Source organism: Pipistrellus hanaki (assembly GCF_964339955.1).
Source record: "Pipistrellus hanaki genome assembly, chromosome: 15".
NCBI lineage: Eukaryota > Metazoa > Chordata > Mammalia > Chiroptera > Vespertilionidae > Pipistrellus > Pipistrellus hanaki.
Genome location: NC_140517.1, coordinates 38,979,473 through 39,262,825, shown reverse-complemented (window position 1 = coordinate 39,262,825; position 283,353 = coordinate 38,979,473). Strand labels below are relative to the sequence as shown.

The 283,353-nt window shown below is 44.1% G+C and overlaps 4 protein-coding genes, 2 long non-coding RNA genes and 6 pseudogenes across 15 annotated transcripts in view; 6 read left to right on the top strand and 6 right to left on the bottom strand.

Annotated features, from left to right (window-relative positions):
• Positions 1–34,331: 34,331 nt before the first annotated feature.
• On the top strand, positions 34,332–35,721 carry LOC311633793 (ER membrane protein complex subunit 2-like; annotated as a pseudogene). Its single transcript has 3 exons — positions 34,332–34,404; positions 34,922–35,533; positions 35,625–35,721. The product of its transcript is annotated as an ER membrane protein complex subunit 2-like (transcript).
• A 43,473-nt stretch (positions 35,722–79,194) lies between these two features.
• On the bottom strand, positions 79,195–106,054 carry LOC311633072 (cell adhesion molecule CEACAM21-like). Of its 3 annotated transcripts, XM_084905299.1 has the most exons (7): positions 105,884–106,054; positions 104,681–105,040; positions 97,856–98,134; positions 84,217–84,343; positions 82,993–83,045; positions 82,266–82,297; positions 80,168–80,980 (listed from the first exon to the last, which is right to left on the bottom strand). In XM_084905299.1, the coding sequence occupies exons 1-7, from the start codon at positions 105,945–105,947 to the stop codon at positions 80,861–80,863; spliced, it is 1,035 nt and encodes a 344-aa protein (XP_084761425.1). In that variant the 5' UTR covers positions 105,948–106,054; the 3' UTR covers positions 80,168–80,860. The 3 variants fall into 3 exon arrangements, with proteins under 3 accessions (XP_084761427.1, XP_084761425.1, XP_084761426.1); XM_084905301.1 differs by lacking the exons at positions 80,168–80,980; positions 82,993–83,045 and adding an exon at positions 79,195–80,139; XM_084905300.1 differs by lacking the exon at positions 82,993–83,045.
• LOC311633076 (G protein pathway suppressor 2-like) lies at positions 93,264–94,182 on the top strand (annotated as a pseudogene). The gene has a single exon. The product of its transcript is annotated as a G protein pathway suppressor 2-like (transcript).
• On the top strand, positions 102,055–216,942 carry LOC311633083. The gene is made up of 2 exons (XR_014796897.1): positions 102,055–102,162; positions 216,543–216,942. It is a non-coding gene; the product is annotated as an uncharacterized lncRNA (long non-coding RNA).
• Positions 124,958–126,446, top strand: LOC311633792 (dnaJ homolog subfamily C member 14-like; annotated as a pseudogene). Its single transcript has 2 exons — positions 124,958–125,002; positions 125,162–126,446. The product of its transcript is annotated as a dnaJ homolog subfamily C member 14-like (transcript).
• On the bottom strand, positions 133,750–139,209 carry LOC311633084. The gene is made up of 5 exons (XR_014796898.1): positions 139,129–139,209; positions 137,844–137,920; positions 136,067–136,205; positions 135,104–135,229; positions 133,750–133,963 (listed from the first exon to the last, which is right to left on the bottom strand). It is a non-coding gene; the product is annotated as an uncharacterized lncRNA (long non-coding RNA).
• On the bottom strand, positions 149,008–213,938 carry LOC311633075 (cell adhesion molecule CEACAM21-like). Its single transcript, XM_084905304.1, has 5 exons — positions 213,803–213,938; positions 212,640–212,999; positions 206,522–206,800; positions 150,594–150,720; positions 149,008–149,409 (listed from the first exon to the last, which is right to left on the bottom strand). The coding sequence occupies exons 1-5, from the start codon at positions 213,864–213,866 to the stop codon at positions 149,349–149,351; spliced, it is 891 nt and encodes a 296-aa protein (XP_084761430.1). The 5' UTR covers positions 213,867–213,938; the 3' UTR covers positions 149,008–149,348.
• On the top strand, positions 155,086–156,084 carry LOC311633074 (G protein pathway suppressor 2-like; annotated as a pseudogene). Its single transcript has one exon. The product of its transcript is annotated as a G protein pathway suppressor 2-like (transcript).
• Positions 216,943–241,048: 24,106 nt separating the features above from the next.
• On the top strand, positions 241,049–249,845 carry LOC311633791 (cell adhesion molecule CEACAM21-like; the record flags this gene model as incomplete). Its single annotated transcript, XM_084906831.1, has 4 exons — positions 241,049–241,112; positions 242,018–242,377; positions 246,561–246,839; positions 249,564–249,845. The coding sequence occupies 4 exons, from the start codon at positions 241,049–241,051 to the stop codon at positions 249,824–249,826; spliced, it is 966 nt and encodes a 321-aa protein (XP_084762957.1). The 3' UTR covers positions 249,827–249,845.
• Positions 249,846–263,390: 13,545 nt separating this feature from the next.
• Positions 263,391–264,786, bottom strand: LOC311633790 (dnaJ homolog subfamily C member 14-like; annotated as a pseudogene). The gene has a single exon. The product of its transcript is annotated as a dnaJ homolog subfamily C member 14-like (transcript).
• A 318-nt stretch (positions 264,787–265,104) lies between these two features.
• Positions 265,105–266,093, bottom strand: LOC311633789 (dnaJ homolog subfamily C member 14-like; annotated as a pseudogene). Its single transcript has 2 exons — positions 266,028–266,093; positions 265,105–265,690 (listed from the first exon to the last, which is right to left on the bottom strand). The product of its transcript is annotated as a dnaJ homolog subfamily C member 14-like (transcript).
• A 2,690-nt stretch (positions 266,094–268,783) lies between these two features.
• The window catches only part of LOC311633077 (cell adhesion molecule CEACAM21-like), a 15,661-nt gene continuing 1,091 nt past the window's right edge, over positions 268,784–283,353 (bottom strand). The window contains exons 2-4 of one of the 2 annotated variants that reach the window (XM_084905305.1): positions 282,849–283,208; positions 277,377–277,659; positions 268,784–269,343 (exon numbers count right to left, since the gene is read on the bottom strand). In XM_084905305.1, coding sequence (XP_084761431.1) covers positions 269,334–269,343; positions 277,377–277,659; positions 282,849–283,208 — 653 coding nt within the window. In that variant the 3' untranslated portion in view covers positions 268,784–269,333. Of the gene's footprint in view, positions 269,344–271,116; positions 277,660–282,848; positions 283,209–283,353 lie in introns of those variants that run through there. The other variant, XM_084905306.1, reaches the window with a different exon arrangement.

The following is a 283,353-nucleotide window of genomic DNA, read 5'->3' as shown; positions in this document are numbered from 1 at the left end:
CTCCCATTTCCCCCCATTGATTCCTGGGCCTGTGAATCCTGACTATGGGAAAACATCATCATCAAAACGTTCAGAGAATATATGGCTTCCTGAAATACCTTCCCACAGCCTGCAAGGTGTTGTCACCCATCTGGTGCCACTGAGTTTCCAAAAATCCATTCCATGTTTCTATCAAGCCAGCTGATTTCAGGATGGTAAAATTCCACTGAGTTCCATGGGCATGTACCCACTGCTGCATTTCATCTGACATGAGGTGAGTCTGCTGATCAGAAACAATGCTATATGGAGTACCACGATGTAAGATAGGCTTTCTCTGAGTCAATGGATGGTAGGTTTTGCAGAAGCATGTGTTCAGGGAAGGCAAATCTGTATCCAGAGTGAGTGTCTATTCCAATGAAATGAAACACTCCCTTTCCATGATGGAAGTAGTCTGTGTAATCAACCTGCCACCGGGTAGCTTCTGATCACCCTGGGGAGTGGTGCCATGTCAGGGGCCCAGGGTTGGTCTCTGAGCTAACAGATGGACCACTTAGCCAGGTTGGCCTTGGTGAGTGGAAGTCTGTGCTGCTGAGCCCATGCATAACCTCCATTCCTGCTACCATGGCCACTCTGTTCATGCATCCAGCAAGTGATGACAGGAGTGGCTGCAGAAAGGGTCCGACTCGCATCTAAAGAACAGGTCATCCTATCCACTTGATTATGAAAATCCTCTTCTCCTGAGGCAAATAGTGAGCATTCAGAGAAGTCTATCACCTCCAGACCTCTTTGTCACCAGTTTTCCAATCATGTTCAAGTCTTTGACATTCAGCTAAATCATCAGCTAATTACACATCTGGCCTTTTCTCCTCCCAAGCAAAGTGAACAGTTAGTTTCACTGCCTGAAGCTCTGCCCTCTGAGAGGATTTTCTTTCAACACTGTACTTCAGGGATGTCCCAGAAAGAGGCAGTATCTGTCCACTGTCCAATGTGCCTGCATATCACACAGAATGATCTATAAACCAGCCCCAAGTTTCCTCCATCAACAGATTGTAGGGAACTCCCCACAGCTGTCACTGGGAGAGAGTACAGTGTAGCAGGAGTGGGGGCCATGGATATTCAAACTACTTGTTCATGTAACTTACTTGTGACTTTAGGCTTGCTCAGGCCATACCATATCGTGTATATACCATTTCCCCTTGATGATGCAGTTCCACTGTCCATGCTTAGTTTTCTGACTTGGTGGTCAGATAACACCCCTTTCATGATGGAACTAGGGTCAGTTCAGGGCCTGTGTCCAGTAACCCCTAAAATATCTGATTATTTCTTTTTCCCTAGTGCACAGACAAGTCAGGTTGCATGTGTTTTTGATGGCCCATGGTCAAGAATTCAGTTTATACTAAGGTCCGTTAACAAGATAAAAGCTGTTTTTCAAAAAAAAAGTGATTATTAAAAAAAAAATCTTTATTGTTGAGAGTATTACAGATGTCCCTTCCCTCTCTCCCCCTATAGTCTGCCTCTACCCAGGAACCACCCCAGGCCTTCACCACCCTATTGTCAGTGTCCCTTTGTAATGCATATAAGCATATAAGATCTTTGGTTAATCTCTTCCCATCCCCACTTCTCCCTTTCCTCTGATTCTTTTTTTTTTTTTTTTCTTTTTTTTTTTTTTTTTTTTTTAATAAGTTTTTATTTTTCATATTATTACAAATGTTCCTTCCCCCCCACCCCACCATTGCTCTCCTCCACCAGGTTCCCACCCCACCCTCTGCCCTTTCCCCTCTCCCCATTGTCCTCATCCATAGGTGCACAGTTTATGTTCAGTCTCTTCCCACGCCCCCCTCTCCCCTTTTCCCCAAGAATCGTCGGTTCACTCCCCTTCCATACCTCTGATTCTATTATATTCAACAGTTAATATTGTTCATCAGATTTTTTTAATTTCCTTGGTTTTTAGATTCACTTGTTGATAATTACGTATTTGTTGTTCATAATTTTTATCTTTGTTTACTTTCTCTTCTGAAAGAACCCCCTTCAGCAATTCATATAATTCTGGTTTGGTGGTGATGAACTCCTTTAGCTTTTTTTTATTAGTGAAGCTCTTTATCTGGCCTTTGATTCTGAGTGATAGCTTCGCTGGGTAGCTTACTTTTGGCTGTAGGTTCTTGCTATTCATCACCTTGAATATTTCTTGCCATTCCCTTCTGGCCTGCATGGTTTCTGTTGAAAAGTCAGCTGACAATCGTATAGGTGCTCCTTTATAAGTTACTACCTTCTTTGCTCTTGCTTCTTTTAATATTCTCTCTTTATCTTTTGCTCTTGGAATTTTAATAATGATGTGTCTCGGTGTGGTCCTCTTTGGATTCCTTTTGTTTGGAGTTCTGTGCGCTTCCTGGACTTGTAAGTCAAATTCTTTCACCAGGTGGGGGAAGTTTTCTGTCACTATTTCTTTCAGTATGTTTTCGATATCTTGCTCTCTCTCATCTTCTGGAACCCCCATAATTCTGATGTTGGTTCGCTTTAAGTTGTCCCAGAGGTTTCTTACATTATCTTCAATTTTCTGGATTCTCTTGCCTTCTAGCTTCTGTGGAGGAGTGTCTTCTGGCTCTTTATGTTCCAAATCTTTGACTTGATTCTTGCGATCTTCCCTTCTGTTTTTAGGACTCTGTAGAATATTTTTTATTTCAGACAATGTATTCTTCATTTCTTGTTGATCCCTTATCATTTCTTGTTGACTCCTTATTAATTCTAGTTGATCTCTTTTCATATCCTCATAGGCCTTATCCATCTTTTCTAGGAAATTCTTGAAAAACCTTATAAGCGTAGATTTGAACTCTATATCCAGACGCTTTTTGTCCTCCATTTCTTTCGTTTGTGATCTATTTTGTTGTCGCATTTCGCAGTTACAGATGGGACGGGGTTTCAGGGTGGAGCCTGCAGCTTTGGCTTCCGTCAGCCCCGCCCTATGCGGGTCCTTCAGTGCTCGCTGCCGGCGCCTCTGAGAGAAAGGTGCCCTCGATTTTCGCCTGCTGCCAAACAGTCTATGCTCTCCCACAATGAGCCCGGTATTGGGGTTCAGTTCAGTTGGAAGTGGAGTTGGAGGTGGCGTTCACAGCAGTCTGGAGCCCCAGTCTCCTTCCCGTCAGGGCAATCCCGCGGCACAGCCGACCGTCCCTTCTCTGGGGGCAGTGTGTGCGCCTCCGGGACCTCCTTTCTCCGCTACCCCGGGGTTCCACCTTACAGCCCAGCTCCCTATGGCTGAGCCTGAGTCCCCGGGGTCTGGCCCAGAACTGGGGTTCAGAGCAGTCGGGGGCCCAGAACAGTCGGAGTTTTCTCTCCTTCCCGCTTGGGAACGCCCGCCAGGCACTCGGCCTCCCTCCTCTCCGGCTCCGTCCTCTCCGCGTGCGCCGCGTGTCTCCGTACCTTAGGCTTTTACAGCTCCTCCGTGCTTCCTTCTAGTTTTCTCCTTGCTTCTTGTTGTAGGATTTCCAGTCAGTCGACTTTCCTGTAGTTCTGGGTAATGTCCATTTTATATTTTAGTTGTATTTTATTAAAATTGTTGTGTGCGGCTGCGGCTAGTTGCCTACCCGAGCAGCCATCTTGGATTCTCCCCCTTTCCTCTGATTCTTATTCACCAGTTTATTTTGTTCATTAGATTTCCTGCTCATGTATTTTGATTTTTAGATTCAATTGTTGATAGATATGTGTTTATTGCATTTTATTTTATTTAAAAAAATATATATTTTATTGATTTTTTTACAGAGAAGAAGGGAGAGGGATAGAGAGCTAGGAACATCTTGAGAGAGAATCATCAACCAGCTACCTCCTGCACACCCTCTACTGGGGATCTGCCCACATGCCCTTGACCAGAATTGAACCAGGGACCTTTCAGTCCGAAGACCAACACTTTATCCACTGAGCCAAACCGGTTTTGGCACCATTTTATTATTTTTTATTCTCCTTCTCCTTCCTCTTCTTAAATAATACCCTTTAAGAAAATTGGACAAATACATGCAAACAATGACTAAACCACCAACTTACACCATACACAAGAATAAACTCAAAATAAATAAAAGACTCCATAAGTTGGGAAACAATAAAAATCCCAGAAGAAACCATAGACAGCAAAATCTCAAACTTCTCTTGTAGCAATATGTTTAGGGATACACCTCCTAGGGCAAAGAAAACTAAGGAGAAAATAAACAAATGGAACTACATAAAAATAAAAACCTTCTGCATAGTAAAAGAAACCATCAACAAAACATAAAAGGAGCCCACTCTATGGGAAACCATATTTGAAAATGACACATCTGATAAAGGGTTAATATGCAAAATATATGAGGAACTCATACAACTTAACAAAAGACAAACACTTAAATTAAAAATTGGGCGAAGGACCTATGTAGACATTTTTTCAAAGTAGACATACAGATGGCCAAGAGACATATGAAAAAATGCTCAAAATCACTGATCATCAGAGAGATGCAAATTAAAATGACAATGAGGTATCGCCTCACACCTTTCAGAATGGCTAGTATCAACAAGTTAACAAATGACAAGTATGCACCCCTATGTTCCTAGCAGCACAATTTACAATAGTTAAAATCTGGAAACAACCCAAGTGCCCATAAGTAGATAAATGGATAAAAAAGCTGTGGTACATTTAGACCATGAAATACTATGCAGCAGTAATAAAGAAGAATCTCTTACCTTTGAGATAGCATGGAGGGACCTGGAGAGTATCATGATAAGTGAAATAAGTCTGTCAGAGAAAGACAAATATCACATGATCTCACTCATGTGGAATCTAATTAACAAAATAAACTGATGAACATAGAGGATCCAGATCCATGGAAGCATGGAACAGAATGTGAAATTTCAGAGGGAAATGGGGAAGGGTGGGTGGATGGCAGGTAATCAACCAGAGACCATATATGTATATATGTATAAGCCATGGACGTGGACAATTAGGTGTTGAAAGCCTGAGGTAGGACATGGGGGTGGGGTGGAGGAGGTTAATGGGGGAAATTAGGGGACATATGTAATGTTTTCAACAATAAAGATTAAAAAAACAAAGAATACCTTCAACATTTCATGTAATAGTGATTTGGTGGTGATGAACTCCTTTAGCTTTTTCTTGTCTGTGAAGCTCTTTACCTGATTTTCACTTCTAAATGATAGCTTAGCTGGGTAGAGTAATCTTGGTTGTAGGTCCTTACTATTCATCACTTTGAATTTTTCTCGCCACTCCCTTCTTGCTTCCAAAGTTTCTGTTGAGAAGTCATCTGGCAGTCCTATGGGTGCTCCTTGTAGGTAACTAACTGCTTTTCTCCTGCTGGTTTTAAGATTCTTTCACTGACTTTAACCCTTGGCATTTTAATTATGATGTGCCTTGGTGTAGGCCTCTTTGGGTTCCTCTTGTTTGGAACTCTGTGTTTCCTGGACTTGTAAGTCTATTTCTTTAACCAGATAGGGAAAGTTTTCTGTCATTATTTCTTCAAATAGGTTTTCAATATTTTGCTCTCTCTCTTCTCCTTCTGTCACCCCAAGACATGAATGTTGATATGTTTGAAGTGATCCCATAAAGACTCCTTACTCTATCTTTTTTTTAAATTTGATTTTTCAGTTTTATTGGAGTTTAATTGATAAATAAAACAGTAAGGTATTTAAATTGTACAGTGTTATTTACTTTACCATGTGCACATAGTAAATTGTGAAAGGATAACCTCTTTCTAGTTAACTAAAACAACCATTTTTAGTCTATTTTCTTTGCTTGTGAGAACATTTAATTTCTACCTTTACGAAATTTTTATTACACAGTAGTGTTATCAACTATAGTCACCATGTTTTATATAACCTTACACTATCTTCATATTTTTGTATTATTTTTGCTTTTCTGATTGGGTGCTTTTTGCTTCCTCATATTTCACATCATTGATTTGATTGTTGGAATCCTCTGCTATTGAATCCCTGTAAGTTATTCTTTATTTCAGTTAGTGTGTACTTAATTTCTGACATTTATTTTCAATGTCTTTGAAAACCTCACTAAGATCCTTGAAAGTCTCACCAAGTCCCTTTAAGGACTCTTGAAGATCCTTGAGTAACCTTATAACCATTGTTTTGAAGTCTGTATCCAGTAGTTTGTTCTCTTTCTTTCATTTGTGACATGATTCTTTGTCTCCACATTTTGGCTGTTTGTTTCTATGTATTGGGTAGAGCCGCTATGTTTCCTTGAGCTTGTAGAGTAGCCTTGTATAGGAGGTATCCCATAGGGCCCAGTGGATTACCCTCCACAGTCACCTGGGCTGGGCACTCTAAGTGTTCCCATTTGTGGGCTGTGCACCCAGTCTTATACCTGAGACTTGATTGCTGTTGGTATCACTGGCAGGAATTGACCTCCTGAGTAATTGGTTGTGAGGATTGGATGCTACTATAGTAGGAGAGCTGCTGTGCAGGAGACACTCCTATGGAACAGGACTTGCTTCAGTAGGACTCTGGTGCTCACTGAGTCTGCCCCTTGAGTGTGTCACTTGTGAATGCATAGAGTTGTAATTTGGTATGGTCTAAAGCTGTATCCTGGGTGCACTGGCTTTTGAGTTTCCAGGGAGGTTCAAAATTAGTACTATCTGGGGCCACCTGGCAGAGACTATAGAGAGGTATGCTCCTTCCTCTTATTTGTATGAGGTTTGGAAGTGCCCAGGTGAGGCCCATCTGTGAAGCAAGGCATGCCAGTGCTTGTTATGGGTCTTGGGAACCTTTTATTGTTAGATTTGGGGCACGTTGGGCCCAGCTGCTGCTTGTTTGAGAGATTTTTGCAAAATCTGAAGCCTGAGCCAGGACAGGCCATTCATATGGAAAAGCTTCTGCAAACAGCATGCTGCAAATTGGATGGGGCTGGGTCTCAGGGAATCACCAGAGTGAAGCAAACAGTGTGTTCCATGTTGATGGGGACTCAGATAGAGTTGCCAGCCAGCCCTGGGACAGGATAAGTCTTGGCATAGGAACAATGACCCCTGTGAGCACTTCTGTCAGGTAGAAAGCCACCCCTGGGTTCTTGCCCTGATGCCAGACAATCCAGTTCCTCACCATATGTGTCTGGGTTTCCCAACACCTGCTGGTGCTGGAGCTAAGAGAAAGTGAGTATGAGTAAGTTTGTGCCCGGCCCTTTAAGAGGAATACCTGGGTTTCCAGCAGCCTCCCTGTCCCTCAGCCACAATCTCTGCTGTTTTTTACAGCCTGAAGTTATGGGGACTTCTCTTCCCAGCTCTGGGACCCTGGGTAGGAGGTCTGATGTTCGGCTGGGACCCCTTGCTCATTGTAGCAGCCTCCACAGGACAATCTCCCTCTGGATTAAAGAAATGGCCCACATTGGTGCTGGACCAGCCTGTTCCCATGCCTCTGCCCTTCCTACCAGTTTCAATGTGCTTTCCTCTTTACTTCTTGAGTTGTAGGGCTTCCATTCAGCCAGCTTTCAGGCAATCCTGAGTGATTATTGTTCTGTATTTTAGTTGTCATTCAACATGGTTGTAGGAGGTGGCAAGTACTGGCATTTACCTACACCAGCATCTTGGTTCCCCCCAGATTATGAGTATTGCTAACTGAGTTTTGTTTTGTTTTTTCCATTTTAATTTGGCTGGAACTTTTACCCATCCTTCCACTCTCATCCTGCGTGAGTCTTTTTTTCTGAGACGGTTCTCTTGTAGACAACATATAATTGGGTCATGTTTTTGTATTCATTAAGCTACCCTATATCTTTTGCTTAGAGCATTTAATCTACTTATATTTAAGGTTATTATTAATAGGTACTTATTTATTGCCATTTTAAATCTGTATGCCTATTTTTCTCTATATATTTATTCTCATTACAGTAGCACCTTTAGTATTTCTTGCAGTGCTGGTTTGGTGGTGATCAATTCTTCAGATTTTTTTGTACATGTCTGGGAAACTATTTAGCCATCTATTTTGAATGATATCTTTGCTGGATATAATATTCTAGGTTTCAGATACTTCCTTTTCATTACCTTGAGTACTTTATGCCATTCTCTTCTGGCCTGTATAGTTTCTGATGTGAAATCAGGTGACAGCCTTATGAGAGCTCCTTTGTAGGTAACAAATTGCTTTTCTCTTGCTGCCTTTAAGATTCTATCTTGGTCTTTAATTTCTGGCATTTTAATTATGATATGTCTAGGCATGGGCCTGTTTGCCTTCTTCTTGCTTGGGACTCTCTGTGCCTCCTGAACTTGTGGGACTTTTTCCTTCATCAGTTTAGGGAGGTTTTCTGCCATTATTTCTTTAAACACGTTCTCTGTCCCTTGCTCCCTTTTTCCCCCTTCTGGCACATATGTTATGTGAATACTAGTGGCCCAGTGCACAAAATTTGTGCAAGGGGGGGGGGCAGGGTTGTCCCTTAGCCTGGCCTGCACCCTCACCATCTGGGACACCTCGGACATCCCTCTCACAATCCGGGACCGCTGGGTCCTAACCACTTACCTGTCTGACTGATTGCCCCTTACCACTCTGCCTGTTGGCCTGATCATCCCAACTCCCCTCTGCCTGCCTGCTTGCCCCCAATCACCAATCTGCTCACCCAAACTTGCCCTCTGCTGGCCTGATTGCACCCAACTACCCCCCTGCCAGCCTTCTTGCCCCCAACTTCCTGCCTCAGCTGACCTTCTCACCTCCAATTGCCCCCTCTTGCCGGCCTGATTGCTCCCTATTGCGCCCCCTGTCAGCCTGCTCACGCCCAACTGCTACCCTGCTGGCCTTCTTGCCCCAGCTGCCTCTCCTGCTGGCCTGATAGCCCCAAACTGTCCCCCCATGCTGGCCTGTTTGCCCAACTGCCCCACCTGCTGGCCTGATTATCCCCAACTTCCCCCCCCTGCCAGCCTGATAACCCCCAACTGACCCCTGCCAGCCTGCTTGCCCCCAACTGCCCCACCTGCTGACCTGGTCACCCCTAACTGTTCCCCCCCCCCCCCGCCGGCCTGATTGCCCCCAACTGTCCCCCCTGCCAGCCTGCTCACCTCCAACTGCTACCCTGCTGGCCTTCTTGCCTCAGCTGCCCCCCCCCGCTGGCCTTCTCACCTCAGCTGCCCCCCTGCTGGCCCAAAAGCCCCTAAATGCCCCCCCCCCATGCGGCCTGTTTGCCCCCAAATGCCCCACCTGCTGGCCTGATCACACCCAACTGCCCCCCTCTGCTGGCCTGATAACCCCCAACTGCCCCCCCCTACCAGCCTGCTTGCCCCCAACTGCCCCCTTGGTAGCCCCCAACCACCCCACCACCACCTGCTTGCCCCCAACTGCCCTTCCCTCCTGGCCTGATTGCCACTAACCGCTTCTGCCTCAGCCTGGCCACCATGGCTTTGTCCGGAAGGATGTCAGGTGGATCTCCCAGTGTAATTAGCATATTACCCTTTTATTAGTATAGATTGTTATTTTCATATTGTCCCATAGCTCCCTTAAGCAATCCTCCCGTTTTTTATTTTATTTATTTTATTTTTATTTTTTCTCATCTATGTTTCTTTATTTTTTTAATTTTTATTTATAATAAATCTTTATTGTTCAGATTATTACAGGTGTTCCTCTTCCCCCATAGCTCCCCTCCACCTGATCCCCAACTCCACCCCATGCCCTTACCCCTGCCCCTGTCTTCATCTATAGGTGTAAGATTCTTGTCCAATCTCTTCCCTCACCCCCTGAGAATTGTTAGTCCAATCCTTTTCTATGTTCCTGATTCCATTATATTCACTAGTCCATTTTGTTCTTCAGATTTTTTATTCACTTGATTTTTAGGTTCGCTTGTTGGTCGGTATGTATTTTATGTCTTTTTGTTGTTCATAATTTTTACCTTTACTTTTTTCTTCTTCCTCCTCTCCGTAAAGAATACCCTTCAGCATTTCATGTAATTCTGGTTTGGTGTTGATGAACTCCTTTAACTTTTTCTTGTCTGTGAAGCTCTTTATCTGACCTTCAATTCTGAATGTTAGCTTTTCTGGGTAGAGTAATCTTGGTTGTAGGTTCTTGTTGTTCATTATTTTGAATATTTCTTTCCACTACCTTCTGGCCTGCATAGTTTCTGTTGAGAAATCAGCTGACAGTCATATGGGTACTCCCTTGTAGGTAAGTAGCTGTTTTTCTCTTGCTGCTTGTAAGATTCTCTCTTTGTCTTTTGCCCTTGGCATTTTAATTATGATATTTCTTGGTGTGTCCCTCCTTGGATTCCTCTTGTTTGGGGCTCTGTATGCTTCCTGAACTTGTAAATCTATTCCTTTTACCAGGTAGGAAAAGTTTTCCGTCATTATTTCTTCCATTAAGCCTTCAATATCCTGCTCGCTCTCCTCTAGCACCCCCAAAATCCAGATGTTGGTACTCTTTAAGCCGTCCCGGAGGCTCCTTACACTGTCCTCACACTTTTGGATTCTTCTTTCTTTCTGCCTCTCTGGTTGGGTGATTTTTTTCTTCCTTATATTCCAGATCTTTGTTTTGTTTCTTGGGGTACATTGATCTATAGTTGAGTTTCTATATATTCTTTATTTCAGACTGTGTATGCTTAATTTCTGACTGGTCCTTTTCCATTTTTTTTGTATTCTCTTTAAGGTCCTTGAAGGTCTCACCAATCTTCTTGGAGGTCTCATCAAGTTTCTCAAAGGTTTTTAGAAGATTCTTGAGTAATCTTATAAATGTGATTCTGAACTGTGTGTCATTCATTAGTTTATTCTCCTCCATCTCTCCCATTTGTGTCATGCTTCTGTGTTTCCTCATTTTGGCCATCTCCTTGTGTTGATAGAGTGGCTTTATGTCAGGGGTCTTCAAACTATGGCCCGTGGGTCACATGCGGCCCACAGAGGAGTCTGATCCAGCCCGCCAGGTTTTTTGGGCAGTGAGCACAGCCGAGGTGTTACAGTAGGAATTAGTAGTTCATATAGTCCGGCCCTCCAGCTCTCTGAGGGACCGTGATCTGGCCCCCACTTTAAAAAGTTTGAGGACCCCTGCTTTATGTGGTTGTTGACCTATAGGGGTCAGTAGCTCAGCTTCCCCAATCACCTGAGGTGATCGCTTTTGCTATATCCCTTTGTGGGCTTAGTGCACAGTCTTGGTGTAATTAAGCCTTGATTGCTGTTGGTATACTGGAGTAATTGACCTCCAGGCCAATTGTTTGTGAGGATCCGCTGTGTCTATAAAGGAAGAACTGCTGCGCTGGAGACACACCTAGTTTCAGTGAGGCTTTGGTGCTCACTGAGAAGATCTCCCTAATGTGTCACTTATTGGTGTAAGGGATTGAAACTGAGCACAAGAACTCTGGTTTATGGGTCTCAATGAGGTGCAGTTCAGCTACTGTCTGAGGCAAGTACTGTCCCAGAAGCTACAGCTTAAACTACAGTCCTGTCCTCCTTGGATATGTTTGCCCCAGGTTGCAATTTTGCTAAACTGCAACAGAGAGGGTCATTCATATGCAAAGTCTGCTGCTTGAAGCTTGGATGTGTCCTGAGGGGCAGAGTCTCAAGGCATTACTATGCTGGGGCATGGCTAACAGCAATGGCGGCCTGGCCGCCTCTCGGATGGCATTCCTGCATCTCCCTGCATCTCCCCGCATCTCCCTGCATCTCCCCATGTCTCGAGCCACAGCACAGTAAACAATCTCAGCTCTGCAAGCAAGCCAGCCCCACTTTCTGACCCGATGGCAGACAGTCTAGCCTCTCCCCAGAAACTGGATTTCAGAGAGATCAGGTGCGTGTCTCTCTTCGGGTTGAAGAAAGCACTGTCCTCTGCATTCCGGGATCCTCCGCCAACCCCTATCGCATCTTCATCCCTCCTACCTAAGTTTTTCAGCGCTTGTGCCCTGGATTCTCCTCTTTCTCTTTCAGTCTAGATGAAGGGCTTCCTCTCAGCCAGCTTTCGTTTGGTTTTTGGGAGATAGACGTTTGTTTTATAGTTTTTCCTTGGACTTGTTGTGCCCGGAGGCTGTTTAGGTTTGTTTACCCAGCGCCACCATCTTCCTTCCTCCCCGTTTTTATTTTATCTTATTTTTTGGTTCTTAGATTGATTGATTTTTTTTTCCACCCTGATTTCTAATACATTGATCCAATCCTTGGCTTCCCCTAATCTGCTGTGTATTCCTTCCAATGTGTTCTTTATTAGGGTTATGTCATTCTTTAGTTCCTACTGTTCTTTTTTCATAGTTACTATATCTTTTCTCATGCTATTGAGCATCTTTACCATCATTATTCAGAACTATATCAGATAAATTTCTTATCTCTATTCCATTTATTTCTTCTTCTGGAGAATTCTCTTGTTCTTTAATTTGGGGATTTATTTATTTATTTATTTATTTTTTGTCTCTCCATTTTGGCTGCCTGTTTGGATTTGTGTCTATGTATTAGGTAGATCTGCTATGATGCCCAATCTCTAGTACAGGACAATGTAAGACATTATTTCTGATTGGCCCTGAGTACACAGTTCAGGGGCTATCAGCAGTCTACAGCTTGTGGCTCCCTCTGCTGGAGCTGGATGCCTTTGGAAAGGACCAAGATGTGTACCAGGCTCTGCTTTTCCTAGCCCTGGGCCCACCTGGAGATCAGGCAAAGACTCAAAGCCTCCAGAGATTCGCCTGGGTTTGCAATCTTGATTAGCCTTAGTCGATAGACCACAATGTAGGACAAGAATTCTTCCAACAAGGTATGGCGACTGCCTTTTTCTAAGTCCAAAACCACCTGGTTAGCAAAATCCGTAGGAGAAAGATGTCCTCCACAGCACCAGGAGATGACTCAACACAGGAAATGGGTCACTGTCCTCTGAGCTCAACCCCAGAGCTCCCAACCCTGGACTCTTCTCACAGAGCTCTAGTCCACTCTGCCCTTCCTCTGCCGGAGCCCAAGGTGAATGGTTGTGTTAACATGGAAAACCATTGAAACCTGTAAAGAATTTTTGTAAGTTTATTTGAGCCAAGCTGTCGACATATGTGGGGGAAGCAGAACCTCAACGAACTGAGATAATGCTCCAGAGAATGGCAGGTTACATTTGTATCTATACATTGAAATCAAAGGGATATAGGTGTGTTACTTGAAATTCATTGGTGATAGATTTAGGAGGTGGGATAAAGCAAAATGGGAGGTAGGGGAGAACCCCTGGGATTGAATAAAAAGTAAAATGATGGACACATACTTAGATGGGTGCAGGCACAATAAATATGATAATGAAGAAATTTGTTGTATCTGTCCTGGCGCCCAGCACATTTGGTTGTTCCCCAGGGGCACCAGAAAAAGGGGAAGTTACCCAGACACTTCAAGGATATGTTATCATAGATGCAAAAAAACCAGACTCAATTAAGGTAGAGGTTGACCTTGTCAGTGAAGATACCAGCCTAGAACATAACTGCCCACCGTAACTGTTTTTAGTTAGTTTAATTTCAGACCATCCTTTGTGGTTAATTTAGGTCTCTGAGTTTGTAAGACTGCCATGCAAGCCTCCCCTGAGCTTGTCAGGTCAGCATGTGGCCCCTTTCATTCACAACTGCATATGAAATTTTGTGTGTTGGTCCTTTAAGAGGGTGCCTGCATTTCCAGCCATCTCTCGCTGGCAGACAACAACCCTGCTGCTTTTCATGGTCAGATATTATGTGGGCACCTTTCTCAGTTTTAGTGCTCTGGGCTGGGGAGTCCAGCTTGGGGATTAGGCCCCAGAGTTCTCAGTGGGAACTCCCCACAGCTGTGATATTCCTCTGGATCTTCAGCTGCTATCTGTGGGAATCCAGCCACCTCTCTCGTGTCTCTGCACTTCCTACCAGTCTCTATGCAGTTTCCACTTTGTCCTTGGTTATCAGGGTTCTCTCCAGCAATTCTTCAGTTGATTTTTCAGGGTGTTTTTTTAAAAATATATTTTATTAAATTTTTTTTTTTTTTTTTTTTTTTTTTACAGAGCGGAAGGGAGAGGGATATAGAGTTAGAAACATCTATAAGAGAGAATCATGGATTAGCTGCCTCCTGCACACACACCACCGGGGATGTACACGCATCCAAGGTACATGCCCTTGACCAGAATCGAACCTGGAACCTTTCAGTCCACAGGCCAGCACTCTATCCACTGAGCCAAACAGGTTAAGGTGTTTGTTGTTGTTTTTTGTATTTTAATTGTATTTCCAGTTTTATCCTTTGAGAGTGGCAGTGTAGCTTGCACTTTTTCCACCGCCATTTTTAATATCCTCCATGCCTCTAAGCCAGGACACAGCTCTTTAAGGCTGAAGGAGAACACACTGAGGGCGCTGTGGATGAGGTTCCTAGGTGCCTCAACTGACCCAGATTATTTATTTTTCCCCAATGCACACTTACCCTGGTAAAAAAAAAACATAGGTCTCTTTGGGAAGACTAGGAGAAAGAATAATTATAAATGTTTGGTAGTGTGGTGTGGTCTTTCCTCAAGGGGACTGCAGTCTTCCTTTGACTCAATACAGATACTGGTTCAAGTCTGGAAATTGACTGAGGGGCCACACACTCTGTTTCTATAATTCATGTTAGACTCTGTTCACTTGATCTAGAGCTCTTCTGCTTATACAGATCAAGTAAGAATTTGGGAGACTTCCTATCTATTTCATTTCTAGGAACACTATGACCAACTAGCCAGTGCCACTGGTCTCTGTGAGTCAGACTATTCTGACGACTGCTTTGTCAGTTATGGTGACCACAGCCTATCTTGCTTTTCGTGATTAAGTGCTGCCTGTTAGCCTCATTGCATTTAGGTTTCCCTATTCAGTGGCAGCAGTTCTGAGTGTAGTTTCTGAAGTTACAGAGAATTGCCAGCTCTTCAAGAATACTTAGACTCTCTTACAAACTCTTACCTCATAGTCATGGGAAAGGTGTATTCTCTGAATTCTCCCAGGGTGGATAAGCACATCTTAAATCAGGGGTAGGGAACCTTTTTTTCTGCCAAGAGTCATTTGGATGTTTATAACATCATTCATAGGCCATACAAAATTATCAACTTAAAAATTAGCCTGCTGTATTTGGTCAAACATTTAATTAACTCACCCCTAATGCCCTAGTAGGGCCAGACCAAATGATTTCATGGGTCTTATATAATCCAAGGCCTGGATGTTCCCCACTCTTGGGGAACATTCCAATCTACCCAAGCCTTTGCATTTCTTCCTCTCTTTCTGAATTAACAGTCTATTCTCTGATGCACAGACTTCCTGGTTCTGTCAGGATAAAGAGATACAGGTGTAAGATTTAGCAGTGTGCTGAGTGGGGGAGGACTTGGAGATATTTTTTTCTCTGAGAAGGCATTTAGGTGTCCCAGCCCATGGAACCCCAGAGTCCCAGATGCTCCTGGAGTGGCTGAGGAGAGCGAGCCAGGTGAAGAGATGCCAATGGATATGAACTCTCTGGTTAGCTTGCAGTGTTTCCCAACCTTCTCTCATGATGAGAATCACCTGGTGGAGTTGTTAAAACACAGATTCCTGAATCCCAACTAAGAAGTGCTAAACTAGAATTTTTGGGAACATATAGGTAAAATTGTATACTCAACTAGTGCTCTAAGACAGATTTTATATACAGAGCACTAAGTTAGGTATGCAATTTTACCTATATGTTCTCAAAAATTCTAGTTTAGCACTTCTTAGTTGGGATTCAGGAATCTGTGTTTTAACAACTCCACCAGGTGATTCTCATCATGAGAGAAGGTTGGGAAACACTGGCTTAGAGGATCCACTCTGGGGGTGTGAGAGGTGTTTGTGCTGAAGCTTTGGACTTGAAAGAAACTTGGGCCCAGGTGACAGCAGTCTCAGTGCAAGTAGGTGGGGGATGGAGGATATGGTTGTCCTTGGAGCCAGTAGTCTCAGATGCTTCCTGGGCTAGGGTTAGGGAGAGTATTGGGTGGCTGGGATGCCTTAGTCAAGGCCTATTGGAAAGTCATCCTCTTTAGACATTCATGGAACCAGGAATAAAGGACTCAGGCAAGAGGAGAAATTAGATAGAGGGGAGGCTGATCTGAAGAAGAGCTCCACAGGTTTCTGGGAACAGAGGGTACCCAAGGGTTTCTTGTTAACATTCTCCCAGTCTGGACCTGAATTATGATGTCAATGATGGCCAGGGAGAAAGATGCCGAGGCTCCGTGGGCATGTTCATCTGTAAGGTAAAGCAAGGAGAAGGAAATGTGAATTTGTACTTTTAGGAGACTCACATCTACCCCATTCAAACAGAACAGGTATCTCCTCAGCTCACTGTCTCTGGGAGGTGCACACTGGGGCAGATGACACTTCTCCTGAGGCAGGATCATTTTTCTAGCAAAGGAATGTCTATTATTTTGTCTAAGGATGGTGGTCACTCTCCTAAAACCATATTTGATGCCACTATCAGGGTACTTGAAGACATTTGTGTGTCAAGTGAGTCTAGCAGTTTTTTCTCAGTGTGTGTGTGTGTGCGCGGGGGGGGGGAGGGGGAGGCATAAGGTGGGGGATGTGGTGTGTGAAAGACACCATTGTGTGTCCATTGTTGCCTCTGGTGGACATGAGGGGACCTGTACCTTCTGGTAATCTTGATCCAGGCAACTGACCAGGATTCAGATAAGTGCTATGAACATTAACCCCTGGCAGAGATAGGCTCTGACTTTGGCCTGCAGTGACAGTTAGTGCAGGACTCAGCCATCCTGGTCTATCCCACAGCACAGAGCTCTGATAGAACCAGATGGACCACATTTCCCTGGCCCCACACTTCAAAGTGGCTAAAATGGTGAATTTTAGATAATGTGAATTTATTTATTTTTTTTAAAGCAAAAAATTTAGGAGAGAAGCATACACATTATCTGTGTAAAATTTGCACCAATACACCCCAGGAGTATTTGTAAATGTGCATTTCTTTACACACTCAGCACATCTATAGTAATTAGGTGGTAGCAGAAGCAGTGTCCACCCATTTACTCAACTTTCCTTTCTTTATTCATTCTCTGAACACCTACATCCATTTTCCTGTGCCAGACCCTTATGTAGAAAACATGGCTCATTGAAAAGTACAACGAGCCCTCCTGCCTGTCTTTCAAAACTCAGGGATCCATAGGACACATGACATGAGATGGGTAACTATTGGACATGCCACAGCACGAAGGAGGAGAGTTGGAGGTGGGAGTTCAGAGGGGCCCCATTGTGTCCATCCATGGAGGTTGCAATGATCTTGTGGCAAGATGGCTAGGGAGACTGTCTGCAAAGAAGGGAATGAGCAGGTTTATGGGGAAAGGCAGAGGGCATCCCAGGTGGGACCATGTGGGCAGATACAAGGTGGCAAGGGCAAATTTAAAAAAAAAAAAATTATTGATTTTAGAGAGGAAGTAAGAGGGAGAGAGAAATAGAACATCAATGATAAGAGAGAATCATTGATTGGATGCCTCCTGCGTGCCCTACACTGGGGATCGAGCTCAAAACCTACCGTAGGTGTGTGCCATGACCGGGAATCAAACTGTGACCTCCAGATTCATAGGACGATATTCAACCACTGAGCTATGCTAGCTTGGCAGAGGCAAGTCTTGATGTACCAAGATCATGAGGCTAGGGATGACAAGGAGCAGGTAAGAGGAAGGCCATGGGGAAGATGAGATGCAATAGATGGTGGCTTTTCTGAAGAGCTGCTGTGTTTGTGGGTGTTTTTCCTAGAGCCTGAGATGAAGAGGGCAGGAGGGCTCAGGATGCTGGGAGAGGAGCTGAGAAGATACACTTGCTATGTGTCCACCTTTCTTGTTCATATTTATGTGGACAGCTGGCCCCATTTTCTGTTTTCTTTTGTTTGCAATCTGTTTCCTTGTCTCGGGATTTTCACAGCTTCCCTGAGTTGGAAAGGTGGCTTTTGTGCTAAGGTGTCCAATATAGTTCAGTGAGTCAGCCTCCCAGTTACTTGTGGTGGACAGTCTTGGTGTAGCCCTTTGTGGGCTGTGTGTGCAGTCTTGTTGTTAAGCCTTGCTTGTTGCTGGTATCACTGGGAAGCGTTGATCTCCAAGCCAATTAGCTATGAGGATCAGAAGTGTCTCAGCTAGGGGGGTTTCTGTATTCCGCTTGAATGGGGCAGAGTCTCAGGGTGGCACAGACAAGCTTTGTTGAATTCCGCACAATTGGTTGCAGGCGCGCGCACCTCTTTGGTATAGGTGCAGACAAGCTTTAGATTCCTGTCTGTCACTCCCTAGGAGAGTCCCATTTGATACGAACAAGAAAGCTAGCCACTGGAAGGGCTTCTGTGCTCCGCATGGATGGGGCGGAGTCTTGGGTGGTACAGACAAGCTTTGGTAAGCCCCTCCCTACAAGGGTCTGGTTTCTGAGTCCCACAGAAACCAGTGGCCGCTGACTTCACACACCTCGGAGAGATCTCTGCCCACAGCCTGACAGTCTGGCCTCTCCCTGTCTGGGGCCGTCTATCAGCACAATAGGGTGGTTCTGTTTTCCTCCGGAACAAGAAAGCCAGCCATGCATTAGTTGTCCGCCCTCTCCACGTGCAGGGAGTAAGCCAGTAGCAAACTCAGCCCGCCCTCTCCGTGCTCCAAAAGCAAGTCGGCAACGAAGTCGGGCGGCCGCCTTTTCTCGCGCACAGTTCTCCGCACCTTCACAGTTCCTGAGGTTCAGCGTGCCTTCTTTCTCCTTCCCAGTTGATAGAGCCTCCTCTCAGCCAGCCGTCCAGTGCTTCAGAGTGATGTTTCCCCTGTTTTTCAGTTTTAAATTCAAATTTGTTGTGGTAGGCTGCATTCGGTGTCTACTCTATCCCGCCATCTTGGTTTCCATTTTCTGTTTTCTTGGGTCCCTACCTGAATTTGCAAAGGTAGAGATGCTGGGAGCTGTCCATGGTTCCCTGTTTCCAGGGGCAGTGTGAGGACAGCCCAGTGCTTTCCAGGCTGGACAGGGGTTCTTGTGATTCTCACCCTTTTCTGTTAATATTGCCCTCACTGCAACTGCTTTTCCCCAGAAACAGGGCTGGGAGATGGGATAATTTAGACATAATATTTTCCCTGTGTGCCCCAGGAAAGAATGGACTTAGAGTTTCAGGTGAATTTCTGCTAAGAATAAATTCCATGAGCAGAAAAAGAGCAAATGAAGCAAGGATATTCTTTATTCAGATCCTTGCCTGGTGATCACAAGTGGGTCACAGACCTGTTCACTTTCCCTGGAAGCCTCCTACTCCCTAAAGAGAATGCCACAACACCTATAATGTTAAAGATTTATAAGCTTTTTCAATTCGGTATGGCACTGTCACCCCTCCCCATATCCTACCAGCCACCCATCCCTGCTATTCATAGAGCATTTGGAAGTGTGTGAGCATGTTTATTGTGGGGGTATTTTGGCTCCATTATGACTCCTTAGGCCTTCCAGAACTTAGTATGGAGGAAGAGAGAAAAAATATGGCAAAAGTTCAGGACTATCTTACCTAACAAGGATTTTTTTTTTTTTTCATCCAAGATGCCAATGTATGTTCCGCAGAAGAAACAAATTATTTTTCTTTATACCTGTCAGGGATGGGTTATAATTAAATTTAAATAATTTTCATTATTTCTTCAAATAGATTTTAAGTATCTTGCTCTCTCTCTTCTTCTGACACTCCCATAATTCTGGTGTTGGCATGCTTGAACTTGGCGTAAGAAGCCTCTGGGACAACTTCGAGCATACCAACATCAGAATTATGGGGGTGCCAGAAGAAGAGAGAGAGAAAGACACTGAAAACCTACTTGAAGAAATAATGACCGAAAACTTTCCCCACCTGGTGAAAGAAATAGACTTACAAGTCCAGGAAGTGCACAGAACCCCAAACAAAAGGAATCCAAAGAGGACCACACCAAGACACATCATAATTAAAATGCCAAGGGCAAAAGACAAAGAGAGAATATTAAAAGCAGCAGGAGAAAAACAGTTAATTACCTACAAGGGAGCACCCATATGATTATCAGCTGATTTCTCAACAGCTATTCAGGCCAGACAGAAGTGGCAAGAAATATTCAAAGTGATGAATAGCAAGAACCTACAACCAAGATTACTCTACCCAGCAAAGTTATCATTCAGAATGAAATGGCAGATAAAGAGCTTCACAGATCATAAAAAGCTAAAGGAGTTCACCACCAAATCAATATTATATGAAATGCTAAAAGGTGTTCTTTAAAAAGAGGAAAAAGAAGAAAAAGTAAAGATAAAAATTATAAACAACAAATACATATCAACAAGTGAATCTAAAAGTCAAGTGAATTAAAAATCTGAGGAACAGAATAAACTGGTGAATATAATAGAATCAGGGGCATAAAATGGGAGGGGATTGATAATTCTCAGAGGGAAAGGGGTGTCTGAGTCAGGGGTATGGTAAGAGACTGGTCAAAAATCATACACCTTTGGTTGAAGACAGCAGGGGTGGGGGGGTTGTAAGGGCAGAGGGTGGGGTAGGGACTGGGTGGATGGGAGCTATGTGGGGGGAAAGGAGAAACAATTATAATAATCTGAACAATAAAGATTATTAAATTAAAATAAAATAAAAATAAATAAAAGGAGAAAGGGTCACTTCTATCCAGTCATGACAGTTATAGAGAGCCAGCTGCACCAGGATGGTCGGAAGACATAGTGACTGAAAGGCAATCCCTTTCTATGTGGTGAACATGAAGACAATCCACTGGAATGCTCTTTTAAGGACAAAGAAACAACCTCGCTTTACCACTAACTGTGTTGCATATACATCTAGCTCATCATTAATGTCCTTTTGGCAGTTGTGCTCTTAAGGAAATGGTGAAAGCCACCTTCGTGTTTTATCTGAAAATGTTGATTTTATAGACACTCCTATGATATTAAGCTTTCAAAGGTTCAGCTAGATCCTCTCCTGCGAACACTAATGCAAGTTCTCCCTGCCCATTTCTGTTACTCTCCCTGTACACTGAAAGCCATATGTTCTCTAAGGGCGAGAAAGCAGCCGACCACCATAAAAAGAAGCGTGTCCAAATGATGATACTCAAGGGGGAGGTCTGCTCAGGGTGGACAAGGGAGGCTCATTTAGGACCTAGGGAGACAGATGGTGTTGGGCTTCCCCATCAACTCCAAATCAGGACATAGGAGGTAAGAGGGTGAGGACCTTCCTGACTCAGAGCCCCTTCATGTAGAGTGGACCATGAAGGAGCCCAGGTGAGGGAGGGTGGATGGATGTGAGGAGAGAGCCGTATCCCTGGAGGTGGGAGCTGTGAGATGAGGGCCAGCAGGAGGCACACAGCCTGCTTAGTGGCTGCAGCTGAGTCAGTGCACCAGAGCGTTTCCTCTGTAGAATCCAGCCCTTTCCCTGTGAACATTCCATTCCCTCCCCTTCAGTGCTCCCAGCTGGGGCCTCAGTCCTTCCCCAACTCGGTTCTATATCAACTCTTTGTCCCCCCCCCCCCCCCCCACACACACACACACACTCGTGAAGCCCTGTCTTCCAAACTGCCCAGTCCCCCCTAGGGCTGCAGAATGGTCATTGCTGCCCCTGACCCCACCAGTCTGGAAGCCCAGTCCTGCCTCCCTGGTCAGCTGTAGGACCAGGCTCTCAGGCTCCATGTCCTAATTACCATCACCTGCCAGCAGGTGGCAGAAGCTGAACAAAGGAGAGATGCAGGGAGAATTGTTATCAACCTGTGTGTTTGCAAGTATACTTGTGGGGCAGGAACCCAAGAAATGACGGAACTTCCTGCTAATTTAGATGTCAGGAGCTAATGTCTTGGGAATTTGATAGAAAATGCATGGAGCCGAAACCGGTTTGGCTCCGTGGTAGAGCGTCGGTCTTCGGTCTTCGGACTGAAAGGTCCCAGGTTCGATTCTGGTCAAGGGCATGTACATTGGTTGTGGGCACATCCCCAGTAGGGGGTGTGCAAGAGGCAGCTGGTCAAGGTTACTCTGTCATCGACGTTCTTAACTCTCTCTCCCTCTCCCTTCCTCTCTGTAAAAAATTAATAATATATATATATATATATATATATATATATATATATATATATTAAAATGCATGGACATTTTCTTATTTTTTGAGGACAAGCTTTTAAGTTTTTGTTTGTCATCATCAACTTCATTCTACCCACTTGGGAGGCTGACTGCAAATTCAGCATCCTGGATCAGGATTGATGTTGGGATGAGGCAAGGACAACCAGGTCCAGGACCCTCTGTATTCATTGGGCTGCATTGGGAATAGTGCTCCTTTCTGGTCAGCAGTCCCCAGCCCCCTGGTACACTCCCCACATCCTGCAGGCACCGCCCCTTCCCCAACCCCATCTCAGCCCACAGAGCAGATTCTGAGCTGACTGCCCAGGAACATCTTTGGTGCCAATCACTCTTTTTGCTCTGCTCCTGTTGCCTGCTTGGTGCTGTCCATGACCATGAAGGTTCCCTGAGGGGTGTGTGTGTGTGTGTGTGTGTGTGTGTGTATGATGGGTTTCTGCACACAAGTGAAGTATCAAGGTAATGGAATTTGAGAGTTTTTGAACAAATATTTATTTTAAATGCAAGGATTCATGATGAGGTCTTCTACATCTAACAAAGGTTCATGCTATAGATGGAATCACTCTTCCCAACCTTCCTTCCCCAAGTTAGAATGACACCCACCTCTTTGCCTAGGCCTTGTAGCTTTTACCACCAGAGGGCAGCACATCTTCACTGCCGCCCCATTTATTTTAGGCTTGGCCATGAGACCATGGAGTCCAGGAATCTCCCAATCTAAAAGCACCTCGTGTAATTCTCAAAAGCACTGAGAGTTTGAGAAACATTTCCCTAAGTAGTGTAATTTAATAGAGAGCTGGAAAATAAACCCATGACTTTATAATCAATTAATATTCTACAAACAGACAAGAACATACAATGATGCAATGAAAAAAAAAATGAAGCTAGACCATCTTCTTTCAGCACACACAAGAATAAACTCAAAATTGATTAAATACTTAAATGTTAGACTCAAAAACATAAAAAATCCTAGGAAAAAACATACACAGTAAAATCTTGGACATATATATATTTTTTTTCTGATGCATTGCCTTGGGCAAGGGAAACAAAAGGAAAAAAAATAAAGAAACAGGACAACATCAAACTAAAATGTATTTGCACAGCAAACGAAACCATCAACAACAAAAAAGATAATCTACTGAATAGGAGACATGTTTGACGATAAGTCTGAAAAGGGCTTAATACCCAAAATTTATAAGGAACTCATAAAACTCAACACCAAAAATCCCAAACAATCCAATCAAGACATGGGCAAAGGACCTGAATGGATATTTCTCCAAAGAGAACACACAGGTGGCCAATGGACATGTGAAAGGATGCGAAATGTCACTAATCATTGGACAAATGCAAATTAAATCAACAATGAGATACCACCTCACACCTGTCAGAAAGGCTATAATCAATAAACAACAAACAGTGTTGGAGAGACTGTGGAGAAAAAGGAACCCTTGAACACTGTTAGTGGGAATGCGGATTGGTGTAGCCACCCTCAAAAAACAGTATGGAGGGTCCTCAAAAATAAGAAATGAGCCGTGGCCTCTGTGACATGGTTGGTTGGAGCATCATCCTCTACACCCAAATGTGCTGTATTAGATTCCAGGTTAGGGCACATACCGAGGTTGTAGGCTCAATACCCAGTTTGGGTGCATGGGAAGGGAACAGATAGATGTTTCTCTCTCACATTGATGTTTTTTTCTCTCTCTTTCAAAAGCAAGAAAATTAAAAAAAATATTCACAAAAACATTAAAAAGGAAACTGCCTATGATCCAGCAATTCCACTTTTGAGTATATATTCACAGAAATCCAAAACACTAATGAGAAAGAACATATGCACCTTTATGTTCACTGCAGCGTTATTTTCTTGTTTTAAAAATATTTTTTATTGATTTTTATAGAGAGGAAGAGAGAAGAATAGAAAGTTAGGAACATCAATGAGAGAGAATTCTCGATCAACTGCCTCTTGCACACTCCCTAGTAGGGATGTGCCCGCAACCAAGATACATGCCCTTTATCAGAATCGAAACTGGGACCTTTCAGTCCGCAGGCTAACACTCTATCCATTGAGCCAAACTGGTTTCGGCACAGCGTTATTTTCAATTAGCCAACGTATGGAAGCAACCCAAGTGCCCATCAGTAGATGAGTGATAAAAAACAGTGATATATTTACACCATGGAATACTACTCGGTCATTAAAAGTGAAATTTTATCACCCACCTGTGTAACTCAGTGGTTGAATGTTGATCCATGAATCAGGAGGTCAGGGTTGGATTCCTGGTTAGGGCATATGCCTAAGTTATGGGCTCAATCTCTGGTGGTGGGTGAAACATCTCATCATTAATCTTTCTCTCTCTCCCTCTCCCCTCCTTTCTCTGAAACCAATAAAAATATATTAATTTTTTTTCAAAGTGAAATTTTATCTTTTACAGTAGCATAAATGGACCTGGAGAATATTATGCTAAATGAAATAAAATAGTCAGAAAAAGATAAATACCATATGATTTCATTTATATGTGGAATCTAATGAACAAAATGAACAAAAATTCATAGATACTGAGAATAGACTGATAGCTCTTAGAAGGGAAGGGGGTGGGAGGCCAGGTGAAAAAGGTGAAGGGATTCAGAAAAAAGACCTCACAGACAACAGTATGATGATTACCAGAGGGAAAGGGAGTGAGGGTGTATGAAGAGGGTAAAGGGAGCTAATTGGTGACTTGATTTTGGGTGCAGAACACACAATATAAGATGATTTATTATAGAATTGTATACTTGAAACCTACATAATTTTGTCAATCAATGTCACCCCAATAAATATAATAACTTTAAAACAAAAAAGAGTATGCCTTATTCCCAGAACTGGTAAACAGGGTGTATGTGTATGTGGTGGGGGTGGGGGGGGGGCAGGGGAGACAGAAGGTATGAATCCTGGGTTGGATTATTATTGTCCCCAGACCATCTGCAGAGGGTCCTTCTCCATCCTAGTCGCCTTGCAGGTGCACTTCTTGCAGCAGATTGGGAGAAAACATGGCTGAACTGACCCAGACCTCTCCTCCTGCAGCCCATCAGCCCAAGCAAGCCTACAGCTCACCTGGGGACAAATCAGGGAGGGGTGGACACACTTCTCTCTAGTGGGAGGATCTGCAAGGTCTCAAAGGAAGTTATGCTGCTGTGTGAATCTACTGTGGGGAGGGCAGGGATAGGTAAGAGGAGTGATCCAATTCTTTAGGGCCATGGACTCACTGTCATTCTCACCAGTGAAAATGAAAATGAAACTGCCTATGACCCAGCCATTCCACTTTTGGGTATTTATTCACAGAAATGCAAAACACTAATAAGAAAGAACATATGCTCCTCTATGTTGACTGCAGCATTATTTTCAATAGCCAGGATACGGAAGCAACCAAAGTGCCCATCAGTAGATGAGTGATAAAAAGCAGTGGTCTATTTACCACTCACAGGGAGATGACACCAGGGTCCTCAGTGCCCAACCTACACTGTTCATCCCTCTCTCTAATGATTTGAGTCCCAGGTTTGGTTCCTGTGTCATGTTCTCCCCTGCAGAACCTGATGTCTGATGCAGGAGCTTCACCCTGAAGAGCAAATCTGAAGAGTATTTGAGTGCTGGGTTTGTGGCCATAAAACATTTGCATTCACTGGTCTCAGGTGATGGAAAGTCCACAGAAGCTGAATCAGGAGCGTGAGCGCCCTCTAGTGGAATGTCCCTGCTAGAGGCGGAGAGAAAGGGGCGGGATTGTTGAGAGGTTAGGGAGGACCTTAAAGAAAAAGCACATGCAGGTTCAGAAACTCTGGAATTGAAGATGAAAGAGGAGGGTACTGGAGGTGGACAGGGTCAGGAGAGGTGAGAACAGCAGAGAGAGTGGACTCCTGCTCAGACCCTTGAGGGCAGGGCAGGAGCAGAGCTCTCCATCTCCTCAACAGTGATATTTGGGGCCCATAGTTCTTGATGGGGCTGTCCTGTGAACTGTAAGATGATTAGCAACACTCCAAGACCTCTACCCCCTCAGAGTCCAGTAGAACTCTCCACGCCCCAGTATGAAGAGCCTTTCCTCTGACATCACCCTATGTCCTGGGGAGACCAGAGAGGAGGTGGTACAGTCTTCCATGGTTGAGAACCACTGACCTACACTGATTTCTAATAATAAGTAACCAAATGACACCCTGTGCCTCTTAGGGTGTGAAGAAGAGAAGAAACAAACATCTTTACTATCTAAGAAAAATTAATTGTAATTAGCCAAAAATTGATTTATCAGGTGGAGGCATAAATAGAGGTGATTACAGCTCAGCAGCTGGAGGCCTGGGAGTATTCAAAGGGTGCAACCACACATGAGACTGACACCACTGGGTTGTACTGCAAAGTCAAGTGAGGAAAATTCTGTAGACACTGGGAAGAGGAAATACATCACTAGAAATCTATATGCCATGCCATTTGATAGTCTACTCTGTGTTCTTACAAAAGCATCTTAGCAATAAAAGCAATCATTTCTATCATTAAGAAGAAAGATCACACTGTGATCTTATGAGGATTTAAGTCCTGGAACCAGGCTAGTACTGAAGTCTCCACAGGAAGTGTAAGGAGAAAAAGAGTTTTTGTTCCCCTGGTTGCTGAGCATGACACTGTCACTTTGCCAGTGACCCTCCTCCCTCCACCCCCTGCTTCTGCTCTTCACCATGAGCACTGCCCACTGCCTGCCCAGCTCTCCACCTCCCTGGACATATTTGGCCCTCCTCACACCTCCCACACCTCCATAACCCTCATGGACCACAGGACAAAGCAAAAGGGCAACTCTGTGACTTTATTTGGTTATGTGAAAGGCTCTGGGTGTTTGTCTGGTCCAGTTAAATAGCCAGTCCCTAAAGGAGAGCAGGAGGCCTGAAAATCTGCTAAAAGTTTCGATATTCACATGCACAGCCCATGAGGAGGAAGGTGGTATTGAGAAGCCCTGCAAAGAAGAGAGGGAGGAGTCAGGGACACTTTCAAGACTCAAATGCCTTTCCCCTCCTTCCAGACACCCCTCACAAACCAAGACAACCGCTCTCCCACCAAAGACTTGGGGTCTGGGCACCTTACTTCTGCAAATTCATGTGCCTGGTGCCTGTAACCCCAATCCCCCTCTCCAGATGGGAGGGTACCCATCTGGCATAGAATAAGCATTTTGTTGTTGTTGTCATTAATCCTCAGACCAGAATATTTTCCCATTGATTTTTAGATTCAGTGGAAGGGAGAAGGAGAGAGAGAGAGAGAGAGAGAGAGAGAGAGAGAGAGAGAGAGAGAGAGAGAGAGAGGTATTTATGTGATAGAGACACATAGATTGGTTGCCTTCCCGACCAGGGCTGGGAATAGAGCATGCAACCCAGGTATGCACCTAGACCGGAATCAAACCCTAGACCCTTCAGTCCTCAGACCAATGCTCTATCCACTCAGACATACTGGCTGGAGCTAGTGTAGGTACTTGATAAAGCTTCTCTCCTCTCACCTTGGGGTCAACATAGCATGTTGAGTTGAAGAAACACAACCCCCCAGAAGTTTAACAAACCTCTACTCTTCCCACAGCCACCTAACATGGAAGCGCTGCATGTAAAATCTTTGCTGGCTTAACTCTTCCTGAGACTTTGCTGTCTCAGGCCTTGGGTATCTGCAGAACAAAGGCGGAGGTGTTGGTCCTGCAGAGTATTGGGAGTCCAGGGAGGGGAGCAAGTTTTCAGAAGAGACTGAGGACTCCAAATTGGATGAGGTGGGGGGTGGGAGGGTACAGGCTCACCCTAGGAGGACAGAATCATGGAGCTGGAGGATGGGGTTGGGGAGGAATAGGAAGCCATTCCAGACCTGTGTGTGGTCTTAAGAGGCAGGATTGCTTTTGGGAAGAAAGAATAAGATTCTTGAAGACTCAGATGAGTGTCTTTAATCCTGGGATCATTGACTTGGGAAGTCCATGGTAGGTTGTGCACTTGCTTATGTTACGCCCAGACTTCATGATCACCAAGGACCACCAGGGAGCCGAGTCCGATGCAATAAACAAAAGAGCCTGTTCCATGCTAGCATGGGCCCTTCCCACTCACTCTGACAGCATGGCAGAAGAGAGCGCGAATTTCGCCCAGTCCAGGGGTTTTACTCTGGTCGGTGGTGATGTCACTGCCTCGGCTAACCCTGATTGGTTGGGTGAGGGCTAGGGATAACTCCACCCTGCGGGGCGGAGTTGGGAGCTCATCCTCGCCCCGCCCTGCCCTCTCATTCCCCCCTTGTCTAATGTGCCTAGTCAAATCATTGACTCAGCCTACAGCATAAACAACAAATACAGTTACCAAGACCTTTAGTACCACAGTTCCCATAAGTATTGTCCTCACTGAAGTCCAGTTCCCCTCCTGCAGGCATCAGTTCTCCTCCTGGCCTGTAGTTGCCAGGATCCAGGCCATGCAGGAGCTGGGAGTCATGTAGTCAGGTCTGGGTGCCATTTACTTCAACAGCAGTGGGCGTGCTCAGGATAACAGTGCAGCGTCCCTTTGAGTCCTTGGGCAGTGAATTTCTTTACCCACATTGAGTTCCGGGGCTACAGGGTCTGCGGTGGGCACTGGCAGTGCATCTGGAACAAGCAAACTGCAGAGCCTGTAAGGACTTGAGCAAGGGAATGGTTACCATACATGATCCCCTCCCAAAAAGGGGAAACTTGACCCAGTAAGGGATACACCTGGCCCTTCAGAGGGCGAAGGACAGGGGGCTGGTCCAATTTTCACCTATTCTAGGACACATTTAGTAAAACTAAACCCCTTCTCCAGAGTCTCACTTACCTGTCCTAAGGCTAGAGCTATACTCTGAGATACCTTAGCTACCAAGGTGGGGCTGTTATCTGATACTGGCAGCCCGAATCTAGGTATAATCTCCTGGAGTAATCTCTTGACTACTATAGAGGCAGTTTCTTTCTTAGTGGGGTATACTTCAACCTAATCTGAAGTGTCTACAAAAACTAGACCTTAATGCTGGTGGTTTAATCTCTGAAATCCACCTACCAATGCTCTCCTGGGGAAGTTCCCTGGGACCCAAATTCCCAGGGGGACCCCCTTACCTTGCTTAGCATTTACCTGTGCACAGACAATACTTCTAGCAACTCTGCTTCACAGAAGTTCACAAGTCTTGGTGACACTCAAGTGGGTAATTTGGTGTCACTGGGCAACTCTGACCTAGAGCCTCTGGGACCAACAGTCTTGTCATCTGGAGGATCCACCAATCATCTGGTCTGTCGGGCTTGCTTCTGTTCAGCCGATTCCTTCCGGCTGCAGTTGGTAACCCTCTTTTCTCTGTGGATGGCACAGTGTCTCCATTAAAGGGCCTGGATTAAGGCCAAAAGTTCTGGAACTGTGCCCAAATGGTGTGGTCCAGGATAACTACCACTGCCCCTGCATATCAGGTCCCATCCTGAACATAACTGCTCCCATCTGTGAACAGTACCTTGTTGTCTGTTACCTCCGTGCAGTCATGAATGGGTTCCTCCATTATCATCTGGAAGCAGGCTGGCAGGGTTGATGGCCACAGTCTTATGAAACCGGACATAGGGCTGGTCCAGGAGAAAAGCTTAGCTCCTGGCCCAGAGTCTGCTTATCTGCCTCCTTCACCAGCAATGCTGTGGTGGCCACTGCCTGGAAGCACGCTGGCCACCCTGCTGCCACAGGGTCCAGTCTCTTAGACAGATAGGCAACAGTTCTCTTCCAGGAACCTAGAGTCTGAGTGAGAACCCCTTTGGCAATGCCTCTTACCTCACTCACGTAGAGGTGGAAGGGCTTGGTGACATCCAGCAAGGCTAGGGCAGCTGCTGAGATGAGAGTCTTCTTTAGCTCCTCAAAGGCCCGTTGTTCCACTTTGGACCACTTCAACAGCTGCATTCCCCCAGTACGTGTTCCTTCTGAGGACCACAGTCCTTCTTGATGTCCAAGGAACACAGGCAGTTTGTCCAGTGGCTTCCTGGGCTGATGTACGGGTCCTATTGGCTCTCTCAAGACTGAATAGGGTGCCCCAAGGCCCATCAGGAAACTAACAGGCTTGTGTCTCCTAGCTAACCTGTAAGGACATTCTCTTTATAACTTTTATAAAAATCTTATCTTCCAAAATTACATAACCATACCTCAAATTTTAAAGAAAAGGCAAGGGAGGAGGGAGCAGGTCCAGCACCTGTTCCCAGGCCTCCAGCTGCTTGAAATTTAAAATGCCACATTTTTCCTACAGATACAGATTTATCTGCATTTCTAAGCCCCCTCTACTCCCCCCGGCAGAACATCGGTGAAAATTGTCCAAGCAGTCGCGGGGGGGGTAAATCATACAAATAATTGTTTTCACACAATTCTAAATAAATTATAAACCTTTGTGATGAAGTCTACTTAAACCTATAAAGTAGATACACATGACTGAAACCAAAAATGATTCCCAAAGTTTGAACAACAGAATGTACAAATACAAGATGCAGGTACGAGCCCAAATTCAACAACAATGGCATATAAGAAAAGCAAAACAAAACAAATCAAATATAAAAGTTTCATATGTTACATAAAACATTACTTTAGAAAAACTGACTTAAAAAATACTGCATCACTGACTTAAAATAATTTTTTTAAGTGTAAGCATTACATACTTTTTCATCTGACAAATGAGAATAAATCAATCCTTGAGATCTTTGATAATTACTGCTTATTCTTAACACATATAATACAGTTTACCCTGCCATATTCTAGGCATCTAGTTACTGCAATTAACTTTTCCTAATTCAATTTATACTTTGAACGTTTAAAGCCGGCAAGTGAAATATATTTGGCATTTTTTAGATTAATAACATTACATTTCTAACACATCCTGCTTACTTAGGGTAAAGTTTCAGCAACAGATCTGGTCACACATTTTTTTCAGATCTCAAAATTTTTTTCTGAAGTTCAAACAAAGCACGGAATAATCTCTTTGCAGGAGAGCTAATAGTCTTGCGCTCTCCGGCCTCCCCTAGACCTCTCCGCAGCAGAGGCAGTTTATTAAGATTCAAGACAATGTCAGAAAAAAGAATGAATTTTGTTCATAGGTCAATCACAATTCATACTTAAGTAGCTATGTGACTCTGTTTAGCTGATACCAATGACAAGGAAGACTAAACATTGTAAGCAAGGTCATCTGGGCACCTTCACCACGGAATCACCTGCCACTCCCTGCAGATCACTGGAGTAGCATTCAAATGCAAATGAACACATTCTTTAGCTGAAGACTCCTGGCCTTTCACCACCATTCACGGCCATTCACCACCATTCACGTAAACTTGTTACCATTACCATCTAGTTTCTGCCTCATGGCAGGGAATTTCAAAAGCTGCTTACAATTGTTACACCCAGACTTCGTGATCCCCAAGGACCTCCAGGGAGCCGAGTCCGATGCAATAAACAAAAGAGCCTGTACCATGCTAGCATGGGCTCCTCCCACTCATGCCGGCAGCATGGCGGAAGAGAGAGCGAATTTCCCTCAGTCCAGGGGTTTTACTCCGGTCATTAGTGATGTCACTGCCTCAGCTAACCATGATTGGTTGGGTGAGGGCTAGGGATAACTCCGCCCTGCGGGGCGGAGTTGGGAGCTCATCCTCGCCTCGCCCTGCCCTCTCAACAATGTCTTGGGAAACCAGTTTTAATTTATCTCCCAGCTATTTCCACCATTTTTAAAGCTCATTCTGTACACAGAAAAGCGTTTTAAGCACAGCCCAAACTATGCGCACTCGTTTTGAACTGGCCTTTTCTCTTTACTGAGCACAGAGATTCGCCCTTGAGCTCTTCTCCCTTACCTGATGCTGCCACAGACCTGAGGCCTCCAAGCCAGCCCAGGTCCCCGGAGCGAGGCTGCTGCCGCTGCAGCCACCCTGCTCAGGTAGCCCCCGAAGAGAAAGTGGGGGTCGCCCCAGTGGCTTCCCGGCTCCGCCTCCCCTTCTTCAGGCAGCCAGCAAATTAACCCAAGTGCCTGCACCCCGAGCGAGGCCACCACTGCCCAGCTGCTGTGCTCCAACACGCAGAACTGAGCCCCACGGAAGCCCCTCCTCCGACCCAACGCCGCCAGGGGGCCCCGCACCGCCATGCCGGCCACACTTCGCCGGCTCCAACCTGGGGTGCCATGTCGCCCGCAGATACCAAACTCAGACCTGGGAAAGGTTTCCGCTGGTGAGGCAACAGCTCACGCCGCACACCTCGTCCTGGGAGAGCATTCATTCCTCTCCTCACGAGGGTCCCTGTAGGGCCCTCCCGGGAGGTCAGAACGTCTTCTGATCCTCCTGCCTGTGGTCCTATGGCACGTCTGCCAGACGTCTTCGGGCACCAATTCCACAAGGGGTTTTACGTCCCTCCAGAGTGCGCACACAAAAATACAGACACACACACACCTACCGCGGCCAGTCAGACTCTCCGGATCGGGTCCCTCATGGTCCTGGCTGGGGATCCCGGACGAATTCCCCCATATGTTACGCCCAGACTTCGTGATCCCCAAGGACCACCAGGGAGCCGAGTCCGATGCAATAAACAAAAGAGCCTGTTCCATGCTAGCAAGGGCCATTCCCACTCACCTGGCAGCATGGCAGAAGAGAGCGCGAATTTCGCCCAGTCCAGGGGTTTTACTCTGGTCGGTGGTGATGTCACTGCCTCGGCTAACCCTGATTGGTTGGGTGAGGGCTAGGGATAACTCCACCCTGCGGGGCGGAGTTGGGAGTTCATCCTCACCCCGCCCTGCCCTCTCACTTAGATGGGGGGAAAAGACAACAACACACTTAAAGAAAAAAGAAAACAGGACACAGATTGGGGGTGGGAGTGGCAGTCGTGGTGTGTGTGTGTGTGAATGGAACCCTAAATAGAGATATCCAGAAATACAGGGGCACTTGTGACTAGAGGCTCAGGAGCCTGGGGTTTAGGACTTGGTGGCCTAAGGGGAGAGGGGGATGGGATCCTGGGAGAGGTGTTAGAGGGAGACTAGCAGCCACTGGGGGACTGGCAGTCCAGAGAGCAAGTAGACTGGGGGGAAGGGAGGTGAGGAATGTTCAGGCAGGCTAAAGACTAGAGAAAAGGTGGGAGGAGATTCTAAGGAGGAAGGAAGTCTGGGTCCTCTATGTCAGATCTGTGGAGGGTTACAAAATTCCAGAAACTCCAGCCTGCGGAGAGGATGGGAAAGGTGGGCATGCGAGTGTTGGGGGTAACACAGAGGTTAGAGTCTAGAGATCCATCTCGGTTTCCAGATTGAGGGCCAAGGTTTTCAGGGTTCTGACTAGGGTGAGATTGGTGCTTCTCCTTCCCCAAGGCCGGTCTGGGTCCCCCAATTTCCACTTCACCAGGAAGTGCCATAGAAATGCAAAATGTTGCCTCGATTCCAAGATAGCAACTGGGAATAAATGCACAGGAAGGAGGCACTGAATGAAGGCTGAGGAGGCACTGAATGAAGCCTGGCAGTGGGTGTTGGGTGTGGGATGGAAGGGGATAGAGAAGCAAGGTGTCCTTGGAGCTTGCAGAGCCCACGGGAGTGACTTGGATTGGGGACCAGGACCTTAGATGGCTGCGGTAAACTTGAGGCAGGGTCCTCTTCTGGGGTCAGAGCTAATTGCTCACATACAGTTCATCTGACATAAAGGACCTCCACAGTGTAATGTGCTCTTCACTTGTCCTCTGAGCATGCCCGTTACTGCCTTGCTTTTCCCAAAGGGCTGGTTGGATGCTGAACCAACTAGGACTGAACAGTTGTATATTCAAAGGAACATGCACAGAGCAGTCCACTTTTTAAGACTTTTCCCCACTGGGAGCATGTAGCTCATGTCTCCTCCAGCCTCCTGAGGAGGTGCTGACAATACCTGAAGAAGGGGAGGATCCAGGCTTCCTGGCACCAGTGACCAAAAAGATGCCACCTGGAAGCCTTTAGAAGGTTTCTCTGCACCATATGCATGCCTTCACTGTACCCTCCAGGCTCTCATTTCTATTCTGGTCCCTTTCCATGTCCCTCCCTCAGTCAGGGATTGTCTCTTCAAACCACCCAAAGTGTGGACTCAGCCTCCCTGGAGGTGCTCCTATGAGGCAGTTGGTCATCAAGGCCACTCAGGAGTCTTAAGTCCACCACTGTAGCCTCTGGCCCTGCCCTCCCTCACCCTTACCACTTCTCTAATCCTGGATACAGTACCTCCTCAGGAAGCTGGCAGCTCAAGTGCCTGGGCTGGCAGCTGTTCTCCCACAAAGAGATGCCCTCCCCACTCCCTCTGCATCCAGTGTGCTTTGTCCATCCAGCCCAGCTGCCCCCCTCCCCCCCCAGAGTCCAGGGCAGGGACCTCAGCACAGAAACAGGCCATAGACTGTACTGGGTTTAAAGAAATTTATTTAATTTTTATGCTCTTATTTCTTTCTCCATTTGCCATATTGGATGGTATGTAATCAGATTGTTGTGGAAGTAATTTTTGAATTACTGATATTTCAGTTAAATAGTATGGAGGAAGGCAAGTATGATTAATTGATTATACATACTTAATTTCCTTAAACCATATTTCAACACATTGGTTCATGAAGCTCCTTCATCTAAGATAAATATGTGATTTTTTTTTTACAGTGTTAACAATAAAGTGTTTTTTCCTTAGCAGCTGCAATCACTCTCATTAGAAACATGAAAATATCTTCAATCATATAAATACTCATCCATTTTATGTATGTCATTGACTCTTCCTTTATATATATTACCAATTCCCCTGGCAAAAATTAGCATCATCTTATCCATGAGAGATGTTGACAGGTTATGCAATGGAAACTGGGTTAGGTTTTGTTAGTATTTATTAATTTCTGTCAGCCTATTATGCTGAGGGTTTTTAAAAATAAACCAATTCTAATTATTTCCTGCAGAGGTGTACATACAGATATATATACAGATAGGCACAACTAGTGACCTGATCATTCATTTAAAAAAGAAATTAATTTTCTGGGAAGATGGTGAATATATCAAAGCTTTATGATGTTGACTAGAAAGAAATGGAAGAGGAAATGGAAAAAAGAAAACTCATGAAATAGAAATTGTGGAAGCTGGACAGGAATTAATTTATGGATATTCTACTAAGCTTGGATGTTATATTTGGATCTATATGAACAGGTGATGATTGCAGCCCTAGACTATGGGCAGGAAGACTTGGATTTGCTTTGCTAAGGAGTTCGGAAGACAGTTCTCTGGCAGTCACAGAATCAAGAACTAACTGGCATGAGATTTGAAGCTATGGAAAGATATGATGATGCTGTACATCTGTATGATTGAATCTTACATGAAGGTCCACCTAAAACTGCACCTGGAAAGCATAAGCTTGCCACTCTGAAAAGCTCAGGGGCAAGTGTGGAGGTCACTCAGGAAGTGATTGAGTATCTAGAACAATTTGTTGGAGACCAAGAAACCTGGCCTGGACATGAGGGCTTCGTATCAATGAACAGGACCATGCTAAAGCAGAGGAGCTAATGCTGACTAATCCACACAACCACGTACACTGTCAGCAGTACTCTGAGGTGACTTGAATACCTTGAACTTTCAAGAAAGTGTTTTGCACAGGCATTGACACTGAGCAGCAGGAATATGAGAACTTTGGACTTGACATCTGAGCAAGTTATATTTCTTCTCACCCAAAAGCAAGTGCAAATGCAGAAAAGAACAATATGCTAGTTGGGCAGCTAGTCAAACAAACAGACTTTATCAGTTTGCAGGTCAAAAGAAGAAGGAAACCACATGCTCTCTAAAGGCAATTGAAGACATGTTGAAAATACAGTTGATTACCCACCCTTAAGGTTTCCAAACCTCTTTCATGTTATCTTTCACAATTGCACAATTGAACTTACTGGTCTGTGACTTATTTACTGAATGCCCTGTGCTATCTACACTAATAAAAGAGAAATATGCAAATTGACCATATCTTTATGATGACCAAAAGCCAATCAGGAGTGAGTGTATGCAAATTAACCCAGCAAAGAGGGTGGGTTAATTTACATATGCAGGTTCTGAGTGTCCTGCACCACCCCAGCAGCTCTGGGCCTCTGGGCAGCATGGGAAGGTGGCTCCGGGCCTGAGCTAAGGTAGAAAGGCGGTACTGGCCAGAGTGAAGGCAGTGCTGGCAGCCAGGGGAAAGAAGGCCTATTCTTTTTTTTTTTTTTTTTTTTTTTTTAATATATATTTTTATTGACTTTTTACAGAGAGGAAGACAGAGGGGTAGAGAGTTAGATGAGAGAGAAACATCCATCAGGTGACTCCTGCACAGCTCCTACTGGGGATGTGCCCGCAAACAAGGTACATGCCCTTGACTGGAATCGAACCTGGGACCTTTCAGTCTGCAAGCCGATGCTCTATCCACTGAGCCAAATCGGTTTTGGCAGGAAGGCCCATTCTTGCACAAATCTTCATGCATTGGGCCTCTAGTTTACATAATAATTATCTGTCTAGGCAGTTGTAAAGGATGTGTTTATATGAACTTAAAAATGCCTTTTATTGCTAAGCAGAAAGATGGGGGGAGTTCATGCAAGAAAGATTTAAGATGAGTCTTATAGATTGTATATCATTCTCTTCAGATCACATAAATATAACTGCTTTTGAACTATAATCCGGTATAGAAATAACCTCATTAAACAAACCATAATAATTTATTTTAAAACATAAATAAATAAATAAATAAATAAATAAATAAATAAATAAAGTATTTTATACATAAGGCAGGTATAACAAGGCAAAAAATATTCATTCATAACAATTGGAATAAGTTGAACTTATTCATTCAGATGGCTAAGCCTTTTATTAATTTTTAGAGATGACTTTCAAGATTTATATTTGCCCTAGATAAGCACTTTTTAAGGAGATGGAGGAGATCGTGCTCCTTAGGTAAGGGAAGCTATTAGTCAATCTTTTAAAGAAGCCCTTTTCCTCCCCGCCCCCCCCCTTTTTTTTTAGCCTCAGGCAATGTGGCCTGTGTATACATCCCTGGTAGCTTTAAGGTTTTTGAGAAGGCAGGGACAGAAGTTACTCACAGAGTAACATTCAGGGTGAATGGGTCACTGCTGGCGGCACTCACGGGGTTCCCGGTTTCACACTCATAGGATCCTGTGTCATTCCTTGTGACAGGGAGTAAAGTGAGAGTCCTGTTGTCCTTGGACAGCTGCAGCCTGGCACTATCCTGGAGACTCTGACTGCTGATCAACCACAGGTAGGCGGTGTCCTGAGCCTGAGGTTCACACGTTAACACGATAGAGTGCTTGTGCTCCTCATATCAGAATTGTGCCTTGTGGTGCTGGGTTTGCGTAACTCTGCTGTGCAGATAATAGAGAGCACATTGTCCTTTGAGTCCTCCAAAGGTTTCTTCAGTTGGAGTTGGCACCTCTCACCTCTCAGCCAACTTGAGTTCTTGGAGAAAAAGCACAGACTCTCAGGTGTCAAGTGTCAGGTTTGATCACAGAGAGACACAGGACTGGGAGTCACAGACCACTCAGCACTCGTCCTGGCTACTCACTGACAGCTGATGGCCTGGCCAACTTGGGGTCTCACCTGGAAGATGGGTGTGCTGAGTCCACAGAACCACATAGTTGTGTCGAGATGTCTTTCTACTGAAGCCTCACATTCCAGGGTTAACCTAGTGATGAGTAATGATGGGCCACCCAATAGTCCTTAAACCCTGAGAGGACTGGGCAGTGCGGCCTGGAACTGGGTGTCTGAGCAGAAACAGTACATGGGAAACCAGAAGCAAATCTGATGGTCAGTTCAGTACCCATGCTGCAGGGCCACGAGGAGTGGCCATCTGCCCAGGAGTTCACTGGTAACTGACATGAGACAGTGACCCCAGAAAGGGCAGAGCAGAGTCCAGGAATGATTTAGAAAAGGGTGAGGGATGGTGGGAGCTGGCTGGTGGTGGCAGCGGAGCCATACTCTCTGCCCTTGGTCTGTAATGTCCTTTCTGCCACTGCAGAGGGCAGGGATCCTTCCTCAACACTCAGACAATAGCACGTACAGAAGAGGGGCTTGTGGAGGCGGGGAACATGAACTTGCTAAAAATATGGCCCTCATGACCCATTTGTGTTTGGCAGTTATGAGATAGATTTTTAGTTAAATGGTGAAAGAGTATGATAAATTATTCATGCCCCAAAGAACACTGAAGGTCATAGACTAAATTCTACATTCCGTCAGATCACATTGTGATCAAGGAAAGATGCCACAGTGAGTTTGAGATCAGGGACTCCCTGGGATAGAGAGAAGGTGAGTCATGCTAAGAGAACAGAAGTGATGGGTGTAGGGTTGTATAAAGGGTGGTACAAAGGACATGTGCTATGTTACTAAAGTTAGTTAAATTCATTCAAATTGGGCAGCATCTAAGAAAAAGCAGAGTGGCTGGTGGATCTCACAGTCTGAGAAGACCCAACCCTGTGGTCAAGGTGTCAATATGAGGACACATGTGTGTGAATTAGGCAGGGAAGCAGTCAGATGGTACAGGGTCACTAGCCCAACTTTGGAAAGTTCTCAGAACCTTACTTTAGCACCTCTGAACCTTTTGTTCTCAGGGTCATGGTTGGAAGGGGCCCATGGATCTGGATCCATCAGACTGCCATTTCTCTCTGTGGAGAATGTTCCAGGACAGGAATCCAGGAAGGGAACTGTGATCCTAGGAAGTTTGTCTTTCCTGTGTGTTTCCTGCACTAAATGATCAAACCCAACCTGGGACATGAGGCAGAGGGGGATGGAGGAATGTCCAGGGCCATCAGTCCTGTGTGTGAAGTAGAGTTCACCCACATGACACCCTCTGTCCAGTTACTTGTTCATGCTGAAAATATTTCTTTATGGTTGGTAGGATGTAGTATCCTGTGTCCTTCAGGGTGACCTTTTGGAACAGTAGGGATCCATTGGGATATATTTTCTCTTGACTGTTGCATGCAAATCTGTGGGTACTGTATTGAGTGGGTATTGCATATGATGCAATTTGATGGTTTCTGTCCACACTTTCCTCTTGGTACCAGCTTTAGCCCACAAGATTCCTAGGCAGATGGACAAGGAGAAGCCCATCCTCCCCTTCTGCAGCCTTGGTCAACTCTGGAGTGAGTTGGGGGGTTCTGGGTAGGTTTAGAGTGAGACTAGGGCTGAACTGGTGTGGCCCAGATATTTAGTATCAACCTATGAACCAGGAGGTTATAATTTGACTCCTGGTCAGGGCATATGCCTGGGTTGCAGGGTCAATCCCTGGTGGGAGGCGAGCAGCAGGCAGCTAATCAATGATTCTCTCTCATGGATGTTTCTATCTCTCCCTCCCTCTCCCTTCTTCTCTGAAATCAATGAAAATATATATATTTTAAAATGAGTGAGAGCCCTAGCCAGTTTGGCTCAGTAGATAGAGCATCAGCCTGCAGACTGAAGGGTGCCAGGTTTGAGGTTAAGAGCATATGCTCAGGTTCCAGGATTGGTCCCTAGTGGGGGACGGGGGTGTGTGTGCAGAAGGCAGCCAATCAGTGATTCTCTCTCCCCATTGATGTTTCAATCTCTCTCTCCCTCCCCCTCTGAAATCAATAATAATAATTTAAAAAAAAAAGAGTGAGACTAAAAGGGATAAGAGAAATTTATCAATGTTTGTATCCTGAGCAGGTCTCTTCATCTCTCCGCTTTGGGGTGTGTGTGACCATCTCCCAGAGTCAAGGTCATCAGCATGGCTACCACACTTCAGCATCTCTGAACTTTTGATTTCTTCTATTTTGAACACTCCCAGTTGGCTCACCCACTCACTGTCCTCAGACTCCTGCTGATACTCAGGGGCTTCCTTGCGAGACACCTTCCCTGACTTCTAAAGACCCTGTCTCTCCACTTTCGGACCTGTCCCTGTTCTGTTTTCCTCATGGCATTTGTGGGTACCTGAGATCACATCTATATCTTTGTCCCTCACCACTTTCAGATCATGGGATGTCCTGCTGCTGAGCCACCTCCCGCATCCTACTCTGATCCCCTGTCCTCTTTCCTCAGATCCAACAGAAACCCTCTGTCCCTCTCAGAGCACTGTCAGCCAATCTTTGTCTCCTCTCTTTCCTGTCCACATCCAGGGATTGTCCCCCTCCTTACTGGCCAGCAGGAGCCCCTGCCAGAGAATGCACTCATGGTGTCTGCTCTCTGTTCTGTCCCTCCCACCGTGAGAAGCTTTCACTCTGGAAACGCTCATAGGCATTGCTCTCCTGAAACAGGTGAGCTGCTGTCCTTTTCCAGGTGTGGTGAGTCTCCTCGTGGTTAGGAGTGCTACCCCTGTCACATGGGCTAGGGGCGTGGTCTATGCCCGGAACTCTTCCTTTCCTTCCCCTCATTCCTCCTTCCCCTGCTTCCCGTTCACCATCCAGCTAGATTTCAGGCCCTAGGAACTGCTGAGGCCTCTGCCTTTTTCCGCAGTGATTCTCTACCCCGCCACACCTGATCTAAGACTGCAGGACTTGTTTGGACGAGGACTAGCCAGGGACATCGGGGACAGGGCATTCATTCCCTAGTGCTCATTTAGGGTGCACAGTAGCGCCCCCTGGTACCTCTCTAATCCCTTCAGGTTTATGTTTCAGAGCAAAAGCCCAGGGCAACTTGCTTTGAAACAGTAACTTTTGTCACAGGGAGGTCACCCCACTGTGCATGGGATCACCTGTGGAACGTGGCAAAGAAGGTGATGCCCAGATAACACCTTTGAAATGCTGCTTCAGCAGCTGCCCAGCAAACGTGGACACCCGCCAAGCTGAGGCCCTGTGATGTTGGGCTGTACCAATCTGCATCTCTACTAACAGTGCAGAGGATTCCCCTTTCTCCACATCCTCGACAACACTGGTTGTTTGTTGATTTATTGATGATAGCCATTCTGACAGGTGTGAAGTGATAGCTTATGGTGGTTTTAATTTGCATTTCTATAATGCAAATGATAGATTTGTGATGTCGAGCATCTTTTCCTGTCTATTGGCCATTCGTATGCTCTTTTAGAAGTGTCTATTTATATCCTCTGCCCATTTTTTAAATTGGATTGCTTTTTTGTTTGTTTGTTTGTTTTTTGGTGTTCAGTTGTATTTGTTTATAAATTTTGGACATTAACAACTTATCAGATGTATCATTGACAAATATTTTATCCAATACAGTAAGGTGTCTTTATCTTTTGTTGATGGTTTCCTTTGCTGTGCAAACTTTTTAGTTTAATGTAGTCTCATTTGCTTATTTTTTCTTGCTCAAGGAGATATGTCAGGAAAAATATTGCTGAGAAAAATGTCAGATTTTACTACCAATGTTTTTTTTTCTAGGAGTTTTGTAACTTTTTTAAAGATATATATTTTATTGATTTTTTACAGAGGGGAAGAGAGAGGGATAGAGAGTTAGAAACATCAATCAGCTGCCTCCTGCATACCTCCTACTGGAGATGTACCTGTAACCAAGGTACATGCCCTTGACTGGAATTGAACCCAGGACCTTTCAGTCTACAGGCCTATGCTCTATCCACTGAGCAAAACAGATTAGGGCAAGTTTTGTAGTTTTGAGACTTATATTTTAAGTTTTTAACCCATTTTGAGTGTATTCTTGTGTATGGTGTGAGAAGGTGGTCTACTTTCATTTTTTGCATGTATACAATTTTCCCAACACCAGTTATTAAATAGATTGTCTTTACTTCAGTCTAGTTTTTGCCTCCTTTGTCATATAACAATTGACCATATATTTATTTGGGTTCTCTATTCTATTCCATTGATCTATGTGTGTGTTTTGATTCCAGTACCATGTTGTTTTAATTACTATATTCTTGTTGTATAGTTTGATATCAGATGGCATGATACCTTGAACTTAGTCCTATTTTCAAATTGCTATTGCTATTTGGGGTCTTTTATGGTTTCATATAAATATTTGGATTATTCTAGTTTTGTGATAAATGACATTGGTCCTTTGATAGAAATTGTGTTGAATCTATAGATTGCTTTGGGTAGTATGGACAGTTTAATGATGTTAGTTATTCCTATCGGTGAGCATGGTATATTTTTCCATTTATTTGTATCTTCTTCAATTTCTTTCTTTAGTGTCTTATAATTTTCCAAGTCTTTTACTTCCTTGGTTAAATTGTTTTTGTTGTTGTTGTTATTGTTAATCCTCACTCAAGGATATTTTTCTATTGAGTTTTAGAAAGAGTGGAAGAGAAGGGGGAAGACAGAAAGAAATATTGACGTGAGAGAGAAACACATAGATTGGTTGCCTCTTGCATGAGCTCTGACCAAGGCCTGGGCTGGGGAGAAGCCTGCAACCAAGATATGTGACCTTGGTTGGAATTGAATCTGGAAACTTGGTCTGCAGGCCAACACTCAATCCACTGAGCAAAACCAACTAGAGTCCTAGGTATTTTTTAATGCAGTTATAAATGAGATTGTTTTCCTAGTTTCCCTTTCTGATAGCTTTTATTGGCATATAAAAATGTAACTGATTTCTAAATATTTATTTTTTTTATCCTGCTACTTTACTGAATTAATTTATCCGTTCTAATAGTATCTTTGGTGGAATCTTTAGGTTTCTCTCTATAGAGAATCAAGTCATATGCAAATAATGACAGTTTTACTTCTTCCTTTCCAATATGGATACCTATAGTTCTTCTTGTTTGATTGCTGTGGCTAGAACTTTCAAAAGTATATTAAATAAGAGTGGTGAAATTAGGCATCTCTATTTTGTTCCTGATCTTAGGGAAATGCTTTATTTTTGCACTATTGAGAATGATGTTAGCTGTGGGTTTGTCATATATGGCCTTTATTTTGTTGAGGTATGTTTCCTGTATTCCCACTTTGCTGAAAGTTTTTATAAGTGGGTGCTGGATTTTTTTTCTCGAATCTTTTACTGCATCTATTTATATAGTCATATGATTTTTATCCTTTATTTTATTTACATGGTATATCATGTTTATTGATTTGTGGATAATGTAGCAACCTTTTATCCCAGGAATAAATTCTATTTGATTGTGGTGTATGAACTTTTTAATGTATTGCTGAATTCAATTTATTAAATTTATTGAGGATTCTTGCATAAGGGATATTGGCCTATAATTTTCTTCCTTTGTAGTGTTTTTTGTTTGTTTGTTTTTTTTAGATTAGGATAATGCTGGCCTCATAATTGGAGTTTATGAGTCTTTCTTGTCTTGAATTTCTTGGGAACAGTTTGAGAATAGGTGTTCACTTTTCTTTGAGTGTTTGTTAAAATTCACCTGCACAGTCATCCAGTTCAGGACTTTTGTTTGTTGGGAGTTTTTGAATAGTACTTAGATTTCATTAGTTTATTTGGTCTGTTCAGATTACCTCTTTCTTCTTGATTCAGTCTTAGAATATTGCATGTTTCTAGGAATTTATCCATTTCTTTGAGATTGTTTTAATGTGTTGACATATACTTGTAAGTAATATTTTCTTATAATACTACCTAATGAAAGAGTAATATGCAAATTAATCATTACCCCGCTACACTCGCCAGCCACGCCCACCAGCCACGCCCACCAGCCAATCAGAGTGAGTATGCAAATAAACCCAACCAAGCTGGCTACAGCCACAGAGAGCAGGAGGGAGGCTTGGGTTTCCCAGGCAACAGAGGAAGCCAAGCTTTCCACCTGCTCTTGCCAGCCTAAGACTCCACTCAAGGCTACAAAGTTTCAATTATAGAAGGTAAACAAATCCAAACAGAAATGGCTGTTGGCCACAGAATGAGCAGAAGGCTTGGCTCTGCTCTAGGCTACAAAGTTTCAATTGTAGAAGGTAAATAAATTCCAGATACCAGGGCCTCTGCTTGGGTCACCATGGGGCGTGGCTGGCCTGCAAACCACCACAGGCCCCTCGCTCAGGCTGCCCCACGCCACAAGGGAGCTCCCACACTGATCCGGGACACCCTTTAGGGCAAACCAGCTGGCGGCCATCCGTGCACCAGGCCTCTATCCTATCTAATAAAAGAGTAATATGCAGATTGACCATCATTCCAACACACAAGATGGCTGCCCCCATGTGGTCAAAGATCCTGCCCCTATATGGACACAAGATGGCTACTACAAGATGGCCAGCAGAAAAGGGCAGTTGGGAGGCACCAGGCCTGCAAGTGAGGGTAGTTGAGAGGGACCAGGCCTGCAAGGAAGGGCAGTTGGAGGCAATCAACCCTGCAGGGAAGGGCAGTTAGGGATGACCAGGCCGGCAGAGGAAGGAAGTTGGTGGCAAATTGACTGGCAGGGGAACAGTTAGAGGGTGATCAGGCTGGCAGGCAGAAGCAGTTAGGGGTAATCAGAAGGCAGGCAGGCAAGCAGTTGAGAGCCAGCAGTCCTGGATTGTGAGAGGGATGTCCGACTGCCCTTTTAGACCAGATCCCAGTGGGGTCCCAGATTGGAGAGGGTGCAGGCTGGGCTGAGGGACACCCCCTCCTCCACCCTGGCCCCGTGTACAAATTTTGTGCACTTGGCCTCTAGTTATTTATAATTCTGTGGTGTCAGTTGTTACTTCTTCTCTTTCATGTCTGATTTTAGTTATTTGAATCCTCTCACTTTTTTTTATTTTTTTATTTTATTATTATTATTATTTTATGTCTCTCACTTTCTATTCTTGATGAGTCTGGTTTGCTTTATCAATCTTATTTATTTTTCCAGCTAACCAGCTCTTGACTTTATTGATCTTTTGTATTCTTTAGACTCTATTTCTTTTCTTTCCTCTCTGACCTTGTTTCCTTCATTCTACGCACTTTAGGCTTTCTTTGTTATTCCTTTTCTAGTTCCTATAGGTGTAAGGTAAGACTTTATTTGAGACTTTTCTTGGTTCTTGAGGTAGGCACATATTGCTATGAATTTTAATCTTTGGACTGCTTTCTATAGATTTTGGGTTGTTGTGTTTTTATTTTCATTGTCTCAAAGTATCTTTTGATTTCTTTCTTGATCTCATTGTTAACCCATTCATTGTTTAGTAACATGTGATTTAGCCTCCATATGCTTGTGTTTTTCAGTTTTCTTCTTGTAATTGATTTTTGTTTTATACCATTGTGGTTGGAGAACATGTTGGGTATTATTTCAATCTTAAATTTATTAAGGATTGTTCTGTGGCCTAATATGTGGTTTATCCTGGAAAATGTACTATGTGTACTTGAAAAGAATGTATATTCTGCTGCTTTGGGGTGAAATGCTCTGAAAACATCAATCAAAAACATCTGCTCTAGTGTGTCAGGTAAGGATGCTGTTTCCTTATTGATTCTGTGCCAGAAACCTGGCATTTAACAGTGCCAACAGAGACAGCATATTGCAGTGAAAATAACATGCACTTGGTAGTCAGTCAGATGTTTACTTAAATCCTGTCCTCAATGCTTTAACCTTTGTGGAATTAGATAAGCTACAAACTTTCCTGATCTCTTTTATTTAATACCTTTCTTGGGCTCTGTCACTGAGAGTGGCTCTGTGCAGAAGAGGACCCCACATGACACTTGACACTAAACAGATGCTAAGCTAAGATTGGTTTCCCTTTTATTCCCCTAAGCTGAATCTTTTTAAGAGTGGAATTAGATTGCTATCCATTAGTTTCTCTTAACTCCTCAGCACTACTGCCATCAATGTCCTTGCTCCCAATGACTACAACATTAAACTCACATGTCCTCTATTGTGTGTGCAGAGCACTCCCAGAATCCCCCAGGGCATTTAAGGGTGTTACTGGCCAGCCCCAGCCAGCACCCACGGCTCCATTCCAGTGCAATTCTGCTTTGCCCACTTGTCTTCCACTCCAAGGACCACACCTATTGCCAATTCTAGCCTTAAGTTCTACTGCTCCCATAACCAGCAATGTCCTCATTTCTCTTGGAGGGCTCAAATTCTAAATGTCCACCAGGATAGAGCTCATAAACAGTTACCATAAGGTCAGGTTTCAAACCCAAATAACATTCAGTCTCTGCCCTTTGAGAACTTAGGATCTAGTCGAGAAAAACAGACATACTATAGATTAATAACGTGGAGAACTGTGTGTTTCATGGACTCTGGCTAGAACACAGCTAGCTTTGAGTCCCTGCTCTCTCCTTCACTTGCTGTGGGCCATTAGTCAAATTAACCTCTCATCCTAAAAATGGAAATAGTAATAGCATCTAATTCACAGGGTGGTTGTAAAAACTGAATAAGTAAATGTGTGTAAAGGGCTTAGCACAGTGTCTGGAACACATGAAAAAATATGAGTATTGCTCTTGCAGGTTTATCTCGGTGGTTAGTGGTTACAACATTGGCCTGTGAACCAAAGGGCATATATATACCTAGTTTGCAGGTTCCCTAGCCCAGGTAGGGGCACATGTGGGAGGTAACTAATCTATGTTTCTCTCTCTCTCTCTCATCTACTCCCTTTTCCCCCTCCCAGTCTCTTTCTAAAAATAAATGAGAAAAAACTTATCCTCCGGTGAGGATTTAACAAAAAATGTCTATCCTCAAAAACTGGTAGTTAAAGCCTTTGTGCAGCAATGTGTAGCAGCCAGAATGTCAGTACACCTGGGTGCACTTTTATTCATACTCTCACCAACATAGAGCATGGCTGACTCTCTCTGGCACCTTAGTAACTCTGAGAGATCAACAGGAAGTGACTGACAAGTGGGGAGTCCAAGTAGGAGATGCACCATGATTGTCTCAAACTGTAGGTTAGACAATGGTGTACTCTTCACTGCTCTGTGAACAAGACCAGAGCTCATTCATGAGATAAAAATGGGAATATGGGGTCTGTGTCTGGACTTGTCATAAGACAACAAGGGGCCATCTGGAGTCTTATCTAAATGATATGTGGAAGAGACATTCCTCTCAGTCAGTCATTTCCACCAAGGTGGAAGGGTGGGTGAGCTCCCAACCATTGCTGATTGCCAAGAGCACAGGACACAGGTGAAGTTCAGCATCACAAAGCCTGCATTTGTTTCTCAGAGCACTTAGCCAACTCTGCAATGAAATATTTGTGTGGTTATTGACTGTTTTCTGCCTCCCTCACTAAACTGCAAGTGCCTTGAGCAGGGGGTAGGAGGGAATATGATTTGGCTGAATATCCTATGCTAGACCTCTAGAGCTGATGCATGTAATAAACTATCATTGAGTTGGTATGGAATGCATGAACATGCCTCATCATGATTCAGGTCAACAGTCATCATTGTTTTACTACCTAGAACAGCTCTGTCTAATCAAAACATGAGGCAAGCCACATATTCAATTTTAAGTTTTCTAGTAGCTGTATTATCAGTTGAAATGTGTCCCTCATTCCCCAAATTCCTGTATTAAAGTCCTAACCCCAGTACCTCAGAATGTGATCTTATTTGGAAATTATAGTCATTGTGGATGCAATTAGTTAAGATGACATAACTAAGATTGGCTCTAACCCAATATGACTGGTATCCTTATAAAACGAGGAAATTTAGCCTGGCTGGTGAGGCTCAGTGGTTGAGTGTCAACCTATAAACCAGGAGGGCCTGGTTCAATTTCAGGTCAGTACAAATGCCACAGTTGTGGGCTTGATCCCCAGTGGGAGGCATGCAGGAGGCTGCTGATTAATGATTCTCTTTTATCATTGATGTTTCTATCTCTCTCTCTCCCTTCCTCTCTGAAATAAATAACAATTTTTTAAGAGAAAATTTGGACCCAGAGGCAGAGACCCAAGGAGAAGGCCATGTGAAGGTTGGAATTATGCTGCCACAAGCCAAGGAACACCACAGAAGCTTAGAGAGAAATATGAATAGATGTTTCCATACAGGCCTCAGATGGAACCAATCCTGACAAAACCGTGATCTGGAACTTCAGGCTTTCAAGACTGTAATATAATTAATTTTTGTTGTTCTAAGCCATTTAGTTTGTAAAACTTTATAATAGAAAAGAAACCTAGCCAATTAATACACTACATTTAAAAGTCAAATTAGCCCTAGCTGGTTAGGGCTCGTGGGTAGACCGAGGGTATCAGGTTGGATTCCAGTCAAGGGCACATGCTCAGGTTGCAGGATCCATCCCCAGTAGGGGGCATGCAGGGGACAGCAAATCAATGATGTTTCTATCTCTCCTGGAGGACCCACCAGTAGGGGGCATGCAGGGGACAGCAAATCAATGATGTTTCTATTTCTCCTGGAGGACCCACATTTCTCGTGGTTCAGGGTTCAGGGTTTGAGATCTAGAAGAGGGGCCTTGTGCAAATGAAAGACATGAAGCAAGAAATAATAATTTGGAAATTGGGAGGGCCAGGCGGGAGCCCATCCCTAGAGGAAGGATTCTGCTGGGCTCAGGCCTTGCTATCCTTTTATTCAATTTGGGATACACCTATAGCCCTGAGGCAGGCAATTTCCAGTAACAAACAGACTATCTTATCAGTAAGACTATCTTATCAGTAATGATTTACGTGACTGTCTGGTGGGGAAGTTGTTTCAGCTACCATTGTCTCCACTAACAGTGGGTGCATAGCTCTGACCTTTGCCAGGGCTCAAGGATTACCAGCATTCCAGGCTCCTAGTGCTCACCTCTCTGCCAGTGAAGACAATTCACGGTTTCCCAAACTCTCCCTCTCCCCTTTTCTTTGAAATCAATAAAAATATATTTAAAGTAAGTAAATAAATAAAGAAGAAGAAGATTAATTTCATGGTATTTTATTTAATTCAGAATATTATAATTCAACATATAATCAATATAAAATTATTAATGGGATATTTTGCACTTTTTTCATTCTAAGCCTTTGAGATCCAGTAGGCATTTACACTCATAGGACATGTCCATTTGGACTAGTCCTGTTTCAATAGCTCAGTAGCTACATGTGGGGAGTGACTCCTACCCTGGGCAGTGCTGACCTGAGTGTTACAGAGCTGAAGATTCCCATCTAGTCATACCTCTTGGGAGGGGTTTCTCTCCATCATACGAAGGTGTTCTTCTGGGCCCAGTTGGGATATAAAGTCTACTTTGAAGAGTTGATCCAGAGAATGAGGCAGCCATAAGGGCCTGTAAAAATGCAGGAGATAAATTACCCCAAATTTAGTATTAGCCACACATGATCTTTGAAGTTTCTCAAAGTCAGGTAAGACAAGGCTTCAGAAGCAACCCACGAAACTACCCATTTACAACTTTAAAAAGAAAAATCTTTGCCCAGGTTGGAAAAAGAACATCTATTTCTCTATTTATTAGGGGTTCCTACACCCTGGTTCCTGAATTTTAGACCCAAAGTTATGAGCTTTGGACTTTGTGACCTTTATGGGCACTTCAAGCCTCCCATAGCCCTGACACCTGAGGAGATAGAGACCCCACCACAAGGAGCTATGTGAGGATATGGAATCTGTCTTTAGCTGTTCAGAGCAGGTGCCTGTAGGCCTCTGTATAGGCCTCTATGAGAAGGTCCATCTAGGGTAATGTCCTTGAAGACTACTGATCCCTAAAATTTCAGTCACATGTCTCACCCATCCATCATCAACACCATGTCACAGGATGAAGTGCACACAGCACTGGGAATAGAGGAGGGACCGGAAACAAAGTGATGTAAAGTTTGAAGAATCCTAGGTCAAAACTTACAACATCTTCCTCTCCTTTGCTCTACATTGCCCATTCCCACCACTGATTATTTTTTCTTTTAAACCATCACCTCCCCTACTGTCAGGAGATGCAGTGAGATTGTTGGAGACTTGCTTTGACCACATCCTGCCCAAGCTGAGTTTGTAACCAGACTTCCAATTCCATGAGCTGACACAGTTGCCTTTGCAGCTAAACTTGTGCTATTTTAAACAAATGTAGGTGCTAACTGGACCCAGAAATTTAGGACAGAACCCTAAAATGTTCAAAGGCCTGAGTTTGGGGTTAGTAGCTGCACCTCTACCACAGGCTAGAGAACAGAATGCCTTGTTGCACAGCAGCAAATGCTCAGTGGCTGCTTCCTGTATTTGGGACTCAAGTGGCACTGATTCAATGACCATTCGGATGTGGTTGCAGTGAATTCTGTGGATGTTTGATGTGGTGTGAATATCTGTGAGGGAGTGTCCAGAAGTGTATTTGCTCCCTCTTAGGATGTGCACATTTGCAACTGAGTGCTATTGAACTGCCCCAAACACCCTCTATCAGTTTGGTCTTAACAGTGCTTAACACTGCCTGCATCTGACTCCCCACCAAGCCTGGATACTACCACCTTTCTCAATATTTTCCAAATTCTTGGACCTCACAAACCCTATCATTCATTTAATTGATTTCTGTGTAACCCCAGATTCCCTTCTATGGAATTTCCTCTATCACTCCTTGACCATATTGTATTTAGTTGTTTATATGTGTTAAAAAATTATTCTCGCACTTGTGAAAGACCATAAGGCACACTCTATCTAGAGTGACTACTGCACTGGGTTTTGCAACAAATAAGTGAGATTGGGCTCAATCCCAATCTCAACAAAGAAAAGTGGGGATTTACAGCCAAGGAGCAGGATGGGCCATCAGTGGATGGAGTAATTCTTGCTAAATGGACCTAACAGGATTCTTATCAGAGGCCGGCCAGCATAACTAGGTATTACCTGGAATGCTGAGATGGTCAGATATGGTGGCTGATCAGATATCAAGGGTGGAGTATTCTGGCTAAACTTCCTTAGCAGGATTCTTGCTAAATCTGGACTCCGCAGGAACGGAGACATACCCAAGGTCAGTCTCAGTTGAGCAGAGGGCTCAGAGGAGCCTAAAGTCAAGTAAAAATGGTTTATGTGTTTCCCTCCACCCTGAACCATTCACTTCCAAACCATGGTGTTGAGAGATAGAGAGAAAGGGATGAATAGATATATTGATATAAATTTAAAGAGCATGTATCTGGGGAACATAGGAGAAATTTTATAATTTATCAGAGACAACCATGAAATCTATGCCAACATTTTAAAAAATGTATATTTTTTATTGCCCTAGCTGGTTTGGCTCAGTGGATAGAGTGTCGGCCCATAGACTGAAGGGTTCTGGGTTCAATTCCCAATAAGGGCATGTACCTCAGTTGCAGGTCCTCCTTGGTCCTGTTTGGGAAGCATGTGTGGAGGCTCCCCACATTGATGTTTCTCTCTCTCTCTCTCTCTCTCTCTCTCTCTCTCTCTCTCTCTCTCTTTCTCTCTCCTCTCTCTCTTTCCCTCTCCCTCTCTCTCCCTTCCATTCTCTCTAAAAAACAATGGAAAAATCCTCAGATGAGGATTAATAACAACAACAACTAAATATATATATTTATATTGATAAGAGAGAATCATTGGTTGGCCTCCTCCTACACACCCCCTTACAGGGATTGAACCTTCAACCCAGGCATGTGCCCTGACCGGGAATTGACCTGTGACCTCTTGGTTCATAGGTCAGTGCTCAACCACTGAGCCACATTGACTGGGCTATGCCAATATTTTTTGTTTGTTTGTTTGTTTGTTTACAAAAAGGAAGGGAGTGAGGTAGAGAGTCAGAAACATTAATGAGAGAGAAGCATCGATCAGCTGCCTCCTGCACACCTCCCACGGGGATGTGCTCACAACCAAAGTACGTGCCCTTGACCAGAATTGAACCTGAGACCTTTCAGTCCACAGGCCGATGCTCTATCCACTGAGTCAAACCAGTTAGGGTATGCCAATATTTTTTAAAACTTAGATTAGATTGACTGTTATCTAGAGAAATGTCAATCACTAAAACTGAGTCAAGAAAAAATCTTCAACTTAAAGTTCATCCTCAACAAACTCTCTTAGAGAATTCAAAGGTTTAAAAAAAACATTTCCATACTCATTTTTTGAGGCTAGTATAGCTGATACAAAATTATAAACCAATACCTATAAAATCAAATTAAATATTAGTGAATCAAATTCAGAATTAATAGCAAACAAAAAGTTATGACCTGGGAAGCCTGTAATAATGTCAACATTAAAAATTTTTCATAGCCAAAACCAGTTTGGCTCAATGGATAGAGCGTCGGCTTGGGGACTGAAAGGTCCTGGGTTTGATTCTGGTCAAAGGGCATGTACCTTGGTTGTGGGCATATCCCCAGTGGGTGGTGTGCAAGAGGCAGCTGATTGATGACTCTCTCTCATCGATGTTTCTAACTCTCTATCTCTCACCCTCTCTGTACAAAATCAATAAAATATATATATATTTTTTAAATTTTTCAAAAAAATGTTATCATGACCATTTCATAAAAAAGTTATCATTTCTCATTCATATGAGAAATGCAAGTGTGTTTTAATATCATAATGTAATTCTTCATATCAACAGACTAAAGTATAACATTTTGATCTCAATAGATTTTTTAAAATTATTTTATCATATTCAACTGTAATTCATGAACAAAAATCCTCTCACTCTCCTAGTAACTGTTAGGGAAAACATACTCCTCATAGAGCTGAGACTAGATGAGTTCATAGAAGTAACGCCTCAGAGCAGAGCTGGTACCCACTGAACTCTAAACAAATGTGAACCTATCCTGATACCACTTCAGTCTCACATCCCATCTCTGTCTTCTCCCTCATGCTGTGGTTGTTTTCCTCATTTTTGTCTTTGAGCAATTACTTTCTGGTTATTCAGCAATTACACTGAATTTTTCTGTGTACATTTCTAATTTCTTGGAATTCTTCCTTGATCTGACTGTGCCCTTTTATGAGAGTTCATCAAGGAATCTTCCTGAATTCCTAAAGAGCCATAAGGGTGTTTAAATGTTTTTTTCTGTACTTTAAAATGAGGTTTCCCCCAGTCATGAGTCCACTTGATGATCATCCATTTGTTCTACATCTTTCCATACTTGCCATCCTTATGTGTGTGTCTTAGTTTTATTATGAATTGTTCTCAAATGTGCCATGCTTCTTGGTTGTAAAGTCTTTATTTATTAAGGACTCAGTTGGTTATCAAGAGCATATGGTAAAGATCTGTTCTGTACTTGTAGTCTATACTGGAGCTTTTGAAATATATGTTTTTATTGATTTCAGAGAGGAAGGTAGAGGGAGAGAGGGAGAGAGATAGAAACATCAATGAAAGAAAATCATTGATCAGCCTTCTCCTGCCCATTTCACAGTGGAGATCAAGCCCGGAACATGGGCATGTATGTGTCCTGACCTGGAATCAAACCATGACTTCTTGGTTCATAGGTAGACACTCAACCACTAAACCTACTTGGCAAACTATTTTTTTCTTCTAAAAAAGGAGGACTGATGCTTGGCTGGGAGGCTCAGTTGGTTAGAGTGCTGAACATCAAAAGGTTGCAGGTTGGATTCTCAGATAGGGAACATACCTAGAATGTGGGTTCAATTCCTGGTCCTGCAGGAGGCAATCTATCGATGTTTCTCTATCACATCTCTCTCTCTCTCTCTCTCTCTCTCTCTCTCTCTCTCTCTCTCTCTCTCTCTCTCTCTCTCTCTCTCTCTCCCAAATCAGTAAACATATTCTCAGCTGAGGATTAAGAAAAAAAGAATGAACCAAAAAACTCAAAACATTTTTTTGTTTTTGTATTTCATATTGAATATATTCAAAAGAATCATTGATAACATCTGCACAGGGCATGGAGAACAATTTTTTAAAAACCCACTAGGTGTCTTCACTTTGTGTAAGGACAAAGAAAACCAGATCCCCATGGGTCCTGCGTGCTCCAACCCAACCCACCTCCAGCCCACCCCTCCCAGCAGCAGAACTCAAAATAGTTTCCTTCCTTTATTATTTTTAACCACATGCTGTTCCCTGAAAAACAATATAATTCATTTAGAGTCTTTTGGAACGTCATAAAAGTGTAATTACACTGAATTTTCTGCTACTTTCTCTGTTCAATCAAAATTATGTTCCCAAGATCCACTCATGTAGATGTGAATGGCTGCTGTGTCTTTTGCATTTTCATCGCTATGTAGTCTCCCATTGTATTAATTGACCACATTTTATTTCTCTAGAATTAGTCATTTGTGTGCACTTAGGATGTCTGTTTTTGTGTTGCACAAACACTCCCACTATGAACACCTCAGGGAAGGCCTGTGTGGTGGTGTTGCAAACTCAGAGGCCTAAACTAACCACGAAGGGTAGTCTGAAATTAAAACTTTTAAAACTAAAAAGCAGTTTATGGTGGGTAGTTGTGTCCTAGATCAGTATCTTCCCTAACAAAGGACAATCTTTACCTTAACTGAACCTGTCTATTGTCTTTTTCCATCTATGATAGCATATCATTGTAATAAAAAGTAAATCTCCTTTTTCCAGACCTCTCAAAGCACAGGAACCATTCTATGGAGACAACAAATCCCCTAATTGTTATTGAGTTAATAACTATCTTGCCCACCTAAGTAAAAGGTGTATGTTTCTATAATTTTACTTTTTATTGAATCCTAGAGGTTTCCTTGCTTTCCTTTCTCCAACCCCTTAATCTAGCACCAATGGATTTCATGTATCCCCCTTATATATCCTTTTTTGATTATATATATAAAACTAGGTGTGAAATTGCCATTCTCTGGAGCATTATCTTAATTCATTGAGAATCTGCTTCTAGGCATTTGTTGACAGTTTGGCTCAAATAAACACAAAAAATTCTTCACAGGTTTGAATGATTCTTACATTAACATTACGTGGCATAGTGCAGCAGGAATCCAAAGAAGCTCACCCAGGACCAACCTGCAGACCCGGACCTGGTGCTAGGATCTAGCAAAGGACCTGCTGAACCTCTGACTCTGTCCATTGGGTAAACTTGGGTGAGTTGTCTTTTGGATCAAGGACCTTCCCTTGCTTGTGGTAGAGGGTCTAACTTTATTTGAGCTGTATTTTTAAATCCTTGAAGTTAAACTAAGTTAAAGGCAAGACAGGAGGAAAAATGGGTTGCTGGTTTTTAACCCTGGCTTTTCTATTGGAAATGCTTTCTGAGAGTCCAAGCAAAAACCTTTGCTGTATAAATGAGAGCTTAACTCTTTTAGCTCCTAAGGTAAAGGGGCACATCTCCCTCGGCCCGAATCCTAAATCTCGAGTGTTCTTAGGTGACTAAGAATCTTTGTGGAAGTGTCAGAGGTCACTCCTTATGATCTGCAGGAGCCCCATAGGCAAACCCAAACTCAACTGTAATTAAACTAACAGGCTCTTCTGGCGGAGCACCCATAAGGCTTGGTCAGCCAGCGCCCAGAGCCCTGCGGTTGTTTTGGACAGCCGAGAGAGAAACCAAGGGGCTTGGAATGCGGATGGAATGTGGATGTGCAATCAGATGTGTTTTTAGGACAGTTTCAGTTCCTTACATGGTCTGACTCCTGGTGTCCAGCAAGTCTTTTTTTCCTGGTCTTTTTTTGTTGTTGTTGTTCTCCTGGGGCGGGAAGCTTACAAATGGCCATGAAGGATTATATTGCCCTACAGTTCTAACATTTCCCTCCTCTTTCTATTTGTTAATAGTTATTCTTAACTGAGTCTCTATCTTCTGCCAGTCATCCTAAGAAACAAGGAGCCCTGGTGCTGTTGGCAAGGATATATGAATAAACAGTTACCCCACATATCAGAAACCTATCAGCCAGCAGTTTAGTATAAGAGAGGGTGAAATTATCAGAACAATTCATCTTGTAGTTATTAGATACTGAAAGACAATAACACCCAGTAAAAGTCAGACATTCAGGCCATAGGGAGCTACAGCAACAACCTTTAGAGAAAACATCCTTCCATCCTTTTTCCAGGCAGTGGGTCCCAACGCATCAAGTTCCTCATATATAACTTTCTTCCCAAAATGAATAGAATGAGTTGTATATTAGCAATAGGTGTCCCAACTCGTATGAGGCAAGATAGGTCTGCTCTACCTAGGTTCCTCCTTGAGGTATTCTTGGGTTAAATCACCCCTGCTTCTCCTTCTGGTGCCCATCCTACTCTGGTGTGATAGATCCAGGGCTTTACCACTGCCAGCTTCAGAGCAGCTGGAGTGATGAGAAGTCCGTCCCAGGGTCCCATCCATGTTGATCATCCATGTTTTTTGTAGAACTCTGTCTCCTGCTAAGAAGGAATGTAGGGGGGGAAAATCCTTAGCACATGCCAAATCATTAATTACAATCAGTGTTTGATTAAGATGCTGACTGGAGTTTGTATGTGATACCCAAGGCTGATGCACCCAGTTGAGTGACTTGTGAGGTGAAAACTAGTCCTGAGGCAGCCATAGCGCCACTTGTTTGGTTTCTGGGCCTGGAGCTGAAATATAACTGAGGCCTAGATGCTATCTTTAGGGAGGAAAAGGCCAGAGATTCTAAACTGCCTGACCATTGATGTGCTAGGGGAGGAAAGGTTACTCTGGGGATGAGGTTCTTGTTTTCCCAGTTTTGTCCTTTTCTAGGCATCTGGAATTTTCTGCCCTGGTGAGCTTCTTTACCTAGCCCATTGTCCTTACTCTGGAGAGTCTAACTTCTGGGAGTCTTCTAACAATAAGTGTATTCTATTTGTAAAATTATATTTTATTAAAATGTATGTTCTAGAAATTTCAGTCTCCTCTAGAAAGGAACTTACAAAGTTCAAACAGGAAACTCTCAAGGGTAGTAGGTGTCCAATCAGTGACACACCGGACAAGCGAAGAATGACGATTCCCTGCGGGGGCATTTGGGAGGGACATTCAGATATCTGTGGTCCACAGATTGGGAGTTTATGAATTATTTCCAGTGCTCAATATACACTTCCAATAAGCCATGTACAATGTTTTAGAAGTCCAATGCGCTATCCATTGCGCAACAGAGCCACCTGTTTTAAAATCTTACATATTATTTGTTCTTTGTATGTTGAAATTGTGTATTATATCTAAATACATTTAGACTTTATATTATTCTCTATGCCTTTTTACAGTAATTATTATTTACCAAGAAATTGTTGTCTCATAATGTTATAGCTTATAGAAAAGCAAAGTGTTTTTTTTTTTTTTATCACTTGGTTTATAATCAAATTTATAACTGTAACCGACAACCTAGGGGTCCAGACTGCCTGTCACCACTTGAGCCAATTAAGAGTGTTTATTCTAATACTGCTGGCAGTATGGGAGAGCAGTTGGTCACCCACAAAAATCTGACTGACTCCCCTTGCCATTTGGCTGGTTATATACACAAGATAGCTACATGCAACTTTGAACTGCAACTGTAACAGGGAAAGGGGAGGATAGAATCTGCAGTCTGGTCTTCAGAAGCTCAAAGTTTGATAACAAGGTGGCTAATCTATGATGTTACAAACAGCTCACCCTAACAAGGTGGCTAATCTATGATGTTACAAACAGCTCACCCCGTTCCTGGGATCGGAGAATGGTTAGCAATCCTGAGAAAAACCTCCGGAGGGGGTCAGGGTCCAGGTGCAGCAACCAAATCAAAGCGTGTGCTGTCCTCTGTCTGTTCTCAAAATTTATTTCTTTTCTGAGTAATGGACCCATTTGGACTTGGAGATGTCCAGTTTCCCAGGGTCCGTAAGAAAACTTCTTATGTGTAGTTAGTAAGGCAAATGATTCTTAGACAACTGTGGCTCTATTCTCATTACATGTCCTTCCTCACTCATAACCATGCCACTTTAACTTTCGTCATTTATAGGCAGCCATTGTTGTACTCTGGTGCTGTTGCAGGTATGTTACATCTTTAGAAAAAACCCATGGAAAGGACTCTGACTTACTCTAAATTGCAGGCTTCTAAGCAGGTTGTATCTTTGATCTGGAAGATTTATAGACCTCCAAGGAATAACTGAATTCACGAAAATACAGGCAAATAATCAGGATAAGCAAAATTGGTTATGGGACTAAATGAACTGAGGATGATGATTGTTCTTATTACTCTGTTTAATATATTGCTAATTTTTAAATCCGTTTGTTTTCCAAATAGAAGGAAAACTGAAAAGCAGACATTTTGCATCATTATAGGAACTGATAGTACTCCCAGGAGATTAAGACTTCAAAGACCACAACTTACAACCAGGAGATTTTTGTCCACTGGAAAAGACATCAATTCAAGACTCTCTCCAACAGTGTTAAAATGGATCTTACCTTACCAGGAATCTAATCACAAATGGACATCTGCCCTGTCTCTGACACTTGCCTTCATCTCAAGGATGAAAAGCTGCCGACCATGGAGGTAGGAAGCTATCCTAACAACGTCAACAAGGCCTGTATGCTCACAGATTGATACTGCTCAAACCTTATTCTTACATCGCCTAATTGTTATTGATTGAATGTATATAAAATTATTTTTATATTGTTACTAGAGGCCCAGTGCACATATTTGTGCAAGGGTGGGGTCCGGCTGGCCCAGCCTCAATCAGGGCAGATTGGAGCTGGGCCTGTCTGGAGGAGGGGATGGTGGGAGGTTGGTGGGGTTGACCAGCCAGCCCACCCCTATTGGGGTGGGGGTAGAGATCAGGGGTGGGGCTGGCTGGGTGGAGGAGCTGGCTGCCCCACCCACTGATCCAGCGGATTTGCTGGCCACCGTGGGCATCATAGGAACCTGTCATTCGGAAGTTATGGCATTCCAGTTGCTGGCTTTTTATATAGATAGATTATCCTACTTATGGTTTCCTAGTGGAAATAATAGCTGTCTCCTTAGACACCCCCCTCCCATTAGATATGAAAAATTTAACTTGGGTACCTGCTAATCTTTCCCACCTCCTAGACAATGATATTCTGATTATCAGTTATGTTAATGAAATTGTAGAGAATTTTAATTCACCTGGCCAAACTTATCATAGAATACAAGTGACAGTGGATACAGAAGAAAATATATAATTAAATTAATAAAAAATTGTGATAATACATGTAAAGGGTTTTCGGTTGGCTGGGATGTTTGTTTCCCTCAGAACTTTCCTATATAGTATTAGACATTTTCCAAATTGGTATTCCTGATTTAATATTGTTGCTTTTGTTTCTGGTATGTAAATGCTATACTAGATGCAGAAAAACAAAATGTAAGACAAGCAGCAAAAAGACTCAGATGATGGTGGTTCAAAAATTAGAAATGATCCAGAATTTTTTTAACAAGTCATTTTTTTTAATATGACTGCCTCTCATTCACCTGCTTTTTTATTTTGAATAATAATAATAATCTGATCTTCAATGCCACCTAAGGTTATGGTCTTGTACATCCCCAGTAGTCCATCCTATTCAGCAAGACAAACAGTGACACTGAGACTTCCTAGGAATGAGCCATCCTCGCACCATGGGACCCCATTATCCAAACTAAAGGTTGGTCATCAATACATCCTTTAGATTGATTTATGACCAAAAGGGGATGTGTGGAGTAAAATCACCAAAAGGGGGATGTGTGCCTAAACAGGGCTACTTGCTAATGTGATTAGCTCAGGGAAGGCCTGTGTGGCAGACTTGCAAACTCAGCAACCTCAGAATGCCCTGTGTTTAAAAACCACTGAAGCAGAGCAATGTCTCTCGTCCCAGAGTGGATCTGACTAAGGGCTCAGGAGCACTGGAGGTCTCTTGCCATCTGGACCTAATCAGGCTCACTCGGTAAATGCATGCCGTAAGCCCAGATAAAGGCAGCAAATGCTTCTATGTCATACAAACACACTTGATTCCTCCTCCTGTCATACAAAAATGCTTGATTTGACTTAGGTCTTAAGTGAGATTACAGGGATTGCTGAGGATATGGCTGGGACTCAAGATGGAAAAATTCCTGGTAGCATTGCAAATAAGAGTCCAGGCTCCAGGCCTTAATTCCAGAAACCCCAGTCCAGGCAGCAAGTGGGATCCCTGGTACTCAACACAGAGGAGTACCTCACTTACATCCCTTCTTGGTTGCCAGAATATGTAAACTGGACAATCAGTGGGTCCAGGCTGCCTGTCACTACTGGAGTCAGTTTAGCAGAGACAGGGCTGAGTCATATACGAGTGTTTATTTTAATAATGCTGACAGTATGGGAGAGTAGCAGGTCATACACAAAAACCTGCTCTGCTCCCTACTGTAAGCCAGATGTTTCTACTGGGCAGAAGGACAAAGATTATATGGGGAAGTAGGCAAAAGGATATGTCAAATGGCAGTTTACCGATAATGAGGGCTGGAAATTTGCAAAGGCCTGTGGGTATGCAAAGGGTTGGCGGGGTGTGTGTGTGTGGGGTGGGGGTGGGGGGGGGGCGGTGTCTTCAAAGGGATGGCAATAGGCAAAGGGCTGAGGGCTAAAAGTGTTAATCTTTCCATGATATTAGGCAGCTTTCCAAGGAGGACAGTGGATTACATTTTCAGGTGAGCTCCCAGGTCCCACGTGCAACTCCCAGCCAGATTAGAATGTGCCTTCTTTAATCAGAACAAAGCAATCATGGTTAACAGAACATGGTTAACATTTCTTACAATTATAGCTGGTCCCCAATATTGTATTTCCAGCTCTATCAAACTCTCATTTAAAAAGATCTTAAGGTTTGAACTTTGAGAAAGTTGTCAAATATGCTTAACCAAAAGATTATAGCATAAACTTTTTTTTAAATCTAGGTAAAACAAACACATATTTTATAGTAATAACAATAATTAAATTTAAACCAGTTTTACTATTAAATATTTTGTTCAGACCACAGGATCCTGCTTGACCCATATAAGTATTTAATCTCTTTAGGCCAATAAAATATCAGACCCCAGAATAATGCCATGTAGGCAGAAAACATACCACATATAATACAGACAAGCACATATCGCAAAGACTATACACATAATTCAAATTACTAATTTTGCAGAGAAAATGCAAGATTTTTTTTTTTTTTTCATTTGCCCTTGATAATTCTTAACAAGACTGGAAAAGAGGAGGGAAGTTCCTAATCACCAAGCATGAAGATCTGTTGAGACTCTCAATAAAAGCTTCAAGGTCTGTGAATGAGTGGTGGAAACAAAGTCTTGGTTCCAATTTACTAGTAAGTGTTGGGTGTGGTTGGAGAGGCAACAGGTGTTAGACCAGTGGGGTCAGACCAGATCTGGGTTCAGCAACCTCAGTTCTTGAGTATAGCTAGGAAAGAATTCAGAGTCAACACTCAAACTATAAGAGAACATTTATTTGTAAAATCACAGAGGTGGAAAAAGTAATTCATAGAAGAAACAGGCTCAGGAAACAAGTTATAGTGGCAAAGGAAGGGCCCTTGGAACTGAGCAGTGAGGAAGATAAAGGTGATGTGCCTGGGGGGAGTGGGAGAAGAATGAGGAAGGCAGAGGGATGGGTGTGTTCTCAGAAGGGAGAGCTTGATGGGTTCTCCATCCGAAAGGTTTTAAGGGTGATTTTCAGGGTGGTCCCAGGGGAAGATCTCAATAGAATATTCAGCAGTTTTCCAGAATATTCAGCAGTTTTTCAGACCCTTTCACTGTCTACGTCTCCACTGATTGTTGGCCCTGCATCAGGGCAGCGGGTCATTATTCAGTGCAGCTGGTCCTGAGGGCAGCCACAGCTTTGCACGTCCGTTGGGTTGTGCTACTTCTCTGGGCTTGGGGCTGGAATACAACTGAGGCTTCTAGGGAAGAGAGATCAGGAGATGAAAACTATATGACCAGCAACATACTAGGGGAAGAAAAGTCACCCTGGGGAGGAGGTCCCACCCTACAATTGTCCTTTGCTAGGCACCCAGGGCTTTCTGCCCTGGTGACCTTCTTGTACCTGGTCCTTGTTTTTCTCATGTCTAACTGCCTACCACACAAGGAATTAAAGCAACAGGCTGGTGTTTTTTTCTTTATAAACTTAAAACTGTTACAAACTTGTGTAACCTTCACAGTCTTTTACAAACTTTTCTACGATTTTCACAAAAACTTATCCATTCTGAAGTAACTATCCTTAGAACAACCCACTTTAAAAAAAATATATATATATTTTATTGATTTTTTTTTTTTTGCCCCCCTCCATTCCTCCCATACATACCCTCCCTCCCCAGAGTTTTAAGTCCATTGGTTGTACTTATATGCATGTACACAAGTCCTTCGGTTGATCTATTATCTCCCCCAGATCTTCCTCCCCTCCCCACTATAATTTGACAGTCTGCCCGTTGCTTTACTGTCTCTATATCTGTCTCTTGAGAACAACTCACTTTCTTCCTTTTCTTTCAAAAACGAATCTCCATACCTCATGAGGCCTTCTATTACCAAAACCATATAATTTCTCTCCAACTTAATTAGAATTTCTAATTTTTAGAAACCTCAATTCCCAATGATAACCAAAAAGTAAGAAACCAGTATTCCCTAGATGGATTTTTATGAACAAATTTTATAACCTTTATTAACATAGGTTTTTCTATTGGCAAACACACTTTCAAGACACACACATCTATGACAAAGCACTAGACATTTATTAACAGCTCCAAAATTAGTCCACAGACTCTTTGCAAAAGCCAAAGCAAGCAAACTCAAAACTTGTTTAGCAATCAATGTCTTAGTATTTCATGTTATTTCAAAATATCTAAATATTTAATAACTTGATTAAATTTACTAGTTTAGAAAGAAATAGCTGAAATAAGTTTAAATGATTTCCTTAGATGGCTGTCTTTTTTCTTTTTTTTTTTTTAATGGAATTTTTCTCATTTAAAAAACTATATTTTATCAATTTTTTACAGAGAGGAAGAGAGAGGCATAGAAAGTTAGAAACATCAATGAGAGAGAAACATTGATCAGCTGCCTCTTGCACACCCCTTACTGGGGATGTGCCCGCAACCAAGGTACATGTCCTTGACCGGAACCAAACCTGGGACCTTTCAGTCTGCAGGCTGACGCTCTATCCACTGAGCCAAACTGGTTTTGGCTTTCTTTTCCTTTTTTTTTTTTTTTTTTTTAAATTTTATTTATTTATTTTTAATAAGAATGCCTTTCCAAAAATTTGCATTTTATTTTATTATTTTAAGAAAATTATTTATTGTTAAAAGTATTATATATGTCCCCCATTTTTTCCTATTGACCTCTTCTAGCCCCTGCCCCAGGCCTTCACTACTCTGTTGTTTGTGTCCAGGGGTTATGCATATATGCATACAAGTTCTTTGGTTGATCTCTTCCGACCCAACTAGCCTCTCTCACCTTCCCTCTGTGATTCAACAGTTTGTTCCATTCTTCTATGTCTCTGTATCTATTTTGTTCATCAGTTTATTTTGTTCATTAGGTTCCACATGTGAGTGAGATCATGTCATACTTGTCTTTTTCTGACTGGCATATTTCACTTAGCTTAATACTCTCCAGGTCCATCTATGTTGTTGCAAATGGCAAGAGTTCTTTCTTTTTTATACCTGCGTAGTATTCCATTGTATAAATGTACCACAGGTTTTTAATCCACTCATCTGCTGATGGGCACTTAGGCTATTTCCAGATCTTAGTATTATAGATTTCACTGCTATGAATATAGCCATGAATATATTCTTTCTGATTAGTGTTTCAAGATTCTTAGAATACATTCCTAGGAGTAGGATTACGGGGTCAAATGGGAGTTCCAGTTTTAATTTTTTGAGAAAATTCCATACTGTTTTCCATAATGGCTGTACCAGTCTGCATTCCCACCAGCGCTGTACTAGGTTTCCCTTTTCTCCTCAGCCTTACCAATACTTGTCCTTTGTTGATGGTAATAATTCTAACAAGTGTGATACCTCATTGTCATTTTAATTTGCATCTCTCTGCTGATTGGTGACTTTGAGCATTTTTTCATGTCTCTTGGCCTTCTGTATGTCCACTTTGGAGGAGTGTCTGTTTAGGCCCTTTGCCCATTTTTTAAATTGGAATTTTGGTCTTCCTTTTGTTAAGTTGTATTAGTTCCCTATATACTTTGAAAATTAACCCCTTATTGGGCATATCATTGCCAAATATATTCTCCTATGCAGTGGGATCTCTTTTCATTTTGTTGAGATGTCTTTTGCTGTTCAGAAGCATTTTATTTTGATGGAGTCCCATTTGTTTATTTTCTCTTTAGTTTCCTTTGCCCTAGGAGATGTATCTGTAGACATATTGCTAAGAAAAATGTCTGATATTTTGCTGCCTATGGTTTCTTCTAGGATTTTTATGGCTTACATTTAAGTCTTTTATACATTTTGAGTTTATTCTTGTGTTGGTGTAAATTGGTGGTCTAGTTTCATTGTTTTGCATGTATCTTTCCTATTTTTCCAACACCATTTATTAAAGAGACTATCTCTAATGCAATTGAGTGTAATGACTTGGGTTGATTTCTGGGTCTCTATTCTGCTTCATTGATCAATATGCCTGTTCTTGTGCCAGTACCAGGCCGTTTTGAGTATAGTGACTTTGTAGTATACTAATTTGATATCTGGTATTGTGATCTTTCAACTTTATTCTTTTTTCTGAAGATTGCTGAGGCTATTTGTTTTTTGTTTGTTTGTTTGTTTTGTTTTGTTTTTTTTGTTGTATATAAAATTTTGGAGTGTTTGTTCTATATCTGTGAAATATGCTTTTGGTATTTTAATAGAGATTGCATTGAATCTATAGATTGTTTTGGGACATTTTAATGATGTTGATTCTACAAATCCATGAACATGGTGCATTCATCCACTTGTTTATATCTTTTTCTATCTCTTTTTTCAACATCCTATAGTGTTCCAAGTGTCTCATTTAGTTCCTTGGTTAAGTTTATTCCTAAGAGTCTTAATTTTTTGTTGCAATGGTAAATGGGATTTTTAAAAATTTTCTTTTTTAATTTTTTAATTTTTTTTTATTGATTAAGGTATCACATATTTGTCCTCAACTCCCCATCCCAATCCCCCCTCCCTAACTCATGCCCCACCCCCCAATTGTCCCTGACCACTGGTTAGGCTCATATGTGTGCACCATAAGTCCTTTGGTTGATCTCTCCCTTTTATCCCCACCCTCCCTTTGAGGTCCAACAGTCTGACTCATTGCTCCTTATCTCTGAGTCTGTTCTTATTCATCAGTCTATGTTGTTCACCATTTCCCCTAAATGAGTGATATCATGTCCTACAGGAAATATAAGAATGAAAAATGAGACAAGCAATAATTGTTATGCTGAAAGGCATATGAATCAGTCTGTAGTGGGCTTCTTACTGGGCCACCAGTTCTTTTGAGACCCAATTTCAATGTCAAACAGTTCCTTATGTATACATGTCAGCAATGATATTTCAATTCTGGATGGTGGGCAAATGGTGGTAATGCAGGTCCAACCCTCTCTGGTTTGATCCTAAGCAACCTGCAGTGATACACAGCTGCTGATTGCTATTATGGTAAGGTGTCAGCGACTTCCATCTCTGGACTGCTTCTCCTCTGTCTTCATGGTTGGAGTAGTCCTGTCAATTCCTCTCTGTTGCCAGAATCCACATGGTCTTGGAGTTGTTTTCTGAAATTATACAAATAAATTCTAGACCAAAAGTTAATAAAGGAATATTTTCTATAAATTTAACTTAGGATCCTTTTTCATTTTTTGCCCAAATGATGCCGAGTTCATTTATTAAATCTAGTAGTTTTTTATGGAATCTTTAGGGTTTTCTATCTACAGTATCATGTCATATGCGAATAATTAGAATTTTACTTCCTCCTTTCCAATTTGGATGCCTTCTTTTTTTTTCTTTTTGTCTGATCACTATGGCTAGGGCTTCCAGTACTATGCTGAACACGAGTGGTGAAAGTGGGCATCTCTATCTTGTTCCTGTTCTTAGGGGAAATGTTTTTAGTTTTTGCCCATTGAGTTTGATGTTGGCTATAGGTTTGTCACATATGACTTTTATTATGTTTAGGTCTGATCCCACTTTGTTGAGAGCTTTAATCAAAAAAGGCTATTGACCCCTATGTTCATAGCAACACAATTTACAATAGCTAAGATCTAGAAACAGCCCAAGTGACAATCAGTAGATGAGTGAATAAAAAGCTGTGGTGTATTTATACCACTGAATACTATGCAGCCATAACAAAAGGAAGGCTCTTGAACACTGTTTATGCCTGGTTTTCTCTAAAGCTGAGATGGCAGCCAATTACCTCCTCTGTGAAGAGTGTAGTGTTGCTATTAATCACATGGCATCTTATGAGATGCATATAAGTGATGCTCATTTATCTGTGGCCTGTTATTCCATGGAAGGCCTAGGAGAACCTCATTTTGTTGCATTCTTTGAAAACCACGCTGAGGTGAAGAGGGAACATGAAAAGCAAATCCTAAGATATCTAAGAGGATATGAGTAAAATCTGCCTTCCAGTGATTAAGAGCCCTGAGATAAATAACTGGAACCAGCATTCAAGCTCTAAAGTCTTCCTTGGACCTGGAGAACAAATTAAGCAAGTTCCTGCTGGACAGAAGACCATAGTTTCTGCCAAGAATGAATCTGATGTCATATGCTTCCTGGAAACATATCTGGATGAACAGAAGAGTAGCACGAACTACCTGCAACTCCAGCTAGTATATCATAAGGAATTAGAAAAACAGGCCCAGGAGGAGGAAGCCCCATTTAAAAAACCTGCAGAAGTTTTAGATAAATAGACCCAACCCCTGAAGTCAACAAAGCAAGTCTTCCCATTGTAGTAGGTCCCAAAATCAGCTGCTTAAGAATCTTCTCCATTTGACAGAAGACTCCTTTCCTTCATTGGTATGTGTGCATTATAAATAAAAAAGAAGAAGAAAAAGAATCCCTTATTCTTTAAGACAGCATGGAGGGACCTGGAGAGCATTATGCTAAGCAAAATAAGCCAGTCAGAGAAAGACAAGTATCACATGATCTCACTCATATATGAAATCTAATAAACAAAATAAACTGATGAACAAAGTAGATCCAGCAACAAAGAAGCATAGAACAGACTGTGGAATCTCCAAGGGAAGGTGGGGAAGAGTGGATGGGTGGGAAGTAATTGTCCAAAGAGCTTGTATGCCTGTATAAACATAGCATATATGCATAACCCATGGATCCACATAATAGGGGAGTGAAGGCCTGGGATGGGGGTTCGGGGGCTGGAAGGGGTCAATAGTGGGAGAAAGGGGACATCTGTGATACTGTAACTGGACAATCAATGGGTCCGTGCTGCCTATCACTACTTGAACCAATTAAGCAGTGACAGGGTTGAATCATATGTGAATGTTTATTCCAATACTGCCAGTAGTATGGGAAAGCATTAGGTCATCCACAAAAATCTGATCTGCAGCCCCCATAATCCAGCTGCTTATATTGGGTAGGATAGGAATTCATGGGGAAGCAGGGATTACAGGCATGGTGAAGTAGGAGGCTGGGGTGGAACTCCATTGTTTGTACAGCAAGGTTGTTAATCTTTCCATGGTAATAGGCAGTTCTTGAGTAAAAATGGTTCCATAGTTGATTCCTAGGTCCTGGGAATGTTCAACTCCCAGCCAGGTAAGAATGTCCTCTTTTTTTTTTTTTTTTTAAATAAATCTTTATTGTTCATATTATTACAAATGTTCCTCTCCGCCCCCCCCCCACCTCCCGCCCATTGCTCTCCTCCACCAGGTTCCCACCCCACCCTCTGCCCTTTCCCCACCCCTCATTGTCCTCATCCATAGGTGCACAGTTTATGTTCAGTCTCTTCCCACATCCCCCTCTCCCCTTTTCCCCAAGAATCGTCAGTTCGCTCCCCTTCCATACCTCTGATTCTATTATATTCAACAGTTAATGTTGTTCATCAGTTTTTTGTTTTGTTTTTTTAATTTCCTTGGTTTTTAGATTCACTTGTTGATAATTACGTATTTGTTGTTCATAATTTTTATCTTTATTTACTTTCTCTTCTGAAAGAACCCCCTTCAGCAATTCATATAATTCTGGTTTGGTGGTGATGAACTCCTTTAGCTTTTTTTTATTTTTTATTAGTGAAGCTCTTTATCTAGCCTTCCATTCTGAGTGATAGCTTTGCTGGGTAGATTATTTTTGGCTGTAGGTTCTTACTATTCATCACTTTGAATATTTCTTGCCATTCCCATCTGGCCTGCATGGTTTCTGTTGAGAAATCAGCTGACAATCGTATAGGTGCTCCTTTATAGGTAACTACCTGCTTTGCTCTTGCTGCTTTTAATATTCTCTCTTTGTCTTTTGCTCTTGGAATTTTAATTATGATCTGTCTTGGTGTGGTCTTATTTGGATTCCTTTTGTTTGGGGTTCTGTGCGCTTCTTGGACTTGTAAGTCTAATTCTTTCACCAGGTGAGGGAAGTTTCCTGTCACTATTTCTTTCAGAATGTTTTTGATATCTTGCTCTCTCTCATCTTCTGGGACCCCCATTAATTTTGATGTTGGTTCACTTGAAGTTGTCCCAGAGGTTTCTTACATTATCTTCAATTTTCTGGATTCTCTTGCCTTCTTGCATCTGCGGAGGAGTGTTTCTGGCTCTTTATGTTCCAAATCTTTGACTTGATTCTTGCAATCTTCCATTCTGTTTTTAGGATTCTGTATAATATTTTTTATTTCAGACAATGTATTCTTTATTTTTTATTGATCCCTTATTATTTCTTGTTGATCCCTTATTATTTCTTGTTGATTCTTTATTAATTCTAGTTGATCCCTTTTCATATCCTCATAGGTCTTATCGACCTTTTCTAGGAAATTCTTGAAAAGCCTTATAAGCGTAAATTTGAACACTATATCCAGTCGCTTTTTGTCCTCCATTTCTTTCGTTTGTGATCTATTTTATTGTCTCGGCATTTTCGCAGCTTCCCTGATGGGGCGGAGTTTCAGGGTGGAGCCTACAGCCTTGGCTTCTGTCAGCACTGCCCTATGCCTATGAGGCTCCCAAGTCTCAGTATTCCTCAGGGTCCTTCAATACTTGCTGCAAGCACCTCTGAGAGAAAGGTGCCCTCAATTTTCGCCTGCTGCCAAACAGTCTAGGCTCTCCCCCAACGAGCCGGAACTGGGGTTCAGTTCAGTTGGAAGTGGGGTAGGAGGTGGCATTCAGAGCAGTCTGGAGCCCCTGTCTCCTTCCCGCCAGGGCAATCCACGGCACAGCCAATCGTCCCTTCTCTGCACGCAATGTGCGTGCTTCAGGGACCTCTTTTTGCCGTTCCCCTGGGGTTCCACCTTACAGCCCAGCTCCCTCTGTTTGAGCCTGGGTACCCACGGTCTGGCCTAGAACTGGGGTTCAGAGCAGTCGGAACTGGGGCTCAGCACAGTCCAGAGCCCCTGTATCCTTCCCGCCAGGGCAATCTAGCAGCAGAGTCAACAGTCCGTCCTCTGTGTGCAATGTGCGCACCTCCAGGGGCTCTGCCTTTCGCCGTTCCCCTGGGATTCTGCCTCACAGCCTAAGCTCTCTCTGTTTGAGCTGGGTCCCCAGGGTGTGGCCTAAAACTGGGGTTCCGTGCTGTTGAGTCTGAGGTTCAGCACAGTTGGAGCTTTTATCTCCTTTCTGCTAGGGAACGCCAGCCAGGCACTCAGCCGCCCCTCCTCTCCGGCTCCGTCCTCTCCACGTGCGCCACGTGTCTCCGTACCTTAGGCTTTTACAACTCCTCAGCTCTTCCTTCTGGTTTTTTCCTTGCTTCTCATTGTAGAATTTCCAGTCAGTTGACTTTCCTGTAGTTCTGGGTAATGTCCATTTTATATTTTAGTTGTATTTTATTGAAATTGTTGTGTGCAGCTGTGGCTAGGTGTTTACCTGTGCAGCCATCTTTGATTCTCTCAGAATGTCCTTTCTTTAACCAACACAGGCAATTATGGTTAACAAAGCATGGTTAATATTTCCCATAACCATAGCTAGTCCCCTAGATTCTATTTTTGCCTCTAACAATACTTTCAACAATAAAGATTTAATTTTTTAAAAAGGGTATTGGATTCTGTCAGATGCTTTTTCTGCACCAAAGATCTGACCTTGTGATTTTTTGTCTTGCAATCATGTTTTTGTGATGTATCACAGTGATTCATTTGCAAATATTGTGCCAGCCTTGCATCCCTGGAATAAATCCCATTTGGTTATGGTGTATAATCATTTTAATGTATTGCTGGATCCAATTTGCTAATATTTTGTTGAGGATTTTAGCATCTTTGTTCATTAGGGATATTGGCCTGTAATTCTCTTTCTTTGTAGAATCTTTATCTGATTTTGGAACAAAAAATTGCATTTTAAAAAGATGACCCAGGTGAGAGTTCTCGATGAAGTCCACATATTTGCATTCAAAGGTCCTAGGATTTTGGTTTCATAAAGCCAATGATCTAGTGTTAGGGTGAACTACCCTTCCTCTCTCCTGCTTGGACATGTTTCTGAAATATATATTGTTATAAGCCTTTCCCCATAGCTTGGAGCAGATAGCTGGTACCTGCAGAAGCAGGGTAAGATGAATCCCCCTTGCTTGACTGACCTCTGTACTCTCCTCCCTTGACTCCTTGACCAACTCATGCCCTGCCATCCACTTGACTACTCTGCACCCACACCTTGACTCTATACTGCATTTTTCTACCCCATAAACAAGAACCTAACCACCCCTTGGTGCTGACACCAACACACTGGTCTCAGCTCTCTGTGAGAGAATGAAATAAAATTCCTTAAATTCTCACAACATCTCTTGGCCTGACTCCTTTTGGCAGGAACACATTTTGGTGCTGAAACCTGAATAGCGGAGGGAGCCCCTGGGGACCCTCACTCCTGGTTGCAAGCTACTCCAGACCACATTGGCCACTTGAATTTCTGGTAAGAGATTCTCTGATTTGCTGGCTTTTGCCTCACCAAAGTCCTCACACATGGGGCTGGAGGGTCCACTCTTCGGGGACCAGGTCCCTGGCTACCCTGTGTTAGTGTAATGCCTAACCTAGTGGTCAGTCTTATTCTTCTGTCCATTGCTCAGTTCAGTCTAAGGTTGGGATGTCTTCCCTTCGGACTTCTCACCTCCAGGATAGACTTCTTACTCACCTTTCCCCTCTCCACCACACCAACCCATTATGAGGAACCAGCACCCCTTCGGGTTGCCGAGTATGGAATCTTAACCATCTTAACCTCATAGCTGATGTCAGACCCAAATGACTCATTTTCTGCTGCAACTTGGCTTGGGCCCAATATGATAATGAGCTCGTCTGGACAGAGATAGCAATGATCAGAGATTCTTCACGTTCAGGCCTCCTTCCTTCTCCATAGTTGCTATTCTCTCTTCAGGATTGCACTGCTTATCACATTCTTCTTTGTTTTCAACCTCCCTGAGGAACCAACCTCCCTTTGACCCAACTGACAATTCAGCCCCAATACCAACTGGTGGGGGGGGGGGGGGGGGGGGGGAGGGCAGGAAATTCTGGCCTGTTAACAAACCTCTAAATTGCAGCACTGTTTGTTCTCCAATTAAGTTTGTTTTGTTCATACTTGTAATTCCTTTACCAAGCAAGGGATTTGGGGAAAACTTATAGAGAGTGTATTGCCACCATTTCAAATGAATTAAAGGAACCTTGCCTCACAGTCATGGCAAACGGCCTGCCACCCAAACGCTTCCACAGAGCAGTTGCCCTTTGTACTCTTTCTTTGTTACAAGACTTCAGGCACTTGTTTGCAAAACTGCAAAAATCTACTTATCAGTCCTGCCACTATCAGGATCAGAGCTCATTATCAACCAAACCCTAAAATATTCTCTAAGGAAAATAATAAGTAAAAGCCTATTAGAGGAATTGTTCAGGTCTGTTGGGCCCAGCACTTTGGGGATACATTTTACCCAATAGACAGCCTCAGGCATTAGGAAAAAGTTCCACTAACCTTAGGACCCCAGACTCACACTGAGCAATTGGTAGAAATTACTGACAGTGGTTTTTTTTGTGTGTTTTTTTTTTTTTTTTTTTTTTTTGTGTGTGTGTGTGTGTGTGTGTGTGTGTGTGTGTGTTTTAACAACTAAGACTGGGCAGGGAAAGAGCAAGAAAGCCATCGCATAGAAACAAACAGCTCAGTTTTTAGCCATATGATACCACCGTATAAGGGCCGGCCCCCTCTGCCACAAATTCAGCCACTGGTAGAGTGACTGTTCTGGGGACTGGATGGTCCCCAGAACCAGAACCTGTTAGGATCACTGAAGGAGGACTGCAAGAGGCCAATAATGGTGAGGAATTTATATGATCATCCACAGACCAGATGGGCTGAGCCCCTAAGTGACTCCAGCACTCAGAGACATGGAGTCAGAGATTTTAAAGGACGATAGGCAGGCCTTTTCTGGGTGGAGAATTCTCTGGGTGATCTGGATCCTAGGAAAGTTTGGAGGGGAGAGATAATGGTCTTAGCAAGTGGAATGTGGTCTAAGCAAGAGGGAATGTCAGTTGTGAAGTGGTCTAAACTGTCACTTCCCAGGGGAGGGGTACCAATTTAATTATTTGACCAGACCTAACAAACCTACCCACACAAAGGCCAACGTTCCAGGAGGCCCCCACTAAGAGCATCACCACTGAAGGGATGGAGCCAAGGATGGCCCGCAAAGTGACAGATAAGACAATTACATTTTTTTGTAGACCTAGGGGCTGCTTTCTCTCTCTCCAAAGCCTTTTTCTTTCCAAACCTGTTTGATCACTGGGGAATGGGCATCCTCAATGCTGCACTTTGACTCTACCCCTCAACTGCCATCTAAGAATCTCAATTTTAGCCCTGCCTTTCAGAAGCTACAGGGAGGAATACAGCCCCTCCCCTCCAGGGAAAGAATGCTTTTGACTCCAAGTGGCTGGAGGCTGCAGTCTTGAGAAAGAGGCTGCAGGGCCTGCTCTCCCCCTGTCCTCCCCCCACCCCACCTTTTCTCCAGTTTCCTAAAAAAAGTTGTCAAGGTCACACTACTTCCTGTTACAACATTTATCAGGGAAATGGCTTGGATAATAATTGGCTTTAAAACCTCATAGAATTGCTGGGTTAAATAATAAAAGTTAATGAACATCTAAATGTTTTAAGATAACATAAAATGCTAAAACATCAATTGCTAGATAAGTCTTAAGTTTGCCTGCGTTTTAGCTTTTTATTACAGGAGATCTATAAAGTGCATTTGGATCTGTTGATGTAATGTTGTGTGCTTTATTGCAGGTGCATTTTCTTGAAAGTAAGAGTATGTTTAAAGTGTGTTCATAAACATCAATAGAAGGAATACTGATTATTTACTTTTGGTTATCATTGGAAGTTGAGGTTTCTAAGAATTAAAAATTCAAATTAAATGGAAAAAGACATTGTATAGTTATAAGAATAGAAGGGATAAAGTATAATAAAAACACATTTTTGTAGGACAAGGATCAAAATTGAGTTATCCTAACGATGGTTATTTCTAAATAGATTTTTTTTTTTTTAAAAGGAGGTTTATACAAATTGTAGAAAGGTTTATTAAAGGTTGTGAAAGTTTGTAAAAGTTTAAGCTCTTAAAAACACCAGTCAGGCTCCAGTTCCCTTTCTCCACCTGATTTCTCCCTAGTGAACCCAGAGTTGCTTTCATTACTTGCTCTTGCTCTTTGTGGGTGTGGGTGAAATCTGTCTGTCCAGCGGGGAGTAAGTCCTTTCTCAAAAGGCCGGATGCTGAGACAAAAGGTAAACATGCCCTCTGGATATGGAGTCACCAGCCCCCATGACCATTCCTGGGCAACACCAGGGCGACAGGATGGTCCGGTGAGTCAGAAGGGACTTCTCTCCTAGTATTTCTAACAACCACATTCTTTTCCTGTTGCATCTTAGGTCACCAGGGTTTCTAGCTTTTCAGTGAGCTAAAGCAGCCCCGCCCAGGCTCTCTCCTGTTGCTTAAACCCTTAGATTGGAGCCTAGACTTTCTTTGTTTCCACCACTCATTTATAGTCCTTAACACTTTCATTGAAAGTCTGAATAGGTCTTTCTGCTTGGTATTTGGGAAATTCTCTCCCTTTTTCTAGGCTTTTTAAAAGTAATCAGAAGCAAATGAAAAATCTTGTGTCTTCTTTACAAAATTAGTAATTTGAATAATATACATGGTCTTTATGTATTTGTCTATATATTATCTATAATTTCTGCCTCTGAATGGCACCTCTAGGGTATAATATCTTGTCAGCCTACATAAAAATTAAATAAGATCCTATGGTCTAGACAAATATTTAATATTAAAATCAGTTTAAGTATAATTAACATCTTTTAAAGTTATTACCATAGACTATACATTTCTTTTACCTAAATTTACAAAAGATTTATAATATCTTTTGGTTAAGTATATTTGGCAACCTTCACAAGGTTTAAATTTCAAAAGATGCTTGAAACAGTATATGGGAAGCTTTGCCAAATATAAATTAATAATAATGTCTATGATTAAATATATACATTTGTTAATATTAGAATAAATGTTCTGGAGATTTCAGTCTGCTCTAGGAAGGAACTTACAAATATTCAGAGCTGAGTTCAAACAGGAGATTCTCAGAAGTAATAGGTATCCTGTCTGTAACACTGGACAAGCCTAGAGTGATAGTTCCCTATGGGAGGCATCTGGCAGTAGTACTCCAGACATTTGAGATCCACACATTGGGGTATTTCTGAATTATTTCCAGTATTTCATGCATACTTCCAATAAATTAATGTGCCATGTTTAAAAATCTTACATATTGTTTATTCTTTAAATATTAAAATTCAACATAAAATCTAAGAATATAAACTTTATGTCATTTCATAATGATTATTATTTACCAGGAGATTGTTATCTTGGAATGTTATATCTTTCAGTAAAACAAGGTTCCTTGTCAATTGTTTTATATTCAAGTCTATAGCCATGCCATTTAAAATTTGTCATTTATTCTAGATATAAGGAAGCTTATTTGTTTCCCTAGAACAATTTGGCAAATTATATCTTCATAAGCTTTATGAAAGTATTCATATTTTTCTCCCTACTTTATCTCTCCAGAATTTGATAATTCTCAATGAGTGAGTATTATTGTTCTCAGGGCAATGTGTTTGTTTGCCTATCCTAAGGGATCTATTCTCTTTATAAAATCAGGTTCCCATTACAGTTTTATTACCCAAGACTTTGCCTGGAATGCCATATCTGAGAGAGACATATTGGGACACTGGAAGTCACTGAAAGCAGTAAGGAATAAAAGATTAACTTAAAGCCAATAAAATCGCCTGGGAGAAATGATCTGATTCCTTGCTTGTTCACTTGGTTCACAGCAATCTTTCCAGGGAAGGAACGAAGGTTATTTTCCCAAGAGATGGCACAAAGAACCTCAAGACATTTTTGGGACCTCAGGAACTTGAGGTATCCACCCAGACCCTTACAAGCAAAGCCAGATGGCAACTGTGTGGCTTCTGTGCCCTGAAGGGTTGACTGAAACTCTGTCTGAATATTCTTTGTTAAGTAAAATGACAGCACAGTGAATCTGAAAAAGTCTAATCAATTGTGATTCTTATTGTGTTTATACAAATAATCAGGTCAAATTAAAACATATAGTCTCTTTGATAAAAATGAGGATGCTATTAGGAAGAGAAATTCTGTTCCAATAAAAACATAATGCCCAATTATAGATATTAACTCCAATACAATTAATTCCTTCAAAGTTTTGTTCTAAGGCTGTGTCTATATATGCTAAACAGACCTCAGCACCTAATAACATCACCAGAGCTATTTTACCTACAGACAATCTATCAAATTGTCATGGTTTTCTTTTCAGCAAGTGGTTTGCATTTAGAAATCTCAACTGGTTTATAATTTGCTATATTGGTTAACCTTTGTGTTATTCTTTCTATTTTCATAGGGCATATGACTATGACCTTATTAAATAACTCATTACTGGTTTACCTTGAATTAAACCTATTTATTTTAAAAAATATATATTTTATTGATTTTTTAAGAGAGGAAAGGAAAAGGATAGAGAGTTAGAAACATCAGTGAGAGAGAAACATCTATCAGCTGCCTCTTGCACATCTCCTATTGGGGATGTGCCCACAACCAAGGTACATGCCCTTGACCAGAATCGAACCTAGGACCTTTCAGTCTGCAGGCTGATGCTCTATCCACTGAGCCAAACTGGTTAGGGCTAAACCTATTTCTTATAAGTCCCCACAGGAAACTCAACCTGAGTCCTACTATTGTGAGCCCACTGAGGACCTCAAGCTCTTGATAGACAAAAACTTCTAACAGATAAATAATGTACTAACTAAACATTGATATAATTGTCCTTCATTCCTTACAGCACGTTCCTGCCACAGTGCTAGCCTTCAGAACTGTCCACTACAAACCTCTTTCCCTGGGTGACTCTCATTCAGACTCTGAGACTCTCAGACCCCTTAACAGCATGGAATTTACTATAGAAGATGGACCTTCTCCCATGTCCCCCAGTTCCGAGTCCATAATTATGATCAATATGATTAAAACAACTATGGAGGAATATTGGGTTGAATTACCCTTCCTCTCTCCTACTTGGAAAAGTTTTCTGAAATATATATTGTTATAAGCCTTTTCCCATGGCTTGGAGTAGATGGCTGGTGCCTGCAGAAGCAAGATAAGATGAATCCCCCTTGCTTGACTAACCTCAGCACTCTCCACTCTTGACTCCCTTGACCAAGTCGTGCCCTCCCCTCTGCCTCACCAACTCATGCACCCACACCCTGACCCTATATTGCATACTTCTACCCTATGTAAGAGAACCTAACCACCCTGCAGGGCTGACGACAGGATCTCAGCTCACCGTGAGATGATGTAATAAAATTTCTTAAACTCCCTCCAGGGGCTGTGTTATGTTTTATGGCCTCTGTGAAATGTAAGCATTTAGGTAACAGGTCTTGCAAGAGCTGTTTGTGGAGAAAGGGGCAATGACTTAATTAAAGGTTATCAATTAAGTAATGACTTAATTAAAGGTTATCAATTAAGTAATCTGTACACTGGACTTTCTGGCACAGATCCAGACTGCTAGCCCCCCAAATATCAGGGTTACATTGGAAATAGCCTTTTAGCCTTCTCAATAGCTAATCCCCAATATGTATTTCTGTCCCTAACACATCTGGAAACCAATTAAGTCAGCATTACTAAGGCATTTCCTATAAACCATTCCTAGGAATAAGAATGTGGTCAATAAGCAAGACATAATTGTGGAGGTATTTATCCTGCAAAGAAAGTAGCAAAGTTGAGACTTATATTGAGCTTATGTGAAATTAATTGCAGAAAGCAAGAGCCAATCAGCTTAGAGAAGAGTTGAATGTGATGAGAATTCAGTGGAGATTTAATAGAATGAGGAACATGAACTAAAGAGAGACAGTAACAATCTTTTGTTCATTTGTTTGCATAATATGTCTGTAGCAGAAATGGCTGTTATGCAGGGAAGGGCCCTTTTGTCTATTTGTCTAGTTGCTGACTATAACAACCTATAGATCTATAATCTTTACTTTTTAGTTATAATTTCTATAATTAATGTGTTACAGAGTGGAAGCTTTAGATAATTCTTTAGAGATTTTATAGTTTGTTTCTCTTTTTACCTCCACTAAATTGAATCAGGTCAATTTCATTTTTAAAAAAATATACATTTTATTGATTTTTTTACAGAGAGGAAGAGAGAGGGATAGAGCGCTAGAAACATCGATGAGAAAGGATCATCGATCAGCTGCCTCCTGCATACGCCACACCGGAGGATGTGCCTGCAACCAAGGCACTTGCCCTTGACCGGAAGTGAACCTGGGACCCCTCAGTCCGCAGGCCAATGTTCCATCTACTGAGCAGGTCAATTTCATTTTAATAAGACATCTTGAGGGTGGGCCATTAATAAAAAATTTGAAACCCAGTTGTGACAATATTCAGTCCAACCCAGGGATCCTCTAACCTGCTTTCTTGTTGTTGTTGTTAGAGGAAAAGACAGAATTCCTTTGATTCTTTCTCGGCTAACTAGAAGCCCATCTTTAATATTAGGAGCAAAGTATTTTGCTAGGGTAAACAGAATAGAGTTTGTTCTTTGGTATCTATGTGCCTTTACAGCTAGCTGTTGTAATAGGTATGTTGTGCGATGTTTCTAGCGCTCTATCCCTCTCTCTTCCTTTCTCATCGATGTTTCTAGCGCTCTATCCCTCTCTCTTCCTCTCTTTTTGGGAGTGAAGTGATTTTCTAGACTAGAGCATAAAACCAAATCACCCTTTTGTAGGATTAGAGTGGAATATCTAGAAAATTTGACATAGTTTCAATCAGCTTTTAGTATCTAAGACAATAGGTGGGACTCTTCACATATACTGGGGCATTACTGTCCAAGGAAACTTTAATCTTCCAGGTGAAAGCAGGGGTATCCACTGTCTTTTTTTTACTGGAATGCTAAAAAAGGCACTACATAATCTATTACTGGATAATATTGGCACTCATAACAATGGTTGATATAAGGTTTGTGGATTTGGAACTACAGGATGTCTGGGGATAACTAGCTTATTTATAGCTCTGAGACTTTGTAAAATCTCTGACCTTTTCCATTCAATTTATTTACTGGAAGGATAGGAGAATTACAGGGGCTCATACAAGAAATTATAAGATCCCCCTTTTTCATGGTAAGTTTAATTTCTCCTAAACTATTAATAAGGAGAAATGCCTTGTAGTTCTCAGAGCAGCCTTATGCTTATTTCTGAATTTTTTTTTTTTCTAAATCCCTTTTCAGTTTCTTATAATCCTTGAAGTGGGTAGACTTCTCTACAGGAGTGTTCTTAAGAATCTTATTTAGTAATTCTATTGCTTTTGTTCTCAGAAACCTCTAGGTATATTAATTGGAATAAATTAGAATAGCTAGGATTACACGTTTTACAGTTAAATTTCTTTGTGAACCCATGAGGTTCCCAGGTAAAATGGGGAACAATTGCTTGTTCCTCTCTGGCTGAGACCAACTTTTCTCCAAAGGGAGCTGTTAGGATTCCTTTATGTCCATAGGGAACAGAAGTGGAGGAGACAGAAGGGAAAGGAAGAAGAGAGGGGAAGGGCAAGACTGAACAAGGAAGCTCTGAGAGCAAAGGATATAGTGGAGGAGGTAGAGAAGAAGGAAGAATGAGGTGTAGGCACTTACCAGTTCAGAAGAGTTCAGAGATAGTCTCTAAAATTTCTTATTAATTATTTTTTTAAAGAAAATTTATCTGTGCATTTTTAAGGGAACTTTTAATTTCCAAATCAGAACACATTTCTCATTCATTCATTCAGTTTAATTTTAAAGTCCTCATTTGTCCATGAAAAAATTAATTTAGGCAACTGCATTTTGATCATTTTATTTTATATTTTAAATATATTTTTATTGATTTCAGAGAGGAAGGGAGAGGGAGAGATTGAAACATTAATGAGAGAAAATTATCAATTGGCTGCCTCCTGCATGCCCACACTGGGGCCTGAGACTACAATGAAGGCTTTTGCCCTGTCCAGAAATAGAATTATGGCCTCCTGGTTATAGGTCGATGTCTAAGCACTGAGCCACACCAGTCAGGTGCATTTTGACCATTTTAAGTTAATATAATTTCTAGTTCAATGTTCCCATTAAAATATATATATATATATATATATATAAAGGGGGGGGAATGGGAGATGAGGATACGCACTGAGCAAAAGGTATTGTACCCGATCATGGCAGCAAAAATGTACTTAGGACTGTGAAACAAGGAAGGGCATAGAAGAAGCAACAAAGAAACCTAGGCTGGGCTCCTTTGACTTACTGAGAAGTCAGAGAAAAGGGTCCTTGGAGACAAGTTCAGGGGGTTAGCTGGGGACAAGCTGCTGCTGCCCATTGTTCACCTGGTTGCAAATCTCACGGGGACCTTTAGGGGATGGGGAATATGTGCTTGTGGGAGAATGGGAAGGGCATGGTCCTTGGAGGGAGTGCACATTTTGTGCAGGTGGAAATCTTAGGGGAGGTCTCAGGGGAGGGTCTTTATAGAATAGTCATCCCAAGTGTGCTCTTTCAGTGTTGTGGTCTCCACTGATTGGTCGATGTCAGGGCAGGAAGCTATTAGTCAATGTAATAGGTCCTGAGGCAGCCCTGTGTCACTTGTCTGGTTTTTCTGCTTTTCTGGGCCTGGAGCTGAAATACAACTGATGCCTAGATGCTATCTTTAGGGAGGAAAATGTCAGGGGGTCTAAACTGCCTGAAAAGCAATATGAAAGATGGCAGGGGGGGGGGGGGGGGCAGAAGGGTGAGCATAGGTTCTTGTTTCCTCAGTTTTGCCCCTTGATAGTCATGTGGAGCTTTATGTCATGTTGAGTCTTTGTACTTGGCTCATTGTCTCTGTTCTGCTCATGTCTAGCAAGTTTCTTCTGATTTGGTGGTAAACATTCTACTAGCCACACAATGACAGCTGGGGAAGTGTTCTCTCTCTTGTTTTCTGTAAGAGCACATGTTGGATTTGAAGTAATTGATCCTTGCCTGGCTGGCATGGCTCAGTGGTTGAGTATCAACCCATGAACTGGGACGTCATGGTTTGATTCCTGGACAGGGCATGTTTCCCAGGTTGCGCTTGATCCCCAGTGTGGGGTGTGCAGGAGGCAGCCAATCAATGATTCTTTTTCATCATTGATGTATCTATCTCTCTCCCTCTCTCTTCCTGTCTGGGGAAAAAAAAAAAAAAAAGTTTGAATGTTTGGAAAACATTCAAAAAGTTGAATGTTTGGAAAACTTCCTGTCAAATAATCCAGGTTATATGTATCCTTTATTGGAAGGATTAAAATGACAAACTCTGTTGGTCTATTGGTTAATAGGGCTACTTATACTTTTTTCCTTTTTGACTCAGCTCTGGTTTCATTTTCTTTCTACGCATTTATCCCTTTTAATCTAATTTTTCAAATATTTGCAATAAGGATGTTCTTGATGTCCTCCTATTGCCTGATGTCTTTGTTTCCCTTTATACTCCTAATATTGCTTATTGTTTCTACTCTCATTTTTAAAAGCAATTTATCCAGAAGTTTGCTTTTTAAAGAATTATCTCTCCACTTTGTTGGTTCTAGTACAAATTTAATGAGCCAAATTTCAATGCAAAGAAAGGCTGGAAAAGAAATAAAACATAAAAAAGAAAACAGAAAAGAAAAGAAAGGCTGGGTGTCCTACAGACTCTCTTTCACCTATTGACATGAAAAGGGAGGGGCTGTGACCAGGAGCCTGGAGCTGCCTCATGACAGAGTGAGGGAGGAAGAGGCTTTCCACGTGTGCTCATCCAGGGTTGTGGTCCCATCCTCTCCTTTTCCCTGAGGACAAAGGCGTCTCTTAGTGATGGAGATGAGACTTGGAATCAGTCAGCAGTGTGGTGAGCAGGGCCAGTTGCGTTACTTCTTTTTTATTTCCGAATAAACTGTTTCTGTGGCTGTTGGGGATGGGGAGGTTGACTTTGGTCTCTTTGATTCTTGGCCACTGAAGTTCAGCAAAGTGTATGTAACTTCATGGATCTGAAAGGGATGAGAAGTGGTCGGTTAAATCAGTGTCCCAGGTCAGGCCCTCACCTTGCTTCCTGTGATTAGGCAGTACCTGCTTTCACCACTTTGAAACCTCTAGCTTTGGAGGATTTTTATTTTCTATTTTCTCTGCTTGCTATCATCCTTTGAATGACCATTAGAAGATAAATTATGCTGCTGAAACCGTTTTGGTTCAATAGATGGAGCGTAGGCCTGTGGACTGAAGGGTCCCAGGTTCGATTCAGGTCAGGGGCATGTACCTTGGTTGTGGGCACATCCCCGGTGGGGGGTGTGCAGAAGGCAGCTAATCAGTGTTTCTTTCTCATCAATGTTTCTACCTCTCCACCTATCTCCCTTCCTCTCTGCAAAAAATCAATAAAATATATTTTAAAAAAAGAAGATAAATTATGCTATTCATACAATGGAAGAGGATACTGCAATGAGAATGAACAAGTACAAATACATACCACAATATGGATAAGTTTCATGAAACCATTTTGAATGAAAGAAATAACACACATAAAAGGGTATACTGTGTTATTTAATGTAAGAGCATAAACAGGTAAAAATAATCTAGCGCATTGGAGGTCAGGATGTGGTTACTCTTTGTAGGGAAGTGACTGGAAGGTTTCATTTTGCAGGAAGATGACATGTTTTGTTTCTTCATTTCAATGCTGCTTATAAGGGTATGCTTAACTTGTGATAATTTATACATTGTTAACATATATATATGCTTTAAGCATTTTTCAACATTTCTGTGTGCTCCACTGAAAGGCTAAATGAGAAGCTCGGTAAAGTTATTATAAATGAAGGAACTAAGACCTCAGACCCATTGGAATGGACATTATCCTTTGACAGGGAGAAAAGAATCAGATTGAAGGCAGAGGAGGGAGAATGACCCAGTGCCTTCCTTATGTTGGGCATAGTGCTGGTGCTTTGCATGTGTTATCTCATTTCATTCCTTCAGCTACTCTCTGAAGTATGCAGCATTTCGTGTGTACAGATGACAGGGTGAGGATCAGAGAAATTAAGTTACCTGCTTAAGGTCACAGAGGAACTAAGAGTTACTGCCAGGATGCAAACAGGATGGGACTAACTCCAGAGCCCACATTGTTGCATGAAGTAGACCCATGGGAATAGTTAACCAATACATCTTGGTTTGTTGCTACATTGAGGAACCTTGAATCAAACTTGATCACACTTCTGTCCTCAAGAGTATCCCATTCTCTATAGAGGTATGTCCATGAGAAAATGAGCCAGTGAAACTGACTGGGCTTACCTTGTCAGGTGAGTTGTCAGAGAGGCCCTCACCTGGGAGTTGAAAGAAGAGTTAGCAATCCATGAAAATGCTAAGCTGTCTTATAGCTTTCCAGGCTAAGTATTCCTAAGCTGTGGTGATTTCTCACTGAAGGAGAAAGGTGGTTGTAGGGGGGTGGTATGTGGCCCATGATAACTTGAGGAAATCGCTTCTCTCAGAGTCTGTGGTCAAACCCAGGGTGTTAGTACCAGCAGGAGGGGTTGGGGTTGAGGGGTGAGGGGGGCAGCAATAGTGACAGGGAGGCCTCAGTCTATTTATGAAATTTTTTCCCCAGTTCACAAGGCATTGTTTTTGCCCAGTTGTGTTTCTCAGCAACAGGCATGAGTGGCAAAGAGGGGCAGCACCCAGAGGACCCAGAGCACCACAAGACAGGGAAAGTCTCACCAAAGGAGAGTGCCCACATCCCAAATAGAGGAGGAGGGGAAGGGGTAAGGTGAAGAATTGCTTTGGAAAACATGGCCATCTTACTCAGGCCTGCCAGGTCTGGCTGAGTGAATCCCTCCCACGGCTGAGTCTCAGGGGGATCTTTTGTGACTAGAAGGGTAGGAGGGCCTATGGAAATCTAAGTTTGGGAAATGGAGATCCCCTCTAAAAGTTCAGAAGGTACTGAGTCCTTGGGACCAGGTTTCCCTGCTAGGGCAGGGCGCATGGTGGAACACCAGCTGTCACTGGTGATGGCTTTACTTACTGTGGTTGGAGGCTGAGGGTTTGTGTTCTGTGAGATCGTGCTGGTCGCTTGCCCTAAACAAATATCAGAGACTGTGACTGCTATTCCCAAGCATAGGCTCTTTGCTCCTTGAAGTAGGAAGGACACTGTCAGCTCATTTATCAGAGTGAGTATTGCCTTTCCCCCTAGGGCTACTCTTCAGTGTACCCACAGTCCCTTCCAGAGTGCACTCCTTTCCTGCTGCACTAACGTTCATATAGGTCCATCACGTTTTAAAAAAATCTTCATCGTATATTTATTAATGTCAGAAAGAGGAAGGGTGAGGGAGAGGAGAGAGAAAGAGAGAGAGAGAGAGAGAGAGAGAGAGAGAGAGAGAGAGAGAGAGAGAGAGAAATACCCCATCAGGTGTTAGAACCTCAACGTTGGTTTGTGTCCTGACTGAGAATGTAGCCTGCAACCTTTCTATGGGACCATGTTCCTATCAACCAAGCCACCTGGCCAGGGCACAAAGGTCTATTATTTATCAATTGATAAAGCCTATTTCTGAGCCTATTTCTACATGGGCACCTTTTGACTTTGTTGATTCTGTTATCATTCTTCATTTATTACCCCAAAAGCCTTTTGTTTCAGCTTTAAAATATATATAAATTTGGAGATTTTAGAGAGAGGAAAGAAGAAGGAGAGATTAAAGCATTAATAATGAGAGAATAATTCTTCAGCTGCCTCCTGCAAGTGCTGTTCTGGCAAGAGAGCCCGCAACACTTGCATGTGTCCTGACTGGGAATTGACCTGTGACCTCCTGGTTCATGGGTCAATATTCAAGCACTGAACCACACAGGCCAGGCTGGTTTCACGTATTTTTAAGGTTCTCTTCCTGTTCTGTCCCTTTGTTTTCCTCTTTCTATCTTTGACGGAGCAAAAACTCGCTTTCTCCTGCTCCTCTTCATTTACTGACTTTTTTCCTTCTTGGACCTTGGTTTTCCTGACTCTAGGACCAAGGAACATAATCACGTCTGCCCAATCTAAACCAGAGGAGGATGGGAACACCATTTCCCAAAGAGAGAGTGGAACAGGAAGCTTGAAGACCAGGGAAGAAGAGGCCTCAGGAATCAGTGCTGAGAAGCAGGGGTTTACGAAGGAGGAGGAGCAGAACCAGGCCCAGAGACAGAGAGGAAGTCTCCTTCCCTCTCCCAAACATGGTCGTCAGCCTTGGAGGAAGTGGGACAAAAGGGAAGGCCATCATACCCTCTAGTCTTTCTGATATACAGGAAGTACACCAGTGCTGCTATCAGAGCTATACCAGCCAGGATGCCAATCACGACGCCAGCAATAGCCCCATCTGAGAAGCCAGGACTTGGTAGTGTTGGATCATCTGTCATGGATAGAAAAGAGAGGAATGAGTGGAGGGGACGTTATTCTACAGTGGGGGTGCCCTGGGAAACAGCTCTCAACATGAAGTAGTCTCTACTGTCCCTGCAAGGAAGAAGTTTCCCCTGGGAGGGTTTCTGTGAGGTAAATAGCTCACTATAGCCTTGTAATTATTTTCTCTCATTGCATTTCTAGGTTGGTGCCCAGACTTGCCAAAATCCCATCCTGATCTTTCTGCCCAGATATAAGTTTGGAGCTTTGGCATTGTTAGAAAGCTGATGTCCATTTTTGTAAGTTATAACTTCCCACCTTTCATGGTTGCGTGTTTTTCTGTACCAGGTGTGACCGCCATGAATATGTACCAGTCACCTCTCCTTGGTGGGGACATAAGTGATGGAAGGTGGTGAATGTACCACCTGCTTTGCACAGACATTCCGCAGGCTCCCAGCAGGGATCTGTAATAAGCCCAATTCTGTAAGCAATGGTTTTCACCTTGTGGGTAACCTTAGCTCAAGGCCTCCCCATCAGCCTTGCAGATACTCTCTTGGAAGGCACTGTAGCCCTGGCGGGTGTTCCTCAGTGGCTGGAGCAATGCTCCCTCACCAAAAGGGCATTGGTTCGATTCCAAGCCAGGACACATGCTAGTGTTCCTCATTGGATTCCAGTGGTGGGTGTCGAAGAGGCAGCTGATAGATAATTCTCTCTCTTGCTCTCCCTTCCTCTCTCTAAAATTAAACACACAGCCGGGTCTGGTGCGGCCAGGCCCGGAGCAGCGACTGCCAGGCTGGGAGTGGCCAGGCCCAGAGCAACAGCTGCCAGGCTGGGAGCGGCCAGGCCTGGAGCAGCCGGGTCTGGTGCGGCCAGGCCCGGAGCAGCGAATGCCAGGCTGGGAGCGGCCAGGCCCGGAGCAGCCGGGTCTGGTGCGGCCAGGCCAGGACCAGCAGCTGCCAGGCTGGGAGCGGCCAGGCCTGGAGCAGCAGCTGCCAGGCTGGGAGCGGCCAGGCCCGGAGCAGCCGGGTCTGGTGCGGCCAGGCCAGGACCAGCAGCTGCCAGGCTGGGAGCGGCCAGGCCCGGAGCAGCCGGGTCTGGTGCGGCCAGGCCAGGAGCAGCGGCTGCCAGGCTGGGAGCGGCCAGGCCCGGAGCAGCCGGGTCTGGTGCGGCCAGGCCAGGACCAGCAGCTGCCAGGCTGGGAGCAGCCAGGCCAGGAGCAGCGGCTGCCAGGCTGGGAGCGGCCAGGCCCGGAGCAGCCGGGTCTGGTGTGGCCAGGCCAGGAGCAGCGGCTGCCAGGCTGGGAGCGGCCAGGCCCGGAGCAGCCGGGTCTGGTGCGGCCAGGCCAGGAGCAGCGGCTGCCAGGCTGGGAGCGGCCAGGCCCGGAGCAGCCGGGTCTGGTGCGGCCAGGCCAGGAGCAGCGGCTGCCAGGCTGGGAGCGGCCAGGCCCGGAGCAGCCGGGTCTGGTGCGGCCAGGCCCGGAGCAGTGGCTGCCAGGCTGGGAGTGGCCAGGCCTGGAGAAGCGGCTGCCAGGCTGGGAGCGGCCAGGCCCGGAGCAGCCGGGTCTGGTGCGGCCAGGCCCGGAGCAGTGGCTGCCAGGCTGGGAGTGGCCAGGCCTGGAGAAGCGGCTGCCAGGCTGGGAGCGGCCAGGCCCGGAGCAGCCGGGTCTGGTGCGGCCAGGCCAGGACCAGCAGCTGCCAGGCTGGGAGCGGCCAGGCCAGGAGCAGCGGCTGCCAGGCTGGGAGCGGCCAGGCCCGGAGCAGCCGGGTCTGGTGCGGCCAGGCCAGGAGCAGCGGCTGCCAGGCTGGGAGCGGCCAGGCCCGGAGCAACCGGGTCTGGTGCGGCCAGGCCCGGAGCAGTGGCTGCCAGGCTGGGAGCGGCCAGGCCCGGAGCAGCAGCTGCCGGGCTGGGAGCAGCCAGGCCTGGAGCAGCGGCTGCCAGGCTGGGAGCGGCCAGGCCTGGAGCGGCCGGGACCGGAGCAACCGGTCCCAGAGCAGCCGGGTCGGGTGCGGCCAGGCCTGTAGCAGCAACAGCCAAGTCCAGAGCAACTAGGTCGGGAGCGGCAGTGACCAGACCCGGAGCAGCTGGTTGTGGAACGAACCAGAGCAACAGAGGCCAGGCCCGGAGCAGCCAGGCCCGAAACAGCTCGCTCCTCGCCTGTACCTGCCCACGGCTGCCTCTCAGACATGGCTGGAAACTTTTGCGGGAACTTGAGGGTCTGCTGAATCAAGTGATGAAGGCTTAGATCTGGATGTGTTGAGTTAGTATAGCGCTGGGGTGTTGATCTGTGAGTGCCTTGGGTGGGGTCTGGATGAGGCTGGTTGACCTATTTGAAAATGTCTTTTGTGTGAAGTGTATCATTGGGCATGTGGAGGTATTATTGATATGAGAAAATGCTAAGTAACAGATTTACTATCTGAAAAGGGATTTACTATCGGGGAAAGGGAGGGAGGAAGAGACTGAACATAAACTGTGCACCTATGGATGAGGACAATGGGGGATGGGGAGGGGGCAGAGGGTGGGGTGGGAACCTGGTGGAGGGGGGAAGAAATGAGGAACCTTTGTAATAATATGAACAATAAAGATTGATTAAAAAAAATAATAATAAAATAAATAAATAAAAAAAAATAAAATTAAACACACACACACACACACACACACCAATAACAGCAACAACAACATTAAAAAAAAGATCGCATGAATAACTGCAATGATCCTGAGAAAGAAGGACAAAGTAGGTGGGATCTCAATACCAGATATCAAGCTGTATTACAAACCTACTATTCTCAAAACTTCCTGGTACTGGCACAAGAACAGATATTTAGATCAATGAAATAGAATTGGGAACCCAGAAATTGACCCAAATCACTATGATCAATTAATATTGGACAGAGGACTCAAGACATTCACTTCAATAAATGGTATTGGGAAAATTGGACAGATTAATGCCCAAAAATTTGAAACTAGACCACCAACTTACACCATACACAAAAATAAACTAAAAATGGATAAAGGTCTTAAATGTAAGATGGGAAACCATCAAAATCTTGGAAGAATCCACAGACAGCAAAATCGCAGACATATGCTGAAACAATATATTTAACCAATACTGCTCCTAGGGCAACGCAAACAAAAGAGAAAATAAACAAATGGGACTCCATGAAAATAAAAAGCTTCTTCACAGCAAAAGAAACAAAACAACAAGAAAGCCCACTGCATGGGAGAACATATTTGGCAATGTTATCTTCAAGAAGGGTTTAATCTCCAACATTTACAGGGAACTCAAACAATATAACAAAAGAAACATAAAGAACCCAATCAAAAAATGGGAAACAGACCTAAATAGATACTTTTCAAAAGAGGACATAGGAAGGCTAAGAAACATATGAAAACATGGGCAAAGTTACTAATCATCTGAGAGATGCAAATTCAAACGACATCTGTAAGAATGGCTATCATCAACAAATCAATAAAGGACAAGTGCTGGCGAGGATGCAAGGATGTGGAGAAAAAGGAATCCTTGTGCACTGCTGGTGGGAATGCAAACTGAAGCAGTCACTGTGGAGACCAGTATGGAGTTTCCTCAAAAAACTAAAAATGGACTTTCCATTTGACCCAGTGATCCCATTTCTAGGAATATATCCCAGGAAACTAGAAACACCAATCATAAAAGACATACCACTCCTATGCACCCCTATGTTCATAACAGCATAATTTACAAGAGCTATGCTTCGGAAACAGCCTAAGTGCCCATCAGCAGTTGAGTGGATTAAAACTGTGCTACATGTACACAATGGAATACTATGCTGCTATAAAAAGGAAGGAATTCCTACCATTTGCAACAGCATGGATGGTCCTGGAGAGTTGTGCTAAGTGAAATATGTCAGTCAGAGAAAGATAATTGTCACATGATCTCACTCATTTGTGGAATATAACGAGCAACACAAACTAATAAACAAAAGCAGATCCAGAGACAGAAGCACTGATGCTCAAAACCTCAGAGGGAAGGTAGGAGACGGTGAGGGTAAGGGGGAGAGATCAACCAAAGGACTTGTAAGCATTCATATAAGCCTAACTAATGGACAGGGGAATGAGGAAATGAGCCGGGGGGGGGGGGGGGGGGGGGGCATAGGAGAATAAGGACTCATATATAATACCTTCATCAATAAAGAAAGAAAGACAAAAGATGGCTCTGGAGGTGTTTCCAACATGCTTTAAAATGAGAGCTGCTGGGGAACTAAAGGTATTGTCCACTCTGCTTCCCTTCACTACTTCCTGGGTTGAATTAAAAGAAATTTTAAAACAGGTCTCTTCCTGAGGCTTATCCCCCTCCTCACCCACTTGCAAATAAACCTAAAGCTGTCTTGTGTAGGAGAATTGTTTTCTATTCATGTCAGAGCAAAAAGTTCTGCCAGCTCCTGGACCATGAAAAAAGTTTCCATTTACGGAGGGTGGTGGCAAACCAGAAGGCGCACTGACATAGGTTGTGGAAATGTTGCTGTTCAGGCAGTCTGTGAGCCCCCAGCTCCCTTTTCTAACCTGAAACAGGCATGTGCTCTCCAACCAACCCGAGAGGGGCACGTGTAATTTCTTCAGAAGTAGGTGATTCCATCCCAAATATTCACCACTAACACCTTTGTTTTGTCCACAGCATTCCCTCCTGGAAATAGGGATGCCCGAGGGGACCTAGCAGAGAGATGGTGCATTGGGAAGTGATAGGTTCTCACCTCATAGGCCCAGGGCTCATGGAGAAAGATCACATTTTAGGAAAGCGATTGGAGCTTCCAAAAGCCCAGGTGGCAGAGTTAAAGGGCAGCCTCCTACTTTCCTCTTGTGAAAGTAATGGGTTGGTCATTACAGATATTCATCCTTGATGATCTTTATGGGCAATTGGGAGGGCTCTTTAGGTTAGAGGGCTCTTTAGCTCCATAGTCACCAAGTCCTACGAGTTTGTGTTCCTGTGACTTTTGCATGAGATCCACAGAGATTCTAGGAAGAAAACACTACCCTAGGCCTATTGTTTGTCTACAGATGTTGTCTAGAGTTACTTAAGACCTTAAAAATAGCATGTCCAAATGTTGTATTTCAAAGACCATCTACAACAGAATTCTTTGGGATGTTTTCTAAAAATGCAAACTTCTGGGTCCCACTCCAGACATTCTGAGTCACATTTTTTATGGGCAGAGCCTAGGAATCTGAAACTTTAACAAGCACCCTAAAGATTTCTTGTGCAAACTAAAGCTTGAAAATAATTGTCTGAAAGGGCAGAATGTCAGGAGTTTTCTGTTTCAGTTTGCCAAGTGAATCCTAAACAGTAATGTTCTATCCTTTAAATGTTCTCTAAGTATTCTTATCTAATAATGTTTCAAAGTTTCAAAACTTCCCATTCAGATGGCTTGCTGTCTTTCAAGGTTAATTCACAAAGATGGATAAATACAAACAAACAAACAAACAAACAAACAAAAAACAGCAAAAGATGGCACCACAACATAAATCTTTCTTTTTTTCCCTCCTACACAATAAAGATTCTTGCCAGGGGAATCTTCCAGACTCCTCCCACTTTCTTTCCTTCACAGGGATATTTTCTTTTCCAAATAAGCATTTGAATGTCTAATTCCATCCTGGCTGCCTCTCAGGGGACGAAAACTAACAAACCGGGCTTGAGACTTTGCACTCCACTTTTCTTTTCCTATATTTAGTCAGTAAACATGTCCCAATGAGTTTTTTGTGTGTAATGTCTCCCTGACCCCAAATTTAAAACTCTTTGCATCTGTGTCTTTTTCCCCCCATTTCTGTTGCCCTCACTAGTGAACTCAAGATTAAGGATTAATAGGAAAATTAGTTGCTGTTATGGGGTACTTATACTATGTGCCAGGCTCTGTGCTAAATACCTTAGCTGTATCTCATCTAATTCACATAATAACTCAGTCAGATAGACATTATTTTCTTTTTACTGATGAAAAAATTGAAGCTTGGAGTGGTAAGTAATGTATCTAAAGTCATATAATTAATAAAGGGTGGATCCTTGACTCTAGGACCACCTGACTTCATAGAGGCTGGTGATAATATAGAAAGAGGTAATATGCAAATTAGGCCCATTCACAGGGTGGGCGTGGCTACAGGGGCGGGGCGGGCGGCACTTCAGGTCTAAGGGCCATTTGCTCCCACCCAGGCAGACTCCCTAGTGGCCCACAGCTGAACCCCAATACCAACCTGGGGTTTACTACTTTACTGGAGCTGCTCACCCCCACCCCCTGCCCTAGGACCAGGCTGCCCGCAGCAGGGAGCCCTGCCAGCCCAGGAGAGCTGAGTGGAGCTGGGGCTGCCTGTAGCCTCTGGGTGGCGGGGCTGCCAGAGACAAGTTGGAGGGGGGGTGGGGGGGGGTGTCTGAGGAGAGAGACTGAAGGAAAAGGAAGCTTCAGCGAAATGGCTGCCCAGGAGCCACAGCTGGGGGTCTGCAGGTGCACTGACAGGCCCCCTGCCTGGGGGGCGGCTAATGCGAAGTGGCCAGCCAGGAGGCGGGCAGCCCAAGGGGTACAGGGCAATGCTGAGCGGGGTGCACCAGGCCAAGGAAGGGGTCCGGAGGGCGGGAATCTGCCTCGCCTGAGGAGAGCGAGGGGCTGCAGTGGCCCCAAGACTCGGGAAAGGAGAGGCAATGACTGCAGGTGTCCTTGGAAGGATGTCCGGGCAGAGTGGTTCGGACCCCCAGCCCTGAGTGCAAGGGCACAGCACTGACGGGTACCACATTGCCAGGTACCCCACTGCCAGGTACCCTGGTGAAGCTCCAGGCGCTAATTGGGCCTGCACTTGAGAGGCCACCACTCCAGCTCCTGCCTTGGCCCAAAAGCAAGCCCATGCCCGCCCCGCCCCCATTTCCTGCCCTCCCCACTGGGGCGCTCCTCCACAGAGAATGCAAAGCCTACCACCTGCTCCCCAGAAGGGAGAGCAGTAAAGAATGGGGGCAGGGGGCAGAGGGCAGGGGAGAGGAAAGAATGTGGAGCATCCAAGGTGAAGAGGTGCTTGAGAAGCCTCATGGGGAGTTTTGTTCTGTTTGCCCCATGGCTGTCCCTTAGGAAAGGTGGAGAGCACAGCTGTGAGGGCTCCCTGCTCACTGAGCCCAGTTCCGCAGCCACCTGCAATTGGCCTCAGTTTCCTGGTCTGTAAAATGGATTAAGCATGTCCCAGTGCCTTCACTGAGCTTTGAGGGCCTATTGAAATATTATATAGAGAGAAAAATGAGGGAAGAAGTGAGAAAGAAAAGGAAGGGCGAGCAACACAAAAGAAAGATTGGAAGGAAGCTGTAAACCCATTGTCATTTAATTAGGGAATATAGTCAATAGTGTTATAATAAAGGTATGATGCCAGGTGGATTCTGGAAATATCGGGGAACACCTTGTCAAGTAGATTGTCTAACCACTATTTTGTAACTAATATAAAACCTGAAACTAATACAAAATAATATTGAAAGTCAAGAAATGAAAATTGGAGTGAAACTTTTATAAATTTCAAAGTTTAAATGAAGGCTGTCAAAGAGAGAAGGGGGAGAATAAAAATAGTGTTTTTCATTGTACCACTTTATTGTCTTTTCAGTACACGAAAAAGGCAGTTGTCTTTATATAGTGTTTTATACTTTTTTAAGTCATTATCTCATGTGCATTTCAGGGCAACTTAAAGATAAGATAATTATTCCCTCCACTATTCAAAGAAAGGAAATCTTGGTGCCTTAGCCCCAATGATTCAATCATCAAGCCTCATTGTAAAACAGGGTTAGTGAAACTTTCTGTGAAGGGTCATATCGATAATATCTATACTAATGAAAGCCTTGGGGGGTGATCAGGTGAGCAGTCGAGGGCATTTGGGGTGATCAGGCTGGCAGGGGGGCTGTTTGGGGGCAATCAGGCTGGCAGGCAAGTGAGCAATTAGGAGCCAGTGTTCAGGGATTGTGAGAGGGATGTCCGGCTGCCAGTTTAGGCCCCTGAAGGGTCTGAGATTGGAGAGGGTGCAGGCTGGGCTGAGGGCCTCCACCCCGCCCCATGTACAAATTTTGTGCACTGGGACACTAGTAGAAGTAATAATAGCAGCTAACACCATGACACATTTCTGCTGTGTGTGACATTTTGCTATGTGTTTAATTCAACAGCACATTAAATATTTAAAACAATACCATGAAGCAGGTATTGTTATTGTAATTTTCTGTTGTGGATTATGAGGCTCAGAGAAGTTGAGAATCTTGTGCAAGAAATTTGTAATTGTAAATGCTTACTTTAAAATGAAAGAAAGATCTCAAATAAGGAACCTAACTTTACAACTTAAGGTACTAGAGAAAGAGAACAAACTAAATTCTCATAAAGATAAGAGTGGAGATAGATAAATTACAGAATAGAAAAACAAGAGAAACAATCAATGAAATGAAAAGTTGATTCCTGAAAAGAGTTTAACAAAATTGACAAAATTTAACCTAGATTGACTAAGAAAAAAAGTGAGAAGACTCAAATTACTAAAATCAGAAGTGAAACTAGGTACATTATTACCAATTCTTTTTAAAAAATATATATATATTTTATTGATTTTTTTTTTTTTTTTTACAGAGAGGAAGAGAGATGGATAGAGAGTTAGAAACATCTATGAGAGAGAATCATTTATCGGCTGCCTCTTGCACACCGCCCTCCCCTACTGGGGATGTGCCCGCATCGAAGGTACATGCCCTTGACCAGAATCGAACCTGGAACCTTTCAGTCTGTAGGCCAACTCTCTATCCACTGAGCCAAACCAGTTTCAGCCATTATTACCAATTCTATGGAAATAATAAGAATTATAATAGGCCGGTGGGAGCAGAGAAAGCACAGAGAAAGATGGCCCAGTCTGAGATCTGGCAGTCAGCAAGAGCATGGCCCCCACAGCCTTCACCCCCCATCCCTACCCTCCCCCGCAGCACCATGCCTGCCCTCCTGTAGCGCCGAAAGCTTTCCAATGCCATGGCCAGGGTGATGCACCAGCATACCATGATGAAGCTGGAGCGCACATGGCAGGAGGAAGAAGAAGTAGACAAGATGATGGAACAGAAGATGAAGGAAGACGAAGAGAGGCAAAAAAAAACACACACGTAGATTTCAGAGAGAATGTCATTAAAGGAAACCAAAGAACAGACCCTAAAGCTGCAAGAGAAGCTTTTGGCCCTTAAGTAGAAGCACCAGCTTTTCCTGCAGCTCAAGGAAGTTTTCCTGGAGGAAGAAAAACAGAAGCGAAAGGAACAGAGTGACTTAACCACTCTGACATCAGCTGCATACCCACAGAGCCTGACTGTTCACAGGGGAACTCATCTCCTCAGCATGCAGGGGAGCCCTTGGAGGACACAATTGCCTAGGCACCCTCATGGCAGCTGACAGAGCCAAACAGATGTTCAGTCCCCAAGTGCTTACAAACCGGCATTATGTGGACTCAGCAGCTTTCACAGGGAACCCAGAGCATGGGCAATTCTAAGGCAGCCCCGATGGGACTGCTCAGCCCCCACCTCACTATGGACCCGCTCAAGCAGCCTATAGCCCTGGTCAGCAGCTCAGAGCACCTCCAGCCTTTCCTGCAGTGCAATACTTTTCTCAGCCACAGCCACAGGCCTATGCTGTGTACAGCCACTTCCAGCCTACCCAGACAGTGTTCTTCCAGCCTGGTGGTGCCCTGTCTCTACAAAAGCAAATGGATCATGCTTACCAGCAAACTGGCTTCTCTGACTCATCCTCCCTGCTCCCTCTGAAGATACTATCAGCAGAGAAATCCAGCTTTGCTGCTACTAGCCAACCTGGCCTCTGTCTCCCATTCCTCCAGCACAGCCAGAACCCAAGATTCTATCACAAGTGACCATCAAATTTCATCTTCAACCTCACCCCACCTCCTACCTTGCATGAGGGTCCCTGGTATGTCCTAGGCCAATGAAATCTATCTGCCAGCCAAAACCGGTTTGGCTCAGTGGATAGAGCGTCGGCCTACAGACTGAAAGGTCCCGGGTTCAATTCAGGTCAAGGGCATGTACCTTGGTTGCAGGCACATCCCCAGTGGGGGGTGTGCAGGAGGCAGCTGATCAATGTATTTCTCTCATTGATGTTTCTAACTCTCGATCTCCCTTCCTCTGTGTAAAAAATCAATTAAAAAAAATGCTTTGGTAAAAAAAAAAAATCTATCTGCCATTGCAAAAAAAAAGAAAAAAATTATAATAGTACTATGAATAATTGTATGACAATAAATTGGATGACTTAGATGAAATGAACAAATTCCTGGAAACACAAAACCTTACCAAGATGGAATCACAAAGAAATAGAAAATATGAATAGACCTATAAATAATGAGATTTAATCAGTGTAGCATTTGACAAAATTCAACATCCTTTCCTGATCAGAATGCTCAAACTATGAATAGAAAGAAACTACATCAACAATATAAAGGCCATTTATGACAAACCCACACCTAACATGACTCAATGATGAAAGACTGAAAGTTTTTTCCTGAGATTAGGCACAAAGGTCTGCCTTCATTTGCCATTTTTACTCAAAACAGTATTGGAAGTCCTAGCCAGCAATTAGAATGAGAAACAAAAGACATCAAAGCTTCAGGATACTACATCAACAAGTGAAAATAAGGCGTGCTTCTGTATATATGAACAATGAACAATTCAGAAAGGAAATTAAGAAAGTGCCATTTTAATAGCATCAAAAAGAATAAAATATTTAGGAATCAAGTTAGCCAGGGACGTGAAAGACTTATGTACTGAACAACAATAAAAAATCATTGCTGGAAAATATGGGAAGACGCTCTGTGTTCATGGATTGGAAGACTTCCTATTGTTAAGAAGACAATACTGCCCAAAGTAATCAACAGATTCAATGCAATCCCCATCAATAACCCAATGACATTTTTGGAACAAAAATAGAAAAATCCATCCTGAAATTCATATGGCATTTCAAGAGACCCCCAATAACCAAAACAAACTGGAAAAAGAACAAAATTGGGGGATTCATACTTCCTTATTCCAAAATTTACTGCAAGGCAGGGGTAATAAAAATAGTGTGGGTACAGACATATAGAAATGGATTAGAAAGCCCAGAAACAAACCCTCATATACATACATGGTCAAATGATTTTGACAAGAGTACCAAGACCTTCCCTGGTAGTTGTGGCTCAGTTGTTTGGGGCTTCATCCCGTACACAGAAAGATGATGGGATCTATTCCTGTTCAGGAAACAATACCCAGGTTGTTGGTTTGATCCCCAGATAGGACATGCGCTGGAGTCAACGGGTCGATGTTTCACTTTTACATCAATGGTCTCTCTTTCTCTCTAGAATCAATTTTTAAAAAGTGCCAATTCCACACAGAAAGGAAAGTACAGTCTTTTCAAGAAATGGTTCTGGAAAAAATGGTATATCCATCAAAAGAATGAACTGGAAATACTTAACATCATATACAAAAAAATGAACTCACAATGGACCAAAAATCTAAGTGTAAGAGCTGAACTTAAAAAAAACTCTTAAAAAGAGAACATAGGATGAAAGCCTTTAAAAAAAAAAATATATATATATATATATATATATATATATATTATTGATTTTTTACAGAGAGGAAGGAAGAGAGAGGGAGAGTTAGAAACATTGATGAGAGAGAATCATCGATCAGCTTCCCCCTGCACACCCCCTACCGGGGATGTGCCTGCAACCAAGGTACATGCCCTTAACCGGAATCAAACTTGGGGCCCTCCAGTCCGCAGACCAATGCACTGTCCACTGAGCCAAACCAGTTACGACATGAAAGCTTTATGTTGTTAGATTTGGCAATGAATTTCTGAATAGCAAACTAAAAGCACAAGCAACAAAGAATCCTATATAATAAAAGGCTAATATGTAAATTGTCCCATGGGTGGGAGTTTTATCAACTGGGAGTTAGATGTGCCTTAAGCACCAGGGGGCGACCCAGAACAGGGAGAGTATAGGTGGCAACTGCATTGGGCAGCAGTGGAGGCTCTGCCAGCCTGGATTGGTGCCAAGAACACAGGGACTGTGGAGGGATGGTGGAGCAGGTGAGTGGGAGGCACCAGGCCAAGGCAGGTGTGAAAGGAGGTTCTAGTTGGTGTTGGCAGGCAGCCAAGTGAAGGGAGGTCCCAGCTGGCAGCCAGCAGCTTCTAGGGACCCTACCTTTGCATAAAATTTTGTGCACTAGGCCTCTAGTAAATATATAAATCGAAATTTATCAACATTTTAAAAATTGTGTTTATGAAAGGACAGTGTTAACAACAAAACAAAAAAAGACAAGACACAGAATGGATGAAAATATTTAAAAATCATATATCTGATAAGGGATCAATATCCAAACTATATAAGTAACTGTTACTCAACAACAACAACAACAACAACAACAACAACAACAACAAAACAATCACATTAAAAAAATAGCCAGAGGAACTGAATAGAAATTTCTTCCAAGAAGATACAGAAATGGCCAGTAAGCACATGAAAAGATGCTCAGCATCACTAATCATTAGAGAAATGTAAATCAAAACCACCATGAGATACCACCTCACACCTGTTGAGATGGCTATTACAAACAAAACAAACAAACAAACAAACAAAAAACACAAACCACCCAGAAAACAATGTGTAGGCAAGGCTGGGGAAAACTGGAACTCTGTGCATTGCCAGCAGTAATATGTAACGGTGCAGCCTCTATGAAAAACAACATGGCTGTTCCTCAAGAAACTGAAAAAAAATTACTATTTGATCCAGTAATTCTACTTCTGGGTAAATACTAAAAAAAAAAAAAATAGAAAGCATGGATTTGAACAGATATTTGTACACCCTTGTTTATAGCAGCCTTATTCACAACAGACAATAGGGAGGAACAGTCCAGAATTGATGGACAGATGAATGATAAATTAAATGTGATGGGTACATGCAACAGAATATCATTGGGCCTTAAATAGGAATGGAGTGGTGATATGTGCTACAACATGGATGAAACTTGAAGACATAATGCTATGTGAAAAAAGGCAGACACAAAAGGATAAATATCACATGATTCCATTTATATGAAGAATCTAGAGTACTCATATTCATAGAAACAGAAATAGAATGGTGGTTTCCAGGGGTTAGAGTTGGAGGTTAGGGAGCTATTGTTTAATGGGTTTTAGTGGAGTAAGATGAAAAAGTTCCCAATGGATGGTGTGGTATGATTGCACAATAATGTAAATGTACTTAATGCCACTGAGGTGTGTACTTAAAAGTTAAAACGGTAAATTTTATGGATAGTTTTTCACATAAAAAATGAGCACACACACACACACACACACACACACACACACACACAACAACCTTGTGCAAGGTGACAGTGAATGACAGACCCAGGGTTGGAAACTGAGTTCTTAACCACTTTGCCATTTGGTTTACTGTAATGTTGACAATCTACTCCCTGTGTCTTCTGTCCGTTTGTCACACCATTGGTAGAGCAATCCTCCCAGGGAGATGTAGGATGGGGCAAGAGGTCACTCACATTGCACGTCCAGCCTGAAGGGGTCACTTTTGCCGGAACCGACGGGGTTGAAGACCTCACACTGATAACCCCCAGCGTCCTCCGTCCTGACGGGGTCAATGGTGAGGGTGCTGTTGTCCTGGGACAGCTTCATCCTGTCCTTGTGAGGTAGAATCTGGTTCTTGAAGAGCCACCGGATGGTGATCCCAATGCCATTTGTGAGGCAGGTCAGGACCACGGCGTCCTTATGCTCTGTGACTGTGGCATTGCTGGCTCGGAGGGCGGGCTTCCTCACTGACTCTGTGGAGAACAGAGGAGGTGAGTAATTGAGAGTGGTTCCTTCCTCAGCCAATCACAGGCCACAGTGATCTCTGTAAAGGTCACCAGTGGAGGACTCTGACCTCTGCAGGGTGAGGACCTTTAGTTCAGGTGACAGTCTGTAAGGAGAGGGCTATACCTCCCCTCTTCCCTCCAGATCACCTCAGGATGACCCCTGGCATGTTGCCCCGAACATCTGTGGTATCAGCACCAGGAGCCTCTTCTCAGACCGTGTGTCCAGTATCCTAATCATCAGGTGGAATTTTCCATTCATTGACTTTTAAAATATATAAATTCTTACTGATTTCAGAGGGGAAGGGACTGGGAAAGAGAGATGAAACATCAATGAGAGAGAATCATTGATTGGCTGCCTCCCTCACATTCCCTACTCAGGATCAAGGTCCAGAATGTGTCCTGACCAGGAAACGAACCATGATCCCCTGGTTCACACGTCAATGGTCGGAGCTCAACCCCTGAGCCATCAGATGGGATCCACCATTAACTTTTATGTGAGTCTTTCCCAGACCTTTCTGTGATTTTCTACTCATTCACACACAGCCTCTCTGGTATGGTGGCTACACACAGAGATGGAAAGGCATTTCCTGTTCGTTAAATAATTTATTAGAGAATGAGAATGAACTAGCCATGACCTTAGGATCTGGAGAAGTTTCAATCTAAAGGATTTCTCAGTCTGAATAGGACTTTCACTCCCTGGCCTATGGATTGAATATCAGGGGGAAGAAGTCACTGTTTGAACAAGAGGTTGGTAAGCTTAGCTTCCTCCATAAACTATACACTGTGGCACTGCTCCTCCTGTCTCATGAAGGGTCTTCCTTGATAAATCTACCTACTTGTCAAGTATGCACCATTGCTCACTGCTCTCCTCAGCAATGCCACATATGCTCCTGTCACACAGGGTTGTACAGTTGGCGACTTCAGAGCCAGGACACAGCTTAGAGTAGGCTCCCCTGTGGCTCACTCTCTCCCCATTTCCATGCAGCCTGGTCTGAGGGAAGCTGTGGTGTCGGAGGGTGACTCAAAATGGCCAAATTGAGGACAGACCATCCATGAACCTTCACCACAGACCCCTGTCCCACCACAGAGGGCAAAGAGAAGCAAGTCAACAGGTGAACCTGAAGCAGTGTAGGGAGCAGGGATCTGTCCTGCTCACCCCTCCTCAGAGGAGATTTCCTCCTTTAGTTTGGGGAATAGGTGAGCTTGCTCAAAGCCTGAATGTTCTTTGTAGCACATAGAGTAGGTAACAGACAAGAGGTGACAGTAGGAACGTGTTAGTGACAGAAGAAGCAAGTTGACCTTGAGGACCTATGTTTTCCCCTCTGGGAAACCCCCTTCTTTCACCACTTGACTCTTTCTCAGGCTGAGAGAGCCCCCTCCTCATTTTCCAAGGCCGGACTCCAGCTCTGCCATGAGAGATCATAAGAGCAAGAGATGAGAATCTACAGAGATGTAGTGAACAGGCTCAGGGGAAGACTTTGTGATTTGCTTGTGTCCATGGCTACAGGATAGGAGATAGCACCCTCTAGGCTCTATTCTGAAAACCAGAAGGGCTGTACCCCACAGCCTGGTCCTAATAATGTAAGAGGCACTTACCACAGACTCTGAGAGTCTTGACCTTGGTCCTCTAGGGATGAGTGACAGAGTTATGGGTGAGGCAATTATAGTATCCACTATCACCTGCAGTGATGTTGGGGATAAAATGCTCCTGTGTGGCTTGCTGGGCCTCCAAATGATATACTAAGAATACTCTATGCAGGTTAGAGATCGAGTGGCAGGAGAGGCTGAGGTTTGCTCCTGGTAGGTAAGGGTCTTCTGAGGGGGAATTGGTGGTGTGGGGTCAGGGCCATCTGGAGCAAAGAGGAGAAAGCCACACATGATGTAATCAGAGGGAAGAGGAAGCTCCTGGTCTTGTAAGGGCCACACTCTCCCTTTGAGCTGGTTTTCAGACCATTTTTTTGTTTGTTTGTTTTTTGTTTTTAGATCCAATTCAACTCACACTAACAATCAATTTGAATTACATAAGTTTTATGCAGACTGCTTGCAGAAATTCTTTCTGGGGTCTAAAGGAGACTTCCTAACACTCCTGTGAATGTGAAATTAAATCATTTTTCCTTATTGGAATGAAATATGAAAATTTTTTTATATGTAGGCAACTTTTTGATAGATGCATTTTACAATTTGCAATAAATGAAACAACTATTGGGATGCATTTTATATAAGAAATCTCTACCCAAATGCATGTTTCTGTGATTTGACTTTGCTACCAAAATACAGAGAATGACCTGACTGTTGACACTTTTTCAGTGATATTGCCTTCTGAGTAGATACCATCACTGCCAAGTATTTCTGCTCCGAGAGCAGTTATAAAATGAGTTAGAACAACTGCCCTCCTCTGAAGCAATGGCTGTTTATGTGCAGAATGCTCTGCATCCCACACACAACTCTTTCTACCCCTCCAAACAAAAAGATGAAGTGCTGGTGGCCAACTTTAGCTATTCTGAAACTTCCACTTCACAGTATATTCATACAAATTTATCTTTACTATTGAAAATATTATAAACTAGAGGCCCAGAGCACAAAATTGTGCATGGGGTTGTGTGTTCCCCAGCCTAGCCTGCACCACCTCCAATCTCAGACATCCCTCTCACAATCTAGGTCCTAGGACCTCTGGCTCCCAACCGATTACCTGCCTTCCTGTTTGATTGCCTCTAGCCACTTCTGCCTGCAAGCCCAATCACTCCAATCACTCCCCTTCCAGCCTGATCGATGCTAACTGCTTGATTGCCTTTAACTGATGGCTTGATTGCCTCTAACTGCCCTCCCCTGCCAGTCTGGTCACCCTGAACTGTCCTCACCTGCCAGTCTCATCACACCTAACTGCTTTACCCTGCTGCTGGCCTGGTTCTCCACAACTGCACTCCCCTTCAGGCCTGGTCCTTCCCAACTGCCCTCCCCTGCTGGCTTCTTTCCCCCAAACTATCCTCCCCTGCTGGCCTGGTCACCCCTAACTTCTCTACCTTACAGGACTGGTTTCCCCCAACTGCCCTCCACTGCAGGTCTGATTGCCCCCAACTTCCCTCCCCTCAGGTCTGCCCCCCGCCCCAACTGCCCTCCCCTGCAGGCCTCGTTCCCCCAAACTGCCCCCCACTGCAGGTCTGGTCCCACAAACTGCCCTCCTCTGCAGGCATGGGTCCCCCCAACTGTCCTCCCCTATAGGCCTGGTCCCCCAAACTGCCCTCCCCTGCTGGCCAGATTGTGTCCACATGGGGGCAGTCATCTTGTGTATTAGTGATGGTCAATTTGTATATTACTCTTTTTTTAGATAGGATGTTCTCCATTAACCGCCTACACCCTACAGCAACCACACACCCAGCCTGGTTTTAAAAAGCCTGTCTCAGCCCAGCCAGGGTGGCTCGGTGACTGAGCATTGACGGTTCAATTCCCAGTCAGGGAACATGCCTGCACTTGGGGCTGTATTCCTAGTGTGGGATGTGTAGAAGGCATCAATGATTCTGTTTCATCATTGATGCTTCTATCTCTCTCCCTCTACCCACCTCTCTGAAATCAATAAATATAAATATATCTTAAAAAAAGACCCAACCATAACCTCCTGTACTTACTGAACCTGAACCTGAAACATTAACTTGTTTGTCCTGTCCCAAGATATGCCCAGATGTGCCTAGTATAGGAACTCCTGGCCACCCTGGGTTTTGGAGTTCATGTCTGTATATGTGGACCTGAAAAGGACAGATGTAGCCTGGCCAGAGGCTGTGGATTTGGGTGGACAGCCTGGCCGAGGCAGGTACAGAAATTATTCACGGAGAACATTCAGGGTGAATGGGTCACTGCGGCCTGCACTTACTGGGTTCTGGTTTCACACTCTTAGGATCCTGTGTCATTCCTTGTGAGAAGGAGTAAAGCGAGAGTCCTGTTGTCCTTGGACAGCTGCAGAATGGCATTGACCAGGAGACTCTACTGTTGATCAACCACAGGTAGGTGGTGTCCTGAGCCTGAGGTTCACACATTAACACAACAGGGTCCTTGTCTCAATGGTTGTAGTTGTTGCTCGTGATGCTGGGTTTGGGGAAATCCTCTGTGCAGGTAACAGAGAAAGCACTGCCCTGTGTGGTACCTTGACTTCATCCCAAAGCTTATTTCATCAGAGTTGACAACTTTTACCTCTCAGCCAACCTGAGTTTTTAAAAGAATAAGGCAGGTCTGTGCATCACAAGACAAACAAATGCATGAGGATCTGAGCCCTCAGAGAATTTAAGGCTGCCTGCTCTAATTCTGGGAGAAAAAGCATAGGTTTTCTCAGGTGTCAGACAAATATCAGGGTTTGATCACAGAAAGACACAAGAATGGGAGTCAGAGACCACCCAACACCTGTCCTGGTTCCTCTCTGACCAGCTGACTGCCTGGGTGACTTGGGGTCTCACCTGGAATGTGCAGGTGCTGAGTCTCTTCCAGCTACACAGACCTACATTGCTTTCACTGAAGTCTCACATTCCAGGGTTAACCTAGAAATGAGTAATGATGGGCCATCCAATAGTCCTTAATCCCCTAGAGGACTGGGCAGTGTGGCCTGGAACTTGGTGTCTGAGCAGAAACAATACACGGGAGACCAGAAGCAAGTCTAGCTGTAAGTTCAGTACTCAGGTTGCACAGGAGTTCACTGAGGACTGATATGAGACAGTGACCCCAGAAAGGGTAGAGTAAAGTCCAGGAATGATTTAGAAAAGAGTGAGGGACAGGAGAGCTGACTGGCAGTGGCAGCAAAGCCATGCTCTCTGCCTTTGGTCTTGTGGAGATGGGGGAGCATGAACTTGCTGAAGATATGGCCCTCATGGTCCATTTGTGTTTGGCAGTTATGAGATAGATTTTGAATTGAACTGTGAGAGAATATGTGAAAATCAATATGCCCCAAAGATATAATGCCATTTTTGGGGGAGGAATATCTGTCGTGAGAGCATGAAGGTCATAGACCAAGTTCTACCATACAATCAGGTCACACTAGAAGATGCCACAGTGGGTTTGATATGAGGGACTCCCTGGGATAGAGAGAAGGTGAGTCCTGCTAAGAGAACAGAAGTGACCAGGGGTGAGTCCAGCTGTCTCTGCTGCATAAAAGGAGGGATGGAACCAGATTGGTAGAAAGGACATGTTCCATGTTAGTAAAGCTAGGGAGAAGGTTCCTCCCTGTTTCTATGGAACAAGGTCCCTCCCTGTCAGGCAGATGAGGAGGAGCCTCCTATATGACATGTGGCATGTGCTCCTCCTTTTCTTTCTAACTCAGGAAACATCTGAAGTTTAGTAAAATTCATTTAAATTGGGCAGCGTCTAAGAGGAAGTAGAGTGGCTGGTGCATCTCACCATCTGGACACATGTGTATGAAACAGTGAAGCAGTCAGATGGTGAAGGGTCACCAGGCCCACCTGGGAAAGGTCTCAGGAGCCACTGGGAGGAATGGGCGCCTCCCACCAGGATGAGGATGTGAGTCACGAGTCAGTGATGAAGAGCATAAGGACCTTGGAGTGGAGGAGAGGCCTTGGCATGACTCACATTGGTCAGTTGCAGTCTGTGTGATTCTGATTGAGTGACTGTAACTCAGTTTTCCCTGAATGAAACCGGATAAATGGTAAAATGGTCTCAGGTTTGCCATGTTGCCTGTGAATGAACCTTGAATCTTTCACACTTTCCTAACCTAAAGCTTAGAATAGAGGAGCTTCCCAAGTTAGTTAACAGCCCCTGTTATTATTTGTGTCCGTGAGAGAGGATGCCTTGGGCAGATCCCTGGTGGACTAGGAGCTTCCAGGATCATCTTCTCTTTTCCCCCTGGGGAGACTATCTTCCTCTTCCTTCCTATGTTCCCCAGGGCAGTTGGCTAATGGCCTGTGACCTTGTCCACATAATCCCTACGCATGGTCTCAGGTGAAGGAGCAGGTTCTATCCCTCCCCAGATGTGGCTCCTGAGGCTGAGCCCTGGCTGGTGACCACCTCAGGAGGCTTGTGACTTGGGCACCTGAGAAATTGTTGCTGCAAGTCAGGCCTGCCCACAGATCAAACCCTTCTGCCCAGAGGCTTCTTGGGTTTCCTGGAGTCATGATCCCTGGGACAGAGGTCTGGGGGAGGGGCTTCCTGAGTTGAACTTCTGTGTGAAGATCACAGAGTTCCCCAGGCCGGGACCTGCATGAGCCCTGCAGGGTAGTTCTCTGGGTCATGGTTGAGAGGGGCCCAGGGACCTGGATGAGACTGGTCTCTCTCTGCTGAGACACTCCCCTCAGACTGGCTCTTCTCTGTGGCAAGTGTCTGCAGGGTTGGAATATGGGAAGGAAGGTTTTGACCTTAGGAAGTTTGTCTCCACTGTGAGTCCTGCACTAAATGCCCAAACCCAACCTGGAATGTGAGGCAGAGGGGCATGGAGGCAGAGTGAGTCCAGGGCTGTCAGTCCTGTGTGTGAAGTAGAATATGCCCCACCAGACAACCAGAGGTCAGAGAGCAATCACTCACGGTAGACACGGAGCTGTCCAGTTACTTGTTTGTTCTGCCCATTTTCGTCTATGGCTAGTAGGGTGTAGTATCCTGTGTCCTGCAGGGTGACTTTCTGGAAAAGCAGGGATCCATTGGGGTATATTGTCTCTCGATTGCTGCTTGCAGGCCCGCGGTTAATTACTTGAGTGTGTGCTATATGTGATACAATGTGAAGGTCGCTGTTAATATTTTCCCCTTTGTACCAGGAACAAAACAATAGAGCTCCAGGCAGGTTGTGGACACGGAGAAGCACATCCTTCCCTTCAGCAGCATTGGGTGGCACTGATTCAATAGTGAGCTGGGCAGTGGTGGGCAGGCTCCAGAAGGTTAGGAGTGAGGCTAGGAGGGAAGAGAGAAGATGATCAATATTTGCAGCCTTGGGTCCTGACCAGGTCTGTTTATCTCTCAGCCTTGGTGTGTGTGTGTGTGTGTGTGTGTGTGTGTGTGTGTGTGTGTATTTCCTATGGTCAAGTCCAGCAGCATGGCCACCATGACTTCAGCACCTCTGACCTTATTTCCTTCTTATAAATTCTCAAGTGGCTGCCTGAGGTCCAGAAATGCTCACAGGCACTGCTCAGACCCTTGCTGACACTAAAGATATGTGTCTCCACTTTCTGACGGGACCCTGTTCTGTTCTCTTCATGGCACTTGTGGGGACCTGACATCACATCTAGATCTTTCCTTGTCTGTCTCCTCTCCAGAGAAGGTGAGTTCCCAGGGGGAAGGGGCTTGTCTGCTCTGTTGTACCCCCAGGGCCTGCAGCAGGCTGAGGTGCCTGTGGGTGAATGAATGAGTGCTCCCTGGGTCCTGCACCCCTGGGCGGCATGAGCCCATTTCTGAGGTTGGTGGTAAAGACAATGCTTAGTGACCCTGGTTCATTTTTTCTTCTCTCACTCTGACACAAGTTGATGTTATTATCACCAGTTTTCAGAAATTATTTCTCAGTGATAAATAACTTGTAAAACCATAATTAAGGTTTTCCTGCCCCTCACCAGCTCCAGATCATAGGATTGTACAGATGCTGAGCCCCTCCCCCGCCCTACTCTGCTCCCCTGTCCTCTCCCCTCAGGTCCAAACAGAAGCCCTCTGTCCCTTCTCAGAGCACTGTGCTCCCCAGGAGACCACAGCCAGTCTCTGTCTCCCCTCCTCTTGTTCACCCCAGGGATTGTCTCCCCTCCTTACCAGTCAGCAGGAGCCCCTGAGGGGAGATGCACCCTCTGTGGGCAGGGGCTGAGGAGGACTCCATGGTGTCTGCTGTTTGTTGTGTCTTTCCCTCTGTGAGAAGAGCTTGAGGTTCAGAAACACTCACTCACAGGCCCTGCTCTCTCTACTGGTGGGACCTGCTGAGCCTCCTCTAGGGACTAGATCACTTCCTTGGTCACATGGGCAAAGGGCGGGGTCTGTTCCCAGGACCCTCCCTCCTCCTCCTCCCTTTTTAGGTCTTCCCTCTCCCACCTTCCTGGTCACCTTTCAGAGGCATGGAAGGGAAGTAAAGGGAAGAGGAGTGGGGGGTTCGGGAAGAGCTTGAGCATAAACTGTGCACCTATGGATGAGGACAATGGGGGGTGGGGAAAGGGCAGAGGGGGGGGTGGGAACCTGGTGGAGGGGAGCAATAGACGGGGGGGGGGGGGGAGTGAGGAACATTTGTAATAATTTGAACTACAATATAAAGATTTTTTTTTAATTAAAAAAATGAAAATAAATAGTAATTGAGAAAGATTAAAAAAATAAATAAATAAAAGCCAGATTCTGGGAATTGCTGAGGCCTTTTTCCCCCTCATTGATTCTCCATCCCACTCCCACCTCCATAGGTGCATTATCTTTTGAGTCTGGGACCTGGAGGTGGGGGGTGGTAGCAGAATTCCCTACAGCTCAAGCTGACTGCACAGTAGCTCCCCCTTGAGCCTTCCACAGGGATAACCTATGGAACATGGTAAAGATTGGATGCCTACAGGACACTGTAGAAATGCTGCTTGTCAGCTGCCCAGCTAATGTGGATGCCCACCAGGCTGAGATCCTGTGAACTGGGGGTGGAGTAGCCTCACCCCTCTCCTGTGCACAGGAGTGTCCCTGATCCTGGTCAAAGGCAGATTCTGAGAATCCTGGCTGGAGAGCTCAGTTGGTTAGAGCTTCCTCCCGAAATGCCAAAGCTGCCTGTTTGATCCCAGGTCAGGGCACCTGGAAGGATCAAAAAATAAATGCATAAATAAGTGGAAAAAAAATCAATGTTTCTCTTTCACTCTCTTCCCATCTAAAATCAATCAGTTACAAAACAACAACAACAAAAGAGCCAAAGACAAATGCAGATTCTGACTCAGCAGGAGGTGGATCTCACTGGCCTGTGGAGCCCCTAGTCTTTCCTCATTTTTGTGTGTGTCATTTATCACACATTTATTCAGCTTATGCTGCTCTCCCAAGCACAACTTTGGGGTTGGCAAAGGTGGGTTGAGGTGTTGAGTAGGATGTGAGGACATGGCATGAAGGTGTTGTAGCTGCGGACTGGATGGAGATGACAAGTGGTTTCCAATCTTCTTTTGAGGGGCTCCAAAGTGGATTCTATGTGGAAGGAGCAGAGTGCCCACAGGAAATACAGAGCTGGATGCAGGGGGCTGAGATCTCATGATTCCAAACAAACTCCTTTCCTTGGAGGGCTCCACAGGAGAACAGGAGTCTGGGAGGTAGGCAGCCCTGTCAGTAGGAGCTGGCGAAAGTGCTCCAGTGGTGGTCAGTGGCCCCTGGTGGTGAGGTGGTGAGATGCAGTCCCAGCAGATGGTAGTAGCTAAGACAGGAGGGCTTGGCAGGACTGGATCTTTGGGTGGTTGTGGGGTCTTGGCAGGTGGAGGTCCTTGGCAGACAATGGTCCATATTTGTGGCCAATACTGCAGACTCAGGTCAGGCCCGAGGCCCTGGAGTTAAGTCCTTAACCAGCTGAGGATTGGGACCCGGGCTGGTGTGGTTCCACAGGAGGTGGTCAGCAGACAAGGATCAAGGAGACAGATATCAGGTTATTTCTCATTCTCCTTTACAGGAGTGAAGGCTTCTGTTCGGAGACCCCTCACGGCACAAGGAAAGGACCACCCCCTTTCGCATCTGGGTCTTCATTACCAGCGGCCTCTGGAAGAAGAGCAGTTCCTGGTGAAACCTTGGGCTCCTGAGCACTTAGCACGGTCCCCTTGACACTGAGGTTTGGGTGCTCCTCTGATGGTGGAGGCCCTAGAGATCTGGTGTCTGACCCAAGGACACGGAAGGGCCCTTCTGCACTAGAAGAGTGAGGTTAAAGTTCCACACTCCACTCTTGGTGTGGAGCAGACCAAACACTCTTTGTCAGTAACCTTCCCAGCATTGGAGAATAGGGCTAGGGTTGTGGAATCGAAGCTGTACATTGGGAAGTACCTCCAAGCCTAAGTGGCTGCCATATGCCTGGAATGGGAGGCACAGGACTCTCACTTCTGCTCTTGACCTTCACCCTGGAGGAGCAGGTGATGGTATGGGTGCCTTGGTGCAGGGATTTGGCCTCCATAAAGTCCCAAGAACTTGGATGAAGCCGGACTGGGCTGGGCAGGGTTCTGGTGACTGTGGGCAATGGGTTGGTGCTTAGGACACACCAGGCTGGTGCCTTGCAGACAGGTGGACATCAGGGTTCATTAGTACCCCAAAGACTTGGTCTCAGGTATTTGGCTGTGGGAGATGGGTCAAGAACTGCCTCTAATCTTGTATTTGATATTCAAAAGGAAAAAGGATCATTTTTCTCCAGTCATGACAGTTATAGAGAGCCAGCTGCATCAGGATGGTGGGAAGACATAGTGACTGAAAGGCAATCCCTTTCTATGTGGTGAACATGAAGATAATTCACTGGAATGCTCTTTTCAGAACAAAGAAACAACCTCATTTTACCACTAACTGTGGTGCATATAGGTCTAGTACATCTTTAATGTCCTGTTAGCAGTTGTGCTCTTAAGAAAATGGTGAAAGCCACCTTCATGTTTAATCTGAAAATATTGATTTTATGTAGACCCTACTAGGATTTTAAGCTTTCAGAGTTTCACCTCGATCATCCTCTGTGAACATTAATGCAAGTTCTCTGCCCATTTCTGTTACTCTTCCTGTACACAAACAGTCACATGTTCCATAAGGGCCAGAAAGCTGCTGAACCATCATAGAAAGGAGAAAGTGTCCAAATGATGGCACTCAACAGGGAGGTCTGCTCAGGGTGGGTGAGGGAGGTTCTTTTAGGACCGGAGGGAGCAGGTGGTGTCAGGCTCTGCCATCAACTTCAAATCCGGACCCAGACGGTGGGATGATGTGGCCCTCCTTGACCCTCCCCCATTCTTACCCCTTAGAACACCACTGCTGGGCTGTGTCTGTGGGAGAACTCAGCCTCCCCTCCTCCTCTTTGCAGTGCAGTACAGGGACCAAGAGCCCCTTCATGTAGAGTGGGCCACGAAGGAGCCCAGGTGAGGGAGGGCAGGTGGACGTGAAGAGAGAGCCTTATTCCTGGAGGTGGGAGCTGTGAGATGAGGGCCAGCAGGAGGCACACACCCTGCTTAGTGGCTGCAGCTGAGTCAGTGGGCCAGAGCGTTTCCTCTGCAGAATCCAGCCCTTTCCCTGTGAACATTCCATTCCCTCCCCTTCAGTACTCCCAGCTGAGGCCTCAGTCCTTCCCCAGTCAGTCCTGTATCAACTCTTTGTCCCCCTCACACTCAGGAAGCTCTAACCAACTGCCAGTCCCCCTAGGGCTGCAGAATGGTCAGTGCTGCCCCTGATCCCACCAGTTTGGAGGCCCAGTCCTGCCTTCCTGGTCAGCTGTGGGACTAGGCTCTCAGGCTCTATGTCCTGATTACCATCACCTGCCAGGAGGTGGCAGCAGCTGAACACAGGAAAGATGCAGGACAATTGTTATCACCCTGTGAGTCTGCAAGGGGACATGTGAGACAGGAACCCAGGAAATGACAGAACTTTCTCCTCATTTCAGTGTCAGGAGTGTGTGCTTTGGTACTTTAACAGAGAATGCATGGATAATTTCTTGTTTTGGAGGACATGCTTTCGAGTTTGGAATTACATCTTTCCCTGGTTGTCACCATTAACCTCCATCCCTCCCATTGCAAATTCAGCACCCTGGTTCAGGATTAGTGTTGGAATGAGGCAGGAACAGCCAGTACCGGGTCCCTCTCTGTATTCACTGGGCTGCAGAGAGATGTGTTCTCTGTTGGGAATAGCGCTCCTTCCTGGCAGCAGCTCCCAGCTCCCTGGTCCCCATCCCACTCCCTGCCTGCACTGCCCCTTCCCAGTCCCATCTCAGCCCTCAGAGCAGATTCTGCTGTCTGCCCCAGGAATATCATGTGGGCCATTTACTAACATATTTTTTTGCTCCTGTTACTGCCTGGTGCTGTCCATGATCTTGAAGGTTCCCTGAGTTTTTTGTGTGTGTATGTGTGTGTGTGTGTGTATTTGTGTGATATACATCTGCACACATGTGAATCTCAAGGTAAAGGGATTTGAGAGACATTCAACATTTATTTTAAATGCAAGGATTCATGGTTAGGTCTACATCTAATTAACAAAGGCTCATGTTGTAGAAGGAATGAATGACTTAGCTTTTTTGCCTTTGACATTAGAATGACCCACCCACCCATTTGCCTGCCCTTTGCAGGTCTTCCCACTAGAGGGCAGCACAGCCCCACCCCAGCCCCATTTACCTCAAGCCTTCCTAATGCTGTGACCCATTAATACAGTTCCTTATGTGTGGTGACCGCCAATCATAACATTATTTTCATTGCTACTTCATAACTGTAATTTTGCTACTGCTATGAATCATAATGTAAATCTCTGTGTTTTCCGGTGGTCTTAGGCGACCCCTGACAGCGGTTCTCAACCTGTGGGTCACTACCCCTTTCTTAGGCATCATCTAAGACCATCGGAAGGTCAGATGTGTCCATCTTATTGTTACAGAATTTACCAGGTGATGGGAAAATACACACAAAGGAGTACTCAGAGATATAGGAAAACCCCATTTATTTCCAGATGTGCTAGTACCATGACTCAGGGGTGCCTGTTTCTAAATCCTGAGCAACCCAATATAGAGGAAGCTTTCTCTTTATACCCTTTGGTTTCTTTGTCCCCCAAATAAGGATCAGACTTCCAGACCTTTCACAGGCTTTGCAAAAAGTCCAGTGTGTTGGGTTGGGGGCCATGAGACCACATCTAAAGGCCTGGCCTGGTGCCACACTGATAACCTCTTCTGGGGGTTGTTTATGGTTCATGGTTTATGGCCTCTGTAAAATGTGATTATTTAGGTAAATGTCTTGCAAGCCCATATAATTTAGGAATGGGCACTGACTTGGTTATAGGCTAACAAGAATGTACATTAGGGTTATTGATTAAGTAGGAACAGAGTCAGATTGCTAGCTTCCTCCCAAAAATGCATTTTTATGTTCCGCATCATTCCTTCCCGTGCCTTGAACCTCAAACTGATTTCAGCCTGGGGGGTTCAATAGAAGACTCAAAGCTAGGGAGGAGTAACTTGTATAGACCTTTATTTCTTTTCTTAAAAATATATTAGAATTCTTCACTCTTAGAAATCTTAATTTTTCAATGATTACCAAAAGGTAAGCAGCCAGCATTTCTTAGATTAACATTTGTGAAAACATTTTAACTATACTCTTACTTTCAAGAAAATATACATTGAACAAAGTACAAGAGACCTTCTGTAATAAAAGCTAAGGGCAGGTGAATTAAAAGTTGTCTAGCAATCAATGTTTCAGTATTTCATATTATTTTAAAATATTGAGATGTTTATTATTTAATCCAGCAATGCTCCAAAGTCCTTAAGTTATCTCAGACTTTGGAAAATTAGGTCTAGGCATATGAGGCTGGAGAAAAGGCAGGGAGGAGGGAGCAAGCTCAGCAGTCTCTTCTCAGTCTCTAGCAGGTTGGATTTAAATTGCTACATTCTTCCTTGGAGATAACATGCTAAGGTTTCTTCTGTGGCTTCTGTCTCTGGCCCTCTGGGCCAGCCCTTCCCTAGGCCACTTCTAGTAAAATTGTGAACATTATCTTAGTTTTCTGTTTGTTTTGTTTTAAAAATATTTTTATTGATTTCAGAGAGGAAGGGTGAGGGAGAGGTAGATAGAAACATCAAAGATGAGAGAGAATCACTGATTGGCTGCCTCTTGCACAATCCCTTCTAGGGATCAAGCACAGGCATGCGCCTTTGACCCTGATCAAACCTGGGACCCTTCAGTTTACAGGCTGACACTCTATTTTCTGAGCCAAAACAGCTAGGGCTGTTATTTTGTTGTTTGTTTTGTTTTTTGCCTTTCTTATGTGCATAGATCTTCTGAGCCTCTTCTAACATCTCTTCTGCACTTCTATCCTTCTAGTTCTCTTACTTTGTAGTTTTCTTGAGATGTCAGGCCAACTATTTGGTGCAAAATGTAATATATAATATTTCTTGGCCTAACGGGTCCTCAGGGTCAGGCCCAGAGTACTTTCTCATTTGATTTTTTAGTCTTGATAAATTCAGAAGGCCCTTTTCTTTGCCTTAGTGAATAGTAAAGGTTTTATTTAGGTTCTGAGTCCTACTGAGATGTCTGTGCACAGGCCCCTCCCTCTCCCATCCCATTTTCACTTTTCACTGCCCTTTCCTGAGCTGGAAGCACAGCCAGGCCTGGGCTGGGGCCCCTGGACAGAACGTTCATAACCCACAGTCAGCTCGTAGATGTGGCCGATTGACTTGGGGTCAAGTTGGGGGCCCTGTGTAGGGGGGAGAGAGGGCATCAGAGGACAGGGGGCGAGGCTTTTCTCTACAGGCCTGACAGCTCTGCCTCCTGAGCAGCTGTCTTCACACCTGTAGCCCAGGACCCCAATTTCTGCCCACACTCCACACCCTCACCCTTGTTAGCCTGGGACCTCTGCCTGGTGTTCCCGGAGCCCATTCTGCTCCATGCTGGACTCCAGGGTTCCCCTTAGACTCCTTCCCTGTCCATCCCTGATTTGGGGTCCCGCTAGGCCAGGGCAGGGCTCCCCTTGTGCTGGCTGTTTTGGGGAAGGACTCTGTGTGCATTGGGAGGTTGATAGTGCCCCTGCCCTGAGGGAGAGTCACTGAGGCCCTGGGTGAGGGAACAGGGAGGGGATGCACTTACCAGAAAGGCAGAGGTTCCAGTGGGACCCTGGCCTGGGAGCAGGTACAGCAGGCATTAGCACCCAAGGGGAGGAAGCTTTGGCTGTTCTCCCAGGAGGGGCTGGTTCTTTAGCTCCCAAGAGCCAGAAGTGAAAGGTCATCTCCCAGGGCAAGACCCTCTTGCCATTTCAGGGTCCAGTGAGGGAGAGGGGGTTTCACATGACACAGCCTACAGGTCAGGTTGACTGGCTTGTAGGGGTCCCTGTGCAGAGTGGTGATGAAAATCCCCTTGAAGCCCAGAGAAGGGTCAGAGCCTGAGGGACAAGGGCAAGGGTGGTCACTGTGGGGCAGGCCCAGGGGATCCAGGCTGAACAGACACTCACCAGTGGTGGCCGGTGGAGGTGGGTGCTCTTGGAGGCCATGCAGGTCATTGGCCCTGAGAAAGGTCAGACTTACTTGTGAGGGGTACAGGGGAGGTTTGGTGTTATAACAGGGGCAGGGAGGGTCTCCTTTCCCAGCAAAGTATGGTGGCCTCTCTCCCCTGTTTAAGGGTGATAGGCCCAGTAGAGGGGAACTCAGGCAAGGCCTTAAGGATCCAGGGCTGACCTGGGCCCACAGGGGAAGGACCCACATGCACATGGGGGTCTGGGAGGAGTAACAGGGAAGGGATTGAGGAACCAGAACAGCAATCCACCATGAAGGTCTGACTTAGTGGAAAGGTCAAGGCCTCAGAGGGCAGCAGTGCCAGCCTCATGTAGCATCAGGATGAGTGTGGTGCCCTGCTGTGGCCAGACCCTCCTTTCAGGCCTACAGAGCTACACTGTGATAGTGGCCTGTCATGTCTCCATCCACATGACCTAGAGGTGAAAACCACACCACAGACCCTGCTGTAGTCCTGTCTTACACATCAGGGTCTTGGTTACCAGAATGGCCTCCTGGGGGCATTTGACCCAACCCTGTCTGTCCTGGCTCTTCCATCCTCAGCTGTGTGGACTTGGCCAGGATGACTTTCAGACCCTGAGGCAGCCCATTCCCTCACCTGGGAGGGTGGACTTAGATGAACAACAGGAGGTGCCTTTCTGAGCACTTATTACCTGCTGGCACCACTGCAGGTGTGGGGAGAACCAGGACAGTCCTGAGGGCACAGTTCCTTAATCATGCCTCATTTATAGGTGAGGAAGCTTGTTGATGAAACCACCTGGTCAGCAGCTGGTGAGGGAGGAGCTGGGTGGAGAGTTAAAGACATCTATGGGGAAGCTGGGAGGCCACAGGGAGCTGGCCCAGAACCCTCTGAGGATGGGGTCTTTGTCCTCCTCTACTGGACTCTATTGGGGGTTGTCCTGAGTCAGGGAACAGGATTAGGGTGAGTGTGAGGCAATGCCATAGTACCTCCTAGTCCTCCTGAGGTACAGGAAATAGCCCAGGGAATTCCCCAGAGCCACCACAAGGAGGACCCCGATCACGCTGCCAAAGATGGTCCCCACAGAGTAGCCATTGTAGGTTTGTTCTGTTGAAGGGAGAAGGGAAAGGAGGAGGGGTGAAGGCCCAAGTCCATTCAGGGGAAACCAGGAAGGGCCTTGCAGGGTGAAACCAGTTGAGGAAGGGTGGAACTGCCACCCAGTCTGTATTGTTTGGGAGTGTCAGTCCTCTTGACACTCCACTTCCAGCGGTTGCATCATTCTCTGTTTTGTGCATTTGAAACCTTCCATTGGCTCTACCTTTGCATGTACTCTCATACTCACCATTCCCATGTCCTGGTAATTTTTCTCTAAACTCCTCTTTCCCTCGCATATTCAGTCTCTTTAAGCTGTTCTTCTTTTCTATCACTATGGACAGCCTTAGCAGGCACTTTACCTGTCAACTCAGTGCTGATGAGTAATACAAATGTGCTGAGTGTTTTTGATGGTCCAGGCAGGGTGGGAAATACTTTACCTTCATGTTATCTGATCTTTCCACCCATAGGAGGGATAGGGGGTGTTACCCCCATGAGCACAAACAGAATCAGGGATGGGAGGTGCTTAATCAATGGCTGGCGGTCACAGAGCTGGTGAGTGATAAATGATATTTTCACTGAGTTCTGCTTGACTTTTTAACTACTGACAACAGCATTAAAAAAACAAACCAAACCAACAATAATTGGTAAATTGACTGAATCCTGACAGAGCATGACCCTGTCCAAGGGTTTTTTTCTCATTAACCTCACAAGAAATATCCTAACAATGGTGGTTAGGTCCAGCTGTTTTATTCCAGGTTAGAGATGAGGCAACTGAGGCTCAGGTAGGTGAGAGCCTTTCCCGTGATCAGACAGCTAATACTAATGGAACTGAGATAATGAGATTAGTCTAATCCTGGGGTCCTTACCCATGTGCTCTATAGGCTCTGAAGGAGGCTCCCACCTCCTCATCCATTTCACTCCCCACCCCATTCTGTGAAATATACAAAGAGCAAGTGGGAAAGGTTGAGGGTCACTCACATTGCACATTCAGCCTGAAGGGGTAACCTTTGCTAGAACTGGCAGGATTGAAGACCTCATACTGATAACTCCCAGCGTGTTCCCTTCTGTCAAGATGAATGGTGAGGATGCTTTTGTCCAGGAAAAGCTTCATCCTATCCTTCTGAGGTAGAATCTGGTTCTTAAAGAACCACCGATGGAGATCCCAACCAATGTCATTTGTGAGGCAGGTCAGGACCACAGAGTCCTTATGTTCTGTGACTGTGGCTTTGCTGGCTCAGGGGGCGGGCTTTCCCATTAGCTCTGTGGAGAACAGAGGAGGTGAGTGATTGAGGGTGGGCTCCTTCCATAGAGATGTCAGCCACTCACAGGCCACAGTGATATCTGTAAATGTTAGCAGAGGAGGACTCGGACCTTTGCAGGGATAGGACCATTGTTCAGGTGACAGTCTGTAAGGAGAGGGCTATGCCTCCCCTCTTCCCTCCAGATCACCTGCGGGTGACCCCTGACCTGTCTTCCTAGACATCTGTAGGTGACAGAAGGAAAAGTGATAGTGACTCCAGGAACCTCTTCTCAGACCGAGTGTCTAGTCTCTTCACCATTAGGTGTAATTTTCCACCTTTTGACTTTTTAAATATATATTTTATTTATTTATTTATTTATTTATTTATTTATTTATTTATTTATTTTTACTGATTACAGAGGGAAAGGAATTGGAGAGAGAGATAGTAACATCAATGGTGAGGGAAAATCCTTGATCTGATGCTTCCATCAAAACCCCTACTCAGGATCAAGCTCCAGAATGTGTCATGACATGGAATCAAACCAACCCCCTGGTTCACAGGTCGCTGGACAGAGCTCAACTCCTGAGCCACATCAGTTGGAATCCACCAATTGACTTTTGTGTGAGTCTTTCCCAGACCTTTCTCTGACTTTTTAAACACTCACACCCCTCTCTACTATGGTAGCTACACACAGAGATGGAAAGGCATTTCCTTTTTGTTACATAATTTAGTAGAGAATGAAACTAGTCCAGATATGATTTTAGGACCTGGAGAAGTTTCAACCTAAAGGATTTCTCAGTCTAAATAGGGCTTTCACTTCCTGACCTGTGGATGGAATATCACAGAGAAGGAAGTCCTTAGAGAGAAGTAGTCACAGTTTGAACAAAGGCGGGTACTCTTAGCATCCTCTGTAAACTACAAATTCCGTGGCACTGCTCCTTCTGTCTCATGAAGGGTCTTCCTGAACAAATCTACCTACTTGTCAAGTAAGCACCACTGCTCACTGCTCTCCTCAGCAATGTGTTACCTGTACTCCTGTCACACAGTGTTGTACAGCTGGTGACTTCAGAGCCAGGACACAGCTTAGAGTAGGTCCCCCTGTGGGTCACTCTCTTCCCATTTCCATGCATCATGGTCTGAGGGAGGCTGTGGTGTTGGTGGGTGACTCAAAATGGCCATATTGAGGACAGACCATCCATGCACTTTCACCACAGACCCCTGACCCACCACAGAGGGCAAAGAGAAGCAAGTCACCAAGTGAGCCTGGAGCAGTGCAGGGATCAGGGGCCTATTCTGCTCACCCCTCCTCAGAGGTGGTGTCCTCCTTTAGTTTGGGGAAAATAGTTGAGCTTGTTCAAAGCCTTGTATGTTCCTTGTAGCACATGGGGCAGGTAACAGACAAAATGTGACAGAAGAAAGTGTTAGTGACAGAAGAATCAACTTGACCTTGAGGACCTTTGTTTTCCCCTCTGGGAAGCTCTTTTCCCCCACCACTTGACTTTCTGGGGCTGAGAGAACCCCTCCTCACTTTCCAAGGCCAGACCCCAGCTCTGCCATGAGAGATCATAAGAGCATGGGAAAAGAGTCTACAGAGATGTAGTCTGAGGGCTCAAGGGAAGACTTTATAATTTGCTTGTGTCCATGGCCACAGGATAGGAGACAGCACCCTCTAGGCTCTGTTCTGAAAACCAGACAGACATGTACCCCACAGCCTGGTGCCAATGGTCCCGGAGGCACTTACCAGAGACTGTGAGAGTCTTGACCGTGGTCCTATAGGGATGAGTGACAGATTTATGGGTGAGGCAGATGCAGGATCCACTATCATCTGCAGTGATGTTGGGGATAAAGAGCTCCTTTGTGGGTTCCTGGAGCCTACCATTGATAAGCCAAGAATACTGTTTATGCGGGTTAGAGTCTAAGGTTTGCCCTAGGCAGCTCAGTGGACTCTGAGGAGGAAGTGGTGGTGGTGAAGGCAGGCAATATCTCTCAGTATCTACTAGGAAGACGATATCACTGAGGAAATGTCCTTTGTTTCCCATTGACCCTCTAACCCACACCAACCCCACTGCCAGCCTGGTTTTAAAAGCCCCAACCATAACCCTCTGTGTTTACTGAGCCTGAGTGTGAGACATTAACCTGTGTGTCCCAAACTCACGGCCTCCCTGACTTTGCCTAAACAGGAACTCATGGGCACCCTGGGTGTTCAGAGTGTGGGCCTGGGTATGTGGACGTGAGAGGCACAGAAGTGGCCTGGCCCAGGCAGGGACAGAAATTACTCACAGAGAAAATTCCGGGTGAATGAGTCACTGTGGGTGGTACTCACTTGGTTGCGGGTTTCACACTCAGAGGGTCTTGTTTGTTTTCTTGTGGCAGGGAGTAAAGGGAGAGTCCTGTTGCCCTTGGACAGCTGCAGCCTGGCACTGGTGTGGAGATGAACTATTTGTAAACCTCAGGTAGGTGGTATCCTGAGAGTCAGGTTCACCTGAACATGACAGGGTCCTTGTGATCCTCAGGTTGGAGTTGTTTCTTGTGATGCTGGGTTTTGAGAAATCCTCTGTGCAGGTAACAGAGAGAGCACTGCCCTGTGTGGTACCTTGGATTCCTCCAAAGGCTTTTTTCATCAGAGTTGACATCTCTTACCTCTCAGCCAACCCGAGTTTTTTAAAGAATAAGGCAGGTCTGTGCATCACAAGAGAAACAAATGCATGAGGAGCTGAGCTCTCAGAGGACGTAAGGCTCTATGTCTAGGCTTTCTCAGGTGTCTGACAACAATCAGGGTTTGATCACAGAAAGACAGAGGACTGGGAGTCAGAGACCATCCAGCACCTGTCCTGGCTCCTCACTAACCAGCTGACTGCCTGGGTGACTTGGGGTCTCACCTGGAACGTGCAGGTGCTGAGTCCCTTCCAGTTACACAGACCTAAACTGCCGGGTCGAGATGTATTTCCACTGAAGCCTCACATTCCAAGGTTAACCTAGAGATGAGTAATGATGGGCCACTCCAAGAGGACTAGGCAGTGTGTCCTGGAACTGAGTATCTGAGCAGAAACAATACACGGGAGACCAGAAGCAAGTCTGGCAGTCAGTACCCAGGCTGCAGGGCCGTGAAGGTGGCTGTCTGCCCAGTTCACTGGTGACTGATATGAGACAGTGACCCCAGACAGGGTAGTGTAGAGTCTAGGAATGAGTTAGAAAAGAGTTAGGGAAGTGGGGAGGGGGAGAGGGAGGGGGCTGGCTGTTGGTGGTAGCAGAGCTATGCTCTCTGCCCTTGGTTTTTAATGTTTTTTTTCTGCCACTGCAGAGGACAGGGATCTTTTCTGAACACTTGGACAATAGCATGTACAAAAGGGGGACTTGTGGAGGTGGGGAAGCATGAACTTGCTGAAAATATGGTCCTCATGGACCATTTGTGTTTAGCAGTTATGAAATAGATTTTGAGTTAAGCTCTGAATGAATATGTGAAATTATTATTCATCCCCCTAATATCTAAGACCAGTTTTTGTAGGAATCTCTGTCTAGAGAGCATGAAAGTCATAGACCAAGTTCTGCAGTCCCACCAGGTCACACTATGACAAAGGAAGATGCCACAGTGGGTCTGAAATGAGGGACTCCCTGGGATAGAGTGAAAATGAGTCCTGTTAAGAGAACAGAAGTGATCATGGGTGAATCCAGTTGTCTCTGCTGCATAAAACGAGGGATGACACCAGATTGATAGAAAGGACATGTTCCATGTTAGTAAAGCTAGGGAGAAGGTTCCTCCCTGTTTCTAAGAAGGCCCCACCTGGCATGTGGCATGTGCTCTTCCTTGTCTTTCTCACTCAGGAATCAACTGGAGTTGAGTCAAATTCATTCAAATTGGGCAGTGTCTAAGAGGAAGTAGAGTGGCTGGTGGATCTCACAATCTGAGAAGATCACACCCTGTGATAATGGTGTCATCATGAGGACACACGTGTGTAAAACAGGCAGTGAAGCAGTCAGATGGTGCAGGGTAACCAGGCCCACTGGGAAAGGTCTCAGGAGCCACTGGGAGGAATGGGCGCCTCCCACCAGGACGAGGTTTTGAGTCACGAGTCTGGGGTGCAGTGAGCATATAAAGGTCCTTGGACTGAAGGAGAGACCTTGACATGACTCACATGGGTCAGCCAGTCTGTGCGATTCTGATTGAGTGTCTGTAACTCAGTTTTCCCTGAATAAAACAGGATAAATGGTAAAAGGTCTCAGGTTTGCCATGCTGCCTGTGAATGAACCTTGAATTTTCCACAATTTCCTAAACTAAAGCTTGGAATAGAGGAGCTGCCAAAGTTAACAGCCTCTTTTATTATTTGTGTCTGTGAGAGAGGATGCCCTGCACAGATCCCTGGTGGACTAAGAGCTTTGAGGAACAACTCTTTTCCTCCATGGGGAGACTATTTTCCTCTTCCTTCCTATGTTCCCCAGGCAGTTGGCTAATGGCCTGTGACCTTGTCCACGTACTCCCCACACATGGTCTCAGGTGAAGGGGCAGGCTCCATCCCTCCTCAGATGTGGCTCCTGAGGCTGAGCCCTGGCTGGTGACCACCTCAGGAGCCTTGTGACTTGGGCACCTGGGAAATTGTTGCTGCAAGTCAGGCCTGCCCACAGATCAAAGCCAACTTCCTAGATGCTCCTTGGGTTTCCTGGAGTCAGGATCTCTGGGACAGAGGTCTGGGGGGAAGGGGGGTCGTGTGGAAGAGCTGCCAGGGTTTCAGTGTAAGAATCCCAGGGTTCTTTGTAAGGATCCCAGGATTTTCCATGCCAGGCCCTGTATGAGACCTGCAGGGTTGTTCTCTTGGTGATGGCCATGGGAGGGGCCCAGAGGTCTGATTGAGACTGGTCTCCCTCTGCTGAGACTCCTTCAGCTGAGTCACTCCCATCAGGCTTCTCTCTGTGGAGAATGTCTGTAGGGCTGGAATCCTGGAAGGGAACTCTGACCTTAGGAAGCTTGTCTCCACTGTGTGTGTCCTGAACTAAATGCCCAAACTCAACCTGAATTGTGAGGCAGAGAGGGATGGAGGCAGAATGAGTCCAAGGCTGTTAGTCCTGTGTGTGAAATAGAATATACCACACCCAACACCCAGAGGACAGAGAGCAATCACTAATAGTATACATGGAGCTGTCCAGTTCCTTGTTTGCTCTGATAAATTTTCTCTATGGCTTGTAGGGTGTAGTATCCTGTGTCCTGCAGGGTGACTTTCTGGAACAGCAGGGGTCCATTGGGGTACATTGTCTCTCGATGGCTGTATGCAGGCCCATGGGTAATTGTTTTTGTGTTTATTTCATATGATACAATTTGAAATAATTGTATCATATGCTGTCTATTATTTCCCCTTTGTACCAGATGTAGCCTCCAAGATCTCCAGGCAGGTTGTTGACAAGAAGAAGCACTTCTTTCCCTTTGGCAGCATTGGGCGACACGGATTCAATAGTGGGCTGGGCAGTGGTGGGCAGGCTCCAGAGGTTGAGGAGTGAGGCTAGGAAGGAAGATAAAAACTGATCAATATTTGGAGCTATGTATTGGGATGGATAGATAAGGCTCTGGGTCCTGAGCAGGTCTGTTCATCTCTCAGCTTTGGTGTGTGTGTGTGTGTGTGTGTGTGTGTGTGTGTGTGTGTTTTAGTGTCCTATGGTCAAGTGTGGCAGCATGGCCACCAATACTTTAGCACCTCTGACCTTATTTCCTGTTTGAAAACTCTCAGGTGCCAGCCTAGCTGCCTGGCTCCTGGCACCTGTGGTCCAGAAATGCTCCTGTTGATATTAAAGACCCTGTGTTTCCACTTTCTGACCTGTTCCTGTTCTGTTTCCCTCATGGCACTTGTGGGTACCTGTCCCAAGTAGATTCCAGGAAAAACCTGGGTTATTTATCTAAGCCTTAGATTTATTCTAAGGGATCCATTTGATAAACTTTAACCATGTAGAAGTTAGAACATTTAAGTAGTTGCTGATGAAGAGACTGCTCTATGTCAGCAGGATGGAGTTCAGGCTTGGTACTTAAAAGATCAAAGGCTTTAATTTTAATTGTAAGTATATGTAAAATAATTCAATTAACTGCTGGAGGGATTACAACTCATGAAACATATGCAGTTGCAAATCACATAGCTTTTTTATTACTCACCCAAATTCCTGAGCTGTGGGTTCTAGTTTAGTTAGGCATCCCCATGGTGCTGTCTCTTGCAGTCCAGCAGCTGAGCTTGTCTTGTCCAGCTGCAGGGGGCCGGTGTTCCTCACCCAGAGAGCTTAGTTGCTTCTAGTCCTCTGGCAGGGAGAGGAGAGTGGAGATGCATTGCTTTTCAGACAGACAAAGGGACGGGCTTTTGTACAGCTAGTTGGTGAGTGGGACTTCTGGATCTTGTTGGGCGCAGGTAGTATCTGAGGAGCATCGTTGACCACCGGCAGCTTTAGCAGAGAGTGCAAGGCTTCACAGGGCAGCAGACATGGCCCTGATAGCAGGTTAGGCCTAGGGGACCCTAAACGCACATGATTTAGTCATGCACTGGGCCTCTAGTATATAATAAACTGGAATAAGAAATGTTGCTTAGATTTGCTTGCTTTTGATCTATTTAAAAAGGTATATTATATGCAGTAATTGCTTATAATATATTAATATATTATAATATAATAAAGGTATATTATATTCTTAATTTGCTTTTGAAAAACACAGACCTGGAGAGGGGTAGGAGCAAGGGTTGAGGAGGTCAATGGGGGAAAAATGGGGACATCTGTAATACTTTCAACAATGAAGATAATTTAAAAACAACAAATTAATCATCATATTTCTAATATTTACTGGTTTTCAGTGTATGGTTTAGCCTTTCATATTCTACTAGAGGCCTGATGCATGAAATCATGCAAGGGCTTCAATCCACATCGCCATGAAGGCCACATCTGCTTCTATTTCTGCCTGCCACCATGGCCCACTTGGCTTTGTCCAGAAGGACTTCCGGTCTAATTAGCATATTATGCTTTTATTATTATTATAGATGGCATTGAATCACCATGCAAGTCTTTTCAATTACACTTGGGCTCTGTCCCAAACCCCAAGTTTAGAATGGCAATCTTATGCTTTCCAGGTGCATAAGTTGGACCTTCATGTAAGATTCAATCATACATTTGCACAGCATCATCATATCTTTCCATGGCTCCAAATCTCATGCCAGTTAATGCTAGACTCTGTGATTGCCACAGAACTACCTTCCCAACTCCTTAGCAAAGCTAAGGCAAGTCTTCCTGCCCATAGTCTAGGCTGCACTCATCACCTGCTCATATAGATCCAAATATCATCTCCATGCTTAATAGCCATCCAGCAGGAGCTAGAGACATTTGCAGATTACTCCTCTTTGCATGGGATTTGGAAGTGCCCAGAAGCCCAGCTGTGAGGCAAGGCCAGCAGGGTCTTGGGCTTTCTTTTGGAAGCTCTGGGGCTCCCTGACCCAGTTGCAGTTTGACAGGTTTTAGGTGAAGGAACAGGCCATTCATATGCAAAATTCACTGCACACAGCTTGAGTGTGGTGGGGTCTCTGGGAATCACCAGAGCATGGGAAACAGCAATGGCTGCCAGTCAGCCCTGAACCTGAGAAGTTCCAGTTCTGGTCATTCCGTGCTCATGTGCAGGAACAGTGATTGCTGAGAGCACCTCTAAGAGAAAGCCACCCTCCACTTCCTGTCCCAATGCCAGACAGACCCGTTTCTCACTGGATGTGCCTGGGTCCCCCAAAATCTGGCCTGAAACTGGAGTTCAGAGCAAGTGGGAGCTTGTATTTGCCTCTCCATTAAAAGAGCAGTACATCCAGGTGCCAGAATTTTCCACGCCTCTGCACCTCTTGCTAGACTCAATTCACCTTCTGCACTTCTCTAGTTGTGGAGCATCCACTCAACCAGCTTTCTCTAGATTCTGGGTGGTAGTTGTTCTGCCATTTAGTTGTGGTATTGATGTAGTTGTGAGAGGCAGCAAGTTATGTGCTTACCTATGCTGCCATCTTGGTTCTCCCAGTAATTCCAAAGTTACTTCCACAACAATCTGCTTACATTTCATCCCATAGGTCAGATGGAGGAAGATATAAAAGCATCATATTGAATACATTTCTTTAAACTCAATACATTCTCTCTCACACCATTCCCAGTGTCCCATCCCCCTTCCTCTGAGGACAAGTCCTAATCCTCAGACTAGTGAGCCTCTAGTCACAAGTGCCCACACATTTGTTTGGCTGCCTCTTTGAGGGTTCCATTCCCCCTCACATCATGTCTGCCACTCCCACTCCAACCCATGTTCTGTTTTCTTCCTTTTTTTCTTTAACTGCTTTGCTGTCTTTTCTCCCTATATGAGCCAGACTCCCCAAATCAACTGTTTGTTCTCAGAATCAAGGGAACTCATCTGAGTATTCAAGAATCTTATTCTTTCTTCCCAAAAGCCATTCTGCCTGTCAAGACCACACACAGGTCTGCAAGAATTGCTTCCTCTTCCTCCCTAACACTATCCTCCTGCTCAATTGACTTTGACCTCCTAGTGTGGATTTTCAGCCTCTATTCCTCACCCTATCCCCATGTTGGAGTCCTCAGTCTCTCCTGAACATTTGCTCCCCTCCCTGGACTCCTAATACTAACTAACGTCTCAGCCTTTGTTCTGTAGACACCCATGGCCTGAGGCAGCAGTCTCAGCAAAGAGTAAGGCAGCAAAGATTTTACATGCAGAGCCTATGGCTTTGGAAAGAGTAGGGGGTTGCTAAGTACTGCTTGGAGAGCCAGGAGAGCTGCTCTATTAGTTCCTCTGGCTCTGGGCCCAGCAGCTGGAGAGGGAGGAGTTACCACCGCTATTTGGCATTAGAACTTTTCATCATGGCTGTGACCTAGAATTTTCAGGAAGCCAGAGCTCCTGGCCCAAAGCATCCTAGAAAAAGAGGTTAGTGTGGAGCCCACCACAATGGTGGTGCCTCGCTTGGGATTTTAGGACTCTCTGTGGACCCTGAAATACTTTCATTCTCAGGACTCAGGGACTTAGTGAGGCCTGCTCCTAATGGTATCCACTGCCTCACAAAGCACTTTAGTCCTAAGTCTACACAGTCCCCAAACCCAGCACACTGGTGCTATGTAGGCCTAAGACCCCCTAGATATGGAGAGGACCCTGATCCATGTGAGGCATCTTCAGAAGGGGTTAGAAGTGGGCCAGGAACTCTCAAGAGAGAATGAGGCTGGGCACCAGAAGGATAAAAAAAACTTCTGTTTCTTTCCATTCCACTTGCTTAAAACAGCCAGGGAACCCCTGGAGTCATGAAGAGCCTTACTCTGGTGGAGGAGACAGCTCTTCAGCTCTTCTAACATCTCTCCCTCCCACCCCCCTTGTACCTCTCCAGTTTTAGGGGAACATGTAGAGTAGTAAGAGGAGTATGATGATGAGGAGCCCAAGTTCACCAGTGATTTTTCACACGTGCCCAGTGGTAAGATAACTCCACCGTGAGACAGCAGAGAGAGCGATACCATGTTTCCGCTGAGGAGGATACTTGAGAGGGTGGATGCAGAAATCCCTTGATCAACATAGGCTGGGGTGGAAATGAAGTCAAGCAGATAAGTACAGCGCTTGGGATTATGGGGAGCAGAAATGTGTCATTGGACAAGCAGGCTTCTGGTGGCTGATCAAACTGCTGGATTTGGTGGGAGAGTATGGGGAAACTTGTGGCCATCTCAACTATGCATTCAGGCAGCTGCAAGGCAGTGATTTGGACGTTTTTTGAGTCTGGGCAAGATTCTGAGCAGGATTGATTGGATGTCTGGTCCCTGGTAAGGTTCCAATTTCTGAACCAGGCACTTTGCTATGGGACAGGGCTGTTTACTGGTTTTCTTAGGCTACTGGGTGTTTTGCTACTCCTTGTCCCAGCCCTCTTGTTGGTATGTCAGAAGTTGTGCTGGTAGTTTCTTGTGAGACAGGGTGACCGGTTAGGCTGGAGGGGTAAAGCCACCTGGCTCTTCTCTTGGCTGGATCCCCCCACCTTGTAGCGGTGTCTGATTGTGCTAAGAGATAGCAGGCCATGGGCAGCAGATGGTAAGAATGATCCAATGGGGTTGGCTGGAGTTGCCTTGAGTCAAACAGAGAACGAACAGATAAGAGAATGCACCTGTAGCTGGTGGTCACTACTGCTAGCCTGAAGAGGACGTGATTCAACTGTTGGCCATGGCTGGGTTTCCTGAAGATGAGCCAAACCCTTTCTGTGCATCAGGGGTTGATGCCACAGCATCAGGTGTCCAAATGAAGGAGTATAGGCAATTGGCAGTGATGGTTAATCCTGACAAAAATCATCAGCCCGGGCTGAGGAGGCCTTCAAGGTTTGTGGGCAGCTTGGGACATAGCCAGCAATCCTGAAAGGTGGCAGGGATATGAGATGAAACAAATGGCAGAGAATGAGCTGTGCTGGTCAGTGAATGAGTTTCTGTCCAAGCTGCAGGATGACCTCAAAGAGCCAATGAATGCTATGATGTGCAGCCAATGTCAGGGAAAGCATAGGAGGTTTGAAATGGACCGGGAACATAAGAGTGCCAGATACTGTGCTAAGTGTAATAGACTGGGTCCTGCTAAAGAAGGAGTCTTTGGGGCAGAGTAAAGGATGTTGGCCTCAAGACCACCTACTTTGCACTGATGGATGGAATGTTGTATGACATCCCAGAGTGGGCTCGATGTCATCAAGTGGGAATCTCCCCAGATACTCATAGAGTCCACTATCACATCTCATTTGGTTCTCGATTACCAGGCACCCATGGGTGACAGAGAGCCACTCCAGATGTCCCTCTTGCTGACCTTCAGGATTTCTTGAGTCAGATCTTTCAAGTGCCCCCAGGACAGATGTCCTATGGGAACTTCTTTGCAGCTCCTCATCCTGGCTCAGGGCCACTGAAGCTTCAAAGCCCATCAGCACAGCACCCAAGGGAGAAACCAAACCCAAGATGCAGCGGAAAGTAAGGAGGCCTTCCAATGTTGACACTTGTTTTTTTCTTTCCTCAAATCAATGTCAGGGAGTCCAAACAACTGTGTATAGCACAGGATGGAGTTTGATTTGTTTATTTAAAAATGTTTTTAAAAAGGCAACTCTTTTTTTAAAAAAATATATATATGTACAGAGTGGAAGGGAGAGAGATAGAGAGTTTGAAACATCAATGAGAGAGAGTCATCGATCAGCTGCCTCTTGCACACCCCCTACTGGGGATATGCCCGCAACCAAGGTACATGCCCTTGACTGGAATCGAACCCAGGGCCCTTCAGTCCCCAAACCAACGCTCTATCCATTGAGCCAAACCGGTCCCAGCTAAAAAGGCAACTTTTAAGCTCAAATTGTTCATTCAGTAGGAAGTTCCAGAACCACTCTCCCTCCTCCACCAGTACCAAGGACTGAATCTTGTCTTCTGACAATACCGAAGAAATAGGGGGTGGCTAGAGCAAAGGACCTAGGGCATGGACCCAGACTGGACAATATCTCCCAGTGGAGTGTGGGAACTGAGTATTTCCGGTCTGTATGCCTTTTTCTTGTCTTTTCCTTCTACAGCAACATCTTCTGTAAGATATTGAGGATCAGAGTGACTGAGATCCTCAACAATCCCCTCTTTTTAAAACTATGAGTCTATCTTATTTCTTGACCCTCCTGAATATACTAGTTAGCCCAATATAGTAGTTAAAGGACAGAACAAGAAAGCATCTAACCCTAATATAGGAGACAGAGTTCAGAGAGTGGGAACTCTCTGCCACTTTGTGGGCAACTGCCCAACTTCATGCTTGTTGCTGTAGGGATGACCAAAGTAATAATTTTTAAAAATCAGACTCATGCCCTCTGCCCTTGGGTGAGGGGGAAGGATAAAGGGGATCCTGGCAACCCCCTTATTTTTCATATTTGTATGTGCATACTATTTAAATCCAGGGGATTATCTTGCTATAAATATTTAACTGGCAAAAAAAAAAATACTGCTGGGGGTTATGTTTCTTCCACATAACCTGCCATATTGCCCCTACAGTGTTTCTAAGTGTTAAAGTTCCACCTGAAAATTTCAGAAAGCTGAGAGGAGAGAGGCCAGTTTGGCTGAGTGGATAGAATATTGGCTCAAGGACTGAAAGATGCAGGGTTTGATTCCAATCAAACCTGCATACCTGGGTTGCAGGCTCTATTCCCAGCCCTGGTTTAGGAGACAATCAATTGATGTGTCTATGTTACATGAATGTTTTCTCTCAGTGTCTCTTCTCCTCTGTACCACTGTATCTAAAGATCAATGGAAAAATATCTTTGGCTGAGGATTAACAACAACAAAATGCGTATTTGATGCCAGATGCTATAAGGCTGGTGTGATCTGGAGAAGGGGATTAGGGTTGCATGCATCAGGCACATGAATTTACAGAAGTAAGATGCCCGGTCTCCAAGTCTTTACTGGGAGAGCAGGTGTCCTGGTTTGTGAGGGGTGTCTGAAAGAAGGGGCAGGGCATCTGAGTTATGAAAGTGTCCCTGACACCCCCTCCCCCTTTCTTTCAGGGCTTCTCAATACCACCTTCCTCCTCATGGGCTGTGCATGTGAATATCAAAAACTTTTAGCAGATTTTAGCCATATTGGGACCATGAGAGTGGCTGAGGCCCTCAACATCTTACAGAAGTCCCAGGTTGCTGGTGCAGGGATCCTTCTTGGGGCATCCTCTCAGGCCTCCTGCTTGCCTTTAGAGACTGACTTTTTAACTGGACTATACAAACACTCAGACCCTTTTACATAACCAAATAAGGTCACACAGTTGCCTTTTTGCTTTGTCCTGTGGCCCATGCAGGTTATGGAAGTGTGGAAGGTGTTAGGAGGACCAAACATGTCCAGGGAGGTGGAGAGCTGGGCAAGCAGTGGGCAGTGCTCATGGGGAAGTGAGCAGGAGCAGGGGGTGGAGGCAGGAGGATCACTGGCAAAGTGACTGTCATGCCAAGGAACCAGAGGAACCCAAATACTTTTTTTCTCCTCCTGCTTCCTGTGGGGACTTGAGTGCTAGCCTGGGTTCAGCCACTGACTGAGAAACCCTGGCCAAATCTCTCCCCTTTTCTCAGTTTCCTTCCCTTTAAAGTAAAGGAACTTATGAATTAGAGCTGAGTCTCATCAGGGTGGTTAAAGAACATGTTTCCTATTGTTTACTTGGTATGTGTCCCTTGCAGTGCTAGTATTAGGATTTCATTCAAATCCTCACCAGACTATTTTTCAAGGAAGAAACTGGTCTTTAGAGGTTAAATTTTGGGGGCCATAAATGAATCCCCCTTACCTCCCCTGCATATCTCTTTTCCTGCTGAGGGAATTTTGAGACATTTGAAGACCTGAGCTACTTTCCTCTGCACAGCAGTTGTTTCCTTTTGTAAACTGGTAAATAGGGAGGAAAGAGGAAGAATGCTAGTGTAATTTCTCTCTCTGACCATAAAAGGGGCAGCAGATACAACTAAATTATAGAACAATCTTGGCATTCGATTTACTTAAGTTGTGTGTGTGTGTGTGTGTGTGTGTGTGTGTGCGCCCATGCATGTGTGCTCTCACGCGTGTGAGCACACGTGTACCTCGTCATGCGGAATATAAAAGGGAGCATCTCTGCACTGGACCTTGTTTTTGTGTGATCTCGATTTAATTCATTCCACTGTCTTATGTTGTGGGGAAGCCGACATCAAGGGTACTTTTACCAGTACTTCAGGTCCAATATTTTCTGTGCTTTACCTGAATCTTTCTGACTACAACCTTATTAAATAGATACTGTCACTTCTCTAATTCCACTGTAAAGTTGAAGAAACAGGCTTACCTACCTGGGGACCTAGTGCCCCCTTTGTTAAAACATGGGTGAGATCTGAAGCACAGGTACCTGCAATTGGTTTCAGAAATGTCACTGGCATGGAGACTTTAATTACTATGGACAAGTTTTGGAAGGGGATTGAGAGGCCAAAGAAGGTCATGGTAAATGCACTAGGTCTGAGTGAAGACCAGGGAGCCTGTGGCAAAAGGCTGTTGGGTAGCAGAGGGAAGTTTTTGTGGGCAAGTTTTTATCAGTGGGCTTCACACATCCTGTGCCTCTGACAGTTGTTTTAGTAGGTAATTTTAGAGGGCTGAACTGAGACCTTGGTGGGACTGAGCATATTTGCCTTAATCCCACTAGCCAGGGGCTGAGGACATCAATAACCTTCAAAAGGAATTGAAAAGTCCACGGTGGTGGTATCCTTAATTATTCCAAATGGATGGCCCAATCATGACATCAGAGATGGCACATATTTCCTATGTACAAAAGATTATTTGTAATATAAATATTGGATAAGGAGTGGCTTAGTGAACCCCACAAACATACCACTTCACCAAAGAAATAGGATATTAGACTGGGAGTGTGGTGATTCTGACCAAGATGGTGGAGTTGGTATATACTGTGCTCACCTCTTCCCATGACCACATCACAATGACAACTAAATTATTGGACAATTAACCTGGAGGACCATCTGAAGAATAGCCTTACAGAAATTCTATAACTAAGAATATAAAGAAGAACCCACAGTGCGATTGTTAGGAGGGATGGAGACACAACATGTGCTGGCGCCACAGTGTGAGCTGATAGACAATTGGGAGGGATAAATCAGCTGCAGAGATCACACTGGAGGAGTGAGGGGTCTGAGCTCCACATGGGGCTCCCCAGTGTGGAGCACCAGTGCCAGAAAGAGGAGCTCCCACAATATCTAACTGTGTAAATCATTGGGGATTCTGTCTGGCTAAGTGAAATGGCAGGCTGCCAGAAATCCAGGAATCCTCTTAAAGGGCCTGTGCATAGACTCAGTCACTTGCAGGCATTCACACTGGGCTGCAGTGAAGGGACAGTGGCATGGAGGTGCAGGGATGCCAGAGACATATAGGAAGAAGCTGAGTTCCGTGTCTTCAAGTTGAGGGCTGTAGGGACAGATACCGTTGTCCTTATGGGTTGAACCCATCTACCACAGAGCAGGCAGGTAGATACCATCTTCCAAATCTGAAGCTGAATTAGCCTGGGAAGCTCCACTGCTGCCACCTGATGGCTTCCTGAAAAACTGCCTCACCCAGTTACTGTACTTCTTGAACCTGTTTCACCAGCTGAGTCTACAGGCAGTCAACAGGGGGCAGCAGGACCTTGGGTGCCCTGTGCCATTTTCTGAGTTTCCGCAGTCCCAGTACTGGTGGAAGCCAGCCTAAAATTGTGGCGTGGCCTCTCACACATGCCTCCAGTTCCAGGACTGGAAGGTGGCAATTATGGATCACTTTGTAGCCCCTACCAGGTAGCCTGGGCCAGACACTGGCAGTGGCTGACATTGACCTGCACTAGAGCCCTTGCACAAGGCCCTAAAACCAACACATTCATACCACAAGTGGCATATAGAAAGGATGGTCTTAGTACACACCAGAGCCAATAGTGACAAAGAAAACTCTGGGGGTCATCCCCCACAGAGCAGTTTGTATGCTGTGGTCATGGGCAATCCTCACAGCCAGTCAACTTGAAAGTCAATCTTACCCACTGATGTACCCACTGTGATCAAGGCTTGGCTATAATAGGAGGGCACACACTACACACACAAAGGACACTCTGGAGCACCTAGCTCAAATGAACAAGAAAATGGTGTCTCTTGGACCCACTGGACACCTACTATTGTACATAAAGCCACCCTGTTAATCCTGGTAGACATAGCAGATTTACCCAATTCATAGAAACAAACACAGAGAGGCAGCCAAAATGAGGAGACAAAGAAACATGTTCCGAATGAAAGAACAGAAGAGATCCGTAAAAAACTAAACAAAATGTAGGCTAACAAGCTACCAGACACAGAATTTAAAACAATGTTATAAGGATATACAAGGAACTTAGGGAGAACTTCAACAAAGAGATAGTAAACATAAAAAAACAAACATAAAAACAAACCCACAAAAAAAAAAAAACACACGAAATACAGAAACAAATACAGTAACTGCAATGTAGACTACACTAGAAGGAATTAATAGCAGATATGATGAACCAGAGCATCATATCACTGATTTGAAAGCCAAGTTAGCACATAATACCAAATCAGAGACAAAAAGAAAAAATAATAAAAATAATGAGGAGAGTTTAAGGGACCTCTTAGACATCATCAGGTGTAACACTATTCACATCATATGAGTGCTAGAAAGAAAAGAAAGAAAAGAGAGAGCACAAGAGATTGAGAACCTATTAAAAAAAAAAAAAAAGACTGAAAACTTCCTTGACCTGGCAAAGGAAATATGTATTCAAATCCAGGAAGTACAGAAAGTCCCAAGCAGAGGCACTCAAAGAGGCCCACACCAAGACATCTCATAATTAAAATGTCAAATGTTAAACACAAAAAAGGACCTTAAAGCAGCAAGACAAAGGCAGACTATCAGCTGTTTTCTTGATAGAAACATTTCAGGCCAGAGGTATTGGCATGACATAGTCAAAGTGATGACAAGCAAAACCTAAAGCAAAGACTACACTACCCACAAGGCTATTATTTACACCTAGAGGCCCTGTGTACAGATTTGTGCACTGATGGGGTCCCTCAGCCTGGCCTGCTGGGATCAGTAGACCTCCACACATACATCACACATGTCCACACAGTCCCCTCTCACTCCTTTTACTCACTCACACTCTCTTCCTCACCACTATCCTGCTGGCTACCATGTTTGAATCCTCTAGGATATAATATTTTGTTGGCCTACAGAAAATTAAATGAGATTTAATTATCCAGACAAAATATTTACTATTAAAACTGGTTTAAGTATAATTAATATATTTTAAAGTTATTACCATATGGCTATACATTGTTTTTGACCTAAATTTACAAAAGATTTATTTTTATTTTTATTTTTTTAAATATATTTTGTTGATTTTTCACTGAGAGGAAGGGAGGATAGAGAGTTAAAAACATCAGTGAGATAGAAACATTGATCAGCTGCCTCCTGCTCGCTCCCTACTGGGGATGTGCCTGCAACCAAGGTACATGCCTCTGACCAGAATCGTACCTGGAACCTTTCAGTCCACAGGCTGACGCTCTATCCACTTAGCCAAACTGGTTTCAGCACAAAAGATTTATAATACAATATTTTGAGCAAATATATGTGAAAAACATCCCAAAGTTTAAATTTCAAAAGATGCCTGAAACATTACGTGGGAATCTTTGCCAAATAAAAAGCCTATCTAATAAAAGAGTAATATGCAAATTGACTGTCATTCCACCATACAAGATGGCTGCTCCCATGTGGTCAAAGATGGCTACCCTCATGTGGACACAAGACGGCCACCACATGATTGCCTGCAGGGGAGGGCAGTTGTGGGTGATCAGCCCAACAGGGGAGGGCATTTGAGAGGGACCAGGCTTTCAAGGGAAGGCAGTTGGGGTGATCAGGCCTGCAGTGGAGGGCAGTTGCAGGGACTAGGCCTGCAGGGGGGCCAGTTTGGGGGGAACAGTCCTGCAGGTGAGGGCAGTTGTGGGGGAGCATGCCTGCAGGAGAGGGCAGTTGGGGGTGACCAGGCCAGCAGGAGAGGGCAGTTAGGAGTGATTAAGTCTGCAAGGGAGGGTAGTTGGGGGCCACCAGGCTCACAAGGGAGGGCAGTTAAGGGTGACCAGGCAGTTGGGGGTGACCAGGCCTTCAGGGGAGACAGTTAGGACTGACCAGGCCTGCAGGGGAAGGCAGTTAGGGGTGACCAGGCTTGCAGGGGAGGGAAGTTAAGAGCAATCGTTCCAGGTGGGGAGCAGTTAGGCGTCGATCAGGCTGGTAGGGGAATGGTAAGAGGGTGATCAGGCTGGCAGGCAGAATCGGTTAGGAGCAATTAGGCTGGCAGGGGAGCGGTTGGAAGCCAGAAGTCCTGGATTGTGAGAGGGACTAAATGGGTAGTCGAACATCCCTCGAGGGGTCCAAGATTGAAAAAGATGCAGGGACAACCCCCCTCCCCCAACCCCTCCACCACACAAATTTTATGCACCAGGCCTCTAGTTAATAATTATAACTATGTGTATATACATATAGTAATATTACAATGAATGTTCTGGAAATTTGGGTCTGCTCTAGGAAGGAACTTACAAAGATTCAGAGCTGAATTCAAAGAAGAGATTCTTAGCAGTAACAGTTATTCTGTCGGTGACACTGGACAAACCTTTTAGGGTTGCTGAAGGAGGAAGTCATGAGGCCAAAATGGGTAAAGAATGATAAATTTATTGTAACATTTGCTAGCAGAAGGGCTGACGTCAAAACAGCATCAGCAGTGCAGAGGAGGAGGAACGGGTTATTTTTGTCTCTTCTAAAAGGTCAGTCAGAGCAACCAGTGGGACCAGGTGCAGGTGGGGTCCTGGTGTAGCTGGTCACTGGAACCTGGGTAAGATTGTTTACTGGAAATCGAAGGCTGTTAATCATGAACACTAAAATGAGAATCACAGGAAAAGCAAAGGCTATTAATCATGAAACCTGCAATGAGAATAACAGAAAAGTCACCAGGAGGGGAAATAGCCAGTCAGGGAAGTAATGGAGTGCAAGAATGTACCTAACATTCTAGGGAGGGGCTAAGGACGCAAGGAGAGCATAATGGAATATAAAAATGTGCCTAGCATTCCAGCCTTTTTTTTTTTTCTTCCTTTTTGTCCTGTAAGCTGGGGTTGATGAGGGATGCCAATCTTGTTCTTCTGTAGCTTCATCATGCTTGGGTGGAGTGTAGAGATGTCCTTAACTGGTTGGTGTTTGAGGGAGGAGATGTTATCTAGTGTAGGTGTGGAATAGCATCATTGCCCCTATGGATCTACTGGTAATGGTTTGAATGTGGATTTAGAGGAAGGTGGAGAGAGCTCTTAGGATGCACAGACCAAAGATGAGTGCCAGGAAGAGCACTGAAAGGGTGAAAATGCTGGCCTTGGGATCTAAGTTCAGTGAGGAGTCCCTTCACTGTGTCATAGAAGGGCTCTGGGAGAAGACTGAAGTTGGAAGCCCAGAGGTGAAAGAACCTCGGGAACCCACGAAAGGCGAGTATTTCTAGTATAGAGCAGGAGACAGCATAAGGCAGGGGTCTTCAAACTATGGCCCGCGGGCCACATGCAGCCCCCAGGGGAGTCTGATCCTGCCTGCCAGGTTTTTTGGGCAGTGAGCGCAGCCAAGGTGTTACAGTAGGAATTAGTAGTTCATATAGTCCGGCCCTCCAGCTCTCTGAGGGACCGTGATCTGGCCCCCACTTTAAAAAGTTTGAGGACCCCTGGCATAAGGCATTTATGGTCCAAGGTAATGGCTCAGCTTTGTGGGGTGAGACTGAAACCGAGGTAGCTGACTGTGGTTTGGGACAATTGGGCTTTATGAGGAGAAGAGTGGCAGCCCTGGTCAGGCACCTACATAGAATGAGAAAAGAATGGACAAAGGGGGTGTGTAGTAAGATCCAGTACAGAGGAGAGGTGGCTAATGGCTGTGAGATGAGTTTGTCAATGCCATAATATAGAATGAGGGGACTAGTGTCACAGTGAATTTGGGGATGGGAAAACACGTGGCCCCAATGTGAATGAAAGAAGAGATGGGCTTACCTGACAGCACAATCATACTCAGTGATGTAAGTCTGTGGGGTCTTGTCAGGGCCTGGGCAGACTCAATCTTCTGGGAACTCCAAACCAGATCCAGGAGGTGGGCTTCTAGACTAGCCGAGATGCAACCTGGGGGAATCACATTACAGTCTGGTTTCCAGTGGCCATCCCTTCCACACCTTGGGCAGAGCCCAGGCAGGGGTTTGGGGTTTGGACAGGATTTGGTCCAGTGTCCATCTTGCTGCCTTTGAAGCATGGGCCCAGAGGTTTAGCCCTTGGTTGGAGTACCGGCACTTCCTTTGTGGTGGCTAGGAGCTGGAAGGCCTTGGCCTGATCTCCCCTTTGTTTTTGGATTTGGGTTTCCTTGTCTCTGTTATTAAATACTCTAAAGGCCAGGTTCATGAGGAGTTTATGATAGATTTGTGGACCCATGTATGTTTTTTTTAGTTTGTGGCATATGTTGGGGGCTGATTGAGATATAAGATGGAGTCAGAAGAAGGGTTTCTTCCGGGGAAGTGGGGCCCTAGGTGGTAACTTTCTGTAAGGCCCCTGTGAGGTGGGAAAGGAAGAGAGCTGGATTTTCATCAGAGCCCTGAGTGATTTCATTAAGTTTCTCATAGTTGACTGCCTTATAGGCAGCTATTTTGTTTAGAGTGCAGAAATAGTTGTGTGTGTGTGTGTGTGGGAGGGGGTAGGGTAGGGAGGTGATGGGGGAGGGGTGAGATTCAGGCCTTAATGCTTGTCATCTGCTTAGAATAAAAAACACCACATTCTTTCTTTATGAGGGGAGGGGCTGTATTCCTCCCTGTAGTTTCTGAAAGGCATGACTAAAAGATTCTTGAGGCTGCAGTTAAAGGGGTAGCATTTAGGATGCCTATTTACCACAGTGACCAAACAAGGCTTTGGAAGCAAGAGGCCTTGGTAAGAGAGTAAGCAGTCCATGTTTAAGAAACATTTAATTCTTACCTGTCACATTGAGGGCTACCTTGGGCTCCATCCCTTTAATGGTGATGCTCTTTGAGGGGCCATGTTGGGCCCCATCAGCTTAAGGCCACTGTGTGGGTAAACTCTGGTCATGGACATCTTCCAGTCCCACTTTCTGTGGCTAAACTTGTGTCATAGGGGGCACAGCCTTTGAGTACAGGACTTACCACTGGATGTCATTAGAATCTATCCCCAGTGACATGTCCATTCCAGCTACATCATCCCTCTCAAATTCTGGGTGAGTGAGGGGGCCGAGGTGGAGCAACTCAACAGGAACATCAAGGCTTGGACCAGCCAGATCTGATGCTGGTACTTTACACAGGGGGGAATGGCTGCTGCCCCTTCAAGTCTGACTGCATTTACCTGCACCAGCTCCCAGACAAGGCTGGGTCTGGGATCCTCTCTGCCTGTCCTGGTTTCCTCCCTGCCCAGAGAGCACACAGCCAGCCTCTGAGAGTGAGGTGCTGGGCCCAACAGTTTGCTGGAGGACAGGAGGGCTTCCTTCATTTTTTCTGTCTTAGGTGTTAAAAACACTGAAAGTTACATCTGTTAATTGCCCAGTGGGGGTCTGGGGTCCTAAGGCTAGTTTTGGTCATTTTTTCTAATGCCTGAGGCAGTCTATTGGATAAAATGTATTCCAAAAATTTTGGGCCTTTAACACACCCAAATAATTTTTTTTTAATGTATTACTTTCCTTAGAGATAAGATGATAAGGTTTGGGTGATAATGAGCTCCATTCATTTTAGTGGCAGGACTGTTAGGTAAGTGCCTGCAAAGAAAGGGTTAAACAGCTACTGCTCCCTGGAAAGAGTGGGTGAAGGATGGAGGAAAGCAGCTGTTCTGCCTTTCTGAGAGGCAGGCAGTTTGCAAGGACTGGGAGGAAAGTTTTCCTTAAATTCCTGTTTTGGTAAGAAGGCTATATGCAATAGCAAAATAAATTTAATTGAAGACCAAATTTAATTGTAATCTCTACAATTTAGAGATTCCTTTATAGACCAGAGTTGATATTGGGGAAGAAAATTAATCTCTCTTTTTTTAAGTTTGAGTTTCATATTTTTGTAGTTATTTAGGAGACAAATCTTGTTGTTTTCTACTTGACAGAGAAGAGAAGAGATTATAGGAGAGAATGGAGAGAATGGTGCTATGGTTAAGAGAGAAAGCAATAGGTGTTGGGAGTAAATGATCAGCTTGGTCAAAGAAAGGTTCACCAAGAAGGGAGTACATTGAGGAAGGTTTAGAATGAAGATAATTTGGTTAGTGGTGGAGTCCTGACAGTGAGAAGGGTGACTGTGGAGAGGAAGAAGGCCTGGACACAGGAAATCTTGGACCCACTGTGTGACAGGAATTGTTTAAGTTCCGGAGAATATTAAAATTGAAATTTCCATTTTCAGGCCAGTGTGAATCTTTATCTAATTTACATAGTGGATAAGGCTCTTTGGCTGGATCTCCATGGACAGGACAAAGGAGATATCCCAGAGTGACCAAAAGGAATACCTCATGGTGTAAATTAGAAAGAGGAGGTACACAACAGGGGGAAACCTGGGGAGCAATACTAGGGTAAGGTGTCCCCACTGTATAGTCAGGCTTGGAGGGAGGAGGAGAGTCCAATCCACATGACAGGTGTCCCTGCAACAAGGAAGACTGTGGGACCTGGTCCAGGGGCTGAGGCCAGGCTGGAGAGGATTTCTGGCCTAGCACTAAGTCTTTTGTCCGAGATGGTAAATCAGAAATCCAGAAGGGTGATCCCTTTATTTCTTACCGGAGATGACATGAGCCGGTGTTGAATGCTGGGTCAGCAATGGGAAAGCGAAGTTTCCAGTCCAATGTGCTCCTTGGCTGATTCAAGAGACCCAAATTAGGGAGTCCTAATGGAGATCGTCAATCATGTCACAGGAGTAGGATTCAGAGTTAAGTCCAGGATGAGCTGCCACTGCTTTCTGCTCTCTGAGTAGCAAACTGAGAGTGACTAAGGCCCAGGCTATGACTCCCCTTGCAGTGGAACCCTCCTGAGTTTTAGCACCAAAATATTTGGGTCACTGAAGGGAACACACCAGGCCAAGAAAGGTAAAAAATACAAACTTACTAGCGGCTCAGTGCATGGATTCATGCACATTGAAAATAAATTAATTAGAAAGTGGCCAGTAGAACTGAGCCAGACAACCAGACACTCCCTGGAGCCAGCCTCTAGTCTCTCCCTGGATGGCTGCATTTGGGGCAGTGACATGGCTCAAAGGGTGTCTTTGGAGTGAACAGAGTGCCTCGGGCATGTGGGGTCCCTTGACTTGGCTTATGGGGATTAGGCTGAAACTAGCGCTCTGATATCCCCAAAAAACCGCCAAAGCCAAATCATGGCAACTTGACAGCTCCTGCATTGATTATCTGCCCCCTGGTGGTCAATGGGCATCATACCTACCGGCCAATCAGATGGTTGCTCAGACTTTTATATATAGATTATGAAACCTTGCACTGGCATTGGAGGGTCCCTCATCCCTGCCTATACCTCTCAAATCTGGTACCCCTAAGGGGATGTCTGACTGCTGGTTTAGGCCCAATTCTTATGTGGGATTGGGTCTAAACCAGTGTTTCCCAAACTTCTCTCATGATGAGAATTACCTGGTGGAGTTGTTAAAATACAGATTCCTGAATCCCAACTAAGAAGTGCTAAACTAGAATTTTTGGGAACATATGGGTAAAATTGTATACTTAACTAGTGCTCTAAGCTTTCATGCACAATTGTTAAGTATACAATTTTACCTATATGTTCCCAAAAATTCTAGTTTAGCACTTCTTAGTTGGGATTCAGGATTCTGTATTTTAACAACTCCACCAGGTGATTCTCATCATGAGAGAAGTTTGGGAAACACTGGTCTAAACAGACAGTCAGACATCCCTCTCGAAATCTCTGCAAGCTCCTAACCGCTCACTTGCCTGCCTGATTGCCCATTAACTACTCCCCTGCTGGCCTCATCGCCCTCTAACTGCCCTTCCCTGCCAGCCTGTTCACCCTGGAACTGCCCTCCCCTGCCAACATGATCGCTCCATACCTGCTCTCTCCTGCCAGCCTGATTGACTCTCACCCACTCTGCCTCAGCCCCCATTACTGTAGCTTTGTCCGGAAGGACATCGGAGATGTCTGGTGTAATCAGCCATTACCTTTATTAGTATAAATTGTAACATCTGCTAACAGAAGGGCTGAGGCCAAAACTGCATCAGCAGCTCAGAGCAGGGGGAGTAGGATGTTTTGTCTCTTGTAATGGTCAGTCAGAGTAATCAGTGGGACCCAGTGCAGCTTGTGGCCAGGTATAGGCGGTCACTGGAAACTGGGTGAGGCTGTTTACTGGAAAAGGAAGGCCATTAATCCTGAAACCTGCAATGAAAATAGCTGAAAAATTACTGGGAGGGGCAATAGTCTCCCGGGGGCATAATGGAGCCCAAGAATGTACATAACATTCCAGGGAGGGTTAGAGCCTAAGCACATCATAATGGAGTGCAAGAATGTGCATAAAAAGCCTAGAGTAATAGTTCCCTATGGGAGGCATCTGGCAGTAGTACTCCAGACATTTGAAATCCACACATTGGGGAATTTATGAATTCTTTCCAGTACTCATAAACCCACACCCTGGTCCTATATTGTCTACTTCTACCTTATATAAGTGAACCTAACCACCTCCTTGGTGCTGACACCATTACACTGCTCTCAGCTTACTGTGAGATGATGTAATAAAATTTATTAAACTCTCACAATGCTTTTGGCCTGCCTCCTATAGAAGCGGACCTAACATCTACTAGTCCCTTGAGATAAATAGGGGAGGTAAAAGGATTTGGTGGGCTTTTGATGTTCTGAAACCACATCTTTGGTCCTGTAAAGACCGTGTTTGTAAAACTGAAGCATCTATCGTATATAAAAACTGCTGTTTGAAATTTTAACCCTGCTATTTGGCTTCTGTAAATGCTTGTTTGCCTAAATAATAAGGAATATAAGACCACTCCCACTTCAGAGAGGCCATTAAACCTTCCCTGGATGAAGTTAACAGTGCTGGCACCAGGCCAGGCCTTTGGTTGAAATCTCAAGGCCCCAGCACATAGGGGCTCTTTAAGAATTTGCAAAGGGGGCCAGAAACACCCCATATTTGGGAGACAAAGAAGGTAAAAACATATAAATAGGGAAAGTTCCTGCATGTTGGGGTCCAGAATTTGAGAGACATTTTCCTCTGGGCCCGCAAGTAAGAAATGTAACTCCATCTCTCTAAGTTGGTTCTTCTCTGGTTTGCTGTAACAAAACAAGGACATTATTATTATGTTTTTTAATTTATCTATTTTTAAATACCTCAACAACTGGGTTGCTACCCAAATATTAGCAAAGGACTGGAGGTTTGCAAAGGGCTGCTCCTCTGATTTCTGCAACAAGTTTGTTAATTTTCCCAAGATAATAGGCAGCTCTCCAAGGAAGAAAATGGGCTGCATTACCAGGTGAGCCCCTAGGTCTTGGGTACAACTCCCAGCCAGGTTAGAATGTTCTTTCTTTAATCAGAACAGGACATTAATAGTTAATAGAGCATGCTTAATATTTCTTACTAAAGGCCCAGTGCACCAATTTGTGCATGGGGGCAGAAAGGGGGTGGGTGGTGGGAGGGGAGGTGGAGATGGAGAAAGAGGGTCAATGGGAGGTTGGCTGTGGGAGCATACTGACCACCAGAGGACAGCTCTTGCATTAAGCCTCTGTCCCCTGGTCGTCAATGGGCATCATAATGACCAGTTGTTCTGGTCATTTGGTCGTAATGGTCACTCAGGCTTTTAAATATATGGATAATTATACATAATCCTCAGTATTCTATTTTGCCCCTAACATCTGTAAACCAATTAAGTCAGTATTATTAAATTATTTTCTATAAACTATTTCTAGAAATAAGAATGTGGTCAATAACCAAAAAATAATTGTGGAGGTCTTTATCTTGCAAAGGAAATAGCAAAAAAAGGCAGGGTTAAGACAAGAGTCAATCAGCTGACAGAAGAGTGGAATGTGATGAGAATTCAGTGGAGATTTAATAGAATGAGGAACAAAAACTAAAGAAAGACCATAACTATGTTTTGTTTATTTGTTTGCATAACATGTCTGTAGCAGAAATGGTTGTTATGAAGGGAGGGGGCCGTTTGGCTAGTTAGTCTAGTTGCTGACGATAATAACGTATAGGTCTATTATAGTGCATATATTTCAGTTAAAATTTCTATAATTAATGTGCCTGAGAAGGAAGCCTTGGATAATTCTTTAGAGATTTTACAGTTTGTTTCTCTTTTTAGTTCCACTAAATTGGATCAGCTCACTTTGATTTTAATAAAACATCTGGAGGATGGGCCATTAATAAAAAATTTGGAACTCCGTTATGACAATATTCAGTCCAACCCAGGAATCCTTTAACCTGCTTTCTTGTTGTTGTTCTTTGTTAGAGGAAAAGATAGGATTCCTTTGAGTCTTTCTCGGCTAAATAGTAGCCCATCTTTAATATTAGAAGCAAAGTATTTTGCTGGGGTAAACAGAATCAGAGCTTGTTCTTTTGTATCCATGTGCCTTTACAGCTAGCTGTTGTAATAGGGATGTTGTGTCTTTTTGGGAGTCTAGTAATTTTCTAGACTTGAGCATAAAACCAAACCACCCTATTGTAGGATTAGAGTGGAATATCTAGAAAATTTGACATAATTTCAATCAGCTTTTAGTATCTAAGACAATAGGTGGGACTCTACATATCCCAAGGCTTTACTGTCCAAGTAAACTTTAATCTTTCAGGTGAAAGCAGAGCTATCCACTGTCTTTTTCTACTGCAATGCTAAAAAAGGCACTACATAATCTATTACTGGAGAATATGGGCAGTCACAGCAATGGTTGAGAAAAGGTTTGTGGATTTGATACTACAGGGTGTCTGGAGATAACTAGCTTGTTTATAGCTGAGATTTTGTATAAATTTCCCTTTTACATTTGGTTTCTTTACTGGAAGGATAGGAGAATTACAGGGGCTCATACAAGGAATTATAAGCTTCTTCTTTTTCATGGGAATTTTAATTTCTCCTAAACTATTAATAAGAAGGGGAAATGCCTTCGTATAGACCACAGAAGATTTATGCTTGTTTCTGTTTTGTGTTTGTTTTTTTCTAAATCACATTTTGGTTTCTTATAATCCTTAAAGTGGGTAGACTTCTCTACAGGAGTTTTCTTGCAAGCCTTATTTAGTAATTCTATTGCTCTTGCTTTTGGAAACCAGTAGGTATGTTAACTGCGATAAATTAAAATAGCCAGGATTACATGTTCTTACAGTTAAATTTCTTTGTGAACCCATGAGGTTCCCAGATAAAATGGGGAACAACTGCTTGTTCCTCTCTGGCTGAGACCAACTTTTCTCCAAAGGGAGCTGTTAGGATTCCTTTATGTCCATAGGGAACAGAAGTGGAGGAGACAGAAGGGAAAGGAAGAAGAGAGGGGAAGGGCAAGACTGAACAAGGAAGCTCTGAGAGCAAAGGATATAGTGGAGGAGGTAGACAAGAAGGAAGAATGAGGTGTAGGCATTTATCACTTCAGAAGAGTTCAGAGACAGTCTCTAATATTGCTTATTATTTTTTTTCCAAAATTTGATCTGTTCTTCTACACATTTTCCATTCATTCCTTTTCAATTTAGAGGCCTTTTTTTTTTTTTAATTTTGGCATGAAAACATTAATCTGGGCAACCAAAGGCAACTGCATTTTGACCATTTTATTTTATTAAATCATATTTTTATTTACTTCTGAGAAAAGAGGGAAAGATAGAAAACTTAATGAGGAGGGAGGATCATTGATCATTTTTCTCCTTGCATACCCCCAATGGGGATTGAACATAAAACCCAGGCTTCCCTTGACCAGAAATCAACCTATGACCTCCTGATGTAGTTTGGTAGTTTGTTTTTTGTTTGAGTTTTTGTTATTAGTCCTCACTCGAGGATATTTCTTCCAATGATTTTTAGAGAGAATGGAAGACACAGGGAGAGACAAAGAAAAGCACTGATGGGAGAGAGACACACATTGATTGCTTACCTCCTGCATGCTCACCAAACATGGTTGGGGACCCTGCAACTGTGGTATGTGCCCTTGTTCTGAATTGAACCCAGGACCTCCGTCTTCAAGCCAACACTCTATCCACTGCACGAAACCAGCTAAAACTGACCACCTGGTTTATAGGTCAATGCTCAACCACTGAGCCACACCAGCCAGGTGCATTTTAACCATTTTAAGTTAATGTAATTTCTAGATAAATCTTCCTGTTTCTATAAATCACTTGTAAGTCAAGGCTCCCTCCCAGTCTTTAAGAACATCTGAGATTTGGGCTGGAGGGAGGATGTGCCCCTTATCTTCAAAACTGAACAACTTCAGCTCTCATTTATATAGTGAAGGTGTTTTGTTCAGACTCTCAGAAAACAATTCCAATTGAAATGTCTGAGTTAAAAACAAAACAAAACACCAGCCATCCATTTTCTATTTTGTCACATCTTAGCCTTGGTTCTGTCAACACTTAACCTTACTTCGTTCCACTTTGAGAATTTAAAATACAGTTCAAAGAAAGTCAGATCCTCTACTACAAGCAAGGGAAAGCCCTGGATCCAAGAGACAATCCAATCTAGTTTACCAGATTGGGGACGGGGGGGGGGGGGGGGGGGGGGCGGGGACGAAGAGGTTAATGGGCTCAGTAGAACTCTTGTATTCTAGCACTGGGTCTGGGTCCATAGGGTGGTCCTCGATGAGCCTCTTTGGAATCCTGCCACAGTAAAATAATTGAAGGTCAAAGTAAGAAACTTTAAACTGGTGAAGAATTTTTGTGAGTTTACTTGAGCCAAATTATCGACAACAGCTGGGAAGCAAAATCTCAAATGGATGGAGATAATGTCCCAGAGAATGGCAGTTTTGTGTCTTATTTTATACATTTCAATCAAAGATCAGAGGCAAGTGGATCCCTTGAAATCCATGGGTGATAGATTAGGGATGTGGAGAAAGCAAATGGGGGACCCCTGGGACTGGATGAAAAATGATACACATCTTTTACCTACGTGGGCACAGGATAACTAACAGTCAAAGGAAAGGGGAGTTTCCCTGACATTCCATAGGAACATCATAGCAGATGCAAGGGACATTAGACAGGGTCAGTTAAGGTCAAGACTGACTTTTGCTAGGGAAGATTCTAGCCTAGGACATTACTGGGTGCCATAAACTGCTGTTAGTTAAAAGTTTTAATTTCACACCATCATTTGTGGTCGCTTTAGTTCCATGAGTTTGCAAGGCCACCACCCAGGCCTCCCCTGAGCTTGTTATGTTTAGTGAGTGGCCCCTTTGGGTCCACACTTCACCATAACATTTTGTAAACACACTTTTTCAGATTAAGGAACTTCTTTTATTTCTGGCTTATTAAGTTAAAATATAAATAGAGGCTGAATTTTAGGTGGATTTTTCTTAAAAGTGTCTGTTGAAAATTTACATGGTTTTTCTCCTTTAAACCTTTAATGCTGTGAATTACAGTGACTTTTATACTGTTAAACTGTTTCTGAAATAAACCCACATTTCCTGCATGTTATGGTATTTATTCATTGCATTGTGTTATTGTTCATGAAGGATGTTTATATATAAGAATATTAAGCCTGTTATTTTCCTTTCTGAGTTTTGAAAGATTAAAGTGGCTGGTACTATGATAGGCTAAATAGCTATCTCAGAAAATGATTAAATAACACTACATTTGCTTCAGGAAAAGGGGATGGGAGATGGGGATATGCAATTGGAAGGACTACACAGCACTGAGCAAAAGGTATTATATCCATGATGGCAGCAAAAAAATGTACTTAGGACTGCGAAACAAGGAAGGGCATAGAAGAAGCAACAGAGAAGCCTAGGCTGGGCCGCCTTGACTCTCTGAGAAGACAGAGAAAAGGGTTTTTAGAGAAAATTTTAAGGGGTTTGCTGGGGCCAAGATGCCACTGCCCATTGCTCCCCTGGTTGCAGGCCCTAAGGGATCCCTTAGAGCAGTGATTCCCAAAGTGGTCTATATCGACCCCCAGGGGTCTATGACAACCTGCAAGGGGTCTACGTCAGCGGAAAAAAAATTTGGGGGTCCATGAAATGAAAATGGGGGTCCACGATAGTGGATCTCAACATACACTGATAGTACCTATTTACTTACATCATATTATCTTATAATATAAAAACATATAAATTATTTATAAAAGTACCTATGAAGTAAAAAATTTATTATATATGTTTATAAAATTGTGTAAGTTATAGGATAAAAACCTGCACATAATGATATACCAGTATCATCTTGTTACAAGCATACGCGCAGTAAACATTCTTGCCAATTTTTGTCTCAAAGCTTCGCGAACTTGCACCGACTTGTTCAATTCGTCACTCTATAAATATGAATGTGAGAAAAATACGTTCATTCGTTTCCTGAATCTTGAATAGGAAAGTGCTGAGAAAATATTTTAAAAAATATAAACTGGTAGTTTATCATACAAATTATAGTGAATCAGTGTTATTTTGTTTGAGAATGCCGGAGAAAAGTAGGTACATTATTTTTTATTAAATTTTAACACTAAACTTCACTACAGTTAGAAATTTACAAAAAAATCAATATCAGGTAAGTAGGGGGTCTACCCAAAACCGAAAAACATGGCAAGGGGTCTACGGCACAAACAAGTTTGGGAACCTCTGCCTTAGAGGTTGGGGGAATATGTGCTTGTGGAGGAATGAGAAGGCCCTGCTCCTTGGAGGGAGTGCCCAAGCATATTGATCTTTATCCTGAGCATATTGATCTCTTTCTTGCAGGTGGAAATCTTAGGGTAAGTCTCAGGGGAGGGCCTGAGGAGACTATTCATCAGCTTCCCAGGTGTATTCTTTCAGGGTTGTGGTCTCCACTGATTAGTCGATGCCAGGGCAGGAAGTTGTTAGTCAATGTAATAGATCCTGAGGCAACCCTATAGCACTTGTTTCTTTTTTCTGCTTTTCTGGGCCTGGAGCTGAAATACAACTGAAACCCAGATGTTATATTTGGGGAGGAAAATGTCAGGGGGTCTAAACTGCCTGAAAAGCTATATGAAAGATTGGGGGGTGGGGGGAAAGAGGGGTGAGCATAGCTTTTAAAAATATATATTTATTTTATTATTTATTTTTTACAGAGAGGAAGGAAGAGGGATAGAGAGTTAGAAACATTGATGAGAGAGAAACATCTATCAGCTGCCTCCTGCATACTCCCTACTGGGTATGTGCCCGAAACCAAGGAGCATGCCCTTGACTGGAATCGAAACTGGGACCCTTGAGTCCGCAGGCCGATGCTCTATCCACTGAGCCAAACTGGTTAGGACTAGCATAGCTTCTTGTTTTCTCAATTTTCCCCTTGCTAGTCATATAGAGCTTTCTTCCCTGGTGAGTCTCTATATCTGGCTCATTGTCTTTGCTCTGCTCATGTCTAGCAATTTTTTTCTGATTTGGTGGTCAACATTATCCTGGCCACACAATGACAGCTGAGGAAGTGTTCCCTCTCTTGTTTTCTATAAGAGCACCTGGAGGATTTGAATTAATTAATCCTTGCCTGCCTGGCATGGCTCAGAGGTTGAGTATCAACCCATGATCCAGGAGGTCAGGTTTCATTCTTGATCAGGGCATGTTAAGTAGGTTATAGCTTGATCCCCAGTGTGGGATATGCAGGAAGCAGCCAATCAATGATTCTTTTTGATCATTGATATACCTATCTCTCTCCCTCTGAAAAAAAAAAAAGTATTAATTGTTGGTTGAGTGTTTGGAAAACTTCCTGCCAAATAATCCAGCTTATATGTATCCTTTATTGGAAGGATTAAAAATATAAACTTAGTTGGTCTATTTATTAATAGGGCTACTCATACTTTTCTTCCTTTTTGACTCAGCTCTGGTTTCATTTTCTTTCTAAGCATTTATTCCTATTAATCTAATTTTTCAAATATTTGCAATAAGGATGCTCCTGATGTCCTCCTATTGCCTGCTGTCATTGTTTCTCTGTATACTCCTAATATTGCTTATTGTTTCTACTCTAATTTTAAAAACAATTCTTTCAGAAGTTTGCTTTTTAAAGAATCATCTCTCGACTTTGTTGGTTCTAGTACTTATTTAATGAGCCAAATTTCAATGCAAAGGAAGGCTGGGCTTCCTACAGACTCCCTTTCACCTGTTGACACCAAAGGAAGGGGCTGTGAAGGAGTCTGGAGGTGCCTTATGACAGAGGGTTGGGGGAAGAGGCTTTCCAGGTGTGGTCTTCCAGGGTTGTGGTCCCATCCTCTCCTTTTCCCTGAGGGCAAAGGAGTCTCTCAGTGATGGAATCAGTCAGCAGTGTGGTGAGCAGGGCTGGTTGCATTAGTTCATTTTTATTTCTGAATAAACTGGTTCTGTGTCTGTTGGGGATGGGGAGGCTGACGTTGGTTTCTTTGATTCTTGGCCACTGAAGTTCAGCAAAGAGTATGTAACTTCATGGATCTGAAAGGCATGAGAAGTGGTCAATTAAACCATTGTCCCAGGCCAGGCCCTCTCCTTGCCTCCTTGATTAGGCAGCACCTGCTCTCACCACTTGGAAACTTCTAGCTTTGGAGGATTTTTACTTACTGTTTTCTCTGCTTGCTAACATCCTTTGAATGACCATTAGAAGATAGATTATACTATTCATACAATAGAAGAGGATACAGCAATAAGAATGAACAGCTACAACACTATGGATAAGTCTCATGAAACCATTTTGAATGAAAGAAACAACACACATAAAAGGGTATACTGTGTTATTTAATGTAAGAGCATAAACAGGCAAAATAATCTAGTGCATTGGAGGTCAGGATGTGGTTACTCTTTGTAGGAAAGTGACTGGAAGGTTTCATTTTGCAGGGAGATGACATGTTTTGTTTCTCCATTTCAGTGCTCCTTACCAGGGTGTGCTCAACTTGTGATAATTTTTCATTGTTAATGTATACATATGCTTTAAGCACTTTTCAACACATATGTGTGCTCTATTGAAAGGCTAAATGAGAGAAGCGCAGTAAATTTATTGTAAAGTGAAGGAACTAAGACCTCAGACTCATTGGAATGGACATTATCCCTTGATGGGGAGAACAGGATCAGATTGAAAGTAGAAGAGAGAGAATGAACCAGTGCCTTCCTTCTGTTGGGCATAGTGCTGGTGCCTTGCATGTGTTATTTCATTCTTTTAGCTTTCTCTGAAGTATGCAGTATTTCATGTTTACAGATGACAGGGTGAGGATCAGAGAGATTAAATTACATGTCCAACGTCACAGAGAAGCTAAGAGTTATTGCCAGGATGCAAACAAAGGATGGGACTAACTCCAGAGCCCACATTGTTGCATGAAGTAGACCCATGGGAATAATTAACCAATACTTCTTGGTTTGTTGCTACATTGAGGGACCTTGATTCAAACTTGATCACACTTCTGTCCTCAAGAGTATCCCATTCTCTATAGAGGTATGTCCATGAGAAAATGAGCCGGTGAAACTGGCTGGGCTTACGTTGTCAGGTGAGTTGTCACAGAGGCCCTCACCTGGGAGTTGAAAGAAGAGTTAGCAATCCATGAAAATGCTAAGCTGTCTTATAGCTTTCCAGGCTAAGTATTCCTAAGCTGTGGTGATTTCTCACTGAAGGAGAAAGGTGGTTGTAGGGGGGTGGGATGTGGCCCATGATAACTTAAGGAAATCACTTCTCTCAGAGTCTGTGGTCAGACCCAGGGTGCTAGTACCAGCAGAAGGGGGTGGGATTTAGGGTTGAGGGGGACAGCAATAGTGACAGGGAGGCCTCAGTCCATTTCTGATTTTTTTTCCCCCCCAGCTCACAAGGTATTGTTTTGTCCAGTTGTGTTTCTCAGCAACAGGCACCCCTGGCAAGGAGGGGTAGTACCCAGAGGAACCAGAGCACCACAAAAGAGGGAAAGTCTTACCAAAGGAGAGTGCCCACATTCCTAATAGAGGAGGAGGGGAAGGGGTAAGGTGAGGAATGGCTTTGGAAAACATGGCCATCTTACTCAGGCCTTCCAGGTCTGGCTGAGTGAGTCTCTCCCAGGGCTGGGTTTCAGGGGAATCTTTTGTGACTAGAAGGGTGGGAGGGCCTATGGCAATCTAAGTTTGGGAAATGGAGATCCCCTCTAAAATTTCAGAAGGTACTGAGTCCTTGGGACCAGGTTTCCCTGCTAGGGCAGGGTGTATGGTGGAACACACCAGCTGTCACTTGTGATGGCTTTACTTACTGTGGTTGGAGGCTGAGGGTTTGTGCTCTGAGACATAGCGCTGGTCGCTTGCCCTAAACAAATATCAGAGACTGTGACTGCTATTCCCAAGCATAGGCTCTTTGCTCCTTGAAATAGGAAGGACACTGTCAGTTCATTTATACCAGAGTCAGCATTGCCTTTCCTCCTAGGGCTTCTCTTCAGTGTACCCACCGACCCTTCCAGTGAGGACTCCTTTCCTGCTGCCCTGATGTTCACACAGGTCCATTAAAAAAAAAAAAATCCTCATCTTATGTTTATTAATTTCAGAAAGAGGAAGGGTGGAGAAAGAAGCGGGGGGGGGGGGGGGAGAGAGAGAGAGAGAGAGAGAGAGAGAGAGAGAGAGAGAGAGAGAGATATGCCCCACCTAGTGTAAGAATCGTTAATGTAGGTTTGTGTCCTGACTGAGAATGTAGCCTGCAACCTTTCTATGGGACCATGTTCCAGTCAACCGAGCCACCTGGCCAGGGCACAAAGGTCTATTCTTTATCAATTGCTTCTGAGCCTATTTCTACCTGGTCACCTTTTGACTTTGTTGAATGTTTTTTCATTCTTCATTTATTGACTAAAGGGAGATGTGTGTGTGTGTGTGTGTGTGTGTGTGTGTGTGTGTGTGTGTGTGTGTGTGTATTAGAAAGAGGAATGGAGAAGGAGAGATAAAAACATCAATAATGAAAAAATCATCCATCAGCTGCTTCCTGCAAGTGCTGTTCTGGCAATTGGGCCTGAACCCTTGCATGTGCCCTGACTGGGAATCAAACTGTGACCTCCTGATTCATGGGTCAATGTTCAAGCACTGAGCCACACAGGCCAGGCTGGTTTCATGTATTTTTATGATTCTCCTCCTGTCCTGCCCCTCTATTTTCCTCTTTCTATGGTTGACAGAGGACACAACTCGCTTTCTCTTGCTCCTCTTTTCATTTACTAATTTCTTTTCCTTCTTAGACCTTGGTTTCCCTGATACTAGGACCAAGGAACATAATCAGATCTGCCCCTTCTAATCCAGAGGGGGATGGGATCACCATTTGCCAAAGAAAGTGGGGTACAGGAAACTTGAAAACCAGAGAAGAAGAAACCTCAGAAATCAGTGCTGAGAAGCAGGGGTTTAGGAAGGAGGAGGAGCAGATCCAGTCCAGAGAATGAAGGGAGGTCTCCTTCTCTCTCCCAAGTGTGGTCATTAGCTTTGGAGGAAGTGGGACAAGAGGGAAGGCCATCATACCCTCTAGTCTTTCTGATACACAGGAAGCACACCAGGGCTGCTATCAGAGCTACGCCAGCCAGGATGCCAATCACGATGCCAGCAATAGCCCCATCTGAGAAGCCAGAACTTGGTAGTGTTGGATCATCTGTCATGGATAGAAAAGAGAGGAATGAGTGGAGGGGACGTTATTCTACAGTGGGGGGTGCCCTGGGAAACAGCTCTCAACATGCAGTAGTCTCTACTTGTTCCTGTAAGGAAGAAGTTTCCCCTGGGAGGGTTTCTGTGAGGTAAATAGCTCACCATATCCTGATAATTCTTTCTCTCCCTGCATTTCAAGATTGGTGTACAAACTTGCCACAATTACATCCTGACATTTCTACACGGAAATATGTTTGGAGCTTTGGAAATGTGAGAAAGCTGATGGCCATTTTTGTAAGTTATAATTCCCCATCTTTCATGGTTGTGTGTTTTTCTGTATCATGTTTAGCCGCCATAAACATGTGCTAGTCACGTCTCCTTGGTGAATGCATCACCTGCTTTGCACAGATATCCCATAGGCTCCCAGCAGGGATCTGAAATAAACCCAATGCCTTGAGCAATGGTTTTCATCTTGTGGGTAACAGTATGTCCAAATATTGTATTTCAAAGACCATCTACAACAGAATTCTTTGGGATGTTTTCTAAAAATGCAAACTTGTGGGTCCCACTCCAGACATTCTGAGTCAGATTTTTTATGGGCAGAGCCTAGGAATCTGAAACTTTAACAAGCACCCTAAAGATTTCCTGTGCAAACTAAAGCTTGAAAATAATTGTCTGAAAGGGCAGAATGTCAGGAGTTTTCTGTTTCAGTTTGCCAAGTGAATCCTAAACAGTAATGTTCTATCCTTTAAATGTTCTCTAAGTATTCTTATCTAATAATGTTTCAAAGTTTCAAAACTTCCCATTCAGATGGCTTGCTGTCTTTCAAGGTTAATTCACAAAGATGGATAAATACAAACAAACAAACAAACAAAAAACAGCAAAAGATGGCACCACAACATAAATCTTTCTTTTTTTCCTCCTACACAATAACCAGTTCTGCATTCTTGCCAGTGGAATCTTCCAGACTCCTCCCACTTTCTTTCCTTCACAGGGATATTTTTTTCCAAATAAGCATTTGTATGTCTGATTCCATCCTGGCTGCCTCTCAGGGGATGAAAACTAACAAACCAGGTTTAAGACTTTGCACTCCACTCCTCTTTTCTTTTCCTATATTTAGTCAGTAAACATGTCCCAATGAGTTTTTTTGTGTGTAATGCCTCCCTAGCCCCAAATTTAAATCACTTTGCATCTGTGTCTTTTTTCCCCCATTTCTGTTGCCCTCACTAGTGAACTCAAGATTAAGGATTAATAGGAAAATTAGTTGCTGTTATGGGGTACTTATACTATGTGCCAGGCTCTGTGCTAAATACTTTAGGTGTATCTCATCTAATTCACATAATAACCGAGTCACATAGACATTATTTTCTTTTTACTGATGAAAAAATTGAAGCTTGGAGTGGTAAGTAATGTATCTAAAGTCATATGATTAGTAAAGGGTGGATCCTTGACTCTAGGACCATCTGACTTATTGAGGCTGGTGATAATCTTAATATATAAAGAGGTAATATGCAAATTAGGCCAATTCACAGGGTGGGCGTGGCTGCAGGGGGGGGGGGCGGGCGGCACTTCAGGTCTAAGGGCCATTTGCTCCCACCCAGGCAGACTCCCTAGTGGCCCACAGCTGAACCCCAATACCAACCTGGGGTTTACTACTTTACTGGAGCTGCTCACCCCCACCCCCTGCCCTAGGACCAGGTTGCCCGCAGCAGGGAGCCCTGCCAGCCCAGGGGAGCTGAGTGGAGCTGGGGCTGCCTGGAGCCACTGGGGGGCGGTGCCACCAGAGACAAGTTGGGGGCTGGGGGGGAAGGGCGGGCGTGTCTGAGGAGAGAGCCTGAAGGAAAAGGAAGCTTCAGCGAAATGGCTGCCCAGGAGCCGCAAGTGGGGGCCTGCAGGTGCACTGACAGGCCCCTGCCTGGGGGGAGGATTCTGCGAAGTGGCCAGCCAGGAGGCGGGCAGCCCAAGGGGTACAGGGCAGTGTCGAGGCGGTGTGCACCTAAGGGGTCTCTGGCCGGGGAAGGGGGCTGGCGGGCGGGAATTTGCCTAGCCTGAGGAGAGCAAGGGGCTGCAGTGGCCCCAAGACTCGGGAAAGGAGAGGCAATGACTGCAGGTGTCCTTGGAAGGATGCCCAGGCGGAGTGGCTCGGACCCGCAGCCCTGAGTGCAAGGGCACCGCACTGCCGGGTACCCCACTGCCCTGTACCCCACTGCCCGGTACCTCGGTGAAGCTCCAGGCGCTAACTGGGCCTGCACTTGAGAGGCCACCACTCCAGCTCCCTCCTTGCCCCAAAAGCAAGCCCATGCCCGTCCCGCCCCCTTTCCTGCCCTCCCCACTGGGGGCGCTCCTCCACAGTGAGAGCAAAGCCACTACCTGCTCCCCAGAAGGGAGAGCAGTAAAGAATGGGGGCAGCGGGCAGAGGGCAGGGGAGAGGAAAGAATGTGAGCATCCAAGGTGAAGAAGTGCTTGAGAAGCCTCATGGGGAGTTTTGTTCTGTTTGCCCTATGGCTGTCCCTTAGGAAAGGTGGAGAGCACAGCTGTGAGGGCTGCCTGCTCACTGAGGCCAGTTCTTCAGCCACCTGGAATTGGCCTCAGTTTCCTGGTCTGTAAAATGGATTAAGCATGTCCAGTGCCTTCACTGAGTTTTGAGGGCCGATTGAAATGTTATATATAGGGAAAATGAGAAAAAAAAAAAAAGTGAGAAAGAAAAGGAAGGGCTAGCAACACAAAAGAAAGATTGGAAGGAAGCTGTAAACCCATTGTCACTTAAATAGAGAATATGGTCAATAGTGTTATAATGACGGTATGATGCCAGGTGGATTCTGGAAATATCGGGGAACACTTTGTAAAGTATATGATTGTCTAACCACTATTTTGTAACTAATATAAAACCTGAAACTAATACAAAATAATATTGAAAGTAAAGAAATAAAAATTGGAGTGAAATTTTTATAAATTTCAAAGTTTAAATGAAGGCTGTCAAGGAGAGAAGGGGGAGAATAAAAATAGTGTTTTTCATTGTACCACTTTATTGTCTTTTCAGTACATGAAAAAGGCAGTTGTCTTTATATAGTGCTTTTATACTTTTTTAAGTCATTATCTCATGTGCATTTCAGGGCAACTTAAAGATAAGATAATTATTCCCACCACTATTCAAAGAAAGAAAATCTTGATGCCTTAGCCCCAATGATTCAATCATCAAGCCTTATTGTAAAACAGGGTTAGTGAAATTTTCTGTGAAGGGTCATATCTATACTAATAAAAGCCTTGGAGTGTGATCAGGCGAACAGGGCAGTTGGGGTGATCAGGCTGGCAAGGGTTGGTTTGGTGCAATCAGGCTGGCAGGCAAGTGAGCAGTTAGGAGCCAGTGGTCAGGGATTGTGAGAGGGATGTCCGGCTGTCAGTTTAGGCTCCTGAAGGGTCTGAGATTGGAGAGGGTGCAGGCTGGGCTTAGGGACTGCTTCCCCCTCCCCCTCCCCCCACCCAGCATGTACAAATTTTGTGCACTGGGACACTAGGAGAAGTAATAATAGCAGCTAACACCATGGAACATTTCTGCTGTGTGTGACATTTTGCTAAGGGTTTAATTCAACAGCACATTAAATATTTAAACAATACCATGAAGCAGTATTGTTATTGTAATTTTCTGTTGTGGAATATGAGGCTCAGAGAAGTTGAGAATCTTGTGCAAGAAATTTGTAATTGTAAATGCTTACTTTAAAAAGAAAGAAAGATCTCAAGTAAGCAACCTAACTTTGCAACTTAAGGTACTAGAGAAAGAGAACAAACTAAATTCTCATAAAGATAAGAGTGGTGATAGATAAATTACAGAATGAAAAACAAGAGAATCAATAAATGAAATGAAAAGTTGGTTCCTCAAAAGAGTTTAACAAAATTGCCAAAATTTAACCTAGATTGACTAAGAAAAAAAGTGAGAAGACTCAAATTACTAAAATCAGAAGTGAAACTGGGTACATTATTACCAATTCTTTTTAAAATATATATAATTTATTGATTTTTTACAGAGAGGAAGAGAGAGGGATAGAGAGTTAGAAACATCTATGAGAGAGAATCATCTATCAGCTGCCTCTTGCACACCCCCTCCCCTACCGGGGATGTGCCCGCAACCAAGGTACATGCCCTTGACCAGAATGGAACCTGGGACCTTTCAGTCTGTAGGCCGATGCTCTATCCACTGACCCAAACCGGTTTCAGCCATTATTACCAATTCAATGGAAATAATAAGAATTATAATAGGCCGGTGGGAGCAGAGAAAGCACTGAGAAAGAGGGCCCAGTCTGAGATCTGGCAGTCAGCAAGAACCTGTGGCCCACAACCCATTGCTGCCACCCCCACCCCCATCCCCCACAGCACCATGCCTGCCTTCCTGTAGCACCCAAAGCTTTCCAATGCCATGGCCAGGGTGTTGCACCAGCATATCATGATGGAGCTGGAGCGCAGGCAGCAGGAGGAAGAAGTAGACAAGATGATGGAACAGAAGATGAAGGACGACCAGGAGAGAGAGAGAGAAAAAAAAAAAACGTAGATGGAAGAGAGAATGTCATTAGAGGAAACCAAAGAACAGATCCTAAAGCTGCAAGAGAAACTTTTGGCCCTTGAGTAGAAGCACCAGCTTTTCCTGCAGCTCAAGGAAGTTTTCCAGGAGGAAGAAAAACAGAGGCGAAAGGAGCAGAGTGACTTAACCTCTCTGACATCAGCTGCATACCCACAGTGCCTGACTGTTCACTGGGAACTCACCTCCTCAGCATGCAGGGGAGCCCTTGGAGGACACAATCGCCCAGGCACCCTCATGGCAGCTGACAGAGCCAAACAGATGTTCGGATCCCAAGTGCTTACAACTGGCATTATGTGGACTCAGCAGCTTTCACAGGGACCCCAGAGCATGGGCAATTCCAAGGCAGCCCCAATGATGCCTATGGGACTGCTCAGCTCCCTCCTCACTATGGACCCACTCAAGCAGCTTATAGCCCTGGTCAGCAGCTCAGAGCACCTCCAGCCTTTCCTGCAGTGCAATACTTGTCTCAGCCACAGCCACAGCCCTATGCTGTGCACAGCCACTTCCCACCCACCCACACAGGGTTCCTCCAGCCTGGTGGTGCCCTGTCCCTACAAAAGCAAATGGAACATGCTTATCAGCAAACTGGCTTCTCTGACTCATCCTCCCTCTGCCCCATACACCCCCAAGCTCTGCATCCAGCCCCTGGACTCCTTGACTCCTCCCAGGTCCCTGTGCAGATGCTACCAGCAGGGAAGTCCAGCTTTGCTGCTGCTAGCCCAACTTGGCCCCTCGCTCCCTTTCCTCCAGCACAGCCAGAACCCAAGATTCTATCACAAGTGACCATCAAATTTCATCTTCAACTGCACCCCATCTCCTACCTTGGGTGAGGGTCCCAGGTAACTCCTAGGTCAATAAAATCTATCTGCCATTGGGGAAAAAAAGAATTACAATAGTACTATGAATAATTGTATGACAATAAATTGGATGACTTAGATGAAATGGACAAATTCCTGGAAACACAAAACCTTACCAACATGGAATCACAAAGAAATAGAAAATATGAATAGACCTATAAATAATGAGATTGAATCAGTGTAGCATTTGACAAAATTCAACATCCTTTTCTGATGAAAATTCTCAAACTATGAATAGAAGGAAACTACATCAACATTATAAAGGCCATTTATGACAAACCTACACCTAACATGACTCAATGGTGAAAGACTGAAAGTTTTTTCCTAAGATCAGGCACAAAGATCTGCCTTTGCTTGCCATTTCTACTCAAAACAGTATTGAAAGTCCTAGCCAGCAATTAGAATGAGAAAAGGCATCCAAATTGGACAAGGAGATGTAAAATTATGTCTGGTTTCATATAATATGATCTTCTATGTAGAAAACCCTAGAGTTCCACAAAAATTGTTAGAACTAATAAACAAGTTCAGCAAAGCTGCAGGATACTACATCAACAGGTAAAAATAAGTTGTGCTTCTATATATATGAACAATGAATAATTCAGAAAGGAAATTAAGAAAATGCCATTTACAATAGCATCAAAAAGAATAAAATATTGGGTCGGCAGCTAAGTAATTGCGGATTTTTTAAAGAAAATCAAAGACAATTTTTTCATGGAACTAAATAACTTTATTCTTTAATGTATTGCCCATTTTGATCAATGACCTTTTGCCATCTTTCAGGCAGCATCATAATCCCACGTTCAAAAAACTTCTGTTTTTTATTAGCAAAAAACTGAATCAGGTACGATTTGACATCATCATCATTATTGAAATTTTTACCATTCAAGGAGTTTTGTAAAGATCAAAACAAAAAGTAATCAGATGGTGCAAGGTCAGGACTATATGGTGGATGTGGCAAAACATCCCAACCAAGCTCCATTAATTTTTGCCGAGTGACCAAAGATGTGTGTGGCCTTGCATTGTCATGATGGAATACAACACCTTTTCTATTTGTCAATTTGGGCCGCTTTTCTTCAACTGCATTGTTTAATTTTGTTAGTTGTTCAATGTAGACATCAGAATTGATCGTTCGGTTGGGTGGTAAGAGTTCAAAGTAGACAATTCCTTTGTAATCCCACCAAACTGATAACAAAACCTTCTTTTGATGAATATCAGCTTTTGATGTTGTTTGAGTTGGTTCACCTGGCCTGCTCCACGATCTTTTCCGCTTGATATTGTTGTAAACAACCCATTTTTCATCGCCAGTTATCAGTCCTTTTAAAAATGGATCATTTTCATTACGTTTCTTTAGCAAATCGCAGCTGCTAATGCGTTGCGTTAACTGTGATTCTTTCAGTTCGTGAGGAACCCATGTATCGAGTTTTTGAACATAGCCAAGTTGTTTTAAGTGATTTTCAATGCATGTATGTGATACATGAAGCTTCTCTGCAATCTCACGTGTTGTACTGTGACAGTCCGAATTGATTATTGCTTTGATTAGGGTGTCATCAACTTCAACTGGACGACCAGAGCGTCTTTCATCTTTGAGTGAAAAATCACCAGAACGAAATTTGGCAAACCAATTTTGACACTGCCGTTCTTTTAAGGCTTCATCACCATAAACAGCACATAACTTTTTATGAGCTTGTGATGCGTTTTTCCTTTGCGGAAATAAAAAAGCAAAATATGACGAAAATGTTCCTTTTGATTTTCCATTTTTCAACGAACGCCAAACAAAAACTACAAAACAGATCAAAAAACTTTTTTTACTGATTAACAGCTGAATAGCCAACTATCAAATACAAAATGTGTTTTACATTTGTACTACGTCTGCAAACCTAAAAATTCAACTGAAGCCATATGTGTGTGAAACCCGCAATTACTTAGTTGCCGACCCAATACTTAGGAATCAACTTAACCAGAGACTTGAAGACTTACATACTGAACAACAATAAAAAATCATTGCTGGAAAAATATGGGAAGACACTCTGTGTTCATGGATTGGAAGACTTCCTATTGTTAAGAAGACAATACTGCCCAAAGTAATCAACAGATTTAATGCAATCCCTATCAATATCCCAATGACATTTTTGGAGCAAAAATAGAAAAATTTATCCTGAAATTCATATGGCATTTCAAGAGACCCCCAATAGTTAAAACAAACTGGAAAAAGAACAAAATTGGAGGATTCATACTTCCTTATTCCAACATTTATTGCAAGACTGAGGTAATAAAAACAGTGTGGGTACAGACATATAGAAATGGATTAGAAAGCCCAGAAATAAACCTTCATATATATGGTCAAATGATTTTGACAAGACTACCAAGACCTTCCCTTGTAGTTGAAGCTCAGTTGTTTGTGGCTTCATCCTGTACACTAAAAGATGATGAGATCTATTCCTGGTCAGGAAACATTACCCAGATTGTTGGTTTGATCCCTAGGCAGGGCATGTGTAGAAGGCAGCCAGTTGATGTTTCACTCTTATATCAATAGATGGTCTTTTTTTCCCTTTCAAAAGAAATGCAGTCGAAACCGGTTTGGCTCAGTGGATAGAGCGTCGGCCTGTGGACTGAAAGGTCCCGGGATCGATTCTGGTCAAGGGCATGCACCTTGGTTGTGGACACAACCCCAGGGGGTGTGCAAGAGGCAGCTGATTGATGATTCTCTCTCATCGATATTTCTAACTCTCTATCCCTCTCTCTTCCTCTCTGTGAAAAATCAATAAAATATATATTTTAAAAAAAGTGCTGAGACCATACAAGAAGGAAAGCACAGTCTTTTCAAGAAATGGTTCTGGAAAAAATGGTATATCCATCAAAAGAATGAATTGGAACTACTTAACATCATATACAAAAAAAAAATGAACTCACAATGGACCAAAAATCTAAGTGTAAAAGCTAAACTTAAAAAAACTCTTAAAAGAGAACATAGGATGAAGGTTCTATGATATTGGATTTGACAATGAATTTCTGAGTAGGAAACTGAAAGCACAAGCAACAAAGAATCCTATACAGTAAAAGGCTAATATGCAAATTGTCCCCATGGGTGGGAGTCCTACCAACTGGGAGTTTGATGTGCCCTAAGCACCGGAGGGCAGCTCGGAACATGGAAAACATGGGTGATGTGGCAACTGCAGTAGGCAGCAGCAGGGGCTCTGCCAGCTGCAATTGGAGCCAAAAATAGGGGAACCGCAGAAGGAGAGTAGAGCAGATGAGTGGAAGGTGCCAGGACAAGGCAGGTGTGAAGGGAGGTCCTGGTTGTAGGGGCAAGCAGCCGGGCGAAGGGAGGTCCCAGCTGGCAGCCAGTGCTGCTACGGTCCTGACCATGGCATGGATTCCGTGCACTAGGCCTCCAGTAAGTTAGGCTTTATCAAAAATTGTGTTTATGAAAGGACGGTGTTAACAAAGAAAAAAGACAACACAAAGAATGGATGAAAACATTTAAAAATTATATATCTGATAAGGGATTAATATTCAGACTATATACTCAACAACAACAACAAAACAATCAGATTTTAAAAATAGCCGGAGGAACTGAATAGAAATTTCTTCCAAGAAGATACAGAAATGACCAGTAAGCACATGAAAAGATGCTCAGCATCACTAATCATTAGAGAAATGTAAATCAACACCATCATGAGATATCACCTCACACCCATTGAGATGGCTATTAAAAAACAAAACAAAAACAAAACAAAAAAAAAAACACCCAGAAAACAATGTGTTGGCAAGGATGAGGAAAAACTGGAACTTCTGTGCATTGCCAGCGGTAATATGTAATGGTGCAGCCACTATGAAAAACGACATGGCACTTCCTCAAGAAACTGAACAAAAATTACTATTTGATCCAGTAATTCTACTTCTGGATCAAATAGTAATTTGGGTAAATACTCAAAAAAAAATGAAAGCAGGGATTTGAACAGATATTTGTAATTTGGGTAAATACTCAAAATATTTACCCAAATAATAGTAATTTGGGTACACAGTCAAAAGAATTGAAAGCAGGGATTTGAATAGATATTTGTACACCCTTGTTCATAGCAGCATTATTCACAAAAGACAATAGGGAGGAACAGCCCAGAATTTATGGACAGATAAATGATAAATTAAATGTGATGTGTACATGGAATATCATTGGGCCTTAAATAGGAATGGAGTGGTGATATGTGCTACAACATGGATGAAACTTGAAGACATAATGCTATGTAAAAAAAGCTGAACACAAAAGGACAAATATTACATGATTCCATTTATGTGAAGAACCTAGAGTAGTCATATTCATAGAAACAGAAATAGAATGGTGGTTTCCAAGGGTTAGGGTTGGAGGTTGGGGAGCTATTGTTTAATGGGTTTTAGTGGGGTAAGATGAAAAAGTTCCTGATAGATAGTGTGATATGATTGCACAGCAATGTAAATGTACTTAATGCCACTGAGGTGTGTACTTAAAAGTTAAAACGGTAAATTTTATGGATAGTTTTTCACATAAAAAATGAGCACACACACACACACACACACACACACACACACACACAACAACCTTGTGCAAGGTGACAGTGAATGACAGACCCAGGGTTGGAAACTGAGTTCTTAACCACTTTGCCATTCGGTTTACTGTAATGTCTCCTGATTGACAATCCGCTCCCTGTGTCTTCTGTCCGTTTGTCACACCATTGGTAGAGCAATCCTCCCAGGGAGATGTAGGATGGGGCAAGAGGTCACTTACATAGTACGTCCAGCCTGAAGGGGTCACTTTTGCCGGAACTGCCGGGGTTGAAGACCTCACACTGATAACCCCCAGCGTCCTCCGTCCTGACGGGGTCGATGGTGAGGGTGCTGTTGCCCTGGGACAGCTTCTTCCTGTCCTTGTGAGGTAGAATCTGGTTCTTGAAGAGCCACCGGATGGTGATCCCAATGCCATTTGTGAGGCAGGTCAGGACCACGGCGTCCTTATGCTCTGTGACAGTGGCATTGCTGGCTCGGAGGGCGGGCTTCCTCACTGACTCTGTGGAGAACAGAGGAGGTGAGTGATTCCTTCCTCAGAGATGTCAGCCACTCACAGGCCACAGTGATCTCTGTAAAGGTCACCAGAGGATGACTCTGACCTCTGCAGGGTGAGGACCTTTAGTTCAGGTGACAGTCTGTAAGGAGAGGGCTATACCTCCCATCTTCCCTTCAGATCACTTCAGGATGACCCCTAGTATGTCTCTCTGAACATCTGTGGTATCAGCACAAGGAGCCTCTTCTCAGACAGTGTGTCCAATATCCTCATCATCAGGTAGAATTTTCCATTCAATGACTTTTAAAATATATAAATTCTTATTGATTTCAGAGGGGAAGGGACTGGGAAAGAGAGAGATAGAAACATCAATGATGAGAGAGAATCATTGATTCTCTCACATCCGCCTCCCTCACATCCCCTACTCAGGATCAAGCTCCAGAATGTGTCCTGACCAGGAATCGAACCATGACCCCCTGGTTCACAGGCCAATGGTCAGAGCTCAACCACATCACATGGGCTCCACCCGTTAACTTTTGTGTGAGTCTTTCCCAGAGCTTTCTTTGACTGTCTAAACTATGGGTGTAGAACTCAATCAGAGAAGGGGCCAAAATCTAAAATCCAGCCTAAATCGCGGGCCAAATGGTTTATTGAACAGTCATAAACTGACAATGTCATAAACTGACAGCGGAGTGCAGTGATGACAGCGCGGTGCGGGCCACATTGCAAGGCCTGGCGGGCTGGATTTGGCCCGCGGGCCTTGTGTTTGACACATTGTGGTCTAAACACTCATACACCCTCTCTAATATGGTGGCTGCACACAGATGGAAAGGCATTTCCTTTTTGTTTAATAATTTATAAGAGGATGAGAATGGACCAGTCATGACCTTAAGACCTGGAGAAGTTTCAATCTAAAGGATTTCTCAGTCTGAATAGGACTTCCACTCCCTGGCCTGTGGATTGAATACCAGGGAGAAGAGGTCACTGTTTGAACAAAAGGCTGGTACGCTTAGCTTCCTCCATTAAGTATAAACTGTGGCACTGCTCCTTCTGTCCCATGAAGGGTCTTCAGGATAAATCTACCTACTTTTCAAGTAAGCACCATTGCTCACTACTCTCCTCAGCAATGTCACATATGCTCCTGTCACACAGGGTTGTACAGCTGGTGACTTCAGAGCCAGGACACAGCTTATAGTAGGCTCCCCTGTGCCTCACTCTCTCCTCATTTCCATGCAGCATGGCCTGAGGGAGGCTGTGGTGTCAAGGGTGACCCAAAATGACCAGATTGAGGACAGACCACCCATGCACCTTCACCACAGACCCCTGTCCCACCACAGAAGGCACAAAGCAGCCAATCGCCAGGTGAACCTGGAGCAGTGTAGGGAGCAAGGATCTGTCCTGTCACCCCTCTTCAAAGGTGGTTTCCTCTTTTAGTTTGGGGAAAAGAAGTGAGCTTGTTCAAGCCTTGTATGTTCCTTGTAGCACAAGGAGCAGGTAACAGACAAGAGGTGACAGAAGGAAAGTGTTAGTGACAGAAAAAGCAACTTGACCTTGAGAACCTTTGCTTTCCCCTCTGGGAAACCCCCTCGTTCCACCACTAGACTCTTTCTCAGGGTGAGAGAGCCCTCTCCTCACTTTCCAAGTTTGAACCACAGCTCTGCCATGAGAGATTAGAAGAGCAAGGGAGGGAGTCTACAGAGATGTAGTGGGAGGGCTCATGGGAAGACTTTGTGATTTGCTTGTGTTCATGGCCACAGGATGGGAGACAGTACCCTATAAGCTCTTTTCTGAAAACCAGACAGTGCTGCACTCCACAGCCTGGTGCTAATAATCCAAGAGGCACTTACCACAGACTCTGAGAATCTTGACCTTGATCCTCTAAGGATGAGTGATAGAGTTATGGGTGAGGCAATTATAGTATCCACTATCACCTGCAGTGATGTTGGGGATAAAATGCTCCTGTGAGGGTTGCTGGGCCTCCCAATGTTATACTAAAAATACTCGTTATGTGGGTTAGAGATCAAGTAGCAGGAGAGGCTGAGGTTTGCCCCTGGTAGGTAAAGGTCCTCTGAGGGGGAATTGGTGGTGTGAGGAAAGGGCCAACTGGAGCAAAGAGAATGAAGGCACACATGATGTAATCATAGGGAAGAGGAAGCTTCTGGTCTTGTAAGGGCCACACTTTCCCTTTGAGCTGATTTTCAGCCCATTTTTTTGTTTGTTTGATTTTTGTTTTTAGATTCAATTCAACTCACACTAACAATCAATTTGAATTACATAAGTGTTATGCAGACTGCTTGCACAAATTCTCTTTCTGGGGTCTAAAGGAGACTTCCTAACACCCCTGTGAATGTGAAATTAAATGATTTTTCCTATTGGAGTAAAATAAGAAAATTTTTTCATATGTATGAAAAATGCATCTATAAAAAATAGATAGATGAACTTCATAACTTGCAATAAATGAAATAGCATTGGGATGCATGTAATATAAGAAATCTCCACCCAAATGCATGCTTCTGCTATTTGACTTTCCTACCGAAATACAGAGAATGACCTGACTGTTGACACTTCTTCAGTGATCTTGCCTTCTGAGTACATACCATCACTGCCAAGTATTTCAGCTCTGAGACCAGTTATAAAATGAGTTACAACAACTGCCCTCCTCTGAAGCAATGGCTGTTTATGTGCAGAATGCTCTGCATCCCACACACAACTCTTTCCACCCCTCCAAACAAAAAGATGAAGTGCTGGTGGCCAACTTTAGCTATCCTGAAACTTCCACTTCCCAGTATATTCATACAAATTTATCTTTACTATTGAAATATTATAAACTGGAGGACTGGTGCACAAAATTTGTGCATGGAGGTGTGTGTTCCTCTGCCAAGCCTGCATCATCTCCAATCTCAGACATCCCTCTCAGAATCTAGGACCTCTGGCTTCCAACCACTCACCCTCCTACCTGCCTGATTGCCCCTAACCACTTCTGCCTGCAAGCCTGATCACTCCAACCACTCCCCTGCCAGCCTGATCGATGCCTAACTGCTCATCTGATGGTCTGATTGCCCCTAACTGACCTCCCCTGCCAGTCTGGTCACCTAGAACTGCCCTCACCTGCCAGTCTGGTTGCCCCAAACTGCTTTACCCTGCTTGCTGACCTGGTTCTCCACAACTGCCCTCCACTGCAGGCCTGGTTGCCCCCAACATCCCTCCCCTGCAGGTCTGGTCCCCCAAACTGCCCTCCCCTGCAGGCCTGGGTCCCTCTAATTATCCTACCCTGCAGACCTGATCACCCACAACTGCCCTTCCCTGCTGGCCTTCTTGTGTCCACATGGGGGCAGTCATGTTGTATATTGGAGTTATGGTCAATTTGTATTTTACTCTTTTCTTAGATAGAATGTTCTCCATTAATGTCCTACACCCTTCAGCAACCGCACACCCAGCCTGGTTTTAAAAAGCCTGTCCCAGCCCAGCCGGTGTGGCTCAGTGATTGAGCATTGACTTTTGAACCGGAGGTCACGGTTTAATTCCCAGTCAGGGAACATGCCTGCATTGGGGACTGTATCCCCAGTGTGGGATGTGTAGAAGGCAGCCGATCAATGATTCTGTTTCATCATTGATGCTTCATCTCTCTCCCTCTACCTACATCTCTGAAATCAATAAATATAAATATATATTTTAAAAGCCCAAACCATAACCCACTGTGTTTACTGAACCTGAGCCTGAGACATCAGCTTGTTTGTCCTAGTCCCAAGATCTGCCCAGATGTGCCTAGTATAGGAACTCCTGGCCACCCTGGGTTTTGGAGTTCGTGTCTGTATATGTGGACCTGAAAAGGACAGATGTAGCCTGGCCTCTGGCAGTGTGGATTTGGGTGGGCAGCCTGGCCCAGGAAGGGATAGAAGTTACTCAAGAGAACATTCAGGATCAATAGGTCACTGCAGCCTGCACTTACTGGGTTCTGGGTTTCACACTCTTAGGATCCTGTGTCATTCCTTGTGACAAGGAGTAAAGTGAGAGTCTTGATGTCCTTGGACACCTGCAGAATGGCACTGGCCAGGAGACTCTGTTGATCAACCACAGACAGGTAGGTGGTGTCCTGAGCCTGAGGTTCACACATTAACACAACAGGGTCCTTGTCTCAATGGTTGGAGTTGTTGTGACGCTGGGTTTGGGGAAATTCTCTGTGCAGGTAACAGAGAGCACTGCCCTGTGTGGTACCTTGGATTCCTCCAAAAGATTCTTTCATCAGAGTTGCAACTTTTACCTCTCAGCCAACCTGAGTTTTTAAAAGAATTAGGCAGGTCTGGGCACCACAAGAGAAACAAATGCATGAGAAGCTGAGCACTCAGAATGTAAGGCTGCCTGCTCTATTTCTGGGAGAAAAAGCACATGCTTTCTCAGGTGTCAGACAAATATCAGGGTTTGATCACAGAAAGACACAGGACTGGGAGTTAGAGACCACCCAGCATCTTTCCTCGTTCCTCACTGACCAGCTGACTGCCTGGCTGACCTTGGGTTCTCACCTGGAATGTGCAGGTGCTGAGTCCCTTCCAGCTACACAGACCTACATTGCGGGGTTGAGATTTGTTTGCACTGAAGTTTCACATTCCAGGGTTAACCTAGAGATGAGTAATGATAGGCCACCCCATAGTCCTTAAACCTTGAGAGGACTGGCAGTGTGTCCTGGAACTGGGTGTCTGAGCAGAAACAGTACACGGGAGACCAGAAGCAAGTCTAGCTGTAAGTTCAGTACTCAGGTTGCAGGGACCATATGCACAGGAGTTCACCTAGGACTGACATGAGACAGTGACCCCAGAAAGGGTAGAGTAAAGTCTAGGAATGATTTAGAAAAGAGTGAGGAACAGGGGAGCTGACTGGCGGTGGCAGCAAAGCCATGCTCTCTGCCTTTGGTCTTGTGGAGATGGGGGAGCATGAACTTGCTGAAGATATGGCCCTCATGGTCCATTTGTGTTTGGCAGTTATGAGATAGATTTTGAATTGAACTGTGAGAGAATATGTGAAAATCAATATGCCCCAAAGATCTAATGCCATTTTTTGGGAGGAATATCTGTTGTGAGAGCATGAAGGTCATAGACCAAGTTCTGCCATCCAATCAGGTCACACTAGAAGATGCCACAGTGGGTTTGATATGAGGGACTCCCTGGGATAGAGAGAAGGTGAGTCCTGCTAAGAAAACAGAAGTGACCAGGGGTGAGTCCAGCTGTCTGCTGCATAAAAGGAGGGATGGAACCAGATTGCTAGAAAGGACATGTTGCATGTTAGTAAAGCTAGGGAGAAGGTTCCTCCCTGTTTCTATGGAACAAGGTCTCTCCCTGTCAGGCAGATGAGGAGGAGCCTCCTATATGGCATGTGGCATATGCTCCTCCTTTTCTTTCTAACTCAGGAAACATCTGAAGTTTAGTGAAATTCATTTAAATTGGGCAGCGTCTAAGAGGAAGTAGAGTGGCTGGTGCATCTCACCATCTGGACACATGTGTATTAAACAGGCAGTGAAGCAGTCAGATGGTGAAGGGTCACCAGGCCCACCTGGGAAAGGTCTCAGGAGCCACTGGGAGGAATGGGCGCCTCCCACCAGGATCAGGATGTGAGTCACGAGTCAGGGGTGAAGAGCATAAGGCCCTTGGAGTGGAGGAGAGGCCTTGGCATGACTCACATTGGTCAGTCGCAGTCTGTGTGATTCTGATTGAGTGACTGTAACTCAGTTTTCCCTGAATGAAACAGGATAAATGGTAAAATGGTCTCAGGTTTGCCATGTTGCCTGTGAATGAACCTTGAATCTTTCACACTTTCCTAACCTAAAGCTTAGAATAGAGGAGCTTCCCAAGTTAGTTAACAGCCCCTGTTATTATTTGTGTCCGTGAGAGAGGATGCCTTGGGCAGATCCCTGGTGGACTAGGAGCTTCCAGGATCATCTTCTCTTTTCCCCCTGGGGAGACTATCTTCCTCTTCCTTCCTATGTTCCCCAGGCAGTTGGCTAATGGTTTGTGACCTTGTCCACATAATCCCCATGCATGGTCTCAGGTGAAGGAGCAGGTTCCATCCCTCCCCAGATGTGGCTCCTGAGGCTGAGCCCTGGCTGGTGACCACCTCAGGAGGCTTGTGGCTTGGGCACCTGAGAAATTGTTGCTGCAAGTTAGGCCTGCCCACAGATCAAACCCTTCTGCCCAGAGGCTCCTTGGGTTTCCTGGAGTCATGATCCCTGGGACAGAGGTCTGGGGGAGGGGCTTCCTGGGTTGAACTTATGTGTGAGGATTACAGAGTTCCCCAGGCCGGGCCCTGCATGAGCCCTGCTGGGTAGTTCTCTGGGTCATGGTTGAGAGGGGCCCAGGGACCTGGATGAGACTGGTCTCTCTCTGCTGAGACACTCCCCTCAGACTGGCTCTTCTCTGTGGCAAGTGTCTGCAGGGTTGGAATATGGGAAGGGAGGTTTTGACCTTAGGAAGTTTGTCTCCACTGTGAGTCCTGCACTAAATGCCCAAACCCAACCTGGAATGTGAGGCAGAGGGGCATGGAGGCAGAGTGAGTCCAGGGCTGTCAGTCCTGTGTGTGAAGTAGAATATGCCCCACCAGACAACCAGAGGTCAGAGAGCAATCACTCACGGTAGACACGGAGCTGTCCAGTTACTTGTTTGTTCTGCCCATTTTCGTCTATGGCTAGTAGGGTGTAGTATCCTGTGTCCTGCAGGGTGACTTTCTGGAAAAGCAGGGATCCATTGGGGTATATTGTCTCTCGATTGCTGCTTGCAGGCCCGCGGTTAATTACTTGAGTGTGTGCTATATGTGATACAATGTGAAGGTCGCTGTTAATATTTTCCCCTTTGTACCAGGAACAAAACAATAGAGCTCCAGGCAGGTTGTGGACACGGAGAAGCACATCCTTCCCTTCAGCAGCATTGGGTGGCACTGATTCAATAGTGAGCTGGGCAGTGGTGGGCAGGCTCCAGAAGGTTAGGAGTGAGGCTAGGAGGGAAGAGAGAAGATGATCAATATTTGGAGCCTTGGGTCCTGACCAGGTCTGTTTATCTCTCAGCCTTGGTGTGTGTGTGTGTGTGTGTGTGTGTGTGTGTGTGTGTGTGTGTGTGTGTGTATTTCCTATGGTCAAGTCCAGCAGCATGGTCACCATGACTTCAGCACCTCTGACCTTATTTCCTTCTTATAAATTCTCAAGTGGCTGCCTGAGGTCCAGAAATGCTCACAGGCACTGCTCAGACCCTTGTTGACACTAAAGACATGTGTCTCCACTTTCTGACGGGACCCTGTTCTGTTCTCTTCATGGCACTTGTGGGGACCTGCCATCACATCTAGATCTTTCCTTGTTTGTCTCCTCTCCAGAGAAGGTGAGCTCCATGGGGGAAGGGGCGTGTCTGCTCCGTTGTACCCCCAGGGCCTGCAGCAGGCTGAGGTGCCTGTGGGTGAATGAATGAGTGCTCCCTGGGTCCTGCACCCCCTGGGCTGCATGAGCCCATTTCTGAGGCTGGTGGTAAAGACAATGCTTAGTGACTCTGGTTCATTTTTTCTTCTCTCACTCTGACACAAGTTGATGTTATTATCACCAGTTTTCAGAAATTATTTCTCAGTGATGAATAACTTGTAAAACCATAATTGAGGTTTCCCTGCCCCTCACCAGCTCCAGACTATAGGATTGTACAGATGCTGAGCCCCCTTCCCCATCCTACTCTGCTCCCCTGTCCTCTCCCCTCAGGTCCAAACAAAAGCCCTCTGTCCCCTCTCAGAGCGCTGTGCTCCCCAGGAGACCACAGCCAGTCTCTGTCTCCCCTCCTCTTGTTCACCCCAGGGATTGTCTCCCCTCCTTACCAGTCAGCAGGAGCCCCTGAGGGGAGATGCACCCTCTGTGGGCAGGGGCTGAGGAGGACTCCATGGTGTCTGCTGTTTGTTGTGTCCCTCCCTCTGTGAGAAGAGCTTGAGGTTCAGAAACACTCACAGGCCCTGCTCTCTCTACTGGTGGGACCTGCTGAGCCTCCTCTAGGGACAAGATCACTTCCTTGGTCACATGGGCAAAGGGCGGGGTCTGTTCCCAGGACCCTCCCTCCTCCTCCTCCCTTTTCAGGTCTTCCCTCTCTCACCTTCCTGGTCACCTTTCAGAGGCATGGAAGGGAAGTAAACTGAAGGGGAGTGAGGGGTGCTGGATGAGCCTGAACATAAACTGTGCACCTATAGATGAGGACAATGGGGGGTGGGGAAAGGGCAGAGGGTGAGGTGGGAACCTGGTGGAGAGGAGCAATGGAGGGGAAAAAAATAAGGAACATTTGTAATAATATGAACAATAAAGATTTATTTAAATTAAAAAAATAAAAATAAATAGTAATTGAGAAAGATAAAAAATAAAAAAATAAAAGCCAGATTCTGGGAATTGCTAAACCCTCCTTTTCCTCATTGATTCTCCATCCCAGCCCCACCTCCATAGGGGCATTATCTTTTGAAATAAGCTTGAGCCTTGGACTTGGAGGTGGGGGGTGGTGGCAGAATTCCTTACAGCTCAAGCTGACTGCACAGTAGCTCCTTCTTGAGCCTTCAAGAGGGATAACCTGTGGAACGTGGTAAAGATTGTGATGCCTACAGGACACTGTAGAAATGCTGCTTATCAGCTGCCCAGCTAATGTGGATGCGCACCAAGCTGAGATCCTGTGAACTGGGGGTGGAGTAGCCTCACCCCTCTCCTGTGCACAGGAGTGTCCCTGATCCTGGTCAAAGGCAGATTCTGAGAGCCTGGCTGGAGAGCTCAGTTGGTTAGAGCTTCCTCCTGACATGCCAAAGCTGCCTGTTTGATCCCAGGTCAGGGCACCTGCAAGGATCAAAGAATAAATGCATAAATACAATAAGTGGAACAACAAATCAATGTTTCTCTTTCACTCTCTTCCCATCTAAAATCAATCAGTTATAAACAACAACAACAACAACAACAACAAAAGAGCCAAAGACAAATGCAGATTCTGACTCAGCAGGAGGTGGATCTCACTGGCCTGTGGAGCCCCTAGTCTTTCCTCATTTTTGTGTGTGTCATTTATCACACATTTATTCAGCTTATGCTGCTCTCCCAAGCACTATACGTGGGCCTACAGCAGTCCGCAAAACACAGAAGTGAAAATCCCGTGAGAGCCTTTCACTTTTTGGTAAACATCTAAATTTGTTAGTTTAGAAACTATGAGAGCATCGGAGCAGAATTGTAGTAGCAAGGCTCATGAAGACTCCTTCACCTGAGAGGATGTCCCCCTCATTCCAGAACTGGCCTCTGCTTTGTCCTGGTCTTGGCTCTGTCAGCACCATTCAGATAGTCCCTCCGGCCCCTTAACCTGGGAATTTTTTTTTTTCCATTTGTAACACTCAACCCAGCTGGGCACTGGGTCTTCCCTGTGTTCTTTGGGAAGGTTGGATTTCGTCCCAGGAGGAAGACCACAGAGAATACTCTGGGGATAGAAAGGGGGAAGCTGGGTGATGACTAAAAGAGGACCTACCTTCTATCTCCAGATACCAGCAGCCAGGCCTCTACTTCCTGGCATGGGTGTCTCAGAAGGTCTTACAGTGCCAGGGTGTGAATGGAGAGGTGTCCAGCATGAACGATGAATAAAGATGTTGGTGGAAGGTCACATGGCTGTGTGCTCTCTGGTCCACAGGGCAATTCCAGGGAGACCCTCTCTGTGTGGCTGTTGGCTGAGACAGTCCATATGCAAATGGGGCCAGTGGGGAAAGAGAGTCTTTCTGGCAAGTTTGCTTCCCCAGGAAGAAGGCAAGAAGAAGGGGGCAGGCAGGGAGATGGCAAAGCTTTTGATAAGAACAACAGTCTCCAGTGTGCAGAGGAGGATAGTTCATATGCATACAGGTCCTGGCTGGCCTGGTCCTTGGTTAACACAGAGGCCTTGGGCCTCCAGGTACTAGATAGATGGGTGAAGAGCCCTGTGGTGAGTCCTATCTCCTTGATGGCTGAGGCAGGAACTTGGGCAAACTCAGTTTACTGACCCAGACGAGGCTGAGGCCGCTGAGGTCTGAGCTGGGGTTGGTGTGATGGGGACACAGGACACTGGTGGGTGTGATGCCATTGGGGTTGGCAAAAGTGGGGCTGAGGTGTTGAAGAGGATGTGAGGACAGGGCATGGAGGTGTTGTAGCTGTGGACTGGATGGAGATGACAAGTGGCTTCCAATATTCTTTTGAGGGGCCCCCAAAGTGGATTCTATATGGGAGGATCAGAGTGCCCACAGGAAGTACAGAGCAGGATGCAGGGGACTGAGATCTCATTATTCCAAACAAACTCCTTTCCTTGGAGGGCTCCACAGGAGAACAGGAGTCTGGGAGATAGGCAGCCCTGTCAGTGGGAGCTGGTGAAGGTCCTCCCATGGTGGTCAGTGGCCCCAGGTGGTGAGATGGTGAGATGCAGTCCCAGCAGGTGGAAGTAGCTGAGCCAGGAGTCTCCAGAGGTGCCTGGCAGGGCTGGACCTTTGGGTAGGTGTGGGGTCCTGGCAGATGGATGTCCTTAGCAGACAATGGTCCCCACTTGTGGCCACTACTGCAGACTCAGGTCAGGCACAAGGCCCTGGAGTTGAGTCCTCAACCAGCTGAGGATTGGGGCCTGAGCTGGTGTGGTTCCACAGAAGGTGGTCAGCAGACAAGGATCAGGGAGACAGATATCAGGTTATTTCTCATTCTCCTTTATAGGAGTAAAGGCTTCCATTCAGAGACCCCTCAGGGCACAAGAAAAGAACCACCCTCTTTCTCATCTGGGGCTTCATTGCCAGTGGCCTCTGGAAGAAGAGCAGTTCCTGGTCAATTCTTGAGCACTCAGCACTGTCTTTTTGACATTGAGGTCTGGGTGCTCCTCTGATGATGGAAGCCCTACAGATCTGGTTGCCTGACCCAAGGAAATGGAAGGGCCCCTTTGCATTAGAAGAGTGAGGTTGAGGTTCTACACTCCACTCTTAGTGTGAAGCAGATCAAACACTCTTTGTCAGTAATCTTTCCAGCATTGGAGAATAGAGCTAGGGTTGTGGGATCGAAGCTGTGCATTGGGAAGTACCTTCAAGTCTAGGTGGCTGCCATATGCCTGGAATGGCAGGCACAGGACCCTCACTTCTGCTCTTGCCCTTCACCGTGGAGGAGCAGGTAGTGGTATGGGTGCCTTGGTGCAGGGCATTGGCCTCCAGAAAGTTCCAAGAACTTGGATGAAGCCGGACTGAGCTGGGCAGGGTTCTGGTGACTGTGGGCTATAGGTTGGTGCTTAGGACACACCAGGCCAGTGCCTTGCAGACACAGAGACATCAGGCTTCATTATTACCCCAAAGACTTGGTCTCAGGTCATTCATTGTTGGCTGTGAGAGATGGGTCAAGAGCTGCCTCTAGTCTTGTGTTTGATATTCAAAGGGAAAAAGGATCATTTCTATCCAGTCATGACAGTTATAGAGAGCCAGCTGCATCAGGATTGTGGAAAGACATAGTAACTGGAAAGTAACCCCTTTCTATATGGTGAATATCAAGATAGTGCATTGGAATGCTCTTTTCAGAACAAAGAAACAACCTCGTTTTATCACTAACTGTGGTGCACATACGTCTAGTTAATCATTAATATCCTTTTGGCAGTTGTGCTCTTAAGGAAATGGTGAAAGCCACCTTCGTGTTTTATCTGAAAATGTTGATTTTATGGAGACCCTACTAGGATTTTAAGCTTTCAGAGTTTCAGCTCGATCATCTTCTGTGAACATTAATTCAAGTTCTCTGCCCATTTCTGTTACTCTCCCTGTACACAAAGAGTCACATGTTCCATAAGGGCCAGAAAGCTGCTGAACCACCATAGAAAGGAGAAAGTGTCCAAATGATGGCACTCAAGGGGGAGGTCTGCTCAGGGTGGGTGAGAGAGGTTCTTTTAGGACCGGAGGGAGCAGGTGGTGTCAGGCTCTGCCATCAACTTCAAATCCGGACCCAGAAGGTGGGATTATGAGGACCTCCCTGACTCCCCCACCCCATTCTTACCCCTCAGAACACTGCTGGGCTGTCTGTGGGGGAACTCAGCCTTCCCTCCTTCTCCTTGCAGTTCAGGACAGGAACCCAGAGCCCCTTCATGTAGAGTGGACCATGAAGGAGCCCAGGTGAGGGAGGGCAGGTGGATGTGAAGAGAGAGCCTTATTCCTGGAGGTGGGAGCTGTGAGAAGAGGGCCAATAGGAGGCACACAGCCTGCTTAGCAGCTGCAGCTGAGTCAGTGGGCCAGAGCATTTCCTCTGCAGAATCCAGCTCTTTCCCTGTGAACATTCCATTCCCTCCCCTTCAGTGCTCCCAGCTGAGGCCTTAGTCCTTCCCCACTCACTCCTGCATCAACTCTTTGTCCCCCTCACACTTGGGCAGCTCTGTTTGCCCACCTACCAAGTCTCCCCAGGGCTACAGAATGATCATTGCTTCCCCTGACCCCACCAGTCTGGAGATCCAGTTCTGCTTTCCTGGTCAGCTGTGGGACTAGGCTCTCAGGCTCCATGTCCTGATTTACCATCACCTGCCAGGAGGTGGCAGCAGCTGAACAAAGGAGAGATGCAAGGACAATTGTTATCATTCTGTGTGTTTTCAAAGGGCAGGAACCCAGGGAATGATGGAACTTCCTGCTAATTTAGATGTCAGGACTTTTTATGCCCTGGGAATTTAATAGAGAATGCATGGATATTTTATTATTTCTTGAGGACAAGATTTTGAGTTTGGAATTACAGGTTTCCCTTGTTTTTCACCATCACCTTCAATCTCACCCACCTGGGGCACAGACTGCAAATTCAGCATCTTGGCTCAGCGTTGGTGTTTAGATGAGGCAGGGACAGACAAGCCTGGGCCCCTTTGTGTTTATAGGGCTGCAGAGAGATGTGTGGTGTGTTGGGAATAGTGCTCCTTCCTGGTCAGCAGTTCCCAGCCCCCCTGGTATGCTCCCCACTTTCTGCAGGTGCTGCCCCTTCCCCAGCTCCAACTCAGCCCTCAGAGCAGATTCTGAGCTGACTGCCCAGGGACATGTTGGGTGCCATTCACTCTTTGTTCTTTTGTTCTGCTCCTGTTGGCTGCCTGGTGCTGTCTATGACCATGAAGTTTCCCTGAGGTGTGTGTGTGTGTGTGTGTGTGTGTGTGTGTGTGTGTGATGGGTACCTGAACACATGCAAAGCATCAAGGTAAGAGAATTTGAGAGTCCTTGAACAAATATTTATTTTAAATGCAAGGATTCATGGTGACATCTTCTACATCTAACAAAGTTTCTTGTTGTAGATGGAATCACTCTTCCCAACCTTCCTTCCCAAAGTTAAAATGACACCCACCCCTTTGCCTAGGCCTTGTAGCTTTTACCACCAGAGGGCAGCACATCTCCACCACCGCCCCATTTATCTCAGGTTTGGCAATGAGAACATACCAAAAAGCACCTTAGGTAATTCTCAAAAGCACTGAGAGTTTGAGAAACATTTCCCTGAGTCGTGCAATTTAATAGAGAGCCCAAAAATAAACCCATGACTTTATAGACAATTAATATTCTACAAATCAGGTAAGAACATACCATGATGTAAACAGGTATAAACAATAAATAGTGCTTGAAAAATTGAATAGATACATGCAAAAAAAAAAAAAATGAAGATAAACCACCTTCTTACACCATACACCAGATTAAACTCAAAATAAATTAAGTATTTAAAAGCTAGTCTCAAAAACATAAAAATCTTAGAAGGAAATATAGGCAGTAAAATCTTGGACATATATTCTTCTGACATATTGTCTTGGGCAAGGAAGCAAAAGGAAAAAAAAAAGGAACCTCATAAAAATAAAACATATTTTCACAGCAAAGGAAACCATCAACAAAATGAAAATCTAACACACTGAATAGGAGGACATATTTGATGATACACTTGAAAAGGGCTTACTATCAAAACTTTATAAGCAACTTATAAAACTCAACACCAAAAAAACCCAAACAATCCAATCAAGACATGGGCAAAGGAGTGTCCCTGCTAGAAGATAGTAGAAAGGGATAGAATTGTTCAGAGTAGAGGCTGACCTTGGAGAAAAAGCACATGCAGGTTCAGAAGCACTGGAACTGAAGATGCAAGAGGAAGGGAAGGGAGGTGGACAGGATCAGGAGAGGTGAGAACAGCAGGGAGAGGGGATGCCTGCTGGAACTGCTGGTGGCAGGGCAGGAGCAGAGCTCTCCATGAACTCAACAGTGATACTTGGGGCCCATAGTTCTTGTTGGGGCTGTCCTGGGTACTGTAGGATGATTAGCACCATTCCAGACCTCTACCCACGAGAGTCCAGTAGAACTCATGTGAAGAACATTTCCTCTGACATTGCCCTATGTCCTGGGGAGATGGGAGAGGAGGTGGTATAGTCTCCCTTGGTTCAGAACCACTGACCTACACTGATCTCTAATATTAAATAACCTAATACACCCTGTACCTCTCAGGGTGTGAAAAAGAGAAGAAACCAACATCTTTACTATCTAAGAAAAATTAGCAGTAATTATCAGTTAAGTTGATTTATCAGTTGGAAGCATATTTAGAGGTGATTACAGCTCACCAGCTGGAAGCCTGGGGCATCCAAAGGGCATAATCACGAATTAGACTGGGTTGTTCTGCAAAGTCAGGTGAGGAAAATTCTGTAGACACTGGAAAGAGAAAATGATAACAAATCCATATGCCATCCGACTTGATAGTCTATTCTGATGTTCTTACCATCTCAAGCATCTTGGCAATAAACGCAGTCATTTCTGTAGTTTGGAAGAAACATTATGAAAAAAAGTTATGTCATATGAGATTCTTGATAATTTCATAATCACACCCTGGGGCATAAGTCATTACATTTGACTTTATGCCCCTGAAATGTACAGTGCCCAGTTTCATTTCCAGCAACTCTCAGCTGGCAAAGCCTTGTCTCCCGTCCCTGGGCCCCTCTCTGAACCACAGGGCCTGTGATCCGGCCTGTGTAAGGGGACAGGGAGGCTTTCCGGTGTCCTCACCATTCCTCCTCCTCCTCTCAGACTCTGGGCAGAATTGGTTGTCTAATCTTGGCCGTGACTCTTAAATTATCAACCTGGATTTCTGTACTTCACCCTCCTACTTGTCCGTGGTGTCCCGTTGATCTCTCAGTTCCTAAGGTCTCAGAGAGAGTGGGCCATGCTCCATGTTGGTGAGAGCATGAATAAAAGTGCACCCAGGTGTACTGACATCCTGGCTGCCACACATTGCTGCTCACAGGCCTTAACTATCTGTTTTTGAGGATAGACTTTTTTCCATGTGCTCCAAGCACTGTGCTAAGCCCTTTTCACACATTTCCTTATTCAGTTTTTACAACCACCCTGTGAGTTAGATGTTATTACTACTTCCATTTTTAGGATGAGAAGCTAATTTGGCAAAGGGCCTACAGCAAGTGAAGGGGACAGTGGAGACCCAAAGCTAGCTAGCTGTGTTCTAGCCCGAGTTCATAAAACCTGGGACCTTTCAGTCTGCAGGCAGATGCTCTATCCACTGAGCCAAACTGGTTAGGGCTGTAAGACTCTTCTTAAATCTTCCATGGACTTCCTTCATTTTCTGTTTAGCAATAAAAGGCATTTTTAGGTTCATATAAACACATGCTTTACAACTGCCTGAAAAGAAAATTAGCATGTAATTGGCACTGGGAATTCAGTAAATAAGTCACAGGTCAATAAATTCAATCGTGCAGTTGTGAAAGATAACCTGAAAAAGGTTTGGAAACCTTAAGGCTGGGTAATCTTATGTGTACATATAATACCTTTGCCCCCCCCCCCACTCCCATACATGCCCTCATATCCCAGTGTTTTGTGTCCATTGGTTATGCTTATATGCATGAATACAAGTCCTTCTCCCCCACCTCTTCCTGAACTTCCCGCTATAATTTGACAGTCTGTTTGATGCTTTACTGCCTCTGTATCTATCTTTTTGTTCATCAGGTTATAATGTTCTTTATTATCCACAAATGAGTGAGTTCATGTGATCTTTTTCTTTCATTGACTAGCTTATTTCACTTAGCATGATGCTCACTAGTTCCATCCAGGTTACTGCAAAAAAAAAAAAATTCCTTCTTTTTTATGGCAGCATAGTATTCCATTGTGTAGATGTACCATTGTTTTTTAATCCAGTCATCTTCTGATGGGCACCTAGGCTGTTTCCAAATCTTAGCTATTGTAAATCATGCTGCTATGAACATAGGGTGCATATATCTTTCTGATTTGTGTTTCTAGTTTCTTAGGATATATACCTAGGAGTGGGATTACTAGGTCAAATGGGAGTTCCATTTTCAGTTTTTTGAGGAAACTCCATACTGTTCTCCACAGTGGCTGCATCAGTCTGCATTCCCACCAACAGTGCACCAGGGTTCCTTTTTCTTCGCATCCTCGCCATCACTTGTCGTTTGTTGATTTGTTGATGTTGGCCGTTCTGACAGGTGTGAGATGGTACCTCATTGTTGTTTTGAGTTGCATCTCTCAGATAATTAGTGACTTTGAGCATGTTTTCGTGTGTCTCTTGACCTTCCTTCTGTCTTCTTTTGAAAAGATTCTATTTAGGTCAGTTGCTTATTTTTTTTTTATTGGATCATTTTTCTTCCTTTCATTAAGTTGTATAAGGTGCTTGTTGATGTTGGAGATTAAACCTTTATCAGTGATAAGATTTGCAAATATGTTCTCCCATACAGTGGGCTTTCTTGTTGTTTTGTTAATGGTTTATTTTGCTATGAAAAGGCTTTTTATTTTGATGTAGTCACATTTGTTTAATTTCTTTTTAGCTTCCATTGCCCTAGAGGCAATGTCAGTGAAGAAGTTCTTTCAGCATAAGTCTGAGATTTTGCTGCCTATGGATTCCTCTAGTATTTTTATGGTGTCCCATCTTATGTTTAAGTCCTGTATCCATTTTGAGTTTAGTTTTTGTGTATGGTGTAAGTTGGTGGTCTAGTTTTTTTTTCTTTTTTTTTTTTCTTTTTTTTTTGCATGAGTCTGTCCAATTTTCCCAACACCATTTGTCTTGCGGCTGTCTTGACTCCATTTATGTTCATGCCTCCTTTGTTGAATCGTGGCTTGGTCGATTTCTGGGTTCTCTGTTCTATTCCATTGATCTATGTGTCTGTTCTTGTGCCAGTACCAGGCTGTTTTGAGGACAGTTGCTTTGTAATACAGCTTGAAATCTGGTATTGAGATCCCTCCTACTTTATTCTTCTTTCTCAGGATTGCTGTGGCTATTTGGGGTCTTTTTTATTCCAGATGAATTTTTGGAGAGTTCTTTCTAGGTCTATGAAATATGCTGTTGGTATTTTAATGGGGAGTACATTGAATCCATAGATTTCTTTGGGTAGTATGGACATTTTAATGATATTGATTCTACCAATCCATGAACATGGTATGTTCTTCCATCTGTTTATGTCTTCCTCTATCTCATTTTTCAGTGTCCTATAGTTTTCCACATATAGGCCTTTTACCTCCTTAGGTAAATTTATTCCTAGGTATCTTAATTTTTTTGATGTGATGATAAATGGATTTTTTTTTTTAGTCTCTATTTCTGTAAGTTCACTATTAGTGTATAGAAAGGCCATAGATTTCTTTGCGTTAATTTTGTATCCTGCTACATTGCCAAATTCATTTATTAAATCTATTAGTTTTTTGATGGAGTCTTTCTGGTTTTTTATGTACAATATCATATCATCTGCAAATAAGGACAACTTTACTTCTTCTTTTTCAATTTGGATGCCTTTTATTTCTTCTTCTTGTCTAATTGCAATGGCTAATACTTCCAGAACTATGTAAAACAGGAGTGGTGAGAGTGGATAACCCTATCTTGTTCCTGTTCTTAGGGGAAATGGATTTAGTTTTTGCCCATTGAATATGATGTTAGCTGTGGGTTTATCATTTATAACTTTTATTATTTTGAAGTATGATCCTTCTATTCCCACCTTTTGAGAGTTTTTATCAAGAAAGGGTGTTGGATTTTGTCAAATGCATTTTCTACATTAATTGATATGACTATATGATTTTTATCTCTCAATTTGTTTACGTGATCTATCACGTTTATTGATCTATGGATATTGTACCATCCTTGCATACCTGGGATAAATCCTACTTGGTCATGGTTTATAATCTTTCTGATGTACTGCTCGATCTGATTTGCTAGAATTTTGTTGAGGATTTTGGCATTTATGTTCTTGAGAGATATTAGCCTGTAATTCTCTTTTATTGTGTTGCCTTTATCTGGTTTTGGTATTAGGGTGATGCTGGCTTCATAGGAGGAGCTTGGAAGTGTTCCTTCCTCTTGAATTTCTTAGAATAGTCTGAGGAGGATAGATTTTAGTTCTTCTTTGAATGTTTGGTAAAAGTCCCCTGTGAAACCATCTGGCCTTGTGAAACCATCTGGCTTTTGTTTGCAGGAAGATTTTTGATGACTGCTTCAATTTCTTTCATAGTTATTGGCATATTGAGATGTTTAGATTTTTCCTGATTGAGTTTTGGATGGTTATATTTTTCTAGAAATATGTCCATTTCCTCCAGGTTTGTTGGAATAGAGTTGTTCATAGTATTAATAATCCTTTGTATTTCTGTGGGGTCTGTAGTTATTTCACCTCTTTCTGATTTTGTTTATTTGGGTCCTCCCTCTTTTCTTCTTGGTGAGCCTGGCTAGAGTTTCAAATATCTTGTTTATCCTTTCAAAGAACCAGCTCTTGGTTTTGTTGATTTTTTATATTGTTTCTTTGGTCTCTATGTCATTTATCTCTGCTCTGATATTTATTATTTCTTTCCTTCAGCTTACACTGGGCATTTTTAAAATATATATATTTTATTGATTTTTTACAGAGAGGAAGGGAGAGAGATAGAGAGCTAGAAATGTCAATGAGAGAGAAACATGGACCAGCTGCCTCTTGCACACCCCCTATTGGGTATGTGCCCGCAGCCAAAGTACATGCCCCTGACCAGAATCGAACCTGGGACCTTTCAGTCCGCAGACCTACGCTCTACCACTGAGCCAAACCGGTTTCGGCACACTTGGAATTTTTTGTTGCTCTCTTTCTAACTCTTTAAGTTGTAAGGTTAGGTAATTTATTACCATTGTTTTTCGGTTTTAGCAGTAGGCTTGCAGAGCTATGAACTTCCCTCTCAAGACTGCTTTCTCTATGTCCCATGGATGTTGGATTGTTGTTTTATTGTCTTGCCATGATGTTTTTTACTTCTTCCTTGATCTCTCTGATAACCCAGTCATTGTTTAATAGCATGCTATTTAGTCTCCTTCTGTTAGATTTTTTGGATTGTTTTTATTGTAGTTGATTTCCAATTTTGTGTCACTGTGATCTGAGAAGATGCTTGATATGATTTCTATCTTCTTGAATTTGAAGAGACTTAGCCTATGTCCGAACATGTGATCTATCTTTGAAAATGACCCATGTGCACTTGAGAAGAATGTATATTCTGTGGCTTTAGGGTGAAATATTCTGAAGATGTCAATTAATTCCATCTGGTCTAGTGAGTCATTTAGGATTGATATTTCTTTGCTGATTTTTTGTTTAGAGGATTTGTCCAATGGTGATAGTGGTGTATTAAAGTCTCCCACTATGATTGTATTGCTGTCAATCTCTCCCTTGATACCCTCCAAGAGTCTTTATGTATTTAGGTGCTCCTGTATTGGATGCATATATGTTTATCAGAGTTATTTCTTCTTGTTGGATTACTACCTTTAGTATTATGAAGTGGCCTTCCTTATCTCTTGTTATGTACTTCACATTGAGATCTAATTTGTCAAATATAAGTATTGCTACCCTAACTTTTTTTTTATTTCCATTCCCCTGAAAAACCTTTTTTCATCCCTTCACTCTCAGTCTGTGTGTGTCTTTTTTTCCTAAGGTGGATTTCTTGTAGAAAGCAGATAAATGGATCTTGTTTTCTTATCCAATCCATTACCCAATGTCTTTTGATTGGGACATTTAATCCATTTACATTTAATGTTATTATTGATAGGTACTTATTTGTCACCATTTTTATTTTTTACCCCTGTGTTCCTTCTTTGCTTCCTATTTCTTTTCTTTTCTTTTTTTTTTTCCAGCAAACCCTTTAGCATTTCTTGCATTGCTGGTTTGGTGGTAATAAATTCCGAGTCTTTTTTTTGTCTGTGAAACTCCTGATTTCACCTTCAATTTTTATTGATACCCTTGCTGGAAACAGAATTCTTGGATTCAGAGCCTTCCTTTGCATGACTTTGAATATTTCATCCCATTCCCTTCTGGCTTGATGAGTTTCTGTTGAGAAAACAGTTGCTAGTCTGATGGGGGTTCCTTTATATGTAATTTTCTGTCTCTCTCTGACTGCTTTTAAGATTCTTACTTTGTCATTGGTGTTTGCCAATTTAATTATAATGTGCCTTGGTGTCAGTCTTTTGGGGTTCATTTTGCTTGGGATTCTGTTAGCTTCTTGGATTTGTGTGGGCTTTTTCTTCTCTATATCAGGAAAGTTTTCTGTCATTATTTCTTGAAACAGGTTTTCTATTTCTTGCTCAGTTTCCTCTCCTTCTGGTACTCCTATTATGTGGATGTTGTTCTGTTTCCTGTTGTCCCAAAGTTTCCTTAGGCTCTTTTTTTTTTTTTTTTTTTTTTTCCTAGAAGCTGCTCTACTTGGATATTTTTTTCCTACCTTCTCTTCTAGCTCACTGATGTGGTCTTCTGCTTCTTTCAGTCCACTCTTGATGCTTTCTATTGAGTTCTTTATAGCAACAATGTCATTTTTTATTTCTTCTTGGTTCATCTTCATTTCCTCTTGGTTCTTCTTCAATTCCTCTTGGTTCTTCTTCAATTCCTCTTGGTCCTTCTTCATTTCCTCTTGGTTCTTATTCATATCATCAAATTTCTCTTCCATTCTTTTTAGACATCCTATGATCATTACTCTGAATTCTTGCTCTGGTAGGTTGCTTGCCTCTAACTTGTTTACTTCCTCTTCTGGTGATGCCTGCTTTTCTTTCATGTGTTGGCTATTTCTTTGTCTCCCCGTGGTCTCTCTTTTCAGGATGTCTGGTTATGTGGTTTTCTTTCTCCTGCATTGATTTAAAGGCACAAAATACAACACTACCGGGTACAACACAAAAGGCACTGAACAGGAATGTATTTGCAATATTAATAACCTCTAATAAAGGTGACCACTAGAGAAAGGCAAATTAGGGGATAGGAGAGAAATGAGAAAGGTAAAAATGAGAGAGAAAGAGAGAGAGAGAGAGAGAGAGAGAGAGAGAGAGAGAGAGAGAGATAAAGAGATAGAAAGAGAAGAAAAAAAGTAGTGTCAAAATGAAATTGGGAAACAGAAGAGAGAGAGAGAGAGAGAGAGAGAGAGAGAGAGAGAGAGAGAGAGAGAGGGAGGGAGAGAGAGAGAGGAAGCAGACTAAGAGAGAAAGGGGAAACAAAGTATATATATATATATATATATATATATATATATATATATATATATGGAGAAAATTCCCATAGAACAACCACTAATCCCAGCAAATGCCAGCAACAATACTTGGAGATTAATACAAACTACAATATCCACTATTATTAAGCAAGGCTACAATAAACAGAAGTAAAAAACAAACAAAAACAAAGCAATTAAAAAATACTAAGCTATAATAACAACAAAAGAATAAGCATATCAATTTCACTAAAAAGCATAAAAATTCAATATAAGCAACATTCACGCAAACAACAACAAAAGGATAGAGAGGAGAACAGAGGTTTTTTTTGTTTTGTTTTGTTTTTTAACTAGTTAATATAGTGAAGAGAGTGGTATTTATGCACTTGGAGCAGGAGATTGAAAATTAGGTCTATAAGTATGGTGAGAATTTTAGCCAAGGGTATACAGAAAGAATAGGGAAAAACTAAAGCTGGAAAGGGATAAGATAAACAGGAGACCAAAAGGGTAAAGGTTAGTAAAAGAGTGATGGCATAAAGGTCGAGTTGAGATAGGGTTGAACAATGCTATAGTAGAGATTAAAATAGAATGAAGACTAATCCCAATGTAAAATAAAGAGAAAATAAAATGGTACTTAAAAAAAAGAAAAAGGTAACAAAAATTGCAAAATAGAAGTAGTAATAATGATGATTAAAACTGAAAAATGTAGTAATTGAAAAGGTAAAATCAAGTGAGGAAAAAAGAAAAAAAAATTCATTTCTTGAATAAAAGATGTAAAAAATTAAAATAAAATAAAAGATGTAAAAAATGAAAATAAAATAAAGAATAGAAAAATTAGCATAAAATGTGCAGTAGTGGTCATTCACTTCCTCTGTTATTCTATTTGGCACACCTGTTTCTCAGTCCAGACAGTATTGCAGTCCCCTGCATTCCACTGCTCCTCAGTTTTGTAAGCTAGTCCTTAATTTTAAGTAGGCTATTTTTTAGTTATTTGTGTCCATTTATTTTTGATTAATTGAAAGTAATAAAAAATAAAAAATAAATCAAAAAAGGAAAGGAAAAAAAGGGGGGGGGGTCAGTTTGTAATTCAGCCCCTAGGTGGCAGAGTTTCTAGCCTTCTTTCTCTATGGCTCTCTAGCCTTCTTTCTCTATGGCTCTATGTTTTTTCGAGGTAGGCTGCCTGGGTGCCGGCTCCCAGGCTGTCTCTTCTTGCTCCGATCCCCCGTTTCCAGGAAGGCAATTTCCCCCTGCAGTCTCCCAGGATATGCCAAACTGGGCAGTCATTCCCTAGTACTCAGAAGCTAGGGGGTGAAGGGGGTCAGGCACAGGAAGGGTCTGCACCAAAGTGTCCAGATGATCCGCTTTTGGTGGGACAGTCCCGATTCTTAACATTTGTCCCATGTCCCTTGGGGCTTTAAAAAAAAGTCCCGATTTTGGGGAAGATCATGCCAAACCCAGCACTGGGTCTTGCAGCGTGCAACTCTCTCTGCAACCATTGCCTCTTTTGGCGCAGCTCCAGCTGCAGAGCAGCTTGGGCTCGCAGCGGCTACAGTCGCTGCCTGCGCCATGGTGACCCAGATCCCTCACGTTATCCCTGCAAACTCTGACCTTTCTGTGGGTGATTGAAGAACTCCCTTGAATCCACGTGTTTGAGCCGATTGGGGCGTCACAGCTGTTCGATGGTCTCCTCTTTTGTGGGTTTTTCAGGCCTCAGAGAAGATCCTCTTTTCTTGGTAAGATGGCGTAGTTTTCCCTCTGAGCCGTAGTTCCAGGAGAAGTCTCCGCTGCCACAGTGCTGGCTGCTTGGTCAGGAAATCCTGTCCAGCGGACCCTTACCCTCTTTTAGAGTTCTGCTACCCCTTAGCTTGCCAATTAATACTCCCTGAGGGACTCTCAGACACTGCTTCTATCTGTTCCAGGACTAGGCTCAGAACAAGTCCGTCTGTTCAGCCGCCATCTTGTCTCTCCTCGATTCTTACTGATGTTGTTGAATTTGTCTTCCATTTTTTTCAGCCACCTTATGACCATTTCTTTGAATTCTTTCTTTAACAGATTGTTTGCCTCTATTTTGTTTACTTCATTTTCTGGTGATGCCTGCTTTTCTTTCATATGCGGGCTGTTTCTTTGTCTCCCCATGGTCTCTCTTCTCTGGATGTCTAGTTATGTAGTTCCCTCTCTCCTGCATTTATTTAAAGGCACAAAGTACAACACAACCAGGTACAACACACAAGGCACTGAACACAAATGTATTCATGATATTAATAACCCCCAATAAAAGTGACCACCAGAGAAAGGCAAATTAAGGAATAGGACAGAAAGAAGAAGGGGGTGCCAAAATGAAATTGGGAAAAGGAAAAGTATGTAAAAGAGAAAAGAAAAAGACTAAGAAGTAAAAGGGGAACAAACTAAAACTCCAATATAACATGGACACACATAACAGTGTGGTATTAGTCAAAGAGAAAGGGAGGTTTTGGCTAGGTGGAGATGGGCAAAGGCGTGGGGATATCTATAAAAGGGCAACAATAAAAACAAAGTTTAAAAGAATCATTTTTTTCACATATGTATGGGCTTATAGCTGGATCTCAATTCCATGTGTCTATAATTTTGCCAGTACTACACTGCTCAATTATTATTGCTTTGTGGTAAATTTTGAAATCAGGAAGTGGGAGTTATTTTTTAAGATTGTCTTGGCCATTCTGAGTTTCCTTCAATTCCATAAATTTTAGAATCAGCCTGTCAATTTTGCAAAGATATCAGCTGCTATTCTAATAGAAATTGTGTTGAATTTGTAAAGCAGGTTGTGGGTACTACCATGTTAAAAATGTTAAGTCTTCTGATCTATGAACATGGGAATGTTTTCCCACTTACTTAGATCTCCTTTAATTCCTTTTAACATTTCTTTATTTGTATTTTTGTTTTTAGTTTTTAAGGTATAAGTTTGTACTTTTGTTAAATTTATGTCTAGCAGGGTAATACTGGTCTAATTAAATGAGTGGGGAAGTATTCCCTCCTCTTATTTCTTGGGAAAATAAATAAATAAATAAATAAATAGATAGATAGATAGATAGATAGATAAATAAAACTCCAATATAACAGCCAATGCCAGCAATGCCAGCAACAAGTACCTGGAGATTAATACAAACTACAAACAATAACTAATATCGAGTGAGGCAAGGGAAAACAGAAGCAAAATAAAACAAGCAAAATCAAAGCAAACAAAAAATCAAACAAAAAAAAGAATAAGCAAAACAATACCACAAAAAAAGCATTAAAAAAAAAATATATAATCAACATTCAAGCAAACAAAAGCAAAAGGACAGAAAGAAAACAATTTTTTGGATAGTTAAGACAGAGAAGAGAGAGATGTCTATGGATTTGGAGAAGGGGATTGGAAATTAGATATATAAATTGGGTGAAATTTTAATTGGGGGTAACCGGAAAGAATAGGGCAAATATAAAGCAGGAAAATGGTAAGAGAAACAGGACAACAAAAGGGGAAAAATTAGAAAGAGAGTGATGGCATAAAGGTAGAGTTGAGATAGAGTAAAACAATGCTAAAGAAAAGATGAAAATAGAATGTAGAATACTAATCCCAAAGTAAAAGAAAGTGAAAATAAAATGATAGTTTAAAAGAAAAGTAAAATAGTAGTAGTAATAATACTGATTGAAAATAAAAAATGTAATGATTAAAAATTAAAATCAAGTGAGGAAAAAAGTAAACAAATTAGTTTCTTAAGTAAAAGGTGAAAAAATAAAATAAAAATATATAATGTGCAGCAGTGAAGGTCATTCACTTCCTCTATTGTTCCATTTGGCATGCCTGTTTCCCAGTCAGGACAATATTGCAGTTCCCTGCATTCCACTGCTCCTTAGTCCTGATGCTTACACAGGCAGTGTCTTAATTTCTTGTATTCTTTTATTTGTGATTACACAGGAGTCAATTTGTGATTCAGCCTCTGGGTGGCAGTATTTCTGGATTGACTTCTGGGGCTATAGGTCCTCTCTAGCCTGTACTTAGATCCTGCTTTCCCTGTGGCACTCAATACCGTTTTGTGGGAATGGGTTGCTCCAGAGCTGGCTCTCTGAAGGTCACTCCCTGCTCCAATCCAGGTTCCAGAAAAACAACTTACCCCTGCAGTCTCCCAGGGTGTCCCCAACTGGGTGATCTTATGTATTGGGATTAGTAATCAGAAGTAAGGATTTGAAGAGGAAAAAGCCCAAGTGTGTGAGCAACAGGGCTATGTGCAAGTTTGCACAGCCCCTTTTTTCCCCTTGGGTCTAAGCAGCCGGCACACTTTTAAGATTTTTAGGCTGTCCTTTTGCATCAGATCAAAATGGATTGCTTTTTAGAGACCCCTTCTGTAAGCAGCTCTGAGAACCCCCTTCCACATTCATGGATCACACCAGCCTCAACAGCCACAGATTTTTCTAGGCGCAGACTTCCCATTTTCCAGCTCCCACAGTGCGCGCATTTCTCTCTCTTTATCCCAGGCGAAATCTGACCTTTCCATGATAGAGTGTAGAGCTCCTCTGAATCCGTGTGTTTGTACCAATTGGGGACCAGTGTTCTGGAGTTTGCAGCTGTTCAGGGTGCTGCAGTTTTAGATTTTCAGGCTTCTTGATAACATCCACTTTCCCCTTCAAGATGGCATGGTCTCTGCATGTGAGCCGGTCTCTCCAGGAGGGAACCCCGTCCAGCAGTCTCCCACCTCCTCCTGGAGTATAGCTGTCCCTTAACTCGCCAACAAGTACTCCCTTTGTGACTCTCAGCTGTTCTTTCTTTCTGCTCCAGGACAAGGCCCAGACATATCTGTCTATTCTAATGCCATTTTTTCTGTCTCAACTGCCTTTAAAAAGCATGTGGTTTCTTTCTTCCTTCAATCTGCAAATGGATATGCTCTATTTATTTGACTAGCTGCCCAACTAATAGCATATTGTTCTTTTCTGTGTTTGCGCTTGATTTTGGGTTAGAAGAAATATGACTTGCTGAGGTGTCAAGTCTAAACAAAGCTCTCATATTGATAATGCTGCTGCTCAGTGTCAATGCCTATGCAAAACACTTTCTTGAAAATTCAAGCTATTCAAGTCCTCCTTGGGTATGTTTCACCTCAGCGTCCTGCTGACAGTGTATGTGGTTGTGTGGATTAGTCAGCATAAGCCCCTACGAGGAATAGATTGCTTTTGTACGGTCATGTTCATTGATATGAAGCCCTGCATGTCCAGGCCGGGTTCTTGGTCTCTAACAAAGTGTTCCAGACACTCATGCAATTCCCAAATGGCCGCCACACTTGCCACTGAACTTTTATAGTGGCAATCTTATGCTTTCTAGGTGCAGTGTTGGACCTTCATGTAAGATTGGATCATACAGCTGTACAGCATCATTGTATATTTCCATGGCTTCAAATCTCATGCAGGTTAGTGCTTGACTCTGTGACTGCCACAGAACTGTCTTTACAACTCCCTAGCAAAGCAAAGCCAAGTCTTTCTGTCCATAGTCTAGGCTGCACTCATTACCTGTTCATATAGATCCAAATATCATTTCCATGCTTAATAGAATCTCTATTAATTAATTTCTGTCCAACTTCCACACTTCCTCACTATTTCTTTTCTCCATTTTCTCTCTCATTTCTTTCTAAGTGACATGATAAAACTCTCAGATCTTTGCCATCTTCTCAGAACGTTAATTTTTTAAAAAATGAAACTATTTTTAAAGCAGGTTGCTGGTTGTGTCTATATATTCAAGTCTGCAGGAAGTAATTAGAATTTGTTTGTTAAAACACACACACACACACAAAACAAAACAAAACAAAACAAAAACAAAACAAAACAAAACAAACAAACAAAAAAACCAAACCCATCTGCTTAATTGGCTTACAGAAATTAAGAAATATAAAAAAACCTAACCCAATTTCTAGGGCATAACCTAGCAACATTTCTCATGGATAAGATTATGCTAATTTTTATGGAGGAATTAATAACATATCTAAAGGAGGAGTCAATGACATACATAAAACAGTTTTATACTTACATCATTGAAGATATTCTTATCTTTCCTTCCTCCATGCTACTTAACTGAAATATCAGTGATTCAAATTTGTTTTTATGATTTTTTAAAATAAATCTTTATTGTTCAGATTATTATAGTTTGTTCCTATTCCCCCCTCCCCAGCTCCTCTCCGCCAGGTTCCCATCCCACCCCATTCCCTTACTCTACCCACTGTCCTCGTCAATAGGTGTAAGATTTTTGTCCAATCTCTTTCTGCACCCCCCACAACCCCTTCCCCACAAGAATTGTCATTGAACTCCCTTTCTTTTTAATTTAAGAAATCTTTATTGTTCAGATTATTACAATTGTTCCTCTTTTTTCTCCCATAGCTCCCCTCTATCTGGTTCTCACTCCAATCTTTGCCCTTATCTCCCCCACCCCCAACTGTCCTCATCCATAGATGTACGATTTTTATCCAGTCACTTCCCGCACCCCCCACAATCGCCCCCCCCCCCCTCTGAATTGTCAGCATACTCACTTTCTATGCCCCTGATTATACTACAGTGGTGCCTCGCATAACGAACGCCTCGCACAGTGAACTTTGGACAGGTTTTTCATGAAACCATCGGCCAAAAAGCAGAAAATGGATGAAGATGTGCAAGATTCGGTAGACTCTACTTAGTCTGTCTTAAAATTAAAAAATGTGTGTTTTTTTTTTAAAAAAATTATGTTTTTAGATGTATCTAAATAAAAATATGTCATCTTAGCATATTTTTTTATGTCATCTTAGCATATTTTATGCTACAGAACGAATTATTTTTTTTAACATGTATTGTTATGGGAAAACACGTTTCACATAACGAACTTTTCGCATAACAAGCTTGCTCCTGGAACGAATTAAGTTCGTTGTGTGAGGCACCACTGTATATTCACCAGTTTATTCTGTTCATCAGATTTTTTTATTCACTTGATTTTTAGATTCACTTGTTGATAGATATGTATTTGTTGTTCATAATTTTTATCTTTACCTTTTTCTTTGTCTTTCTCTTCCTAAAGAATACCTTTCAGCATTTCATATAATACTGGTTTGGTGGTGATAAAATCCTTTAGCTTTTTTTTTTATCTGTGAAGCTCTTTATCTGACCTTCAATTCTGAATGATAGCTTTACTGGATAGAGTAATCTTGGTTGTAGGTTCTTGTTGTTCATTGCTTTGAATATTTCTTGCCACTCCCATCTGGCCAAATACTTTCAGTTGAGAAATCAGCTGACAGTCATATGGGTGCTCCCTTGTAAGCAACTAACTGTTTTTTGTCTTGCTGCTTTTAATATTCTCTCTTTGTCTTTTGCTCTTGGCATTTTAATTATGATGTGTCTTGGTGTGGTCCTCTGGATTCCTCTTGTTTGCGGTTCTCTGCACTTCCTGGACTTGTAAGTCTATTTCTTTCACGAGGTGGGAGAAGTTTTTGGTTATTACTTCTGGAAATAGGTTTTCAGTTTCTTGGTCTCTCCCTTCTTCTGGCATCCTCATAATTCTGATTTTGGTACGCTTGAAGTTGTCCCAGAGGCTCCTTACACTATCTTCATATTTTTTTTTACTCTTTTTTCTTTTCTGGTTGAGTGTTTTTTGCTTTTTTGTATTTCAAATCTTTGACTTGATTCTTGCAATCCTCTAGTCTACTGTTAGATCTCTGTATAATATTTTTTATTTCAGTCAGTGTTTGTTTAATTTCTAGTTGGTCCTTTTCCATATCCTCAAGGGTCTTACTAAATTTATCGGCCTTTTCTAGAATCTTCTTGAAAAACCTTATAACCATGGTTTTGAACTCTATATATTGTCGTTAGCTTTTCTCCATTTCTTTCATTTGTAACCTGTTTCTTTGTCTTCACATTTTGGTTGCTTCCCTGAGTTAATAGAGTGGCTTTGTGTGCCAGATGTTCTATAGGGCCCAGTGGTTCAGCCTCCCCAGTTACCTGAGGTGGACACTCTTGGTGCATCCCTTTATGGGCTATGTTCACAGTTTTGTTGTAGTTAAGCGTTCATTGTTGTTGGTATCTCTGGGAGGAATTGACCTCCAGGCCAATTGGCTGTGAGGATCAGCTGTGTCTATGCTGGGAGAACTTCTGTGCTGGAGACATCCTTATGGGAGAAGTCTTGCAAAAGCCTCTGTGCTCAGCTTGCATGGGTCGGAGTAGACAGCATTGGTTTCCTGTCAGCCCTACCCTAATAGGCCCCTGTGTCTCAGTGTCCTGTGGTAATCACTGAAAACACCTCTAAGTGAAAGCTGCCCTCGAGTCTTGCCCAGAACTGGAGTTCAGTGCAGTCGGGTGGTTTTGTCTACCTCCCACTTAAGAAAGCCAGCCATGTACTCAGTTGCCAGCCCTTTCTGTGCACGTGAATTGGTACATCTGCCTTCCACAGTTCCTTTGAGTCTCAGTGTGCTTTTCTCTTTTCTGACAGTCCAGTTTCTACCCATATGAATCTGGGTCCCCAGAGTCTCGTCCAGAACTACAGTTAAGAGCAGTTGGAGCTTTGTCTCCCTCCTGCTTGAGAAAGCCAGCCACGCACTCAGTTGTCATTCCTCTTTTCATGCATCTCCAGGACCTCTGCCACCTGCAGCTCCTCTGAGCCTCAGTGTACTTTTCTTTTTCCTTCTAGTTGTAGAATTTCCACTCAGCCAGCCTTCCTGTGGTTCTGGATGATGTCCATTTTGTCTTTTAGTTGTAGTTTTGAAATTGTTGTGCAAGGCAGAAGTTTAGGTGTTTACCTATGCTGTCATCTTGGTTTCTCACACCCCCTTTCTATCTATGCCCCTGATTCTATTATATTCACCACTTTATTATTCTATTATCAGATGTTTTTATTCACTTGATTTTGATGCACTTATTGATAGATATGTATTTGTTGTCACTTTGTTATTCATAATTTTTATCTTTACTTTTTCTTCTTCCTCCTCTTCTTAAAGATCACCCTTCAGCATTTTATATAATATTGCTTTGGTGGTGTTGAACTCCTTTAGCTTTTTCTTATCTGTGAAGCTCTTTATCCATCCTTCAATTCTGAATGATAGCTTTGCTGGGTAGAGTAATCTTGGTAATAGGTTCTTGCTATTCATCACTTTGAATATTTCTTGCCATTCACTTCTGGCCTGCATAGTCTCTATTGAGAAATCAGCTGACAGTTGTATGAGTATACTCCCTTGTAGGTAACTAACTGTTTTTCTCTTGCTGCTTTTAAAATTCTCTCTTTGTCTTTTGCCCTTGGCATTTTAATTATGATATATCTTGATGTGGTCTTCTTTGAATTCCTCGTTTGGAGTTCTCAGCACTTTCTGGACTTGTAAGTCTATTTATTTCACCAGGTTGAGTAAGCTTTCTATCATTATTTCTTCAAATGCATTTTCAATATCTTGCACTCTCTCTTCTTTTGGCACCCTCATAATTCAGATGTTGACATGCTTGAAGTTGTCCCAGAGGATCCTTACACTATCTTCATATTTTTATATTCTTTTTCTTTTTGCTTTTCTGGTTGTGTGTTTTTTGCTTCTTTGTATTTCAAATCTTTGACTGGATCCTTGGGATCTTCTAGTCTGCTGTTGGATTTCTGTATATTATTCTTTATTTCAGTCAGTGTATGCTTAATTTCTGATTGGTTCTTTTTTATATCTTTGAAGGTCTCACTAAATTTCTCAGAGGTTTCTAGAAGATTCTTGAGTAACCTTATAACTGTGGTTTTGAACTCTATATCCAGTATTTTGCTTTCATCCATTTCTTTCATTTGTGACTTGTTTCTTTGTCTCAGCATTTTGGCTGCTTCCTTGTGTTTGTTTCTATGTACTGAGTAGCTGTTAAGTCTGCTTGAGTTAATAGAGTGACTTTGTGTGGTTGGTGTCCTATAGGGCCCAGTGTCTTAGTCTCCCCAGTCACCTGAGGTGGATGCTCCTGTTTCACCTCTTTGTGAGCTGTTTCCACAGTCTTGTAGTTAAATCTTGATTTCTGTTTGTATCACTGGGAAGTATTGACCTCCAAGCCAATGGGCTGTGATGACCAACTGTGTCTACACTGGAAGACCTGTTGTACAGGGCAAAACTTGCTTCAGTGGGGCTTTGGTGCTCACAGAGTCTGCCCCTTGAGTGTGTCTCTTATGGATGTGAAGAGTTTTAGTCCAGTGTGGTCTCACTCTGACCACTGGGTACATTGGCTCTTGGATATTCAAGGAGATGAAAGGTCAGACACTGTCTGGGGACACCCAGCAGGAGCAACAGAGACACCTGCAGATTCCTCCTTTTTGTATGGGGTTTGGAAGTGCCCAAACAAGGCCCAGCTGTGAAGAAAGGCCAACAGGGACTTGGGCTTTCTGTTGGGAGCTCTGGGGCTCTCTGACACAGGTGCAGTTTGACAGGTTTTAGGTGAAAGAACAGGCCATTCATATACAAAAGCTGCTGCACACAGCTTGGATGAAGTAAGGACTCTAGGAATCACCAGGTTGTCAGAGGAAACAGCTATGGCTGCCAGTCAGCCCTTAACTTGAGAAGTCCTGCTTCTCCATATTCCATGCCCAAGTGGAGGATCAATGATCGTTGCGAGCACCTCTAAGAGATAAGAGAATGCTAGTGGTAGCTAGTGGTCAATACTGCCAGTCTGAAGAGGAAGTGACTCAACTGTTGACCTGGCTGGGGTTATTGAAGATGAGCTAAACCCTTTCTATGTTAGGGGGTTGAAGCCACAGTATTAGATGTTGAAATGAAGAAGGCGTACAGGCACTTGGCAGTGATGGTTCATCCTGACAAAAATCATCATCCCCAGGCTGAGAAGGCCTTCAAAATTTTGTAGGAACTGGGTATTTCCTTAGGGTCTACATGCCTTTGTCTTATCTTTTGCTTCTACAACATCTTCTGTAATATGTTGAGGATCAGAGTGACTGAGATCCTCAACATTCCCCTCATTTAAACTATGAGTCTATATTATTTCTTAACCCATTTCATGGCTTTCTTCTGGATACAGTAGTTATCCCAATATATTAGTTAAAAGGCAAAAAAGAAAGCATGTAATCCTAATTATAGGAAACAGAGTTCAGAGAGTGGGAACTCTGAATTTTTCCACTGACTGCCACCTTGTGGATAACTACTTGACATCATGCTTGTTGCTGCAGGGATGGCCAAACTAATTTTTAAAAATCAGATACATGACCTCTACCGTTGGGTGAAGGGAAGGAAAAGGGGGTTCCTGGTAGCCCCCTTAAAATCCAAGGTTTGGTATTTTTATATTTTAAAATTGTTCATATTTGTATGTACATAACTATTTAAAGCCAGGGATTATCTCTCTGAAATCTTTAACTGGCAAAATAAAAAAATAATAAATAAATAAGACTGCAAGGGGTTGTGTTTCTTCAATATAACCTGCCATATTACCCTACCCTACAGTGTCCCTGAGTATTTACAGTTCCACCTGAAAATTTCATAACGCTGAGAGGAGAGAAGCCTTATCAACCACCTTCTTTAATCTCTGCTGATTTGGCTGCATAGAAAGAGCATTGGCTCAAGGACTGAAGGTTCAGGGTTTGATTATGGTCAAAAGAACATACCTGGGTTGCTGGCTCTATCCCTAATCCTGGTCCAGCAGGCAATCAATGGATGTATCTCTCTTACATGGATGTTTCTCTCTCTGAGACTCCCCTCTTCCTTACCACTGTATATATATTAAAAAAAATCAATGGAAAAACATCTTCGGCTGAGGATTAGCAACAACAAAATGCATATTCTATGCCAGATGCTATATGGCTGGTGGTATCTGGAGAGGGAGATTGGGGTTGCATGCATCAGGCACATGAATTTGCAGAAGTAAGGTGCCCAGTCTCCAAGTCTTTAGTGGGAGAGTAGGTGTCCTGGTTTGTGAGGGGTGTCTGGAAAGAGGGGCAGGGTATCTGAGTTATGAAAGTGTCCCTGACTCCTCCCCCCCCCTTTCTTGCAGGGCTTCTCAATACCACCTTCCTCCTCATGGGCTGAGCTAGTGAATATTGCATACTTTTAGCAGATTTTCGCCATATTGGACTCATCAGAGTGACTGAGGCCCTCAACATCTTACAGAAGGCCCAGGTTGCTGGTGCAGAGCCCTCCAGTCGGGGTCCTGCTTGGGGCATCCTCTCAGGCCTCCTAATTGCCTTTAGGGACTATTTAACTGGACCAGCCAAACACCCAGACCCTTTCACATAACCAAATAAAGTCACAGAGTTGCCTTTTTGCTTTGTCCTGTGGTCCATGAGGGTTATGGAGGTGTGCAATGTGTGAGGAGGGCCAAACATGTCTAGGGAGGTGGAGAGCTGGGCAGGCAGTGGGCATTGCTCATGGTGAAGTGAGCAGGAGCAGGGGGTGGAGGCAGGAGGATCACTGGCAAAGTGACATTATCATGCTCAACAACTGGGAGGAACCAAAATACTTTTTTTCTCCTACTTCCTGTGGGGACTTGAGTGCTAGCCTGGATTCAGACTAAGAAACCCTGGCCAAATCTCTCCACTTTTCTGGGCCTCAGTTTCCTTCCCTTTAAAGTAAAGCACCTTATGAATTAAAGCTGAGTCTCATCAGGGTGATTTAAGAACATTATCCATCATTGTCTACATGGTATGTGTCCCTTGCAGTGCTAGTATTAGGATCCCAAATCCTCACAAGACCTCAGTGAGATAGCTTTTATCCCTATTTTGCAAGGAAGAAACTGGTCTTTAGAGGTTAAATTTTTTTTTACCACAGAAGGATCCCTCTTATCTCCCCTGCAGATCTCGTTTTCCACTGAGGAAATTTTGAGACATTTGAAGAATTGAGATACTTTCCCCTGTTCAGTAGTTGTTTCCTATACTAAATTGGCAAATAAGGAAGAAAGAGGAAGAATGTTAGTGTAATTTCTCTCTGGCCATAAAAGAGGCAGCAGAAGATACAACTAAATTATTGAACAATAATGCTATTTGATGCCTTCAAATTGGGTGCACATGTGCACACGGGTACGTTGTCATGGAGAATAGGAAAGGAAGCATCTCTGAACTGGACCATGTTTATGTGTGATCTCAGTTTAATTCAGTCCACTGTCTTATACCGACATCAAGGGTGCTTTTACTTCAGGTTAAATATTTTCTGTGCTTTACCTGAATCTTCCTGACTATAACTGTTTTAAATAGATATTGTCACTTCTTTAATTCCATTATAAGGTGAAAAAACAGGCTTACCTACTTTGGGACCCAGAGCACCCTTTGTTAATAGTTTGGGCGATATCTGAAGCACATTTGCCTACAATTGGCCTCAGAAGTGGCACTGGCATAGAGTCTTTAATTACTATGAACAGGTTTTGGAAGGGGGATGAGAGGCCAAAGAAGGTCATGGTAAGTGCACTAGGTCTGAGTGAAGACCAGGGAGCCTGTGGCAAGAGGCTGTTAGGTAGCAAATGGAGGTATTTTGGACAAGTTTTATTAGTGGGCTTCACACATTCTGTGCCTCTGACCAGTTGTTCTAATTGAAAATTTTAGAGGGCTGAGCTGAGGCCTTGATGGGACAAGGCATATTTCCCTTAATATCACTAGCCAAGTTGCTGAGGACATCATTAACCTTCTAAAGGAATTGGAAAGTCCACGGTGTTGTTCCAAATGGATGGCACCAATCATGATATCAGAGATGTAACATATTTCCTATGTACAAAAGATTATTTGTAATATAAATATTGGATAAGGAGTGACTTAATGAACCCCCAAAACATACCACTTCACCAAAGAAATAGGATATTAGAGTGGGAGAGTGATGATTCTGATCAAGATAGTGGAATTGGTAAACACTGTGCTCACCTCCTCCCATGACATCACAAGGACAACTAAATTATAGAACAATCAACCTAGAGGACCACCTGAAGAATGACTGAACAGAAATCCTATAACTAAAAACATAAAGAAGAACCCATGTTGACATTGGTAGGAGGGGTAGAGACACAAAATGTGCTGGCCCCACGCATGTGAGGTGATAGACAATTGGGAGGGATATATTAGCTGCAGAGGTCACCCTGGAGTAATGAGGGTTCTGAGCTCCACATGGGACTCACCAGTCAGAAGCACCAGTGCCAGAAAGAGAAGCATCCACAATATCTAACTGTGCAAATCAGTGGGGATTCTGTCTGGCTAAGTGAAATGGCAGGCTGCCAGAAATCCAAAAGTTCTCCTAAAGGGTCTGTGCACAGACTCAGTCACTTGTAGGCATTCACACTGGGCTACAGTGAAGGGACAGTGGTGTGGAGGTGGGGGGATGCCAGAGACATATAGGAAGAAACTGAGTTCCGTGTCTTCAAGGTGAGGGCTGTAGGGACAGCTACAATTGTCCTTATGGGTTGAACCCATCTACTACACAGCAGGCAAGTAGATGCCTTCTTCCAAATCTGAAGCTCAATTAGCCTGGGAAACTCCACTCCCTCTACATGATGTTTCCCTGAGGACAAAGGAGTCTCCTAGTGATGGAGATGAGACTTGGAATCAGTCAGCAGTGTGGTGAGCAGGGCTGGTTGCATTACTTCTTTTTTTACTTTTGAATAAACTGGTTCTGTGGCTGTTGGGGATGGGGAGGCTGACGTTGGTTTCTTTGATTCCTAGCCACTGAAGTTCAGCAAAGAATATGTAACTTCTTAGATCTGAAAGGGATGAGAAGTGGTCAATTAAATCAGTGTCCCTAGTCACGCCCTCACCTTGCCTCCTATGATTAGGCAGCACCTGTTCTTACCGCTTGGAAACTTCTAGCTTTAGAGGATTTTTATTTTCCATTTTCTCTGCTTGCTGACATCGTTTGAATGACCATAAGAAGATAGATTATAATATCCATACAATGAAAGAGGATACAGCAATGAGAATGAACAACTACAAATGGCTACAACAGTATGGATAAGTCTCATGAAACCATTTTGAATGAAAGAAACAACACACATAAAAGGGCATACTGTGTTTTTTAATGTAAGAGCATTAACAGGCAAAAATAATCTAGTGCATTGGAGGTCAGGATATGGTTACTCTTTGGAGGGAAATGACTGGAAGATTTCACTTTGCAGGAAGATGACATGTTTTGTTTCTTCATTTCAGTGCTGCTTACAAGGGTATGCTCAATTCATCATTTATACATTGTTAACATATACATATGCTTTAAGCATTTTTCAACATTTCTGTGTGCTCCACTGAAAGGCTAAATGAAAGAAGCTCAGTAAAGTTATTGCAAAGTGAAGGAACTAAGACCTCAGACCCATTGGAATGGACATTATCCCTTGACAGTGAGAACAGAATCAGATTGAAGGTAGAGGAGGAAAAATGATCCAGTGCCTTCCTTATGTTGGGCATAGTGCTGGTGCTTTGCATGTGTTATCTCATTTCATTCCTTCAGCTGCTCTCTGAAGTATGCAGCATTTCGTGTGTACAGATGACAGGGTGAGGATCAGAGAGATTAAGTTACCTGCCCAAGGTCACAGAGGAACTAAGAGTCACTGCCAGAATGCAAACACAGGATGGGTCTAACTTCAGAGCCCACATTCTTGCATGAGGTATACCCATGGGAATAGTTAACCAATACATTGTACTTCATTGCTAATTGAGGAACCTTGATTCAAACTTGATCACACTTCTGTCTTCAAGGGTACCCTATTCTTTATAGAGGTATGTCCATGAGAAAATGAGCCAGTGAAACTGGCTGTGTTTACTTTGTCAGGTGAGTTGTCAGAGAGGCCCTCACCTGGAGTTGAAAGAAGAGTTAGCAATCCATGAAAATGCTAAGATGACTTACGCTTTAAAGGTTTAGTGTTCATAAATTGTTGTGATTTCTAGCTAAAGGAGGTGGCAGGTGATGGGAGGAAGGTGGGATGTGGCCCTTGATAACTTAAGGAAATTGTTCTCTCAGAGTCTGTGGTCCAGACCCACGGTGTTAGTACCAGCAGGAGGGGTTGGGGTTGAGGGGTGAGGGGGGCAGCAATAGTGACAGGGAGGCCTCAGTCTATTTCTGAAAATTTCCCCCCAGCTCACAAGGCATTGCTTTTGTCCAGTTGTGTTTCTCAGCAATGGACATGAGTGGCTAGGAGGGGCAGCACCCAGAGGACCCAGAGCACCACAAGACAGGGAAAGTCTCACCAAAGGAGAGTGCCCACATCCCTAATAAAGGAGGAGGGGAAGGGGTAAGGTGAGGAATGTCTTTGGAAAACATGTCCATCTTTCTCAGGCCTGCCAGGTCTGGCTGAGTGAGTCTCCCAGGGCTGGGTCTCAGGGGAATGTTTTGTGACTAGAAGGGTGGGAGGACCTATGGCAACCTAAGGTTGGGAAATGGAGATCCCCTCTAAAAGTTCAGAAGGCACTGAGCCCTTGGGACCAGGTTTTCCTGCTAGGGCAAGGCGCATGGTGGAACACACCAGCTGTCACTGGTGATGGTTTTATTTACTGTGGTTGGAGGCTGAGGGTTTGTGCTCTGTGTGATCACGCTAGTCCCTTGCCCTAAACCAGTGGTCAAAAATCGCGGTTCAAGACCCACATGCGGCTCTTTGGCCCCTTGAGTTTTTAGCAAAGGCCAGCTTAGGAGTACCCTAATTAAGTTAATAACAATGTACCTACCTATATAGTTTAAGTTTTAAAAATGTGGCTCTCAAAAGAAATTTAAATCATTGTACTGCTGATATTTGACTCTGTTGACTAATGAGTTTGCCGACCACCACCCTAAACAAATATCAGAGACTGTGACTGCTATTCCCAAGCATAGGTACTTTGGTCTTTGAAGTAGGAAGGACACTTTCAGCTCATTTATACTAGAATCATTATTGCCTTTCCTCCTAGGGCTCCTCTTCAATGTACCCACCACCCCATCCAGTGTGTTCTCCTTTGCTGCTGCAATAATGTTCACACAGGTCCATCCCATTTTTTTAAATCTTCATCTAATATTTATTAATTTCAGAAAGAGGAAGGGGGAAAAGAGGAGACAGAGAGGGAGAGAGAGAGAGAGAGAGAGAGAGAGAGAGAGAGAGAGAGAGAGAGAGAGAGAGAGAGAGAGAGAGATCCATCAGGTGTTAGAACCCTCAACGTATGTTTGTGTCCTGACTAAGAATGTAGCCTGCAACCTTTCTATGGAACCATGTTCCAACCAACAGAGCCACCTGGCCAGGGCACAAAGGTCGCTTCTTTATCAGTTGCTTCTGAGCCTATTTCTACTTGGGCACCTTCTGACTTTGTTGATTCTGTTTTCATTCTTCATTTATTACCCAAAGGGCCTTTAGTTTCGGCTTTAAATATACATATAAGTTTGTAGATTTTAGAGAGTGAAAAGGAGAAGACATAAAAACATAAATAATGGGAGAAACATCCATCAGCTGCTTCCTGCAAGTGCTATTTTGGCAATTGAGCCTGAAATCCTTGCATGTGCCCTGACTGGGAATCGAACTGTGACCTCCTGGTTCAAGGGTCAATGTTCAACCACTGAACCACAAACAGGCCAGGCTGGTTTCATGTATTTTGAAGGTTCTCTTCCTGTTCCGCCCCTCTCTTCTCCTCTTTTTATGGTTGACAGAGCTCCTCTCTTCATTTACGGTTTTGTTTTTTTTCTTGGATCTTGGTTTCTCTGAATCTAGGACAAAGGAACATAATCACACCTGCCTGCTCTAAACCAGATGGAGATGGGAATAACCATGAGACTTCAGAAATCACTGCTGAGAAACAGAGGTTTAGGAAGCAAGAGGAACAGATCAAGACCCAGAGACAGAGGGGAAATCTCCTTCCCTCTTCCAAACATGAATGTCAGTCTTGGAGGAAGCGGGACGAGAGAGAAGGCCATCATACCCTCTAGTCTTTCTGATATACAGGAAGCACACCAGGGCTGCTATCAGAGCTACGCCAGCCAGGATGCCAATCACAATGCCAACAATAGCCCCATCCAAGAGGCCAGGACTTGGTAGTGTTGGATCATCTGTCATGGATAGAAAAGAGAAGGATGAGTGGAAGGGACATTATTCTACAGTGGGGGGTGCCCTGGGAAACAAGTGAAAACATGAAATAGTCTACTTGTTCCTGCAAGGAAGAAGTTTCCCCTGGGAGGGTTTCTGTGAGGTAAATAGCTCACTATATCCTTATAATTCCTTATATCACTGCATTTCTAGGTTGGTGCCCAAACTTGCCACAATTTCATCCTGGATTTTCCTTACAGAGATATGTTTGGAGCTGTAGAAATGTGAGAAAGCTGATGGCCATTTTTGCAAGTTATAACTTCCCACTTTGCATGGTTGCATGTTTTTCTATACCAGGTGTGGCCACTATAAATATGTGCCAGTTAGGTCTCCTTAGTGGGGACTTAACTGATGGAAGGTGATGAATGAACCACCTGCTTTGCACAGAAGTCCCACAGGCTCCTAGCAGGGATCTGAAATAAGCCTAATGCTGTGAGCAATGGTTTTCACCTTGAGGGTAACTTTAGCTCAAGGACTCCCCATCAGCCTTGCAGATACTCTCTTAGAAGGCACTGTAACCCTGGCAGGTGTTGCTCAGTGGCTGGAGCATCGTTTCCTGCACCAAAAGGTCACTGGTTTGATTCCCAGTCAGGGCACATTCCAGTGTTCCTGATTGGATCCCATTGGGGGTGTGCAAGGGGCAGCTGATCTTTAATTCTCTCTCTCTCCTTCTCCCATCCTCTCTCTAAAATTAAACACACACACACACACACACACACACACACACACACACACACCACTACCACCACCACCACCACCAATAACCACTACCACAACATTAAAAAAAGATGGTAAGAATAGCTGTAGCAATCCTAAAAAAGAAGAACATAGTAGGTTGGATCTCATTACCAGATATCAAGTGTATTACAAAGCTACTTTCCCAAAACGTCCTGATACTGGCACAAGAACAGACTTATAAGTCAATGGAATGGAATTGGGAACCCAGAAATTGACCCAAACTACTATGCTCAATTGATATTTGACAAAGGTGTTAAGACAGTCTCTTCAATAAATGGTGTTGGGAAAATTGGATAGATTCATGCATAAATAAAAAATGAAACTAGATCACCAACTTACACCATACACAAAAATAAACTCAAAATGAATAAAGGACTTAAATGTAAGATGGGAAACCATAAAAATCTTAGAGGAATCCACAGGCAGCAAAAATTCAAATACATTAAAAGCAATATCTTTACTGATATTGCTCCATGGCAATAGAAACTAAAGAGAAAATAAAGAAATGGAAATACATCAAAATCAAAAGCTTCTGCACAGCAAAATAAACCATCAACAAAAAAACAAGAAAGCTCACTGCATGGGAGAACATATTTAACAATGTTATTTTCAATAAGGGTTTAATCTCCAACATTTACAGGGAACTCATACAACTTAACAAAAGGAAGATAAGCAACCCAATCAAGAAATGAACCTAAATAGGAACTTTTCGAAAGAGGACATAGGTAGGCCAAGAGCCATATGAAAACATGCTCAGAGTCACTAATCATCTGAGAGATGCAAAACAAAATGACAATGAGGTACCATCTCACACCTGTTAGAATGGCTATCATCAATAAATCAACAAACGGCAAGTGCTGGCAAGTATTAGGAGAAAAAGGAAGCCTTGTGCACTGCTGGTGGGAATGCAGACTGGTGCAGACACTGTGGAAAACAGTATTCTTCAAAAAACTAAAAATGGAACTTTCATTTGACTCAGTGATCCCACTTCTAAGAATATATCCCAAGAAACTAGAAACACCAATCAGAAAGGATATACCACTCCTGTGCACCCCTATGTTCATAGCAGCACAATTTACAATAGCTAGGATTTGGAAACAGCCTAAGTGCCCATCAGCAGATGAGTGGATTAAAAAACTGTGGTACATCTACACAATGGAATACTACACTGCTGTTAAAAGGAAGGAATTCCTATCATTTGCAACAGCATGGATGGTCCGCAGGTGCATTATTCTAAGTGAAATAAGTCAGTCAGAGAAAGATGACTATCACAGTCCTTATATTCACTCATTTGTAGAATATAAGGCACAACATAAACTAATGAACAAAAACAAATACAGGCACAGAGAAGCATCAATCAGATGCTGAAACCTTAGAGGGAAGGTAAGAGAGGGTGTGGGTAAATGGGAGAGATCAACCAAATGACTTCTCTACATTCATATAAGCCTAAGCAATGGACCAAGGGGATGAGGGCATGAGCGGGAGAGGGGAGAGTGGGAGGGATAAGAACTCATATGTAATACCTTCATCAATAAAGAAAGAAAAAAGATGGCTCTGGAGGTGTTTCCAACATGCTTCAAAATGAGAGCTGCAGGGGAACTAAAGGTATTGTCCACCCTTCTTCCCTTCACTACTTCTAGGGTTGAATTAAAAGAAATTTTAAAATAGATCTCTTCCTGAGGCTTAACTCCCCAAATAAACCTAAAGCTGTCTTGTTCAAGACAATTTTTTCCTGTTCAGGATAGAGCAAAAAGTTCTGCCAGCTCCTATACCACGAAAAAAGAGTTTCCATTTAAGGAGGACAGTGCAGAAGGCGCACTGACATAGGTTGTGGAAATGTTGCTGTTCAGGCAGTCTGTGAGCCCCCAGCTCCCTTTTCTAACCTGAAACAGGCATGTGCTCTCCAACCAACCCGAGAGGGGCACGTGTAATTCCTTCAGAAGTAGATGATTCCATCCCAAATAGTCACCACTAGCACCTTTGTTTTGTCCACAGCATTCCCTCCTGGAAATGGGGATGCCCGAGGGGACCTAGCAGAGAGATGGTGCATTGGGAAGTGATAGGTTGTCATCTCATAGGTCTAGGGCTCATGGAGAAAGATCACATTTTAGGAAAGCGATTGGAGCTTCCAAAATCCCAGGTGGCAGAGTTAAAGGGCAGCCTCCTACTTTCCTCTTGTGAAAGTAATGGGTTGGTCATTACAGATATTCATCCTTGATGATCTTTATGGGCAATTGGAGGGCTCTTTAGGTTAGAGGGGTCTTTACTTCCATCATCACTGAATCTGAAGAGTTTGTGTTCCTTTGACTTTTGCATGAGATCCACAGATATTCTAGGAAAACAAACTTACTATCCTAGGCCTATTTTTGTCTACAGATGTTGTGTAGAGTTATTTGAGACCTTTAAAACAGTATGTTGAAATGTTTTTCAAAGACTATCTACTACAAAATTCTTTGGGATGTTTTCTAAAATGCAAACTTCTCGTTCCCATTCCAGACATTCTGAGTCAGATTTTTTATGAGCAGAGCCTAGGAACCTGAAACTTTAACAAGCACCCTAAGGATTTCTTGTGCAAACTAAAGCTTGAAAATAATTGTCTGAAAGGAGCAGAATGTCAGGAGTTTTCTGCTTCAGTTTTCTAAGTGAATCCTAAACAGTAATGTTCTATCCTTTAAATGTTCTCTAAGTATTCTTATCTAGTAATCTTTCATAGTTTCAAAACTTCCCATTCAGATGGTTTGTTGTCTTCCATGGTTAATTCACAAAGATGGAAAAAAAAAAAAAAAAAAAAAAAAAAAAGATGGCACCAAACCTAAATCTTTCTTTTCTTTCTCCTACACAATAACCTGATCTGCCTTCTTGCCAGAGGAATCTTCCAGGCTCCTCCCACTTTCATTTCTTCACAGAGAAAAAAAAAAGATTTTTTCACAAGGATTTTTTTTTTCAAATAAATATTTGTATGTGTAATCCCACCGCTGCTGCCTCTCAGGGGACAAAAACTAACAAACCAGGCTTGAGACTTTGCACTCAACTCCTCTTTTCTTTTCCTATATGTCCCAATGATTTTTTTGTGTGTAATGCCTTCCTAATCCCAAATTTAAACCACTTTGCATCTGTGTCCTTTTTTTCATTTCTGTTGCCCTCACTAGTGAACTCAAGATTAAGGATTAATATTAAAATTATCTGCTGTTATGGGATATTTACTATGTGCCAAGCTCTGTGCTAAATAATCTCATCTAATTTAACCAGCAGCTGCTAGGGACCCTACCCTTACATAAAATTTTGTCCACTAGGCCTCTAGTAAATAGATAAATTGGACTTTATCAAAATTTTAAAAATTGTATTTATGAAAGGACAGTGTTAACAAAGAAAAAAGACAACACAGAGAATGGATGAAAATATTTGAAAATCATATATCTGATAAGTGATTAATATCCAGTATGTATAAGTAACTATTACTCAGCAACAACAAAACAATCGCATTAAAAAATAGCCAGAGGAACTGAATAGAAATTTCTTCCAAGAAGGTATAGAAATGGCCAGTAAGTACATGAAAAGATGCTCAGCATCACTAATCATTAGAGAAATGCAAATCAAAATCACCACGAGATACCACCTCACACCCATAGAGATGGCTATTAACAAAAAAAAAAACAAAAAATCACTCAGAAAACAATGTGTTGGCAAGGATGGGGAAAAACTGGAATTCTGTGCATTGCCAACAGGAATATGTAATGGTGCAGCCACTATGAAAAATGACATGGTAGTTCCTCAAGAAATTGAACAAAAATTACTATTTGATTCAGTAATTCTACTTCTGGGTAAATACTGAAAAGAATAGAAAGCAGGGATTTGAACAGATATTTGTACACCCTTGTTCATAGCAGCATTATTCACAACAGACAATAGATAGAAACAACCCAGAATTCATGGACAGATGAATGATAATTTAAATGTGATGGATACATGCCATAAGATATCATTCGGCCATAAAAAGGAAAAGAGTTATGATATATGCTACAACATGGATGAAATGAAGACATTATGCTATGTGAAAAAAGCCAGACACAAAGGGGCATATATCACATGATTCCACTTATATGAAGAACCTAGAGTACTCATCCTATCTAACAAAAGAGTAATATGCAAACTAATTATCACTCTACTACACCCACAAGCCATGCCCGCCAGCCAATCAGGAGTGAGTATGCAAATTAACCCAACCAATATGGCTGTGGCCACAAAGTAAGCAGGAAGCTTGGCTCCGCTCAAGGCTACAAAGTTTCAATTATAGAAAATAAATAAATCCCAGATATCAGGGCCTCTACTTGGGTCACCAGGGGCTGTCACCAGCTTGCAAACCACCACAGGCCCCTTCTTGCCCCAAGCCCCAAGGGAACCCTCACCCTGATCTAGGACACCCTACAGAGCAAACCAGCTGGCCCCACCCGTGCACCAGGCTTCTATCCTATCTAATAAAACAGTAATATGCAGATTGACCATCACTCCAACACACAAGATGGCTGCCCCTATGTGGTCAAAGATGCCTGCCCCCATGTGGACACAAGATGGCCACCACAAGATGGCCAGCAGTGGAGGGCAGTTGGGAGGGACCAGGCCTGCATGGGAGGGCATTTGGGGGCGATCAAGCCCTCAGGGGAGGGCAGTTAGAGATGACCAGGCCAGCAGAGGAGGGAAGTTGGGGGCAACCGGGCCTGTAGGGAAGGGCATTTAGGGGTGACCAGGAATGCAGGGGAGGGCAGTTAGGGACAAATAGGCTGGCAGAGGAGCAGTTGGGCATAAACAGGCCTCCAGAATTCATAGAAACAGAAATAGAATGGTGGTTTCCAGGGGTTAGGGTTGGAGGTTAAGGAGCTACTGTTTAATGGGTTTTAGTGTGGTAAGACGAAAAAGTTCCCAATGGATAAGTGGTAACGATTGCACTACAATGTGAATGCACTTAATGTCACTGAGGTGTACTCTTAAAAGCTAAAATTGTAAATTTTATGTATAAGTTTTCACATGAAAAAATGAGCACACAAAAAACAACAACCTTGTGCAAGGTCACAGTGAATGCCAGACCCAGGGTTGGAAATTGAACTCTTATCTACTTTGCCATTCGGTTTACTGTAATGTCTCCTGATTGACATTCTGCCTCCTGTGTCTTCTATCCGTTTGCCACACCATTGGTAGAGCAATCCTCCCAGGGAGATGTAGGATGGGGCAAGAGGTCACTTACATAGTACGTCCAGCCTGAAGGGGTCACTTTTGCCGGAACTGACGGGGTTGAAGACCTCACACTGATAACCCCCAGCGTCCTCCGTCCTGACGGGGTCGATGGTGAGGGTGCTGTTGCCCTGGGACAGCTTCATCCTGTCCTTGTGAGGTAGAATCTGGTTCTTGAAGAGCCACCGGATGGTGATCCCAATGTCATTTGTGAGGCAGGTCAGGACCACGGTGTCCTTATGCTCTGTGACTGTGGCATTGCTGGCTCGGAGGGCGGGCTTCCTCACTGACTCTGTGGAGAACAGAGGAGGTGAGTGATTCCTTCCTCAGAGATGTCAGCCACTCACAGGCCACAGTGATCTCTGTAAAGTGATCTCTGTAAAGGTTACCAGTGGAGGACTCTGACCTTTGCAGGGTGAGAACCTTTGTCCAGGTGACAGTCTGTAAGGAGAGGGTTATGCCTCCTCTCTTCCCTCCAGATCACCTCAGGATGGCCCCTGGCATGTCTCCCTGAACATCTATAGTATCAGCACCAGGAGCCTCTTCTCAGACCGTGTGTCCAGTATCCTCATCATCAAGTGGAATTTTCCACCCATTGACTTTAAAATATATATAAATATATATATATTTAATTGATTTCAGAGGGCAAGGGATTGGGAAAGAAAGAGGTTGAAACATCAATGATGAGAGAGAATCATTGATTAGCCTCCTCCCTCACATCATCTACTCAGAATCAAGCTCCAGAATGTGTCCTGACCTGGAATCAAACCATGACATCCTGGTTCACAGGTCAATGGTCGGAGCTCAGCCCCTCAACTACATTGGCTGGGCTCCACCCATTAACTTTTGTGTGACTGTTTCCCAGACGTTTCTATGACTTTCTAAATACTCACATCCCCTCTCTGGTATGGTGGCTACCCACAGAGAGGGAAAGGCATTTCCTTTTTGTTAAATAGTTTATTAGAGAATGAGAATGGCCCAACCATGACCTTAAAACCTGGAGAAGTTTCAATATAAAAGATTTCTCAGTCTGAATAGGACGTTCACTTCCTGGCCTGTGGATGGAATATCACAGAAAAGGAAATCCCTAGAGAGTAGTCACAGTTTGAACAAAAGGCTGATATTCTTAGCTTCCTCAGTAAACTACAAACTGTGGCACTGCTCCTTCTGTCCCATTTTGTGGATGAATCTACCTATTTATTAAGCATGCACCACTGCTCACTGCTCTCCTCAGCAATGTCACATGCACTTGCGTCACAGAGTGTTGTATAGCTGGTGACTTCAGAGCCAGGACACAGCTCAGAGGAGGCTCCCCTGTGGCTCACTCTCTCCCCATTTACATGCAGATTATCTGAGGGAGGCCATGGTGTTGCTGAGTGACTCAAAATTGCCAGATTGAAGACAGACCACCCATGCACAGAGGGCACAGAGTAGCCAATCACCAGGTGAGCCTGGAGCAGTGCAGGGAATAGGGGTCTGTCCTGCTCACCTCTCCTTAAAGGTGGTTTCCTCCTTTAGTTTGGAGAAAAGAAGTGAGCTTGTTCAAAGCCTTGTATGTTCCTTGTAGCACACGGAGCAGGTAACAGACAAGAGGTGACAGAAGGAAAGTGTTAGTGACAGATGAAGCAAGTTGACCTTGAGGACCTTTGTTCTCCCCTCTGGTAAGCCCCCTCCTTTTACCACTTTATTTTTTCTGAGGCTGAGAGCCCCCTCCTCACTTTCCAAGAATGAACCTCTTGAGAGATCAGAAGAGTAGGGAGGAGAGTCTACAGATATGTAGTGGGCAGGCTCAGGGGAAGACTGTGATTTGCTTGTATCCATGGCCATAGGATGGGAGACAGCACTCTCTATGCTCTGTTCTAAAAACCAGACAGCGCTGCACCCCACAGCCTGGTGCTAATGATCCAAGAGGCACTTACCACAGACTCTGAGAGTCTTGACTTTGGTCATATAGGGATGAGTGACAGAGCTATGGGTGAGGCAGGTGTGGGATTCACTATCACCTGCAGTGAAGTTGAGGATAAAGTGCTCCTGTGTGGGTTGCTGGGGTCTCCCATTGATAAACTAAGAATACTGTTTATGTGGATAAGAGACTGAGTGGCAGGAGAGGCTGAAGTTTGTTCATGGAAGGGAAGGGTCCTCTGAGGAGGAAGTAAGGTAGGGGAATCAGGGACATCTGGTGTAAAGAGAACAAAGCCACACATGATGTAATCAGAGGGAAAAGGAAGCTTCTGGTCTCTGTAAGTGCCACACTCTCCATCTGAGCTGGTTTTTAGCCCATTTTGTTGTTGTTTGTTTGTTTGTTTTTTGTTTTTAGATCCAATCCTAATCACACTAACAATCAATTTGAATTACATAAATGTTATGCAGAATGCTTGCCCAAATTATTTTTCTGGGGTCTAAAGGAGACTTTCTAACTCTAGTGTGAATGTGAAATTAAATGATTTTTCCTTATGGTGGAAAATGTGAAATTTTTTTCATTAATATGCAGCTTTTTGATAGATGCATTTCACAACTTGTAATAAATGAAACAGCTATTGGGATGCATGAAACATAAGAAATCTCTACCCAAATGCATGTCTCTGCACCTTGATTTTGCTACCGAAATACAGAGAATGACCTGCCTGTTGACACTTCCTCAGAGATATTGCCTTCTAAGTAGATACTATCACTGCCAAGTATTTCTGTTCCAAGAGCAGTTATTAAACAAGTTAGAACAACTTCCCTCCTCTGAAGCAATGGCTGTTTATGTGCAAAACCCTCTTGTCCCACACAAGCCTCTCCCTACCCCTCCAAACAAAAAGATGAAGGTGCTGGTGGTCAACTTTAGCTATCCTGAAACTTCCATCTCCCATTATATTTATACAAATTTATCTTTACTATTGAAAATACTATAGTGTCCCCTTAGTTCTCCACTGACCCCCTACATACCAAACCCAACCCCAGCCTGGTTTTAAAAAGTCCGGCCCAGCCTACCTGGCATGGATCAGTGGTTGAGTGTTGACTTATGAACCAGGAGGCCATGGTTCAATTCCCAGTCAGGGCACATGCCTGGGCTGGGGGCTCTCTCCCCAGTGTGGGATGTGTAGAAGGTAGCTGATCAATGATTCTATTTCATCATTGATGTTTCTATCTCTCTCCCTCTCCCTTCTTCTCTGAAATCAATAAACATAAATATATATTTAAAAAGCCACATCCATAACCTCCTGTTTACTAAACCTGAGCCTGAAACATCAACTTGTTTGTCCCAGTCCAAAGAGCTGCCCAGATGTGCCTGGTATAAAAACTCCTGGCCACCCAGAGAGTTTGGAGTTCATGTCTGTGTATGTGGACCTGACAGGGACAGATGTGGCCTGGCCTCTGGCAGTGTGGATTTGGGTGGGCAGCCTGGCCCAGGCAGGGACAGAGGTTACTCACAGAGAACATTCAGGGTGAATGGGTTAATGCAGGCAGCACTCATGGGATTCTGGGTTTCACATTCATAGGGTCCTATGTCATTCCTTATAAGGGGGTAAAGAGAGAGTCCTCTTGTCCTTGGACAGCTACAGCCTGGCACTGATCAGGAGACTTTAATTTTTTTTTTATCAACTACAGGTAGGTGGTGTCCTGAGCCTAAGGATCACATATTAACACTACAGGGTCCTATCTTAACAGTTGAAGTTGTTGCTTGTGATGCTGGGTTTGGGGAAATCCTCTGTCCATGTAACAGAGAGAGCACTGCCCTGTGTTTTACCTTATATTCCTCCAAAGGCTTCTTTCATCGGAGTTGACATCTCTTATCTCTTAGCCAACCCAACTTTTTAAAAGAATAAGGCCGGTCTGTGCATCACAAGACAAACAAATGCATGAGGATCTGAGTGCTCAGAGAATGTAAGGCTCTATGTCTGGGAGAAAAAGTAAAGGCTTTCTCAGTTGTCAGACAAATATCAGGGTTTGATCACAGAGAAACACAAGACTGGAAGTCAGAGACCACCCAGCACCTGTCCTGGTTCCTCACTGACCAGCTGACTGCCTGGCTGATTTAGGGTCTCCCCTGGAATGTGCAGGTGCTGAGTCCCTTCTAGTTCCTTCATTGCCAGGTCGACATGTGTTTCCACTGAAGCCTCCCATTTCAGGACTACCCTAGAGATGAGTAATGATGGGCCACCCCATAGTCCTTAAACCCCTAGAGGACTGTGCAGTGTGGCCCTGAACTTGGTGTCTGAGCAGAAACAATACACGGGAGACCAGAAGCAAGTCTGGTGGTCAGTTCAGTACTCAGGTTGCTGGGCCACGAGATGTGGCTGTCTGCCCAGTTCACTGATGACTGACATGAGACAGTGACCCCAGAAAGGGCAGAGCAGGGTCCAGGAGTGATTTAGAAAAGGGTGAGGGACGGCTGGAACTGCCTGGTGGTGGCAGCAGAGCCAGGCTCTCTGCCCTTGGTTTGTAATGTTCTTTCTGCCACTGCAGAGGGAAGGGATCCTTCCTCAACGCTCAGACTATAGCATGTACAGAAAGAGGGGGGACCATGAACTTGCTGGAAATATTGCAGCTAAGAGAGAAATTTTGAGTTAAACTGTGAAAGAATATGAGAAGTCATTTTTCATGCCCCAAAGGTCTAAGGCCAGATTTTGGAGGATTCTCTGTCTAGAGAGAACAAAGGTCATAGACCAAGTTCTGCTGTGCAACCAGATCACAGTGTTACCAAATGGAGATGCCACAGTGGGTTTAACATCAGGGACACCTTGCAATGGAGAGAAAGTGAGTCATGGGAAGAGAACAAAGTGACCAGAGGGGCAAGTCCAGGTGTCTCTGCTGTGTAAAGGGAAGGATGACTCCACATTGGTAGAAAGAACATGTGCCATGTTAGTAAGGTTAGGATGAAGGTCCCTCCCTGTTTCTATGGACAGTCAGGCATATGGGGAGGAGCCCCAACATGGGCATGTGGCATGTGCTCTTCCTTTTCCTTCTCACCCAGGAAACAACTGGATTTAGTCAAATTCATTCAAATGGGCAACATCTAAGAGAAAGTAGAGTGGCTGGTGGATCTCACCATCTGAGTGTATTCCACGTATTTTACGTATTCTAGGTGTTGTCAAGAGGATACATGTGTGTGAAACAGGCAGTGAAGCAGTCATATTGTCCAGGGTGAAGAGCATAAGGCCCTTGGAGTGGAGGAGAGGCCTTGGCATGACTCACATTGGTCAGCCATCTGTGTGATTCTGATTGAGTGACTGTATCTTCCTGCAACTCAGTTTTCCCTGAATGAAAAAGGATAAATGGTAAATGGTCCTAGGTTTGCCATGCTGCCTGTGAATGAACCTTGAATCTTTCACAATTTCCTAACCTAAAGCTTAGAATAAAGGAGCTTCCCAAGTTAACAGCCTCTGTTATTATTTGTGTCCGTGAGAGAGGATGTCTTGGGCTGGTCCCTGGTCAACTAGGAGCTTCGAGGAACAGTTTCTCTTTTCCTCCCTGGGGAAACCATGTTCCTCTTACTTCCTATGTCCCCTAGACAGTTGGCTAATGGCCTGTGACCTGTCCATGTACTCCCCACACATGATCTCAGGTGAAGGAGCAGGCTCAATCCCTTCTCAGATGTGGCTCCTGAGGCTGAGCCCTGGCTGGTGACCACCTCAGGAGCCTTGTGACTTGGGTACCTAGGAAATTGCTGCTGCCCACAGATCAAACCCAACTGTTCAGAAGCTCCTAGGGTTTCCTAGAGTCAGGAGCCTTGGGACAGAGGTCTGGGGATGGGAGAGGGAGGGGGAGGGGAGCCTGCCTAAATTGAACTTCTGTATAAGGATCCCAGGGGTTCCCCAGGCCAGGCCCTGCATGAGCCCTGCAGGGTAGTTCTCTGTGTCATGGTTGGGAGGGGCCCAGGGGCCTGCATAAGACTGATCTCCCTCTGCTGAGTCACTCCCCTCAGACAGGACCTTGTCTCTGTGGAGAATGTCTGTAGGGCTGGAATCTGGAAAGGAAACTCTGACCTTAGGAAACTTGTCTCCACTGTGAGTCCTGAACTAAATGCCTCACCTGGAATGTGAGGCAGAGGGGGATGGAGGCAGAGTGAGTCCAGGGCTGTCAGTCCTGTGTGTGAAGTAGAATATGCCCCACCAACACCCAGAGGACAGAGAACAACCACTCACGGTATACACGGAGCTGTCCAGTTACTTTTATGCTCTCAGTATCTTTGTTTATGGCTTCTAGGGTGTAGAATCCTGTGTCCTGCAGGGTGACTTTCTGGAACTGCAGGGATCCATTGGGGCATATTGCCTCTCGATTGTTGCTTGCAGGCCCAAGGGTAATTATTCTAGTGTCTGTAGCATATGATACAATTCGAAGGTCGCTGTCCACCATTTCCCCTTTATACCAGTTATAGGTTAATAGATTCGCAGGCAGATTGTGGACACGGAGAAGCACGTTCTTCCCTTCGGCAGCATTGGGCGGCACTGATTCAATAGTGAGCTGGGCAGTGGTGGGCAGGCTCCATAAGGTTAGGAGTGAGGCTAGGAGGAAGGAGAGAAATTAATCAAGATTTGGAGCTCTGTATTGGGATGGAGGCTTTGGCTCCTGAACATCTCTCAGCCTTGGTTTGTGTGTGTGTGTGTGTGTGTGTGTGTGTGTGTGTGTGTGTATTTCCTGTGGTCAAATGCAACAGCATGGCCACCAGTACTTTAGCACCTCTGACCTTATTTACTGTTTGAAAACTCCCAGGTGCTTGTCTGGCTCCTAAAGTCCAGAAATGCTAATAGACACTGCTCAGACCCCTGTTAACACTAAAGACATGTGTCTCCACTTTCTGACCTGTCCCTGTTCTCTTTTCCTCATGGCACTTGTGGGTTCCTGACATCACATCTAGATCTTTCCTTGTCTGTCTCCTCTCCATTGAAGGTGAGTTCTATGGGGGAAGGGGTTTCTCTGAGCTGTTGTACCACCAGCACCTGTGAGTGATAGAATGAGTCTCTGGGTACTGTAACCCCTGGGGTGCATGTGCCCATTTCTGAGGTTGGAGATAAAAACAATGCTTAGTGCCCCTGGCTTAAGTTTTTCTTGTGTCACCTGGACACAAATTGTTATTATTATAACAAGTTTTCAGAAAGAATTTCAGTGATAAATAACTTGTAAAACTTACCATAATCTAGGTGCTTGGGATTGACCTGCTGCTATGTCCCTCTCCCCAACATACTCTGTTCTCCTGTCCTCTCAGAAGCCCTCTGTCCCCTCTCAGAGTGCTGTGCTCCCCAGGAGAACACAGCCAGTCTCTGACTCCCCTTTTCCTGTCCACTCCCAGAAATTGTCTTCTCCTTACCAGTCAGTAGAAGCCCCTGTGGAGGAATGCACCCTCTGGATGCAGGAGCTGACGGGGACTCCATGGTGTCTGCTGTCTGTTGTGTCCCTCCCTCAGTGGGAAGAGCTTGAGGTTCAGAAACACTCACTCACAGGCCCTGCTCTCCCTACTAGTGGGACCTGCTGAGCCGTCTCCAGGGACAAGATCACTTCCCTGGTCACATGAGCAGGGGGCGGGAACTGTGCCCATGACCCTCCCTCATCCTCCTCTCCTTTCTGCCTCTCTGCTCCCACCTTCCTGGTTACTTTACATCTAAATGTCAGATCCTGGAATTGCTGAGGTCTTTTTATCCTCAGTGATTCTTCACCCCACCCCCATCCCCATAGGCACATTACCTTTTTAGATAAGCTTGAGTCTTGGACTTGGAGGTGGGGGCTGGGGTAATTCCCTTTGGCCAGCAGCGCCCCCTTTGGCCTCTCTTATGGCCTGGGGTGACATGGAGAACTCTTGTCCCAGGATGTCACCCCACTGTGCATGGGTTCACCTGTGGAAGGTGGTAAAGACTGCAATACCTACAGAACACTGTAGAAATGCTGCTTATCAGCTTCCCAGCTAATGTGGATGCTCACTAGGCTCACACCGTGAACTGGGAGTAGGGCAGCTCCACCCCTGTGCACAGGAGTATCTGCAGATCCTGTTCAAAAGCAGATTCAGAGAGCCCTGGATGGCAAGCTCAGTTAGTTAGAGCTTCCTCCTGATATGCCAAGATTGCCAATTTGATCCCAGATCAGGGCACTTGCAAGGATCAACCAATAAATGCATCAACAAGTGGAACAACAATTGATGTTTCTCTCACCCTTCCTTCCTCTCTCTCTAAAATCAATCACTTAAATAAAAAAAAAAAACAAAAAAAAAACAAAAACATAAAATTAAAAAGCCAAAGACAAATGCAGATTCTGACTCAGGAGGTGCCCTCAGGGGTGGTGGATGTTACTGGCCTGTGGAGCCCATTGTCTTTCCTCTTTTTTCTGTGTGTCATTTATCACACATTTATTCAGCTTATGCTGCTCTCTCAAGCACTATAGCTGGACATACAGCAGTCCACAAAACACAGAAGTGAAAATCTAATGCTTATTAATAAACTCATGCTAGTGTTCCACTTGACATTTTTTCTAAACATCTAAATTTGTTTGTTTAAAAATTATGAGAGAATTAGAGCACAAATGCAGTAGTGTCGGAAGCTGCCCATTGTTGTCACTAGCAGAGAGCTGTGGACAAGGAACCTGGAAGGCTGGTTGACCTTAGAAGCGCTGAAAGGTCAGAGCCAACCACTCACTGTTTAGGAGAGACAATGGTAGCTAAAGCAACTCCCACATTCAGTCTTATGTAAATCCTTGCTGATTGGCTATTACTGGCTATGGGTGGATCCCAAATCTTAATAAAAGGGATTGCAAGGCCAGAGCATGGTGGAGACCTCCCCTTTGAGTTGGACTTCTGCCTGGCCCCCAATATCACCAAATTAATATTTTCTAATCTCTTTTATTTGTGTGTGGCCTCCTCCAGAACCCAAACCCTGAACCACGTGGTAATGGGGGGAGCACTTGCAACTGGAGCCTACATGTGGGACACTTGCACAGTAGCAAGGCTGATGGAGACTTCTTCACCCGAGAGGATGCTCTTCTCACCCCAGAACTGGCCTCTGCTATGTCCTGGCCTTGGGTGTGTCAGCATCGCTCAGATTGAAGCATCCATCTTATATAAAAACTGCTGTTTGAAATTTTAACCCTGCTATTTGGCTTCTGAAAATGCTTGCTTGCTTAAATAATAAGGAAAATAAGACTACTCCCACTTCAGAGAAGCCATTTAACCTTCCCCAGATGAAATTATCAGTGCTGGCATCAGGCCAAGCCTTTGGTTGAGGTCTCAACTTTCAGTCAGTATTCTTACTACTACTATTTTACCTTTTGTTAAAAAGTGTCATTTTATTTTCTCTTTATTTTAATTTGGAATCAGTGTTCTATATTCTATTTTCATCTTTCCTCTAGCATCATTTTACTCTATCTCAACTTTACCTTTATGACAACACTCTCTTCCTCACTTTTCCCCTTTTATTGTCCTGTTTCTCTTACCCTATTACTGCTTTAGATTTTCCCTATTCCTTCTTTTTATCCCCTGTTAAAATGTCACCCTGCTTATATATCTAATTCCCAATCCCCTGCTCAAAGTCCATATACACCTCTCTCTTCTCTTTCATCACCATCCAAAAAATTTTTCCCTCTGTCCTTTTGTTTGTTGTTGTTTGCTTGATTGTTGATTATATCAGTTTTTTTATGCTTGTTTGTGAGATTGTTTCACTTTTTTTGTTGTTTTTGTTTCGTTTTGTTTTCTGTTTGTTTGTTTTTGCTTCTGTTTTCCCTCACATTGATGTTATTTGTTGTTTGTAGTTTGCATTCATCTGTAGGTATTTGTTACTGGCATTTGATGGGATTAGTGACTGTTCTGTTGGAGTTTTCTTCATATATATATAGTTTTTCCCTTCTTTCTTATTCTCTTTCTTTTCTCTCCTACTTTTTTTTCCTTTTCCTGATTTCAATTTTGCACTCCTCTTTTTTTTCTCTTCTTCTTTCTTTTTTATCCTCTAATTTATCTTTCTCTGGTATTCACCTTTGTTTGGGGTTATTAATATCGTGAATGCATTTGTGTTCAGTGCCTTCTGTGTTGTTCCTTATTGTGTTGTATTTGTGCCTTTCAATTAACACAGGAGAGAGAGAACTATATAACAAGACAACTGGAGAAGAGAAATCATGGGAAGACAAAGAAATAGCCCACATATGAAAGAAAAGCAGGCATCACCAGAAAAGGAAGTAAATAAAATGGAGGTAAGCAACCTGTCATAGAAAGAATACAGAGAAATGGTCATAAGAGGAATGAAAAGAATGGAAGAGAAATGCAACAATAGTGTAAGAACCAAGAGGAAATGAAGAAGAACCAAGAAGAAATTAAAAATGACATCGCTGCTATAAAGAACTCAATAGAAAGCATAAACAGACTAGAAAAAGCAGAGGATTGCATCAGTGAGCTAGAAGACAAGATAAGAAAAAATACCCAAGTACAACAGCTTCTAGAAAAAAAAAATTAAAAAACAGGAAGAGAGCCTAAGGGCATTTTGGGACAACATAAAACAAAACAATATCTGCATAATAGGAGTGTCAGAAGGAGAGGAAACTGAGCAAGGAATAGAAAACCTATTTGAAGAAATAATGACAGAAAAATCCCTGATATAGGGAAGAAAAAACCTACACAAATCCAAGAAGCTCACAGAGTCCCAAGCAAAATAAACCCCAAAAGACAGACACCAAGGCACATTATAATTAAATTGGCAAACACCACAGAGAGCATGAGGGAGGCTTGGGTTTCCTGGGCAATTGAGGAAGCCAAGCTTTCTGCCTGCCCTTGCCAGCCTAGGCCTCCACTCGATAATATAGTTTCAATTATAGAAGGTAAATAAATGCCAACAGATATGGCAGCAGCCATAGAGCTGGAAGAGCAAGAGCCTAGGGTTACCCAGGGTGATGAAGGAAGCCAAGATTCTATAACCCTGGCTGGCCTAGGCCTCCACTCCAGGCTACTAAGTTTCAATTATAGAAGGTAAATAAATCCCAACAGAAATGGGTGCCACAACAAAGCGAACAGAAGGCTTGGCTCCACTCTAGGCTACAAAGATTCAATTGTAGAAGATAAATAAATCCCAGATACTAGGGCTGCCACTTGTGTCCCAGGGGGGCATGGCTGGCCCCTCCTCCAGTCTGCCCCATTTCTGAAGGGTAACCCCACCCTAATCCAAGACACCCTTCAGAGCAAACCAGCTGGCCCCCACCCGTGCACCAGACCTCTATCCTATCTAATAAAACAGTAATATGCAGATTAACCATCACTCCAACACACAAGAAGACTGCCCCCATGTGGTCAAAGATGCCTGCCCCCATGTGTACACAAGATGGCCACCGCAAGGTGGCCAGCAGTGGAGGGCAGTTGGGAGGAACCAGACCTGTAAGGGAGGGCAGTTGGGGGCAATCAAGCCTGCAGCGGAGGGCAATTATGGGTGACCAGGCCTGCAGGGGAGGGCAGTTAGGGGTGACCAGGCCTGAAGGGGAAGGCAAGGGGCAAACAGGCTGGCAGGGGAGTGGTGAGAGGGTGATCAGGCTGGCAGACAGAAGCAGTTAGGGGCAATCAGGAAGGCAGGCAGGCGAGCAGTTGTGAGCCAGCAGTTCTGGATTGTGAAAGGGATATCCGACTGCCCATTTAGGGCAGCCAGACACCCCTTCAAGGGTCCCAAATTGGAGAGGATGTGGGCTGGACTGAGTGACACTCCCCCCTCCATGCATGAATTTTGTGAACTGGGCCTCTAGTATATGATAAACCCACAGCCAACATCACACTCAATGGGTGAAAACTAAAACCATTTCCCCTAAGAACAGGAACAAGACAGGGATGCCCACTCTCACCACTCCTGTTAAATATAGTACTGGAAGTATTAGCCATTGCAATTAGACAAGAAAAAGAAATAAAAGGCATCCAAATTGGAAAAGAAGAAGTTAAACTGTCTTTATTTGCAGATGACATGATACTGTACATTAAAAAACCCTAAAAACTCCATAAAAAAACTATTAGACTTAATAAATGAATTCGGCAATGTAGCAGGATACAGAGTTAATGCCAAGAAATCTATGGCATTTCTATATACCAAGAGTGAACTTACAGAAAGATAGATTAAAATAAACAATCCATTTATCATTGTACACAAAAAAATTAAGATACTTAGGAATAAACTTAACTAAGGAGGTAAAAGACCTATTCATGGAAAACTGCATGACACTGATAAAAGAGATAGAGGAAGACATAAACAGATGGAAGAACATACCGTGTTCATGGATTGGTAGAATCAACATCATTAAAATGTCCATACTACCCAAAGCAATCTATAGATTCAATGCACTCCCCATTAAAATACCAATGGCATATTTCACAAACCTAGAAAGAACGGTCCCAAAAATTCATCTGGAATAAAAATAAAAAGTCCCTGAATAGCCAAAGCAATCCTGAGAAAGAAGAACAAAGTAGATGGGATCTCAATACCAGATTTCAAGCTGTATTGCAAAGCCACTGTTCTCAAAATGAGGTACTGGCACAAGAACAGACATATATACCAATGGAATAGAATAGAGAACCCAGATAATCAACCCAAACCACTATGCTCAATTAATATTTGACAAAGGAGGCATGAACATACAATGGAGTCAAGACAGTCTCTTCAATAAATGGTGTTGGAAAAATTGGACAGATGCATGCAAAAAAATGAAACTAGATCACCAACTTACACCATACACAAAAATAAAATAAAAATGGATAAAGTACTTAATCCTAAGATGGGAAACCATAAAAATACTAGAGGAATCCACAGGCAGCAATATCTCAGACATATGCTGAAGCAATTTTTTCACAGATACTGCTCCTAGAGCAATGGAAACTAAAGAGAAAATAAACAAATGGAACTGCATCAAAATGGAAACAGACTCATAGATACAGAGAATAGACTAGAAGGGAGGGACTTGGAGGGATGGGTGAAAAAAGCAAAAGGATTAAGAAAAAAAAGTCCTCACAGACAATAGTATGATGATTACCAAAGGGAAGGGGGGTGGGGATGTAAAAGAGCATAAAAGAGGATAATTGGTGACTAAAGGAGACTTGACTTTGGGTAGTGAACACACAATATACAGATGATTTATTATACAATTATATACTTTAAACTTATATAATTTTATCAATCAATGTCACCCCAATAAATTCAATAACATTAAATCAAAAGAGAACGTTCCTTATCCCCAGGGCTGGTAAAGGGGGTGCTGGGGGACAGCTCCCCCATGTTTTACAGGAGGTGTGGATCCTGGGTGGGATGACTGTTGTCCTCAGTCTATCTGCAGAGGGTCCTTCTCCATCCTAGTCGCCCAGTAGGCACACTTCTTGCAGCAGATTGGGAGAAAACATGGCTGGAACTGACCCAGACCTCTCCTTCTGCAGCCCATTAGCCTGAGCAAACCTGCAGCTCACCTAGGGACAAATGGAGGAGTGGACATCCTTTTCTCTAGTGGGAGGAGCTGTAAGTTGTGCTGCTGTGTGAATCTACTGTGGGGAGGGCAGGAACAGGTAAGAAGAGTGATACAATCCTTTAGGGCCATGGACTCACTGTCATTTCCCCCAGTTCCCACTCACGGGGAGAGGACACCAGGGTCCTCAGTGCCCAGCTTACATTGTCCATCCCTCTCCCTAATGACTTGAGTACTGGGTTTGGTTCCTGTGTGAGGTTCTCCCCTGTGAAACCTGATGTTTGATGCAGGAGCTTCACCCTGAGCAAATCTAAGGAGTAGTTGAGGGCTGGGTTTGTGGCCATAAAACACTTGTATTCATTGACCTCAGGTGATGGAAAGATCCACAGAAGCCAAAGCAAGAGCGCGAGCGCCCTCTAGTGAAATATCCCTGCTAGAGGGGGAGAAAAAGGGACGGAATTGTTGAGAGGTTAGGGCTGACCTTGGAGAAAAAGCACATGCAGGTTCAGAAGCTCTGGAACTGAAGATGCAAGAGAAGGGGACTGGGGGCAGACAGGGTCAGGAGAGGTGAGAACAGCAGGGAGAGGGGACGCCTGGTCAGACAGCTGGTGGCAGGTAGGAGCAGAGCTCTCCATCTCCTCAACAGTGGTATTTGGGGCCAGTAGTTCTTGTTGGGGCTGTCCTGTGAACTGTAGGATTATTAGCAACACCCCAAGACCTCTACCCACTAGATTCCAGTAGAACTCTCCACGCCCCAGTATGAAGAGCATTTCCTCTGACGTCGCCCTATGTCCTGGGGAGACCGGAGAGGAGGTGGTACAGTCTCCCCTGGTTGAGAACCACTGACCTACACTGATCTCTAATATCAAGTAACCAAACGACACCTGCACCTCTCAAGGTGTGAAGAAGAGAAGAAATAGACATCTTCACTAAGAAAAATTAACTGTAATCAACCCAAAGTTGATTTATCAGTTGGAGGCATATTTAGAGTGATTACAGCTCACCAGCTGGAAGACTGGGGTATTCAAATCAGAATGACAACACTGGGTTGTACATGAAAAGTCAGGGAGGGAAATTCTGCAGTCACTGGGTAGAAAAAATACATGATAAATTTACGTGCAATGTCATTACACCATCTACTCTGATGTTCTTACCATCTTAACAAGAGCCTTAGCAATGAATATAAAATCCCTACTATCTTTTCAAAGAAAGACCTTACTAAAAAAATATTATATCATAGGAGTATCTCTATATTTTCAGAATTATATACTGTGGCATCATTCCTTATGTATAAACACCCAAAAATGGAATAGCTGGTGACTCGACAGTATCAGGTCTCCTTCCCAGCACCTGTGGGCTGACAACTCCTGTCCCCATCCCTGAGTCCCTCTCTGAACTACAGGATGTTTAATGTTCCCTCATTAAGGGGTTGGGTTTGGGTCTTTGTAGTGTCCTCACCATTTGTCCCTCCACCTCTCAGACTCTGGGCAGAATCTGTTGTCTACTTTTGAGTGTGATACTTAAATTACTGACCTCTCTTTCTGTCCTCCATTCATCCCAACATGTGACAGGCCCAGGAGGTGCCTTCTGTGCATGATTTTGAGGGGAAAATTCTCAAAAACTGTTGACTTGGCTCATCCTGAACAGACCTCCACCTTGAGTGCCATCATCATCAACCAACAGCATTTGGACACTTCCTTTTTTATGGCAGTCAGATGCTTTCCAGTTCTAGGGAATATGTGACTCTGTGAACAAGGATACATAGCCGAAATGGACAGAGAAATTGTGTTAGTGTTCACAGAAGATGATCCTTATGAACTCTTGAGACCTTAAAGCACATGTGTCAAACACAAGGCCAGCGGGCCAAATCCAGCCCGCCAGGCCTTGCAATGTGGCCCGCACCGCGCTGTCATCACTGCACTCCGCTGTCAGTTTATGACATTGTCAGTTTATGACTGTTCAGTAAACCATTCGGCCCGCGATTTAGGCTGGATTTTAGATTTTGGCCCCTTCTCTGATTGAGTTCGACACCCCTACCTTAAAGTCATAGAAAAGTCCACATAATATCTACATTCATGAGCAAAAACATGGAGCATGGATGGCTTTCATCATTTTCTAAGAGCTAAACTACAAAAAAGTAATATAAATGATGAACTAGAAAAATAAAACATGCAACACAGTTACTGATAAATTAAAAATGGTTATTTATTTTCCTTAAAAGAACATTCCAGTACATTATATTCATTCTGCAATTTTGAGACCTGTTAGGAATTATTCCCCTCCCCAACCCCCCACTTAAATCTCAAATACAAAACTAGAGGTGGTTGCCGAAACCGGTTTGGCTCACTGGTAGAGCGTCGGTCTGCGGACTGAAAGGTCCTGGGTTCGATGCCGGTCAAGGGCATGTACCTTGGTTGCGGGCACATCCCCAGTGGGGGTGTGCAAGAGGCAGCTGGTAGATGTTTCTCTCTCATCGATGTTTCTAGCTCTCTATCTCTCTCCCTTCCTCTCTGTAAAAAATCAATAAAATATATTTTTTTTAAAAACTCAAAAACTAGAGGCTCCTGCGCCCTCACCCAGATCCCACCACCTAAGAACAGCAGCAAGGCAGCTGAGTCCTGAGCTCCCCTGGTCCTCAAGACAGAGGGGGATGCCCTGGTGCTGTCCCTGAACCCTAATGTCCTGGTGTTTTTGGGTGCTGATTTGTGGTTTTGCCTGGGGCTGGAAGAGTCTGGTGGCACTCTTTGTGACTCATTGGGGGGAGGGGGCAGTACACTGATAAGGGGAAGGTCTGAAAACCGAGTCCCTGCAGGAAAGCACCGATGTCACACTCAGTTCTCACGGCAGCTCCTGGGCACACCTGGACACTGAGAGCGCTCACTGTGATGCCCCCAAATAAGCCCTCCAGTCCTCTTGCAGTATTCAGAGATGTTTTAAGGAGACCTGGAGGCCCTTTCCAATGCCAGTGAGGCACAGGGTTTGGCCACTTGGCACCTTGAGTGCCTGAACTCTGCCAGAGAAGCCATGCTGAGGCCTCGGGCAGGCCAAGGAGGAAGTGGGGAGTCTCAGGTTGAGTGGAACCTTAGTGAAAGCAAGAGGTGAAGCCAGGGCACTGGCTTCTGGAATTAACCCCTGATGACCGATGAGGTCCAGTCCTTGCACCCACCCAGGCAGTTACTCTGGGGATGAGACAGAAGCCTCCCTCTAGTAGCATCTGTGAGGATGAGTCAGAAGCAATCTGTCTGCACCCTCACAGATGCTTCATAAACACCCTTAAGTGGATGTGGGACACCACACAACTGAAGCATGTCACTCTGTGTGACACCTGGGATCAGAGCAGATGTACACCAGGGCCTGGTGTCAGCATAGGAGGAGGCCAACAAGTACCCACAGCTGTCCCACAGAGTCAGGAGGGAGGACAGGGCTCTCCTAACCATGAGGGATCAGATCTCTCTTCATTCCCAGAAAACAGACACTACCTTCCACCGTGTGTATAAAGTCTTCTCTCCCCAAAGGACCTGGGCAGCAGCCTGTGTCCTTCCTCTTCTCACAGAGACCAGACCTGTCACAACTCTGGATTCTTGACCCCAGGTGCCTGAGAAGCAACTCTCCTGAGGTGGTCACCATCCTTGGGTCAGCTCCAACAGCCACATCCAGGCAGGTCCTTCACCTGAGACCGTGGAGAGCAGAGACAGACAAGGTCCACGGGCCATTAGCCTACTGCCCTGGAGAACTTAGGAGACTCCAAGGAGAAGGTCAGGTCCCCAGGGAGGAACAGAGGAGAGAAAATGCTCCTGGTGGCTCCTTGTCCACCAGGGGTCAGCCAAGGGGGTTCTCTCTCATGGAGTCAAATAATGGTAGTGGCCATTAAAGTCAGTGTCTCCTCTTGGGCTTGAGGTCAAGTACTCAGGGATCTTTTAAGGTCAATTCACAGACAACATGATAATCCAGAGTCCACTTAGCCTTTGTTCTGTTTTTATTCAGGAGAAAGGGAGGCACAGTGTGATACAGTCACATCAGGCTCACACAACACAGCAGGTCCTTGCACAGCCAAGGCCATGCTTCTCCTCCACCACGAGGGTCTTAGGTGCCTGTGGACCCTGAGACCAGCCATTGGTTCCGTGCTTTTTCTTAGCAGTCCCAGCTCAAGGTAGATTTTTCTGGTCTAGAGAATCAAAGCAAGTGGAGAATTAATGTTTTACCTTCTCAAGAACCAAATTACCTTAAAAAAACAAAACAAAACAAAAAAAACACAGAGTCAGTGCTGGGAAAGCCTGGCTGAACCCTTAGGTGGATGATCCACCCCTCCCTGCACTAGACTTGAAACCACTTTTTTCCCCCCCTGATGTGTTGGTGTCACTCTAAGGATCTTTGCTGGGCAGGTAAGGCCCCTTAGTAATGGAATCTGCAATGTTGTTACCAGGACCCTAATATTTGAGTCCATTTGCCTCCACACAATGGCCCAAGCCTGCAGTATAGAAATCAGGTTTATTGGAGAGTTGGCCAGGCCAAAGAAGGGTCAAGCTAATGTTCAAAATGTAACAAATTCCTGATCGCATGTAGGTTATAGATTATGCTACTGGCCTGGTGCACAAATTCTTGCACATTGAAAGGAAATTAATTAGAAAAAATATTTTAGTGTCGCTATTTGCCCTTTCTCTATAATAGAAGTGTCAACCAAATTCACAGTCGACAATGACAGATCAAAACACACGCATGTGATTGGTGCCAGCAAGAGCTTTATACATATCACACATGAGCAAGTCAAATTAGCCTTTTATATAGAGATAATAAGCTTGCTTAATTCGACCTGCTTTCTGATCTAGCTAAACTTTTTCCAGCTCAGTGAACCACCCCAACTTCTCTTTTAGGTAATTATCAGCAACATAGCAGTAAATATCAAAACAAAGCAGATTATTATTGTAGATCACGCAGGGAGAACAAAGGGTAAAATATATAACTTCATCATGGTTGACTATATTCTGCACAGTGAGAAAACCTGAAGTCATTTTCAAGGTCTACCATTTCTTCTTTTTATTCGGGTCAAGTTTCTCAATTTCTGTTTTTCAACTAAATATATATATATATATATATATATATATATATATATATATATATATATATATAAATTCCATTGAGTCTCCCATCTACCTACTCCAGGACAGAGAGGTCTGCAAATAACTACTACTTTTCTTGGGCTTATGAAGTGCCCAGGCTGAGGCCCAGTTGTGAAGCAGGCAGGCTGGTGTTAGTGTGGTGTCTTGGAATTTTTATTGATAGGTTTTGGGGCACAATGACATCAGTTGCTGCTTGTTTGAGAGATTTTAGCAAAGACTAAGCTAGGACAGGCCATTCATATGGATAAGTCACTACAAAAAGCCTGAGTTGGGCTGCAAACTGGAGGGAGTGGGGTTGTAATTTATCACCAGGGTAGAGAAAACAGGTGAGCTAGTCTGATAGAAACTCATATTTGGCTACTGTGTGGGGCTGGGACCCATTGCTCCTCAGAAGGGGGCCTCTGCAGCCAAGATATCCTTCCCTATTAATAATTTTAAAAAGCCACACGTGGGTGTGGGACCAGCCTGTGCTGAGCCTCCAACCCTTCTAACAGTCTCACTGTGCTTTCTTCTTTAATTCTCTAGTTGTAGGACTTCCATTCAGACAGCTTTCAGGTGGTTCTTAATGATGGTTGTTCTGTATTTTAGTTGTAATTTTGATGTGGTTGTGGGAGACATTGAGTACTGGCATTTACCTATTTACCATCTTGGTTCTGTCATACAATTCCACCAAGAATTTTTAAAAATATATTTAGGTGTTCCTATATGGGTGCATATATGTTTATCAGGGTTATATCCTCCTATTGGATAAATCTCTTTAGTATCATTCTTTCTTGTTATGGTCTTTACTTTGAAATCTATTTTGCCAGCTTTTCTTTGTTTCTATTTGCAATAGAATATTTTTCCATCTTGTCACTTTCAGCATGTGTGGATCTTTTGTTCTCAGGTTGGTCTCTTATAGACAGCATATATATGGGTCTTGTTTTCTTATCCATTCAGCTACCCTATGTCATTTGGGGAATTTGATCTGTTTACACTTAAGATCATTATTGATATGTACTTATTTAACACCATTTTTCTTTATGCCTATGTACCTTTCTCTTTATTCTTAAAGCAGTCCTTTTAGTATTTCTTGCAATGCTGGTTCGATGGTATTGAATTATCTTAGCTTTCTTTTGTATGGAAAGCTCTTTATTTCACCTTCAATTGTACCTTGCTGGATAGAGCAGTCTTGGTTGCAGGTTCTTGCTTTTTATTACTTTGAATATTTTTTGCCAATCCCTCTGGCCTGAGGTTTCTGTTGAGAAATCCAGGTGGCTCTTTGGTGGGGGTGGTGCAGGCCCTCTACCCTCAGAAAGGGAGCGTGGTGCTTGCCTTCTAGCTCAGCCATGCTCTGCCAGAGCTCTTAAAGGGGAGACTTTTAGGAGATTACACCAGATTTCTCAGTTCTGATTTGTGACCCCTTCCCTGTGAGTCTGCACCTGCAGCATGGTGTAGGTGAGTCCCTCCACTATTCTTTTTTTTAATTCTTGTGAGTTTATTTGAGACAACTGTTGATGATTTCCAGGAAACAGTATCTCAACAGATTGGGATAGTTCTCCAGAGAGTGGTGGGTTTTCCTCTATTTTTATACATTGCAATCAAAGGAAGGATGTAGGTGAGTTATGTGAAATCCATTGGTGATAGATTAAAGATACAGGAGGAAGAAACCTGTGGAAACCTCTGGAATTGGATAAAAAGTAAAATGATAGACACATACTTAGGTGGGTGCTGAATAGCCAACAGTCAACTATTAACATGATAACAATGAAGGAATTTATGGCATCTGTCCTAGCACCCAGGCATATTAGGTTATGCCCTAAGGGATCTGGACAAAAGGAAGTTACAAGTTAACCAGACATTTCAAGGATATGTTATCATAGATGCAAAATGACAGAGAGGCTCAGTTAAGGTAAAGGTTCACCTTGTCAGTGATACTGGCCTAGGACATAACTACCCACCCTAACTGTTTTTAGTCTTTTAGTTAAAGTTTAATTTCAGACCATTCTTTGTGGTTATTTTAGGTCTCTGAGTTTGCAAGACCACCCTGCAGACCTTCCCTGAGATTGTCAGGGCCGCTTTTGCCACACATTCCCCTTTTAGTCATAAATCAATCCAAAGGATGCATCGATGACCCTCCACTATATTGTGTGACAGTAACTTCCTCCATCACCAAAAGCTATCATCACAACATATTCATCCTTTCTATGAAAGGATCATTTCCATCTGCATTGAGTGACAAATAAAAAAATAGCTCACAATCCACTGCTGAGATTATAAAAGACCACACTACACTGATGTCTAATGACTATATACTAGTTCTTTAGGGATCACCCAGTAAAAAATCTTAACCTCCTGCTTATTTGTTGTGGCAAAAGATCTGAATTCTTGTTATGGCATGTGTGGCAAAGGATCAGATGTTTCTTAGGAAAGAAAGTGGCTTTCACAGACTCCTTATTCTTCTCATACTAGAGGCCCAATGCACTAATTTGGAAATTAATTAGAAGAAATATCTTAACAGTTGGGGAGGGACTGCAGGAGGGCTCCAGGGCATGTCCAGTCTGTCTCCCTCAGTCCTGATTGGCCAAACCCCAACAACAAGCTAACCTATAGGTTGGAGCATCTGCCTCCTGGTGGTCAGTGTGCATTACAGCGACTGGTAGAGCTGTAATGGTCAACATATCGATTGGACACTTAGCATATTACACTTTTATATCCTATATAACAAAAGGGTAATATGCAAATAGATCAAACAGCAGAACAACTGGTCGCTATGACGGGCACTGACCACCAGGTGGCAGACAATCAACGCAGGAGCTGCCCCCTGATAGTCAGTGCACTCACACAGGGGGGGCACCACTTAGCCTCTTCCACAGCAGCCCTAAGGATGTCCAACTTAGGCCCTCTCCCAGTGGAGAGCAGGCCTAACCTGTCAGATGGACATCCCTGAGGGCTCCTGGACTGCAAAAGGACACAGGCTGGGCTGAGGGATCCTCCCTCTACCTCCTCTCCCTCACCAAGTGCATGTTATGCACCAAGCCTCTAGTATATAGATAATTGTGAAATTCCCACATCTGAAAACAAACTCTTTCTCACTGTTCTTCCTCTTGAGTCTATTCAAGACTGTTCCAGTATCTAAATTTAGTAGCACATTAATAGTATCACTAAATACTGACTCAATTAAATTAATTTTTTCTTAGAACTGTAAAGCAAAACCAAATTCAGTTCAGGCGTAGAGAATGTTTACACTTCCTTTGGTAGACCAGATGTCCATAAGGAGATAAATGTAAGATGCAACCAGAAAAGATTATACCAGTGTCTTTAAGCCAAAGTCTATCTATGTCTCCTTAACATTCATTCATGGGGTTTTATCCCCAACTTTTTATTTTTTAAATATCAAACTTGCAGAAAAGTTGGTAACTAAGTAAAAACTCTTTTACCCTATACTAAACATATCTTTTTTTGCTGAACCACTGGAAAATAAGTTGCAAACATAATACTTTACCTGCATCTGTGAAAAGAAAATCTTATCTAAGAATAGACCAACATGTAAATTGACCATACCTCTGCTATGCCCACAGCCAATCAGAGTATGCAAATCAAACCAACAAAGATGGCAGGTTAATATGCATATGCAGGCACGGAGCAACCAGGAGGGATGGAACACCTGCTATGATGGGGAGGGGGTTGGTGGCAGGAGCTACAGGAGCGATCCTTCAGACAGAAGTAAGGACTTGCCGGCTCCAGGGGAAGGAAGGCCTATTCTTGCATGAATATTGTGCAACAGGCTTCTAGTTATCTTACATAATCACAATACCATCCTCTCATCAAAGAAATTTAACATGGGCACCATAATGTTATTAAATAGACAGTCCTTATTAAAATTGTCCCAATTGTTTCTAACATGTCTTCATATCCTTAAAAAAAAATTATTATCTTGCATCCAGTCAAAATTTACCCATTGCATTTGATGTTTAATATATTTCTATCTAAAGCTTTCCCCAACCATTTTAGTCTTTAATGACATTGACATTTTTAAAATTTATACAGACTATTTCCAATCTATTTTTCTAACCACTTCTTCATTATATAATTTACAATGCAGATTAACTGTTTTGTGGTTTGGTTTGGTGTTTGTTTGTTTGTTTGTTGTTTTTGATAAAAATATTACTGATGTGATATTGTGTTCTTTCTTTCTAACCTGTCACATCAAGAAGCAAGAATGTTAGTTTGTCCCATTAATTATGAATTGTAGTTTGATCATTTAGTTAAGATGATGACTTACAGATGTCTCCAGTGTAATTATAGGGTATAATCTGCAAAATGATACTTCGATATTGTGTGAATATCCTGTACCTGACAACCTTTCACCCATGGCTTTAGCATTTGTTGATGACATTGACTGAGTCAGTCATTTGGGGTGATGGGTATCTGCAAAATAATGACTATCCAATTATAATAATTCCTTTTTTTTTTAAGTTTTTAAAATTCATTTTGAGAGAGAGTGAGAGAGAAAGATAGAGAGAGGTGAAAGGGAAACATCATTTGGCTGTCACACTGGCCAGGGTCTATCATTCCTTTTTTTATTTATTAGCTGGCATTCTTCTGTGAAGAGAAGCAGAAACCTGGTTTTTTAACTGTCACAAATCACATCTGAAACAGCCCCAAACCTCCCACTACAAGTCCATTGTCAAACACATGTATGATGTGGTCTCCACTTCCTTCTCCCTACCCTTCTTCCTCTTCAGCTGCTCCATTGACTTTGTTCCTAGCTCTGTGGTAACTGCTTTATGTAATCAGATCATTGAATTGCTCCCAACCATCTAGTACATAGATAGTCTCAATTTGCAGATGAGGAAACTAAAACCCAAACAAGCAACTTCATTCAGTAAGTGACAGATTTCACCAAGCTAAGATCTATGAAGATGAGGCCTTAGCTCGCACCCCCTGTCTTGCACCCCACCATGGCCTATCGGGTCCTCTCTCGCATCCACTTAGGCCTGGTGCCACCAGCTTACCTGCTCCACCATCCTGCTGCGGACCCGCTGTCATTTGGGCACCTCATCACTGAGGCCTGCCATGTTTCACACTGCTCCCTGGTGGTCAGCACACATCATAGGTAGTGGTCAAACTCCCAGTTGGTTAAACTCCTGGTCAATGACTGCCCAAGGGGACAATTTGCATATTTGGTTTTTATTATATAGGATAACAATTGTTATATACATATATAACAATCGCAGCAATAGTAATCCTTGATTTTGTTGATTCCTAGAGAAATCCTCATTCTTCCCCTTGAGAATTAACAGCATAGTTAAAAACAAAACAAAACAAAACAAAACAAAATTGTGCCAAAATAGTGCCTATGGGACTACAGATCATTTTTATTTTTCTCTTTATATTTATCTGTACTTCTACATTTTCTACAATGAACATACATGGATGATTTGGGCAAATTTCTAGTTTTCATACTCAGAAAGGCTCTTCCTAGAGTGTGCAATACTTTTAGAGCCAGGATAGACACATGGGCCCCCAGGATAGACACTGGGGCTCATGCCTGTACTCTCTGAGTGGCGTATGGGGGACAGTGGCATCCACTGTTGAGAAAACATCTAAATACTCAACTTTTATTTCCAGACTTCTTAACTTCTCCTTAGGGAGCAAGTGGTTTCCAGGGTAAGTGAACAGGTCTGTGACCCACCTATGATCTCCAGGTAAGAATATGAATAGAGAGGACCCTTCCCTCATTTGCTTTTTCTGCTCATGGAAATTCTCTTTTAACAGAAATTCACCTGAAAATCCGAACACACCAGAAAAAATGTTATGTTTAAATTCCTGGGAAAGAGGAGTTGCAGTGGAGACACTGTTAACAGGAAAGGATGAGAGTCACAAGAACCTCTGTCCTGCCAGGAGCATGCTGGCTGTCCTCACACTGCCCCTGGAAACAAGGCATCATGGACAGCTCCAGCATCTCTCCCTTTCCAAATGCAGCTGTGGATCCAAGAAAACAGAAAATGGGGCCCGCTGCTGTCCACACAAATATGAGCAAGGAAGACACCACCATGGCGGTGGACACATGGTGGGTGTAACTTCTCAGCTCCACCCCCTGCTTCCTGAGCCATCCTGCCCTCTTCAGCCCTCACTCTGGAGGAAAAGCACCCACAAAACACAGCAGCTTTTCAGAAAAGCCACCATCTGTTGCATCTCATCTTCTCCATGACCTTCCTCTTGCCTGCTCCTTGTCATCCCTAGTCCACATATACTGCAGCTTCATGATCTTGGTACATCAAGACTTGCCCTTGCCACCTGTATTTGCTCACATGGTCCCCACCTGGGATGCCCTCTGCCTTTCTCCACGAACCTGCTCCTTCCCCTTCTTTGCAAACCACCTCATTGCCTATTTTGCCACAAGGTCATTGCAATCTCCACAGGTGACATGTACTCCCACCTCCATCTCTCCTCCTTTATGCTGTGGCATGTCCAGGAGTAGTTACCTATGCTCATGGCATGTGTCTTATGGATCCCTGAGTTCCCAAGAGACAGGCAGGACTCATACTTCTCAATAGCCCATGGCTCCTGCACAAGGTCCTGGCACAGGAAAACGGATGTAGGTGTCCAGAGAATTAAGAAGGGAAGAAAAGGTGGGTAAATGGGTGGACACTGCTTCTGCTCCTACCTAATGACTTTGGAAGTGCCGAGGGCAGATGAAGAAATGGAATTCACATACACTCCCAGTGTGTAATGGTGCACATTACATAAAGGTAATATGTAGGGTTCTCTTCTAAATATATTATTGTTGTAATTTTGTTATTCCCCAATGGAGGTTACCTTTTCCATTGATTTTTAGAGAGTGGAATGGAGGGATGGAGGGAGGAAAGGAGAGGGGGGGAGAAAGAGAGAGAGAGAGAGAGAGAGAGAGAGAGAGAAAGAGAGAGAGAGTTCATGTAAGAGAGACACATCAATTGGTTGCCTCCCACACCAGGGCCGGGGATCGAACCTGTAACCCAGGTGTGTGTCCCTGATGGGGAATCAAACCTGAGATCCTTTAGTGCTCTGGTCAATGGTCTAACCACTGAGCAATATCAGCCAAGGCTAAAGGTATTGTTTCAACACAAAATTCAAATAAGCTAAAATACACCATTTGAACCATAAAGTGTGGGGTCAGGGGAATGAGGCTCATCCAGTCCTACCAGAACTCTGTGCTGCAGGATAGATCCAAGGTGGCTGAGTTCTAAACTGACCCAGAGATGTGGAAAGGGGTGTGACGCTGTGTGTTCCCAGAATCAGCATTTCTGTTTTGGACTCCAGGCCTTGGGAGTGATAGAGGACGTTGACATGTCCATCCTTTATCCTCTGCTCCTCTGACATAACCTTCCCCTCCTGACACACCCGGTTTCCTGCTCCTTCACCCCACAGACTTGTTGCCCAGCATTTCAGCCACACACACAACTCCATCGAGGGGCACCCACATTGTAACTTACTGAAGACAAACACAAACTAGTGCACATTTCTGAAAATATGTTTGGTGACATCACATTAAAGGAGTAGGTAAGAGTTCTTAGAGCAACAGAGACTGGGAGTTGGAACATGATGGAGTATTAACAGCTACATACCCCATGTGAAATGTCTATGGACTAAAGCTGAATAAACGGGCTAAACAGGGCACAGTGACTGGTTCACTTCCCTCCTTGTCCACCAGAGGGCAGCAGAGCTACTCTGTAGCCCGGAGCCTCCCTAGGGGACTACTGATTCCCCCACCGCTAACCACCCCTTCGTCCCCCCTCTCCCTCAGCAGTGCCCACAGCCTAGCAGGCTCTGACCCTCACTAGCATCACTCAGTCCAAATCCTCCTCATTCTCAATCTGCCCACACTGGATTCTGTCAGCAGCTCCAGCCAGCCAGGCAGTTGCCTTCATGAAGAGCAGCTTTCTGGAAGCAGCGACTCCCCATCACCCCTTGTCTTAATTGAGGCTGTAAGGTTTGAGGCGCAGAAAACTGACCACCAAGGCATTTTAAAGTAAAGTTTATTCCCCAGTAATGAATGGGACTCATTACGGAGGTAGAGAAATCAGAATTGAAGGAGTGGGGAGGGGAGATGGACCCAGCCAGGCTGGCACCTGGACATGGAGTACAAGCAGCACGTGGCTGGTCTGGGGGTCTTTTTAAGGGGAGGAACAGAAAAGGGTTGGACAGGAAGGGATAGGATCCAAGACACTTTGGCACGTGCTGATTGGTGGTTCAATGTCTTGGGTATGTCTCTGTGACAGGTGCCAGTAATGTCATAACTCCGTCCACCAGTTGGGAGAAGGGAGAACCTTATAGGGGCAAACACCCACTCAGGCCCACTCACACTTCAGGTCCCAGCCAAAAAGACCCTTTCCCGACTGTATTAGACGCTCCTGCTACACTATGTCGTTCCTGTCACACTCTCTGTCTATGAACATTAACTAGTCTCTTCTGTGATGACTTAATAAATGCCTGGCTTCTTGCTGCAAGCATGGGGATCACATCAAGGCCGTCTCTATGGTATCTCCAGGCCAACCCTGGTGCTGACCCAGAAGAAATGCTCAAGGAGAGCTCATAAGAACGAAACGAGATCAATAAAGAAGAAATAGAAGGCTAGACAGACGGGACACTGGAAGACACACAGGCCCTGGCACCATCGACAGTTCTTCCTGGACCTGCGTCCTTGACTCCTCATGAAGTCAAAGCATAGGTGTGCACCTGTGTGAGGGATGAACTCCTTCAGAAACAGGACACTGACCATACCTACCCTCACCTCTCAGCTGTGAGCACCTTCACTCCGTGCTGTGGACTCTCCTGGTACCACCTGTTTTTCCTCTTTTCACAAAGGGTCCTGACCAGGCCTGGAACCCTTGACCCCACATCCGCGGTGATATCAGCACTGGGTAGGACTGAGTCTCCTGACTGCAGAGTGATTCAGAATGAATGTCCCACAGGCCCAGCTGACCAACCACCACAGGCCTCTCTTCCCAGGATACAGAGATACTTTCTGGGACACCCAGGTTCTGACACTTTGTCCCTGGAAGTTATGGCCAGGCTAGAGCCCCACAGAGATAGAAGGGGGATCCCTCTCACCAGTCATCACTCATTAGACCCCTTCTCACCTTCCAAGTCACCTCTGTGGCCTTCCTGCTGGGAGGAAATCCAACCTTCCCAGCACATTTGAAATTACAGGGAAGACCCGGTTCCCAGCTGGGTTTCTGTGTCACAAACATAAGTAATCCCCAGGTTTGGGGCCTGAGGGGCTCTCAGTGTGGTGTGGACAGACCCAAGGCCAGAACACAGAGACCAATGCTGAGATGAGTGGGTGTCATCTCTCAGATGAAGGGGTCCCCATCAGCCTTGCCAATGAAAGTGCACCACAGGACAGTAAGATCCACCTCCCATGAGAGTTCGGCAGATGCAGTCCCTGGCCCACAGCATAGCTGCTGAGTCAGAATCTGCAGTTTCACAAGATCTGGAGACCCTCGCTGTGCACAGGAGAGGGGAGGTGTTGCCCCTCCCCCACATCATAGGGTCTCTTCCTGGACAGGCATCAACATTAGCTGGGCAGCTGCTGAAGCAGCACTTCCAAAATGTCACCTGGGCATCCCAATCCTTACAAAGTTTCACGGATGATTCCAGAGCAGTGTGGATGTGACATCCCTGTGACAGGATTTCCTGAGGTAGGCCCAAGACTCCAGCTCTGAAGGGAAAAGCCAGATTGGAGATGTGAGGGAGCTGTGGGGAACACCCTGGACCTGAACACCCGAGGCTTGTGCTTGCCAAACAGAGCCGTGTGTGTGTGTGTGTGTGTGTGTGTGTGTGTGTGTGTGTTACAGAGGCCTCAGTAGTTCCCAGGGAACAGAAATATAACTGAAGATAAACCCAAGGGGAGGGGAAGGAGAAGGAGGGACCTCAGCACAGGCCCTGTTCCCTGTCTGCATGGCCAGCCAGGTGCTCCTGCCCCAGGTAGAAGCTCAGCACAGAGGGCATGAGGACATCAGATTCCACATGACCAGGACAGAGATGCCTGCAAGCTTTCCTGGGGCCCAAGCTCTTCTCACACAGCAAGGGACAGAATAGACAGCAGACATCATGGAGTCCCCTTCAGCCCCTGCTCACAGAGGGAGCATCTCCTGGTAGGGGTTCCTGCTGGTTGGTGTTAACGGAAAAAAAATAATAATAATAATTGAAACCTGTAAAGAATTTTAGTGAGTTTACTTGAGCCAAACTGTCGACATATGCAGGGAAGCAGAACCTCAATAAATTGAGATAATGCTCTGAAGAACGGCAGGTTACATTTCTATTTATACATTGCAATCAAAGGAGGGGCATAGGTGGGTTACATGAAATTCATCGATGATGGATTAAAGAGGTGGGCTAAAGTAAAGCAGTGGGAAACCCCTGGGATTGGATAAAAAGTAAAATGATGGACATATACTTAGGTGAGTGGAGGAACAATTAACATGATAAAGAAGGAATTTGAGGCATCTGTCCTGACACCCACCACATCTGGTTGTGCCCCAGGGGCTCCAGAAAAAGGGAAGTTACAAGTTACCCAGACATCTCACAGATATGTTATCTTAGAGGCAAAAAGGCAAATGGGCTCAGTAAAGGAGATCTAAGTTGATCTTTGTCAGGGAAAATATCGGCCTAGAACATGACTACCCACTATAACCTGTGTGTAGTTAGATATTTAATTTTCAAACCATCTTTTGTCGTTATTTTAGGTCTCTGAGTTTGCAAGACTGCCATGCAGGCCTCCCCTGAGCTTGTCAGGTTGGCATGTGGCTCCTTTCCTTCACACTGGTAAGGAAAGGACAATCCCTGGGGGTAGACAGGAACAGAGGAGACAGAGACCGTGTGGGACCTCCTGGGGAGCACAGCGCTCTGAGAGGGGACAGAGGGCTTCTGTTTGGACCTGAGGGAGAGGACAGGGGAGCAGAGTAGGATGGGGGAGGGGCCTCAGCAACAGGACAATCCCATGATCTGGAAGTGGTGAGGGGCAGGAAAACCTCATTTACCATAAAAGTTATTCATCACTAAAATAATTTCTGAAAACTGATGATGATAATAGCAATTTACATAATTGTGACACCAGAAAATCCTAACCAGGAACATTAAACATTGCCCTTACCACCAACCTTGGAAATGGCCAAATACTCCATAGGAGGTACAGGACCCTGTGAACATTCATTCACCCACAGGTATTTGCAGACTGTTGCAGGCATTGGGGATACAAGATGAGACAAGCCTCTGCCCCCATGGAGCTCACCTTCTATGGGGAGAAGACAGACAAGTGTCATGAAGGGAACAGAGCAGCGACAGGTCACAAAGGAATAACAGAGTGTCTTTAGAGGAGATGGTGAGTGACAGTGTCTCCCAACGACTCCTGAGTGTCAGTAGGTGTCTGTAGGCATGAGAGGGTGACCTAGGCAGATACCTGGAAAGAGTATTTGAAATGGAGGAAATAACAAGTTCAGAAGGCTGAAACCATGGTTGCCATGCTGCTGACCTTGACCGTGGGTCTCACACACACACACACACACAAAGACTAGGGACTAAAAGAAAACAGGCGGTATGTGCCATACCAGTCCCCAACACCCTAGGGAGAATTCCTAGGGAGAGCAGGGTTCTGTCCAATTTGGATCCCAGGATTCTCAGATCTAGCTAAGCCCCTGTATGAAGCCTTAAGTGGAGAGAAAAAGGTGCCTGTAAACTTGAGTCCTGAACAGGAAAAAGCCTTTGTGATCATAAAGATAAAGTTCATGGAGGCACCAGCCCTAGGGCTCCTGGATCTGATGAGTCTTTAATCTTTTGTTCATGAGAACAATGTGGTAGCCCTAGGAGCTCTGACTCAGGAGTTGGGACCCTGGCAGAGGCAGAAGCCTACCTTTCCAAACAGATTGATCCAGTTGCCTCTGAGTGGCCCCCATGCCTCAGGGTCCTTGCAGCCACACCCCTATTAGTCAAAGAACAGACAAACTCACTCTGGGACAGAACTTGAATGTTAAAGTGTCTCCTGCTGTTGTCACTCTTTAGGACGCTAAGGGGCAACATTGGCTGACTCATGCTCGGATGATTCAATAACAAGAGCTCCTATATGAAAATCCACAAATAATATTAGAGGCAGTAAAAACTCTTAATCCTGCCACTTTCCTACCTTTCACAGAGGGAACCCCTGAGCCTGATTGTCTGGAAGTCCTAGAGGAGGTTTACTCCAACTGGCCAGATCTAACAGATAGGCCTCTACAGAATCCAGACTTAATATTATTCACGGATGGCAGTAGCTTTCTAGATGAAGGAAAAAGATGAGCCCGGTATGCAATGGTATCAAATTTTGAGATAACAGAGGCACAGGCCCTGCCTGAAGGATGGTCAGCCCAGAGGGCAGAAATTTGGGCCCTAGTCAGAGCCTTAAATCTCAGTAAGGATAAGTGTGCCAACGTCTACACTGACTCGTGCTATGCCTTCACTACCCTGCATATCCATGGGACCATATACAAGGAAAGGGGGCTCCTGATGGCCAAAGGAAAAGGAATCAAAAATCAGAATGAGATCCTGAAGTTACTAGAGGTAGTCTGAGGGCCCAAGGAAGTAACAGTCATTCATTGTAGAGGACACCAAAAGGAAAAGACTCAGTGTTAGAAGGGAACTGTCGCACAGACACAGAGGCAAAGGCTAGCTGCTAAGGAGTAGGCAGCATCATCGCAGATCATGCTGGTTCCTGAATTACCCGAACCTCCAAAATGCACCCCTCATGAAGAAGAATGGGCCCGATGAGAAATTAGTAAAAGGACAAAGGAAGGTAGTTGGATATTCCCAGATCATAGGGTCTACGTTCCAGAACAGTTAGCTCATAGAGTAATACCCATTTAGGGAAGACAGCTCTAGAAGCTTTGTTAAGCAGATACTACCCTGTTTCCCCGAAAATAAGACAGTGTCTTATATTAATTTTTGCTCCCAAAGATGCGCTAGGTCTTATTTTCAGGGGATGTCTTATTTTTCCATGAAGAAGAATACGGTACACATTTATTGTTAAATGAAAATCAAGGAAATTTATTACCTGTATACAGTACGGTAATATTACATAGTTCCAGAACAATCAAACAACACAAAAGGAGAGTTTGGAGAGACTTAGTTTATTCATCGCGCGATGGGCTTAGAGAAAATGATTTCAAATTCTAAGCAAAGCTACAAGCAGAACTTCCTTTTTATTAAAGAGCCAGCCTTATGTGCATTTAGTGGTTATCTCGATGCTGGCCTTGAAAACAATATAATTCTATCCAATTAAAAAATGCACCTGGCATGGCATTAAGATTATGGGCATATCTAGTCTCCTCCCTACAAGGTCATATAGCTAAGTTTATTATCATCATTCTTCAAACAGGCTAAAGCAGACTAGAAAGCAACATTTTATCTAAGAATAACAGCAGAAAATTCCAAACAGCAGTTTGTTACAAATAGGGGTTTCCTTCTCAGTAGTATGGTAGTTGTCAACACAAACCAGACAAACTGTGAATCCTACAGAATCAAGAATTTACTCATTTTGTTGTGTCCAGCAAGACCAGGTCGAGACAGGGCTCCAGATGGCCAGCAAGACTCTGTCGAAGCAGGGCTCCAGGCCAGGGAAGGACCGAGCAATCAGACCCACAACAAAGAATGTAGCATGATATATGCTTTAGCATAACTGTTAGTCATAAAATAGTTCTGTTGCAAGGCTCAACCCCCAGGCAGGCACGTCAGGTTTCCAGTAGCCACAAGGCAGGACAAACAGACCAAACCAGGTCAAACGGAGACTGCTTAAGCTAAAAATAAACCCCCACCCCAGGTGTTGTATAAACTGTAAGTGTTACTGTAGTAGTGGAATTTTCTATAGCTTATAACTGACTTTTCTTTGTTAAAACTTTTAGCCAATCATAATCCGCCAGCATTCCTACCCTCACGGAGAAAAGTCATTAAGGTGTTACTGAAGGACATAATTCCACGGTATGGAATGCCATTAACCATAGAGTCCGATAGGCCCAGCCTTTATAGCTGAGGTAGTACAGCAGGTAGCTAAAGCCTTAGGAATTAGTGGAACTTACATACAGCCTACAGGCCCCAGAGTTCAGGGAAAGTAGAATGCATAAAACAGACTCTCCCTCTCTCTCTCCCTCTCCTTCTCCCTCTCCTTCTCCCTCTCCCTCTTCCTCTCCGTCTCCCTCTCCCTCTCCCAAAAAGTAAAGACCTGGCTCCTGGCATCTAGAGATAGAAGGTAAGTCCTCTCTTCAGTCATCACCCAGGTTTCTCCTTCTCACCTCCAGAATCCTCTCTGTGGCCTTACTGCTAGGAGGAATTCCAACCTTTCCACAGCATTTAAGGAAAGACCCAAGGCCCAGCTGGGATGAGTGTTACAAATAGAAAAATCCCCAGGATAGGGGACCAGAGGGGCTGACAGACCCAAGACCAGGACACAGCAAGGCCAATGCTGGGGTGAGAGAGTCTCATCCTCTCAGGTGAAAGGGTCTCCATCAGTCTTGCTACTGCAGTTGTACTCCAATGCTCTCATAATTTTGAAACAAACAACTTTCGAAGTTTACAAAAAAATGTCAAGTGAAACACTAACATGGATTTACTAATAAGCTTTGAATATTCACTTCTGTGTTTTGTGGACTGCTGTATGCCCAGCTATAGGGTTACAGAAAACTGGAGAACTAAGCAATACTTAGAGAGATGGAGTTACATTTATTACTTGCAGGTCCAGAGGAAAATGTCTCTCAAATTCTCGGCCCCAACATGGAGGAATTTTCTCTATTTATATGGTTTTACCTTCTTTGTTTTCCAAATATGCTGTGTTTCCGGCCCCTTTTGCATGTTCTTAAAGAGCCCCTATGTGCTGGGGCCTTGAGACTTCAACCAAAGGCTTGGCCTGGTGCCAGCACTGATGATTTTGTCCGGGGAAGGTTTAATGGCCTCTCTGAAACGGGAGTAGTCTTATTTTCCTTAAGAAAGCATTTAAAGAAGCCAAATAGCATGGTTAACATTTCAAACAGCAGTTTTTATATAAGATGGATGCTTCAATAGTGCTCGGGAGAGCAGAATAAGCTAAATAAATATGAGATAAATGTCAAAAAAAGAAAGACAATGGACTCCACAGACCAGTAAGATCCACCTTCCTTGAGAGTTTGTTAGATGTAGTCTCTGGTCCCTGCACACCTGCTGAGTCATAATCTGCATTTGTCTTTGGCTTTTTTTTTCTGTTTTTTAATTGATTGATTTTAGAGACAGAGGAAGGGAGGGTGAGAAAATCGATTTTTTGTTGCATTTATTTATGCATTTATTGGTTGATCCTTGCAGGTGCCCTGACCTGGGATCAAGCAGGCAGCCTTGGCTTATGAGGAAGCTCTAACCAACTGAGCTCCCCAGCCAGGCTCTCAGAATCTGCCATAGAACAGGATCAGGGACACTCCTGTGCACAGGAGAGGGGCAAGGCTACCCCACCCCCAGTTCACAGGATCTCAGCCTGGCGAGCATCCACATTAGCTGGATAGCTGATAAGCAACATTTCTACTGTGTCCTGTAGGCATCACCATCTTTACCAAGTTCTACCGGCGATCCCATGCACAGTGGAGTGACATTCCTGGGACAAGACTTCTTCATGTCACCCAGGGCTCCTGCTTTGAAACAGAAGGCCAGAAAGGATAAGAGAGGCTACTGTACACCAAATTTGAGCTCTAGGAAATCCCCACATCTACCTCGATGTCCAAGGCTCAAGCTTGTCCAAAAAGGTGGTGGAGGGGTGGATTGGGAGAGAATCACTGTGGAAAAAGAGGCCTCAGCAGTTCCAGGATCTGAAATCTAGCTGGAAGGTAACCAGGAAGGTGGGAGAGAGGAGGTGGAAAGGCCTTGAAGGAAGAAGGAGGGTCCTGGACACAGACCCCGCCCCCAGCACATGTGACCAGGAAAGTGATCTAGTCCCTGGAGGAGGTTCAGCAGGTCCCACCAGCCAGGAGAGCAGTGCCTGTATTTCTGGACCTCAAGTTCTTCTTACAAAGGGAGGGAAGAAACAGAGAGCCGACACCATGGAGTACCCCTCAGCCTTCGCTTACAGAGGGTGCACCCCCCAGCAGGGGCTCCTGCTGACTGGTAAGGAGGGGACAATCCCAGGGTGTGGACAGGAAAAGGAAGACAAAGACTGGGTGGGGTCCTCTACAGAGCGCAGCATTCTGAAAGCAGACAGAAGACTTCTTTTTGGACCTGAGAAAAGAGGACAGGGGAGCAGAGTAGGATTGGGGAGGGGACTCAGCAACAGGACAATCCCATCATCTGCAGCTGGTGAGGGGCAGGAACACCTAGACTATGGTAAGTTTTACAAGTTATTCATCACTGAAATATCTGAAAACTGATTATAATAATATCAATTTGCATCAGAGTGAGAGAAGAAAAAATGAACCAGGGGCATTAAGTGTTGTCTTTACCACCAACCTCAGAAATGGGCACATGCATACCAGAGGGGTGCAGGACCCAGGAAGCACTCATTCATTACCCCACAGGCACATCAGCCTGCTGCAGGCCCTGAGGGTACAACAGGCCAGACAAGCCCCTTCCCCCATGGAGCTCACCTTCTATGGAGAGGAGACAGACAAAGGGCTAGATGTGATGTCAGCCACAAGTGCCATGAGGAAAAGAGAACAGGGACAGACCAGAAAATGGAGACACATGCCTTCAATGTCAACAAGGGTCTGAGCAGTGCCTGTGAGCATTTATGGACCTCAGGAGCCAGGAGCCAGGAGCCAGGCAGGCACCTGAGAGTTTAAAGAAAGGAAATAAAGTCATAGTAGCTAAAGTATTGGTGGCCATGCTGCTGCACTTGACCACAGGAGACACATACACACATACACACACACACACACACACACACACACACACACACACACACACCAAGTCTGAGAGATGAACAGACCTGCTGCTGCTGCTCAGGACCCAGGCCCTCATCTCTCCATGCCAATACAGAGCTGTAAATATTGATCAATTTTTCTCTTTCTTCCTAGTCTCACTCCTAAGCTTCTGGAGCCTACCCACCACTGCCCAGCTCACTGTTGAATCAGTGCCACCCAATGCTGCCGAAGGAAAGGATGTGCTTCTTCGTGTCCACAATGTGCCTGGAGATGTATTGGTCTTTTTCTGGTACAAAGGAGAAAAGGTGAACAGCGACCTTCACATTGTATCATATATACCAAACACTCAAGAAATTAAACGCAGGCCTGCAAGCAGCAATCGAGAGACAATATACCCCAATGGATCCCTGCTTTTCCAGAAAGTCACCCTACAGGACACAGGATACTACACCCTAGAAGCCATAGACAAAAATTCTCAGAAGAAACAAGTAACTGGACACCTCCGTGTATACCGTGAGTGATTGCTCTCTGACCTCTGGGTGTCAGGTGGGGCATATTCTACTTCACACACAGGACTGACAGCCCTGGACTCACTCTGCCTCCATCCCCCTCTGCCTCACATTCCAGGTTGGGTTTGGGCATTTAGTGCAGGACTCACAGTGGAGACAAACTTCCTAAGGTCAAAACCTCCCTTCCCATATTCCAACCCTGCAGACACTTGCCACAGAGAAAAGAGCCACTCTGAGGGGAGTGTCTCAGCAGAGGAATACCAGTCTCATCCAGGCCCCTGGGTCCCTCCCCATGACCATGACCCAGAGAACTATCCTGCAGGGCTCATGCAGTGCCTGGCTTGGGAAACCTTGGGATCCTCATAGACAAGATTAACACCAGCAGCCCCTCCCCAGACCTCTGTCCCAGGGCTCCTGACTCCAGAAATATGAAGAGCCTCTGGGTTATTGAGGTTTATCAATATGGGCAGGGCTGACTGTCAGCAACAATTTCCCAGGTGCCCAAATGACAGGCTCCTGAGGTGGTCACCAGCCAGGGCTCAGCCTCAGGAGCCACATCTGAGGAGGGATGGAGCCTGCTCCTTCACCTGAGACCATGTGTGGGGAGTACGTGGACAAGGTCACAAGCCATTAGCCAACTGCCTGGGGAACATAGGAAGGAAGAGGAAGATAGTCTCCCCAGGGAGGAAAAGAGAAGATGTTCCTCAAGGCTTCTAGTCCACCAGGGATCTGCCCAAAGCATCCTCTCTCACGGACACAAATAATAACAGAGGCTGTTATCTTGGGCAGCTCCTTTATTCTAAGCTTTAGGTTAGGAAATTGTGAAAGATTCAAGATTCATTCACAGGCAACATGGCAAACCCGAGACCATTTACCATTTATCCTTTTTCATTCAGGGAAAACTGAGTTGCAGGAAGATACAGTCACTCAATCAGAATCACACAGATGGCTGACCAATGTGAGTCATGCCAAGGCCTCTCCTCCACTCCAAGGGCCTTATGCTCTTCACCACTGACTCGTGACTCACATCCTCATCCTGGTGGGAGGCGCCCATTCCTCCCAGTGGCTCCTGAGACCTTTCCCAGGTGGACCTAGTGACCCTGGACCATCTGACTGGTTCATTGACTGTTTCACACATATGTGTCCTCATGATGACACCATGACCACAGGGTGGGATCCTCTCAGATGTTGAGATGCACCAGCCACTCTTCTATCTCTTAGATACTGCCCAACTTGAATGAATTTGACTAAACTCCAGTTGTTGTTTCCTGAGTTAGAAAGGAAAGGAAGTGCACATGTCACATGCTTGTGTGGGGACTCCTCCCCATCTGCCTGACTGTCCATAGACGTTCTCCCTAACTTTATTAGTTCTTTGGAGCATGAATGATTTTCACATATTCTTTCACATTTCAACTCAAAATCTATCTTTGCCAAACACAATTGGTCTATGAGGGCCATATTTTAAGCAAGTTCATGCTCTCCGACCTCCACAAGCCCCCCTTCTGTACATGCTATTGTCTGCATGTTGAGGAAGGATCGCTGCCCTCTGCAGTGGCAGGAAGCACATTACAGACCAAGGGCAGAGAGCATGGCTCTGCTGCCACCGGCAGCCAGCTCCTGCTGTTCCTCACTCTTTTCGAAATCATTCCTGGACTTTTCTCTGCCTTTTCTGGGGTCTCTGTCTCATGTCAGTCACCATTGAACTCCTGGGAAGACAGCCACACCTCGTGGCCCTGCAGCCTGGGTACTGAACTTACAGCCAGACATGCTTCTGGCCTCCCGTGTACTGTTTCTGCTCAGACAGCCCATTCCAGGCCACACTGCCCAGTCCTCTCGGGGTTTAAGGACTATGGGGTGGCCCATCATTGCTCATCTTTAGGTTAAACCTGGAATGGGAGGCTTCAGTGGAAACACATCTCGACCCAGCAATGTAGGTCTGTGTAGCTGAAAGGGACTCAACACCTGCACATTCCAGGTGAGACCCAAGGTCAGCCAGGCAGTCAGCTGGTCAGTGAGGAACTAGGACAGGTGCTGGGTGGTCTCTGACTCCCAGTCCTGTGTCTTTCTGTGATCAAACCATGATAGTTGTCTGACACCTGAGAAAGCCTTTGCTTTTTCTCTCAGACATAGAGCAGGTGGCTTAACATCCTATGAGTCCTCAGATCCTTATGCATTTGTTTGTATTGTGATACATAGACCAGCCTTATTCTTTTAAAAACTCAGGTTGGCTGAGAAGTAAGATGAAAGAAGCCTTTGGAGGAATCCAAGGTGCCACACAGGGCAGTGCTCTCTCTGTTACCTGCACAGAGGATTTCCCCAAACCCAGCATCACAAGCAATAATTCCGACTTGAGGAACACAAGTACCCTGTCATGTTAAGGGTGAACCTGACTCTCAGGACACCACATACCTGAGGTTTATCAACAATTCAACTCCCTGACAGAGCCAGGATTCAGCTGTTCAAGGGGAACAGGACTCTCCCTTTACTCCTTGCACAACACACAGAACCCTCTGAATGTGAAACACGTAACACAATGAGTGCTACCCGCAGTGACCCATTCACCCTGAATGTTCTCTGTGAGTAACCTCTGTCCCTGCCTGGGCCAGGCTGCCCACCCGAATCCACACTGCCAGAGGCCAGGCCACTTCCATCCCTCTCACATCCACGTACACAGACCCACACTCTGAACACATAACTTCCTATCCAGGCAAAGCCAGGGAGGCCTTGAGGTTGGAACAAACAGGTTAATGTCTCACACTCAGGCTCAGTAAACACAAGGATTATTGTCAGATCTTTTAAAATTCAGGCTGGGGGTGAGGTTGATGTGGAGTAGAGGGGTCAATGAGAAACAAGGGAGACTTCAATAATATTTTCATTAGTAAATATAAATTTATATCTATATGTCTATCTATGTCTATATGTCTATCTATATCTATATATCTATATATCTATATATCCATATATCTATATATCTATATATCTATATATCCATATATCTATATATCTATATATATCTATACAAATAAACACATACATATATACATATACATATATATGTATATATGCATAAGAGGTGTAAGTTTCATGATAGCTAAAATTGACCACCAGCACCTTCATCGTTTTTTTTGGAGGGGTAGGGAGAATCTATGTGTGGGACATAGAGGGTTTTGAACATAAACAGCCATTGCTTCAGAGGGCAGTTCTTCTAACTTGTTTTATAACTTCTCTTGGAGCAGAAACATTTGGCAGTGATAGTATCTACTAGGATACCTCAGTGATGGTATCACTGAGGAAGTGTCAACAGGCAGGTCATTCTCTATATTTCGGTAGCAAAAATCAAGTAGCAGAGACATGCATTTCGGTAGAAATTTCTTACATTACATGCATCCCAATAGCTGTTTCATTTACTGCAAGTTGTGAAATGGATCTATTAAAAATCTACATACAGATGGTGCAAATTGTTCAATAATAACAGTTTGCAAATTCCATGTTTTCCTCTTATAAGGAAAAAAATCATTCCATTTCACATTCACACTAGTGTTAGGAAGTCTTCTTTAGACCCCAGAAAAATAATTTAGGCAAGGGTTCTATATAACACTTACCAGTATGTAATTCAAATAGATTGTTAGTGTGCATTGAAATGGACCTAAAAAACAAACAAATCAACAAACAAAAAGGCTGAAAAACTGCTCAGAGGGAGAGTGTGGCCCTTACAGAGACCCAGAGACCAGGACCTTCCCCTCCCTCTGATTGCATCATGTGTGGCTTTGTTCTCTTTCCTCCAGATGCTCCTGATCTCCCCACCACTTTCCTTTCAGAGGACCCTTACCTTCCAGGGGCAAACCTCAGTCTCTCCTGCCACTCCGCCTCTAACCGACATAAACAGTATTCTTAGTTTATCCATGGGAGGCCCCAGCAACCCACACAGAGGCACTTTATCCCCAACTTCACTTCAGGTGTTAGTGGTGCTAAAACTACAGATGTCCTGAGAAACAGATCAGGGTTCATCCTGAGGTAATCTAGAGGTAAGAGGGAATATAACCCCTCACCTGAACAAAGGTCCTCACCCTCAGAGGTCAGAGTCCTCCTCTGGTGACCTTTACAGAGATCACTGTGGCCTGTGAGTGGCTGACATCTCTGAGGAAGGAGCCCACCCTCAGTCAGTCACCTCCTCTGTTTCTCCACAGAGCCAGTGAGGAAGCCCGCCCTCCCAGCCAGCAATGCCACAGTCACAGAGCATAAGGACGCCGTGGTCCTGACCTGCCTCACAAATGACACTGGGATCTCCATCCGGTGGCTCTTCAAGAACCAGATTCTACCTCACAAGGACAGGATGAAGCTGTCCCAGGACAACAGCACCCTCACCATCGACCCCGTCAGGACGGAGGACGCTGGGGGTTATCAGTGTGAGGTCTTCAACCCCGTCAGTTCCGGCAAAAGTGACCCCTTCAGGCTGGACGTACAATGTGAGTGACTCCTTGTCGCCTCCTACGTCTCCCTGGGAGGATTGTTCTATCAATGGTGTGATAAATGGATAGGAGACACATGGGCAGAATGTCGATCAGGAGACAATTACATGTCAATTACAGCCAAGATGGAATTAGACATACAAATATTTATTTGGAAAAAAATCCCTGTGAAGGAAAGGAAGGGGGAGGTGTCTGGAACATTCTTCAGTCAAGGATGCAAATCTAGTTATTGTTTATGAAAAGAAAATAAATGTATAGGTTGCAGTGCCATCATTTTTATTTGTATGTTTGTCTTTTACCCATCTTTGTGAATTAACTTTGGAGGACAACAAGCCATCTGAATGAAAAGTTTTAAAACTATGAAGGATTATTATGTAAGAACTAGAGGTCTGGGGCATGAAATTCATGAATGGGAAAGGACCCTCAGCCCAGCCTGCACCCTCTCCAATCCAGGACCCCTCAGGGGATATCCGACTGCTGGTTTAGGCCCTATCCCTGGAACATCCCTCTCACAACTGAACCACTGGTTCTTAATTGCTCACCTGCCTGCCTCGTCGCCCATAACTGCTCCTCACTGGAATGATCGCCCCTTACTGTCTCTGTGTGCTGGCCTGATCGCCCTTAACTGCCCCCTGCTGCCAGCCAGGTAGCCCCCAACTACCCACTCCCTGGTGGCCTGGTCACTCCTAATTGCTTTTCCCCTGCCTACTTGGTCACTTCTCACAACCCTCCCACTGGCCTGGTCACCCCATGCAGCCTGCTGTTCAGTCATTTCGTCATTCCTCACTACCCCCCTGCTGACCTGGTAGCAGGCAGCCATCTTGCGAAGGTGTGAGGGTTGATTTGCATAATACCTCTTTATTATATAGGATACTTAGAGAGCATTTAAAGAATTGAAAATTACTGTTTAGGGTTCAGCTGGCAAACTAAAGAAGAAAACTCCTGATACTCAGTCCCTTTCAGACAATTATTTTCAAGCTTTAGTTTGCACAGGAGATCTTTAGGGTGCTCCTCGACTATGCCCATAAAAAATCTGATTCAGAATGTCTGGAGTGGGACCCAGAAGTTTGCATTTTTAGAAAACATCCCAAAGAGTTCTATTATAGATGATCTTTGAAATACAACATTTGGACATGCTGTTTTTAAGGTCTTAAGTAACTCTAGACAACATCTGTAGACAAACAATAGGCCTAGGGTAGTGTTTTCTTCCTAGAATCTCTGTGGATCTCATGCAAAAGTCAAAGGAACACAAACTCATAAGATTCAGTGACTATGGAGCTAAAGACCCCTCTAACCTAAAGAGCCCTCCAATTGCCCATAAAGATCATCAAGGATGAATATCTGTAATGACCAACCCATTACTTTCACAAGAGGACAGTAGGAGGCTGCCCTTTAACTCTGCCACCTGGGATTTTGGAAGCTCCAATCGCTTTCCTAAAATGTGATCTTTCTCCTTGAGCCCTGGGCCTATGAGGTGAGAACCTATCACTTCCCAATGCACCATCTCTCTGCTAGGTCCCCTCGGGCATCCCTATTTCCAGGAGGGAATGCCGTGGACAAAACAAAGGTGCTAGTGGTGACTATTTGGGATGGAATCACCTACTTCTGAAGGAATTACACGTGCCCCTCTCGGGTTGGTTGGAGAGCACATGCCTGTTTCAGGTTAGAAAAGGGAGCTGGGGGCTCACAGACTGCCTGAACAGCAACATTTCCACAACCTATGTCAGTGCGCCTTCTGGTTTGCCACCACCCTCCGTAAATGGAAACTCTTTTTTCGTGGTATAGGAGCTGGCAGAACTTTTTGCTCTAACATGAATAGAAAAAAAATTCTCCTGCACAAGACACTTTTAGGTTTATTTGGGGAGTTAAGTCTCAGGAACAAACCTGTTTTAATTTTTTTTAATTCAACCCTGGAAGTAGTGAAGGGAAGCAGGATGGACAATATCTTTAGTTCCCCAGCAGCTCTCATTTTAGACATGTTGAAAACACCTCCAGTGCCACCTTTTTTTAATGTTTAAATTTTTTTTCTTTTTATTTTAGAGAGAGCAAAGAGAGGGAGAGACAGAGAATTATTGATCAGCTGCTTCTTGCTCTCCCCCTACTGGGGATCCAGTCATCAACACTGGCATGTGCACTGACTGGGAATTGAACTAGTGACCTTTTGGTGCAGGGAATGATGCTCCAGCCACTAAGCCACACCCACTAGGGCTACAGTGCCTTCTAAGAGAGTACCTGAAAGGTTGATGGCGAGTCCTTAAGCTAAAGTTACCCCCAAGATGAAAACCATTGCTCACAGCATTGGGTTTATTTCAAATCCCTGCTGGGAGCATGTGGGATGTCTGTGCAAAGCAGGTGGTGCATTCACCAAGGAAACCGGACTAGCACATGTTCATGGCGGCCACACCTGGTACAGAAAAAACATGCTGCCATGAAAGGTGGGAAGTTATCAGCTTTCTGAAATCTCAAAAGTTCCAAACATATCTCAGTGCAAAGAGGCCAGGATGGAATTGTGGCAAATTTGGGCACCAACCTAGAAATACAGTGAGAGAAAGAATTACAAGGATATAGTGAGCTATTTACCTCACAGAAACCCTCCCAGGGGAAACTTCTTCCTTGCAGGAACAAGTAGACACTACTTCATGTTGAGAGTTGTTTCCCAGGGCACCCCCACTGTAGAATAACATCCCCTCCACTCATCCTTCTCTTTTCTATCCATGACAGATGATCCAACACTACCAAGTCCTGGCCTCTCGGATGGGGATATTGTTGACATCATGATTGGCATCCTGATTGGTGTAGTTCTGATAGCAGCCCTGGTGTGCTTCCTGTATATCAGAAAGACTAGAGGGTATGAGGGCCCTCCCTCTTGTCCTGCTTCCTCCAACGCTGACGACCATGTTTGGGAGAGGGAAGGAGACTTCCCCTCTGTCTCTGGGCCTGGATCTGCTCCTCCTCCTTCCTCAACCCCTGCTTCTCAGCACTGATTCCTGAGGCCTCCTCTTCATTGGTCTTCAAGCTTCCTGTACCCCTCTCCATTTGGGACGTGGTTATTCCCATCCCCCTCTGGGGGGAAGATCTGAATATGTTCCTTGGTCCTAGAGTCAGGAAAACCAAGGTCCAAGAAGGAAAACAAGTCAGTAAATGAAAAGAGGAGCAGGAGAAAGCAAGCTGTGTGCTCTGTCAACCACAGAAAGAGGAGAAGAGAGGGGAAGGATAGGAAGAGAACTTTTAAAAAGCTGGGACCAGATGAGCCAGTGTTGCTCAGTAGATGGCATTAACCCATGAACCAGGAGGTCATAGTTCGAATCCCAGTCAGGACAAATGCCTGGGTTTCAGGCTCAATCGCCAGTAGAGGCATGCAGGAGGCAGCTGATGGATGATCCTCTCTCATCATTGATGTTTCTATTAAAGCTGAAGTCAAAGGCCTTTTGGATAATAAATAAAGTAAGAATGAAAACAGAATCAACAAAACCACAAGGTGCCCACATTTAAATAGGCTCAGAAGCACTTGATAAAGAATAGACCTTTGTGCCCTGGCCAGGTGGCTGGGTGGCTTGGAACATGGTCCCATAGAAAGGTTTCAGGATCCATTCTCTATCAGAGCACATACCTACATTGAGTGTTCTATCTGCAGTTGGAATCTATCTCTCTTTCCCTTCCTCTCTCTGAAATTAATGAACATCAGATGAGGATTTTTTTAATGGACCTGTGTGAACATCAGGGCATCAGGAAAGGAATACACACTGGAAGGGATGGTGGATACTGAAGAGGAGCCGTAGAAGGAAAGGCAATGCTGACTTTGGAATAAATGAGCTGACAGTGTCCTTCCTACTTCAGGAGCAAAGAGCCTATGCTTGGGAATAGCAGTCACAGTCTCTGATATTTGTTTAGGGCAAGCGACAAGCGCGATCTCACAGAGCACAAACCCTCAGCCTCCAACCACAGTAAGTAAAGCCGTCACCAATAACAGTTGGTGTGTTCCACCATGCGCCCTGCCCTAGCAGGGAAACCTGGTCCCAAGGACTCAGTACCTTCTGAACTTTTAGAGGGATGTCCATTTCCCAACATTAGGTTGCCATGTTCCTCACACTCTTCTAGTCACAAAAGATCCCCCTGAGACCCAGCCCTGGGAGAGACTCACTCAGCCAGACCTGGCAGGCCTGAGAAAGATAGACATGTTTTCCAAAGCAATTCCTCACCTTACCCCTTCCCCTCCTCCTCTATTAGGGATGTGGGCACTCTCCTTTGGTGAGACTTTCCCTGTCTTGTGGTGCTTTGGGTGCTTCCCCTCCTTGCCAGGGGTGCCTGTAGCTGAGAAACACAACTGGGCAAAAACAACGCCTTGTGAGCTGGGGGGGGGGGGGGGGGGGGGGGATGTTGGTACTAACACCCTGGGTCTGGACCACAGACTCTGAGAGAAGAGAAGCAATTCCCTTAAGTAATCTTGGGCCACATCCCACCCCCTCCAACCACCTGCCACCTCCTTCAGCTAGAAATCACAACAGCTTAGGAACACCAAGACTGTACAGTTATGTCAACTTAGCATTTTCATGGATTGCTAACTCTTTCAACTCCAGGTGAGAGCCACTCTGACACCCATCTGACAAGCTAAGCACAGCCAGTTTCACTGGCTCATTTTCTCATGGATATACCTTGAAGACAGAAATGCGATCAAGTTTGAATCAAAGTTCCTCAATTAGCAACAAACAAAGATGTTTTGGTGAACTATTCCCATGGGTCTACTTCATGCAACAGTGTGGGCTCTGGCAGTAAGTGTGTGTTCCTCTGTGACCTTGGGCAGGTAACTTAATCTCTCTGATCTTCACCCTGTCAACTGTAAACACAAATGCTGCATACTTCAGAGAGCAGCTGAAGGAATGAAATGAGATAACACATGCAAAGCACCAGCACAATGCCCAACATAAGAAAGGCACTGGGCCATTCTCCTCCTCTACGTTCAATCTGATCCTGTTTCTCCTTGTCAAGGGATAATGTCCATTCCAATGGGTCTAAGGTCTTAGTTCCTTCACTTGACAATAACTTCACTGAGCTTCTCTCATTTAGCCTTTCAATAGATCACACATATGTATTGAAAAGTGCTTAAAGCATATGTATATGTTAACAATGAAAATTATCACAAGTTGAGCACACCCTGGTAAGGAGCAGTGAAATGGAGAAACAGAACATGTCATCTCCCTGCAAAATGAAGCCTTCCAGTCACTTCTCTACAAAGAGTAACCACATCCTGACCTCCAATGCGCTAGATTATTTTTACCTGTTTATGCTCTTACATTAAATAACACAGTATACCCTTTTATGTGTGTTGTTTCTTTCATTCAAAATGGTTTCATGAAACTTATTCATATTGTGGTATGCATTTGTAGTTGTTCATTCTCATTGTAGTATCCTCTTCCATTGTATGAATAGCATAACTTATCGTCTTTTTTAAAAAACATATATTTTATTGATTTTTTACAGAGAGGAAGGAAGAGAAGTGGAGAGGTAGAAACATTGATGAGAGAGAAACACTGATTAGCTGCCTTCTGCACACCCCCCACTGGAGATGTGCCCACAACCAAGGTACATGCCCCTGACCTGAATCGAACCTGGGACTCTTCAGTTCGTAGGCCGACGCTCCATCTACTGAACCAAACCAGTTTCAACAGCATAATTTATCTTCTAATGGTCATTCAAAGGATGACAACAGGCAGAGAAAATAGAAAATAAAAATCCTCCAAAACTAGAGGATTCAAAGTGCTGCCTAATCACAGGAGGCAAGGTGAGGGCCTGACCTGGGACACTGATTTAATCGACCACTTCTCATCCCTTTCAGATCCATGAAGTTACATACACTTTGCTGAATTTCAGTGGCCAAGAATCAAAGAGACCAAAGTCAGCCTCCCCATCCCCAACAACCACAGAACCAGTTTATTCAGAAATAAAATTTAAAAAAAAGTAACTGCAACTGGCCCTGCTCATGACACTACTAACTGATTCCAAGTCTCATCTCCATCACTAAGAGACTCCTTTGTCCTCAGGGAAAAGGAGAGAATGAGACCACAACCTTGGAAGAGCACACCTAGAAAAGCACACCTGGAAAGCCTCCCCCCTATTTTCACACTCCCCCCCCCCCCCCATCCCCCCCCCCCCCCCCCCCCCCCCCCCCCGGGCTTAATTTGTCATGAGGCAATTCCAGGCTCCAGCTCACAGCCCCTCCCTTTGGTGTCAACAGTTGAAAGGGAGTCTGTAGGACGCTCAACCTTCCTTTGCATTGAAATTTGGCTCATTAAATTAGTATCAGAACCAACAAAGTACAGAGATGGCTCTTTTAAAAAGCAAACTGAAACCGGTTTGGCTCAGTGGATTGAGCATCCGTCCGCGGACTGAAAGAGCATGTACATTGGTTACAGGCACATCCCCAGTGGGGGGTGTGCAGGAGGCAGCTAATCGATGTTTCTCTCTCATCGATGTTTCTAACTCTCTCTCTCCCTTCCTATCTGTAAAACATCAATAAAATAGCCGAGACCGGTTTGGCTCAGTGGATAGAGCATCGGCCTGCAGACTAAAAGGTCCCAAGTTCAATTCCGGTCAAGGGCATGTACCTTGGTTAAAAAAAAATTAAAAAATTAAAAAAAAAAAAAATAAATATATATATATATATATATATATATATATATATATATATATAATTAAAAAAAGCAAACTTCTGACTGAATTATTAAGAAAAAATGAGAGTGAGCACAATAAGCAATATTAGGAGTAAAAAAGGAAACAATGCCAGCAGGCAATAGGAGGACATTAGGAGCATCCGTATTGCAAATATTTGAAAAATTCAATTAAAAGAATACTTAGAAAAAGAAAATGAAACCAAGAACTCAGTCAAAAAAAGAAAGAAAAGTATAAGAAGCCCTATTAACCAATAGACAAACTGAGTTTGTATTTTTAATCCTTCCAATCAGGGATATATATAACCTAGATTATTTGACAGGGAGTTTTCCAAATATTCAAAGAACAATTAATTCTATTCTTACACATGCTCTTACAGAAAACAGAAGAGAACACGTCCGGAGCACTGATTCTGTGACTAGTATAATCTTGACCACAATCAGAAGAAACTTGCTAGACATGAGCAGAGCAGGGATAATGAGCCAGGTATAGAGGTTCACCAGGGCAGAAAGCTCCAGATGACTAGCAAGGGGCACAACTGAGAAAACAGGAACCTATCCTCCCCTAACATATCATTGGTCATGCGGTTTGGACCTGGGATCTTTCACATCGCTGATCAGGCACTTTAGACCCCCCACCCCGCCCCCACCCCCCCCACCCCACCCCCACCCCCCGACCTTTTCCTCCCCAAAGATAATATCTGGACTTCAGTTGCATTTCTGCTCCAGGCCCAGAAATGAAGAAAAACTAGACAAGTGATTCAGGGCTACCTCAGGACTAATAACTTCCTGCCCTGGCACTGACCAATCAGTGGAAACCACAAGCCTAAAAGAGTACACCTAGGAAGCTGATTAATATTCTATAAAGACCCTCCTCTGAAACCTCCCCTAAGATTTCCACCTGCAAGAAACAGATAAATATGCTCAGGATAAAGGACCCCATGTGCACTCTCCCTCTAAGGAGCATGCCCTTCCCATTCTCACCCACCCTCCAAGCACGTATCCCTCAACCTCTAAGGGACCCTGTGAGACTTGCAACCAGGGAAGCAATGGGCAGCGGCAGCTTGTCCCAGGCTAACCCCCTGAACCTTTCTCCAAGGCCCCCTTTTCTTTGACTTATCAGAGAGTCAGATCAGCCCAGCCTAGGCTTCTATTTCACGGGAGGAATCAAAGAGATGGGATGGGAAGAAACAGGTAAAATGCACATTCCTGATATCTTTTTTCTTTTTCTTTTTTCTTTTTGGTGTTAAGTTGCATGTGTTTCTTATATATTTTTCTCTCCCCTGGCTTTATTAAGGTATATTTGACAATGACAATTGTATACCTTTAAAGTATATAACTTGATGATTTGATATACATTGATAAATAATCATCACACACAAGGCAATTAACATATCCATCAACCTACATAGTTATCTTTTGCTTGTGTGTGTATGTGCGTGGGCTTTTTAGTTTAGTTTATTAGGATGACATTAGCAGATGTGTCATTGTTAAATGTCTTCTCCCATTCAATAGGTTATCACATTCCCTATGCTGTGCTTTACAACCCCATGACTATTTTGTAACCACAAATTCGATCTTGTTAATTCCATCACCTTTTTCACCCAGCTAACCAATCCCCTATCTGGCAACCATCAGTTTGTTCTCTGTATCTATAAGTCTGCTTTTGTTTTATTTGTTCACTTATTTCATTCATCAGATTTCACATATAAGTAAAATCTATTGGTATTTGCTTTGTCTGACTTATTTTACCCAGCATTATAACTTCTTGGTCCATCCAAGTTTTTGCAAATATAAGATTTCATTTTTTACGGCCAAGAAATAATCCATTGAATATATGTACCACCTCTTCTTTATCCAGTCATCTCTTGTGGACACGTAGGTTGGTGCAATATAAATAATATTGCAAGGAACTTAGGAATGCATATATTTTATTTTTAGTTAGTGTTTGGGATTTCTTAAGATAAACACCAGATGTGGCATTACTAGGTCATATGGCAGCTCTAATATTATTTTTTTTTTATGAACTTCCACACTGTTTTCCATAGGAGTTGCACCAATTTGCAATCCCACCAACAGTGGACAAGTGTCACCTCTTCCCACATCCTGGCCAACTATTTTTATTTGTTTATTTATTTATTTTTTATATATATTTGTTTTAATTTATTGATTACAGTGTTATATATGTGTCCTTATTCCCCCATCACCCCCTCATACCCTCACCTGCCTGTTGTCTGTGTCCATTGGTTAGGCTTATATGCATGTATATAAGTCCTTTGGTTGATCTCTCCCCATTACCCCCACCTTCCTCTACCTCTCCTCTGAGAATTAATGGTCTGTTTCTCTGTCTCTGGGTCTATTTTTGTTCATCAGTTTATGTTGTTCATTATATTCCATGAATGATTGAGATCATGTGATATTTATCTTTCTCTGCCCAGCTTATTTCACTTAGCATAATGCTCTCCAGTTCCATCCATGCTGCTGCAAATGGGAAGAACTCCTTTTTACTGAAGTGTAGTATTCTATTGTGTAGATGTACCACAGTTTTTTAATCCACTCACCTGCTGATGGGCACTTAGGCTGTTTCCAAATCTTAGCTATGGTAAATTGTGCTGCTATGAACATAAGGGTGCATGTGTCCTTTCTAATTGGTGTTTCTAGTTTCTTGGGATATATTCCTAGAAGAGGGATCACTGGGTCCAATGGAAATTCTACTTTTAGTTTTTTTTAGGAAACTCCATACTGTTCTCCTCAGTGGCTGCACCAGCCTGCATTCCCACCAGCAGTGCACAGGGTTCCTTTTTCTCCTCAACTTCACCAACACTTATCATTTGTTGATTTGTTGATGATAGCCATTCTGACAGGTATGAGATGGTACCACATTGTCATTTTTATTTGCAACTCTTGGATGATTTAGTGACTTTGAGCATGTTTTTATTTATCTTGGCCTTCCTTCTGTCTTCTTTTGAAAAGTATCTATTTAGGTATATTGCCCTTTTTTATATTTTATTGATTTCCCCCCCTCCCTCCCATACATACCCTTCCTCCCCAGAGTTTTATATCCATTGGTTGTACTTATATGCATGTATACAAGTCCTTGGGTTGATCTATTGTATTATCTCCCCCAGATCTCCCTCCCCTCCCCGCTGTAATTTGACAGTCTGCTTGTTGTTTTACTGTCTCTATATCTATCTTTTGGTTCGTCAGTTTATAATGTTCTTTATTATCCATAAATGAGTGAGGTCATGTGGTGTTTCTCTTTCATTGATTGTATTGCCCATTTTTTATTGGGTTGTTTATCTTCCTTTTGTTGAGTTGTATGAGTTCCCTGTGGATGATGGAGATAAGTGGTAATATTGGCAGTATATTCTCCCATTCAGTGGGCTTTCTTGTTGTTTTGTTGATGGTTTCTTATGCTATGACAAAAGATTTTTATTTTGATGTAGTCCCATTTGCTTATTTTTTCTTTAGTTTCCATTGCCCTAAGAGCAGTATCAGTGAAGAAATTGCTTTGGCATATGTCTGAGATTTTGCTGCTTGTGGATTCCTTTAATATTTTTTCATGGTTTCCTATCATATGTTTAAGTCCTTGATCCATTTTGAGTTTATTTTTGTGTATGGTGTAAGTTGGTGGTCTAGTTTCATTTTTTGCATGTATCTGTCCAATTTTCCCAACACCATTTCTTGAAGAGACTGTCCTCACTCCATTGTATGTTCATACCTCCTTCGTTGAATATTAATTGAGCATCGTGGCTTGGGTCAATTTCTGGGTTCTCTATGCTATTCCATTGATCTATATGTCTCTTTTCATGCCAGTACCAGGCTGTGTTGAGAACAGCGGCTTTGTAATACAGCTGGATATCTGGTATTGAGATCCCATCTACTTTGTTCTTCTTTCTCAGAATTGCTGCAGCTATTTTGGGTCTTTTTTTATTCCAAATGAATTTTTGGAAAGTTGGTTCTAGGTCTGCGAAATATGCCATTGGTGTTTTAATGGGGAGTGCATTGAATCTATAGATAGCATTGGGTAGTATGGACATTTTGATGTTGTTGATTCTACCAATCTGTAAACATAGTATGTTCTGCCATCTTTTGTGTTTTCCTATATTTCTTTTATCAGTGTCCTATAGTTTTCTGTGTGTGTGTCTTTTACCTCCTTAGTTAAGTTTATTCCTAGGTATCTTAATTTTTTGGTTCGAGGATAAATGGGATTGCTTTTTTAGTCTCTCTGTAAGTTCATTATTGGTATATAGAAATGCCATAGGTTTATTAGCATTAATTTTGTATATTGCTACATTGCCAAATTCATTTATTACGTCTAATAATTTTTTATGGAGTCTTTAGCGTTTTCTATGTACAATATCATGTCATCTGTGAATAAGGACAGTTTTACTTCTTATTTTCCAATTTGGATGCCTGTTATTTCTTCTTCTTGTCTGATTGCAATGGCTAGTCCTTCCAACACTATATTGAACAGGAGTGGTGAAAGTGGGCATCCCTGTCTTGTTCCTGTTCTTAGTGGAAATGGTTTTAGTTTTGCCCATTGAGTATGATGTTGGCTGTGGGTTTGTCATATATGGCCTTTATTATGTTGAGGTGTGATCCTTCTATTCCCACTTTTCTGAGAGTTTTTATCAAGAAAGAGTGTTGAATTTTGTCAAATGCTTTTTCTGCATCAATTGACATGACTATAAGATTTTTATCTCTCAGTTTGTTTATGTGATGTATCACATTTATTGATTCGAGAATATTGTACCATTCTTACATCCCTGGGATAAATCCTACTTGGTCATGGTGTATGATCTTTCTGATGTATTACTGGGTTAGATTTGTTAGAATTTTGTTGAGGATTTTGGCATCTATGTTCATAAAGGAAACTGGCCTCTAATTCTCTTTCATTGTGTTCTCTTTACCTAGTTTTTGGTATTAGAATGAGCTTGGAAGTGCTCCTTCCTCTTGAATTTTTGGAATAGTCTTGGGAGGATATATTTTATTTCTTCCTTGAATGTTTGGTAAAACTCCCCTGTGAAGCCGTCTGGCCCTGGGATTTTGAGCTTTTGTTTGCTGTAAGCATTTTGATCACTGCTTCTATTTCTTCCATAGATATTTGCCTATTAAGATTTTTAGAATCTTCCTGATTGAGTTTTATAAGATCGTATTTTTCTGGGAATATGTCCATTTCCTCCAGGTTGTCTAGTTTCCTGGAATAGAGTTGTTCATAGTATTTTTTAACAGTCCTTTGTATTTCTGTGGGGTCTGTTGTTATTTCTCCTCTTTCATTTCTGATTTTGTTTATTTGGATCCTCTCTCTTTCTTTCTTGGTAAGCCTTGCTAGAGGTTCATAAATCTTGTCTATCCTGCTGAAACCAGTTTGGCTCAGTAGATAGAGCATCAGCCTGCACACTGAGGGGTCCCAGATTCAATTCCGGTCAAGGGCCTGTATCTTGGTGATGTGCAGGAGACAGCTGATCAATGTTTCTCTCTCATTGATGCTTCTAACTCTATCTCTCTCCCATCCTCTCTGTAAAAATTCAATAATAATAATAATTATATATATATATATATATATATATATATATATATATATATATATCCTTTTTTTAAAATCTTGTTTATCCTCTCAAAGAACCAGCTCTTGGTTTCATTGATCTTTTGTATAAGTTTTTTTTTGTTGTTTTTTTTTGGGTTTTTTTTGTCTCTATGTCATTCATTTCTGCTCTGATCTTCATTATTTTCTTCCTTCTGCTCACTGTGGCCTTTTCTTGTTGTTTTCTTTCTAATCCTTTTAGTTGTATAGTTAGATGATTTATTACCATTTTTTCTTATTTTTTGAGGTAGGCCTGTAGAGCTATACACTTCCCTCTCAGGACTGCTTTTGCTGTGTCCCATAGATTTTGGATTGTTGTGTTTTTATTGTCATTAGTTTCAGGATGTTTTTAATATCTCCTTTGATCTCTTTGGTAACCCAATTATTGTTTAATAGCATGCTATTCAGCTACCAAGTGTTTAAATTTTGGGGGGATGTTTTTATTGTAGTTTATTTCTAATATTATGCCATTGTGGTCTGAAAAAAATGCTTGATATGATTTCAATCTTCTTGAATTTTGGAAGACTTTTCTTGTGACCTACTATGTAGTCTATTTTTGAAAATGTCCCATGTGCACTTGAGAAGAACGTATATTCTGTGGCTTTGAGGTGAAATGTTCTGAAGATATCAATTAGGTCCATCTGATCTAGTGAGTCATTTAGGATTGCTATTTATTTGCTGATTTTTTGTCTACAGGATTTATCCAGTGATGATGTCAGTGATGTATTAAAATTCCCTAATATGATTGTATTGTTGGTGATCTGTCCCTTGATATCTTCCAATAGTTTTTTTTTTTATGTATTTGGGTGCTCTTGCATTGGGTACATATATGTTTATTGGGGTTATATCCTCTTATTGTATCAATCCTTTAGTATTATGAAATGGCCTTCCTTATCTCTTGTTATGGCCTTCACTTTAATGTCCATTTTGTCAGATATAAGTATTGCTACCCCAGTTTTTTGTTGTTTTTTTTCATTTTTATTTGTCTGAAAGATATTTTTCCATCACTTTCCTTTTTTTTTTTAAATAAATTTTTATTGTTCATATTATTACAAGTGTTCCTTTCCCCCCCCCCCTTCCCACCCCACCCTCTGCCCTTTCCCCACTCCCCATTGTCCTCATCCATAGGTGCACAGTTTATGTTCAGTCTCTTCCCACATTCCCCTCTCCCCTTTTCCCCAAGAATCATCAGTTCACTCCCCTTCCATACCTCTGATTCTATTATATTCAACAGTTAATATTGTTCATCAGGTTTTTTTTTTTTTAATTTCCTTGGTTTTTAGATTCACTTGTTGATAGTTACGTATTTGTTGTTCATAATTTTTATCTTTATTTACTTTCTCTTCTGAAAGAACCCCCTTCAGCAATTCATATAATTCTGGTTTGGTGGTGATGAACTCCTTTAGCTTTTTTTATTAGTGAAGCTCTTTATCTGACCTTCAATTCTGAGTGATAGCTTTGCTGGGTAGAGTATTTTTGGCTGTAGGTTCTTGCTATTCATCACCTTGAATATTTCTTGCCATTCCCGTCTGGCCTGCATGGTTTCTGTTGAGGAATCAGCTGACAATCGTATAGGTGCTCCTTTTTAGGTAACTACCTTCTTTGCTCTTGCTTCTTTTAATATTCTCTCTTTGTCCTTTGCTCTTGGAATCTTAATTATGATTTGTCTTGGTGTGGTCCTCTTTGGATTCCTCTTATTTGGAATTCTGTGTGCTTCCTGGACTTGTAAGTCCAATTCTTTCCCCAGGTGGGGGAAGTTTTCTGTCACTATTTCTTTCAGTATGTTTTCGATATCTTGCTCTCTCTCATCTTCTGGGACCCCCATAATTCTGATGTTGGTTCGCTTGAAGTTGTCCCAGAGGTTTCTTACATTATCTTCAATTTTCTGGATTCTCTTGCCTTCTAGCTTCTGCAGAGGAGTGTCTTCTGGCTCTTTATGTTCCAAATCTTTGACTTGATTCTTTCGATCTTCTATTCTGTTTTTAGGACTCTGTATAATATTTTTTATTTCAGACAATGTATTCTTTATTTCTTGTTGATCCCTTATCATTTCTTGTTGATCCCTTTTCATATCCTCATAGGTCTCATTTATTTTATCGGCCTTTTCTAGGAGTCTCTTGAAAAACCTTATAAGTGTGGTTTTGAACTCTATATCCAGTCGCTTTTTGTCCTCCATTTCTTTCGTTTGTGATCTATTTGGTTTAGGCATTTTCGCAGGCAGCTTTTCTGATGGGGCGGGGTTTCAGGGTGGAGCCTACAGCCTCGGCTTCCGTCAGCCCCGCCCTATGCGACTCCTGAGACTCAGGGTCCTTCAGTACTTGTTGCAAGCACCTCTGAGAGAAAGGTGCCCTCGATTTTCGCCTGCTACCAAACTGTCTATGCTCTCCCGCAATGGGCCCGAAACTGGGGTTCAGTTCAGTTGGAAGTGGAGTTGGAGGTGGCGTTCAGAGCAGTCTGGAGCCTGTCTCCTTCCCGCCAGGGCAGTCCTACGGCACAGCTGGCCGTCCCTTCTCTGCGCGCTGTGTGCGCGCCTCTGGGACCTCCTTTCGCCGCTTCCCGGGGTACCGCCTTACAGCCCAGCTCCCTCTGGATGAGCCTGGGTCCCAAGGGTCTGGCCTAGAACGGGGGTTCAGAGCAGTTGGGGGCCCAGCACAGTCGGAGTGTTTATCTCCTTCCCGCTAGGGAACACCAGCCAGGCACTCGGCCTCCCTCCTCTCCGTCTCCATCCTCTCCGCGCGCGCCGCGTGTCTCCGTACCTTGGGCTTTTCCAGCTCCTCCGCGCTTCCTTCTGGTTTTCTCCTTGCTTCTCGTTGTAGAATTTCCAGTCAGTTGACTTTCCTGTAGTTCTGGGTAATGTCCATTTTATATTTTAGTTGTATTTTATTGAAATGGTTGCGTGCTGCTGCGGCTAGGTGCCTACCCGAGCAGCCATCTTGGATTCTCTCGACAAATACCCATCACTTCACTTTCAATCTTTTTCTGAGGTGGGTCTCTTATAGACAGCATATATATGGTTCATGTTTTTTTAATCCATTCACTCACTTGATGTCTTTTGATTGGAGCATTTAGTCCATTTACATTTAAAGTAACCCCAATCAAAAAATGGGCAACTGACCTAAATAAAATCTTTTCTAAAGAAGACAGAAGGAAGGCCAAGAGACATATGAAAACATGCTCAAAGTCACTAATCATCCGTGAGATGCAAATCAAAACAACAATGCAGTACTATCTCACACCTGTCAGAATGGCTATCATCAACAAATCAACAAATGACAACTGCTGGCAAGGATGCAGGGAAAAAGGAATCCTTGTGCACTGCTGGTAGGAATGCAGACTGGTGCAGCCACTGTGGAGAACAGTATGTAGTTTCCTAAAAAAAACTAAAAATGGAACTCCTATTTGACCCAGTGATCCCACTTCTAGGAATATATCCCAAGAAACTATAAACACCAATTAGAAAAGACATATGCACCCCTAAGTTCATAGCAGCACAATTCACCATAGCTAAGATTTGAAAACAGCCTAAGTGCCCATCAGCAGGTGAGTGGATTAAAAAACCAGAGTACATCTGCACAATGGAATACTATGCTGCGGTAAAAAAAAAAAAAAAAAAAAAAAAAAAAAAAAAGGGAGTTTTTACCATTTGCAACAACATGGGAGGGCATTATGCTAAGTGAAATAAGCCGGGCAGAGAAATATAAATATCACATGATCTCACTAATTTATGAAATATAATGGACAACATAAACTGATAACTAAAAAAAAACAATCCAGACACAGAGAAACATCGATCAGAACCTCAAACTTCAGGGAAGATAGGGGACAGTGGGGGTAATGGGGAGAGATCAACCAAAGGACTTATATGCATGCATATAAGCATAATCAATGGACACGGACAACAGGGGGGTAAGGGCATGAATGAGGGGAGAGTTGGGGGAATAAGGACACATAGTAATACCACAATCAATAAAGAAATTAAAAGAAACAAAGTTCCCCCAAAATCAGTTTGGCTCAGTGGATAGAGCGTCAGCCTGCGGACTGAAAGGTCCTGGGTTCGATTCAGGTCAAGGGCATGTACCTTGGTTGTGGGCACATCCCCAGTAGGGGGTGTGCAAGAGGCAGCTGATCGATGATTCTCTCTTATGGATGTTTCTAACTCTCTATCCCTCTCTCTTCCTCTCTGTAAAAAAATCAAGAAGAAGCAGAAGCAGAAGCAGAAGCAGAAGAAGAAGAAGAAGAAGAAGAAGAAGAAGAAGAAGAAGAAGAAGAAGAAGTAGTAGTAGTAGTAGTAGTAGTTCCCATTGGACATCTATTCTGGGGGCACTTGAAAGATCCAGCTCAAGAAATCCTGAAGGTCAGCAGGAGAGGCATCTGGAGTGGCTCTCTGTCACCATGTGGGTGCCTGGTTTCTAAGAAACAATGAGATGTGATAGGGGACTCTATGAGTATCTGGGAAGATTCCCACTTGCTGACAATGGGCCCACTCTGTGATGTCATAAACTTTCCATCCATCAGTGCAAAGTAGGTGATCTTGAAGCCCAAAGTTTCCTTCTTCAGCAGGATGCAGCCTGTTACACTCAGCACAGTATGTGCCACTCTTAGGCTCCCGGACCATTTCAAACCTCCTATGCTTTTCCTGGCATTGACTGCATATCCTAGCATTCACTGGCTCTTTGAGGTCATCCTGCAGCTTGCACAGCAACTCATTCACTGACCAGCACAGCTCATTCTCTGCCATTCCTTTGATCTCATATTCCTTCCACCTTTCAGTATTGCTGGCAATGTCCCAAGCTGCCCGCAAAACCTTGAAGGCCTCCTCAGCACAGGGCTGATGGTTTTTGTCAGGATAAACCATCACTGACAATTGCCTATACACCTTCTTCATTTCAACATCTGATGCTGTGGCTTCAACCCCCGACACTCATCTTCAGGAACCCCAGCCATGGTCAACAGTTGAGTCACTTCCTCTTCAGGCTGGCAGTAGCAACCACCAGCTGCAGGTGCATTCTCTTATCTGTTAGTCCTTTGTTTGGCAACTCCAGCCAAACCCATTGAACTATTCTTACCATCTGCTGCCCATGGCCTGCTATCTCTCAGCACAATCAAACAAAGCTACAAGGTAGGAGGATCAAGCCAAGAGATGAGCCAGGTGACTTTAGCCCTCCTGCCTAACTGGTCACCCGGTCTCACAAGAAACTGCCTGATCAACTGCAGACAGCCCAACAAGAAGGCCAGAGCCAGTAGCAGCAAAGCACCCAGTAGCCTAAGAAAACAAGTGGCCCTGCCCCATAGCAAAGTGCCTGGTTCAGAAATTGGAACATTACCAGGGCCCAGGCATCCAATCGCCCTGCTCAGACTCCTGCCCAGACTCAAAAAAGATCCAAATCACTGCCTTTCAGTTGCCTGCATGCATAGATGAGATGGCCACAAGTTTCCCCGTACTCTCCCACCAAACCCAGCAGTTTGATCAGTCACAGAAGCCTGCTTGTCTGAGCTGACACACTTCTCCCCATAATCCCAAGCCTCTGTGCTTATCTGCTTGACTTCAATTCCAGCCCAGCCGATGTTGACCAGTAAACGTGAGACCCCTGCATCCACCCTCCCAAGTATTATCCTTAGCTGGTACATGGTGCTGCTGTCCCTGCTGTCTCCACGTGGAGGTTCTTTCCACTGGGAACTTGGGAAAAACCATTCGGGAGCCGATACCTGTTTGGCTCAATGGATAGAGAGTTGGTCTGTGGACTTAAAGGTCCCAGGTTTGATTCCGGTCAAGGGCATGTACATTGGTTGCAGGCACATTCCCGGTAGGGAATGTGCAGGAAGCAGCTGGTCAATGTTTCTCTCTCATCAATGTTTCTAGCTCTCTATCCCTCCCCCTTTCTCTCTGAAAAAAAAAATCAATTATATATATATATATATATATATATATATATATATATATATATATATATTTTAAATCATTGGGGAACTTGGGCTCTTCATCATCATATTCCTCTTCCAACTCTTCACGTTACCCTAAAGCTGGAGAGGTACAAAAGTGACAGAAGTTGTTAAAATAGTTATCCCCTCTCCCAGAGTAAAGCTCTTCCAGGACTCCAAGGATTCCCTGGCAATTGCAAGCAGATGGAATGGAAAGAAAAGAAGGGTTTTCATCCTTCTGGTGCCCAGCCTCATTCTCTCTTGAGAGTTCCTGGTCCACTCCTGACTCTTTCTGAAGATACCTCACTATGATCAGGGTCCTCTCCATTTCTAGGGTGTCCTGGACCCCTTGTGGGGGCATGGCTTGGATCTGACTAGTAGGCTGGGTTTGGGGACTGTGTAGACTTAGGACTAAAGTGCTTTGTGAGGCAGTGGATACCATTAGGAGCAGGCCTCACTAAGTCCCTGAGTCCTGAGAATGAAAGTATTTCAGGATCCACAGAGAGTCCTAAAGTCCCAAGGGAGGCACCACCATTGTGGTGGGCTACACAACCCTCTTTTTCCAGGGTCCTTTGGGCCATGACCCCCTGGCCTCCTGAAGATTTTAGGTCAGAGCCATCAGAGTAAGTTCTGATGCTAAAGAAGAGCAGTAATTCCTCCCCCTCGAGCTGCTGGGCCTAGAACCAGGAGAGCTAATAGAGCAGCTTCCCTAGCTCTCCCCAGCAGTCTTTAGCAAACCCCTACTCTTTCCACAGCCACCAAACACATAGGTTCTACATGTAAATCTTTGCTGGCTAACTCTTCCCTGAGACAAAGGCTGAGATGTTGGTCCTGCAGAGTATTGGGAGTCCCAGGGAGGGGAGCAAGTGTTCTGGAGACTCGGGGCTCCAAATTGGGTATGCAGTGGCCTCCCAGGGCAATAGCACCACAGCACAGCCAGAGAGTGGCAGGACACAGCCTCCAGGATCGCTGGGCATTGATTTGGCCATGTGACTGACATCCATGTCCACTTACACTGAGTGTTACATTTTTAGGGAAGCAGGGCAGCCTGCACTGGCCCCCGGAGGCTAAGATCTCCATGTTTCTCCTCCCATCTGGAATCAAAACCTCTAGGGGATGAATGATCCCAGCAATGACCCCAACACACTCTCAGTGTCACTGTCACAGACTTTCCCAGTCATTACAGCCCGTTCCACAGTGCCCAGCTCCCCTCACTGCCACTTCTCACCTGTCACCCCCTGAGGACAAACTTACATTATCCTATTTGAAATGTGAGCAAGATCTCAAATGCCCACATCCTGTTTGTTTGTTTTTTTGTTTTTGTTTTTTTTTGTTTTGTTTCGTTTTTTTAAATATATTTTATTGATTTTTCACAGAGAGGAAGAGAGAGAGGGATAGAGAGTTAGAAACATCGATGAGAGAGAATCATCGATCAGCTGCCTCTTGCACACCCCCCACCGGGGACGTGCCCGCAGCCAAGGTACATGCCCTTGCCCGGAATTGAACCAGGGACCTTTCAGTCCGCAGGCCGACGCTCTATCCACTGAGCCAAACCGGTCCCGGCTGTTTGTTTTTTTAATAGCTCCCCTGCCCTACCTTTCTTGCTCTAAAAACCTTGCATTTTAAAAACATATATGTGATTGATTTCGGAGAGGGAAATACATATAGAAGCATCATTGATGATAGAGAATCATTGATCAGCTGCCTCCTGCATATTCCACACTGGGGATTGAAACCTCCCATGCCCCTTCCCCCTGGCCAGCAGGCCCTGATTGGTGGTGAGGGAAGGAGGAGGTGGAGGAGGCATGAAGTCGAGGAACTGCACAAGGTGGTGCAGCAAGGCAGGAAACCTGATTGGCCCTGATCACTGGCCAGACCCAGGGACCACAACTGTGCACGAAGTTCATGCACTTGGCCTCTAGTTTATTTTAAAACATAAATAAATAAATAAATAAATAAATAAATGTTTTACCCATAAAACAGGTACAACAAGGCAAAAACACTCATTTATAAGAGTTGGGAAAAGTTGAACTATTTCATTCAGATGCCTAAGCTTTTTATTAATTTTTAGAGAAGACTTTCAAGATTTGTATTTGCTCTTGGTAAACACTTTTTAAGACGATGGAGGAGGTGTGCTCCTTAGGTAAGAGGAGCTTTTAGTCAATCTTTTAAAAAAGCCCTTCCCCCCATTTTCCCTTTGGTTGCTTAGCCTTGGGAAATATGGGTTGTGTTTACTTCCCTGTTATCTGGAGGAAGGTCTTACAAATTGCTGAGAAGGCTATTAAAAATCTTATTAGACTTTTACTTCTGGCAAACTTCTGATCTTAAACTTATTAAATTCTGTGAAATATCTTGTCAGCTTTCAGGTAGGACAAAAACTTTTTAAATACCTACTCAGATGGCTAAAGATTATTTTAGAGAAAATACTTTGTTTTCTAAAAGCTTCTGCTTATCAACCAACAAATGTATTCCATCGTCAGGAGAGGTTTGGATTCCTCTTCTTATGAAATCTCTTTCTTAGGACAACCTGAGCTTCTCCCTCCCCCCAACTGGTGGGCGGAGTTATGACATTACCGGCATCTGTCACAGAGACATCCTCAAGACATTGAACCACCAATCAGTGTGTGCCAAAGTGCCCTGAAGCCCACCCCTTCATGTTCCACCCTGGGTCCAACCCTCTCCTGTTCCTCCCCTTAAAAAGCCCCCCAGAGAGCCACGTGTTGCCTTCCCTCCATGTCCATCTGGAGGCAGCCCGGCTGGGTCCTCTTTCCCCTACCCACTCCTTCAATTCTGATTTCTCTACCTCTGTAATAAGTCCCGCTCATTACCGGGGAATAAACTTTACCAGGTACTTTAAAATGTCTTGGTGGTCAGTTTTCTGCGCCTCAAACCTTACACAAACAACGTAACAGACACAGACAAGAAATGGAAACAAAAGAGCACACAACCAAATAAATACTCACCCATCAGGAAAACCCCTGAGAGCTGCTACAGGGCACTTGGTAAAAGTGCGAGAGCTGTGACCCATCTCCAGAGATAGAAAAGATTCTTTTCCCTGTGGTACAAGCTCCTGCGGATCCCACCCCATGCCACCACCTGGACCATCATCCCCTGAGAGAAACCCTCCCAGCCTCAAATAAAGACATTTGACCTCAACCAGGAAAGCAGGGAGACCTTGCCCTATAGGGATGCACAGTCAGGGAGACAGCAGCCCATGGAAGTGGTATGTACAGAAGAGGCTCCAGGTAGCATACCCCATTCCAGGACATGCTGGGCCATGACAGTGAGACCACCTTAGATCCCGATTCTTAAACCAGCTATCTTGTATAATAAAAGACTAATATGCAAATCAAAAAAACAGCGGAATGATTGGTCGCTATGATGCTCACTAGAGGGTAGATGCTCAACACAGGAGCTGCCCAGATAGTCAGTGCACTCCCACAGGGGAGTGCCACTCAGCCAGAAGCCTTGAGCCGGCTCACAGCTTATGAGCACAGTGGTGGTGGCAGGAACCTCTCCCGCCTCCACAGCAGCGCTAAGGATGTCCGTCTGCCAGTCAGACATCTCCCGAGGCTCCCAGACAGCGAGAGGGCACAGGTTGAGCTGAGGGACCCCTCCAGAGTGCACAAATTTTGTGCCCTGGGCCTCTGGTGTTAGGCTAAAATAAAAGGCCAACGTGAAAAGCAACAAACATTTATTTGAAATCAAGCACAAGAATTGTGCTGTTCAAAAAGCACTGATTCAGGGAGAGTTCAACTAGTGTTTATTTATAAAGGGAAGGGGAACACTAATACCAACAGAGGGAAAGCATTTCTATTGGTGAAAGTAGTTCCTAGGGGTAAAAGAGACAGGAGAAGGGAGTTTTAAGAATTAGGGGGTCCTTGGGAAAGGGAAGTATGGTTTGGTTGGTTGGCGACTTGGAGCTGGCAAAAGGCATACATTCACAAAGAACAAAAGGCTCCACACACTAAGGGGAGAGGAAGACACCCATTCACAGAAAATAAGGGGAAAGCCTCAGAAGGTAGAGAAACAAAAGGGAGAAAAAGGGAAACCGATTTTCCCAGGGGGTAGAGAATTCTACCACTGATAGGGGAGAAAACAAGGGAGGGTCCCCACATGGGGAGCTCTGAGGCTGCTATAGTGGCCAATCAGAAGGGAATATCAGGATACAAAGAACTGCAGCCTTTATAAACCTTAGGGAAAAGGAGCTTAGTGGGCTACCTACTCCCTTTGGGACCCCCTCCCCACGTGGGAGTCTGTAGTTGTTTCCAAAAAATTTCCACCTTTCCATACACCATCTTTTGTCCAAGGCTTCATTCTTCAAATCCACCTGGATAAGAACCTGGGAAAGAAATCACCTTTGCATCCTGTTCAGAAGAAACCACACTTCAGTTTGGTTCCACGTTTCATTGGTGCGGATAAGCAAACATAGTGATGCTCATTCTAAGAATTTTTTTATCCCTAACTGGTTTGGCTCAGTGGATAGAGTATCAGCCTGCCAACTCAAGGGTCTCAGGTTTGATTCTGGTCAAGGGCATGTACCTTGGTTGCAGGCACATCCCCAGTAGGGGGCGTGCAGGAGGCAGCTGATCGATGTCTCTCTCTCATCGATGTTTCTAACTCTCCCTCTCTTCCTTCCTCTCTGTAAAAAATCAATAAAATATATTTTTTTGAAAAGAATGTTTTTAATTATCAGTCAGTCAGTCACCTGTCTAGGAGCCATAATATCTGCTTTCTTGCCATCTTCATAAACAGGGTTTTGTGGTCACAATTTCATTTTTGGCACAGTTCAAAAGTTACTTTACCCAGTTTTAGCATTCCCCCAAAATGTTTGAGGCATACAATGTGCAATGAGTTTATCTGGGATGGCAGTTTTGGCCCCATTAAAAATGGCTCCATGTGTCTATATATTTTATAGTTTCCTTTGCTGTGCAAGAGCCTTTTAGTTTGCTGTAGCTTCACTTGTTTATTTTTACTTTTGTTACCTTTCCTTTGGTGTCAGAGCGCCTATACTATGGGGGTAATTAAACCACAACCACAACAGCCGGTTTAGGAAACTTCTTCTTTTGGAAGCCATCCAGGACATTTATGGAAGATTTCTCCACAATCAGACTGTGTACAACTGGAGCAGGACCACCCAGGATGAAAATAAGGGTCGTCCTCAACAGAAACTTGCACATGTTTTGAAACACCACATGGACAGCCAGTGGTTCTCCAGAGATTTCATGATCTGTTCAGGGAGATACATGCTTATCTTTCCCAGTCATGCCCTCCACCACCAACTCCATGACATTGTCTTTTATAAGAAAAGTGATTCATCCTGGGGGAACATAGAGATAGTGCCAGGCTGGGGTCCTCTCAGGAGGGGTAATGACTGTAGGCCTAGCGGTCCTGCGTTTATAGCCACAGGAATGAGTAGTGCATCATCCTGCCCCCCCTTACATAGAGGAAGGACTGCTTACCCTTGAGCTTGTTTTCTTTGTCGACCTGGGTGCAGTGCTTTTATTACATTCAATGATGAGCCCAAACTAGGGCTGTCTCAACATGTCACTGCCAGTTGAGCACTTGGTATATGAGTAATGCAATTTTTTTTGTAATGGGTTTTTTAAAAGAAAGAAAAAAAGAAAGAAAAATTAAGAAAGAAAGAAAGAAAGAAAGAAAGAAAGAAAGAAAGAAAGAAAGAAAGAAAGAGGGAGGGAGGGAGGGAGGGAGGGAGGGAGGGAGGGAGGGAGGGAGGCAGGGAGGGAAGGAGGGAGGGAAGGAGGGAGGGAAGGAGGGAAGGAGGGAAGGAAGGAAGGAAGAAAGGAAGGAAGGAAGGAAGGAAGGAAGGAAGGAAGGAAGGAAGGAAGGAAGGAAGGAAGGAAAGCAATTTTCTTTTTTTACCACATCACCATCTCCATGGCCTCTAACTTCACCAAGAAAAGGCAGTGCGTTGTAGTTCTGAGAATATATACTTAGTGGTCAGAAAGATGTACCCAGATTCTGTCACCAAAGCTTCAGCCTCTGTGACATCAGACAAAAGCTTCCTGGTCCTTTTAAACTAGCATGTCCCTCCGGTCTCTAACTGAGAGGAGACCTGTGCAAAGAGGATCCAGTGTGACACTGGGAAGCAAGCAGGTGCCGAGCTAAGATAGGTTTCCCTTTTATTCACTAACTGAGCTTTTAAAAAAATTATTTTCAAATACATTGGACATTCAGTGTTATACAAGTTTCAGGTGCACAGCACTGTGGTTAGACATTTATATTACTTACAAAGTGATCCCAATAAGTCTAGGACCCACCTTCACGATACATAGTTATCACGATGTTATTGACTCTCTCCCCTATGCTGTACTTCACATCCCTGTGACGATTTTGTTGTCCACTAGTTTCTCTTCTTAATGTCTCACCTCGACTGCCACCAATGTCCCTGTCCCCAGTGGCTACCACATAGAACTCCCATGTCCTGCCCTGGGTGTATACAGCACTGCCCGGGATTCCCCCAGGTATTCAAACCTGTCATCCACGAGCCTCAGCCGGCACCCACTGCTCCACTCCACTGTGGTTCTACTCTGCCCACTTGTCTCCCATCCCAAGGACCACACCCATTGCCAACTCTAGGCCTTCACACCTGCTACTCCCATAACCAGAAACGTCCTCATTTCTCTTGGAGGCTCGAATTCTAAATGCCCACCAGGCTGGAGCTCATGTCCCATAACCAGTTACCATATGTTCAGGTTTCAATCCAAATACTCAGTCTCTGCCCTTTGGGAACTTAGGATCTAGTCAAGAAAAACAGACATACTATAGGTTAATAACTTGGAGAACTGTGGGTTTCATGGACTCAGGCTAGAACACAGCTAGCTTTGAGTCTCCACTGTCCCCCTCACTTGACAAATTAGCTTCTCATCTTAAAAATGGAAGTAGTATTAGCATCTAATGCACAGGGTGGTTGCAAAAACTGAATAAGGAAATGTGTGAAAAGGGCTTAGCACAGTGCCTGGAGCACATGGAAAAAAGTCTATCCTCAAAAACAGATAGTTAAGGCCTGTGAGCAGCAATGTGTGGCAGCCAGGATGTCAGTACACCTGGGTGCACTTTTATTCATGCTCTCACCAACATGGAGCATGGCCCACTCTCTCTGAGACCTTAGGAACTGAGAGATCAACGGGACACCACGGACAAGTAGGAGGGTGAAGTACAGAAATACAGGTTGGTAATTTAAGTGTCACGATCAAGATTAGACAACCAATTCTGCCCAGAGTCTGAGAGGAGATGGAGGAATGGTGAGGACACTGGAAAGCCTCCCTGTCCCCTTACGCAGGCAGGTTCACAGGCCCTGTGGTTCAGAGAGGGGCACAGGGACAGAAGACAAGGCTTTGCCAGCTGAGAGATGCTGGAAATGAAACTGGGTCCTGTACATTTCAGGGGCATAAAGTCAAATGTAATGAATTATGCCACCGTGTGAGATTCTTATAATACAGAGAATCTTGTATGATATAACTTCCTTCATATTAAGATCTTTCTTCTTAATGATAGACATAATTGCTGTTATTACTAAGATGCTTGAGATGATAAGAACATCAGAATAGAGTATCAAATGGCATGGCATATAGATTTGTTGTTATGTATTTCCTCTTCCAGTGTCTACAGAATTTTCCTCACCCAAATCTGCAGTACAACCCAGTGGTGTCAGTGTAATGTGTGGTTGCACCCTTTGAATACTCCCAGGCCTCCAGCTGGTGAGCTGTAATCACCTCTACATATGCCTCCACCTGATAAATCAACTTTTGGCTGATGTTACAGTTAACTTTTCTTAGATAGTAAAGATGTTTGTTTCTTCTCTTCTTCACACCCTGAGAGGTACAGGGTGTCATTTGGTTACTTAATATTAGAGATCAGTGTAGCTCAGTGGTTCTCAGCCATGGAAGACTGTACCACCTCCTCTCCGGTCTCCCCAGGACATAGGGTGATGTCAGAGGAAATGCTCTTCATACTGGGGCGTGGAGAGTTCTACTGGAATCTAGTGGGTAGAGGTCTGGAATGGTGCTAATCATCCTACAGTACCCAGGACAGCCCCAACAAGAACTACTGGCCCCAAATACCACTGTTGAGGAGATGGAGAGCTCTGCTCCTGCCCTGCCCCCAATGATCCTGCCCCCTCTCCCTGCTGTTCTCACCTCTCCTGACCCTGTCTGCCCCCAGTCTCCTCCTCTTGCATCTTCAGTTCCAGAGCTTCTGAACCTGCATGTGCTTTTCCTCCAAGGTCAGCACTAATCTCTCAACAATCCCGCCCCTTTCTCTCCTCCTCTAGCAGGGACACTCCACTAGAGGGCGCTCACGCTCCTGCTTCAGCTTCTGTGGATCTTTCCATCACCTGAGACCAATGAATGCAAGTGTTTTTAAGCCACAAACCCAGCCCTCAATTACTCCTTAGATTTGCTCAGAGCGATGCTCCTGGGACAAACAACAGGGTCTCCAGGGAAGAACCTCACATTACAGGACGTGTCAGCATAGACTAGTGACATGGAACCAACCCCGGGAACCCAAAGCATTAAGCAGAAAGATGAACAGTGTAAGCTGGGCACTGAGGACCCTGGAGCATGGCCCACTCTCTCTGAGACCTTAGAGGGTTTGGGGGCTGGGTTAGAAAGGTGCAGGGATTAAGTAAAACAACAATAACAAAAAACCACCCCCAAAACGAATATTTCCCCCAGTGCCCACTCTCCCTGTGAGTGGGCACTGGGGGAAATGACAGTGAATCCATGGCCCTAAAGGATTGGATCACTCCTCTGACCTGTCCCTGCCCTCCCCACAGTAGATTCACACAGCAGCACAACTTCTTTGAGACCTTGCAGTTCCTCCCACTAGAGAGGAGTGTGCTCCCTCTCCCCCATTTGTCCCCAGGTGAGCTGCAGGCTTGCTCAGGCTGATGGGCTGCATAAGGAGAGGTCTGGGTCAGTTCCAGCCATGTTTTCTCCCAATCTGCTGCAAGAAGGGTGCCTACTGGGCGACTAGGATGGAGACGGACCCTCTGCAGATGGACTGGGGACAACAGTCATCCCACCCAGGATCCACACCACCTGTAAAACATGGGGGAGCTGTCCCCCTGCACCCTCTTTACCAGTCCTGAGGACAAGGGACACATTCTTTTTTTTTTTTAATTGAATTTATGGGGTGACATTGGTTAATAAAATTACGTAGGTTTCAACTGAACATTTCTATAATATATTATCTGTAGATTGTATTGTGCGTTCACCAGCCAAAGTCAAGTTTTTTTCCATCACCATTTATTCCCCTTTTACCCTCTTTCCCCTACTCATCTTTCCCTTTGGTAATAATCATCATACTGTTGTCTGAAAATGTTCGGTTTGGGGGTGGTTTTTTGTTGTTGTTGTTGTTGTTTTACTTAATCCCTGCACCTTTTTCACCCAGCCCCCAACCCCCCCCCCTCCTCTGTATTTATGAGTCTCTTTCTATTTTGTTTGGAGGGCTTTTTTTTTCATTAGATTCCATAGATAAATGGAACCATATTGTATTTGTCTTTCTCTGGTGGCTTATTTCACTTAACATATAATCTCCAGGTCCATTCCTGCTATTGTAAAGAGAGAAATAGAAACATCTATGATGGGAGAGAATCATTGATTGGCTTCTGCTGCCTTCTGCTGCCAACTGGGGATTGAGCCCACAACCTGGGCATATGCTCTGACCCAGAATCGACACGTAACCACTGAGCCACACCAGCTGGGCTGTACCACAGCTTTTTCATCCATTCATCTATTGATGGACAGTTGGACTCCTTCCAAATCTTGGCTATTGTAAATAGTGTTGCAACGAACATAGGGTTCCATAAATTCTTTCGAATTAGTGTTTTGGGTTTCTTCAAATACATTCCCAGAAATGGAATTAGTGGACTAAAGGGCAGTTCCATTTTTAACTTTTGAGGGACCTGTATACTGCTTTTCACAGTGGCTGCGCCAATCTCTATTCCCACCAACAGTACACAGGTGTCCCTTTTCTCCACCAACACTTGGTTGTTGACTTAATGATAGTCATTTGGACAGGTGTGAAGAAATATCTCACTGTGGTTTTAATTTGCATCCCTCTGATGATTAGTAACGTTGAGCATCTTTTCATATATTGATTGGCCATCTGTATGTCCTCTCTGGAGTAGTATCTATTCAGGACCTTTGCCCATTTTTAAATCGGGCTGTTTGGGTTTTTTTGGTGAAGGACACTTTCTGATGAACATGTCAGATATGTGCCCCAGGGACTCAGCTCCTCCAAACTTAAGTCATAGAGGGGCCCGACAGGTCAGGCAGGGACCAATCAGCATGCAGGACCAGGCTGGGGCAAACTCACCTTCCACGGGCAGTGTCCCCAAGACATACTCTGGGAGAGGAGATTGGCAGAGCCCCCAATGAACCTCATGTCGCCACTTCCCTTAGAGCTCACTGCCCCCATAGCCTTTGAGATGATGGGCAGCTTGTTCAATCTCCCTCACCCTTCTCTTTGCTTCTCTCCATTCCTCACCCCAAGTCCTGCACTGTCCCCAGGTTTCTCTCCATCCCACTGAGCACTATCCACAGGCACCTCCCTGACTCAGAATCTCCCAACCTCTTGCTGCCTCCCTGAGAGCCCTCCTCAGAGATGTGGTTGGATTGATGGTCCTCTCTGGAGAGGCCTGAGGGACTGAGTGAGAGCTCAGTCATCAGTCACCTGCCTAGATGGGAACATTGAGTGCTCCTCTTCTGGGACCTCAGCTCTGTTCCTTTTCTGGATAAGACCCCTCCACTTTCCACAGTGAACAGGGATCCATCCTGTGCTCAGACTGGCAGTGCTGAGGTGGACCAGTTATACTCTGCAGACAAGTGTGGAAAGAGGGAGTGGAGTTCACTAGGATGACTGAGTTGTGAGAGGAGCTGAGGCCTGTGGAGGAGAGAGGTCAGCACCACTGGAGAGTCCCATAGGCACTGGATGTTGTATTCTAGCTTAGCGCGCCCCCTGAAGTTGTGTGATTTATGCCCACATGTGTGCAGCTACCCACATGAAGTTAGGAAGAGTGTAAGGGCAGCTTCCTTTCAAGTGGAGTTCAGAGATATGCAGTTTCCTGGGCCCCTGAATAAAGGGAGATCCCAGCAGGAGTGCCTCCTGGGCCCTGAGAGGTTCAGGGAAAGGACAAGGACAGGTGCCCACATGGCCAACCTCTGCAGGGATGGCTGGGTGTCCAGGATCCCTGTTGCCTAGTTAAGTGAAAGCCATTCCCTGGAGACTGAGGATTGGGGGTTGCTGCCCAGGAGGGCAAAGCCTGCAGGAGCTGGAATAGGCATGGAGAGTGTGAGATGGCCCATGACTTTGGGGTTTACCTCTAGCATGAATCCGCCTGGGCTGCTATCCCCTATGAACAGGTGTGCCGGGGTGCATCTTCTGCGGTAATGGTGAAACCTCATTTGGAGAGAGATCTTGTCCTGCATGGGTTCCTCTATCCTTGAGTCTCAGCACAGGGGGTCCCTGTCTCTACAGCAGAATCATGTCCCTGATTGACACATTGCCTTTTAGGAGGCACCTCTCAGGTAGGCTGACGTGTGGTGCGGTCTGTAGATGAGGGTGGAACCTGCGTGGAGACTGTTCCTTCATTGCAGGCTTCACCTTGTCCCAGGTCTCAGCATGGGATCTGGGCTCTCTGATCTCTTTCCTTCCACCTCTGGACAAATTGGTTTGAGTGCATTTCATTTCTATCTTACCTCCTGTCTATTTCCATTGTCCATGTCAGAGTCTAGGCGCCATCTACACAACCCCCTTGAGGAGGCACAGAGCTCAGATTCCTGGGAGCTAATCAGGTGCTCCCACTGATCATTTCACGACCACTGCCCATCCTCTGAGGAACTCGGCATTGCCTCCACTGTGGAGATGGTGCAACTGAGACCAAACAGAGATGCGTTCTAGTGTGGAATGTGATCTTGAGTCAACAATACTGACAATGTCTGTTCACATTTTTGAGCATGTATTGACTCAATGCGAGTCTTCTAAGACTTTCCACCTTTGTCACTGACTAATCACAAGGAACCTATTTAGAAAGTGCATCATAGCTATCATTTTCAGATAAGAAAAAATTTATCTAGCCTGGAAGGTGTGGCTCAGTGGTTAAGTGTTGACCTATGAACCAGGAGGTCACAGTTCCATTCTCAGTCAGACACATGCCCAAGTTGGGGCTCAATCTCCAGTGTGGAGTGGGCAGGAGGCAGCCAACCAGTGATTCTCTTTCATCCTTGAAGTTTCTATCTCTCTCCCTCTCCTTCCCTTTTTGAAATCAATAAAAATATAGTTTTTTAAAAGAAAAAATTATTCAGAACTTAATAGCATAGAGGAAGGGAGGAGGATTACCCATAATACACATTCAGCTTGAAGGGGTCACTTTTGCTGGAACTGACGGGGTTGAAGACCTCACACTGATAACCCCCAGTGTCCTCCCTCTTGACGGGGTCAATAGTGAGGATGCTGTTGTCCCGGGAAAGCTTCATCCTGTCCATGTGAGGTAGAATCTGGTTCTTGAAGAGCCACCGGATGGAGATATCCGTGTCATTTGTGAGGCAGGTCAGGACCGCGGGGTCCTTATTCTCTGTGACGGTGGCATTGCTGGCTCGGACGGCGGGCTTCCTCACTGACTCTGTGGAGAAACAGAGGAGGTGACTGACTGAGAATGGGCTCCTTCCTCAGAGATGTCAGCCACTCACAGTCCACGGTGAGCTTTATAAAGGTCACCAGAAGGTGGCCCTGACCTCTGCAGGATATTTTGTTCAGGTGACAATGTGTAAGAGGGGGCTGCACCTCTTCTTTGACCCCAGATCACCCCAGAATGATCCCTGTGGACATCTCTGTATAAGCAACACCAGGAACACCTTTTCAACCCATGTCTCCTACAGCCTCATTCTCAGGTGGAGCTTTTTCTGAGCAGGGCAGACAGGGGCCAGTCAGCATGGAGGGCCAGGCTGTGTCCTGCGACCTCAGCCCATGTGTCCTGCATCCTCAGCCCATATGTCTGTGACCTCATTCTCATGTGGAATTTTTTAAACAAACTTTTTGATCCTTTTCTAGAACTTTCTTTGATTTCAAAAAAGATCATCTCTGTTCCTCATGTAAACTTCATGCATGTTGGGAAAGGCAGGCTTACTACCTCTGTCCATTTCTGGGGCCAGGGAAACTTTACAGAAGTGAAAAGGTATTTAACTCTTGTTAAATAATTTATTAGGCAATAAAAACAGCCCAATCCAGTTTTCATGAACTTGGACCTGGAAATGTTCCATCTAAAGGATTTCTCAATCTGAACAGGACTGTGATTGGATATTGCCATGAAGGACATCTCTATAGAGAAGAGGTTTTAACAAAAGGCAGAGACTGTAGGAATAGAAGAAAATTATCTGATATGCTAAAGGCCACACATAAAAGCTCATAGCTAACATAACTCTCTGTGGAGAAACTCAGAAAACATTACTAAGGTCATGAACAAGACACTGATGTTGCTTTCACCACTTCTCGAAGCTTAGCTGGAGCAATAAGGCAAGAAGATGAAATAAAAGGCATACAAATTAGAAAGGAAGAAGAAAAATTATGTCTTTTAACAGATGACATAATTTTAGATGTAGAAAACCTAAATATTCCACATATAGGTAAAAAACTGTTAGAACTAATTAATTCAGTGAAGTTGAAAGAGGCAAAAATCAACACTCATCATCATTTCTATTTCTTTACAACAATGAACAATCTCAAAATGAAATTAAGAAAACAGTTCCATTTACAATAGCATCAAAAAAATAGAATACTTAGGAATAAACTTAACCAATATATGGGAGATGTATACATGGAAAACTACCAAACATATTTGAGAGGAAACGAATAAATGGAAAGACATCCATGTTCATGGATTGGAAGACCCTTCCCCACAACTACCTACATATTTGATGCAATCTCCATCAAAATCCCAATGATTTTTGGGGGGCAGAAATAGAAAAATCCTTTCTAGAATTCATATGGAATTTTAAGGGCCCCGAGTGGTTGCAAAGATCTTTAAAAAGAAGGAAGATATTGGAAGTCTCATACTTCCTGATTTCAAAACTTACTAAAGAGCTAAAGTAACCACAATAGTGTGTCACTGGCATAAAGACAGACATATAGTCCATGTAATAATACAACAGAGACCCTGAAATAAAAACCTCTGTTATGTGATCAAATGATTACAATAAAGGAGGCAAAGCCATTCAATGGAAAAAGGACAGTCTTTTCAATAAATGGTGATGAATAATTTTATCCACAAGGAAATGAATGAAGTGGACCATTGTCTTATACTGTGAACAAGAATTAATTCAAAATGGATTTAATTCTAAAGGTAGGACCTAAAACTATAAAACCCAAAAGAAAATATAGAGGGATGCTTAATGACATTGGATTTGGAAATTATTTCTTGACTATGACACTAAGAACACATGCCTCCCAAAAAAAAAGAATAGAAAAAAAAAAAAAAACTAATAAACTGGACTTTATAAAAATGAAAAACTGTTCATCAAAGGACACAATCAACAGAGTGAAAGATGACCTATGGAATGAAGGAAAATACTTTGTAAATCATATATAGGATGAGGGGTTAATATCCAGAATATGTAAAGATCTCCTACAACTCAACAACAACAAACCAATTAACCAAGGTTGAAAAATGGGCAAAACACTTGAGTAGACATTTCTCCAGAGAAGATTTACAAATGGCCAATAAGCCCAGGAAAAGACACTTAACATCACTATCACTAGGAAAATACAAATCAAGACTCTTGGGGTTGAAGTTGTTGCTAGTGATGTTGGGTGTGGGTAACTCTGCTGTTCAGGTAACAAAGAGAACACTGCTCTGTGTGATACCTTTCCTTCCTCCAAAGGAATTAGAGTTGGACCTCTCATCTCTCAGCCAACTTAAGTCTTCATATGAGTAAAGCAGGGGGTGGGGAGGGGAGAGAGAGAGGGGCAGAAAGTAAAGCAGGCCAGTATATCGCAAGATAAACACATGGGGATCAAACTCTTTATCTGGGGAAAAGTAAAGACTTTCTCATGTGTCCATTAACTATCTTTGATCATGGGAAGACACAGGATGGGGAGCTAGAGACCACTCGGCACTTCTCCTGGTTCTTCACTGAACGGCTGACTGCCTGGCTGACCAGGGATCATTTCTTCCAGCAGCACAGACCTCCATCACCCAGCTGAAGTGTGTCTCTATGAGGCTCCATTTCCCAGGACATCCTAGAGACTGGGTTGGAGCAGAAATTACATGGAAACCAAGAGCAAGCTGGTGGTCAGTTGACTACTCAGGCCCCGGGGCCAAAAGCTAGGTTAGGCCTTCCCAGGTGAGTGTGACTGACATGAGCCAGTGATCCAATAAATGACAGAGCAGAATCCAAGGATTCAGCTAGAAACTAGTGAAGGGACAGACAGGAACTGACTGTGGCAGCAGAACCATGTGTTCTGCCCTTGGTCATTCTCCCTCTGATGAGGGAAGGGAAGGACTTGTGCAGATGCAGATGCAAAAGGGGTGATGGATAGTAAGAGGGGAGCATGGATTGCTGACATTCTGGCCCTTATGGACTATTTGTATTTGGTGTTTATGAGAGAAACTTGAAAGGAACTTAAAATATTTCATATGTGAAAAATATTATTAATACCTAGGAGCCTAAGACCAATAGCAAGAAAGACTATTCTCTCTCTCGTTATTGCTCCTTCTCACCTAAGGATATTTTTCCCATTGATTTTTAGAGAAAGTAGAAGGGAAGGAGACAGAGAGAGAGAGAAAGAGAGAGAGAGAAAGAGAGAGAGAGAGAAACATCAATGTCAGAGAGACACATTGATTGATTTCCTCCTACATGTGCCCCAACTAGGGCCAGAGATCAGGCCTGCAACCAAGGTATATGCCCTGTCTACTGAGCAAAACCATAGATCAATGCTCTGTCCACTTTGAGCAAAACCAGCCAGGGCAGGAATAACTATTTCTCTAGAGAGCAACAAAGGGCCTGAGACATGGGTCTCAGCCCCTAGATGGACAAGGAGCCTGTCCCATGTGACCAGAATTCCAAGGATTCGGCAGCCAGGTTCCAGTCTCTGAAGAGATTTGGAATCATTCCTTCATTTGTTCACCATTTATTTCTTCCTAATTCATCAAAAGCAATTGGGTGTTTGTTACACGTAGGTCCCTGAACTAGTTGCAAATGTAGAGTGAGGAGTGAGAAAGCAAAGTCCGTTCTACATCCAGTGGGAGTGACACCAACACACAGGGAGCAAATAAGTGGTTTCAAGTTCAGTGCAGGGAGGGAATGCAGGGAGGCGTGAATCAGCCACCTGAGGGGAAGGCCTGGGCGTTCCCAGCACTAACTCTGATTGTTACTGCAGGGAATTTCGTTTTGGCATAAAAACAGATTAATTCTCCATTACTTTTCCTTCCCCAGACCAGAATCACTCCCTCTGTGCTAAGGACCCCTAAAAAGAAAGGATCTGAAACAATGGCCCTAGACCAGTGGTTCTCAACCTTTCTAATGCCGCGACCCTTTAATACAGTTCCTCATGTTATGGAACTGTTATGAATCGTAATGTAAATATCTGCATTTCCGATGGTCTTAGGCGACGCTGCTAGCAGTTCTCAACCTGTAGGTCACAACCCACAGGTTGAAAACTGCTGCTGTAGAGCCTACGACCATCAGAAAACATAGATATTTACATTACGATTCATTAACAGTAGCAAAATTACAGTTATGAAGTAGCAACGAAAATAATTTTATGGTTGGGAGTCACCACAACATGAGGAACTGTATTAAAGGGTTGGGGCATCAGAAAGGTTGAGAACCACTGCCCTAGACTCTAGAGAACCACAGACACCTAATAGGCCCCTGGGGTGGAGGAGAGGACTGGGCTCTGGCTGCAGACAGACCTCAGGTGACTCTGATCAGCTTCTCATGATCTGTGGGACTCTGCTTTAGTGACTGTATTTCCCTGTGTCTCAGTTTTCTCTCAGTGTAGGAGGATGAGTATTTGACTGCCAGGTTGTCAGCAAATAAACCCTAAAATATTAACAGCACCTGACCTAAATCCTGAGCTGATCCCTGGTGGATGAGGAGCCCCCCCAAGCATCGTCTCTCCTCTTTTCCTCCCTGGGGATGCTGACCTTTCTCTGGACTCATCTAAATCCCCCAGGGAAGTTGGCCAAATACCTGGCCACCTTGTCCATCTGTGCTCTCCACACACTGTCTCAGATGAAGGGCCAGGCTCCCTCCTCGCCCAGATGTGGCTCATGGGGCTGAGCTCTAGCTGGTGACTAGCTCAGGAGCCTTGTGACTTGGGCACCTGGGAAGTAATTGCTCCAGGTCAGCCTTGCCCACAAACCAAACCCAACATGGCATGGACTCCCCAACGTCCCTGGAGTAAGAAGCCTGGGATCAAAGGTCTGGGGAGGGACTGACTGGGCTGAACTTCTGTGTAAGGATCGTAGGGGCCCCAGAGTCCATGCCCTGACTGATCCCTGCAGAACCTGTCCCAGGGTCATGGTTATGGGGAGGGGCCCAGGGGCCTGGATGAGACTGATCTCCCTTTGCTGAGTCACTCCCATCAGACTGGTCTTCTCTCTGTGGAGAATGTGTGCAGAGCTGGAATCCAGGAAGGGAACTCTGATCTTAGGAAGTTTGTCTCCACTGTGTGTGTCCTGCACTAAATGCCCAAACCCAACCTGTGACATGAGGCAGAGGGGGATTATGGCAGAGATCAGGGCTGTCAGTCCCATGTGTGAAGTAGAATTCACTCCACCCGACACCCAGAGGACAGAGAGCAATCACTCACGGTATATACGGAGCTGTCCAGTTACTATTTCACCTTGAAAATTTCCTTTTATGGCTAGTAGAGTGTAGTATCCTGTGTCCTTCAGGGTGGCCTTCTTCAACAGCAGGGATCCATTGGGGTATATTGTCTCTCGTTGGCTGTATGCAGGTCCTGGGTGTATTTCTTGAGCATCTATTACATATGATGCAATTTGGTGGTTGCTGTCCACACTTTGCCCTTTGAACCAGACATAGCCTCCAAGAAACCCAGGCAGATTGTCGACACGGAGAAGCACTTCCTTCCCTTCGGCAGCATTGGGCGGCACTGATTCAATAGTGAGCTGGGCAGTGGTGGGCAGGCTCCAGAAGGTTAGGAGTGAGGCTAGGAGGGAAGAGAGAAATTGACCAATATGTCTCTTCATCTCTCAGCCTTGGTGTGTGTGTGTGTGAGTGTGTGTGTTTGTGTGTGTGTGTGTGTGTGTGTCCGTCTCCTGTGATCAAGGTCAGCAGCATGGCCACCAATACTT

Bases quoted from the DNA above. Each gene is read 5' to 3' on its own strand.
- LOC311633072 (XM_084905299.1), bottom strand. From the start codon at position 105,947: ATGGAGTCCTCCTCAGCCCCTGCCCACAGAGGGTGCATCTCCCCTCAG. The intron at 84,344-97,855 runs GTGAGTGACCTC...TATCCATGACAG, and splicing joins CTTCAGGCTGGACGTGCAAT to ATGATCCAACACTACCAAGT. The intron at 83,046-84,216 runs GTATGATGGCCT...ATATTTGTTTAG, and splicing joins TATATCAGAAAGACTAGAGG to GGCAAGCGACCAGCACGATC.
- LOC311633075 (XM_084905304.1), bottom strand. From the start codon at position 213,866: ATGGAGTCCCCGTCAGCTCCTGCATCCAGAGGGTGCATTCCTCCACAG. The intron at 213,000-213,802 runs GTAAGGAGAAGA...CCTTCCTCCTAG, and splicing joins ACAGGGGCTTCTACTGACTG to CCTCACTCCTAACCTTATGG. The intron at 149,410-150,593 runs GTATGATGGCCT...ATATTTGTTTAG, and splicing joins TGTATCAGAAAGACTAGAGG to GGCAAGCGACCAGCGCTATG.